This window comes from Dipodomys spectabilis, unplaced genomic scaffold (assembly GCF_019054845.1).
Source record: "Dipodomys spectabilis isolate Male_0828 unplaced genomic scaffold, ASM1905484v1 ptg000499l, whole genome shotgun sequence".
In the NCBI taxonomy this organism is placed as follows: domain Eukaryota; kingdom Metazoa; phylum Chordata; class Mammalia; order Rodentia; family Heteromyidae; genus Dipodomys; species Dipodomys spectabilis.
The window spans coordinates 3225063-3500000 of NW_024871176.1; the positions used below are offsets into that span (position 1 = coordinate 3225063).

Below are 274938 nucleotides of genomic sequence, written 5' to 3' on the forward strand. Positions count from 1 at the left end.
AAAGCACGTGATAAATTAACTCCCAGCGAAGTGCTCCCGTCAGCTCGCTGGGCTGCAGCCTCAGCAGAACCGGAGAAATCCTGCTCAACTTGTTCCACGCCCCCCCCCCCCCCCCAGGCTGAGACTTCCTCAGAGCTGACTGAGAAAGGTAGGTGCCATCTTCGCTGGGTGTGGTCTGAGGACCACCACCTGCAGCCCAGCATGCGTGACTGAGCTGAGCGCTGGCGGGGAAGGCAGTCCCCCAGCTCTGCCCCTGCTCCGGGATCCGAACTCAAGTCCCATCTGGCCGCAGGCAACAGAACTTTGCCAAGACAATTTGGACAAACAGCTACCATGGAAGCAAGTCCCCAGAGGTTAGGGGAGGAATTCCTTCCAGGAAAGGAATGTTCTTGGCAGAGGGAACAGTGTGAACGAGGGCTCAGAGGCAGGAAGGAACTTGATCCATTGGAAGTGGCTGCGAATTTTTTTTTTAAGATTATTTTTGTGTTCAGAACCAGGAGTGAGGAATAATTAGGGTGAAAAGAAGAAAGAGGAGGAGGAGGAGGAGGAGGATGGGGAGGAGGAGGAGGAGGAGGAGGAGGAGGAGGAGGAGGAGGAGGAGGAGGAGGGGGAGGAGGAGGGGGGAGGAGGAGGAGGAGGAGGAGGAGGAGGGCAGCAGCAGCAACAGTGAGCAGAACTGGGGCAGGGGGACTTTTCTTCCAGAAGCAGCTGGAATGAGTGTGGGCTGGGTTTGATCTCTAGCCTTGATCTGGCGTGGCCAAGCTGGGATGCCACCTGTGCCCCGGAGACAAGGTGAGGCTCGGCTTCGTCACCTGCTAAAGCAGTCAAGCAAACTGGTCAGACCGGGGACTAGAGACGGAATCCCATGAATGATAATTGTCCCGGAGGCTCCAGGGAGTGAGGATTTTAACCAACTGCTTCTCCCAACCAACTGCTTGACTTAAGGCTATGGAGTCATGATGTCAATATATTTTCATACCGATTTTGTAGCTGGTGACACATTCTGGCAACCTGGAGATGCGATTTCAGTGAGCCGGTTTGTCGTACCGTAAACCTAAAACTGGGTATCTCTTAAAGCTGTTAGGATCTGGCAGGAGACCGGCTTCCAGTCACGAGAACATTTCCCAAGTTTTTCTGGTTCCCCTCCTCAAAGCCCAGGAAACAAAATCCATTTTTAATGAGGGACTATCAAACACTGTGCTTTTTTATTCTCTGTGTGTGTCGGGCTGAGGAAGCGGGTACTGGGGCTTGAGCTCAGGCCTTGTGCCCTGTCCCTGAGCTTTTTCTGCTCAAGAATTGCACTCTACCACTTGAGCCACAGCTCCACTTCTGGCTTTTTTTTTTTTTTTTTTTGTGGTTCCCTGGAGTTGAGTCTCATGGACTTTCCTATCTGGGCTGGCTTCAAGCCATGATCCTCAGATCTCAGCCTCCTGAGTAGCTAGGATTCTAGGCATAAGCTGCCAGCATCTGGCTGTGCTTTTTTTGTTGTTGTTGGTCCTGGGTCTTGAACTCGGGGCCTGGGCTGTCTCTCAGCTCTTCAGCTCAAGGCTAGCTGCTTCTGGTTATCTGAGTGGTTTACTAGAGATAAGTTTCCTGGACATTCGTTCCTGGGCTGGCTTTGAACTGCGATCCTCAGATCTCAGCTTCCTGAGTAGCTGGATTATAGGCGTGAGCCACCGGCACCCATCTGGGCTGAGCATTTTATCAGTGCCCTTTGGGGCCTACAAGCCCCACGTGCATGCCTTTCAAGAAAGAAATGCCCTCCGCTGACTGTTGACTAGGGCAAACGGGGTCTTCCGTGAACTTCGTGCCAACTAAAGCAGCAGAGTGAAGAGGAATTCAGTATTCCCTAAACCAAGCGCTATGGCATCATGCCTGTAATCGCAGCTCCTAAGAGGCTGAGATGTGAAGATCAAGTTTCCCAGCCAGCCTGGGCAGACAATTCCTTGAGAGATTCTTACCTCCAATGAACCACCAAAAAGCTAAACCTGGAGGTGTGACTGGAGTGGCAGAGTGCCAACCTTGAGAAGAAAAAGACAAGTTAAAAAACACAAGGCCTGGGGTTCAAGCCCCAAGGGCTGTCACACACACACACACACACACACACACACACACACACACACACACACACACACACACACACGAAGTGATTTCTCTCTCTCTCTCTTCTCTCTCCACCCTTGATTCCTATCAGCAGCACGTGGCTGATCGGAGAAGTCATTTTCTCCCCAGACCGTGCGGGCCTGGCTGCCTTGCTCCCAGCATATTTTACTCATCTCTGACAAACCATCCATTATCCACTCCGTAACTGGCAAACGTGAACTTGGCTCACACTTAGCAGAACGAGGAGAGATCCAACTTCGAAGTGGGAAGAGAGAAATTATAAAGATGAGGCAGACGGCTTTCCAACCTGTAAGAACATGTTGTTTGTGCCAGTCTGGGGGAAGGAAGCCAAATGCCCGACTCCCGTGTTTGACTTCCACTCCAACCTGGGTGATGTTTGGTGGGGACGGAGCAGTGCCCACCGCCATCCTCCCCCCATCCCTCTTGACGCTGATGATCGGCATATTGTGTAGAGACCGTGAGGAGGGGGCGATCGCGCTCTGGAGGAAGCTGGCAAGAAAGTTGGAGTCTATAAAAAGAAATGCGCGGTCAGGGTACAGTTTCCTATTCTGAGTCAATGTTAAAAAAAAAAAAAAGAGTCAGAAATTCCAAGCCAGAGGCTCAGGCTGGCCTCCAGGACTTCTTTAATCACATGGAAGCGTGGAAGCAAGTTCCCGAGCCCCTGCCTTCTACCCACCCCCCACCCCCAGCCAACTGGGATTACACAACCCACTCATTTTATTCTGCAGGCCGCTGTTTCTCATTAAAGAGCCAGAACCTTCTCTCTCTCTCTCTCTCTCTCTCTCTCCCCCTTCTCTTTCTCTTTCCCCCTCTCTTCCCTCTCTCCCTCCTCTATTTCTCTATTTCTCTCTCTCTCCCTCCCCCCCCCCCCTCTTTTCTGTCTGATTCAGGTGAGTAATTCCACTTCTGAAACCACAGAGATTCTGCCTGGACTCAAGAACCAGTACATTCAGCTTCAAGTGTGAACCTAAATCCTTTCTCCATTCTTAATCTCCCATCTTCCAGCCCTTGACTCATCATCCGGATAGAACAACATTGAAGTCAATAGACAACAGTGGCCCCCCCCACACTCAATGCTCCCCAACTGTTTCTGGAGGGTTTTGTTCTCTCTCCCTCTGCCTTGGTGTCTTTTTTTTTTTTTTTAACTGAATTTACCAGATGTTTTGGCAATGTGTAAAACCTGGCTTTCCTATGCTCCAATTGGATGAAACTATATCCAAAACGCAGCACATACTGCCTGGACTCCACGCACTAAGTGCTTAATGATTCTGGAGAAGAGTGTAAAGATGGAGTTTGGTTTGGGGAGTTTGTCTTTCTTTCTTTCTTTTTGGATTTTTTTTTTTTTAGGTCTTGGGACTATCAGAGCCAGGTGTTTGCGTTCAAGGCCTTGGAAGGCATTAAGCCAACCCCAGAGTGTGAGAATATGTTCTCAATGCTGTTCTTTTTCCTTCCATTTTTATTTCCCTGGCTGAGTAACAGAAACTGCACAATTGTACCCCCAAACCTCTCTGGGAAGACAAATGTACATATCTGGAAGTTTAGGGGGAGGGCATAGCCCAGCAGGAGAATGCTTGCCTAAAGAAGAAAAAAGGAGAAGAAGAAAGAGAAGGGAAAGAAGAGGAAGGGGAGGAGGAGGAGGAGGAGAAGGAGGAGGAGGAGGAGGAGGAGGAGGATAGGTGCTGGTAGCTCACACCTGTCATCCTAGCTATTCTGGAGGCTGAGATCTGAGAGGACCATGGTTCGAAAACAGCCCAGTCAGGAAAATCTCAGACTCTTATCTCCAATTAACCAATAAAAAGCTGGAAGTAGAGCGGTGACTCAAGTGGTAGAGCACCAGCCTTAAGGGGAAAGAGCTAAGGGACTTGAACTTTCAGGACCTGTGTTCGAGTCCCAGGACTGGCACAAACGGAGAGGGGAAAAAGGAAAGAGAAAGAAATGCTTTCAGCCACATCTGGAAAAAAAAAACAAAAATACCCCCCAAAACCTGCTATCTAATTCTCTCTTTGGTCTTTCCAACTCCAGGCCCCCTTGAGCCAAAGAGGGAGCTGGATTCCTGCATCCTTCCATCCCCCCCTCCTCCCTCCCCCCCCACTTGCCCCAGGCCGCATTGCTGAGAACAAGCCTGGACGCACCAAGCCACCTCGCCAGGCCTTGCCCCAATCCACAAATGGCACAGAACGCACATTAAACAGAAGGAAAGCAACATACATGTAAAGAAATAAGAGCTGCCCCAGGAAAGTTGGCAGTGGTTCTGGAATGCTTTAAAGTGTGTGTGTGTGTGTGTGTGTGTGTGTGTGTGTGTGTGTGTGTGTATGTGTGTGTGTGTGTGTGTGTGTGTGTGTGTGTGTGTGTGTGTGAAGTGTGGAGCCCGGAGCCGAGAGGCTGCCTCATTCCCAAGAACTCTTTCTTTTACAGCCATGACCTGTTTTGCCAGTCAAAATAAATACAGTGTTAAATGCCCCTTTCACTGGCTCGCAGTGCCTTGGCAGCTTGAAACATGACCCGCTTGCTCTGGAAAAATGTCCTTTTAACCGGGCAGGAAAGGATGCCCCCCTTCCAACTGGTAAGTAGGGAGGGTCAGGGATGGTGACCCCGTGCAGGAAGTGGGAGAAACGGACATGGGGTTGGGTCTGCTCGCCTATAAGCCATTGCTTCCAGAAGGTTCCATGCAGATCCAAGAGCCACGCCTTTAGAACAGGGAGCCAGTTGTCAGGTTGTCCGGCCTTTTTTCTTTCCCAAGGTACGATTAAAATAAAGCAGCACCCAGAATGGCTGCTTTACAAGGCGCATGGGAAGAGAGAGAGAGAGAGAGACAGAGACAGAGAGACAGAAATACACATACAGAGGCAGAGAGAAAGCTAAGCATTTACTTTTATTAGAAAAAAAAAAACAGGTCAGCAATTTACTTGGGCCATTACCTCTTCTTGTGTCAGTTCTGGGGCTTGAACTCAGGGCCTGGGCGATGTCCCTGAGCTTTTTTTTTTTTGCTCAAGGGTAGTGCTCCACCACTTGAGCCACATTTCTGGCTTTTTGCTGGTTAAGTGGAGATAAGAATCTCAGGGACTTGGAACCTTGATCCTCACACCTCAGCCTCCTGGGTAGCTGGGATTCTCACAAGCATGGGCCACCAGTGCAGAGCTCCATTATTATTTTTCATTCGCTTTTGGAGTCCCCACAGCCACAGGGACACCCCATAACCGCGGTGGGGAGGGGAAGCTGGACGGAGGGGGGGGGGGGGGCTGAGGAACTTTATGGATTTGCCCTAGAGGTTTGACATCACAGTAGCCATTTGCTAGGCCATTTCTGCATACCAGGGACAGCTGAGGCTTTCTGAATCATCCTATTATCTCCTGGGGGGGGGAAGGGTTGACAAATAAAGAAACTGAGGCTCAGGAGGTTAAGTCACTTGCTCCCAGATCCCCAACCATAGTGGGGGAGGCGGGACGGAGGAGGGGAAGCTGAGATTTGAACCCAAATCTGCCTACTGTGAATGGTCAGGATGTAAGGACACCAAGCCAGTGTCGCAATAGCTCCAGGCAGGAATCTTACAGAATGATGGTTCTGTTCCTCACGCCTGGGGCTGCCGGTGTGGCAGCTTCCCGAGGCTGGGGGTGGGGGAGATGCCATAGCTTGACACGTCAGTGATGCTGTTTATTACTGTTTGGGAGGGACAGGTCTGAAAGTGTGTTGTCAGGCTATGCTGCCCCAAACCCAGAAGGTTCTAGGTCAGGTCTTTCATTACCCCTCGCATATTGTTATGGCCGCCTCTGTTTCTTTCTCTCCCTCCCTCCCTTCTTTCTGTCTTCCATCTGAGATCTGGACTCAAACAGGGTGCCTGATGCTTTTGCCCACTGGCTAGCATGCTCTACCCTCTGAGCCACGCCTCCAGCCCCACCTTGCCTCCATCTCCTGTGCATCTCCCACCCTTCTCTGAGGACATCGGGCTTACCAGTCCCTCTGCATCCAAGATACATCTCAAATGCCCTAACTTAGGCAATCCTGACTGGGGGTGGGGGGAGAAGGGCGGTGCTCAGAGCCCACCAAGTGGTCCCTCCCCATGGGGGAGTCCTGGGGGGAAGGGGGGCCGGCCCACTTTCTTCCTCCTCCTGAAGAAATTGCTGGGTTGACGGGGCCCAGCAGGGAGCCCCAGGATGCCCTGGGCTCCACAGTGGGGTGCTTCAGTTCTTCCCAGTGGGTGGTGGCACCATGCTGGGTCCTGGGGAATCAGCTGAACTGGACAATAGGGAGCTGCCGGAGTTGGGGCTGCGAATCAATCGAAGCAAGGCCCCCGGGGCAGGACCGTGTGTGACTGGCCACCTCACATAGGTTTGCTCTGGAAAATACGGTAGAGATTTTAGAGGGTCTTTTTTTTTTTTTTTAAATTTAAGATATATTATTTTATATGGATATGTGAATAGACAGCTGAGGGCATTCTTTCGTTCCTCCTCCCCCTCCCCCTCCTCCCCCTCCCCCCTCCCCCTCCCCCTCCTCCCCCTCCCCCTCCCTCCCCCTCCCCCTCCTCCTCCTCCTCCTCCTCCAGGGCCTGAGCACTGAAGTTCCTGAGCTTCTTGTGCTCAAGGCTAGCAGTGTACCACATGAGCCACAGCACCACTACCGGCTTTTTCTGTGTATGTGGTACTGAGGAATCGAACCCATGCATGCGAGGCAAGCACTGTACCACTGAGCCACACTCCCAGCCAAGGGGGCGTTCTTTTCAAGTCGTGATACATGACTTTGTACCTTCTGTCGCCTGCAGCCCCTCAGGACATAGTTCGATGCTAAACTTGGGCTTTATCATACTCGTTCTCTGACTCCCTTTTTGAGCCCCTTCCCTCCCCACACCTGCTCAGTATTATTCAAGCTGTGGAGGAGAGGTGCTTGCTGGTGGGGGGAGCTCTTTGGAGAAGGGCCAGAAGTGATAACAGCATGCAGGACAGGTGTGGTGGGCATGCAAGCTTGTACAACTGCCCAGGCTCCTGCTCAGCCCAGCTCAAAGCTATGTGGATGCCATGCTGGAACATACCATAGGCAGTGGCTGAACTCTGGGCCTGGGCGCTGTCCCTCAGTTTTTCAGCTCAAGGCAGGTGCTCTACCACTTGAGCCATAGCGCCACTTCCGGCTTTTTCTGCTTATGTGGTGCTGAGGAATCAAACCCAGGGCCTCATGCATGCGAGGCAAGCGCTCTACCACTGAGCCATCTTCCCAGCCCCAGATTCTATGTTTTCATTGGACCCCATCAGCAATAGGCAGGCCTGGTGGTATAAAGGAAATTAACAGGAGAGAGGAGAGAGAGAATGAGAATGGCACCAGTGGCTTTCACCCAAAATCCTGGCTACCTAGGAAGCAGCCGAGATCTGAGGATCCTGGTTCAAAGCCAGCCTGGGCAGGAACAGTCCATGAGATGCTTCTCTCCAATTAATCAATGAAAAGCCAGAAAAGAAGGTGTGGCTCAAGTGGTAGGGCACCACAGGCATCAGGAGAGAGAGAAAGAAAAAAAAAAGGAGGGGAGGAGGGAGGGAGAGAATATAGAGGATTTCAAAGATAGGACCCTGTAAGGAAAAGTGAGAAGAGAAATTCAGTGGAAGAGCTTGACAGACATGGCGGGGGGGATAGGCGGACACTGGGGGGGGGGAATAGGCGGACACCAGGGAACCCCTTGCCTGACGTTGTCCTAGGCATGGTGGACACAGGCCAGAGACATGGCAGACCTGCTGCTGCTCCTCTCGCTCCACCCACAGCACCGGGAACTGTATCTGGCCTCAATGACAATGATGAACACATTTGACAAGCTAAATATTAGCTCATGAGAACTGAGTATAAAGTTGTAAGTCTTAAGTACAGATACAAATAATTAACAATAAGCTGGCTGGTGTGATTGCAGTCTAATTAACTTAAAAAAAAAAAAAAAACAAGCCTTAATCCAGAGCAAACTGGGAAGCAAACCATGTGGCAGCTTTAGGGTAGGGTTGGAGGCAGTGTCAGAGAGACAGAGACAGACAGACAGACAGACAGACAGACAGACAGAGAGACAGAGAGACAGAGAGAGGGAGAGAGAGAGAGAGCACATTTGGTGATTTACACGGATGGTGGTGACTAATATCATCAGCTTTCCTCTGCTGACGTCAAAGCCAAAAGCAGTGCTTGGGTCCCTGTTTCTCCATGCTGGGGCCAGATGTCTGGGAAGAGCCTGTCAGTAACTTGGGGGACCCTCAGGGTCAGGCCGGAGGCGCAGAGCTGGTTCTCCCCGGGAAAGCGTGCATCTCTCCCCGCTGGCCTCCTGTCTCTGGAATTTAGAGCGGAGAGAAGGTGAGTTGAAAAGAAGCCACTTGTCTGCTGGCCATTCGTTCTTCTTCCAGAAAGGGATTCTAGACTTGGCTGTTCCAAGATAAAATGCTTGGATGGGGAGGTGAGTGCCAGCTGAGATTTCCAAGGCCGGAAGATCTAGACGTGTACGTTGCCCTGACAGACTGTGTTGTTCTGTACCTGACACAGAAAGCAAGCAGCGTTTGTAGTCAGCTGAAGAGCCTGGCCTAGGGGTCTCCTGCAAGAGACACGGCACGTGGCTGCAGTGTGTTGGCCTCACATGTCTAGAGGAGGCAGAGCCCCTGCCTCTATTCCTCATTTCCTTTGGTGGTCTTTGTCACCCACTGAATGCCCTAGAAGAACTTGCTGGCTATCTCCTTCCCTTTCCCTCTCTCCCTCCCTCCTTTTCCTCCCTCCCTCTCTTCTTCCTGCTTTCCTCTCTCTCTCTCTCTCTCCCTCCTCCTCTACCTCTCTCTTTTTTTTACTTGCTTAGCTTTTTTTTCCCCCCTCATATGATCCACACTTCCACTTCTGGCTTTTTGATGGCTAATTGGAGTTAAGAGTCTCACAGATTTTTCTGCTCAGACTGGCTTCCAACGGTGATCCTCCACACTCAGCCTCCTGAATAGTTGAGATTACAGGTGGGAGGCACAGGTCGCCTTCCTTTGTGTCTGCTCCTTGCCGGGGAATATGGCCCACCTCCGCACTAAGTGGAGCTGCTGTTATCCTGCAGTGACCACAAGCCTGCTTGGTGCTAAGGCCCTGACCCACATTGTCTTACCTAATCAACCCCAGGGGAGATAGGGAGAGCCGGACCTGACCTGCGTAATGTGCTCAGCCGCTGCCTCCCCCACCCAGCCCCAGATCCCTCCCCCCAGACACTACAGCAGCTCCCCAGCGGCATCCTCTCGTGCCTAGGTCTAGTTGCAACACAGCACACTGGGGACCCAAACTTCCAAGTGTACCCCATCTCACCTTGACTCAGCCATCAGCTCTCTTGGTTTCCCAGTCCTGTCATCCTGTCTCCTGGCCTTTCCACTAGAGGGGAGAAGTCCCATCTCCAGGCCTTGTGCTGCTGGTTCTTCTCTATGGATCCAAATGACTAGTGCCCATCCTTGCCTTCCCTCAAGTCTGCTTAAATTTCCATCTATTCGTCCATCCACCCACCCATCTGTCCATCCACCTATCTACCGTTCCTTTCTTTTCTCACATCCACCCACCCATGACCATCCATCTGTCAACCCAGCCCTTCCATTTATCCATCAACAGATCTATCCTTCCATCTATCTATCCATCATCCAGTCATCAATTACCCATCCATCTTCTATCTACTCACCCATCCACTCACCCATTCATCATCTATCTGTCCATCCTCATCTACCCCATCAACCTTTACTTTCTTTCCTCTTGTCCATCTACACATCTCATGATCATCCATCCATCAATCTACCCATCTATCCATCTACCATCCATCATCATCTATTATATCCATCTATCACTCACCCCATCCATCCCCATCCACCTTTCCTTTCTTCCCTCACATCCATCCATCCATCCATCCATCCATCCACCCATGATGATCCATCTATCAATACAGACATGCATCTGTCTATCCAGCAATCATCTATTCATCTACTCACCCATACACATCCATCATTCATTTATCCATCATCCATCTAATCTTCCTTCTTCCTTCCTTCCTTCCTTCCGTCCTTCCTTCCTTCCTTCCTTCCATGGGGCTTGAACTCAGGTCCTGAGCTCTTTTTCTCAAGGCTAGTGCTCTACCACTTGAGCCACAGCTCTACTTCTGGTTTTAAGTGGTTAATGGAGATAAGAGTTTCATGGGCACTTTTCTGCCCAGGCTGGTTTGAAACCATGATCCTCAGATCTCAGCTTCCTGAGTAGATAGGATTACAGGTATTAGCCACCAGTGCTCAGCTCCAATCTTCCTTTTCTTTTTTTTTTTCTTTTGTCAGGCATGGGGCTTGAACTCTGGGCTTGGGAGCTGTCCCTCAGCTCTTCAACTCAAGGCAAGGGCTCTACCACTTGAGCCACAGCACCACTTCCGGTTTTCTGGTGATTAATTGGAGATAAGAGTCTCAAGGACTTTCTTGCCCTGGCTGGCTTGGAACCTTGATCCTCAGATCTCTGCCTCCTGAGTAGCTAGGATTACAGGTGGTGAGCCACTAGCGCCCAGCCAATCTTCCCTTCCCTCCCTCCCTCCCTCCCTCTCTCCCTCCCGCCCGCCTTCCTTCCTTCCTTCCTTGGCAATTGTGGCTGACCATTAAAAACTCAGTCCTGGGGCTGGGAAGGTGGCTCAGTGGTAGAGCGCTTGCCTTGCATGAGGCCCTGGGTTCAATTCCTCAGCACCACATAAGCAGAAAAAAAAAGCTAGAAGTGGTGCTGTGGCTCAAGTGGTAGAGCGCTAGCCTTGAGCTGAAGAGCTGAGGCCTAGAGGTCAGGCCCCCATGGCAAACAAAAAAAAAAAAAAATCAGTCCTACACCTATCCTTCCCCTGACTGGACTGGATAGTAAACACTGTGGAGTTGAGACACAATCTCGAAGAATGGTAGGTGTTGAGGCTGGGGTTTGTAGCTGATGGATGCGTGTTCAGGATCCTAGGTTCAATTCCTAGCACTGGGGGGAAAAGGGGGGGGGGCATGCCTAGCATAGTATTATTCTGACACGCCAGCAAGGTCATTTCTTGCATTTCTTTTTCATTGCCTAAGCCATATACCCTTGTTGGTGGTGGTGATGTTTTTAAATTAAAACAATAGAAATCTCCTCTCCCACCTGTTCATTTCTTACCCTTTGTGATGGCACCGGCATGTACATTTGACGTCTATGCTTCCTGATCTTTCTCTACTCACGTATGAAAATGTTCGTATAAGTATTCACATCACTGCTGAAGTTCTGTGGGTTTTGTTTTTTTTAGTTTACAAAAGATGAACTCATACTGGATAGATAGGTCTGGGAGCTGCCCCTTCCCACTTAATCCCATATCACAAATTTTTTCCAGCTGAGTCCGCTCAGGTTTATCTCTTGGGTCTGCAGGGGCACTGGATGAACGTGGCTGCCTCCCCTTCTACTCAACCCAGCCCTTCTTTTTTTTTTTTCTTTTTGCTTATGTGGTGCTGAGGAATAGAACCCAGGGCCTCATGCATGCAAGGCAAGCGCTCTACCACTGAGCCACCTTCCCAGCCCCCTCCCCGCCCTTCTTGTCAGATCCTTATCTGGCCTTCAGTCTCTCACCACCCTCATCCGGCTAGGAGGAACAGCCTCTTCACCCGAGTCATGCCTACTTGTGGGAGTTTCTCTGTGGGAGAGATTCCTAGAAGTGAAATCGCTGGGTTGCAGTCAAATTCCTTCTGCTCTGGGACTTTTTAACGAGGACACCACATGTATATTGTCTCTGGCTTAGGAGGAGAAACCACAACCACCAACCACCGTCCCAACAATCACAGAACTAGAACTCGGAGCTTGCTGCTCGGGCGGTGCTGAGCTCCACGCCCGCCCCACCCTGTCCTCGACGAGAGCTATTTTCATTCACGTTTATAGGCTGGCTGTCTCCAGCTTGACTCCAGCAGAGGGAAAAGAAATCAGGTCCTTCTGTGTCATTCTTCAGACATTTAGAGGAAATTGATTTTCCACATGGGCTGGAACCAAGCAAAGGATGCAAATGGCCCACAAGGGCCTTGCGACAGGCATTTACCACCAGCACTTGCCATGCTCGCGCTGAACCCCACTTGAGATGTTTTATTAGCATGTGCAGTTCCTCATCAGGCGAACACTGCAAATTGCCAAAAGCAGCGGCAAATCCTAAAATAGGATTTTGTTCCTAATCCCTTTTAAAGGGAAGACCTTGTGAGCCTTGAAATGTCTGGAGACCGAAAGATTTTATTCTCTGAGCAAGAACCAAAGGGCAGCTGGTCTAGAAGCTGAACTTGCCTTAACTTCTGGGCTGTGTGTGTGTGTGTGTGTGTGTGTGTGTGTGTGTGTGTGTGTGTGTGTGTGTTAGTACTGGGACTTGAACTCAGGGCCTGGGCACTGTCCCTGAGCTTTTTTGCTCTAGGGTAGTGCTCTATCACTTGAACTACAACTCTACTTCTGGCTCTTTGGTGGTTAATTGGAGATCAGAGTGTCACGACTTTCCTGCCTGGGTTGGCTTTGAACTACAATCCTCAGATCTCAGCCTCCTGAGTAGCTAGTATTATAGGTATGAACAACCTTGCCTGGCTATAGCAGACATTCTTATGGAGCTTGGTAAGTGGAGAGTGAAGCAGCCAGGAGTGGGCCGGGCAGGAACAGGGCCTTACGGACAGAGGCAAGGAACTTTGATTTAATTCTAAGTACAGTGTGAAGTCACTGAAGGGTCTCAGCCAGGGACTTAGCATGATTTAGAATTTCTGTCTTTAAAAAGGCTGTGGTGCAAAGAAGGACAGTAGGATGATGTGAGAGGGATCAATACACGAAAGCACTTCACACTGGGGCTGGCACAAAGAAGCGTGGTAATAGGTGTAGTTGTTTTCATGATCATCTTCATTACCATCATTATTATCACAGCTCTTTTGTTTCCCCTAGAGCTGGTTCATGATTCTTGGATGTTTTGGCCTTACAGGGGGACTGCCAAAGCAATCTGACAAGCCAGTGAAATTTTCAAGTTGGTTTTCCAAGTATTTTTTATATCCTTAGAGATATGACACCTGCAGCCAGAAAGAAGTGTGAGTGCATTCCTGAGCCGCAATCCTGTTTTATGGTGGGGGGGGGGGGGGGGGACAGGTCTGAGGTTGGTGTGGTTGCAAAGACAGTGTTGGGTCTTTTTTTTTTGGGGGGAGGGCGTGCTGGTCCTGGGGACAGGGTTCCCTACTTCTTCTTTTTTTTTTTTTTCTGGTTAATTGGAGATAGGGTCTCATGGACTTTCCTGCCCCGGGCTGGCTTTGAACCATGATCCTCAGATCTCAACCTCCCGAGTGTCTAGGATTTAGGGGTGTGACTTCCAATGCCCAGCTCTGAGTGGTACTGAACTCAGGACCTTACACTTCTGCATTACCACTTCAGCCATGCTTAGTCATTTTTGATTTAGCTTAATTTTTCAGAATGGGTCTCTTATGATGATCATGGCGATTCTCCAACCCCTGCCTCCTGATTAGCTGGGTTTATAGGTGTAACTACTGCATGTGTCCTTTGCACAGAAGAGGAAACTGAGGCTCAGACACCAAGTCATTGCCCAGACCTCGGAATTGGAAGTCATGCCTCTGAGACTCCGTGAAGACTTTGCAGCTTCTAGATCATCAGCCGTGATTGTTTCTCACAGTGGCCATGTCCTTCTGCTCTCTCCCGCCTCCTTGTCTCTTGGAGCAGGGGCTGTGATGTGCCACCCCTCTGTGACCCCTGGGGAGGGCCGTGGTACCCCCCTTGTGAGCACACACCTGAAAGGAGGGAAGGCCGCCTTCTCAGCTTTCTTTCCTGTTCATGGAAAGACTTTTGACCCTGGTTTCTCAGATTCTTTTCTTCTCCCCATCCATCCCCAGGGCACGGGCCCCGCTGGTGTGCGCCCCCCACCCCCACCCCCCATCGCTCTGTGTTCACCAAGGGCGATGGCCGGGCTGGAGACAAGGACGCCTTTCTTCAAAGTGGTTCGCCTTCATCTCATAAATTCTCAACCCGGCTTGATTGGCTGCGACGAAAGAGAGCTCGGGCCTCCGCTCGGCTCCCCAGATACAAAGTGAGTTGTGTGCCATCTACCCACGTGAGGTCAGCCACAGAGGCCCGCGCCTTCTCACAAATCCCGAAGGACAAAGTGCCACAGAGCCCGGTCACAGGATCAAAACAGTCCACAGCGAGACAAAGAAAAGCAGGAGCTGGGGAGGGCCCGGCAATGCAGAGGCGCCGGGGACACAGCAGCTCGACTGGGAGAGCTTTTAACCTCCCTCCCCTCCCACCTCCCAGTGTCCAACCTCATGAAGTGTAGACACCGTCCCAGTACCAGCCTCTGAAGCAAAGCCCCCAATGCAGCCACGCCTGCCAGCAACGCCTTGCCACTTTCAAGAGCTCGCATTGCCCGTGCAACGTTATCCCAATGTTTCTCATTTTTAGGCACTAAAATTAGTCCAACTGTGCCTTCTAATTCTGTAGACACAACCCAGCTTGTACAAATGTCCCTCTCTCCCATTTCTGGGTGGATTTTTGCATAGTTACAGACTGCCAACTCTGTCGAGTGTTCTTGGTGGGGTGGGGGGAAAGAGAAGTTTAAAATCATCTTAGTTGCTTACCGTGAAACAAATGTTGTAGAGCTCAGGGTTTGGATTTAGGCAAAGCTGCACATGGAAGGAAGGCTCAGGAAAAGAAAACCAGACCAACACCCTACATCGATCACTATTGTGCACCATGTAAGAAGCTGAACTGTAATTTATTGAATCAACTAGAAACCCAAGCATTTCTCAGAGCTTTCTCCCTTTGACAAATGTGTGTGTGTGTGTGTGTGTGTGTGTGCGCGCGCGCGCACGCACATTTGTGTACATGCATGTGTTGGTACCCGATTTTGAACTCAGGGTCTCTCGCAAACCTTGCTTGTACATAGTTGGCACTCTACCACCTGATCCATGCCTAGCTTTTTGCTAGTTGATTGGGGATAGAGCGTTATAGACTTTATAGACTTTTCTTCTCAGGCTGACTTTGAACTGTAATCCTCTAAATCTCAATCTCCTGAGCAACTAAGATTATAAAATGAACCACTAACACTCAGCTTTTTGTGTGTCTCCCCAATACTGGGGTTTGAACTTAGGACCTTGAGCTCTTACTTGGCTTTTTCAGTCAAGGCTGAAAAGTATTTCTTTCTTTCTTTCTTTCTTTCTTTCTTTCTTTCTTTCTTTCTTTCTTTCTTTCTTTCTTTCTTTCTTTCTTTCTTTCTTTCTTTCTTTCTTTCTTCAGTCAAGGCTGATGCTCTACCACTTGAGCACACCTGCACTTCTAACTTTTTGGTAACTGGTTAGAGATAAGAATCTCATGGGCTTTGCTGCCTGGGCTGGCGTTGAACCATGAGCCTCCTACATAGCTAGGATTACAAGTGTAAGCCATTAATACCCAGCAATCAGTGCATCTCTTGCCATTAAGAAAGAAGTGTGGAGCCAGGCACTAGTGGCTCACACCTGGATTGCGGTTCAAAGCCAGCCCAGGCAGGAAAGTCTGTAACACTCATCTCCAATAACCTACTCAGAAAAAACCAGGAGTGGTGGTGTGGCTCAAGTGGTAGAGTGCTAGCCTTGAACAAAAGGAACTTGAGGTCAGAGCCCAGGCCCAGAGTTCAAGCCCCAGGACTGGCAAAAAGCATGAAAAAAAAAAAAGAAAGAAAGAAAGACAAGAGTGTGGGCCAGTTGATATGCTTTTAATCCCAGCTACTCATGAAGAAAAGATCAGAAAGATCAGTAGGATGGAAGTCTGAGGCCAGCCACATACATCCCCTTTACACAGAAAGTGAAATTAAGAGTGTCCTGGTCCAGGTCAGCCCAGGCATAAATGTGAGACGCTATTGGAAAAGTAGCTAAAGCAAAGAAAGACAAAAAAAGCTGGGAACATGACTCAAGTGGAAGAGCACCTGCCAAATAAATATAAGGCCCTGAGTTTAAAACCTCAGTACTGGGGAGGTGGGGAAGGGAGGGAGGAGAGCATAAAAAGAAAGGGAGAAATGTATATGCTAGGTCTGGTGGCACATGCCTATAATCTCAGTGGTTGGGAGGTAGAAGCAGAAGGATTGTGAATTTGAGGTCAGGCTGGGCCACGTGTAAGATCCAGTCTCTAAATAAATAAGTAAACATGGAAGGTGTGTATGTATTGTGTAGGGATTATATGTGTTGTATGTGTTTGCATGTGTGATGTGTTTGTATGCTGTCGTGTATGTGTGTGTGTGTGTGTGTGTGTGTGTGTGTGTGTGTTGTATGTGTATGTGCATACTTAAAAGCAAGAGCGAATAGCAACTCTTGCAAACTAGGCCAAAGGAGACTGGAATCTCAGTTATTTTAGTACCACCCCCAAGTACAATTTGGAGAGTTCAAAGTCATCTCCCGGCCTGCTGAATCAAAAGTCTGAAGCCACCTGGCCCCCTCCACCAAGGGCAGCTGAGTGAGTGTGGTGACAAAATCCTTGGGACAGTGCCCCCGAGGCTGTGGGTTGAGGGGGAGAGGGGTGGGGGACGGAGGGGCGGTGGAAGCAGAGATAAAGGTTTCTTTCCCAGCTGGCCCCAGCTTTATCATGAAGCGGCAGTCCAGCAAGGAGGTGGAGGGGGCCGGGGGGGGGGGGTGGGGGGCGGCCTAGAAAACTCCAGCCTACACTCACCCAAGACAAACCCCTTATGTGTCTGGCAAGAGGCAGCCTTGCTGATTCCAGGCCTATATTTTTCATTTCTTGTTTTAACAGTCATAAACGCCTCCTGATGCCAAAGCAGAACATGACTTTAATCCAGATAAAATAAAATTCCTAAACCCTGAAAACTATATGGAGATTTACAGGCCAATTTTGAAAAGCAAGAGTCTCAGTAGATTCCAAGAATGGCACATTTCCACATGGCCAGGCGCTGGGTGCTGGCCTTGGGGCCTGTCTCCCAGGAATCAGGTTCCTGCCTGGGACAGAACAGAGACTGGCTACTTAGAGTCTCTGGGCTCTGGGGTGTCTTGGCTTTTCAGGAGCCCTCATGTGTCCCAGCGCCTCTCCCTGCCTTCCCTCCACCCCTGGCTGTTACAGCAAACCACAGTCAAACTCTCCTATTACCAGCTGCCAAGTTTTCTCTAAGTAAACACAGAATCAGGGAGATGAGTTCTGTTCCATTCCCAGCACTGTGGGGTGGGTCGAGGCTGGCCGGGTACCAAGGCTGAGAACCAGGCCAGGGTCAGATCTAGGGTAACTGTGGGTTAAAGCACATTGCCCCCCACCCAGGTACCAGCAACTACAAATTGGGGACCCTCTGGGTCCTCTTGTTTCTTGTTTCCTTGCCCTGAGCAGAACCAGTGAGCTCCTTGCTTCTGAGCTGTCCAAGAAGAGAAGGGGGCTGGGTAGGAACCAAGGTCAGGAGCTGGTAGCTCATGCCTGTAATCCCAACTACTGAGGAGAGGCTGAGATCTGAGGGTTGTGGTTGGAAGCCAACCGAGGCAGGAAAGTCAGTAAGACTCTTATCTACAGTTAGCCACCCAAAAGCCAGAAGTAGAGGTGTGGCTCAAGTGGTAGAGCACTATGCTTGAGCAAACAAAGCTGAAGGACAAGGCCCAGGTTCCTGAGTTTAAACTCCAGGACTAACATCAACAAAAAGGAGATCGTTCCTCATGATATCAGAATGTAACTGAGAAACCTGCAGCCAGGCTCAACATGGTGTCTTGTGGCAAAGAGTACAGGTCCTGAAGCTATGAAGCTCTAGATGAGTGCTGTGTTCCTTGAAGTTGCTCTGATGACTAATTTATCTCCTGGGCCTGACCTCAGCCTGAGCTTTTACTTTTCTTTCAGACACTTCTTCTTTCTACTTCTTCTTCTTTGAGACTGTGGCCTCGGCTGGCCTTGAACTCCTGGACCCAGGGCATCCCCAGTTTCATCTTCCTGAGTAGCTGGGGACAAGCATGAGCTACCATGCCCGGTCATTCACCGCTCACCACTCCTACTCCTTTTCTTTCTTTCTATCTCCCTCTTCCTCCCCCTTCCTTCCTCCTCATTTTTTTTTCCTTTTTTTTTTTTTGTACTAGGATTTGAATTCAGGACCTCATGCTTGCTAATGTAAAGTGAGTACAATTACTGTAGCACTTGAGCCATGTACCAACTCTTTTTACTCAGAGGTCCTGGACTGTGATCTTATTTACCATTTTGAGAGGACAGGTAGGAATTACTCATCTTTGGTTGTTGTTGTTGTTGTTGATAGGGATGGAGTCATTCAGATTTTTTGCCTAGGCTGGCCTTAAATGGCTATCCAACCAGTCTTAGCCTCCTAAGTATTTAGGATTACAGGCATGAGCCTTCACGCTTAGATCTCCTTCCTTCTTAATCTTCCCTTTTTTAGTCTACCCTCTGCTCCATCCTAAGTAGCTTCAGGCCCTTCCAGAAGCAAATTGACCTCTCTCTTCAATCATCTGTGAATGCAACAAAGTCTAGGGGCAAGCAAGACAATCCTCCTCCTTAGAAGGAAGGCAAAAGGAGAGCGCATGCCTGCTAATAGTTTTATTCTAGATTTCTACGTGATATAGTTGAGATATGGGCATGAACAATATAGATTGTTTTCACATATATCTCAATGTCTGTATATACAGGGAAAGAGAAAGACATATACACACAGGCACACATGGAAAGATGCCTTGACACTTTGTTGAGGGGAAAAAAAAACACAAAACAAAATAAAGCAAAACAAAAAACCCACTGTCACATTTGCCTCCCCCCAGTCGGTTCGGAAGTCTCGGAGGACAGACACTGCAACTGTATGCTTTCTCCTGAGTCTCCAGGGCCTGGCGCCTCCAAGGTCTTTAACTACATTGTTTCTATTGCTTAATTAGATATTTACCAACATGTTAGCACTAGCTGTGACTGAGTGATGGGATTACAGGTCATTTTCACTCTCTCATTGATATGTGTCTATATTGTCACCTTGCTGAGGGTCAGCATTCTGGAATTTTCCACCGAAAGGCAATGCGTATCTTTTTCTCTCTCTTTCTCTTTGCAAGTGAAGTATGTTATTTCCTTTCTTTTTATAATCTGATCAACCAAGAGGCTTTATGAAATTAAAAATCTAAAGAGTGAGCCAGGCACTGGTGGCTCACGCCTATAATCCTAGCTACTCAGGAGGCTGAGAGCTGAGGACCATGGTTCAAAGCCAGCCCAGGCAGGAAGGTCCGTGAGACTCTTATCTCCAATAAGCCACCAGAAAACCGGAAGTGGCGCTGTGGCTCAAGTGGTAGAGTGTTCACCTTGAGCTGAAGAGCTGAGGGATAGTGCCCAGGCCGAGTTTAAGCCCCACCACACACACACACACACACACACACACACACACACACACACATCACACACACACACACACACACACACACACGTGTGATGGACTGGTAGGAATTGGAGGCATTTCCTTGTAGTGGGAGAGGAGAAATTCCAGCCCCCTTGACACCCACTGGATGACACTGTGGCAGGAAAACCAATTGGCATGGTAGACTCAAGCCAGTCCCTGGGAGGAGCTGGGCCTCCAAGGGCACAACCGCTGCTCCCTTTCTGTCTCCCTGCAGATCTGATCTGGAAGATGGGGTCCCGTGTGCTTGAGCTCCTTCTTTTGGGTTCCCCACAGCCTCAGAGCCGTCAGGACAAGGCCAAACATACGTTTGCCAGCTGGCTTGCTGTGGCTCACACAGCTAGCACCATTCTTCAGTCATAGCTATGTCCCTGATGCGTCCCCTCCCCTTGATTGGATGGCACACTGCAGAAATGGAGAGGAAAAACAGATTTCTGTGGTTTGAATACTTCTGTCCACCTACCTATTCTCTAACTGCCTATTCTTCTATCTATCTATCTATCTATCTATCTATCTATCTATCTATCTATCTATCTATCCATCTATCCATCCATCTATCCATCCATCTATCCATCCATACCTATTATCTATATCCACCTTTATCTCTATTATCTATGTATGTGTGCATGCATCTATCCATTTCTCTCTAGCTATCTTTTTTTTTTTTTTGCCAGTCCTGGGTCTTGAACTCAGGGCTTGAGCACTGTGCCTGAGTTTTTGTTCAAGGCTACCACTCTATCACTTGAGCCACAGCACCACTTCCAGCGTTTCTGTGTATGTGGTGCTGAGGAATCAAACCCAGGGCTTCATGCATGCAAGGTGAGCACTCTGCCACTGAGCCACGTGCCCAGCCCTATCCACTCACTACCTATCCACTCATTCTATTATCTATTTATATAATCTATTCTTATTATCTAATATGAATCTATCCATCTGTCCATCTAGGCATCCATCTATATCTATCCCTATTATCTAGTTATGTATCTATCCATCTCTATCTATCTGTCTGTCTATCTGTCTATCTATCTATCTATCTATCTATCTATCTCTATTATCTACCTATCCTATTCCTATGTTTGTATGTATGAATTCATCTATGTCTATCTGTCTATCTATCTATCTCTATTATCTACCTATCCTATTCCTATTATGTTTGTATATATGTATGTATGTATTCGTCTATCTATCTATCTGTCTGTCTGTCTGTCTGTCTTCCCATTATCTCTCTCTCTTTTTTTGTCAGTTGTGGGTCTTGAACTCTGAGCCTGGGCACTGTCTCTCAGCTCTTCAGCTCAAGGTGAATGCTCTACCTGTTGAGCCACAGTGCTACTTCTGGTTTTCAGGTAGTTAACTGGAGATACAAGTCTCAAAGACTTTCTACCCGGGCTGGTTTTGAACCACAATCCTCAGATCTCAGCCTCCTGAGTAGCTAAGATTACAGGCGTGAGCCACCAGCGCCCAGCTCCTCATTATTTCTTTTTTTTTTTTTTTTTGGGTCCAGTCGTGAGGCCTGAACTCTGGGCCTGGGCGCTGTCCCTCAGCTCTTCAGCTCAAGGCTAGCGCTCTACCACTTGAGCCACAGAGCCACTTCTGGCTTTTTTTTCTTTTTGCTTATGTGGTGCTGAGGAATTGAACCCAGGGCCTCATGCAGGCAAGGCACTCTACCACTGAGCCACCTTCCCAGCCCCCCTCATTATTTCTTTATCCAAGTATTTATATGTCTATTGTCCATTTCCATTACCTATTTATCCATGTATGTATGTATGTATGTGTCTCTGCACCTATTTTTGTTAATTATCTGCCATCTGTTTATTAATCCATATTCTACTCCTTTCCCTTTGACCATCTTTAAGCTACCCACAGATGCCATGATGCCAAGAGATGGCCATGTTCTCCCATACCAGAAGAAGGTACAGATTACCTTCCTATCAGTTATGACAACAGACTCAGAGCCTCCGGGATTCCAGGCATAGTGAAAGGAAAATCGGAAAGTGCTCAGCACATGGCCTGACCAACATATGAGGGGGGAGGGGGGGACCGTGAGGAGAGAAGAAAACCATTATTTGCAGTTCATTTCTTTGTTAGTGGTTGTAATTACAGATCTTGGCTTCTGCTTCCATAAAACCTCATTCATTCACAGCAATTGGTGTGAAGGGCAGAGTAAGAGGCCTGTCTGCGTTCAGGGGACTGTTTAGAATCCTTAAACAAAACGGACCTTTTCTTGCTTTTGAGTGCAGAGAACTTGACAAAGAAAGGGCTTCCAAGTAGTCGTATTTTCCTTCTGCTCTAATTGACATTTAAAACTCATCTGGATTTGGCAGGAATTTACTTAGGTAAGAGTGTGGGGTTAAAAGCCTTAAGATAATTAATTCTTTTTGAAGCTAAACACGCCCTACTCCGTGTGCTGAGCCTTCTCCGGTCAGCTCGACTTCGCAGGTAACCCAGAGGTAAACGGCAGCTCAGGCCAGGTTGAAGGAGAACAAATTCCATTATTAGCACAGTTCAAATTAATGAGATTTTCCTTGACTTCAGTTTCAAGAGGCTAAAAGCCATTTAGTAACTTGATACCTCTTGTGAGTCTCATTACTGGAACCGTTTGTAAAACATAGTTTGGTCTTTGGTTACCATAGGAAATTGAAAAGACCCAATGACTGTTCCATTTTGGATCCAAGTTTTATGTCAGGCAATTCATTTTAAGCTTTGATGATTTTTTAATTTAAAAAATTCCCCTACCATAGCTTGGGAAAAGCAACTATTAATACAGAGAGAACACATGAAAGGGGTCTGGACCAGTTGAGTCAGTATAAACTGAGAAACAATGACCAACCAGTTTCTGTCAGAGTTCTATGCAAAAAGAAAGGGAGTGAGAAAGGAAGGAAGGAAGGAAGGAAAATGGAAGGAAGAAGGAAGAAAAACATAAGAATGAAATGAAGTAAGCCAGACTTTCAAACTTTACGTTATTTTTTCCTAAGCCACAGACACAAAAAGTTTTTCTTGGTTCTCTGTGTCTGGCAACCTCTTAAGATGAAGTTGGATTTGTCCCAAGAAGCAAATAACAAAATTAATTCATGAACTAGGACCTTCCAGAATGTTATCCCCCACCACCCCTTTCATTTTGTTTAGTCACTTTTATAGTCCTTTCTTTCTTCGAAGTAATTTGGCTTTGATTGCTTCTTTGTGAAATTCTAATGGCAAGACTGTGTCTAATTTCTGTTTTATGAAGAGATCACCAAACTCTACCAAGAAATGAACTGAAAGACAGAGTCAAATAAAATCTGTAATGTGAAAACTCTATCCACTCTGTCTGGAAAGATTCTGTCTTTCAATTAGATCCTGAGACACGTTCTTATATTAACTGACAGGATTTGGTTGGCAGGGTTCTTTTCCTCAGAAAACATAATTTCCACACCCATGTAAGTCTTAGCTACTCAGGAGGATGAGATCTGAGGATCAGGGTTCAAAGCCAGCCCCCAACTGGAAAAATCGTTGAGCCTCTTATCTCCAATTAACCAGTGAAAAGCCAGAAGTAGAGCTGTGGCTCAAAGGATAGCATGCCAGCCAGCCTTGAAAAAAGCCAAGTGAGAGTTTGAGGCCCTGAGTTCAAGCCCCATTATTGGCACTCCCCAAAAAAGTTATTTTAAATATAAGGTAATAATAAGAATACTTAGCGTTTAAACAGTACTTTACAGCTTCAAAGCACTCCATAAACATGGGCTCTAATTCTTCCAGAGTGCTCTGTTCTTTGATGTTAGGAAAAAGCTGGCCACACAGTGGGGGCTGGAGCTCCATCCAGAAGAACTGGGCCCAATTAGCTAATTGTAACACTTTCATTTCTTCCCCCTGTTCAGTTTCATTCCCCCCCCCCCCCATCTCTCTTTCATTCTCATTTAGAGCTCTCATCTACCGGGTCATCTATACAGGCCTACTGTTGGAAGTAGGCCTCCTTCCAAATCCCACCACCCGCTGCATGCTACTGCATGCTTACCTTCGCCCCCACCCCCATTCGAAGTCGAATCATAATAGTAATATCTCCAAATGTCTTAGCACTACATTTAGTTCGCTCTCAGCATTTACCACTTCCCCCCCCCCCCTTTTTCACCAGTCCTGGGGCTTGAACTCAGGGTCTGGGCACTGTCCCTGAGATTTTTTTGCTCAAGGCTAGCACTCTACCACTTTGAGCCACACCACCACCTCCGGCTTTTATTGAGTAGTTTATTGGAGATAAGAGTCTCACAGACTTTCTTACATGAGCTGGCTTTGAACTGCAACCTTCAGATCTCAGCCTTCTAAGTAGCTAGGATTATAGGTGTGCGCCACCGTGTCTGCTCTTTCTAGTTTTTCAGTGGAGTAAAATGGCCCTATTCACAAGGGGATAAGAGGTACTACTGTATTTTATAGAGAATAGACTTACTTTTTTTTAATTAAATTTTCTGGTCCTTCTTTTTCAAAAGGAGAATTTAGCCATCCTAAACCAGACACTTCTCTGTAGAGATTTGCTTCACATCTGAAATGGGAAGGCCCTGATTGGCTCAGTCTGAGTCCCTAGCAAAGCAGGAGGAGTATTTATCCTAATGACAATGCCCTGGGGCAGGCAAACATTCCTTCAGTGAACTTCAGCCTCTTCTCCTTGCTGGCTGGAAGTAGAAATTCCTCTCACTTTTTTTTTTTTTCTGGTGCCTATTCTGAGCTTAACTCCAGGGTCTCTCACCCTCTCTTGGCTTTGTATTGCTCAAGGCTGGCTCTCTACCACCTAAGCCACAGCTCCACTTCTGGCGTTTTGCTGGTTCGTTAGAGATAAGAGTCTCACACTATTTCCTGCGTGGGCTGGCTTTGAACCATGATCCTCATGCCTCAGCCTCCTGAGTAGCTAGAATGACAGGTGTGAGCCCCAGTACCTGGCTGACCCAGCTTTTTGTATCTCTAGGAATTTGTTGGAGTGAAAAAAAAATATCCCCACGAGTTTGCTGATTCATATGCAAGCATATTGGTGCAAGTGTGTCAATAGTAGTAAAAAGGGGAGGGGAGGGTGAAGACTGGCACTTCTAAGCACTCAGATAAAGTGAAGCTCACCCAGACAACAGAACCCAGGTGCAGGTCAGTGACATGGCTTTCCAAGTCCTCCCGTGGGTCACACGAGAGCAGGCTGGGGAGGGGGTGGGGGGGGGGTTCTCATTTATCTCATACACATTTTCTGAGCATCTACCATGAGACTCTTCTCTCCAATTAACCAGCAAAACACAAAAAAACAAAATACAGCTGTGGCTCAAAGTGGTAGAGTGCTAGCCTTGAGTGAAAAAGCTCAGGGACAGTGGCCAGATCCTGAGTTCAAGCCCCACAACTGACAAAAAAAAAAAAAAAGATACTCTTCCATCACACTATGCAAATTAGCTAATATGATTGGTTAATGCAGGAATGATGCAATGGAAGACAAAAGCAGGCTGGGGAGGGGGTGGGGGGGGGTTCTCATTTATCTCATACACATTTTCTGAGCATCTACGGTGTGCCAGGCAGTGTTCTAGACCCTGATGATGCCCAAGGAACAAAGGAGCTGCCATCCACACATTGTACCATTCTAGCAGGAGTCATTCTAACATAACATCTGGCCATAATGTATTTCTCAGGTTAGAAAGAACATGTTAAAAAGCAAGGTTCTTGTGATCCTAGCTACTCAGGAGGTGGAGATCTGAGGATGGCAGTTAGAAGCCAGCCCAGGCAGAAAATCTGTGAGATTCTTTTTTTTTTTCTGTCGGTCGTGGGGCTTGAACTCTGGGCCTAGGCGCTGTCCTTCAGCTCTTCAGCTCAAGGCGAGCGCTCTACCAGTTGAGCTACAGCGCCACTTCCGGTTTCCTGGTGGTTTATTGGAGATAGGAGTCTCACGGTCTTTCCTGCCTGGGCTGGCTTTGAACCGCGATCCTCAGATCTCAGCCTCCTGAGTAACTAGGATTACAGGCGTGAGCCACCAGCGCCCGGCATCTGTGAGATTCTTATCTTCCATTAAGCTCCAGAAAACTAGGCGTGGTGCTGCAGCTCAAAGTGGTAGTGTGCTAGCTCTGAGCATAAAAAAGCTCTGGGATGTGCCCAAGCCTCTTGAGTTCAAGCCCTACAACCACCACCACCACCAACATAAAGCAAGGTTTGTGGAAATGGCTCTTAAATCAACACTTAGGCAGTTTCTTTTTCTTTTTTTGTCCGGTCGTGGGGCCTGAACTCTGGGCCTGGGTGCTGTCCCTCAGCTCTTCAGCTCAAGGCGAGCGCTCTACCACTTGAGCCACAGCGCCACTTCTGGCTTTTTTCTTATGTGGTGCTGAGGAATCAAACCCAGGGCCTCAGGCATGCAAGGCAAGCGCTCTATCACTGAACCACCTTCCCAGCTTAGGCAGTTTCTTATAAATATACATCTGTACCCATGTCATTACCTAAGAGAAATGAAAGCTTATGTTTACACCAAAACCTGTATGGGAAAGTTTATGGTGGCTTTATTTGTAATTATCCCCCAACTGGAAACAACACTAGTGTCCTGCAACTGACAGATGGGAGAAACCAATTGTGGTACGTTGATACAATGGAACAGTAAACAGTACTGAAAAGGGGGGGACTACTTCCTCGTGGGGAGGAGACTGATGAACCTCACATGGATTATACTAAGTAAAAGAAACTAGAGGTAGGACTGGGAAGGTGGCTTAGTGGTAGAGTGCTTGCCTAGCATGCATGAAGCCCTAGGTTCGATTCCTCAGTACCACATACACAGAAAAAGCCAGAAGTGGCGCTGTGGCTCAAGTGGTAGAGTGTTAGCCTTGAGCAAAAAGCAGCTCGGTGACAGTATCCAGCCCCTGAGTTCAAGCTCCAGGACTGGGAAAAGAAAAAGAAAAAGAACCTGGAGGTAAAGGGCTCTGAACTTTGTAGTTCTATTTATCTCACCTTCTGGGAATGGCAAACAATAGGAACGGAGACTAGATTAGTCCTTGACAGGAGCTAAGCCTGACACCAAGGATGACAAAGGGGCAAGGAGGAAATTTTAGGAATTTTAGGGTGCAGGATGTTCTAAACCTTGATTTGACTTAAGGAGTACAACTTAGGAGTTATAGATGCTTGGCCCAAACTCCTACAGCCCTACATGAAGATGACCAATTTTACAATATGCAGATTATACCTTAATAAGGTTGATTAGAGAAAAACAGCAGTCCAGGGGAGCTAGCTCATGCTTAGAATCCCAGCTATCCTGGAAGCACAAATCAAGAGGATCTCAGTTGGAAGCCAGCCCCAGGAAAAGTGTGCAAGACATCTCGATCCATAAGCTTCATGTGGTGGTGTGGGCCTGTGATCCCCGCTGTGTGGGAAGCAGAGATAGGAGGATCACAGTCCAAGACTAGCTCAGGACCACTACCTGAAAAATGACTCCAGCGAAAAGAGGGATGGCGGTGTGGCTCAAATGCCCACAGCCTCTGCCTAGCAAGTGTGAGGCCCTGAGTTAAACCCTAGTGCTGCTAAAAAAAAAAAAGAAAAGAAAAGAGAAAAAGGTAGGCAGTTATATAAAGATATAACTTATCGGGGCTGGGAAGTTGGCTCAGTGGTAGAGCGCTTGCCTCACATGCATGAGGCCCTGGGTTCGATTCCTCAGCCCACATAAGAAAAAAGCCAGAAGTGGCGCTGTGGCTCAAGTGGTAGAGCGCTAGCCTTGAGCTGAAGAGCTGAGGGACAGCGGCCAGGCCCAGAGTTCAGGCCCTACACCGACCAAAAAAAAAGTTATCTCCCATTTTTATAAGTAATAACAGTAATGACGTGTTTAAGATATGCTTTAGAAGCACAGATGAATGGCCAGGGTGGCAAATTACTAACCAGAGTTATCTAGATTGGGGAAAGGGGTGTTTTATTTTCTAAATTATGCATTCCTTTGATGTTTGAATTTTTAGAGGACACGCATTACTTTCAATCGGGGAGGTAAAAATCAGATTGCTACACAACCATTTTGTCCCCAGTGGCTCTCCAGATGGCTGTGGAGGCACAGAACTTTACAGAGACGGGCAGGTTCTCCCTGAGTTCTGTAGAATACTTGTCTCTTGTGTAACTGAAGACACTTTGAGGCTTCTCTACACGGCAGCCTGGCCAGGTCCGTTCTCCCCTGTGGCCTGGCTCACCTCTGCCCATCCCAGGCCAGGTGACAAAGTATGCTGTGCCTCCCACCTGTGGTTGGTGAGAATCAGCCCTCGTGTCCCAGAGGAATGGCTTTTCAGGGCAGAGCGGCCTGAGGCTCCATGCTGATATGGCCCTGGAACTCCAGCCTGAGGCCCAGCATGATTTAGCACGTCTGATGGTCCCAGATAATGTTGAAATGGAAGATAACATACATTTATATAACTGCCTCCTTCCTTCCTTCCTTCCTTCCTTCTTTTCTTTCTTTCTTTTCTTTTCTTTTTTTTTGGGGTCTGGTCGTGGGGCCTGAACTCTGGGCCTGGGCGCTGTCCCTCAGCTCTTCAGCTCAAGGCTAGCGCTCTACCTCTTAAGCCACAGTGCCACTTCCGGCTTTTTTCTTTTTGCTTATGTGGTGCTGAGGAATCGAACCCAGGACCTCAGGCATGCAAGGCAAGCACTCTACCACTGAGCCACCTTCCCAGCCCCTCTTTCTTTCTTTTCTTTCTTTCTTTTCCTCCCTCTTCCTCCTCCTCCTCCTCCTCCTCCTCCTCCTCCTCCTCCTCCTCCTCCTCCTCCTCCTCCTCCTCCTCCTCCGGAGATAAGAACCTCCTGTACTTTTCTGGCTTTGAATCACAATCCTCAGATCTCAGCTTCTCGAGTACCTAGGGTCACTGGTGTGAGCTACCAGCATCTGGCTTCTATTTCTTTTTTCAGAACACCAACAATGTTCTAGGCACTGGGGATATCCAGGGAGAAAAATAAGTGGAAGGGGGAAAAAAATCTACCCAGATCCAGGCCAGTCACTCCCCCATGGTGGGTGGGAAGACTGAGGCCCACAGAACCAAGGTCACTCAGGTGTCTAGTAACAGGCAGGACCACAGAACATGAAGCCCTTGTAGCAGACTCGGGGAGGCACAGCTGGCTGTGGAAGAAGGGGAAACTCAGAACCGAGGAGTTGAGGGGTGTGATGCTAGCCGGGGTGGGGTGAGGGAGGGGCGCCTATGGCTTCTTCTTAGAACCGGAAAGAGTAGTGGCCAGAGTTCAAATCGTGACTTGGACTTCCAAGCGGTGTGATCTTGGGCATATCAGTGCACCTGTCTGAGCCTCTGTTGTCTCCCCTGTAAGATGAAAACTGAGGAGCTAGTTACTATGCTTAGGTGCTTGCTATGAAATGAGCCCTAGAAACAGCATTCAGACGGTATAAAAAAGTTTGTGTGTGTGTGTGTGTCTGTATCTCTGTCTGTCTGTCTGCCTACCTGCCTGTCTGGGGTAACAGGAGAGAAGGCCTTTGTCCTGCGGGAATTTTTCAAAGGGATTCATTAGATGACAAGGAACAGGCTTTCTAGGAATGCACGGGCTCCATAAAAACAGTGATCTCCTCACAAGACAGAGAGGGAACATGCTAGATGGGCTTTGATCTGTCACTTGGATCGCAGGAAATAAAGTCTGCTTATTGAAAAATCCTTTTTAAACATTTTTTTGGTGTCCATCCTGGGCTTGAATTCAGGGCGCGGGCACAAGACTAGCACTCTACCACTTGAGCCACAGCTCCACTTCAGGCTGTTTGGTCTTTCATCGGAGATAAAAGTCTCTCAGACTTCTCTGCCCCGGGGTTGGCTTTGAACTGCTATTCTCTAACCTCAGCCTCCTGAGTAGCTAGGATTACAGGCAGGAACCACCAGTGCCCATCGGAAAATAATTTTTCAGGATCTACCTTTTTATTTTTATTTTTTTAAAGTGAAGGAATACTGAGGTGTTTTTTTTTTCTTTTTTTGGTGGAACTAAAAAGAAAGGGGGGTTCCATTCAATCCTCACTGTGGCAAATTCCCATAACACAACTCGCTAACATTTACAGAAGCTGTTGTGATTAAGTGGGAAGCAAGCTACTGAAAAATCTACAACAAGAAGTCAGCAAAGTAAGATCAAGAGACTATAAAGTAAACAATATATAGAGAATGAAATGTAATTTATTTCCTGGGGGAAGTGATCTCAGCCGCCAGCCGCCACAGTGACTGTTTGCTCCATTTCCATCGACGAGAGACTATTGCAGTCAGCGGATTTGAAAATTGAGAAATTGTGTTCGCAATTTACAAAACCAATTGATTATAAATCACCAGCATCCTGAGAGATTGGCGGGCCATCGTGAAAAGGAAAAACTGAGATCCAAGTGGGAGTGATGAGTTGCCTGTTTTTCTCTGGCTGAGAACTTACACAATTTAGGTGTCTGGTAAAATCCAGGGAACACAAAAAGATCGCTTTCAGGCACTGGTCTGTAATCCTAGCTACTGAAGAGGCTGAGATCTAAGGATTGAGATTCAAAGCCATCCCTGGCAGGAAAGTCCCCAAGAGACTATCTCCATTTAACCACCCAAACCCCTCCCCCCACCCTCCAAAAAGTAAAATAAAATAACAGAAGTGGAGCTGTGGCTCAAAGTGGTACAGAACTAGCTTTAAGTGAAAAAGCTCAGGGACCGCATCCAGGCTTTGAGTTCAAGCCCCATGACTGACAGAAAAAAAGAGACAGAAAAAAAGAGATGACTTTCACAGTTGTTTTTTGTTTTTTTTTTAAATGACTGCCAAATTGTTGCACAGATAAGGGAAGACCATACTCCACCCACTCTGGCAGAAAGTAAGATCTAGGCCCTAAGGGCAAGGACTCAGCCAGCAGAGAGATTGCACACCTGCGCTCAGGAACCGGAAATGTCTTCTTAGGTCTGGGCACTTAAAGGGCCAGACCGTTTGGAGAGACCCACCAGTCTGGTCTTTGGACCATGGAGGCCTTTGTCCAGCCTGGATGTCAGATCTCTGAAGCCAGCATCCCCCCCCCCCCCCAGGTGGGGGGCCTGATCGGTTACCAACTCACCCACCCAGACCTCAGCAGCCCACGGCTCTGATGAAGGCCGGAGTGAAAAGACATTTGACTCCCTTACAAAACCCCTTCCAAGAGCCTAGGCACTTTTCCTGGGGTCTGGCCAGGAGCACAGAACACAGAAAGGGCGAGGCATGCTGGCACAGCTCACAGCGCAGTTGGCATCAGCCCTCCCAGAGGGCAATCTGGCTCTACAGCACCTGGGCAGGCTCGTCTCTCATGAGCCTTGAGTTCACACTTGGGGACCTGCAGAGGGAAAGTTCTAGACTACCTCGTGAACACTGTTCTTTCTTGTGTGCCAGTTCTGGGACTTGAACTCAGGGCCTGAGTACTGTCTCTTAGCTTTTTCACTCTTCCACGGGAGCCACACCTCTACTTCTGGGTTTTTGGTGCCTCATTGGAGGTATGAGTCTCACAGACGTTCCTGCCTGGGATGACTTTGAACCACAATCTTCAGGTCTCAACCTCCTGCGTAGCTGGGATTGCAGATATGAGAGACCAGTGCCCAGGCACAGTCTATTTTAAAATTGACTTTGCTCACCTCAGAAATCACCTGCCTGTCATTTACCTTGAGGCAGTCCAACTCTTGCCCTTCCTTTCTCTCCCCGCCCCTCCCCTCCTCTCTCCTCCCCCCCCCCCACTCTTTTTGTGTGTGAATGCCTGTATGTCTAGAGGAAACAGAACTAAGTTTCAGTTGACATATTTTGCCACCTGCTGTGGCCTTTGCTACAAAGTGAAGGAAACTTAGTAAAGGCTAAAGAAACAATTATACATACAGTCAGCTCTTTTGTGGTCAAGCAGTAATGGAGTCAAAGAAACATAGGAGAGAGACTGTGTCCACATTTATTTCTCATTATTGCCTACTGAAATCCACCTGAGCCAGGCGTGGGTGGCTCATGCCTGTATCCTAGCTACTCAGGAGGCTGAGGATCATGGTTTGAAGGCAGCACAGGCAGGAAAGTCCATGAGGCTCTTATTTCCAGTTAGCAAGCCAAAACCGGGAAGTGGAGCTGTGGCTCAAATGGTAGAGCTCTACCACTTGAGGGAAAAACTATGGAACAGTGCCAAGGCCCTGAGATTAAGCTCCAGTACCAGAGTGCACACACGCAGGCACGTGCGCGTGTGTGTGTGTGCGCGCGCACACACACACACACACACACACACACACACAGAAGGTACAGAGAAAATGCCATTGAATTTAGTTAATGTGAGTTCATTGGTTTTTTTTTTTTCTTTTCTTTTTCTGTTGTTGGTGGTGGTCATGGGGCTTGAACTTGGGGCCTGGGCACTATCCCTGATCCCTGAGTTCTTTTTGCTCAAGGTCAGAGCTCTACCACTTTGAGCCACAGCATCACTTCCAGTTTTCTGCTGGTTACTTGGAGATAAGAGTTTTATGGACTTTCCTGCCCAGGTTGGGTTGAACCACAGTCTTTAGATTTCAACCTCCTGAATAGCTAGGATTAGAGGCATAAGCCACTCGTGCCTGCCTTCATTGGACTTTTAACAATTTAAGTTGATGTTAAAATGACTTTTTGAAGCAAGTTTCTTGGAGGTCAATTGCCTATATTTTATAAACAGGAGTCTTGGCCCAGGTGAGATGGCTCATGCCTATATTCCTAGGTATTCTTAGAAGGCTGAGATCTGAGGATTGTGGTTCAAAGGTAGGCTGGGTAGAAAAAGACCACGAGACTCCATATCCAATTAAGCAGAAAAAAAAGCCAGACTGGAGGCATAGTTTAGGTGGTAGAGTGCCAGCAGGGAGCTAGAAATCCAAGTGGGAGTAAAAGGTGACGAGTTCAAGCTCTTATACCTGCACCAAGTGGTGGGGGTGGGGGGAAGAGGGAGGGAGGAAGTTTGGATCTTCATCATAATAGTTAACATTCACTGAGCACCTACTATGCATCAGGCGGTCAGGGCTCTTGGGGCTGTAACCTACTGACTACTCACAATACGTGGAAGAGGTATGCCCATCTATGACCTTGCTTTAAGGAGGAGGAAACTGAGGCACACATAGGTTAAACCACAGCTTAAGGTGGTGAAGAGAATAGATGTCAGGGCTTGGATTTGAACTCTAAAATTCTTTTTTTTTGGGTCCGGTCGTGGGGCCTGAACTCTGGGCCTGGGTGCTGTCCCTCAGCTCTTCACTCAAGGCTAGCGCTCTACCACTTGAGTCACAGCGCCACTTCCGGCTTTTTTTTCTTTTTGCTTATGTGGTGCTGAGGAATTGAACCCAGGGCCTCAGGCATGCAAGGCAAGCGCTCTACCACTGAGCCACCTTCCCAGCCCCTGAACTCTAAAATTCTTATACCCTCCCCTCCTCAGCCACAGACTTGTGTTTCTACTTCTATCTTAGGAAGAGGTTGAAGCATTTGAGAAATCCTTAGTGGTCATGAGCAAAATTGTAATTGCCCAAACCTTTGTAGCCTGATTTTAGTATAAGACCCTTCTCACTCACAGAGGGAACTAGGCAACCTACAAATTGAATTATGAAAGCAAAGGGATAAAGAGCATAGGCTTGTCTCACGGAAGCATCCAGAAAATAAAATCCTTGCAGAGTTAGGGGGATGAAATCTGTGCCAGATAATGGCTGATGGCCAGTGATGGTCATTGCGCAAAGCTTTGTGTGGTCTCTTTGGTCAGATATTTGATTCTCTTCTGTTTTAAGCCGCTGTCTCAAGAGGAAGGTGTAAATGTGGAAGACAGACATGAGCAGGTAAACCTCGCTGGACTTCTAGGAAAGCACATTCAAGCACCACCATACTCTTTTCACCCATCAGATTGGCAGAAATGAAAAGAAAACTGGCAGAAGGTAAATGCTGGCGGGATGGTGAGGAAATGTACCCTCTTCCTGTACTGTTCCAGAGAGTGTGCAAATTGCCAGTCTTTGGGGAAAGTCTTCTGCTTGTATTTCTTTTTCTCTTTTTGTTATGCTGGGGATTGAACTTGGGATCAAAACTCTGGATCACACTCAGAATCTCTTGAATGCTAGGCAAACACCAAACTGCATCTCCAGCCCCTGGCTGTGTTTATTAATCATAAAAATATGCATTTATTAACAATAAAAAAGCCAATCTTATTTGGGGGACTTTATTCCACAGAAATAAAACCATCAGTATGTGAGGATATATGGGTAAGGATATTTATGGCACCCATATTTAGAGTAGGGAAACCACCTGAATTTAGGAATAGGGGAAATAATTGGATAAATTATGGCCCAGGTGTTCTATGAGACATTATACAACAAATAAAACAATGAGTTAGGTGCAGCTCTATAGGCCTAGAGGTGTATTTGGGACAAATGGTTAAATGCAAACAGCAGATTGCAAAGAGATACATGTGACTCAATCCCATTTTTATAAAAAAGTAAATTCCTTAGCGATGTGCCTTTACTTTGTGTTTCTGGGAGGAACTTGGAGAAAGAATAATGTCCCTTAACAAGTAGGAGTGGCATCTCAGAGCTCAGAGGGGCAAAGAGAATAGTATTCCTTTTTTTTTTTTGTTTTTGTTTTTGGTACCAGTCCTGGGGCTTGAACTCAGAGCCTAGCCTGGACACCGTCCCTGAGCTTTTTCACTCAAAGATGGCACTTTATTACTTGAGCTATAGTTCCACTTTTGGGCTTTTGGTGGTTCACTGGCCATGAGTCTCACAGACTTTTCCTTCTTGAGCTGGTTTTGAACTGAGATCCTCAAATATCAGCCTCTGCAGTAGCTAGGATTGGGCGGGCGTGAGTCACTATGGGGGGGGGTGCTTTCCTTCGGGTAGGGGATCTATAGAGAGCGTCCATTTTGTACTTATGTAATTTGCAATTAGGTAAATTGAAGAAAAATATGGTAGAGGGGAAGGAGATGCTCACTGTGACGGGATGTGATGTGAGGGTGGACAAATGACCCGTGATTACTGAAGTTCATTGATCACTGCCTCTGGGGCCCTGCATGGCTTGAAGAACTTCGCTGGTCATCGCCGTGTGTGTGTGAGGTCAGTGCCTGGAAGAACTGTGGGTCGCAGGGGTTAAATGACCCACTTAAGCTTGCACATTGAGGGCTTGGAACCCAGGTGTGTCTTACTGGGAAGCCATATTCTAACTCTTTACCATATGGCTCCACTCTGCAACTGTGGCAGTTTCCTGCGGTCTAATCGATGGTTCCTCCTCGGCTTCTATCTCTGCTTCTGTTTTCACTCTACCCTTATATTTGGAAACCATAAAAGGGAACTAACCTGCCATTTTCAGAAGAAGGCCTTGAGACCCTGGCAGAGTGGAACTTTTTGTTTCCTGCTTAGGACAGCAGGGAGTCTCCTAAAGAGAGAAACTGAGTCATGAAGCTATCTGGAAAAGCACCTCCCATCTTGGGAACTAGACTCCAGTCCTGTGCCTGGTCCCTGGCTCCTTCCGGTCAGTCAGTTGTTAGGTTTTGTTTTGTTCTGTGTTAATCTTATCTCCTGAGGTTTTCCCATAGACTCCCATTGCTTTCTCCATCTAGAGAGAACTCTGGATCTTAATCATCTCAACTGTGCAGACAAAGCCCTTGCTAGAAAGACCCCAAGGATCCTCCAGGCTACTGTTTGGCACGTGTGAGGAACGTGAGGCCCAGAAAGTTTGAGCAGCATGTCTGAGGTTAGAACCCAGTTGCTCTGCTTTTCATTCTGGGCTCCTATTGCCAGGGAGATCACTTGTAGCACTTTCAGGATTTTCTCTTCTACTTTGAAACTATGTAGACCAGATGGGTACAAAACCAGAGATCTTCCTGTCTCCACCTTCCAAATGCTGGGATTACAGGTGTGCACCATCACAGTGTATTGTGCTTGTTTTTTAGTTCACCTTTATGATGCCATTTGAGTCGTCTTTTTTGTTATTTTTAAAAATGGTTTCTCCCTAATTGCATGGAAGGGGTAATATATGCATTTGGTATTTTTAAAAGGGAGGAGCCGGATGCTGGTGCCTCACACTTGTAATCCTACCTATTCAAGAGGCTGAGAGTTGAGGCCAACTACTGGCAGAAAAGTCCATGAGACTCTTATCTTCAATTAACCACCACGAGCAAAAGTCTCAAGTGTGGGTGCAGCTCAAAGATTAGGGTGCCATCCTTGAGCAAAAAAACTAAGGGAGGGAATCCTGGCTGTGAATTCAAGCTCCAGCACCGACAGTTTACACACACACACACACTTTTTTTTTTTTACGAAAAATGAAAGCTGGGTGTGGTGGTATATCCCTGTAATCTCAGCACTCACAAAGCAGAAGGGCAAATTCAAGGCCAGCTTGGGCAACATGGTTGGAGTCTGTCTCCATTAAACAAACATAACAGCAACAATAATAAAATTGAACAGTACAACAAATGTAACTCCTCTTTCTCAACTCCTAGCTCTGCTCCCCAGAGACTAGTGCTAGCAGTAGTGTCTTGTTAACCTTCCAGAGGTATCTCAATTAATAATCTATATTCGAGATCATTCTGTATTAGCACACATAGCGCTCATTATTTTAATGGCTGCGTGGGATTAAATCATTTTGTTAGCTCTTCCCCAAATGATGTACGAGTAAGTAGTTCCCAGTTTTTGCCTACAGACAGTGCTATAGTTCCTATTTGTACACTACCTTGCATCTACACTAGTGCCATAACAGGATACACTTGTCTAGGTAAGATTCCTGGGTCAAAGGGCACATGCATTGTCAGCCAAAGCTATGGTACTAATTTATGTTTCCCAAAGACTGTAGAGTTTTTCTGTTCTCCACATAGGCCTAAGATTAAAACAACAACTGTCAAGTGTTATGGGCTTAAATTTGTTTTCCTTTGGCTGAGTACCTTAGACTACTACTCTGGCCTCAGTAACAGGTTGCCATAGACGGAAGTGGCTAATACAACAGAAATGTATTTCACAGTTAAGGATGTGGGATGTCCTTGGGATGTCCAAGATGAAGGGGCTGCTGGTCAGTTCCAGTTTGGGCTAAGATGCTCTTCCTGGTTCTCTATCTTCACATGGCAGAGAGAGAAACCAGTTTCCAGCTCTCTCCTGTTTCATATCGTTTCATATAATTGGGGACTTTACTCTCATGCTAATGATCTCCCAAGGGCTAAAATTCCATTGTGGTTAACAACAGATCAGGTTTTGGGTGAGCCACAAATCTTTAGTCCTAGCCCTGCCAAGTGGCTTACACCTGTTATCCTAGCTACTCAGGAGGCTGAGATCTGAGGATCACAGTTCAAAGCCAGCCTGGGCAGGAAAGTCTGTGAGACTTTTTTCTCCAGTTAACCACCAAAAAGCCACAAGTGGTTTAAGCTGTGTGGCTCAACTGCTAAAGCACCAGCCTTGAGCAAAAAAACTAAGGGACAAATGCTCGGGCCCTGAATTCAAGTCCTAGTACTATTAAAACAAAAAAAACCCCAAATTCTTTAATCCCAGCAGTGAGGTTGGGATTCCTCTTTTAAGGCCAGCACTTCCTAATCTGTTCACTTTTCGATTAGGTTTTGTTCTGGGAGGTTTTTGTTGTTAAAACCTCCAGCCTTGCTGAACCATGCAATTGGTGTGGAGGGTGATGGGCGTTGGTCTGCTCTGATCACTCAGGTCTCAGTGTCATCCCACATGCTGATAATGTGACAGCAAACACTGTCATCTCCACAGCAATTTGTCATATTGGCTTGAGGTTAGTGGGTCACAATTAGAACCTGTTTTTCCTCAGGGTAAAACCACGTGCATTAGGGTGTCACAGCATAGTATGGCAACGCAAAGCCCCTTGGCATCTTTCCAGCCAGCTTCCTGGGTTCAGACCTGGACTTAAGGTAATCAGAAACCGTGTGAGCTTGGAAACGTCATTGCAAACCTCTAAGGTTGGCCTTATTCCAGTTGAAAGTAACAGCAGCATCTGCAGTGGTGGTTCCAAGCTTCCCCCATCCAGGTCCCAACAGTGTCAACCAGCTGTCACATACTTCAGTGATAATAAGTAGAACTCACAGCCTGTGGATCTTGCTGCAGCGCCCTTCGTGGTAGTTCAAAAGCTCCATTCATATATTTTAAGACTTCTCTGCCTTAGTGGGGCGCAAGTGGCTCATACTGGGAGGCTGAGATGCGAGGACTGGGGTGCAGAGCCAGGCTATGAGGAAAATCTTATCTCCAATTAAGTGGAGGTGTGGCACAAATTGTAGTGTGCCTGCCTTGAGTGATAAAGCTAAGGCTCAGGTCCAGGCCCAGTTTAAGTTACATTACACACACACACACACACACACACACACACACACACACACACAGTTACTAAACTTCCATCTCTCTCTACGGATTTCCATTCTTCCTCTTAGTTGCAAGTTTTGCCTTCCCCATCTTTTCAGGGGTAAAAAACCCAACAACTTGCCCTGGTGGCTGGAGAGCCTCCTATCCGCACTCTCCAGGCCCAATACCTCCAGGAAATGGAAATGTTGCTTACGGAAAGAAGGGAGCCAGGAGGGAGGATCTGCTCCCAACACAGCCATCGCCCGGAGCAAGAGTGCAGGAAACATTGATGCAACTTATGAATGAATGAATGCAGGCAGGCGAGCACGAACTAGAAGTAAGGAGTTTAAAAATGGTAACCGCACATAGTAGCACGGGGGTCACTCCCTGGATGTGGGTGTACAGATCCCAGCAGGAGAACTAGGCTGCGACGTGCACGGGTTCGAATCCCGAGATCTGGGGCAAGTGACCTAATCTCTTTGTGCTTCGGTTCTCCTCCTTGCGCGCGAGGCTTCGAGGCGAGAGCCTCCGGGGAGCTGCGGCGGGCCCCCGACCCGGGGGCCCGGCCGGAGCACCCGCCCGGGTCCCGAGGCCGCAGAGGGCGTGCCTCCGTGGGGAGGGGGACGAGGCCCGCGGTCCTCCCGCCCCGCCGAGGCCCCGGCCCGCGAGGGGCGGGGCGCCCACGCCGGAGCCAGCCCCGGGCCCGCTCTCGGAGCCGGCCGCCCGCCAGGAGCCCGGCCGCCCCGTACTTCTTTCTCTTCCTCCCTCTTCCCGGCTCGAAGATCCGGCGGCGCTCGGCTCAGCAGCGCCGCCCCGGAGCCGCCGCCGCCGCCGCCGCTCCCGGCCCCTCCCCCGCCCGCTCCCCGCCCCCCCCCCCGCGCGGCCGGCGCCCGTCACGTGACCCGGCGCCAGCCAATGGCGGGCCGAGCCGCGGTCGGCGGCCGCCATTGCTGTCAGAGCGAGCGAGCCCGGGGAGGGAGGAGAAGCGAGGCTGACTGGGGAGGAGGGGGGGGTGGGGGAGGAAGAGGAAGGAGGGGACGTCGCTCGGCTGCCGGGGTCGCCCGCTGGCTTCGTCCGCACCCCCCCCTTCGCGAGTTCGTGCTCCGCGGCGGCGGCTCGGAGGCGGCGGCGGCGGCGGCGGCTCCGGGGCTCGCCTCCCCTCACGCGCCGGCGGGGCCCGAGGGGGACTCGGTGGCTGGAGATAAACAAGGCGGCGGCGGCGGAGGAGGAGGTGGCGGCGGCGGCGACGGCGGCGGAGGAGCCGGGAAGGCGGAGGCGGCGGCCGGCCCCGCAGCGCCAGCCCGAGAGGCAGCGGCGGCCCTGAGAGGCGGGGAGGGCGCCGGGCCGCGCGGACAGCGCCCCCCGCCGCCGCCGGAGCCGGAGCCGGAGCCCTAGCCGCCGCCGCCGCCGCCCGAGCAGGAAGGAGCCGCGCGCCGACCCCCCCCCCCGCGCCCGCGCGCCCGCCGGCCCGGGCCCGCCGCCCCCGGCGCGGCGTCGCCGCCGCGGCGCCTGCCTCCCGCCCGGCCGCCCGGCCGCCCGGCCGCCGGCCCTCGCGCCCTCCCTCGGCCGCGGCGGCGCCCCGGCCGCCCCGCGCTCCCCGGCGAGGCGCCGCCGCCCGGCCCGGCCTCGCCTCGGACGCCTCGCTCCGACATGCCCCGCTCTGGCGGCCGGGCTCGCGGAGGATCATGACTGCGGCAGCGAACTGGGTGGCGAACGGGGCGAGCCTGGAGGATTGTCACTCCAACCTCTTCTCGCTGGTGAGTCGTGGGGGCCGCGCGCGTGCGCGCGCGCGCGGGAGCGAGAGCGAGAGCGAGTGAGTGAGCGCGGGGCGGGGGCCGGGCCGGGCCGGGCCGGGCCGGGCGCGGGGCTGAGGGAGGGGGCGGGGGGCCCGGCCGCGCCGCCGCCGCCGCCGCCGACCAACTTTCTCCTCCCGCCGCCGGGACTTCGCCCCTCCCTCGCGTCTCCCGGACGGTCGCCCCTCTCAGATCCTCCCCCGCCCCCTCCCTCCTTCCCTCCCTCCCTCTCTCTCTCCCTTTTGGAGCTTCTCCCCCTCGCCTTGGATGCCAGCCCGTGTTTATTTGGCTCTTTAAAAGCCATCGGTGAGCGCGGCGTTCGGCGTGGAATTGGCGTGTGGAAGTCTCCGGGCTGCGGGTTCGGGGTCGCACTCCCCACGCCCGCCCTCCGTGGCAAATCACACCCCCTTCCCCTCCCCTTTCTCTGCCCTCCTTCCCCCCCCCCACCCCCCCCCCGTGTGCGAGGCTCTGCCTGGTGCTGCTGCCCGCGCCCGCGAGCGGCCGCCCGGTGCCCTCCGGTCGGGTCGCCCGCCCGGTGCATTTACAAAGACAAAAATCACCTTCCGTGACGACGCCCGCCGTGGCCCCCGCACGCCGCCGGGGAGCGCGAGCGAGGCGGCCCAGGACGGGCTCCGGCCCCGACGCGGCCGCGATTGTAAACACGGACGGCCGCCGGCCTCGGGGTTACTACGCCGGAGAGCCCGAAAGCCCCTGCCCGAGCCGCGGAGGCGAGGACGCCGCCGCCGCTCCCTCTCCGCCCGTGTCCTTTAACAACTGTTTCCCCTGTCCTCACAACACACACGCACGCACACGCACACACACAGAGCTACAAGCCGGGCGATTCGATAGCATCGTTTTTATCTGCCTTCGCCTCTCTTCTCTGATAATTGACAACTTTTCCCTCGGATTCGCCTCCTCGCCGGCCTTAATCTTGCAGCAGTTAGGATGTCGATTGTTCTCCTTGGAAGCCTGTTACCCAGCGACGGCGCCTAGATTCATCGAAATTAAAAATGGATAGGGCTCCGGCAACTCTTTCTTGGCAGTGGCAGTGACATTTGGTGGTAAATGCCATCTTTGCTTTTTATTGGGTCGTATTACCTAGCTCCGAAAGCATTCACGTTGTTAAACCTGGCGTTTAGGCTAATAATTGCAGTGCGTGGTCTTTAAATATGTGCTTTGTGCCGGAGTTACTGTATGTATAGTAATGTGCCCGGGAGAGTACGAATTTGTTTAAATATCGAGCAAAGATTTGTAAACAGATGTAAGGCAATTATGTTTCAAGTTCAGAATATAATTGGAAAATTGGCCGAACGGCTTATTTAATTTAGCCTTAAAACCCCAATTTATTTTAAATTGTGTACCCTGTTTTTTGCGGGGAGTGCCTGTTACCTTTTGGGGAACAAACAGTTGTAGATTATTTTCTGCAACCTCTGTTGTAGATAGAAGCATTATTTTATCTTAATCCTTGTTTACACTGGATAATTTGCTGTTCAAATTGTAATTAGTTACATTTAATTATGGGTAGCATAGATGCTTTTTTTTTTTGAAACTAATGGAGAAATACAAATTCTTGCCAACTTTTCAAGTGGAAGTGTTATTGAATGTTAGTTTATGCAGATAAAGTAAACCTTTGATTTTTATCTACAAAGACTGAATGACACATTATCATTGCTTCGACTATAGCAATAGGCTATTTTTTGTGTGTGTTGATCGTGGGGCTATTTTTTTAATCCAATATTTTAATCCAGTTATTAATCTGGATAAATAATTGTAAGTTGTAGTTTTTCCTATCAATGTGTTAATTCTCCCTTGATGTTTTGATATGTGAGAATAAAACACCTCTTGCCTCTTCTTTTTCTCCCTCAATCTTGTCATTTAGTATTAGGTTCAAGGATTTTCATAGATCAGCAAACGTATTGATCAAAGGGTACTTAAAATGGTTTTTGTTTGGCAGCTGGTGACCACATTGACACTTTTACAGGTAATTAAAATAACCAAGTAGACCCACACTAGTGAGGAGAGAGCGCCCAAATTACCATCTATCATGCTGACTAGTAATGGCTTGTGTGTCGACGGCTAATTTATATACACTAAATTTTGTGGACAGATCAAACTATATGTGTAGTTACTCTTTTGGGTAATTTCTTCTGTATTTTTTAAAGGTTAAGTAAATGTGGTAATGTTAAAGAAGGTGTTTGGGTTTCTTTTATGGAAACAGTTTTGTAGAAGAGGATAGGTCTTAATTTTTAAAAATTATGAGACAGACTGCTGACCTGTAAGGTTTTCTGGCTCCAAGATTAATTTTTTTCTTGCAAATCATGTACATCAACAACCTAGAATATTAAAAACATGGTACCTAAGTACATTATATACAGTTGTTAATTCCCAAGGAAGTATCTTAAAATAGAGCATGATTTATATAAAAAGTTGACTCAGTAATGGGATGGTGTGTGTGATATATACTTGCAGATTTTTTTTTTTTATTGCAAGGATTTCTTTTAATATAACAGGGTTAAGTAGGGAGAAATAGGAAAAGAGAAACATTTCCAGCTCCTCATGCAGGAAATGGGAACTTAAAAGATTCCAGGCAAGCCTATAGTTTTTTGTTTTGGTTTGTGAGCAGAAAAAAAGTATCATTTCTGAAGACTTGTTCTAGGTACTACTATTATTAGTGTAGAGTGAAATACAAGTTAAAGATTAGTTTGTATCACAGAAATGACCCACCCACTTTCTGTTCCCTTGAAGTGGTCATACCGATTAGTTAAAGTGGATTGTGCAACCATATGCCTTATGATTGTTGGTAATCTTTACTTTGTTTCCTGGTTCTCTATCACAGCATCACATTCTGTAAATTATGTTTTCAACCTCCCATTCCTCATTCTTAACCAGTGAAAATGCCATTGTGGATGTATGATGTGGATCATTGTATGTGTTTCTTCCTACTGCTGTGAGATTTGTAGTCTGCATTAAATACATGCCCGGCTGTGCCTTTGTGACTCAAAATTGTTTTCTCGTGCTGTCCATCACATTTCTGGTGACCCTTGCTATATGTATTCCAGTTACGATTCAGCTAAGTGAGTTAAATCTGACTTTTTGGAAAGTGCAGCAATGCACCCTATGGTAGTGAGTTCACCCTAGTGGAAAGACACATCATAATTTCCAGATGTTACTTTTTGTTTTTGTTTCTCTATGGAAGTAATAGGGGGAAAGTAATTTTTGTGTCTTTTAGCTAGATTGAAGGAGCCATCACTAATTCTTAAGATACTTGCTTCACATGCATATTGTTTTACTTGCTTTAGCATATTGCTGACTATGGGTAATTGGGTGATGTTCTCAAATTCTCACTAAATTAAAACACATGTACACACATCAGTACTTAATTCTTATTGAGGACTTTTAATTTTATATTTGAAGCTTTTAAGGTAACCTGTTGACCTAATTTCTTTTTAGCTTAGTTTTTTTTCCTCTCTCTAGAAATAGTAGAGAATTGTAAAAATCTTCAAAATCTGAACGGGGAGGACTTCCAAATGAAATGACTAAAAAAGTAAATGTTTTCTCTAATCTTCTGAAGTGCTAAAATACTGTGTGGATATTTAAAAAAATCTCAATTTGCAATTTTAATATTTACATTTGAAGCATTTTTATGGTTCATTTCCTTTATTGAACATATTTATAATTTGCTAATGTGTGTTTTCTATTTGGCATTTGTTGTTAGTAGCACATGGTGTTGCAGTATTTATTATTAATAGCAATAATTGCCACCCGGTAATAGTTGCCATATTAACCTCCAATTGCTAGTAAATATTTTTAAGTACATAATAGACAGCAATTTAAGGCATAGAGTAGCAGTTTACTGGACCATTTTTAAAGAGCTATTTGTATGTGTGATGAGTTCATAATTTTAAAGAGAAAATCATGTTACCTAAGACATGAATGCTACAAATGTTTTGCTCTTCTATTGCTTGATGGTGCTCAATGGGAAAAAGTTAGGTTGATTTGTTCGTTTCCTTTTCTTCATGAGGAATGGGTGTTGGTGTGTGTATTTAGGACTGGAAGAGTTCTTTGAGTTTATGCCAGGTGCTTAAATAGCTTGGTTATTACTTTCTTTGGAATGCTCTGATCATTCTTTTCATGAGTGTATTAGATATTTAATTCTGGGAACAATCTCAAGGCATTCTGTTAAGTAACATTAAGTTATAGTAGTGACTTCTTTTAGTTATGGGAAGTCCATCTTTTTTGTTTACTGGCTAATTTAGTGTGAGGATTGTAGTCACAAACACTTTATTAGAGATTTTCTGTACTCTGAGATTAACAAGAAAATTGTGATGAAACTGTTTCATTGTAAGGAGATGATTTATCTGGATATTTAAATGAATAGTTCAGCTATCCCTAAAAATTTGATTCAGAGATGGATTAAATTTTTTGAAATGTGACTTAATTTTGATAGAAGAAAATAAAAAAAATCTTCTTTAAACTAGTAGAAGAAATGAAATTTTTTTTTTTTTTTTTGGTCGGTTGTGGGGCCTGTCACTCAGTTCTTCAGCTCCAGGCTAGCGCTCTACCACTTGAGCCACAGCGCCACTTCCGGCGTTTTCTGCTTATGTGGTCCTGAAGAATGGGACCCAGGGCCTCATGCACACAAGGCAAGCACTCTACCTCTGAGCCACCTTCCCAGCCATGAATTGTATTTTTGCCAGAGGATGTTTTACTTCACAGGAGCTAGCCAGTGAGAGATTTTATGAAAATTAGTAATGTAGTCAAATATTAGGTGTTCATAGGTAAGCTGTGCACTATTCATTCTAAATATTTACTAGAAATAGCATTTAAGTAGCATTTAAGATGCTGTATGTGCCAATCTGTTTCACAAACTGTGTTGTGACTTATAAGAATTTCTATTTTGTCATTTGATGGAACATTTCTGTTTTAAGAAGTTACACTTAATGCATTGCAAAGCGAGTTAATTAGATAGGCTAAAGATGTGCCTGTGGGGTATTGCTTAAAACAAAAACAAAAAAGCCTCAAAGAATCAAAAAACACCCATATCTTTGTTTTCAAAGGATTTGTTGAGAGTTTTAGGATTTTTGAGTCAAGCCTGTCATCAGTGGCTCACATCTGTAATCCTATTTACTTAGAAGGCTGAGATCTAAGGATCTGTGTTTAAAGCCAGCCGGGCCAGGAAAGTCTGTAAGGCTTTTTTTTTTTTTTTTTTTTTTAACTTTCCAGTTAACCACCAAAAAGTCAGAGTGGAGTTGTGGTTCAAGTGGTAGAGTGCTATCTTTGAGTGAAAAAGCTCAGGGACAGTGCCCAGACCCTGAACGAACGAACACACACACACACACACACACACACACACACACACACATGCAATTTAAGTCAATATTTGTAATGTGTTCTTGGAGTTTAGGACTTCTTTCCCCCTCTTGAGTTCAGATAATTTCCTTTTATAGTATATGCTTTCATTGTTTATTTGAAAGATTTGAAGGTGTTAGCTTTGTTCTGTTGAGGGAATTCACTTTATTACATAGGAGAGATGATATTCCATTAATCTTGGTAAATATTAACATAAATGAGGATTTGTGAGTTGAGACTCATTTACATGAATTAAATATGTATGCTTTCCCAATTTTTGTTCGGTATAGTCACTCATGTACATACATAGATTATCTAGCATAGTTTTTGCTTCAGTTGAAAGATTTTAAGTTTTGTGTTGTTTGTTTCAGAGAATTTCCTTATTTTACTATGTTTTGTTACTTAATTTTTTAGATTATCTGTAGTACAGAGTAGATTCTGTTTTCATAAGTGGATATAATAAATCATCTGTAGGAAATCTTATTTTACTTGTTTTTTCTATTAATTTTTTTTATGTTTGTTGAAGTGTTTTCCTTTTTTTGTATTTTTTGTGTTTTCCTTTTTTATGGTAATGTATATTATGTATGCTGATATATATTATGCTATGTATATTTGGATTTTAGTTCTAAAAAGGATTATTTTTTTTTCTTTTTCCATGAAAATTAGGACAATCGTTTCCAAGAATGTTATTTTCATTGGAACCTCTGTAGTTTATGATGCAAGTTTCTTTCTTTTTGGTTGGTTGTGGGGCTTAAACTCAAGGCCTGGGTGCTGTCCCTGAGCTTTTCCACTGAAGTCTAGTGCTTTATCACTTTGAGCCACAGGGTCACTTCTGGTTTTCTGGTGGCTAATTGGAGATAAGAATCTCATGGACTTTCCTGCCTGGCTGGCTTTAAACCTTGATCCTTAGTTCTAACTAAGGATCCTGAGTAGTTAGGAATACAGTCATGAGCCACTGGTGCTGGCCTGTGTGTTTGTGCAGGGGGGAATAAAGGGCGGGGGGGGAGATGCTGGCTCCTGGGGCTTGATCTCAGGCACTATCAATGAGCTTCTTTTTCCATCACTTGAGCCACAGCTCTGCTTCCTGCTTTTTTTTTTTTTTTTTTGAGTACCTTGTAAGAGTCTCATGAACTTTCCTGCTCTGGTTGGCTTTGAACTTTGATCCTCAGATCTCAACTTCTAGAGTAGCTAGGATTACAGGTGTGAGCCACCGGTGCCTGGCTGGCTATTATGCAAGTTTCTTAATGTTTATTGTTTTATTCTAGAGGAATTATGACAATCATATTAAAAGTGTATTTCCACTATTATAAAATAGCTCAAAGCCCTAGCTGACTGCTTTCTACATTTCATACTTCTTTCATGTAACACAGAGCTCTGATGGCCACTTTCTACGTTATGTACATCTTTAAGTATAGTGAAATTTCTTAACTGTTTAAAGAAATGTCAGGGTTGATTATATTAAAATTTCATTTGTGTCTTTATTTTGTGCAGTTTAAATTTGTAAATAGGGGAAGGTGAACTTAAGGGAAATTTCTGTTTCCTTTCCTCTTTTCTTTTTAATCATCAGATGCTTTTGGCTATAGTAATTCTTAGTTTATGTTAAGCCACTGCATATAACTGGACATATTTGATTTTAAATTGAGGAAAACAAATTTCAATTGAAATACACAATCATGAACAGAATTTTTATAATACGGAAAGGAATTTCAAACAGTTATAATCTAATGTTATTAAACTTTTGAAAAATTCCTTTTTTTTTGAGATAGAGTTTTACAAGGCAGTCCCAGGCTGGCCTGGAACATAATAAGCTCTTCCTGCCTCAGCTTCTTAGGTGCTGGGAGTTAAGTTTGCATCACTGTGCCTAGCTACTTGATCTTTTATCCCCTCTCAGAGACCATACATTGGTAATCTAATGACTAAATGCTTTTGAGTGAGGTCTATGAGCTTCTTTATATTTGTGGATTGTTCATAGAAAAAATAGAAAGATGTTTAAATTCACCTGAATTTAATTTGAGAAGTAATAAGTTGACCATTCTCATGATTGAATTTAATGTTCTGAAGAGAAATAAGGGAAAAAATACATATATGTACCTCTGGAGCATTAGAACCAGCTCCTAGTTTTTATATGCAGACATACTGGGCATTAAATCCTGATTCAGTGTTTGTGTGTCTGTGCACATGCTGATACGGGCTTGAACTCAAAGCCTCTTGCGTATTAGGCTTGCCTTGTTCATAGCTGGTATTCTACCATTTGAGCCCAGCCTCTAGTTCAGCATTTGTGTTGGTTAATTGGAAGTGGGGTCCCTTAGACTTTTCTGCCTCAGGTGGTTGAGATCCTTCAGGTCTTAAGTCTATTGAGTAGCTAGGATTACATGCTTGAGCCACTTGGGCTTGGTTTAATTTTTTTTTTTCTTTTGAGTTCAAATGTCCCTCCTCTCTGAAGCTTTCCCTGACTTCCTCAGGCACATCTGATGTACTCCTTGTATGTAGTTTTGATAGGCAGATGAGCTTTGGGGAGCCAGGTGACCCTGTCAAAATCATCTTTGCCTTCTCTCCAAAGGTGAGCACTCATTCACTAAACTAATGACTCTTCTCCATTCCCAGAGGGCATTTTTCAAATGTTCATTTGTGTTCTGATCATAAGTATGCAGTTACTTACATGTTTTGTGTTCTCAGTATGTATTACCTAGGCTGATTGAAGGTTTTGTAGCTTGATACTGTTTTAGGGGAATTCTAGAAAATCTATATTAAAGATAATGACAAGTGATCATGAGACAGTCCTTACCTCAGAGGAATAGGAATTTAGTATTAGATTTTCTTTTTTTTTTTTTTTTGGGTCCGGTCGTGGGGCCTGAACTCTGGGCCTGGGCGCTGTCCCTCAGCTCTTCAGCTCAAGGCTAGCGCTCTACCACTTCAGCCACAGCGCCACTTCTGGCTTTTTTCTTATGTGGTGCTGAGGAATCGAACCCAGGGCCTCAGGCATGAAAGGCAAGCACTCTACCACTGAGCCACCTTCCCAGCCCCTAGTATTAGATTTTCTATGGTAAGTAAACTATAGATTTTGGGATCTATTGGTTCCAGGAAAACCTTGGTTACTCAAGGAAAAGATCTTAAGCTAACCACTTAAGCTAAAACTGTGGGGTAGCTCTAGACAGTTGGAATAGTAAAGTGACTTAAGTCTAGTAGTTATGGTGCAATTGTGTTATTTTAATACCTTTTTTGTTTTTGGAGTTGGAAAGGGAGCAGATGACATTGTTGTGGTAGTTCTTGTGTCTTTTCCCATAAATAAGCCATGACTAAGGGGGGAAAAACCTTGAAAAATTTATCCTTAAGTGTTGCTTTTCATTTGTATGTGTGTGATTTACAGTTGTATATTGTGTTTTTAAGGTGCTGGGAGTTTGTGCTGTACCAACTGATCTGTTAGGAATTGAACTGCGGCTCTTATTTAGTAATTTAAGCTATTCCTTGGCATCTCCATAGTGCTCTTTGAACTTTAAATACTAGTTCTATTAACATTTTGATTTTTGTCTCTGGGAACATTAGGCAGTGTACTTAAGAAATACATTTTTCTTCTAAAGACAAAATTGAGTTTAGTGTGATACTCAATGTCACAGCTTTTACTGTAGTTTGAAAAGAGAGAAGTCAGTTGTTGGCTAATTCTTTTTTCCACTTAATAACATGGCAGTTATCAAAAATATTTAGCCCTTATTGAAGGAAGGAAATCTCTTCCACAAATTTGTAGTTTTCCTATTAGTCATGTTGTGTATTAACTTTTATCCAGAAGTTTAAAGCTTATGTGTCGATAATCTTCAAATTCTAAAATAATTAGAAAAAGTTACTTTGTAAGTTTGTTTTCATAAACTCTCCTTGACTTCTGTCACTATGTAGCTATTTACCTTGTAATTAATTATGTGTGTTATAGAACTCAAATACTGTTTTTCTTTTTTTATTTTATTGTGAAAATACCATACAGAGGGGTTACAATTACATGGGCAACATAATGAGTACATTTCTTATCAAGCATTGTTGCCTCCTCCTTCGTTTCCCCTTCCCATTCTTCTCCCAGACACCCCCCCTGCCCCCCCCCCGCCCCTCCCCCCTGTCAAATACTGTTTTTCATAGCATTTTTTAAGGGAATGATCTTACACTGGAGAGTGTCAGGCATATGATCCTGGGCAAGTGCAGGGACTCCTGAGCTTTACCTTCACCGGTCTGTGGGACTGAGTTGACTTGAGCTGTGGGCTTGCCAGCTTCTAGGTGTAGGAGGGGCTACCTAAGTCTTAGGGGTGCTTGAGAGGAGGATGGAGAAGCAGGGACAGCTTCATGTTCTGCAGTGAGGGTTGAAGGCAGATTTGCCCTTCTCTGCGGGGGTGCTCCCTGTACTCTCCTTGCCCAGAATCTTTCATTACAGTGCTTACAGTGCTGAGATCAGGGGTTTGGAGGTGTGGCTCAACTTAGAACCTTAGCCTAGCAAGCAAGCCAAGTATAGGCGCAAAGTGTAAGGCCCCGAATTCAAACTCTTCCTCCTCCCCCCCAAAAGAAAAAAAGTTGATCAGTGGCATGTTCTGTGATGTCATCAAGCAAATAATTTTGTATTTCTGTGTCTCCTAGTTCTTCTAAAAATCTTGTAAAGACAGGCTTTAAGCTTGCTGTTTTATGAGGATTTCTGAGACCTACTGAGATGAAAGAGGAAATTGAAATTGGGAGTAACATAATATAGAGTGGTCAATAAACTAGGGTGGTCAATAAACTAATATTTAAGTTTCTTTTATCCTATGTTTGAGAACTTTAGGACATGTATAATTCATTTAGGAGTAAGGTACATCAGAAATGATTTAAAAACGTAGCTTAAGCTTATAGAAAGGTGTGGGGAAAAGACATACAAGTAAAGTTTAATTTCTAGGATGCTGTCTGTTAAGTACGGAGGGAGAACTACGTGGACTGCATAATGCCTTATGAGACCTAGAAAAGTGGAGTTCGGAACTGGATCATGAGAGCTGGATGGATGTGACTTGGTAGAATAACAGGATATCCTTAGAAGGTTGATTGACAACTCTAAATCTCTTTAACTGGGATTCTTTACTGAAATGCTATGAGGGGGAGCATGTCTTTTTTTTTTTTTTAAAACTCTGGGCCTGGGTGCTGTCTTTCAGCTCAAGGCTAGTGCACTACCACTTGAGCCACAGTGCCACTTCCAGTTTTCAGGTGGTTTATTGGAGCCCTGGCTGGCTTTGAAATGTGGTCCTCAGATCTCAGCCTTCTATTAGCTAGGATTACAGGCGTGAGCCATCAATGCCTGGCAGGAGCACGTCTTAAGTTGTGTTCTTGGTTTCTTTTAAAAAATAGTATAAAGACATTATGATTATTGCTGTTTTTTGTGAGGCTTGAACTTTCAGCTGGGCGCTGTCCCTGAGCTCTTTTGCTCTACCATTGAACCACAGCTCCATTTCTGTTTTTTGAGTGGTTGATTGGAGATAAGAGCCTCACAGGGATTTTTTTCTGCCCGGGCTGGCTTTGAACAGCAGTTCTCAAATCTCCGCCTCCTAAGTAGCTAGGATTATAGGTGTGAGCCACCTGTGCTTGGCTGTACAAAAACTTACTGGAAGGGGATTTTTTTTTTAAAATTAAAAAACCTCTTGTATTCCTGGAGTTCATTTTTTTTTTCAAATTTTTTATTGTGATTAAGTGGTTACATAATTTCCCAAATTTCACAGTATTGTGGGATAGTGATGCTTAGTTAAAGTCACGAACACATTCTAACTGTCATGGGGCAAATTGTCTACCATGGTCTATAACATTTATGAGTTCTATGAGCTTTGCGATACAGTTATTCCACATTGGGTGATATGTACATTTCTTTTGTTTTGAATAGCATCAACTGTTCCCTCTTTCCCACTTGTTCCCTCCCTCCCATCGCTGCCATTGAGTTGCTTAGTTCATTTTGATCAATGTCCAGTGCAGCTGATGGGTCCCACTGTTGTATGTTTTTCCCTGATTCCCTCTAGCTCTGTGTCATCCTCCTGGTTTCCCTCCTGTGTGCACATATATACCATACATGTGATCAGCAGCATGTGGTTATTTAGTAGTGACTTGACCAGATGAGTGGAGGTCCTTTGTTTCTTAAGTCTTGTTAATTTTGTCGTATCACCTAACATTTTGGATTTAACATCCAAACCATGTGCCGTTTGTCTCTTTGCTCTTGGCTTACCTCGCTCACCATGATTTCTTCTAGTTCCATCCATTTCCCTGCAAATGCCATTATTTTGTCCTTTCTAATGGCTGCATAATATTCCATTGTGTATAGATACCACAATTTTTGGATCCATTCATCTGTGGTGGGACATCTGGGTTGTTTCCATATCCTAGCTATTGTGAACAGTGCTGCAATAAACACGGAGGTGCATGTGTCCTTGTATCCTGGTTCTGTTGTTCAGGATAGATGCCTAGAAGTGGTATGACTGGGTTATAAGCGAGTCCAATATTTAGATTTCTGAGGACCCTCCAGACTGCTTTCCAAACTGGTTGTGTAATGGAAGGGGATTTTTATTGGATGCAAAATTTGAGTGTGGGCAAGCCAATTTAGATTAAGACATAGTGAGGCTAAAATAATACTGTTTTCTAAAATAATTCACTTCTGAACTTTAAGAAAACAGTGCTATATTATGCAAAATGCTAATGACTAAAGTGACAAATATTTCAGAAACTGGACAGAAGTGAATCTTAATGAGCAGATGGGATATGAAACTAAAACAGGAGATGATCCAAGATGATATAGAAACTATTAAGAGACATGAATTGAGGAAAAACAAGTGTTAAATGGTATTATATTTAATAATATGTTTAAAAGCCTTTTAGGATTGCTCTCTTATATAGACAAATAAGAGTTATTAAACCTTGTATCTCTTCGCACTTCAGATTCTGTGCATTTAAAATATACTTTCTTTTAGGGTTATGTTTCATGAAGTAAACCTGCTGTTCTTAGACTCAAGTCAGGAGTATATTTGTTACTTGTGCTTTAAGCAGACACTTTTCATGTGAAGGATGTTGCTTGTGATACAAGCAGCAAGGAAGGCAAGAACCTGAAAGGTAGATTTGTGTTTCTAGCTTGAGAGGCAACAATAGTGGAGAGACAGACAAGTGAAAATTGATGAAACAAGTCTGGTGCTAAGGTTAGTAAGATAACAGGAATGAAAGATGTGAGGACATAAGAAAGAATAAATGAAAGAAGTAGAGACAGACTCAGTTAAAGCTTGAGTACTTTCTGAATTTAGCGGTTAAAAGTACTGACTTTGAACCTGAGTAAAAAAAGATATTTTTATAATTTTAGCTAAAAGTTTTGCATTTTATGTTGTTGCATTAGAGCAGGTCCTTTAGTTTTAATTTTCCTTTAATAACTGAGTTAGCCATTTGATTGGATCTTACCAATGATGAGCAAAAACCTCAGAAAGAGCTCTACTTTTGGTACATTGGCATCTGTAGTTGTCAGATGTATGCCAAGAATTCCAGTCCCATTTGAACCTTTGCCTTTTCATGTTCTGATTCTTAATTGTTTGGTGTACTTTGTTTTCATATAGTAGTATTAGTGGTGAAGATTTAGCAGTTTATTGGTTGGTAAGAGGAGAAGCTGGAATCAATTAAGTCTATCATTGTTGCTTTCTGGAAAGTGAGGCAAATTATCAAAGGGAGAATATAATCGTAAGTTGTACCTTATCTAGTTAAAGTCACCATCTTGAGGTCCTTTTTTTGTTGTTGCTGTTGGTTGTGATTGAGGTCCATTTTTAGTGAGACTGAAGTAATCATTAAGAAGACCCTTGGCCTAAATAATACATCTTGTTGATATAATGTCTCAGGGTTTTAATTGTATGTCTGACTTAGACGATTACCTTTGTCCACTAAGGGCTGCTTTACTCAATTGAGCCATCTAGTGTGCCCTACTTGTTCTTTCAGCAATTTCCTACACAGTTGAAGGAGATTTGCATAATAGCACTTTGTGCCTTTAGGATTTTCCCCTGGTAGTCAGCCTGGGCAGTTAAGAATGTAGAGAGGATTTTTCACCTAGAGTATAGATGCCTTTACTACTTCTTCAGATTACAAGATTCAGTAACAGATAATCTCTCTCTCTCATGACCTTGGCTTCCTTGCTCATGGTTATTTTCTCTACCACTGGAGCCAGGCCTCCAGTCCTATTTTGTTTTGAATTTAAGGATATGAAAAATTTAAGCATTCTCCCAGTGAGCTTTATTATCTATGGGCTTCAGATTATATAGAGTGTTTTATTTATAGTTACCTTTTTGGTGTTTTTCATATTAAAAAGGGGAATTGTAATCCTATCAAAATGGTTATAATGTAATGCTAGAGTAATAATAGATATTTTAGGAAAATTTAGGTAATACTCTAAAACAAATAAGAGTAGTTGCTTATGAAAATTTCAGATTTGTATAACATCTGAGTGTTTAGAATATATGTTAGAACATATATTTGCCTCATAGCTATTAAAGACCATAAATATTTACCCTCTAAAATATAAGTTCTTGACTAAAGTTGAAGTTACTCCAAGTAGTTTTCAAAGTATATTAGTTTACATGAAAAGTATAATTATTTGTACAGATTGAGTCAAATGTCAAGATCCCAGGTGGACTCAATCCACAGTTGGCTATAAATTACTTGAAAGGTGAGTATTCAGGTTATACTTTGATACTATTTGGTGATAGGGTGCTGAAGCTGAGCTTTGCAGCCCAGGTAGGTGGTGCTGTGTTTGAATCTTGTCTGTAGGCTTCTATCACTTTTTTTTTTTTCCCGGTTGTGGGGCTTGAACTCTGGGCCTGGGCACTGTCCCTCAGCTCTTCAGCTCAAGGTGAGCACTCTACCATTTGAGCCACAGTGCCACTTTTGGTTTTCTTGTGGTTGATTGGAGATAAAAGTCTCACAGACTTTCCTGCCTGGGCTGGCTTTGAACTGTGATCCTCAGATCTCAGCCTCCTGAGTAGCTAGGATGACAGCATGAGCCACTGGCACCTGGCTTTCTACCACATTTAAACAGTGGAATAATTCTCATGAGAACTCATACTTTGATATGTGTAAACTAATAAGTTGACTTCTTTAGTAAATTCTATAAATATGATTTGGATGGGCTGGGAAGGTGGCTCAGTGGTAGAGCGCTTGCCTTGCATGTATGAGGCTCTGGGTTCGATTCCTCAGCACTCCGTAAGCAAAAAGAAAAAAGCCGGAAGTGGCGCTGTGGCTCAAGTGGTAGAGCGCTAGCCTTGAGCTAAAGAGCTGAGGGACAGCGCCCAGGCCCCAGAGTTCAGGCCCCACAACCAGACCAAAAAAAAAAAAAATATATGGTTTGGAATAGAAACATTTACCTGTATTTAGAAAATGTTTCTAATGACTTAAGATGAGAAGATTCTGTTGCTAGTCTACATGATGAAGCCAAGAAGTGGTCTAGATGGAAAAGAAGTGGCAAAAGAAGTGGAAAATGTATCTTCTAAAGGAGCTGGTTTTGTTACTTTGTTATATAATAGGTATGATACATGGTTAAGAATACAGAGAAGGGGGCTGAGAAGGTGGCTCAGTGGTTAAAGCGCTTGCCTTGCATGCCTAAGGCCCTGGGTTCGATTCCTCAGCACCACATAAGCAAAAAGAAAAAAGCCAGAAGTGGCGCTGTGGCTCAAGTGGTAGAGCGCTAGCCTTGAGCTGAAGAGCTGAGGGACAGTGCCCAGGCCCAGAGTTCAGGCCCCAAGATCGGACCCCCCCAAAAAAAACCAAAAAAACAAGAATACAGAGAAGGGGCTGGGAATGTGGCTTAGTGGTAGAGTGCTTGCCTAGATGCATGAAACCTGGGTTCAATTCCTCAGTACTACATAAAAAGAAAAAGCCAGAAGTGGTGCTGTGGTTCATAGTGGTAGAGTACTAGACTTGAGCAAAACAAGCTCAGGGGCAGTGCCCAGGCCCCAGGACTGGCAAATAAATAAATAAATAAAACCCTCAAAACAAAAAACAAGTGACTAAAATTTCTAGAAAGCTGGAAAAAATTTTTTTTAAAAAAAATGTTTTTATTTTAGAAAAAGATCCTTTTTTTTTTTGGTCCTGGGGCTTGAACTCAGGGTTTGGACACTGTCCTTGAGCTCTTTTGTTCAAGGCTAGTGTTCTACCACTTTGAGTCACAGCACCACTTCCAGTTTTCTGGTGGTTAATTGGAGATGAGTCTCATAGACTTTCCTGCCCCAGCTGGCTTTGAAATGTGATTCTCAGATCTCAGCCTCCAGAGTAGCCAGAATTAAAGACTTGAGCCACCAGTGCCTGGCTAGAAAAAGATTCTTCATAATCCACCTTACCTTTTTAGAATTGACAATAGAAATACTACTCCAAACAGCCCAGTCTGTTTTCAGTATTACATAATCAAACTTTGTTTAACTGCTTTGTAAAAATTTGAGTTTGGTGATACTGTCCTATGCTTGAGATGAATAAATTCACAAGTTACATAAATAATTTTGTAAAAAAGACTATTTCTGGATATCACTGGAAGTAATTTACTTGTATTTAATACCTAGTCTTTACTAGATGGGAGACAGGACTGAGAGGTGATAATTGATCCAGATTGAACACTAGGAGGAAGAGTGGGATTGTGTAGAGGGGAACCCTAAGGATTTTACAGAGGTCAGACTTTTAGAGAGAAAACTTACGTGGGCTCTGCGGAATAGGAGTTGTAATGGGTAGAAACCAAAGGCTAGTTTTTCTTTTTTCTCTGTCTGTCTGTTTTTCCAGTCCTGGGGCTTAGCTTCTTTTGCTCAAGGCTATCACTTTATTGCTTGAACCACCTTTCCACTTTTGGCTTTTCTGTTTGTGTGGTCCTGAGGAATCGAACCCAGGGCTTCATGCATTCTAGGCAAGCACTCTACCATTGAGCCACACTCGTAGCCCCTAAAGGCTCTTAAGAGGAGTTGAAGTGTGAGAAATAGTACTGGGCCAGAGGCAGTAAAAAGGAGGGAATGGATTTAAATATTTTTTTGTGATGGAATTGACAGAACTTGGTTACCAATTATGTAGGAATCAAATTGCAGACAGATGTTCTTAGTTTTATGGCGTTTGCATTCTTGTGTATTCAAAGCAGGGAGGGACTCTTGACAGCAGCTAAGAGCTGTAGTTGTTAAATAGTGGAATTCATGCTTCTATCACAGTTGTGTATATAGAAGATATCCACTGAGCTGTGATCTTACTGTTAAATTAAGCTCCCAAGTACCCTGACAAAGTTCTAAGTAAGGACTAGGGTGTGTGTGTATAATAGGGGAGTGGGGGATAAACAGCGCTTATAACTTGCATATTTCCAGAAAAGGATTGGGGGAGTAAGAATAAGATTTATAAGGGAAGGGCAGAGAAAAAAGATAGGAGTGAAAGTCCCTTTCTGTTAAGTGGCAGCTATCAGGTAAGGCAAGGTGAGTGCATACAAAGAAAAAAGCAATCAGTGCACTTTCTAAAATCTGTCCAGGCACTGTTGCCGCCGTCTACCTTCCGGAGGGCTGACCAGGCCAAGAAAGTTACGTTATATATAGGATTCCTGTGTAGTACCTAAAGGTGCAACTTCTGTCAAGCCTGCCTACCATGGTGTTAACCACTTGAAGTGTGCTGGAAGCCTTCAGTCTGCTGGTGCCAGTGGACCCTTCAATGTCCTGAATTCTTACTGGATTAGTGAAGATTCTATATGCAGATTCTTTGAGGTTGTCCTTATTGATCTATTCTATAAGGCTATCAGAAGAAATTCTGACACCCATTGTATCACTAAACCAGTCTGCAAGCACCAAGAGATGTGTTGGCGATTCTTGCTAAGTGGGTTGGAGAGGGTGCAGTACCTGTCACCTTCACACTTACTGCTATTAAAAGCAATGTTTGTAAAATTTATATTTCAGAAGCAATTTAGGATAGCCCACATAAAGGTGATGAGGAATGCCCGACTAGTGGGGTTGGTAGACTGGGGCCTTTAGCACAGGCAGTGGGTGGTGGTTGCAGGTGTGAATCACACTATTTTGCAGAGGAGGAGCTCAGGACATTTAGTTAGCTGCAGTGGGCAAAGAGAAACCTGACAAGAAGAAAGAAAACAGGAGAAGCAGCCTAACAGCAATAGTCCTCTCTGCCTTGACAGCTTCTGCTGTGGAAGCTCAGAAAGCAGATAGGGCTTTCCTTGGCAAACCTGCCTTGAGACTTTTGAACAATTAGCTTTTATATATGCAGATTTTGTCTATGTTAATTTCAGTTCAGTGTATTTTTGGTAGAAGGATGAAATAGACTTACCTAAATTCTTCCATGCTTTTGTCAGAGTGGTGAGATTTTTAGAACCAGAAGAGAGAATAGAGGGAAGTGTTTGTAAAGACCACACACATACACACACTATATACATATATATGTCTGTGTGTATGTATATATAATTATATACATATATAATATGTAGTATATATAATATGCATTATATATAGTATGTAATATAATAATATATATATGTATATTGTTTGTTGGTCATGGGGCTCGAACTCTGGGCCTGGGCCCTGTCCCTGAGCTCTTCAGTTCAAGGCTAGTGCTCTGCCACTTGAGCCACAGCACCACTTCTAGTTTTCTGGTGGTTAATTGAAGATAAGAGTCTCATTGACTTACCCTGCCTGGGTTGGCTTTGAACTGTGATCCTCAGATCTCAGCCTCCTGAGTAGCTAGGATTATAGGCGTGAGCCACTGGCACCTGGCTACAGATACTTTTTTTTTTTTTAATGGCTGTCTGTTCATTTTGATTTGGAGTTCTCTATCACTTTGTGATTGTATAATATTATTACCATTATTGAGAGTAATTACTATGCCAAGTAATTTTTGCCTTGGGAATTGGGAAAATTTCTCTTTCTCCCTACCCTCATCTCCTGCCCTCTCTCCTATTGCTCCCTACCCACTTTTCCATTTTTGAGCACATTCCTGCTCTCCTGTACTTTGGAGTCTTCCTTCCCACATCTGCACTTTGACTTGGCAGCACATTTCTCAGTTAAGCACTGAAATGTACATATGCACTTCAGAACCTTTTCATGTAATCTCCTTGGTGTGGTGGGGACCCTCTCCAGTTGTCTTGAGTGCACTTACTGGCACAGCGTGTACTATCCATTGTTGATTGCTGTAAATTCATTCAGCCTTCCCAGATGGGCAGGTTTGGCTGCCCAGAAGCTAGTGTTGGTTTTCCTGAAAGTGTCATGTTTCTTTAATTTTCTACAACTGAGGTAGTACTAAGAAAACACAAAATATTTTCATGAAGTAAGACTTCTTAGAAATTGAAACTATAAGGAATTGTCCATAGTTCAGCCACTCCAATAGATCAGATTTACCCCAACGCATATTCTTGTTAATGTGCACATTTTTGTACATAGATAGAATCACAGTATAAATAGGATTCTTTATTCAGCTGCACTCACTAGCATATTTTCCATGTGGTTACAATTTTCATAATTATAATGTTAATGGAAAGTAATTTATTTTATAAATTTAATAAGAAATTACATAATTGTTCTCAGATTCAGGCACTATGGAAGCATCTAACATAAAATATGAAGTTTCTTCTCCATAAAACAGTAGCTATTGGTTGTTTTAATTTGTATCATTCCAGGCACTATGGAAGCATCTAACATAAAATATGAAGTTTCTTCTCCATAAAACAGTAGCTATTGGTTGTTTTAATTTGTATCATTCCAGGATCTTTTTCTTGTGTTCACACATCTTTTGAGTGCCTGTGTGTGTGTGTGTATTTATACAGTTTCAAAACTGTTCCATTAGCTTTTTATAAATAGAATTTATAAATCACACATAGGATAATGATAGAAGGAACACTGATGTATCTAACAAAAGCTTAACAAAAACCATTTATCAGTTTATGGAGTTCTATCTTTACTCTTCCTTCCCATCCTCTTTTAATTCCATTCAGAGGCAATTCTTCTGCTGTAATTGTTATTCATTGAATTATGTAGTTATAACCATAGTTCTTTAAAAGACGTGTTTGTTTACATTTATGTGGGCAATGTAAAACTCTCATTTCTTTTTTCCTTGCCTATAATGGAACTACTCATTTTACTTTTGCTATTCTGAGCTAAAGTATTTTAACATTTTATTTTCCGATTTCTTGATTTTTTTAGTAAGATCATGAGCATCTTTTCATATGTATTGGGTATATAGGTTTCTTCTGTATTTTATTTTTAAAAAGTGTTTAATCTCTAGAAAGTCCTTTTCCTTATCTCAGTTTCCAACCACTCACGAGTTAGGAATCTGTGCTCCCAGGCCAGTCTTTGCCTGCTTTGTACCCTCCCCCTTTAGAGCTTCTGCTGATCCTAAGAGTTCTTTACTGCAGGCCTGGCCAGGCTAATTGCTTTGCAGCTACGTGCATTTTCTTTTATGAGGTAGATATTCCTAGTCCTGTTTTTCAGGTGAGACAGCTGAAACAAGAAATTTCAGTAACTTGTGTACACTTCTCCAGGAGCCAGGTGTCTTGATTTAGAGCCTGAATTTTTAACCAGTGTATTGTGTTGTGTGCTGTCATTCTTCTCTTGTCTAAATCCTTCTAGGACTTCAGTGAGCTCTTTCTAGCTTTCCAGACATTATTGGTTTCTTTCTTTTAGACTGAGCCTTTTAAAAATTAACAGTGTAGATCATATAATTTGGTGTAAGCATGGACCTAGAAACCACTGGAGCATAGAGATTTGCCTGAGATTAATGGAGTGATAATACAGCTTACATTTTTTAAAAGTTTCATCAGAGATTAATGGAGTAATAACGCAGCTTGGAAGTTCTTTCTTCAGATAGGGCAATAGATTTTTTTTCTTTCCCCTTAGAAGGCTATATTCCTAACTTGAGGAATCATGGAGAAAATAAAAAAGTTAAGGTGGCTTATTGTTTTGATCGATGACTAGAGCAAGATAAAAATCTATATAAATGTATAATCTGAAAAACCCACCTTAGTAAAAAGTTTTTTAGTTCTTTTGTTTTTGTTTTTATTTTTGTTTGAGACTGGGGTTTGAATTCATTATCTAGTACTTGCTTTAGTTCACTGGCTTGTACTCTACCACTTTAGCCATGCCTCCAGCCCACTTTTAATTTAAAGAAAGCTGTTACTCAAATGCATAGGACTTACTGTAGCAGCATGTGTTATTCATGTGTGTCTTTCAAAAAATAGTTGAAATTAATTTCTTTTCTTTTTTTTTATAAAAAGCTTCACAGTGGGCATTTGAGAACAAGTGTGGACATCAGGGTTGACAACTTCATTTGGTTATTCCATTATCTATATGTTAATCACAGTAGCGTGCAGTTGAAGATGATTGTTCAAACTCCAATCTAGGCATTCTAGGTAAGGAGGAGGAGGAAATACTACTTCTTCTTTTTTTTTTTTTTTTTTGATCAGTAGTAGGGCCTGAACTCTGGGCCTGGGCACACTGTCCCTCAGCTCTTCAGCTGAAGGCCAGCACTCTACCACTTGAGCGTCAACCCAACTTCCGGCTTTTTCTGCTTATGTGCTGCTGAGGAATTGAACCCAGGACCTCATGCATGCAAGGCAAGCACTCTACCACTGAGCCACCTTCCCAGCCCCAGGAAATACTTCTTTTAAGGAAACTTTCAAAATGTTCCATAAATATGTCTAGCTATACTAAAGTTCTACACTACACATATGTCAGGGAAGCTGGAAAGTGTTCTTTAAGAGGGCCTGTTGTTATGCCCAGAGATGTAAAATGTGTGGTCTTATGGAGATGGTGCTTTCATGATTGGGTGGACGTGTGCTACCCAGAGAAAATAATACCTACTTCGGCTTATGGTTTGTGATTGCAATTGAGAAATCATCCTGATGTCAATAATGAAGCACACTAAAGCTTCCCAGAAATTCATGAGAATCCTTTACCAGTTAAACACGTGCAAGTGTAGCGTTTGTAAAGTTGAAGAAGGAGGTCTGTGACTTTGAGGCTAGCCTGTGGTCACCTGTCTTCAAAACCAACCAGTGAGCAGCCAAATTGAATAATGATTTATGTTAATGATCGTTTCTATTTTTTATTCTTTTTGTGATGGTCTTGCTTTTGTAGCCCAGACTGGCATTGAACTCACTATGTATCTTTTGTTGGCCTCAGACTTAGGATTCTTCGTGCTCTGTTGTCCTAGTGCTGGAATTAAAGGCGTGCACCATCATCATTTCTGGTTGTTGATGTATTCTGATATGGTTGGATGTGAAAGTCACTTATTTGAAAAAACTGCATACTTCTAAATGGCTCATAGTTTACTTTAGAGATAGGAAGATTTAAGGTATAGCTTTGGTTAGTGTTTTATTTTATTTTTTCTTTTCCTTTTCTTTTTCTTTTTGGGTGGTATTGGGACTTCAACTCAGGGCCTGGGTCTTGTTCCTGAGCTTTTTCACTCAGTACTGGCACTGTACCACTCTAGCTACAGCTCTCCTTCCATCTTTTTTGGTAGTTAATTGGATGAGAGTCTCATGGCCTTTAATGCCAGGGCTGTCTTCAAACTGTGATCCTTATATCTCAGCCTCCTTAGAAACTAAGATTACAGGTGTCATCCACCGGTGCTTAGCACATTGGTTTTCTTTTATTGTTACTCTGTTTTATATTAATTTATTTTCCTATGTTATCTTTTTCTGTTTACTTCTGGTGTAATTACTCATTCTGTAGTCTCTGATAGGTTTAGAGCAATTGTTTTATACATTCATATTATAAATTTTAAAGCAACTAATTTTTGAGTACTGTTTAATTGTATCTCACATATATTGGCATTTTGGCTTTTTTATGTCAATCAGCTCCAAGTATTTTGTTCTTTATCCCATGTGTTATTCGGAAGTATGGTTTAATTTCCAGATTTTGTGGGGAATAGGAGAATTCCAGATTTTTGGTTAATTTCTAACTTAGTTTTGTTCAGAGATTTCAATTCTTAAATATATTTGTATTTGTTTTATTGCTTCACATATGTTTCCTCTTGATGAGTGTTTCATGAGCATTTGAAAAAATGTGTTCTGTTGTTGGTGTAATGTTTTATAAAATGGCAGTTTGACTTTGGTTGGTAGTGTTCACATTTTATGTATCCTTATTTTCTGTTTACTTGTCCTATTTATGAAGAAGCTATTAAAGTTTCCACTAATTCTAGGCTTATGTTTCTCATTTTAGATGTTTTTGCTTCAGTATTTTGAAACTCTTGTTATAGGTACTTACTCTTTTTTTTTTTTTTTTTTTTGTCTTTTTGAAGAACTGACTGTGTGTGTGTGTGTGTGTGTGTGTGTGTGTGTCCCTGAGCTTTTGCTCAAGACTACCACTCTACCACTTGAATAGCAGCTCCATTTCTGTTTTTTTTTTTGGTGGTTAATTGGAGGTAAGAGCCTTAATGAATTACTTTTCTGCACTGGCTGGCTTCTAACTACAGTCCTTAGATCTCAGCCTCCTGATTGATTAGCTGGGCTGACAAGCATAAGTCACTGGTGCCCGATTTTTTTTTTTTTTTTTGCTTTAAACAATTAACTTTAAAAATGATAATTTTAATTGATTATTTTCTATTGGCTTATATTATACAGAGGGAGATTCCATTGTTACATCTCCATACCCGTTTACACTTTATTCCAATTAATTTTACCCCCTTATCACATTCCTTGCTTCCCTTTACTTCCAAAATAGCATTCCCAACAGGTTTCCTTGTTTCATTTTCATAGTTGTAAGCAATCTGTCTTGGATAGTATTCATCCTCTTGGCCAGCACAACCCCTTGTTGCTAGTCCCCACCTACTTACAGAGCCTGTTTCCTTTTCTCCTTTTCTTTTTCGTTTTCCTTTTTCTTTCTTTTCTTTTTTTGCTAGTCCTAGGACTTGAACTGTCCCTGGGCACTGTCCCTGAGGTTCTGTTGCTCAAGGCTAGCACTCTACCACTTGAGCCACAGCACCACTTCCTCCCTTCCTCCCTCTCTTTCTTTCCCTCGCTCCCTCGCTCCCTCGCTCCCTCGCTCCCTCGCTCCCTCGCTCCCTCGCTCCCTCGCTCCCTCGCTCCCTCGCTCCCTCGCTCCCTCGCTCCCTCGCTCCCTCCCTCCCTCGCTCCCTCCCTCCCTCCCTCCCTTCCTCCCTCCCTCCCTTCCTCCCTTCCTCCCTTCCTCCCTTCCTCCCTTCCTCCCTTCCTTCCTTCCTTCCTTCTTTCTCTCTCTCTTTTTATGTTTTTTGTTGTGAAAATACTGTACAGAGGAGTTACAGTTACGTGAGCAAGGTAATGAGCACATTTCTTATCAAGCATAGTTGCCTTCTTCTTTGTAACATCCCTTCCCTCCCACCTCCACAACTACACACGCTCCCCACCTCTGCCTAAATTGTAAAGTTCGTTTTTCAACATAGTGTCTTGTACATCTCATTGTTGCAATGGGTCAACCTGTATCCCTATTTAAACATTTTGTTTTTTCCCTTCCCTTAGCCAAATTATACCGACATCAAATACAGTGAAAACAGGGGTTATACTCCATTGGGGAGGAACATACAAAGCAACAAAAAAATCACATGATACCTTATAAAATACATTAGAAACAATAGCAAGAAAGAAAAAACCCCACTGTGTCCCTATCTTGGGGTTCATTTCTCTTAACTTCATCTTATCTGCTGCTTTTTCTTTTTATGTGGTACTGAGGAATTGAATTCAGGGCTTCGTGCATACCAAAGAAGCATTCTACCACTAAGCCACGTTCCCAGGCCCAAAGTCTATTTCTAAATGGACCCCTATCAGATCTTTTTTTCCCCAGAGATAGTTATCTTATTTCTGGTTATCTATTCTCCAAAATCTTTAGTGGCTTCCACTTTGCTTTTTTTTTTTTTTTTTTGTAGTTTATTGGCGATAAGTGTCTTACGGACTTTCCTGTCCAGGCTGGCCGTGATCCTCATATCTCAGCCTCCTGAGTAGCTAGGGTGACAGGCGTGGGCCATTAGCACCCAGCCTGCTTCAGCAGGAACCATCTCATTTGTTTTCCTTTTAGAGAGATACAGGACTGTACTGCTAGCTGTCCAGTGCCTGAAAACAGTAATTTCATGTTTTGTTCAGTTTCAGTTTATCTATGGCAGCATCACAGTTCTGGTGCTTCTTTATAGATATAGATATCTCATTTGCTCATGGATGTTATCTTAGTTCAGAGGTCAGCAAAACCAGTGTGTAATTATTTCAGGCTGGAGTCCATTTGAGTATCAGTTACAAGGCTCTGATTGTAGTGATTGTATGTGTACATACTATGTACACATAGCATGCAAATAAATAAGCATAGTTTTGTACTAGCAAGACTTCATTCATTACAAAAACAGTCCATAGTTTATAGATTACTGACTCTTTGCCAGCTGACTAAAATACAAATATTAGTACTATGAAATCTTGTTATGAAGAATCTATGTAACTCATATTTAAAGTTCCAAAGAAACCTTATAAACCTTGTCTGACTAGCACTTGATATTCAAAGCTGTTCTATAATTTCCTTATCTAGTATTGACTTACTTCTCCTTAACCTCCTATATCAATGATTGACTCTCAGTCAGGAATTTTTATCCTTCAGGGAGCTTCTCACTGTTGTTGTTTTAATCAGTTTTTCCATTTGGTTCATTGTTACCACTTGGGACTGTGCTGAGCAAATCTAATTAATCTTCCCCATCAGCCTTTCATATAATAGAAGACTTTTAAATAATTTCAGAATCTTCTTAAGTACTAATTAAGTTCATTCAACTGTTTTTTAAATCATATTCTATTCTATTTTTACTTCCATGTTAATTTGCATGAAAGAATTGAACAGGAGGCCAGATAGCCTCTAGCTATATACAATGTTGAGATTTCTTCAGTACCCTAGTCTTTCATTTGTTAATTTGTTCCATTTTATAGTAATCAGTTAAAGGCTGAAGCTAAAGTAACATGTAAGTTCACATCTGTTACATGGGATCTAGATACTGTACTTAGCAGCCTAGTGAGAGAACAGTCCTGGCCCACAGCAAAACTGGTGATAGAGGGAGGAGTTTGAGCAGAGTCAAACTGGGGTGGAGGGGTGGGGGTGGGGCAGACCTCTAGAAGTGTTCTAGCCCAGCTGGTGTTTTAAAAGTGTGAAATGGAGAGGAGAACCAGACAGCAATTTATTATTATTTTGTGCTGGTCCTGATCTTGAGCTCAGGGCCAGAGCACTGTATCAGAGCTCAGGGCTAGAACCTTACCACTTGAGGCATAGTTCCAATTGTAGCTTTTTGATGGTTAATTGGAGATAAAGAGTTTCACAGATTTTCCTGCCTGGTCTGGCTTTGAACTGTGATCTTCACATCTCAGCCCCTGAGTGCTAGGATTATAGACCTGAGCCACTAGTGCCTTGCCAACAATATGTTAACATGCCAAATTACCTTTGGCTTTTGCAATGTTATTTACCTGATGCCATATTGTTTTAGGAATATTCAGAATATTTGTAAAATGATACTTGTGAATACTCAATATTATTAGTAACTTTTCATTAACTGTATTTCTTTACCATATATTGATTAGTTTTGTTTAAGTGTTACTCCCTTTCCCCTCCATGGCTTATTTACTTAAATAATTCTACATGGTTTATAAGAATATCATTCTTTTCTACTGGTCTTTATTTTACTTTCTTTGGAGGCTAACACTTTCACTGTTTTTTAAAATATAATTTTATTATTATTTTTTGTTTATGTGATACTGAGGAATTGAACCCAGAGCCTCATGCATGCTAGGCAAGCACTCTACCACTGAGCCACATTCACAGCCCTGCTGCACTGAGTTTTTGTTATGTTGGTTGTTCCTTGTTTTAAACCCTAAACGAATAGTTTTCTAGACATCCCACTATTGCAGATGAGGATTTAATGTGTTCTCTCTGCCTCCTATAAAGCAAATGTACCTTTCCATATCCATTTTACTAAAATAGTTTTGCAGTAATTTGAGTTGGCTCAGTATTCAGTGTTAGCATTACTTTGCTCATAGTATACCACTCATCCATTATTAAACTCTGAATTCTTTTTCTATATAACTCAAAATACTAGGGTAATTATTTTTTAAGTACTTCTTCAAGTACCTTGGCCTACTTATCCCCCAATTATTTGTTTGTTTGTCTGAAATTCCCCTAAAGCTCTCAGTTATATTAGGTGTTTTATCAATTTCAACTTCCTGATGGAGTGTTTCCTGGAGTCACCTGACATGTTATAATCAGATTGATATACATGACAAACTGGGTTATAGTAGGGATTTCATTTTTTCCCTCCGTTTAGTTGTGAGGATTGATCTCAGGGCCTGGGCACTGTCCCTGAGCCTCTTTGTGCCCAAGGCTAGGGCTCTAACACTTGAGCCACAGTGCCACTTCTGGTTTTTGAGTAGCTAATTGGAGATAAGAGTCTCAGGGTACTTTTCTGCCCTGGCTGGATTTAAATCTTACTCCTCAGATCTCAGCCTCCTGAGTGGCTAGGATGACAGGCGTGAGCCACCACGCCTGGCTGGAATTCCACTTTTTTGTTTGTGTGCTTGTGCTGTACTGGGCTTGAACTCAGAGCCTGGTATGACTTTGCTTTTTGGATCAAATGAAAAAGCTTGAGTGACAGTTCTCCTTCCAGCTTTAGTTAATTGGAGATTGTCACTGATTTTTCTGCCCAGGCTGGCTTTTGAACTGTGATCCTCAGATTTTAGCCTCCTGAGTAGCTAGGATTACAAGTGTGAGCCACTGGCCTCTCATGTTGTATCTGCTTTGAAATCTCGATTTTTTTTTTTTTTTTTTTTGTCCTGGGGCTTGAATAGGGCCTGGGCACTTTCTCTGAGCTCTTTTGCTCAAGGCTTGTGCTCTACCACTGTGAACCATAGCTCCACTTCCAGTTTTTGAGCAGTTATTTGGAGAAGTGTCTCACGGGGACTTTCTGCCCCGTCTAGCTTCGAATTATAATCCTCCAATCTCATCTTATTGAGTAGTTGGATTACGGGTATGAGCCACCAGTGCCTGACTTGTAACTTCCTACTTGATTTTTCCTTTCAGTCATTGTTTTGTTGGGTAGAAATCTAATAGTCTCCTAAGAAGTATCATTATTATTATCATCATTATTGTCAGTTGTAGGCCTTAAACTCAGGTCTGGGCACTGTTCCTGAGGTTTTTTGCTCAGGGACAGTGCCCTACCGCTTGAGCCTCTGTTTCTATCTTTCTGGTGGTTCATTGGAGGTAAGAGTCTCACAGACTTTCCTGCCCAGGCTGGCTTCGAACTATCATCCTCAGATTTTTCCACCTGAGTAGTTTAGGATTACAGGCATGAGCCACTGGGGCCTGGCGTTGTTTTAACAAAAGTTTGCCATTCTTTTGACTTTCTTTCTTTCTTGTGATTTCAGAGGTGACTTAGTATGCTTACTCTATTTTCCTGATTCTACTAGAGTAATAATAACCCTTTCACCTGAGGAAGTGAGGTTAAGCGGACTTGGAATTTCCTAGGACATACACATTTGAATTGTTTCCTTAAAACCCTCACCCAGCCATGCTAGGGATGGAACCCAGTGCTAGTGCTAGGCAAACATTGTACCATTTATTATACATACTTGGCCCAGCAAGTTTCTTGAAATTCTGAATATCTTCTGGCAGCTCCTCCTCACTGATCCTTCTAAGGCATAATAAGGATTTCATCTCATTTACAAGTTGCTTTAGTGAGTGGGATGTAATTAGCTTGAGCCAGGAGCCTTGAATTCATTTATAGTATGTAGGTCACCCCTATCACTTTACAGCTTCTGAAGCAGAGGTACCTTGAAGTGGAGTAGTTTTCCTAACATCATTAGGTAAATTGTTGAAAAACCAGGCCTAGAACTTCTGTCTCTTGATCTGCAGCTGGTGTTCTTTCTATGATGATACTACACCCTAGGATAATTCTTACTGGCACATCTGTTAATTTTACAGTTTTATCTCTGAGATGCCATGCTGAAATGTATGTTGTTGGTCACAAGGGATCTGGTGATAGGTCGCTGTGAAGAAATGATCTCCACTGGGACATCATATTTCCTATGTACTATACCTAAAGAATAGGACAATAAGAATACATTTTATTTAAATCACATTTATGTTAGGAAGTTCATTTATCCTGCTTCTATCATAGTCTATTTAATTAGCACATTCTGAATTGAATATGGCTGCCTTTTGTTTATGGCAGCAGTCTGCCAGTTCAGTTCAATTTTCAGAAAATCCTGACTGCCTGTGTAACAGATGTCAGCCATTTCTATGTTTCCCTCTAGCCTCTCTTGCTACTAGAATAGTTGTTATACATATCCTCTAAGAATTCATTTGTGTAGGTTCTATCTTACAGTGGTAACACGTAGAAGGCATATGATTATCTGAAATTGTCTCTATTCGTGGGATAGTATGGGTACTCATGCTAATTTTCTTTAATACATCAGGAAGATTAAAGATTCATGAACTTCCTTAAATTGGAAAGCATGGACATGAGCTTTAGTCATTGGTAAACTGAGTTGATGACAGTTTCTTTGTACTGTTTATGTTATAATCCTCAAGAGCTAATTGTTACCATTAGCAGCATAGCAGACTGGAAAGAATGTATGCTTTAATTTCAGTTATGGTTTAAATCTAGTTATATTTGGGATCTGCCATTTTCCATCCTATGGCTATGAGAGAACTATTAACCTTTTAAGTTCTGATTTCTTTAGCTGGTTGTGAAGATCAAGAATTATGTACAAAGACTAGTATGCTACTTGCTATTAGAAATTAAATATGAAGACTTCATTGTGGGGCTAGTAGGTAGCTGTTTAATAAGTGGCGATGCTGGTAGTTACTATTGTATATGTATATATTACTGCTTTTGTTCTCTGTATATTTTAATTTCATCCTTTTGATTCTGTTTTTAAAAACTAATTGTAGTTATGAATTTATCTCTTTGAAGTAAATGCACATTTTGGATAATTTGAATGTAAAAATACTTCACAGTAATTAGATAAAGAATTTTGAATCTTAGAGATACAAGTTGTTACAATTTGGGACTGTAAGAGTTCTTGTTAGCTGGGTGCTGATGGCTCACACCTGTAATCCTAACTACTCAGGAGGCTGAGATCTGAGGATCACAGTTCAAAACCAGCCTGGGCAGGGATGCCTGTGAAGTTCTTATCTCCAGTTAACCACCAGAAAATGGGAAGTGGTGCTGGAGCTCAAATGGTAGAGCTCTAGCCTTGAGTTGAAGAGCTCAGGGATAGCGCCCATGCCTAGACTTAAAGACCCACAACACACACGCACGCACGCACGCACGCACGCACGCACGCACGCACGCACACGAACGTACGCACACACACAGAGTTCTTGTTAATTGTGTAGCCTTCACTTCAAACTGCACTAACCCTTCTGGTGGGGGGAGACAGAACTTGGCATGGGAATGATCTTTTGGAGACACTTTCCCTCACCCAGATTGGCCTCACACTCAAGATCTTCTTTCAGCCTCTTGAGTGCTAGAATGACAGGTATGTGCCCACCATACCCATTCTTGATTTTTTAACAAAACAGTCATGGTGTATGATGATATTTTTACTCTATTTGAAGACAAGTCTATGATGGGAATACTTTTCTTGCATAAATGATTTCAGTAACATTAACTTGTCTTTCCTCTTATCAAACATTAATTCAAAATTTAAAGCTAAGTCTTAAGGGTATCCATTTAATACTTACTTTTACTAGGCTTGATTGGTATTTCAACGATAGGTTTTCCAGTGAAAACTGGTATAATAATTTTAGCTTGAAAATAAAGGAAATTAGTTTTTTTTTTTCATTGAGCCAGGTTCAGGTGGCTCATGTCTGTAATCCTAGCTACTCATGAGGCTGAGATCTGAGGATCAAGGTTCAAAGCCAGCCAAGGCAGGAAAGTCTGTGATACTCTTATCACCAATTAACCACTCAAAAACCAGGAGTGGTGTTATGGCCAGAATGGGGAAGCACTAGGCTTGGACACAAAAGCTCAGGGACAGCGCTGAGTTCAAGCCCTACAATCGACCAAATTTTTTTGATCATTTTTCATCTTTTGACTGAGTTATGAAACAAGTTGGCAGCCGTGTAGCTGCTGAACTTGCACTTGTAATAATATATCACTTGTTAGGACAGCTTTGTAGAGAACACAGAGCAGGTGGCAGTGGTTTCCCTTTGCTACTGGTTAGGAAGTTAATGGAAGTGTCAGGATTGGGAAACCATTTTGAATCAAAGTCAGACATTTGTTTGTTGAGTATTGTTGGATGTTACAATGTTAAAATGAGTAAATTTCTGTGCATGGATTTTCTTGAGGACTGACACATGTGACGTTTATTCTGTGTGCCCTAGTTTTCTAACCCTTTAAATATAGTTAATGTCATGATTAGTGATCATACTTATTGTTGTATTAGTACTCCTTCTCTTCCCTCCACCCACAGTTCTTAGGCACAGAACATTATCTTTTACTTAGATGATAATATCTTTTATTTTTTTATTTTTTATTATTATTATTTTTTGGGTCTGGTCATGGGGCCTGAACTCTGGGCCTGGGCGCTGTCCCTCAGCTCTTCAGCTCAAGGCTAGCGCTCTACCACTTGAGCCACAGCGCCACTTCCAGCTTTTTTCTTTTTGTGTTTATGTGGTGCTGAGGAATCGAACCCAGGGCATCATGCATGCAAGGCAAGTGCTCTACCACTGAGCCACCTTCCCATCCCGATAATATCTTTTATATAGCTTTTTAAAACCTGTTTTATTTTTATTTGATTTCCTTTTTTGGCACTTAAAAATTGATGTTAGACTTTCTCAATAAATACATAAAAATTATGTTTATTTGTGGAAACAAAGGAATTTCTATGATAGAAATATAGACAAAAAGCTGGGCACTGTTGGCTCCCGCCTGTAGTCCTAGCTACTCAGAAGGCTGAGATCTGAGGAAAGGGCTGGAAAGGGCAGGAAAGGCTGTGGAGACTCTTATCTCTTATAAACCACTCAGAAAACTGGAAGTGGTGCTGTGGCTCTAGTGGTAGAGTGCTTGCCTTGAGCTGAAATGCTGAGGGACCGACCCAAAAAAAAAAAGTCAAAGTAAAAGAAATAGTAGTACAATTATTAGTATGATTATAAGATAGTTTATGTGTTTGCTGTGTGTCAAGTGCTGTTCTAAGAGCTCTCTCTATAGACCAGGACCTCTCTGTAAATACCCAAATCTGAGGATGCTCTAGTCTTTTATATAAACATAGTAATTACATATAACCTGTGTACTTACTTCTGTATATTTTGAATTATCCTTGGATTACTCATGGCTAATACAGTAAAATGCTTTGTAAATAGTTGTGATATTTTATTGTTTGGAAAAGAAGGTCTGCTTGTTGAGTATAGACAGGTATTTTTTCCCAACATGTTTGACGAGTAGTTTGTTGAATCCAGGTATGTGGAAATAGAAGAAGCATTTGTCATGAATCTTTTTTTTTTCCAAGTCTTTTTTTCCCCTTTTTCAAATTTTTATTGTTACTATAAAGGTAATATACAAAGGGGTTACAGTTACAGATATCAGGTAAAATATATTTTATCATGAATTTTAAACTGGTTGTTTGGTATCAAGCAATTTCTCCCAAGTGAGTAATTAGGAAAACATTTATTTGTTCAAGGATTTAATGAATTATAATAATTATAATAGTGGAAAAAGTAGAAAACAGTCCAGTTCTTACCGGGTGCTTAAGTTATATTTCTTCAAATATTGGATATTAGAAGAGTAATAAGTGATAAAGGAGGATATGAAATTATCCAGTATGGTTTCAGTTAAAAACAAAAACAAAACAAACCCCAGCAACCAGAAAGAACATATGACAGTTATTTCTGGTGTGTTTATAGTGAATTATTTTAGAACTTTTTTTTTGTTGTTGTTGTTGTTGTTGATCCTAGGGCTTGAACTCAGACTATGTCCCTGTGCTTTTTGCTCAAGGCTAGCACTCTGCCACTTGGACCACAGCTTCACTTCTGGCTTTCTTGGTGGTTAATTGGAGATGAAAGTCTCAGAGACTTTCAAAGCCTGGATTGACTTTGAACTGTGATCCTCAGATCTTGGCCTCCTGAGTAGCTAGGATTACAGTTGTGAGCCATGGGCACCCTGATGAAGTTTAGTTTTTTTTTTTTTTTTTTTGTCTGTCGTGGGGCTTGAACTCTGGGCCTGGGCATTGTCTCTCAGCTCTTCAGCTCAAGGCAAGCGCTCTACCACTTGAGCTACAGCGCCACTTCCGGTTTTTTTCTGGTGGTTTATTGGAGATAGGAGTCTCACGGTCTCTTCTGCCTGGGCTGGCTTTGAACCGCAATCCTCAGATTTCAGCCTCCTGAGTAGCTAGGATTACAGGTGTGAGCCACCAGCGCCCGGCTGAAGTTTAGTTTCTTACATTTAAACTCTAAGAACAATCATAAAATACAAATGCATATAATGGAACAAAGTGACAGTAGCTTCTCTTCTCTGCTTGTTTAAAGTTTCTCTGTTTTAAAATGTGTTTAAAAAACAAAAGACCAAACTACATTAGGGAGTCGTTACAGAAGGAAAGCTTTTTTGTGTGCTGCATATTAAGTAACAGGAGTAAATCGCTGATAACTGCATCAGTTTTGTTAGCAGTTTCTTCCTAAATAGCCTTTTGGCATGCATGATGAAGTGGTATGATACTGCATGCTAACTGTTTCCCTGATTGAAAAGGATTTAAACTGAATGGGAAGAAATTGAGAAAAACCTTTGAAAGAAATTATTTCACTTCTATAGGTTGATGAGTATCCCTTATCTGAAATGCTTGGGACCAGAAGTGTTTCACATTTCAAAACCTTTCAAATTCTGGACTGTTTGTGTATACTTCAGTAACTGAGCATCCCTTATCTGAAGAGCTGAAATATATAATGCTTTGAAGTGTGGACTGGGAAACATTTTAGATTTTGGATGTTTGGATTAGGTAGTGCTGCTCAAACTGTGCACCTGTTTTAAAGCTCTTACCTGATTTTTTCAATATAATTTATGATTTGAATAAGAAATAATGCAAGAAGTAATTTTATAGGGGATTTTTAGAATGTTTAGGCAAATGAAATGGTTCAATAACAAATAAGATGACCAACTATGTAGAAATCATGATAGGAATTACAACCTCCCACCCTCCAAATTAAGAAGGGTAGATGTACATTTTTCACTGGGAAAAAAATCTTACACTGTTAATTTTAATGTATTTATTTTTAGCAAATGGGCTTTTCTTCATGGATGGTGTTTATAGGGGCTTATAAGTAAAAGGAAAAAGTGAAAACCATTGCATTTTCTTGTCTTTTCTAGGCTGAACTCACGGGGATCAAATGGCGTAGGTACAATTTTGGAGGACATGGGGACTGTGGACCCATAATTTCAGCCCCAGCCCAGGATGACCCAATCCTGTTAAGTTTCATCCGCTGTCTGCAAGCCAACCTGCTGTGTGTATGGCGTCGTGATGTCAAACCAGATTGCAAAGAGTTATGGATATTCTGGTGGGGAGATGAACCCAACCTAGTGGGTGTGATACATCATGAGCTTCAGGGTAAGGATTTTGTTTTTCCTCAAACATTATTTGCATCCTATTTTCTGGAACAGTGGTAAATTATGAAAAGTTTGAAAAATTTGCTTAAAAGAAAGATCCTGGGTTTAATAATTGGTGTCTATCAAAAGGAACATCCCCACTCTTACCCTTTTCTTTCTATTCCCATTTTCTTTTTCAGATTCTCTTTTCCTTTCTCAGCCTTGCTGAGAACTAGAACCTTGTAAAATCACCATTGTTAAAGGATATTATTTGTGTCTCGTGGGTATGTGGCGTGGAAACAAGCTGCAACCCACTGTTTTCAAATACTAGTAAATTGTGAGTAATTAACAGGACAGTGAAAGGAACACAGTTTTTTTTTTTCATGTATTGTTGCTATTGAGCTACTTTGGCAGCTGAGTTTTTTGGTGGTAAATTGGAAAGTAATACAAAAATGTAATGCAAGACTTAACAGACAAAATTATGAGATGGTATTAATTACTATATAGGAACTTAATACATTTTTCTTTGCTTTGTTCATACATTTTATGTAATTCAGTTATGCCAGGATATATTGGCTCCAGTGTTGATTAATTTTAACATCAGATTGCAGCTGGTATCTGAAAATTTCAAATTAACATAAAAACCTCATTATTCTAAGGTGCTTTTTAATATACACTATACATTCATAACCAGAAAAATTTTAGTAATAGTATTTGATTTGTTTGGTAAAAGATTTTTTAAAAATCCCTGTACTGAACACTTTCTATGTAGTGTGCTATGGAATTTTTCTAAAGACTATTTCCAATTTTTATTCAAATTAATTTTATTTTTGGATTTTTAGAGCCAGGATCTCATATTGTAACTCAGGCTAGCCTGATGTTCTTTGTACTCCTGCTTTAGTCTCTTGAGTGTCAGAATTACAGGTGTGTGCCATCATTCTTTTATTTAAGAGTCACTCTTCAGGAGTGCTGACTCTTTTTGATTTAGTGTCCCATAGATATTTATTTTCTCCAAACTACTCATTTGTGGTTGAAAAAAATGTATTGTTTAAAAATTTTTGTCTGTGTTATTATTTTTTAAAGGAAGGAGAAAGCTAATTTTAATGTCTGTTTGTGGTCTGTTCTAAAAGCTATAAATTTACCTGTAAAATTTTCTAACTTTGAAGCCTTTTTCTGTGTGTATGTGTATATGTGTATGGGTCCAAAGGTGTCTGCTGTCATAGCAGCTAGGGGGCGGTACACCACAGTAGACTAATTGAACTATCATGTGGTCCATTTATCATCTCAAATCTTTCTCCTGGCGCTTTTAGGACATTGACTATATAAATACAAAAGCATAGTCTGGGAGAGGTGGATTTCTTAGCTGCTAATGGGAAAACCAGAATCTGGGCTCAATCGCCAATTTCGTGTGGTCAGTGGGTTACCTAGGGGAGGACTAGAAGCTTAGAACTTTGAGATTTTTTACTTTTGGTGCATGTGGTGGGGCTTGAAATCAGGGCTTATGCATTGCCTGTGCACTGTTCCTGAGCTTTTTTGCTCAAGGCTACCTATTGCTGTGCCATTTGAGCCACAGCTCCTCTTCTGACTTTTTTGGTGCTTAATTTTTAATTGGAGATGGTATCTCACGACTTTTCCTGACTGAGCTGGCTTTGAACCATGATCCTCGGATCTTAGCCTTTTCTGAGTAGGTAAGATTACAGACATTAGACACTGCATGCAGCTGGCAGAACATCTAGATTTTTAATCAGGATTTTTAAAGTAAGATGCCTCCTAGAAGTTACTTAAGGACATTTGTTCATTTCAAAATCAAATCATGCCTATTTATTCCATCGCCCCCACCCACATATAGTATAATGCAGCTTTTTAATTTTTTATTTTTCTGGGTTTAGTTTGGTTGGTTTTCCTCTTTTATGACTGTTTATGACTCTCATCTTCCATTCTTTTATTCCATCTTGATCCCCTATATTTTAACATTTGTCAGGTCAAATCATCATTATATAATGATGAAACCAAACTCAGCTGTATAGGCTTAATTGATGTATATTTATTCTTTAGAAGATTATCACTGGCGTTTGGTGTAACTTAAGTTGTTATTATTTCTTATGAACTTTGATGCTGAGTTAAAAAAGGATAATAGGTGGTTTAAAATGCCATGGTTTTAGATTCCATATAGAGATTAGTTCTTTAAACTACTTTTTGTTAAAGAATTAAGCAAAGTTTGACTTATTTTAAATTGTTTTTAAAATTACAGAAATAGTGTGTTTTAATTAGAAAATAAAAAAAATAGAACCACCAAATGGAGAACACCAAAATAATCCTAGTCTAAAAAAAGAGTTATTAAAATTAGCACATATTGGTTATATGGGGGAGGGAGAGTTCTTTTGTGATGTTTCCACACATGTAAACAAGGTATCTTGACCAACCTCACACTATCATTCTGTCTCATCTAATTCTTCTTCTGAAGACAGTTTACCAGGTCTCATTTTTGTATTTCTAAACCGAGACAAACTTTTTTTTTTGAGGGGGGTCAGTTGTGGGGCTTGAACTCTGGGCCTGGACGCTGTCTCTGAGTTCTTCAGCTCAAGGCAAGCACTCTACCACTTGAGCCACAGAGCCACTTCTGGTTTTCTGGTGGTTAATTGGAGATAAGAGTCTCACAGATTTTCCTGTCTGGCTGGCTTTGAACCACAATCCTCAGATCTCAGCCTCCTGAGTAGCTAGGATGACAGATATGAGCTACTGGTGCCTGTTAGAAATAAACCTTTTTGATCATTTTCATCCTCACTTATGCTTTTTGTTAACCCTCTCTCTCCCACTGGTCCCTTTCTTCCCATCTAAGTTTCTCAAACAGTTGGTAATCAATATAATGCTGATTTGTGATTCAGTCTTTTTAGAAAAAAACTTATTAATATGTTGCAGATATTGTCCCATAGGAATGATTGTTTTCATTATAATTTACTTTATTTTTTTCTTTCCCTGATCCTGGGGCTTGAACTCTGAGTTTGGGTGCTGTCCCTGAGCTTTTTGCCCAAGGCTAGCTGCTCTACCACTTGAGCTGCAAGTCCACTACTACTACTACTACTACTACTACTACTTTTTTTGTAGTTTTAGTGGAGATAAGAGGCTTATAGACTTTCCTGCCCCGGCTGGCTTCAAACTTTGATCCTCAGATCTTACCCTCCTGAGTAGCTAGGATTACAAGCCTGAACCACTGTCACCTGATTTACTTATAAAATTGTAAACCTTTATCCTTTGTGCTACTAGGAGTATTACAAAACTAGAACATAAGTCTTGAGTATGCCCTATTCCTTTAATGCAAATGTTGCATTTTGAGAAAGTTGTTAGACAAAGTGTCCACTTTTGTATGTAAAAGTGGTTGAAATGATTCAGCCTAATATTGGAAATATTTGAAAGTTAGTTAATAGAATGAATGGTATTAGAAACTTCCATTTCAAAAGAAGGGAATATGGTATGTGGGCCATTTATGAATGAAGAATTCAAAAGGATATTTTAAGTCATGTAATTTGAAGATATTTAGATTTTTTTTGTGTGTGTGTCAGTCCCAGGGCTTGAACTCAGGATCTGGGCACTGTGCTTGAGCTTCTTTTGCTCAAGGCTGGCACTCTACCACTTGAGCCACAGATATGCTTCTAGCTTTTTGGTGGCTAATTGTGGAGATCAGAGTCTTACTGACTTTTCTGGCTGGGCTGGCTTTGAACTGAGCTCCTTAGAGCTCAGCCTCCTTGGTAACTAGGATTACCAGATTACTAGCTACCAGTGCCCAGTGATATTTAGAAATTTAATTTGTTCTGGAGTATATTTGAGCCATTTCATTTTGGGTAAATTTTAGCAGAATACTGTTACTGGATGGGAGTACTAACTACAACAGCATCGTTATTTATGACAGCTTTCTTTTATAGGGACATTTTAATTTCTTCAATATACTTTTTTTTTCTTTTTGGTTGATTGTGGGGCTTGAACTCTGGGCCTGGGCACTGTCCCTCAGCTCTTCAGCTCAAGGCTAGTGCTCTACCACTTGAGCCACAGCACCACTTCTGGCTTTTTCTGTTTATGTGGTGCTGAGGAATCAAACCCAGGATCTCATGCATACGAGGCAAGCGCTCTACCACTGAGCCACTTTCAGTATACTTTTTATGTATATTTTGGCATTTCCCTTTGTTATTATGGGATTTCCCAAACAACATACGACTAAGAAACATGATAGTAAAATATAATACTAAAGCAACCATCTTACATTTAAATAGTTAAGGTTATCTTCATAAAATGAAAACAATCCTGAATATTCCTGCACATTAGTTTTATTATATTGTACTTAAAACCATGAAGTACTGTGAGAGAACATAATAACACATTCATGGTCTTCCCTGTCATTTGGGTGAAGATTTCCGGACTCTTGCTGGGGCCACTATGCTGTTGGCATAGTGGTTTAGAGTGGTTTAGAGAGTGGTTTAGAGTGGATTGTATGAGTTTCAATGCCTGCCTGGTCAATTAATAGCTGGGTGTCTTTGGTCAGGTTATTTAAACTGATCATTGTCTCAATATTCTCACTGTAAATTGGATTATGAGCCTAAAGTTAATAAAGTACTTAGGGTAAAACACACACAGCAGTTAATCTATAAATGTTGCTGCTACTGCACTGTTGACAGTTAACTCATACATCAACATTAAGACATTTTAGTATTTTTAAAAATAACGAACTCTAAATTGTATTATGAAGTGGTCAGTACTCCTTAAGATTTTTATCCTGTTATATCCTTGGAAGGTAGAGCTGTGATTGTGCTGCTTTCTGGCCAGAGAGAGTGTGCTATGAAAGTCCATTTGGAATCAAACTTAAACGTTCGTTCTATTATCTGAGGATACAGATTAAAATGAAAATGAAAATTGAAAGTGCTGATTATGCACTAAGCAGCTTTGTATTAATGTCTTTTTGAACATTTTTTTCCCCTTTGGGGATTGAACCTAGTGGCCTTGTGCTTGCTAGGCAAGTGATCTATATCCTAATCCTTCATTAGTCTTGAACAATTTGATGTTGTTATATATGCCTTTGCTCTTTTGGTTTTTCAATAAATTCTCCTTATTTTCTATTGAGTTTTTGAGATTAACACAATATGCTAAGTTGGCTTCTAATCTAAACAAACAAAATCATGTTATAAACACAATTTTCTGGCCATTTCAGTGCCTATTATTGATGCTACCTGAAAAATTTCCTTTGAATATCATGTGGCTACTAATTACCAGTAATTTACTTCAAAGCTCCATCTATGCAAATATTTTTGTGTGGCTTCCCACAGGGCCTGGGCTACATATATACCTATTTCTTATAAATGACATTGGGAAAAGTGTCCAGTCTGTGTAACTGGGTCTTGTAACTTGGCTCTTTCCAACTGTGATTTGGCAGTGAGTCCTCTTGCGGCCCATCTAGATCTGAACTAAAGGGCTTCCATAGTCTTTACACGATCATAAAATTAGTTTCTTTTTAATTTTTTTAATATATGATAGTGTATCTCAGTGAATATGAGCAAGTTGCCAGGTTATAGTGAGGAAAAACACCTGGTAGTTTGTAGTTAATCATGCAACAGAACTGGCTTGATTTAAAAAAAAAAAAAAAGAAAAAGAAAAAAATCGGGTAAAGATGAAGATACCTTTGTGGTAAAGTGAGGGTGGTTAGAATGTTCACAATCTGCTCATCATTACTAGCTTCTTTTTCCTATTTAGTGTAATGTCATATGCAAAATACCATATTTTCTACAAGTTACTTTTATTTCTGGACGAAAATAAAACTTTTTAATTTTCGCCATTTTTTGTGCTGGTCCTGGGGCTTGAGCTCTGGGCAGGGCACTATCCCTGAGCTTTTGTGCTTAAGGCTAGCACTCTACCACTTGAGCCTCAGCTCCACTTCTGGCATTTTGTTGCTTAATTAGAGATAAAGAGTCTCATGGACTTTTCTGCCTGGGCTGACTTCAAACCATGATCTTCAGATCTCAGCCTCCCGAGTAGCTAAGAATGATTAAAGTGTGAGTCATGGGTATCCAGTGAAAATAAGACAGTTTTTGCTGATTTCCCTGAAGGATTTGTGTGCGTGCGTGCGTGCGTGCGTGCGTGCGTGTGTGTGTGTGTGCGCGCGCGCGTGTGCCTGTGTGGGAGCACGTGTGTATGCACGCGCGCATGCCTATGCTGATACAAGGGGTTGGAGTTGGGGCCTGGGCACTGTTACTTAGTTTTTTTCTGCTCAATGATAGGACACTACTGCTATGCCACAGCTCCATTTCCAGCTTTTTACTGACTACTTGGAGGTAAAGAGTCTCAGATTCTCCTGTCAGCTGGTTTCTAGCCCTGATCTGCAGATCATAGCCTTCTGAACTGAGTAGCTAGGGTTTATATACAAGAGCCACCAGTGCCCAGCTAAGGCTTACTTTCTGATACTATTAGTGAGTCTTTGTAAGTAAATATTTATGAACGCATGCCTAAGGAAGGGAGGTGTAACCTCCTTCCTGGTGAGGTCTCCCTTATTCAGGTTATGTTATTCTTCACAGGTAATAGTGTTTGTGTGTGTGCGTGTGTGTGGGGAGGGTGTGGGGTACTTATTCTGGGTCTTGAACTTAGGACCTTGTGCTCTTGATTGGCATTTTCCCTCATAGCTGGCACTCTACCACTTGCCATGCCTCTAGCTTTGGCTTTTTGCTAGATATTTGGAGATAAGCGTCTCTTAGATTTTGGATTGTCTGCCTGGGTTGGTGTGATCTCAGGCTTCCTTCCTGAGTAGTTAGGATTATAGGTATGAGCCACTGGCATCCATCTTTTGAATTTAAGTTTTTTTTTTTTTTGTTTTGTTTTTTGCATTTTCTGTTTATAAGAAAGTGTGTTACTCATGTTGAAGTAAATTTAGTCTAAAGGAAAAAAATTTGGTTGAATTATATATAAACACACACATATAAATAATTTAAGAAATAGACTAGAATATATTTATTGTAGAAAGGATATCTACTTTGGCATCCTTGGACAAACTACAATTCTGATTGTTTCTGAAAGAAATCACATTCACAGTGTCTCCAATTACGGAAACATTTGACATACTGGTTTCATAGAGTATAACAAAACAGGTCTCTTGGTTTGAGTAGCATTTGTCACAGGCAAAGTTGTGTGTGTGTGTGTGTGTGTGTGTGTGTGTGTTGTTGGTCATGGGGCCTGAACTCTGGGCCTGGGCACTGTCCCTCAGCTCTTTAGCTCAAACCCAGCACTCTACCACTTGAGCCACAGCACCACTTCTGGCTTTTTCTGCTTATGTGGTTCTGAGGAACCAAACTCAGGGCCTCATGCATGCAAGGCAAGTACTCTACCACTGAACCTTCCCAGCCCACAGGGAAAGCTTTTAAAATCAAAATCCAGAGTCTCCACCCTGCATTTCTGAGTAGGCACAAAACATTTAACAAGAATAAAAAAAGGTTAGATGACTTAAAAATAATTGGATAAGTAATTAGTCCAAATACATAAAGATATTTATTTGATTCCCATTATGGTTGTGACAGGGATGAATACACCTTAAAAGGGTGAGCTCTGACTCAGTATAGTTGCCTGCATATTTAAAATTACAGCATTATATGACCATAATGATCTAATAATGTATCTGAGAATGCTTTAAAAATATTCTTGGGCTGGGTGCCGGGGGCTCATGCCTATCATCCTAGCTACTCAGGAGGCTGAGATCTAAGGATTGCCGTTTAAAGCCAGCCCAGGCAGGAAAGTCTGTGAGACTCTTTATCTCCAATAAACCCCCAGAAAACTGGAAGTGGTGCTGTGGCTGAAGTGGTAGAGCATTTGACTGGAGCTGAAGAGCTAAGGACAGCACCCAGGCCCAGAGTTCAAGCCCCACAATCCTCGCCGCCCCCCCAAAAAAGTATTCTTTGAGTATTTTAATCAGCTTTTATATTTAGAATTAGCACTGTTTATTTGTTATTTTTTGACCTTTCATTGTATTAGGGGCTGTGAAGAGTACGGAAATGAATCAGACGATTTCTTGCATTACAGAAACTAAATGAACCATAACTAAAGGATAAAAAATGGCTGAATGCCAGTGGCTTGTTCCTATAATCCTAAGGAGGCTGAGACCTGAGGATCGCAGTTTGAACCCAGCCTGGGCAGCAAAGTCCAGAGACTCTTATCCCCAGTTAACTACCAGAAAAGCTGGAAGCAGAACTGTGTTCAAGTGGTAGAGTACTAGCCTTGAATTTTAGCTCAGGGAAAGTGCCCAGGCACTAAAAGAAAGGTAGAAAACAATGCCTCTTAAGAGAGGCATTTAGTTTCTTGGGAGTTAATATGGAAGGAAACAGAACTTGGAAGAACAGATAATTCTTGAGCGGATCCTAAGGAATGGAGAGAATTTAGATATATGGGCATTTCGACCAAACAGATATGTGCCATTGCACATGAAAGATAAGAGAGTAGAACAAGTTGGACAGTTTTTTCAGAGACTGATTGAAAATACATTTTTGCCTGTTGGGGATGGAACTTTAAATGCTAGGATAGTTTGGATTTAATAGGTAGTTGGAATTATTTAAGGGTTTTAAAATAGGATTACAAGTTCCTGGTAGGTTATAAACTATGTGGCGATAGCCTTCTATTTGACTTCTGTCCATCATTGTTATCCCAGGATTAGCATCATTCCTGGCACATATCTGTTGAACACACTAATTAGATTAGAGAGTGCATTAGAAGGTAGTGTAAAGATGTTTGATCTAGCACCATTCATTGCAAAGCGGGTGTTCCAGTATTCTGGACTACATGTGGAAACGTGACCACATTTGGAAGATTTCCTTGTTTCATGGATTTCTCTTTAATCACATATGGAAAAGTCTGATTTTTTTTGCAGCTCCTTATTTTTGTCTACAATTTAGTTACTAAGATGGAAATGTGTAGTTTTACTTAAAATTAGTTGAATAAGTAACTTTATTTAGTGTTGTAGATAGTAGCTTGGGCACTAGTAAAAAAAGCATAGGCTGTAATTGTACTGGAGAACAGATGGCTATGTAAGACTACTTTGTATTGGGATACAGTGCTTAATGATTTTTTTTGTAGTTTTTGGTCATGGGGCTTGAATTTTGTCCCTCAGCTCTTCAGCTCAAGGCAAGTGCTTTACCATGTGAGCCACAGTGCCACTTCTGGTTTTCTGGTGGTTTACTGGAGATCAGAATCTTACGGACTTTCCTGCCTGGGCTAGCTTTGAACCACAATCCTAAGATCTCAGCCTCCTGAGTAGCTCAGATTACAGGCATGAGCCACTGATGTCCTGCTCTTAATGATATTTGTGTATCAGAATCCTTGGTAACTTGTAGATTCATCATGGGTAGTTGACCTTGGGCTATTACACATAATAAAAACTGCTAGTCCAACAATGAATTTGATATTAGCTAAATGGAAATGATGAGCTATAATATTGTCAATACAGTCTTAAATCGGATGGGCATTAGATGTTTGAAAAGTGCTCTTTTAACTTATTATTTTCTGTCTTTGTCTGGCCAAAGATGTTTATAATATCTAAGCCCTTGCTTCTGAAAGGATTTTAATATAAAAAAATTAAGATTATATTAGGCACTGGTAGTTCCTGTAATCCTAGCTACTCAGGAGGCTGAGATCTGAGAATCATGGTTCAAAGCCAGCCCGGGCAGGAAAGTCAGGAATCTCTTATCTCCAATTAACCACCAGAAAAGTGGAAGCAGAGCTGTGGCTCAAAGTAGTAGAGTGCTAGTCTTGAATAAAAAGGCTCAGGGACAGCATCCTGTCCTGAGTCAAGCCCCATGACCAACCAAGAAAAAAAATTAAAATTATGTTCTCTGCTATTTTAAATAGGGATTGTGATCTAATCCCTTGAGAAATACCATGTATGTTGCATCTCAATTATTAGTTGATCAGAATATTTTAAACTTTTTGTTAATATTACATGTACAAAAATACATGTACAAAATGACTAGCAAGGATCACTACATCATAATAAACTATCACTATGCTATAATAAGCTAATTCCTTTTTCCACATTGTTTTTAATTTGTAGAATTTAAAAATCTGTTTCCTTACAGTAAAATAAAAATTAATTTTACAGTAACAGTAATCTAGGTTTATTGGTAGTTTGAAAATTAATATGTTGAAAACAAGGACCTGGACAATAATTATTAGAAAAGGATTTTATCTTTATTTTTAAAGGATTTTAATTTGGAAAATGGATTTCTAAATTATGGCAAATTTTCTTAACATTATAGACAACATAGTCTAATTCAACCTTAAAGGCTGGCCTGGTTCCATTTATAGGAGCTCTTTTTTGGAGTGATTTCAGCCACCAAATCACCAACAGTAACATGTTCCAGTCCTTTGTCCTTAATTACCTTTTATACAAAGGTCAACCCCCAACTCTTACCATTTGAAATAATTATCTTTACATCATGCCTTCACTTGATCCTTCTAGCCCTATCTATTAACTTAGCTCTTAGTAGCTCTCTTATGCATTCTCTCTCCAGTTTCTATTAGCTTTTGGCTAATCACTGCTCTCATCTGCACATTTTCACTCACCTTGTTAACCATACTCTTTGGCTGCCTGGACTTCTTATGTGCTATCCATTATGCTAGGTACTTGATGATCAGTTTTAGTTAAAAAGTAGTTTTGGATTTATTCTTTCTAAATCTTAATGTGAATTACTTACAGGGAAATACTCAAGATTTCTGCTAGTTTTCCTTACACCTTTTATGTTTGTTCAGTTTATGGGTAGGTGCAGCTTTTACCACATTGGTTGCTACTATTTAACCAGTTGAACACTAGGGGGACTGTGGGCTAATCACTGACTTTTTCTTCAGTTGAGATGCTTTCTTTCAATAGTAGAACCACAGCCTTGTTTTTGGCTTTATAGTTTTCCTAACATTACATATTTGGCTCAAAGTTTTGATGGTCTTCTAAGAATAGTCACCATCATCTTCCCCTTCTCTTCTTGCACATTCTAGGCAAGTTGTTCTACCACTGAGTCATATGCCCAGCCTCAAAAGTGGGAATCTAGAAATTGCTATGTAAGTAATAGTTTTCCCTGGAAATCTCTTGAGTAGAGGCCAGTTAAGTTGGATGAAGTAAATAATGAAGCACTAAATAATTCCAGTTCTTATTTTACAGTGACTTAAAATGACTCTGTGATTATTTAATGTATTTTATGAAAAGATGAATCACTTGAGTGGTACTAACAGCGAAGTAATCTGGTAGCTGTCATTTTGGAAATGTCACATTACCATTGGAAACATAAATATTAGTGGTTTCTGGGAACAGAAAGAGGTAGAGATTAATCCATGCTTAAAGAGTGGCTGTAGGAGACAGTACCTATGTAATTTTACTCTGGCATGCTAAAACTTAATGTCTCATGTTCCCAACTACCCATGGCTTCATCCAGAGCCCTTGCTCTATCTAATTCATTGGTCTTAACTTTTCTAAATTGTACCTATTACTCAGTTTTTTTCTTTTTTGAAAGAAGTTATTTTTTTAACCACTCTTCTTTTTAATTTTACTAGTTTTTGTGTCCTTACTATGTAAAGGGCAACTTTTTTTTTTTTTTTTGGATCCGGTCTTGGGGCCTGAACTCTGGGCCTGGGCACTGTCCCTCAGCTCTTCAGCTCAAGGCTAGCGCTCTACCACTTGAGCCACAGCACCACCTCCGGCTTTTTTCTTTTTGCTTATGTGGTGCTGAGGAATCGAACCCAGGGCCTCATGCATACAAGGCAAGCACTCTACCACTGAGCCACCTTCCCAGCCCCAAGGGCAACTTTTAAGAGCTCTGTCTGCAAGAGAATTTCTTCAGTCCCTTTTCTTTAGGAGTTCTGGTCTAGAAGAAGTGTTGGTGGCAGGTTGGTAGATACTAAGAAGTAACAATGAAACCAGAAATTATGGCACCAGTAACTACCATTCAAGATCCTTTCCAGTTGAAACAATCCAAAGTAAAAATTTTTAAAGAAACTAGAACATTAAAGTATGTGTAATTTGTGCTTTTCCTTCAGGACTCAAGCTTATGTTTTCTGGTAATGAGTACTTTATATGTTGACAGTTTAAAAAAACTATTAGGATGCAGAAATTTCTTATAGTTGTTGGTAATTCTTATGTAAAATTATTTATTTTACCAAGGCATATACATATATTGTCATTTAGAGAGTATATTACATATGATGACTGATGGTGTGGGGGATTTATTTCCTTATTTTATATTGCATTTTCAGTTAAGTAATTTTTATCCTTTTCTTTCTCTTTTTCCTTTTCCTTTCCTGCTCATTCTCTCCTCCTTCTCCCCCCCTTCATCCTCACCTACCTGTCTGCCTAGTTTTGCTGTATATAGCCCAGGTTTGCTTCAAACCTTTCAGTTCTTCTGCCTCAGCCTCTCAAATGTTGGCATTATAGATGTGTGCTGTTAGCCTAGTTTCATTCCCTGTGAGGGGGGCGGGGAGGAGGAGGGCGTTCATGCTTTACTTTCCGTCCAGAATATTTTAAATTAGTTTTTCTTCTCTTTGTGATCAGAGAAGTTGAATGTCTTTCTGTTATTGAAATGACAAGTATGATGCAAATAACCCCTTAAGACAGATTCTTAAAAATGTATGTAGGCTGGGAAGGTGGCTCAGTGGTAGAGCACTTGCCTTGCATGCATGAGGCCCTGGGTTCAATTCCTCAGCACCACATAAGCAAAAAGAAAAATGCCGGAAGTGGCGCTGTGGCTGAAGTGGTAGAGCGCTAGCTTTGAGCTGAAGAGCTGAGGGACAGTGCCCAGGCCGAGTTCAGGCCCCACGACTGGACCCCCCCCCCAAAAAAAAAAAAAAAAAAAAGATGTATCTATATATTGGCCTTACTTTATGGAATGATAGTTTATTATTTCTTCAGAGACAAACCATGAATTTTATTTTGAAATATAGTATTGTGAGTTTATGGATTCGGATATGCTGTTTTCAGTTTATTGCAGTTATTTCTTTTCTCAGTGATCAAATTACCCAATTTTTGGTGAGTGGAAGACTATTTAAAGTTGGCTTCTTAGTCTTGTTGACATGATTCATTGCTAACATCGTTGCTTTTTGGTGTGGTATATTTGTAATATTTTACGCTCCCCATCTAGAATCAGCCTTTATTAAGGGGTTTATAATTCCTTTAATTGGGGCATGAGATTTAGAGACTACATTCTGAGCACTGTCTCAGGGTATTTAAGTAAATATATATATATATATATATATATATATATATATATATATATATAAATTTCTTTTGGGTTGGTCATGGGGTTTGAACTAAGGTCCTGGGTGCTGTTTCTGAACTTTTTCCACTCAAGCCTATCACTCTACCACTTTGAGCCACAGCACCATTTTTGGTTTTCTGGTGGCTAATTGGAGATAAGAGTCTTTCGGACTTTGCTGCCTGGGCTGGCTCTCAACTGTGATCCTTCTGAGTAGCTAGGATTATAGGCATGGGCCAATGGCGCCTGGCAATTTTTTTTTTTTTTTAATTTAAGATAAAGTATAAGACTGGGGGTGGAGTGCAGTGGTGGAACACTTGCTTGGTATGTTTAAGACCCTGAGTTTGAGCCTCTTGTTATTTGGCAACTCAGGTTTAGGTTTAGACTCTGCAAGTTTGGAGGAATTCAATTGGAAACACACCGATTTAATATAGTCCCTCTATTCTTGCTGGTGAGGAAACTAAAAGGTACACTGATTTCTGTGCCAAGCAATTATGAAACAAATTTGATAAGCTTTAGCAAAACCCATTGCTCTACTTTCTAGATTCTTAGAATTGAACTGCACTAGAACAGGAGTGCTTTTGTAACATTTCAACATTTCATTTTGCTTTTGCTAGATTTTCTTAAATTTTAGAGATCCTTTTTTTTTTTTTTTTTGGGTCCGGTCATGGGGCCTGAACTCTGGGCCTGAGTGCTGTCCCTCAGCTCTTCAGCTCAAGGCTAGTGCTCTACCACTTGAGCCACAGCACCACTTCCGGCTTTTTTCTTTTTGCTTATGTGGTGCTGAGGAATCGAACCCAGGGCCTCAGGCATGCAAGGCAAGCGCTCTACCACTGAGCCAACTTCCCAGCCCCTAGAGATCCTTTTGACTTTGCATTTACTCCCAAGTTTTCATTTGAAGAAACTTTTAGTTTTCCTAGCACATTAAAATTGCCTTATTGAGGAGGTCCTAACAGTCTGTGGGAAGATGCTGACTTGGAAGGACTCTGGTTGGGTGGGGCTGAGAGCAAGGGTTGATGGTTGCTGGGAGATAGAATGTCTTTGTATCACAGCCTTAGGTGGTTTAGAAGTGATAAAGGAAGTTCCTCTTTGAGGGCCTGACTTGTTCAAAGTCAGATAGCTTGTTAGTGCCAGAGTTAGAATTGCATCCTGGTCTCTGATCAGGATGTGCTTTTTCAAATTTTTTCTGGCTTCCTTGTTTTGCCTCTAATGTTGTGTGGATAGCTATATTAGACATAGGATATTTCGTCTTGTTTTCAAGAGCAATATCCTATAAATTGCTGTTTATTTTTTAAAGTTCTTAAACTCTTTAAAATAATTCTGCTTTGAATTAAGGGTACTCTTATCTGCCAAAATCATTATTGAGCTTCTCTAGTCATTTGTTTTCTTGAAATTGAAATAAAACTTTCTGAACACAGCCTCAGTGAATATGGATTTGAGAGCCATAATAATGATGTTTCTTGCCTCTGCAGATTCTGAATTGATCTGAGTCTGGCAGTGAATTATGTATGTGTTATTTCAGGAATTTTGCACATGCCCTGCTTTAAACCACTGATTATTTTTGTAAAATGCTGTTGTGTGGATTTGGCTCATTCCATTGATGCTGAACTCATCAGATGGCTATATTGTCTTCTAGGAATGTGACTTGCATTGATTAAATGGCATGGGAAGCAACATCTGTTTCATGAAGATAGCTTAGTGTCCTAAAACTTAAAATTTTCAAATTTATGGCTTCAAATATAATAAAATGCATTTATTTTATGCCATGGGAATTTGAGTTTTAGGAAAGCTTCTTTTAACCTTATTCTTAACATAATAGTTTCTTATAATTTTTTTTTTGGATTGTTCAATTTTTAAAGTAAAGTCACATTAGGAATATTGGCAACTTGGTCTTAGATAAGTGACTTTTAACTTTTAAGGTCATTCATCCATTTAGAAACTGCAGAAAGATTGTTTGCTTACAAGGAAGCCCCTATGCATGGTCTCATAAAACTGTGTGCAGTGGTGGGCGTCAGCTCACCTCTGTGCATTTCCCAGCTCCTCTGTGATGGCCTGGGTATAGTTCCTGAGCTATTTTGCTCAAGGTTAGTATTCTACCATTTGACTCACAGCCCCATTTCTGGCTTTTGGTGGTTAGTTGGGGATAAAGTGACTCATGGACTTTCCTGCCCCTGCTGGCAATGAACTTTGATTCTCAGATCTCAGTCTTCTACTTGCTAGAATTATGGGCATGAGCCACTGGCACCTGGCCTTGTGCCACTTTTGTGGAAAGTTTCTTGTTGACTTTCTTAAGTAGAAATGGTTGAGATTAGATTTATAAAAATCTATTAAAAACCATTTTGTTCCTCTGCATAGAATAAGATTTTTTTTCTCTGTGGAATGGATCAGCCATCTCATGTAAATTAATACAGAAGAGAAAGCAGATATGGGAAGGGAAATCACCATGGTGGCCAGTACCAAATCTTTACAACCAAGAGAAGGAAGCCTACCTGATAAGATGGCCCGCTTTTTTGCTTAATGGACCACACAGTAGCATCTACTTTGCAGTACCTAGTCAGTGGGTCAAGCTGTGGACATAAATATTATTGCTTTCTGGGCACAGAAAGAAGATAAGAGATTAGGGTTTCAGTAGGATACTGTAATTTTACTCTGGCACACAAAGATTTAGTGTCTTATGTTCCCAATCATCTATTTCCAAAGTCATTGCTGTAATGAATTGTTCCTATTTTTTCCTAAAGTGTATCCCTCAGCTTTTAGTGTTCATCATTTCTAATAACTTCAATATGTAAAGTGCAAGTGGTAAGAGCTATGTTACAAGAGGAATTCCTTGAGTATGTTTTCTTGAGGAGTTCTTGGTCTAGAGGAGGTGTTGGTAGCTGGATATAGACATAAGAAGAGGTAACCATAAAACCAGAAAAGTATGGCAACGGTACTATTAAACATCATTTGTAGTTGAGACACTGTTCACTGCATCCCTCCTATGCTGATTCTCTGTGAGAAGAGGGAGGCCCAGACTTCTAGTAGTGAGTGTGTAGGCAGGATTTTGACAAGACATAAGGATTATCTTCTCTAGGATTGGTGAAAACTCTAAAAGTAGGTGAAACTAGCACCTTTGAAGGTATGTTGGATTTCATTAGGGGAATCAAAAGGAGACGCACTCTTTAAGTGGGTATGATGACATAAGAAAGACTTGATTTCTTCTTTTAATCCTTTGACATGTATGGTATATAAGGAATATTCTTAGGTAACTGTAGCATAGAATTTTGTGTCAATAGAAGACAAAAAGAGAGGTCTAGATCAAGTTGTGATATAAGATGGATACACTTCAGTCCTAAGTAGCAACAAAAGATGAAATGCTATACGTTTATTTTCCTTTTATAGTCTGATAATACTTTCTTTTAAAAACAGTAAAAAATTGTTGGGTTCTTGGGAAGGAAAGTGACACATATCACACAGGTCACGTTTTGGTCATCTGCCAGACTAAATACACACTATTGATGCTATTTTGTATTGTTAATGAGCTTGTGCTTTCATAGGCATTTTATATGTGAATATTCTCATGTAAAAATTTCTTATCAAAGAAATTGATTTTATTTGAACTTGTTAATTTTTTTTTGGCTTTCTATCAAAAAGGATGGATTTCTGGGTGGTAAATGCCAATTTGAAATGTTATACTGCTTTGATTAAAAAATCATAGTGTGGCTTTCTAATTTTTGTGATTTTACTTAGCGGCTGGTGAGTATAACTGCTTTTGAAGCAGTTGGAGCTCCTATTTTTGTCCCCAAAGAACTTCTTATGGATGAAAATAGAGGATCAGTTGAGCTAAACGCCTGAAGAGTGGACAAAGAGAGAAAGCAGCAGGGAGCCCAAGGCTTGGAATCTGCACATGAAGGGAGGAAGCAGGCCATGTTTCTTGCTTGTCAGAGAGGTGCTGCCTGAGCCCTGCTGCCTGACCAGGTGGCCTTTCTCTGTCCATGGACCATTTCTGCAGTGGAATTGTGTGTGTGCTGCTGTGTTTTTACTCTGTGGCACTCAGTGTAGTTCTGTGGATCTGTGAGCATTGATTTACACTAAAGTAAGTAGACCATTTATCAGTAGCTAAACTTACACTTTGTCTTATCACACTGAACTGATGTCATTCTGTCCTAACCATTACGCTTCAGACTTAGGTGGTATGTATTTTCACAATATTCCTATTGATATGTATTCCCACCAAGATAAAACACTGAAGTGGATGATTAGATAAAAATTATTGTATAAGCCATATTGACAGAAAGCTAAAATAATTGAACTTTTATTATCTCTAAACACATATGGGGTTTACCATGAATGTCTCAACCAGTTCAGATCAACCCATTAGATTTTTTTTAATTTAAATTTAAATTTTTGTTGGTCATGGGGCTTGAACTCTGGGCCTGAGCACTGTCCCTCAGCTCTTCAGCTCAAGGTGAGTGCTCTTCCACTTGAGCCATAGTGCCACTTCTGGTTTTCTGCTGGTTTATTGGAGATAAAAGAGTTTCACAGCCTTTCCTGCTGGGGCTGGCTTTGAACCGTGATCCTCAGAGCTCAGCCTCCTGAGTAGCTAGGATGACAGGTGTGAGCCACCGGTGCCTGGCTAACCCATTAGATTTTTAAGCCACACAAATGTAGCTGAACCATCAAAGAGTTAAAAATTTCATAATGCTGATGCTGTCTTAACCACCACATTATTCCTTTTTGGACCACTTATTTGAAATTTAGAAGGAAAAGCTACTACTTAAGTTTTTTTTGGAGATAATCTTCCTATGTAGCTCAGGCTGGCTTTGAATTTGGACTTCTGCTGCCTCTAGAGTGTAGGGATTACATGTATCTACTATGGTGCCTAGCTTGTGATATGTGTTTTTGTTGAAATAATTTATTATTAGTGGCACTAGGGTTTTTGTTTTTTTTTTTGATTAAAAATGTTGTTTCAGTTAACAAGTTTTACTCTTTCCTGGAAGTCCTGTTATTTATTTCTATATGATACTATTACTTTTTTACTCTAGTCACACATTTTATTTACCAAAGTTCTGGAAAGAAAATTACCCTTCTGTCAGGACTTTTGAGTTGTGCTGAAGACTGTCCCATTTAGGCCTTTTTATTCATGGCAGCTTAGTTATTAGCCTCCCGTTTCTGTTTCCTCTGTGGAAATTGCATTGTGTTGTAAGGCAGCACACAGGCTGTACAAAGTTTAGCTCTCTAAGACATGATCACCTGCAAAAACCCTGAAAAGCATACTTAAAAAGTAAATTATGGGAGTAAGGATAGTATTTTCTTTCTTAGGTTACATGTTACGTGAGCATTTTCCTTTTGCATAATATTTCTTCTACTGTTTATCTGGATAATGTATAATTAAACATGAGTAATTTTGCTCTTTTCTGATAGGTTAATCTCTCTCCCCATTGCCTCTATATTTGTTCCAAGCTGCTATTAAATAGCTAGGAAGTCCCTTATCTGACTGCCATATTATGTTTTACAAAATTCTTTTGACTTCAGTTTCATTATCTTACAGTTTAAGTTTCTCAGTGTAAACTTCATGATGTGATTTTTAATTTTCTTTGCTTATATTTTTGCATTACTAGGGTTTGAACTCACGGCCTTATGCAAGCTAGCCATTTTTTACTTTAGTAGTTTTTCTTGTTGGGTTTTTTGTCTTGGCCAGCCTGTACTGTGATCTTTCTACATATGCATACCAAATGGCTGGGATTACTGGTATGTGCCGCCATGTGAGGTCTTTATTACTGTTAGGTGTTTCTGTTCTGGGGTGATGATTGTCTTTTTTCCCCCAGTGTGGCCAGGTCTTTTAAGTTTCTCTTCCTGTTTGAGCTGTTATGGCTGTGTGATTGGAGTTCTGTGAGTTTCAAAGCAATTTGATTCCATCTTGACTGGAAATCCTGACATTATCTCTTTAATTATAAGTAAATTAAAATAAGAATGAATTCCAGTTTGTTCTATTTCTGGCCGTATCTTATATCTAACACTCCTTTGTTGTTGTTGTTGGTTTTTTTTTTAGTGGTGGGGCTTTTTTTAGTGGTGGGGCTTGGGCGCTGTCTCTGCACTCTTCAACTCAAGGCAAGCACTTTACTGCTTGAGCCACAGTGCCACTTCCCGTTTTCTAGTCTCAGGGATTTTCCTGCTTGGCTTTGAACTGGTATCCTCAGATCTCAGCCTCCTGAGTAGCTAGGATTACAGGCGTGAGCCACCAATGCCTGGCTTACTCCTTTGATTTTATACAAATAATGTTATGAATCTTTTTATATACTGTAATTGGGTATATAATGCAATTCAGCCAAGACTTATTTTGCTTTGTGGACTTTATAATTTTATTTTATTTTATCTATTATTTATTGTAAAGGTAACTATAGAGAGGAGTTACAGTTACATGAGTAAGGTAATGAGTCCATTTCCTACCTAGCATTGTTATTCCCTCCTGTTTTTTCCCCCTTTCCTCCCTACCTCCCCAACTCCTCCCTCCCCACCAAAGTTGTAAAGTTCATTTTAAACATAGTGTCTTGTACATCTGGTTGTTACAGTGTTTCATCCGGTATCCTTATTTCAGCATTTTGTTATTTTTCTTCCCCTCCCCAAATTAGAAAAATGTATATACAAGATGCAGGGCACAGAAAAAATATGGAAGGCTTCAGGAATTTGTGTATCATTCTTGCGCAGGGGCCATGCTAATCTTCTCTGTATCGTTCCAGTTTTAGTATATGTGCTGCTGAAGCGAGCACTGGACTTTATAATTTTAAAGTAAGTAACTGTATGTGTATTTTTGTTCAAGGCTAGCACTCTACCACTTGAGCTACACTTCTGCTTTCTGGCATTTTGCTGGTTGATAGGAGATGAGAGTTTCACAGACTTTCCTGCCTGGGCTTCAAACCACAACACTCAGATCTCAGCCTCCTGAGTAGCAAGGATTATAGGCAGTGGTGGCTCACGACTGGCTAAAGTAATTTTTGAGTGAGTTTGATCTATGGATTGAGAATCTACAAGCATTTCATTGATTAGGAAATGACCTGTCTGTACAAAGCAGATTATGGGTACTGACAGTTTACTGCTTACTTGCTTCCCTTTCTGATCATGTATCATTCACATTGTTCTCTTTATAAAACACAGAGATAGAAAAGATTCTGATTTAGTATTCACACTTAGGTTTTCGTTATAAGTTAAACAAATATTTAATCTTTTTAAAGGCTAGAAAGGTAATTGGAAATTTGTTATGAAATGGAACTATGTTAATGTCTACCTGATGATTACTTCAAGTGATACCTTGGCGTGGCTTCTCAGTGAGTTGCTATTGAAGATTTTTCCAGACACTTGTCAAGTACTGTTTAGTTGTGAATTGCATTTCTTCTGCGGACTGTTGGTAGGCAGTTCTTGATTTTTATTCCCACTACTCACTGTTGGCTTCCTTGTCCCCAGGAGTGGGTTTGTGGCTCTCACTTCCTTCCTTGGGCCTTCTCTGTGACTTGGGTTGCACCCATGGTTAGGATTAGCAATTCTTGCCTGTGTTTCTTGGGAGCAGAAGATTGTGAAGACTAGTACTTCCCCCTGCTTCCCCCTGATTTTTACCTCACACTACATCTTTATCTTCATATATTTGATAGTAATTTAAGTATTTGGAAGTTGTTTTTTTTTTGTAGAAATACTGGAAAATAGGTGGCTCACATTTTAAGTTACTACTGAAATTCTTATTTTAGTACTGTGTAGACCAGTTTTCAGTTGGTATTTATACTTAAGTTTAAGGTTAAGGTTTTTGTTTCTAAGCCAAAACCTACTATATGTTTTTGCTGCACTGAAAATATTATTTTTTAAAATAAATTTAACATTTATCACTAAGGTGTAGAAATAAATTAGTTTTTCATGTTCTTTAAATGGTTCTTGACTTTGTCCTGGAAATGGAAATTTGAACTCTCCACTTTTGAGTGGGGTTTAGGGCTTGGAAGTGTACATCTGCCTAGCATGTTTGACAGAATGTAAGGAAGAACAGTTACATTTGTCTTTAAAGCAAACACAACTGACATAGATATATAAAACAGTTACAATTTTTCCAGTATGTTGACATTTCTTAATTTTGGCTGATTTGATACTTCTGCTCTCTATCTATGTAAGAGAGTGCCTGGCCACATAGGTCAGGGGTTGGATATATTCCTGTTAGCAAAAGGAGCTGTGGAGGGAGGACACCAGATGTAAAGAAAATAGCTCCAATCCTCTTATAGTCCTGTAAGTTTGGAAGGTAGAGATCAAGACATTGTGGTTCAAGGCCAACATGAGCAGAAAGTTAGCAATACATCTTTACCAACAAGTGAGGCATGCTTGTGACATGCACCTGTCACAGATATCTGAGAGTAATAAATGGAAGGATTGCACTCCAGGCCTGCCTGGGCAAAAAGTGAGACCTCATTTGAAAAACAGCCACCATAAGAAAGGGTGAGGGGACCTGGCTTAAGTGGTAGGGTACCTGCCTAGCAAGACCTACTACTTCCAGAAAAGCAGTTATTTTTAAATAGTCGGGATGTACTTCAGCAGGCAAAAGGTCACTGCATATTCATATTGATGAATTTAGGTTTATTCACTGGGTATATCTCCAAGGAATTATCCCAAAGTTTACTTAATGCATGTACCCATTTTTTTTTTTTATAACATTCCACAGATGTATGGAAGAGACCAGTGGTTGTTGGTGTGAGGAGTGGTGGAGTGAAGGGAAGTTGCTACAGCTTAAGAAGGGGGTGGGGGAAGGAGCATGAAGGATCTTTGTAGAGATGGAATGTTGTGCATTTTGACAACCTGTGATACTGATAATACTTTTGCAGGCTGTTGGCAATGGAGGATCTGAGTAATGAGTACATGGGATCTTCTGGTATGATTTTGTACAGTTGTACAAGAATCAGTGATTAAGAATAAATATTAATAGGAATGAATTTCTTTTCGAGGTGGGCTTCTTTTCTGTTTTACTCAGCTTCATGGTATCAGTACGTTTTGCTGACTACAAAACTGGAACCCAGGTCAGTAGCTGTTTTTGTGATTGATGTTGAAATTTGAGCATCTTTGAATAATGGACTCTTTAATCTGAGCATAGATTTTTTTTTTTAAATTTTGTCTATGCTTTATCTTATTTATTTTTTGTCAGTTGTAAAGCTTGAACTTGGCTTGGGCGCTGTCCCCGAGCTTTTTTGCTCAAGGCTAGTTAGGGTTCTACCACTTGAGCCACAGCACCATTTCTGATTTTTTCTGAGTAATTTATTGGAGTAAGAGTCTCACAGACTTTTCTGCCCAGGCTGGCTTTAAACTGCAATCCTCAGATCTCAGCCTCCTGAATATCTAGGATCACAGGCGTGAGCCACTGGCATCAGCATGATTTATTTATTTATTTTTATTATTATTATTAAGAAAAGCTCTCTTTATGTAGCCCAGAGTAGCCTTGAACTGTAGATCATCTTACTTCAGCTCTGGAGGACTGAAATGTCAGGCATGTGCTACCACACTAGGCCTCCTATTCTACTGTCATGTATTATTTTACACTTTAGTGGTACTGAGGTTTGAACTCTGGGCCTTGTGCTTGCTAAGCAGGAACTTAGTCCCTCAATCAGCACCTTTATGCATTGGTTATTTTCAAGATAGCGCATGGCTTTATTCCTTGGCCAGCCTGGTCTTCGATCTTCCCATTTGTGTTTTCATTGTTTGCTGGCATGGCAGGCATGCACCATTGAACTCAGCCATTGATTGAAATGGAATCTTATGCACTTCTGTGCCTGGACTGGCCTTGAACCACCATCCTCCTATCTCCACCGCCCATGTAGCTAGGATTACAAGCATGAATCACAGTGCCTATTATCTTTAAAAAGCAATACCAAACATGAATTTTTAGCTATCTTCTAAACTACTCAAAAACAGAACAGAACCAAAACACAAAAACCGTGCCTTTAGGAATCACAAATGTGTGTTTTTGGCCATAATGTAATTTCTTCATGTTTCAAATTTCTTTTTAGGACTAATAATAGCAGCTGTGATATGACAGTTATTTTATAATTTGTTAATTATGTTATGTAAAATAGCATACTGGTTAGGAGCGGGTGATATTGCACAGATTGTAGCTCTGAAAACCATGAATAAATCCAATGAACGAGTGAGAAGAACGATACTATTGCTGGCACTCTGAAATTCTGCAGAGACTTACATTGTAGCTCAAAATCAGCCCTGTCTTCTTGCTGTGTTCAAGAGGCTTTTCATTGATTTCTGTTGAGAGGAAAGCCTTTTTTAACTTAAAAAAAGAAAAAGAAAAAAGGCAGTTCTCTGCAGGTCCCGTGGATTATAAAGATCTTTTAGCAGGGAGTTGCTCTTTCTCTGGAAAATTGGCTGTTAAAATCAGAGGGAACTCATAAGAGTTGGCATGGGGTTTGATTAAATGGACCAGTTGGATCAGCATAGATTCCAGATTTAATGGGGCAAATATTCACTCCTCTGTTTTGTATGATTAGCATAGTCATTTTTCTGTATTATAGAAATATAATTTTAGGATATATTGTTTTACATTATAAATTAAAAGCATGTTAGCAATAGTCTGATAAATTGAAAAAGTTGTGAAGACTTTAGCATATGAGTAAAATTTAACTTAGATGAAACAATTTGTGTCTCCATTGTGGAATAGTTTATAGTTCAGAGATATAACTCACCGGAGGCCATGGCAGTGATAGCAACTAACTTGGAAAGTTATTTATGCGCAAGTATTGTTTTTGTTTTTTTGTTTTTTGTCGGTTGTGGGGCTTGAACTCTGGGCCTGAATGCTGTCCCTCAGCTCTTCAGCTCAAGGCTAGTGCTCTACCACTTGAGCTACAGCACCGCTTCCGGTTTTCTGGTGGTTTATTGGAGATAAGAGTTTCACGGACTTTCCTGCCCCGGTTGGCTTTGAACCACAATCCTCAGATCTCAGCCTCCTGAGTAGCTAGGATTACAGGCTATGTGCAAGTATTGTTTTAGCACTTGTCATGCATTGTCCATTCTATTGTTTCATCGTCATTCTGAGAGAGGGCCTCTGAAACTTCCTGCTCATAAATAAGGAACGCAAAAGATGTTTAAATGATAGAAGAAGGTACCTTGGTTCTTAGCCACTACTTTATATTAGCTTCCATGGGAAAGTGAGACAGCACGTATTAGATGATGGAAAGTGAGCTGGGTTGTTGAAGTGGTTTGTCAGGGTGTGTGAGGTGGTGATGGCCACCTAAGCACAGTGGTCTGCAGCATCAGTAAACAGGAGTCGCAGCCAAAAATTGACCTCAAGTTTAAAGATTTTTTTTAAAATTTGAAGTTCTAGAATCTAGCAACTCTTTGTTGTGTTGAGTTAATATTCCAATGGGCTGAACAGAGGAGATTGGCTTTATAGGCAGAAAACTGGCTTTAGGAAGCTGAAACAGAAGAGTTGACTGGGTGCATGATTTAAACAGGTCTTCTTTAGCTTGGCTTCTCTGCTAAACCAGAGAAGTTGACTAGTTTCTATAGATATCAAAGAAAATCTTTTTTGAATTGTCCATTTTCAGAATTCAGTTTGACTCTGTGACACGTAGCATGAATGACTGTTCTGGCTCTGTCCCTTCTGTGGAGGCTAATGGGAAGCAACAACTCCTGCAAGTTTCATTCAACACATGCTGCCACCTATGGCTCAGCAAAAGGTAGCTGTTTGGAGCTGAAAGTTTGGGAGAGTCACAGATACTCAATGAAATAGGGGAGGAAGAAAAATAGTATAGACTTACAATGAAATAAAATGCTACATACAAAATGTTTCATGAGATATAATTATTGCTGTACTATAATGGTGCAGAAAAAAAACATTGTTGCTGCTTGAAGAAAATAGGAAGGCTTTGTGGAGAAGGTGGGATTTGAAAGAAGGGCATGATGAAATGCTTGTCTCAAGAAGGAGGGCTAGTATGAGTGAGAGGTGAAAAGGAAGAAATGTATGGTGTAACAGTTGGAGACTTTGGGAATAAGCCTGCTGGCCAGGAGTCATAGGAAGTAAATAAGGTAGGAGGGGAGCACATATTATTGGGTCTGTGCGCGTGTGTGCACATGTGCACATGTGTGTTTATGCGTGTGCGCGCCCATATGCCTGGTTTCTGGGGCTTAAATTGAGGGCCTGGGCCTTGTCACTGAGCTTTTTAGCTCAAGGCTAGAGCTTCTAGCATTTGAGCCACAGCTCTGTTTTTGGCTTTTTGGTGATTAACTAGGAATAAGAGTCTCATGGACTTTCCTGCCTTTGAACTCAATCCTTAGATCGAGGCTGGCTTTGAACCTCAATCCTTACATCTCAGCCTCCTGACTAGTTTAGGATTACAGGCATGAGCTCGTGGCGCCTGTGATAATTGAGTCTTTGTAAAAGTCATTGATTAGGAATGGCACTGTGTCTCAAATGGTAGAGTGCTAGCCTTGAGCACAAAGAGGCTCCGGAACAGTGCCTAGGCCCTGAGTTCAACCCTCCCCCCCCCCCCGCCTTCGCCTCAAAAAAGGTAGTTCTTAAAAGTCATTGATTAGAGGAAAGCAGTGTAGAGACCTGACTATGAAGTGTGAATGTGTTAGGGGAACATAAGTCCAAGTGGATCTTGATTATTTGAACCAGAACAGAAGTAAGTTAAAAACAGCAACAATAATAACAACGAAAGTTTTGAATGAGGAGTTAAATTTATTGAGTGTTCATAAGGTTGATTTATCAAAGAATAAATAAAAAAGCTGCTGACAGGGTCAGCCAGTATCTATAGGGTGGAATCAAGTTTCTGAAATAGGACCTTTAGTTTGCATATCTAATTAATTGGGCAAAATTCGGTAGGACTAAATAAAGACCCAAACTTAAGCTTTTAAAAATAAATGAATTTAGAAGCATTGTGCCTGGATCAGGATTGTCTGTATTAAGACATCTTTACCTGAGATATCCTGAGATATCTCATAGCTCATTTAAAAAGGCTTAAGGACTTGTGCTAGCCAGGTCAGAGGCAGGATGAGACTAAAGGTGAGGATCATCTCATATGTGAAATTATTTTCATTAGTTAGCTTAGAGAAACAAGTTGGATTTTTGAAGACTTATAAAATGATTTCCACTTAGGCAGGACCTCAGATGATTCTATAAGAAGTAGATGTTAAGTTGCAGCATGGAGTAATAACTCTTACGTTAAATGTTTTTATAGGTATTTTTACCCTAAGTAGGGAGCTCCCATCTCTTCAACTTAAGTCAGTATGTGGGACCATACATAACTATCCGACTGTTCTATTTAAATAGGCAAGGCTTGGGTTTTTGTTTGTTTTTCTGATGCTCCTTTGATGGGCTTTCTGCCTGCAGTTTCCAAAAGTGTGGTGTGCAGCTGCCCTGGGTCGTGCTTGGGATGGGTCCTTTCTGCCCTTTTAGGGACTCCCAGGAGATGAAGACAGTGTCTGTGGTGTGCTGGGTCCTTGTTTGCCTCTCCCTGTGCTGTGCAGCAAAGACCGCATGGGTGACCACTGCTGCCCTAGCACTGATCAAGGCAGTGACATCTGATCTCACCAGCCGTTGTGTTCTTCAGAAATCAGAGATTTTGGTTTTACTTGATGAAATTTTTGGTGAAGCTAAAATCCTACATTTTATAAAGTCTCAACTCTGCTGTGCGTATCTTCTTAATTTTCTGCGAGAGAAATGGCATTTCTGCTGCAGATGGTGGTTGTCTTGAGGGAGAACATTTGCGTGAGCACTTGAGCGTATTGAACCATGTACTGTTTGGAGGGGGAGGGGTAAAAAGCATTTGTGCTTTGGAGAATAACTGATAAACTATAGTAATGCAGACTTAGGTAGTTGGCAGGCATTTTCTCCAAACGAACAAAGTGAGCTTGTCAAAGAAAGTGGCAGTATTTGTTACTTGTGATAATTTGTGATTTCACATAAAAATGAGAGTTCTGAAAAGCTTACATTTGCCACAGTGAGGTGATAGTTCTTGTTACTTACTTTGAGGGTGGTGGTATAGCTAAGTGATAGGACTGTGGGTTCGACTCCTAGCACTGCAAACAACACATTAAAAAATCATTTTTCTGCCGAGCTCACTGATGCTATTAGTAAACATGATTTTATGTTGTAAGGCAAAATATTTCAACATCTAGAAGATCTGTGTCACACAGCCAGTATTTTCCAAAGGACCAATGCATACAACTTGTAATATTAAGATTATGCCTGGTAAAAGATCCTTTCAAAGTGAAGACTGGCTTTAATAATGGAGTATGGAAAGGCCAACAATAAAGTTTTTAGATCTCTTACCCCAACCCTCGGCTTCTCTTCTACCAGGGCCTTTTCACTCATGGCTGGTGCTCTCTGGTTTGGGGCCACCTGTCCAGTCTAGCTTTTTTACTGATTAATTGGGAATAGACTCTTTACTGCCTGGGCTGGCTTTGAAACATGATCCTTAGATCTCAGCCTCTTGAGTTGAGTAGCTGGGATTACAGGCGTTTAAGCTCTTGGCACCTTGTTTTAAATTCCACATTTTAGCTAACCTATTAGAAACTATAACTTACTAAATTTTGGTGTAATATTAGAGAAGAATATCCACAATTAAGTGAAAAGGTTGTTAAAATATTCCTTTTGTGAAAAACCATATTTTCTTTTTTACTTCACCCAAAAGAGTATACATAGTATGACCCATTGAAGGTAAGAGTAGATATGACAATCTAGTTATTAAAAATGAAAATTGCTATACCAAATTGTAGTTTGAAAAGAATTATGCTGATATATAATGTACTTGCTGTGATTAAATTAACAGATTTAATATTCTGGGTTTAATACTCAGTACCTTCTGGTACTGAAGACTGAACCCAGAGTCTCATACATGTTAGCCAAGTGTTCTAGCACTGAGCTACAATCCCCAGCCCTACTGTGGTAGATATTGGTAAATATAATCCTTATGAACAAACCCTTTGAAAACCTCTTGAATTTTTTTAGGTGTGTAAGGGGGTTCAGAAGCCAGAAGACTTAATAACTGCTTTAGATCAGCAACTTCAGCTTTGTTGTTCCAGCAGTTTTCTCAGGTTTGGTAGAGCTCTGAACATCCCACTTGTCATAGCGAGAGAATTAATAATGCTTATTGCTAATAATTTGGTAGTAATCAGTATACTCATTACTCTCCAATACATCTTTCTCATAGTGTCTTAGTAGATAGGAGACTAAGCTTGGAGTTAGAAAGTTGATTCAGAAATACAGGAGAAAGGGAATGTACTTCTGGGGTGTTTAGCTCCAGTTACAAGAAAGTTTAATACTGTGTACTCGTGGCACAGGAAGGATGCCTCTCCCATTAGTCCCTCTGGTTTCTGTTGTGATGGCAATTCGTAATGCCTTGAACAAATTCTCTTTTAGTTCCTCCAGAAAATATAATCCAGATCCCATTGTGTTAGAGTTGATTCAGTGTTTTTTGTTTTTTGTTTTGTCAGTTGTGGGGCCTGAACTCCAGGCCTGGGCCCTGTCCCTCAGCTCTTCAGCTCAAGGCTAGCCCTCTACCACTTGAACCACAGCACCACTTCTGGCTTTTTCTGCCTGTGTGGTGCTGAGGAATCGAACCCAGGGCCTTATGCATGCGAGGCAAGCGCTCTACCACTGAGCCACCTTCCCAGCCCAAGCATTGATTCAGTTTTGTATCAGTTGTATATAATATTTTTTTCTTAGTGTTTTCCTACTTCTTGTCTGTATTAGATATCCTTAGTTCTTTTACACTTTGAAGACTCCTTTAAAATTTTTCGTATTTGTTTATGGCTTCTTTTTGGCTTTTGTTTCATGGAGTGTTTTGGTTATTTGTTTTCTCTGGTTACATTGAAGGCTTTTCCTTTTGGATCATGTTTTGGTTATTTGTTTTCCCTGGTAACATTTGAGTGCTATATTACATGTTTACTCTTTTTTCCCCCCTTCCTTATACAGCCAGTGATGGAATTATTTAAAAGATAATGAAATTATTTAAAAGAGAAATTTTATTTTAGTTTGTATTTAACTAAGAACCTAAGAGCTTATAGTAGAGGAAAATTTCCAAGAAGCAATCTGGCAGGTTGAAATCATTGTGCGCACGCATGCGTGTGTGTGTGTGTGTGAGAGTGTGTGAGTGTGTGTGTATATTCTGCAGGCTTATAGGTCACCCCTATGATTGGAGGCTGGGATTAAGTGGGCAAGGAACCTACTAGGTTGATATCATAAAGAGTTGTGCCATTTGTTAGTTCAGTCAGGAAAACTTTAAATGTGAAGAGACTGTTCTGCTGGTTAAACAAAGAGTTCTTTGCTTCTATTTAGTACTTTTACTTGTTCTCATTGTTAATGATAATTGTCATTTAGAGTGTATATTTATTTTGCCCGTAGTAGGGGTTGAACTCAGGACCTGGTTGCTGTCCCTTAGCCTTTTCTGCTCAAGGCTACTGCTCTGCCACAGCTTAGCCACAGCTCTACTTCCAGTTTTTTGGAAAAGAAAAGAGTCTCATGGACCTTCCTGCCTGGGCTGGCATTGAAGTAGAATTCTCTCATTTCAGCCTCATGAGTCACTACAATTACAGGCATGAGCCATCAGTGCCCAGCAGGATTTTATGTTTACAAGTAAAAGTTTCACCTTGAACCTTGAGTGCTACATTCATAAATATAGCTGCTTCTGCTGCTGCTTCTTCTTCTTCTTCTTTCTTCCTTCTCTTCTCTTCTCTTCCTCCTCCTCCTCCTCTCCCCCCTCCCCCCCCCCCACTCCGGCTTGAACTCAGGTCCCTGGGCACTGTCTCTACCATTTGAGCCAGAGCACCACTTCTGGCTTTTTCTGTGTATGTGGTACTGAGGAATTGAACCCAGGGCTTCATGCATGCTAGGCAAATGCTCTACCACAAAGCCACCTTTCCAGTCGTCCTGGTTCTTTGTACTTCTGACATGAGAGCACAGATTAGGTTGGTTTAATGGACAGTGGTGACAGACTAAATACAAGTAGCACATATGATCTATGCAAATAATGTTTATGAAAGTTGCTTGTAGTGCGTGGATTATTATAAATTGCTAAATTATTCTGAATTGTGATTTGTTTTGAAATTAAAAATTTTTTTTGGTAGGCTCCGGGGCTTGAACTCGGTCTGGGCACTATCCCTGAGCTCCTTTTGCTCAAGGCTGGTGTTCTTCTACTTGAGCCACATCACCACTTCCAATCTTTCCTGTTATTAATTGGAAATTAGAGTCTCACTGACTTTCCTGCCTGGGCTAGCTTTGAACCGTGGTCCTCAGATCTCCACCTCCTGAGTAGCTAGGATTATAGGTATGAGCCACCAACACCCAGTGAAATTAATGTATTTTATGTTAAATAATTCAAATGTGATGAAAAGTGCTATCTAGAAAATGTCATTCCTTTGAATAAACATCACTGAGTAAACTTACTTGTCAGTAAATATAGATTTTTATAGAATACAGTCCATCAATTGAGCCATGAAAGGCAGTATTATAGCCTAACGATCAATACATGTCAAAAGGAAATGTTTAAGTGAAGCAAAAATGAAAAAAAAGTCAGGAAAATGAAACAAAAAACACACTGGAATATGTGCATGATTCCAGCACAGTGTTTTTCAGAGTAGCTAAGTTAAATGGTTATCATTTGATAATCTCATCCTAATGGGATACACATAATATGTTGAATTGATCTCTTGATACTGCAAAGTGATCTCTACACAAAGCAAGTGCTTTCAAGGGATGGCTTTTGAAGAACAAGGTTTCTTTTTACATGTAAATATTACAGGGAAAATTAAACCTCCAAGTCTGTAGGCCCACATAACTCTAAAATGAAAATGAATGCGGTGCAATATCTCCTGGCTGGTTGGTTGTGGTGTTTTTATAAGAAAGTAGAGAGAGTGTGTGTGTGTGTGTATGTATATACATACATACATACATATATATATATGTATAGGCTGCATCTATCTTGTCACTCCTGGTTTGTTTCTTTCTTTCTTTTTTTGATCCAGCAGTTGTTTAATCTGCTTTTATTTGAAGAATCCTTTTCATGTGTAAAAGTGTGATGTTAATCTTTTCTTGCCAACAATACCACACATGAGTATCTTTTTTTATTCTAACAATAAATTAAAACATATTTTTCTCTATAAACCATTTATTCCTTTCAAGGAGTTTCTTCAGTGTCTGAACTTTCTTTTAAATTCATTTTTTTAATCTTTCTAAGCCTATCTTTAATCTTTTGTCTCTGCAAGTCACAGTCTGGTTTTTAAAGATTTAAGTCTAGCATACTCTATTATTTCTGTGATATAAATTCATTGGGTCATGTTGTAGGATTTTTATCTTCATGCTTGAAGTCAAAGGATGAAAAATTTGATCCGCAAGAGTTCTTTTTACACATTTCTAATTCAGTGAAAGCAAGGAATTTTTTGTAGCCTTGGACCTGAAAACCTAGTGTAGTAGGTTTTCCTGCAGATGATATGTACCAATTTTTATAAGCCTCTATTTACTTATTCACTCACCAAATATTTACTAAGTATTTTGTTTTGATAGTCAACTCACTGAGCACTGGGGAATATAATTGTAGGTGAAATAAACATGACCTGTGCAATATTCATATCTGTGTTTTTGTCAGGGTGAGGGGGGCAGGTATTTAAGTCACCCCCCCACAGACACGTATGTACACGAGCTCGAACTCTCGAGTGCGCACGCGTGCGTGTGTACACGCACAATACACACACACACACTATCTATTCTATCTTTCTATCTCTATCTCTATCTATCTATCTATCTATCTATCTATCTATCTATCTATCTATCTATCTATCTATCTATCTATCTATCTATCTATCTATCTATCTATCTATCTATCTATCTATCTCAGCTGAATACAAATGCAAGCACATATTCACATGCATGCTAGGGATTTCCATGCCAGACCCAGATTGAGATCTGAAAATTAGAATAGACATATAGATTTGAAGTAGATGGAGGAGGAATGAGTTTCTATAGCAGAAAGGCCAGCAGTCCTTTGGCACAGGCAGGAGGCATAACATGTTGAGGAATGAAAATGGAGCAGTATAGCTTATTGGAGAGAATGTTTGTGAGTGTGGTATTAGATGAACTTGGTCTGGAGGTAGTAGGCATAGAACAAAGAGAACAAAGAGGATTTGTGTTACGTGTTTTAAGCAGGAGTTGGGGCGAGTAGGTACAGAGGTGAATAGATTGGGGGCAGTGCGAGGGAGTGACTGTCTGTCTGTCTGTAGTGTATAAGGTAGAAAGAAGTTAAATGTGGCTCAAGGGGGCATGGCATTCTGGTCAGAAAGTTCTAGTACTCCAAGGAAATTATGGTTCTCTAAGTTATTGCGTTAATTCTTTTCTTTGTGCAGACTGTGTGTGTGTGTGTGTTTTCTTGAAGACAGTTTGTAGCATCTTTGAAAGGTTCTTTCTTTCAAAGATATACAACAACATTAGTGTATATGACTGCTGGGTTTCTCTAACACTGATTCAAAATCCAGAAGCAGGTATTTGAAGATTAATATTCTTTTTTCTTGGCAGTACTAAGGTATGAACTCAGATCCTTGGGCAGGCTCTCTACCCCTTGAACAATACCCTCAGTCTCACCCCCAGTTTCTTTTGCTTTAGTTATTTGGATAGCATCTCACTTCCCCTTCCCATTAGTGGGGGATGGCCTCAGACTGTACTCCTACTGCCTTTACCTCCCAGATAGCTGGCATTGCACCCTTGAGGATTATAGGTGTGTACCACCATGCCCGGTTTATGGACTGAGGTGAGTTATTGCTAACTTTTATGTCTGTACTGGCACAAAACCAGTAGTTGTTTTTTTAAATCTCTTCCCAAGTAGCTGGGATTACAAGCGAGAGCCCCTGTACCTCATCCTTAAATTCTTAATCATTGTTTTTAATGTGCTCTTGTAAGACTTATTTAAAGATATGATTATAAAATGGCCCTTTGATTTTTCCAGCTATACTTTTTGTTAGCTGTTTCTATTCTATTTTCCTTTTCTGACATGAATAAATGACTAAAAGTAAACATAAGTTAAATATTTATTAGTGCAAACTCCTTGATTTATATATTAGCTATAGCCTGTATTTCAGGTATTTAAAATTAATTTTATACCTAGGCTTTAGATTCTACTTGTTATAATGGCAAAAGTCTTACAAATACAAGTTTCTGGTTGTTAAAGTAATATTAGTCAAAATCATTTATCAGCAATCTGTGGTCCCAGGGTTTACTTACTTGCCAGTGTATCTGTACTGAAGCTTAAGTAGACTAATGCTTCCTCTTTGGTAAATATGACTGAATGTGGAGACAGTGGTGGAAGTCTTCCTCTTTTTATTTTCCTGGTCCTAGGGCTTGAACTCCTGGGTGCTGACCCTGAGGTTTTTTTTTTTTTTTTTGCTATAGGCTAGAGTCCTAGCTCCATTTCCAGCTTTATTGGTGGTTAATTAGAGATAAGAGTCTCATGCACTTTCCTGCCCAGGCTGGCTTTGAACCTTAATCCTCAGATCTCAGCCTCTTGAGTAGCTAGGATTATAGGCATACAGCAAGTTTCTGTTTTTAAATGTAGTAGCTCCTGCAACATCACTGAGAAGCAGCTCTTGTAGCTGTAGCGGCTTCTGTTTTGGTTCAGTAAATAAACAAAAAGGTGTTCTTTTCTAATATTTTGTTGCTCTGTTTCTAACTTTCCTTTTTGTTGTTGATTTTTTTTTCTTTCCTATGTGTAGGATATTGGTTGAGTAAAATTGTTGATGGAAAATTGGGGTCATTCTAGGAGTGAATGATCTGAGATTGTTAAATATGTTTTTATGTCTGTCTTAGTAATAAAAGTGAAACTGTGGAAGGAAACAAGGTCTTACCGATATCTGTCTGTCCACCCATCCATCTATTCTTTATATTTGTGTGTTCTTATGTCCATCTATCTATCCATCATCTGGATAATTGTGTTTTGCATTAAAAAGGTTTTGATTCAGTAAGACTTTAGTGGACAGTTGAACTTGAATATTTATCCATTACAATGTGAAGGAGAGTATTAAAGAGAAACAAAAATCACCTGGCCCAGATTATAAGGAATCAACATAAAAATTAAATTAGGTCAGAGGTTAACAGAGTGTGCTAAGCACATAGTAGGACCTGATTCAATCCTAAGCACATAGGCTAGGGATGGAAATTATTTTGTTACTTAGGTAATAGAGTTATTTGGAGATTTTAGTGCTTCTAAAATAATCTTGTGGCTACAATCTAATAATACTCTATTAAAGTAGTGATAAGTAATTTCTAGGTCGTTGAAGATGATGACAGTATTGAAAAATTTAAATATGTTTGCACCCGAAAGATAGCATAAAATGTCCCTTACCCTCAATAGGAAATTCAGAGTCAGAGTTTATATAAATTCAACCATGCCCTTACCCATATTAACCCTCATATGTTAACTCACACCCATATCCACAGCTCATGTCCACTTGTGTCAAACAACATTGTAATACAGTTAGTTGTAGAACTAAGTGGCTTTTATTCCTGACTCATCATTCTACGGTATAGGATGAGAGCTTTGTAAGGTAGGACAACCGAGAACAAAGCAGAGAACAAGAGGTTGGTTGGTATCAGGTTTCTTTAGCATACCCCCCCTTACCCCCCCCCCCCCCCCCCCCCCAAGGAGGGTGGTGCTGAACCAGAAGGGGTTGCTTTTTACTCTGACTCCTGCAGATTGGAATCTCCTGTTTTTAGGAAAAACTGGTCTCTTCCGGAATCTGCTTCCTTAGTTTCAGTTTTGATTACGTGGCATTTAGGATGAGTGACTCGTTTTGATTTACACTGGAAAGGTTTTTCTTTTCCTATGGAACACTGACATGGGCATAACCATTTCAGTTATGCTGACAGTAGATGTAGACAAATAGGTTACAATATAGTTGTATAGGGAGGGGAAGAGGGACTGCATACTGTGTGTGTGTGTGTGTGTGTGTGTGCACGCGCGCGCGTGCGCATGCATGCTTGTGTGAGCTTAGATGTAATTTTTGTCTATTAAGTCAAGTTTAAGTACACTGCCTCTCTTTTATCTTTTGGTCAATTGTGGGGCTTGAACTCAGGCTAGCACTCTACCACTTTGTCTCCTACTTTTTTAGTACTCCCTTCTGCTTAATCCCAAGTTACTTTTGCTTGCCCCTGTTGTATCATTGGATCTGTCCCCTCATAGCTTGCAGGTTCTTTTTGAGGGAGGATTTTTGTCTTATTCTCAGTGCTCAGGCTCTTGCACTAGTATAGACTCAGGAAATATCTGTTGAATATCATTGCCTTACTTAGTTTCCAAGAGGATATTTTTGGAAGCAGCAATGTGGATATTTTTATGGTAATTTAATAACAGGATGAAGAATTTGGGGGTTAGTACTGGGAGTTTCCTGAGAAGTATGAAACATGTTTTCAAACTCCAAGATTTCCAAACTGTGTTCTTCCGAAGACTCTATGTACTTCCAGAGGCTTCTTCAAGAGTGAGAAAGTTCAAGTCTACTTTTAGCCATTTTACACTAAATACTGTAGTAGCCAAGATTCTGCTTTAAAAAATTTGCACTGAGGCATCTAGTTCATTCTATACCTACAGATGAGAGGCAACGCCCAAAGGGGCTAAACAGTAGAAGTAGGATAGACATCAGATCTGGGTTCCTCTTGTTTTATTCTATAGATTCACTGGCTGACCCAGGTGGCCTCCAATTTTAAGAGGCAGAATTTGTTACTATTGTCATGTGCCATGACTCACATACATTCTTTTAGTAGTATTGAATGTATTAAAAAATAAAAACATCACAGTCAAAAGACTACTGATTAAAAATTAAATAATGTTTTAACATTAACATTTAACATGGGCATTTATTTGGCACTTGAGAAATTTGAAATTTATATATTATGTATTGTAATGGAATTTCATCTGATAATATATTGATGATTGGAATAGTATAATTATTTCTTAGTTTATATTTTTTAAAAAATTTGTGTACATAGTGAACTAATGTTCATAGAGAAGAACTCACAGACTCTGTTTAATAGATTCCATATGGGCAGAAGCATATAGTGAACCCTAAAATTGGACAAAGAGATGAAATTTTAATGAAATGTACAGAAATCATCAATACCACATTAGCTCTTTATTATTTCACACTGCTGCTTTGAAATAAAGAACAGGATGTGCTACGTTCATAATTCTTTCCTCTTGAGAATCAGCTAGTGTAAAAAGGAAGATTTAATTTACAAATCAAAGAGAAGCTGTTATCATGGAATTAAATATATAGATGCGGCTCATGTAGTCTGTAAGCAAACATTGTACCATCTCCCCAATTCTTTGCAGACTTTGAGATATACCCTTGTATATTCTCTTTAATATTTTATCCTTTTCTCAAATGTCACCTTAGAAAATCAAGTATTGGTGGTTTACTACTTTTCCTTAAAAATCTCTAAAATTTACAAGTTTTTATTTCTTTTTTTTTTTTTTTTTGTCGGTCATGGGGCTTGAACTCTGGACCTGGGCGCTGTCCCTCAGCTCTTCAGCTCAAGGCGAGCGCTCTACCACTTGAGCTACAGCGCCACTTCCTAAAATTTACAAGTTTTTAGTACACAAGATAGTGTACTTTTAAAGTGATAAGAAATAAATTAAAAAGTTTCATCTACTCACCTTCATAACTCTTATTTTATATAAAACTAATGGGAGGGTTAATTATCTTGTGTTACTTAGGCCATGTTAGATGTTAAATGGAGTCCAGATCTATCCTGCTTTTTCTGTCCACTTGGTTAAAGTGTTTTCTGGCATTCTCTGGGCAGACAGCCAGCTCTAAAATAATTGCTTCAGTTGAAGCAGTTTTTGTATGTCTACATAAGCTCTGAGATTGGAATCAGTATTTATTGGACATAATAATCCTAGGAGATCTACTTTGACTCTGTGGTTTCTGATGACACAGAAGAGAGAATTTCTTTCTCTTCTATTTTGTCAGTCCTGGGGTTTGAACTAAGTGTGCAAATGTTTTTGAATTAATGAATGAGGAAATAAAAATAATCCTGTTGTTATCTTTGTCACTGCTAAGTGGTAAAATAAAATAATGCTAGTCACCTAAGAGTACTAGTTAGTACTCTGGCAAAATTTCTCAGATTTCCTCTGGTTTCCAAACTGTATTGTCAATTGTAAAGCTCTTATTTGAGCTTCTGGCTGGGGAGCAGAATAGGCTTTTACTCTTGCAGACTTCAGGGTGTCACAACTGTTACGCAACAGATTGGAATCCTAGGACTTTGTAAAAACACAACTAGAAACTTTTTTTATTTTGCCAGTCCTGGGGCTTGAACTGAGGGCCTGGGCACTGCCCCTGAGCTTCTTTTCTCAAGGCTAGCACTTGAACCACAGCACCACTTCTGGCTTTTTCTGTTTATGTGGTACCAGGGCTTCATGGTTGCTAGGCAAACATTCTACCACTAAGCCACATTTCTAGCCCCAGAATTTCTTTATTTTGATAAGCTTCTAAATAAGTTGTATTGCCTTTTTTTTTTTTTTTAAACTTACAGAAAGTTCAGTAAAAGAAATCTTTTTGCATAAAATTATAGTGGTGCTTTTCGATTTTGAAGGAGGGTAGGATCCATGAAGTTTACAGTTTAAAAGAAGTTGGTGTTTGGTTGATACCGTTTGAAATTTTTTTCTGGATTTCTCACAGGAAAATGTTTAAATACAAATGAATCACTTAGCTGCTTTGGGATGTTACTTTAACTTAGTATGGTTCATTAGCCTCATCTGTAAACTGTGAGATATCACTGGTACCTATTTTGTAGTGTTATAGAATCTATTAATTAGATAATCATTTGAAAGTGACAAATACAGTAAGCTCCAGAATTTGTTATCAGACGTTATCATCAGAGTGCTAGTTACAGGAGAATTAATTTTTGACTCCTATTTATTCCATCTCTGATTTATGTCTGCCATTTTGTTGGTGTTAAAGCTTCATTTGTATTTGCAGATATTGAATCTTCATTGACTGAGTGCATTGTTTACTTGTTTTTCTTTAAGATTCTGAGTTGATATGTGTTTCACACTAATTCTGACATATACATGCACCACTGTTAATCAGTAACAAATAAGACTATGTTGAAATGAGCTCTGAATTGACAGCACTGGATTCCGTAACAGGACCGTTTCTTTGTGTATCGATTCTGCAGAACTGATCTTTACCTAGAAAGAAGTCTAATAATCAGTTCATTATTAATAATTTAAAAATAATTTTTTAGTGCTATCCTGAATCCTTTGCCTTTTCATATTCTCTGTTGTGTTACGTTAAGTCAGCCTATGTTAGAGACAAGTTCTTGCTTTACCTTATATGTTATAGAAAGAATAATCATTGACCATGGTCCTTTTGCCAGATTTCTTCCTTGGATTTTGCAGTTCTGACTCCTTGTTAATCAGTTTCCTGCTTGGGCCCTGGATCCCTACAACTTGCATCTTTAGATTCCTCATCCCACGATTATCTTCTAATGTCCAATTCAATGGAACCCTACTCTGCTCCATATATAGATCACATCACCTCCTTACTTTAGTCTCCTGCCCCACAGGTACTTGGTTCAGATGGAACTTTATTCTTGGACACTAGGACTGGGTGTTGAAACAGTATTCAGAACACAATGGGTGTTCCACCCTCTTTCTCTGGAAGGATAATTTGAAGTTGGAAGAGAATAAAAGGAATAAAAAGAATAAAAAATACCTACAAAGACATTTGTAGGTATTGCCAAAGTACTGCAATGATCTGTTTGTACTAGAGTACTGTGAGGAAACATTGGTTTATTTACCTTTGTGAGAATCAACTTCACCAATGCACAGGTGTTTTGTGTGCTCCCTGTAGGATGCAGGCACGCTTGCACTGCAGGAGAGGTTATGTTGCAGAAGGAACGAGTAGTATTTGCCCGGTAGACGTGTGTATGGGTTAGTGCGCAGGTCATCTTGGAGCTTGAGAAAGAGGAGAGTGTGGGGCTGACATGTGTGGCTCAGAGGTAGAATACCTGCCTGGCAAGTGCCATACCCTGAGTTCCAACTCTAGTATTGCCACGAAAAGAAAACAAATGAAAGAGGAGCTAAAGTGCTGAATGACTCATATTACTGTATCACTTCTCTCTCTCTTTTTTTTTTTCTCACACATATAGTGGACACTGCTGGGGTTCAGGGTGTATCTGAAGTCAGACACAGTCCTTGTCCTTAGGCAGCTTCTCTCCTGAGGACAAAATTGTAAAGTCAGTAAGTACAAGTGTACTGTGTTTTATGGGAGGGTATAGTATGGGGCAGGGGCAGGGGGCGGGGTACAGGGAAGGGAGGAGGTGAATGAAGGCAAGAGCATGGGGGTGGTGGGTGGTGGTGGTATGGAATATCATGAAGATAGGGTTAAAAAAAAAGAACCCATCATTTTGGATTATATTTTGGTGGCTAATATTGAAGTTTTGTAATCTGTTTTAGAGTCCAGCTACTTCTATAAAACAGAATTCCTAAAACAATAGAGTCTAAGTGTGATAAAAGTGTCTGTAGTCTCTTTCTGTCTCCTCCAAGAGTCTGAGGCCTAACAGCCCAAGGCTGAGGTGCAGTGGTTTTATGGTGTCAGGGATCTGGCCTCCTCCTGTCTTGTTCTTTTCATCCTCCACATATGGCTTTGGACTTTTACAGCAGAGTTGAACCACAGGGAAAAAGAGGAAAGAAGAGGAGATGCCACTTTTGCTCATGCTTTGAACTTAGGCACAGTGGCTCTCCCTGCCTGCTTCAGAAAGATGATAATTGTCCATGCTTGCTAGTATATTCCTTGCTGGTCATATATCTTCTGTTTGGAGGGAATTTTTGAGATAAAATGGACCAATCACATTTTCAGAAGTCTTAGTTTTAAATGTCTCTTCAAAATAAGTCCGCAAAAGCTCTCTGGTATTTAGGTACAGCTCAGTCCTAAAGTGCTTGCCTGGATTTCATCCCAGAACCCCCACCAAACAACTGCACAGCCACACAACCACCTCTTTGAACTTAGCTTAATTGCTTGTACCTTTGTGCTTTGATACTTAGAAATCTGGCTTGCAGGATGCAGCATTCTTTCCTTAAACTTGATACTAATAGTGGATCTCAGAATGAACATCACTTCCTTTCTGATGTACTGCATTTTATTTTAGACTATTAAATTTTATTTTAAGGAATCGGAGACTACATTTACATTGAACTGCTTTCAGTTTGGTATGCCTTCATTCTATAATTTGGAGTTAAAAATGACAGCCTAATGGATTGTATTCATGTCTTATGTATAATATATATTTTAGTGAAAAACTACAAGTTATAACATTTGTTGGAGATATTCATCGTATATTAGGAGAAATATTTAGTCTAATTGCAAAAATAAAAAAGTTGATGAACTAAAACCTGAGTATACTGCTCTATTAGCAATAAAGAATTTCACATTTTTAGAGATGAAGTCATGACAGAATGAAAAAAATTTAATAAGATGTTTAAAAAATAATTGTACAGTGAATTGTCCATTGAAGCATGGAAATAATAAAGCCAATAATATGACCTTACATATACAGTGATGAATATAACACTTTATTTTCTACTCCCCACCTTCAAATAATAGCCTAATACTTATGTATCTTTAGTTTTTTATTACTATGAAAGAATGGGTAGTTAGAACCTAGAATCCGCTGACTCTCCCTGTTTGTGGGTTCTGTATCCACAGATTCAGCCAACTACAGATCACAACTTGTGTATGTGCATAAGCATCTGTTCTGCACTGAGCACGGACAGACATTTTTTCCTTGTCATTATTTGCTGCAGTTGTTCAGCAATTATTTACATAACATATTGTATTTGATATTAAAATAATACAGGGCTACAAGGTGACAGCAGTTGTAATCCTAGCTATTCAGGAGGCTAAGATCATAGAACGTGGTTCTGAGCCAGACCAGACAAGAAAGGTCTGAGAGACACTTACCTCCAGTAAAAAGCCCAAAGCAGAGTTTTGGCTCAAGTGGTAGGGTGTTAACCTTGAGCAAAAATGCTTAGGGACAGCACTCAGGCCTAGAGTTCAATTCCCAGTACCAGCACCAAAAAAAAAAAAAAAAGTATATGAGTTTTGTATTTTGAAGAAAAACAAAATTCCATGAATAGAAGTTGCAAAGGATATTTCGTATAGCAACAGTTGAGCTTTTTTAAATGTCTTGATAAGAGATAAGTGTGAACTATACACTTGCTTAAGGCATTGTGTGACAAAATGTTATTGCCAACAGTTGAGTAATCTTGCCCAGAGTGTTAGCATGCTAAGATCAAAAGCAGGTTCCATTACAATGCTATAAATGTTGTGAGGAGTGAACATGAAATGCACATGCTGGGACTGAGTTGTGATAAGTCAATGTCAAACCTATTGACATTCCTTTGCTTAGTTTAGTTCAGTGCAGAAAATGGGTGTTGGAAGTATTCAGAACCTGTAAGGAGTATATTTACCCAACTACATCATCTTTCTTAATTTTCTTTTGGTGCTGGTCCTGTGGCTTGAACTCAGAGCCTGGATGCTGTCCCTGAGCTTTTTTTGCCTAAGGCTAGCACTCTGCCTCTTGAGCACCTCCCCCCACCCCTCCCTCTTTTTTTTTTTTTTTTGTAGTTTATTGAAGAGTCTTACAGACTTTCCTGCTTGGGCTGGCTTTGAACCATAATCCTCATATCTCAGTCTTCTGAGTAGCTAGGATTACAGGTGTGAGCCCCCAGTACCTGGCTCCAACCTTTTAAAAGCTGATACTTTTTTTTTTTTTCTGGGTGGAATTAAATGCCCATCTTCAAAGAGATGTAGACTAGCAACTCTTTCTGCTATGTTGGAACTTGATATTTTCATTGAGTTGGTTTCCTCTCCAGAGAGGGAAGCTAGATGTGGTGGTGCATACCTGTGAGCCCATCAATGATGGGATGGCACATAGTAGGTGGATGAAAGAAGTTCAGGTGCACACCCAGGTGGAGACCCTATTCTAGAAATAACCAAGGAAAAATAGGCAATATAGTACCAGTTTAGCATGATCAAGGCCTTGAGTTCAAACTCCTTAGTACCTTCTACCTACCTCGAGACCCCCCACTTCCTCCCCCCCCAAAGAAAAGACTTTCTTCAAAAACAAACAAAACAAAACAAAAAACTGTGGCTAGGTGTGGGTGCTTACACCTGTTATCCTAGCCTCTCTGGAGGCTGAAATCTGAGGATTGTGGTTTGAAGCCGGCCCAGTGAAACTTCGTATCTCCAATAAATTGCTCAGAAAAAGCTGGAAGTGACACTGAGGCTCAAGTGGTAGAGGGCTAGCCTTGAGCAAAAGAAGCTCGAGGACAGTGCCCAGCCCCTGAGTTCAAGACCAGGATTGGCAAAAAAAAAAAAAAAGAAGAGTTGGTACTGGGAATTTAGGGCTTTTGCTCATAGTTGGTGCTCTACCATTTTACCATTTGAGTCCTCCACTTTTCTACTTCCTTTTCTTTTTTCTTTCTGGTTAGTGGGAGATAAGAGTCTCTCAGAAGTTGTCTGCCCAGACTCGCTTCAAACATTGATCCTCAAATTTTAATCTCTTGAGAGATGTGAGCTGCTCACATCCAGCCTTCGTTTTCTTTCTTCAAAATATGGCAAATAGCAATAACTTTTTAAAAAAGCCAACAAACTTTTATTTAAGGTGTTTTGCATGTTGTGATTTTTTTCACTTTAAATTTTTATAACTGTTCTTAGAGTGATGAGAAATAGAATCTGGTTTATCCTTATTAGGATCACTAATTGACCTTGATAATAACAGGTGCATGGCCCCAGGCTTGTTGCTGGTGTGAGGAATCTATTAGAGCCCATACTGCACAGCATGGGATCTGGAGGTCATAGTCCTCTCTCTCCCATGTACCAGTTGCTTGACTTCTGTTTTGGCAGACCACTCACTACATTTCGTTTTCTTCATTTGCAAAGTGGGGAGTTAGAGTCACAACACTGCATAGAATGTGAGGATTACCTGAGTTAACATGTGGAAATCACATAACACAGCATTTAGCTCATAGAAGATTCAGTAAGTTTAAGCTGTTAGTGTTATTATTATTTCTGCTTGGCTACAAGAACAATACCCTAGGCAGCAGTGGTTGTTGTTAATCTACTATTCAGTAGTTTTTCTCACTGACATGGAGTATCAGCATACATGTATTGGAACCCTTTCTACCTTCTATATTCACTGAAAGATTTGTTACTTCCTTTTGTCTACATGTTGTCTACTTGGGGAGAGGAAGAACCTGTGAGACCGGTATGAGTAAGCCCTCACTTTGCTTACCAGCAAAAATATCCTAAAGACAAAAGGAAGAACTAGGTCTTATGTAATGTTTGTATATTAAAGTTTGAAAGACTTTGTTTGCTTACAAAATTTCCAGCAGTAAGGGAATAGGTTAAAGTAGAAGCAGATTTGTATATGTGTATATCTTGTGTGGAGGTACACCGGAATATTGGCATCATTTCTTCTGGAAGAATGAATCTAACTTGATTTTGACTTTTAAGGGTTATACAACCCTGTAACTAGTATTTGTTGTTAATGACACTGGATTATTGCTATTACAGATACTGATTGTTCTGGTTCACTTCTTTGTATTTATTTATGATGTTGGTAGTGAAGATATTGGTGGGTTTTTGTGTAGATGTCAGTCGATGTGTGCTCTGTGTTGGTTCTTGCTGACAGAGGTCACACTCTGCTTCCTTTTTGTGCCATGTTGTGGCTACTCATTACTGCTACCATCTCTGGGTAAATGCTGTATTGTGGAAAGGTGAGTGTTCTGTTTCTTTCAGTGAAACACCACCTAGCTCCCTTTAAGTGTTTATGGGAGAAAGGAAGACTTTTTAATCAGGTTATTCTACCTTCCAGCAACAGGATTAATAATAATAGCTAACCTGGTGTAATTACTACGTGATGTCATTATCCTAATATATGCTCCATACTGATTTAATCCTTATAAACTTGTTGAACATTGTATTGCTAGTATTTAACAAATGAAGGCTCAGAGAGGTTTAGAAATTTACCTATGTCCATATAGTACAGATCACATAGATAAAACCTTTTTCTCCCAGTTTGTGATGTCTTACAGAAAAAGGTCAAGTAAAGCCTGGGGCCTGTGGCTAATGCCTGTAACTTTAGCTACTCAGGAAGCTGAGATCTGAGGATTAGGAAATGAAGATCTGAGTTATCCTGAGGCAGGAAAATCCATGAGACTCTTAACTCCAGTTAAGTACCAAGAAGATAGGAATATTGCGGAGGCTCAAAGTGCTAGAGCACTAATGATGAGCACAAAAGCTCAGGGACAGTGCCTAGGCCCTGAGTTGAAGTCCTAGGATGGCACCAAAACAAAACAAAACAAAAGTCATATATAGGAGAAGCTGTACAGAATATACTGAAAAATCTACATACATTTTACTTGCATGTTTTCTTTGTCTTTTTTCTAGAAAGTTTAAAAATAAGTCCTGTAAGTTGGCATTTTGTATTTCATACTCGTGTGTACCCTTAAAACACAAGAATGTTTTTTATTGACCTCCAGTGCAGTTCATGTATTGCATTTAGTTATTTCTCTTAAGTTTACTTTTCAGATATTAAATAGCCCTTTCTCCCTCCTGTTTTTCCATTTTATTGGGTTTTTGGAATTACGGATCATGGCACCAAATTTTTACACAGGGTGCCTCTTTATCTTGAGGGATCAATGTAGGGAAAGTTGGCAAGCAGAAGGTAAGTAAGGAGAAAACCCCAGGAACGTCTCATCAGATGTACTCGATTATAGCTCTGTCCTTGGGAGAGGTAACCATGTGCTTGAAGCTGAAGAAACCTTACCTGCAAAGTTTGACACTTTAATTACCTATCTCCAAGCAAAGTAAAAAGCCTGAAATAATATCTTTTTATTATCTCTTATTAGGATATGAAACATTGCCACTGTTAAAGTTTGTTTAGAGATGGAAACAATAGCATAATTACGCTGTGCCATAATTGTATTAAAATAATTTCAGAGTTTGCCAAAATTACTCCATTCACTAGGCATTTACTGAATATTTACTCTTCTAAAAACTGATTTGGAGCTTTATATAGATGTTCTTTTAGAAGTTTCAAATTCAGTAGCAGAAAATCTTGTACAAAACAAATCTGCATTTGAGTGAGTGGACCCTGCGAGTACTGCAAGATAGCACTTGGAGGTCGGGAGTTGAGGAGGACAGTGCCTGGCTGGATTTGTGCAGTGGTTTCAAGAGATGGCATTTGAGTGGTCCAAATAAGTAGGATTTGACATTCAGAAATAGACATTCAGGCATCTTGGGTAAATTGAGGAAGAGAGAACTGGAAAGGAAAGAAAGGATGGAACACAGAAGTTGAGAATGTATTTGAATACCTTTACATTGAAGAAATGTACTTCTAAAAGACCAGCTTTACTCTTCACTTTCCCATCTCCTTTTAAATACTCACTTTGACACTGGAAATATCAATATAACGTATAAACTGTGGCTTCTGTAGGGGGGCAGCATCATTTACTCTTTGAAAATGCTGGTTTTCTAAAAAACAGCATTAGATATACTCCTACAATTAGGTTAGTTGTAATGTGGCTTCTTGGTGCTCAGTTTCAGCCATTCCATCCAATTCATTTTACCCACATTCTTCTAAAGGCTATACATAATACAGTTGGCACCATTTTATTCCAAAATCAATGTTACAAAGGAGTTCCATTATATCTGTTTATTGTTAAATCTCTTTCCTAGTTCCTTGCTAATGGGATTTCTTCATGATACCTTTTAAAATTCTTTTTCATCAAGGAAGCAATTTAAAGATAGGATATGAATGTTTTTACTTAAAACATTGAATGGTTCTGACATTTCTATAATGACTTTAGACATACTTGATCAGAGGCAATAATATATGAAGATTGGCTTCTTAAGACCTCTTAGCTATATTTCTTTTAGTAACAGAACATTATACCTAGATATATTTTCTTGATGTGATTTTGGTAGTTGCAAACCTGGCTAAGAGGAAATTTAAATAAATGTGTGCTTTGTTTATTCTCTGTTTTTTTCTTGAATAACTGATGGTGTGGTACAGGATGGAAGGGAGAGAAGTTGAATGATAACAGCAGCTATGTGTTGGGTCCCTGTGATAGTTCGTAGTATAGGAGATGTTTTACTTGTATTAGCTTTAACTTTTACATTTATAAAAGAAACTTATGAGAATAGCCAGCTTCAAATCACATAACAGGAAGCAACAGGTCAAGGTTTTAAATCTAGTTGTATCTTTCTAGAATTCTAGAGTACACAATAAACAAATTTACTGTCCTCTGACACAGAGTGCTGCAAGCAGAAGACTGAAGTTAGGAAGGTTAGACCATGTGTAAGAGTGTGTCTGAGTTCTGTAGAAGTGTACAGGAGCAATGGGTGGCTGACCAGGTAGGTGTTAGAGCAGCGGGTGAACCCCACCGGGAGCATAGAGGTGTAATGGGACGGACCAGAATGGAAGCTCAGACCTGGTTATGGGGAATTTTGAATGCCAGTCTAAAAGAGCCTTTCCAGCTCTCACTCCTTATAGACATTTGGCTTATTAAAATTACAAGATCTAAATGTTGACTGGAAGGAACTGTAGAAATGACTTTTCTTTTTCCTTCGTAGACTTGCTTTCCAGGACTTTGTTGTAATAGAAATTGAGTGTGTTGATATGCTGGTTGTACTTAAGGGAAGCTAAGATCTGGCCCGAGGCAGACAGAAGAGGACTAGTTACTTTGTGGCTTGTTGTGTGAAGTTAATGTCCAGTGACATAGCCTGCATGGTCAGCCGGAAAAGAGATTTGGCTTAGGGCCATATTGATATCACAGCAATCTCCATGTCAGCTCTGATTCCAATTAGGTCTTTGCAGAGATTCTTGCAGTTAGAGCTATTCTTTTGACAGCTTTATCTGTTATGTGTGTCTTTCTTAAATGTGTATACTTGGATTTTGTGTGTAATCTAATTCAGGGAAAATGAGTGCTGCATCCATTTATATCAGCCCTATAGTCAATAAATTAAAACATGTAATGATGAGATGCTAAATGGAAGAACATTATTTCTTTCTTTCCCCTTCTCCTTTTGTCGGTTGCTTTTCCCTTGTCTTCTTCCTGCTTCTGTTTTCTTTGGATGTGGTTGTATAATTCACTTATAAAATACATTTAATTGTGTATAGCCCAGGCATTAGGGGACGTGGAAAGAACCTAACCCTCCCCACTGGCTCACCCTTAGCCAAACCATTCTCAGTCTTAACATTATTAACATTATTTTGTCTCAGTGCCTTCATTCATGTTGTTAACTCTACTGGAGTTATCTGTATTCTTCATCCTTCCATAATTTCTCTAATGCTGTATTCTAAACACTAGCCACCCTTGTAGGTGTGATTTAATGTTGTTGGGGTTTTGCCATTTAAATGAAGTATAATAAACTGCTAAACAGCTGGACATGTGCTAAGTAATAGAGCGCCTGCCTAGCCAGTCTGTGGCCCTGATTCAAACTTTAGTACTGTTACTCCCGCCTTTACTCTAAAAAAACCCAAATCTTTGAACACAAATAGCAGATGCCCTGTTTTAAGTCGATTGCTGTTAAAGCACAAACTTGACTTTTTGGATATAGCCTAAGGCTCTTCTTTCTGAAGCCAGCCGTCTTTGTCAAATGAAAGTTGAAATCAAAAGTTGTGCTGTATGCCTCATAGATGGGAGATAAAGTTAGTGAAATGTATTTTCTGAGTAGGTAACACACCGAATTCTAGAGTTGTTGGGTATAGTTAAAAACAAGGTATGGTTGTGACACGGATCTGTAGGGATTAATACTTATTCTTCATATAGGCAATTATATGAGAATATAATAAAATATAATAATACAATAATAATAAAAAATAGCTTGAGTCAGAAAAGAGGGGAAGTTAATCCACATGGAGGGGAAGGATATAAGGAGAGTTTTATAGACAGGAGCAGGACAGTTTGTTCAGGGTTCACTGGTTACACGTATGAGCAAAGGTCTGAGTATAGGGTTGCTCAGGGTCCTAAATGTTGAGTTGTTGATGGCAGGAACAAACAGTATTGGACCTTCCCCTCCTCTCCTCACAGTCCTAGGGCTTGAACTCAGGGCCTGAGCACTGTCCCTGAGCTTCTTGTGTTCAAGGCTAGTGCTCTACCACCTGAGCCACAAACACCACTTCTGTCCTTTTCTGAGTATACAGTACTGAGGAATGGAACCCAAGCGGCTTCATTCGTAGTAGGTGAGTACTCCACCACTAAGCCACTTTCCCAACCCTGGACCATTTCAAGTAGTGAAAAAACATTTAAAACATGAGCAGAACTGTTTTCAGGGAGTTCCTGGGGAGTGGTCAGAAGAATGAGTCAAAAGGTAGGGGTGAGGGTCAAGCTATTTGAAGATAGAGGTTCTCAAGGGTGGATAATTGCTTAGCTGCACAGTACATCTGCTCCCTGCCTTCTCAAAGTAAGGACTGCTTTCTCTAGAAAGTGACCGCAGTTCTAATATTTCTCCTTTTAGCTTGCCTTTTTTTCCAGAATCACAAAATAAAAATAAATTTTTATTCCTTGTGGACATAAGAAGACACATTTTTTCATTATGGGTTGTCAGCTTTCATCATATCAATTCTTCAGTGTTTTTACATTAGATGGTTATTATATAAATCATGCCTTTGTCATAAATATTTTTAAAGCTTTTTCTCTTTGTTTTTTCTTTTTGAGACATTTATGTTAGTTCCTCTTATTTTGCAGTAGAAAAATAGAACTCAATTTATGAAGTTCATCAGTGTCAGTTATGTAATAAACTAATTATAATTGTAGCAGAGGAGATTTGAGTTGTACAATGAGAAATATAAGAATTGGATTTTCCTTCTGAACTTTCAGAGTGTATGTATGGAAGCAAAGCTACAAGAGTGTTTTTCTCTTATACATTCAAGTCATTTTTTAGTAGATAAACTATAATACCAATAATCCTATTAAAGAATAAGTCAGACTGTTGCTGATGGCTCATGCCTGTGATCTTTGCTACTCAGGATGCTGAGATCCATGGATTGTGGTTCAAAGCCAGCCTGAGCAGCAAAATCTGTGAGACTCTTATCTCCAGTTAACCACCAGAAAACCAGAAGTGGCTCATACTGGTAGAGTGCTAGCCTTGAGCGAAAAAGCTCTGGAATAAAACACAGGCCCTGAGTTCAAGCAAAGAATAAGTCAGACTTTAAAAGGTGTACTTTGTTTTGAAAATTGTTTAAACGAAAATAGACTAAAGTTGGTCGTGTCATAATCAGTGGTTAGCTACTGATGGAGTTCAGAATTAAGCAAGTATCATTTGGTTTATACAGTCATTTGGTTGAGAACAAATCTATAATTCTGTGTGTATGGGTGAGAGGGGGGGGGGAGAGAGAGAGAGAGAGAGAGAGAGAGAGCGCAACAAACCCAAAGAAAGCTTGCCAGCAGATAAAATAGAATACAATTTTGGGGCTGGGAAGGTGGCTCAGTGGTAGAGCGCTTGCCTTGCATGCATGAGGCCCTGGGTTCAATGCCTCAGCCCCACATAAGCAAAATAAAAAAGCTGGAAGTGGCGCTGTGGCTCAAGTGGTAGAGCGCTAGCCTTGAGCTGAAGAGCTGAGGGACAGCGCCCAGGCCCAGAGTTCAGGCCCCACAACCGGACTAAAAAAAAAAAAAATAGAATACAATTTTGCTTAATTTTAGTTAATGAACATAGTGGCTTGCAGTTCTAATAGACACTGAAATATTTTTTGTAAAATAAATTATTCCAATATAGTATGATGATCAAAGTAATTGGAATAAGGTGGGTGCTGGTGGCTCACGCCTATAATTCTAGTTACACAGGAGGCTGAGATCTGAGGATCATGATTGGAAGCCACCTTGGGCATGAAAGGCTGGGAAATTCTTACCTCCAATTAACCACCAAAAAGCCAAAGTAGAGCTGTGGCTGACACTACCACTTGAGCAAAAAAGCTCAGGGATAGATAGTGTCCAGGCTTTGAGTTCAAGCCCCAGGACCAGCTCCCTCCCCTCCACTCAAAAATAGGAAAAAGAAAAGTAGTAATTAGCCTTAACTTTTTTAGGGGGGAGGGGATGTGTGCTAATACCAGCGCTTGATTTCAGTGCCTCCGTATCATGCTTTCACAGAGTAAAGAGGAAGGAGCAATTTGGGTAAATTTATAGGAAATTGTTAACATTTGTTTATTGGTATTGTTAAAAAAAATCATTTGTTTTGGTGGAAATGGGTTTGAAGTCAAGGCTTCATTCTTGCCAGGCAGGCACTCTTACATTGAGCCACACCCCTGGTTTTATGCTGGTTATTTTTGCTTCTTGCCTGGACATGAACCTGGGGGCTCCACCTATGTGAGACTTTCTGTCATAATAGGATAACAGGTGCCACCACATCCAGCTTTTGGTCGAGAAGGGGGTGGTCCTCATAAACTTTGCTGCCCGGCTTGCCCTTGAGCACCATCCTATCTGTTTCAGTCCTCCCAGTAGCTAGCATAACAGATGAGAGTTACCAGTGACTGATCTGTTTTTTTTTTTTTTTTTTAAAGTAGAAATAGCCATTTGAAAATCTGGGTACAAAGGGATAATTTTGTGTATGTGTTTTTGCTGCCATACATATGTTATATATGTTTTCTATGTTATCTGTACAACTATTTGTGTAATTCTATATGGGTCAGAATTCTATATATTAAAAAAAATTCAGTTTCAGGATTATAATACAGTGTACTGCTGCCACCTAATGTCTATAGCCCTTCACCTACATAATTATAGCAACTGATTATACAGAGCTCTATTATTGGTTTGGGTACCGAATGTTAACAGATTAATTGAGGCTTATTTAATTGCCTTCATATTAGGTTCCTGGTATAGATACTTAATATGCTAATTGTCTGGAAATTAGGTTGTAGATTAAAAATTAATTTTATTGGTGTGTTGATCTCTGCATTAAATTCAGTTCAACAAATATTTATTTGTTGCTCTCAGTCTTGTCATCATCTCTCTGTTCTCATGATTATTATGTTCTGATGGGCAGATGACAGACTTTAAAAACAACCTACATAGTAAACAAATAATGAAGTAATCAGCAGATGAGAGAAACAAACTGGACAACATATGTGCTGTTCCTGTAGACAAGGAATTTATAGGCTAAAAAAGCAGATAAACATTTAAAAGGTAATTAGATTAAAATGTGATGACAGTATCAGTTCAACCTCTTTCCTGCTGAATAGGAAGGTCTCTAGTTAGAAATGGCCTGAAATAACCTCAGTTGTTGCAGGACATTGTGTTAGTAATATGATAGTTTCTAAGTCTGTCAGTGGGGAATGTGGTTCACTGGTGTTGCATGTGAGATGTTGTCTTAGAGGCAGTAGCCAATTGTTCTTTCTTGAAAGTTATGTTTTTAGACTAATTTTTAGTAATTACGTATTTTTCAGGGTCCTTTTGTGATTAGACTTTGATGTGGTGGTCTGCTGTCTCAAACATGGCCTTTCCAGGTGTCTGTTGTTTACAGCAGATTAAAGCTGTATTATAATTTTACTTCCATTTGCCTACTGGTTAGACTTTTTCATTCATCATTTTGCAATAAGAGTTCTAAAGACACTGAATGCTGAATATGGATTAAGCAGTGACATTAAGCTCAGGGCAATGTCCCTGAGCTTTGGTGCTCAAGGCTAGCATACTACCACTTGAGCCACAGTGCCACTTCTGGCCTTTTCTGAGTAGTTTATTGGAAATAAGAGTCTCATGGATTTTCTTGCCTGGGCTTGCTTCAGACCATGATCCTCAGATCTCAGTCTATGGAACCTGCTACAAGTTGAATATGGTGATCTCTCTTAATTGTGCACTTTAACTAACGTCCCTTGTATCAAATTTCCAGGGATTCTTTTCTTTATGTCTGCTTTACAGTGTAATTTAGACTTAGTGTTTTCAAGCATTCCTACTTTTTAATTTTTCACACAATAAAAATTGCAACTGTATATAGCAAGTGATACTATGTTCATTTCTTCCCATTTGCCCGCATTCCCTTTTCCACCTGGTAGCTAGTGCAGAGTGACATTTCTGTATTCAAGTAGCACATTTACATTGACTGCAGGACACTTAGTCTAAGTACTACAACGATATTTTAAAGAGATTTTGTGCTTTAGACAGAATTCCAGAAAAGCATTCCATTAAAGGTACGGCAAGAATGATAAACGAATCCCTCCCCAGTATGTAAGAAAATTTGGCAAGTTATAGTTGTACTAGGAAAATAAGCTGACAGTACAACACTCACTGTATGTGCATAAAATGCGAGTCCATTGTTGTAGTCCAGTCTTCAACCTGTAGCTTCTTCAGGCGTCTGCTTAAGTTGAAAACCTCTAGCATCCAGCAGGACGTCCAGATTTTGAGTGTTTATAATGAAAGATCACGAGAATCAGTTGTATACTGTGTTGTGGCAATGCTATGATTTTTTTTTTCTGTTTCACAAGTAAAAGTAAACTTATTTCTCGTGCTGGTTAGTGGAAGTTGCCTTTCTAATTCGCTGTGCAACCTGGAATATGACTCTTTCATATCCCTATCCTGTGGCGTACCCTTTCTTCCTTTTCCCTCTTCTCTCTACCGGGTGGGGTTTGAACTGGAGTTTGAACTTTGTGTTAAAATCTTGCTATGCAGGTGCTCTGTCACTTGAGCCACATTCCTAGTCCTTTTTTTGCTTTTATTTTTTTGAATAAAGTCTCTTTTTTACATCCTGTATATTCTGGAATTCAGTTTTATTTATGCTTCTCATGTAGCTGGGTTGAGAGGGAGGTGTATACCACCACACTTAGCTTTTTAGTTGTTGAGATGACATCTCATGAAATTTTTCTTCTCCAACTGTCTTTGAACTTAGACTCTCCTTCCTGATTGCCATCTCCCAAGTAGCTCACATCACAGGACTTAGCTACCATATGGCTTACTGGCTGTTTTGTTTGTTTATTTGTTTGTTGCAACATGTTCATTGTATTTTGCTGGTATATGCTATATACATTATTTTTATGTATAATTTCCATAAATAAATACTTCCCTTTCCTAGTAATGGCCTTGTCTTGTCTCCAAAATAAACAATAAGATTGAAAGGGTGGAAGTTGTGGCTGTTTACTCCAGTGTTTCTCAAGCAGAGAGATATCATCTTTCAGGGATATTTGACTATATCTGGAGCCAGTTTCTGAAGGTTGTTATAGTTGGGGATAAAGTATAATTGATGTTTAATGAGTTGAGTCCAGGGATACTGCTGAATATTGCAGTGTACAACATAGCACCTTACAGCAAAGTATATTTGACCTGAAATGTCAATCTTGCCTGGTTTTTAAGACCTGAAAACTAAGCGCACAGTGAATACTTTTAAAAAAAAGTTTACAAGTGCTAATTTACTAAGCCTAGTAACAAACATGCTTTTTCTCTTTGTGTATTTAAGTGAAGTATGTCACTTAGAGTATAAGATGTATTTATTCTTCCTTATTTTTCTGGCTAGTTCTAAGCTTGCCTAGCTTTTAAGGTTTTAAAGATACTTGCCGAATTTATAGTATATGAGAATCCACACATAGTCTACACCTTCCAACTTGCACGAATTGCATTCAGCCACTTACTGCTGACTGCCAGTATTGCTGCATTGTCTGTTGAAGGACTTCTGCAGCCACTAAATTACCAGTCCCCATACAGTACATCACAGGAAGCTGGCAGATCCAATGATCCATCTGTTATCACACCCATCCAGTGCGTTGGCTCCAGAGGGAAAAGGCTGCAGATTGGAGCTCAGTGTGTGAGAGGAGCAATGAGATTCCAAGATACGAATCATTCTTTCTGTTCACAGAGTCTTTTCTGGCCTGTTGACAAGTTTGACTTGCTCATTTCTAAAATAGTCTTTCAGTTTCTGATATCATTACCTTTTCATTAATATTTTCAGGTAATTGTGTTTCTGAGAATGCAGTTTCTCAGAATTCACCCTCTCTACTCCCTGGGGAATTTTTGGTCAGATTGTGGTAGAAAATGAGCAGTGGAAAATTGAAGCTGCACAATCTGTCTAGTTTTATTTTTAAAATAGTTGTTCTTAATCTGAGCTTAAGTGAGTAGTGTAAAAGAGTTTTATGTTACTCCATTGTGACATTTTTTTTCTTAAATCCATATAGGTATGAATCACTTTCAAAGAAAATAATTATAATTAGTTTCTGGTGATTTTAAGGGAACCTCTTTGTTTCATGGGAAGTCATAGCTGTTTATGATACCAAGGTCTTTAATAGAGTCTCTAAGGTCTTATAGACAAATGCATTCATGCTGTACTTAATGGGGCTTTGACTCCCCTGGAGGTAAGTAGGTGTGTGCGGGTCCTTGCTGTCCTGTGCATAGTCTTATTTATCCAGAGTTTATCCTTTGGCACAGCATAATGTCTGGGTGGGCAGGCAAAAATCCATCTCCAAATTACTAACTGTATTATATGTCATTTTGCCTTCAAAAGGGCAAAATAGTTAGAGAAGAAATCCAACAGGACAGTGTATGAGTAATTGAAACTTAGGGAAGGGTATTGCTTTTCCAAGACTACAATATATAAAATGAATATGAATAGTGAACATTTCAGTTTCTTTTCTTCATCTTCTGTTTTAAGTAATTCTGAAAAAAAGGGATTTTAAAAATTAATCTTTCCTGAACTATAGTATCTGTCTTATCCTCAATAGGTAAATAAAAATTTCAAATATTATCTGCCAGATGAGAATATTTGCTTGACAAATAAACATGAGGACTGTGTGTTGCATTGTGGCACACACTTGTAATTCTAGGTCACAATTTGAAGTCAGTTCTGGCAAAAGCCTGAGAGCCTACCTGAAAAGCTAAAGCATCAAGGAGTGGGATCATGGCTCAAGGGACAGAGCATTCTCTCTCTCTTTTCTTTGATCCTTATCACCTCACGACCTCCCCTTTGTATTTTATTTCCTTGAATTGTTTTTCTCAAGAGTGCTTTTCATTGATCATACTAATTATCAAGGGTTCAAATAAAAATCTTATTTCGATCACATTTTTCATATACTTGTTTGTACAGAAATATTGTTTGTGGTTTATGACCCTATTTGATTTTCACATATATGAAATAAATTACAACTGAGAATGTCTACAATTTTTCCTTGGTTATTTGGTAAAAGCTAAGCCTTTAAGAGAAACCTCTTTTGCATAAAGATCCTTGAATCATTCCTCTTCTGCCATGACATACATGCTTTCTTTCAGAGGTTGAGTAGTATGGTTTGGAGATGAGCCTTAGTAGGTGAGCAGGTGCTCAGCGTGTGTGAAGACCTGAGAGCAATCTCCAGTGTTCATATGCACACACCTTGAGAAATATTAAATTGTATTTTGTTAGGTTGTATTTTGCTCCACTCTGAATGTTTTTCTCAAGGTCATAGTGCTTTTCTTTGTGTAAGATTCTCTTCACACAAAGATTGACCTTGCCCCTATAGACATTATGCCAAAAAAATTCCTGGGTAGCTGAAAAGACAGGAAATGAATAAATTTCCTACAGTTGCATGCTACAAAGGAATTGGTGAGAGGGAGAACCTATTGGAGGAGGCTGAGCTGAGGATGAGCCAGCCAGCCACAGGTAAAGAAGGGCAGATGCCCGGAGCTCACTTTGCTTAAGAAATAGAAAGCTGGTGCTTTTGAGTCTGGTAAGGAATGGGAGCTGGAAGAAAGAGATGGAGGGGAGCTTAGGTGGGACCTTGTGGGTTAAGATTAGGACCACTGGAAGGATGCATGATATGACTTGATGTGAAAAGATCACACTGACTCTTACAAAAAGAAGAGTTAAGGTGCTGTTAGTGAAATGTTAATAACGCTGGATTTAAAGAAACTGAATACTATCTGTTCTTTTGTTCAAGTAGTGCATTTCTTTTTTTTTTTTTTTTTCGTCGGTAGTGGGGCTTGAACTCTGGGCCTGGGCGCTGTCCCTCAGCTCTTCAGCTCAAGGCGAGCGCTCTACCACTTGAGCTACAGCGCCACTTCCGGTTTTCTGGTGGTTTTTATTGGAGATAGGAGTCTCACGGTCTTTCCTGCACGGGCTGGCTTTGAACCACGATCCTCAGATCTTAGCCTCCTGTGTAGCTAGGATTACAGGCGTGAGCCACCAGCGCCCGGCAAGTAGTGCATTTCTTGTTTCTACATTACTTTTGTAGGATATCCTCTCTCAAGATTGTGAGTTATTACAAATAGAAAAAGGCATATAAAGTGAATTATGAACACACATGTAATGTAGCCCTTAAGAAATACTACAGCCACCTCCAAAGCTTCCTGAATGCACCATCACCATGAAAACTCTTCTGTCCCCCTTAGTGATAAATGCTAAGAAATTATCTTTTAGAGCTAGACTTTATAGCTTATGAAAAGAAGAATTAATATGGTCAAACATCTATTGATAAAGGATTTATATGTTTCAAAAGGTAACTTGAGTTAATTATTTGGAAAATACATTTTTTCCTCTATGAAAACCCTATTTTAAATGTTGGAAAGATTCTAAGGCTAGCCTATCAAAATTTAAATTAGCCTACAATGTTTAACTTTAGTACTGGTTTGATTTTTGGGCTATATGATGAGGGGTATAGATTGGAAATCCTCAGAATCTATCTTAGAAGACTTGACTGCATTCTTGTGCACCTCATTAGAATTGTGCATTTTGAGAGCTGGAAAGAATTTCAAGTAAAATATAAAAGAAACAGCAGAGCCAGTAAAGTATTAGCAATTGCTGATGGGCCAGGTTTTCTGGCTTCTGGGCCCATTTGCTGCTTTATTTTTTTTTCCAGTGCTTTGCAAATTATGGTATTTATTTTGCCAAGGTTAGTGGTGTACTTCTGTAATCCTAGCAATCAGGGTATTAAGGCTGGAAGATTGTGAGTTCCAGGCCATAATGAGACCCTATCTCAATCAAGAGGTAAAAAAGGGGCTGGGAATGTGACTTAGTAGTAGAATGCTTGCCTAACATGCATGAAGCTCTGGGTTCGATTCCTCCATACCACATAAACCGAAAAAGCTGGAAGTAGCACTGAGGCTCAAGTGGTAAAACACCAGCCTTGAGAAAAAGAAGTCCAGGAGCAGTGCCCAGGCCCTGAGTTCAAGCCCCAGGACTGGCAAAACAAAACAAAACAGAACAACCCCCCTTCCCCCCCCCTCACCCCCCCAAAATGTAGAAAAGTCTCCCAAGTTCTCCAGGGAGTAAACTGCAGCTATCTTCTTGATGCTGTGGAGATAGGAAGGGCTGGAAAAGTTTGTAGGGCTCTTTTTAGGGTGCAGGTCCTCAGAGGACTACTGGGAAAAAACCCACTGCTGCCCTATCTGTTACTGCAATTACTCAGGCCTGCCTCACTCCATGTCCCTATCCAAAACGACTGAGTCACGTAGCTCTCCAATCAAAACAATGTCTTAGCCAGTTTTAGAAAGAATATAGAATTGCACTCATTCACCACTGCAGAAAAAACGGAACTTCATTTCCTAAAGAACTTGTTACTGCAGAGGCATTTTGTAGTGTTGCTACACCCACACAGAGTAAAGCAGTGTTAGTAGTGTTGCAGTATTTAGGTCATTTCTAAATTTCTTGCACGTGAGTTGGAAATCTTAGCTGTTAAGTTTCAGATAAGAATTTTTTTTTTTTTTTTAAATTTCTCCCCTAGGTGAGTTTCAGGTCAAAGTTTTGAGAAGCATTCTGATTTTTCATGTTCTTTTTCCTTTTCCTTTTTTCCCCCTCTCCACTTTGGCCTTTTCTACTTATGACTAGTGCCTCAACCACTTGAGTCACCCGTGTCATAGGTGACTGGCATTTTTGTGGTTGATTGGACTTATCTGCCTGGGTTTTGAACCTCAGCCTTCAGAGCTCAGCCTCTTAAGTAATTAGGGTTCTAGGCCTGGGTCACCACGTTAGCAGCTGGCAAGTAATAGGTGTTTTTGTATTAAGAAACCATAAATTAATTTTGATGACTTGGGTGCTGTGGTTGGGATATGGTTGAATGTGACACTAAGGACTTAGGTGTTGAAATTTTATTCTCTGCATGGTGATGTTAAGATGGGATGTTAGGTCATTTGAGGCATTGCCCCTGGATTGGAAACCTCAATGTCCCTTGGGCTCTTACCCGATATTTTCCTTCAATTATAAAAATGAGGATTGTAACCAGGTCCTGGTGGCTCACACCTGTAATCCTAGTACTCAGGAGGCTGAGATCTGAGGATCCCAGTTCAGAGCCACTCCTGGTAGACAAATCTGTATGACTCTTATCTCCAAAAAGCCAGAAGTGGAGGTGTCTATCATGTGGTAATTGCGAGCCTGGTGGGAAGAAGCCAAGCAAGGCCCTGTGGCCCTGAGTTCAAGCCCTAGTATGAACACATACATACACATATGCATAAACAGATAAATGAAAATAAAGAAGAATAGCTTGGTTCTACTTAGAGTCAGATAAGGATATAGTAGAAATTCATCTGGGAACAAAATAATCCTTTATTAAAATATACTGGTTGCTAGAACATATTTAAGCTGAATTTTTAAGTAAACAGTTTTTGGTGTGGTGACACATTGGATTATTGACAGTTTTATGATTTTTCAATAGAAGACAGGGAAAAATCTGTGAAAGTAACTTGATTTGTTGATAGGAAGGCATGATTGTATTTAGTACCAAGGACCAAACTATGAAAGAGAAGAAGTTGGTACTTACAGAGTGAAACTCATGAGGATGGTGTCCTCTGTGGTAGTCTGCATTGTTTGGTTCTAGATGGTAAGAACTTTTCACATATGTGGTTCTCACGTTGTGTGCTATACATCCACTTCAGCATATAATGTTTTCACGCATGTTCATCTGTAGACATGTTAGAGATAAGTTGCAGATGTTTGAGTTTCTTACCTGGTATGATATCATGGATCAAAAAAACAAAAAAACTTTCTAAAACTCAAGTGTAAAATTGTTCATTTTTCCGTGTTACAAATTTGTTTTTTCTTGCAGTCCTCCCTCCCCACTTTTTGCAGTCAGTAGCTCTGGATTGAACCCCTCATGCTTGTTAGACAAGTGCTGTGCCACTGAGTTGTACCCCAACTGTAATTATCTGGTTTTCAAGTATTTTATGTTTTCTGACCCAGATTTTTTTCTTAGTTTTGCTTATTTTTATTCCTTTACTGTTTTAATTCTTTTAACATGCAATTTTTTGTTAATGTACTTAACACAGTTTTAACTATGATCTTTTAGTTGCTGTCCCATACTTTTTTTTCCCCCTTTTTAACCACCAAACTGTCCACTAATAACCCAGCAGCATGCTTGTATGAACCTTACTTTAAAAAGGCTGAAATTGCAAGTGTTTAGACAGAGGTCCACTTTTTCAAATCCCATTAAAAATAGACTTTGCATATTGAAATAGAATGAAGCTCTACCTTAAACTAGGGCTTTTTATATTTATTGCTTCAGCCCGCATCAAGTGCAGTCACTGATGGTTGTGGGGTTGTATGACAAAAGGGATTATTCTATGCTTTCAATTGTTGAATCAATAAAAGCAAGTTTTCTTTAATAAAAAAATGAATTATTTTAATAGTAAAACTGGAAAGCAAAAGCAAAAGAACAAATTATTTGTAGTAAAAAGTAAGTTAATGGTAAAAGAAGCAGAGAGAAGGTAGGTCACTAATAGTTAAAATGACAAAACAATTTTGACATTTGCCTCCAAGATGAATATATAGGAGGAGCCCACTTAATAAGGGGTCTTATCTATTTGCCACAGGCTGTGTGGCAAAGGCAAGCTAGTATCCATTAGAACTGAAGGAGGTGGGTCCAGAGCCAGTTCTAAAGCAACCCTTGCATACCAAGCCTTCATAGTAGCCAGCTCCTCCTCCTCATAAGTATGCATTCACATTTATGCTCTCCCTTGTTCTCCCTCTTTTCTTTTTGCTGCATTTGCTATTTTAACCTATCAGTTAAAAAATAATTACTATGTTGGTATGGCTGGCAGCTCATATAGGAAAAATATTCTGTCTCTTAATTAAAGGTGATTATAGTTTTTTCCCCCATCCATAAATGTGCTTGTGTGTAACGAGAATGCATTAGTCTCGGCCTGATGTACGAAATGAAAAGCAGCAAGAAGCAACACCATTGTTATCACTCCAGGCGTGTCTAATGAATCGTGTTTCCATGTTCTCTTGGTCACGCCAGAGAGTGCCCTCAACCAGGGCTAAGCCTTCTGTAAAATGCTCTTTAAGATTGTTGTAGCAAGAACACGCTGGATGAGTGGGGGTGGGGAGAGACGCCAAAGAGACAGCTGCATTTCAAACAGTTACAGCTTCAAGGATCACTCAGTTTAATAACAGTGATAGACAACTGTTTGAGCTTTAGTGTAAAAGACAGTTTGGGTACTTGTTCATGTAGTAGTATGCTGGTGTGTGTGTGTGTGGGGGGGGGGAGTGTGGTTATCACACGACACAAAGAAAACATTTTAAACTTTATATTCAATTGTGGCAATGTTGAAATCAATAATTGAGCCATCTTGAATGATATCATTTGTCCTATAAGAAGTTTATAAAGATGTTTATTTGTAGCATTGATTGATTCAAATGTAAGTTAGTGCTCTAAGTGAATCACATGTATGGTTTTCTTTTTGAAAGTTTGCTTTTATCTTGTGATCATTCTTGTTCTGATGTTGGGCTTCTTGATAATTTCTGATTATGTAGTTTTTTTTAAATTAAAAAGTGCTTAATAAATAACAGTAGCCCTACTTTAAAATATTTCAAATATGTATGCTTATAAAAATAATAATGCTTGCTGAAGAAAGTCTGGAAAGTGCGCAAAGAGGTAAAGGACAAGATAATTCCAGCAACCCAGAATAACCATCAATTTTGGTAATTGCCCTTTCTGGACCCTTCTTTGTTCATATATTTTTGAGCATGGTAATTAAGAGCATACAGTAGTTTTAAAAGACAAACAGTAATAGTAATATCTTTGAAAGGAATAAGTAATGAATAGGGACAAATTTAGTTGTTAAGAGTCAATAGCAGTCATTGTGTAGGATTTCTTTTTCAATATGTAGCTATTAAAGGAACATTGAAGCTTGCTTTCTGTACCACTTGTCTTTTGAAGGTCTTATGCAATTTACCTAGAAATTGAGTTTTATTTCCTTCAGTTGAAATTTCATGGCCTTTACGTGGAGTCCTGTGATCCATTGAAATGCTAACTTGGGTCATATCTCTACTGTTAAAATGCACTGTAGTTGCCACCATTAAAATTCTGTTTATTCTGCAACTGGCAGAGGACCCGTGCTATTAGAGATCCCTTAGGAAGACCATTATACTGACAGAGTTTTGAATCTCAACTGTGTTTTTGTCTACTGGATGGTGTCAACAATTACAATCATCTTAAGTTTCAAATAGGTCAGAACAAGTGAACTATTTGATATATGTCTTCTATTCCTAATTATTTTCTCCATTCTGTGTGTGTGTGTGTGTGTGTGTGTGTGTGTGTGTGTGTGTGTGTGTGTGTGTGTGTGTGTGAACGCGCATGTGCGCACGCACAAGCGCTTCTAGGTTTGAACTTAGGGTCTGAGTGCTGTCCCTAGACAAGTGCTCTACCACTGGAGCCACAGCTCCATTTTCAACTCTTTTTGCTAGTTAATTGGAGATAAGAGGCTTATGGCTTTTGTTGTCCAAGCTGGCTTTGAACTGTGATTCTCAGATCTGACTCTTGAGTAGCTGCAATTACAGGTGTGAGCCACTGGGCCGATTCCCCACTTTTACTTGACCTTGGGAAAGTTATAATCCATTTCTAACATAGATTTGTTTAGTTGATAACCAAATGTTCTATTACCCATGAGCAATTCAAGAAGTCAGATTGTTAACTAGGTTGAATTTGCTGATAATAAGTCCATTTAGTTAATGACTTTAAATACAGGTTTTTAGAAGGTAATCAATGGCAATATAACCAAGATCAATCAATGGTATAATATAATAATTGGATTGTTTTTGAAGGCATAATGCTGTAGTTTGAAGTTGATGTAGCCTTATTTTTCTTGGTTAAATTTTTGTTGTCAATTTCCCTTTCCCTTTGCCTTTCCCTTCCCCTTTTCCTTCCCCTTTCCCTTCTTCTTGCTGGTCCTGTGGCTTGAACGCAGGGCTTGGGCTCTGTCTCTGAGCATCTTTGTGCTCAAGGCTAGCACTCTACCACTTGAGCCATAGCACCGCTTCTGCTTTCTCTGAGTAGTTTATTGGAGATAAAGAGTCTCATGGGGACTTTTCTACCTGGGCTGGCTTTGAACCTCGGTCCTCAGATCTCAGCCTTCTAAATAGCTAGGATTACAGGCATGAGCCACTGGCGCCTGGCTTTATTGTCAATTTTTAAGAAATCTGATGCATTGAAATTTCTCTTTCTTTTAAGTATTTTATTTGATAGAGCCCATAGGATTAAGTTGATAATATTTTGTTCTTATAATGTTTGCTTATTGTACTTCTTTGGAAGTAGCTATACAATTTGAAAAGTTTGTCTCTTTAGACTACATTTGTAATATGTTGGAGATAGAGGTTGAAAACAAAGGTAATGGGCAGATTATAAACCTGTCTTAGTGCCAGCCTGTCAGTGGAATCTTGAAAACAGTCTCCTTATTTCATGTGCCTTACTTTAAACCATATGTATTTCTGGAGTTTGGAGCAAAATTTGATATTGGTAGTCTAAATGCCTGAATAAGAAGTACCATCCCTGAAAAGTGCCCCTCCCCCTCCAAAATTTGCAGTCGCCAGTGTCAGAGCTTGGCTCAATGTTCTGGATAATAGGTTTCATTAGTTTTGATGCCTGAGGTAAAAAAGCAGTAGGTGGGAGTAAGAAGTGTTTTTGATGTCTAGACGTTCATTTCAGCTGTTGCTGCAATATGATACATTAAAAGGAAATGTGTATCATAGCTCAGAGGAAATATGTATTCTTTGAAAGTAATTCTCCTTTTAAACTGTTTAAGGCAGGGTGACCTGAATTCTAAAAGCGCAAGCTTGAATTTCTTCAGGGTTTCACAATCTTTATGTTCCCCTCTGCCCTATCCCACTCTTCCTCCCCCAGTTTTTTCTCCTTGAAGTAAAGTATGTCAGTTGTGCTTGAGGAATTCGAGGGGATATCTTTCCATGAATTCTGCTGGGAAATTGCTGCTTTGGTACTTGACATATTGGCCCCCTCTGCCACTTTCCCCCTCCCCCCCAACCCCCACATTTTGTTTTGCTTTTCTCTTGAAGACATGTATTTAGTTCTTCAAGGAGTGAATTTCTTTGCAGGTTTGAAAGAAGTTATATTATAAATTTAGAGCATTATGAGAAATTATTTGGACACTGAACATTATTGCTATTTAAAATTTTGTTATGATACTGTCTCTTGCTAAAAACCATATAGGACATTTTTTACAATGTATTTGATTATGAGTATTTAAAAAGGCCAAGTAGCAGCAATTTGAACAAATTCTGATAATAGCTTTTACGGTTTAAGTGAGATTAGTATCAGAAGTTTTTCCTTGTACTTAGGCAGCGGTTGTAATACTTAGCTTGGTTTTCATTCTTCAGTTGGCTGTAATAAGCAAAACTATAAAAGGGGAATGTTGTATTTTAGGATTTTTTTTTAATTTTATTTTGCCACTCATTTATTGCAAGAGCTTCATTTTCTTCTGAGACCAACAGGAATTTAATATGAAATATTTAATAGTAAACTGGGCTGTGGGGAATGCCTCTGTTACTCCTTCTCTGGGTACTGAAACATTTTCTGATTAAATTATTTAACTCATTAGCTTTGCTTTAGAAAAAAATGTTATTTTTTTTTTTTAATTTGGATGTCCTTTTTACTGGTTCTTTTTTTTTCTTTTTTCTTTTTCTTGTTTCAGTTGTTGAAGAAGGACTATGGGAAAATGGCCTTTCCTATGAATGTAGGACGCTGCTCTTCAAAGCGATCCACAATCTATTAGAAAGGTAAGAGAGACACAGCACAGCAGTAAAATTGAACACTTGGGTATATGGCAGGGTATTTGGAGGGTGTCTAGATGGAATACTTCTTTATTGGCATCAGTATCAATATGTAAACTAGAAAGCTTCAGTTTCTATTTTGATGTAATTGAAGCTTAGAAAAGTTTTGGTCATAGTACACAGAACTCTGATATGCTTCCCCTCTCCAATTGTATATGTGTTTCTTACTATTTTTTAATTTTGTTTTCTGAACCATTTATGGACTAAAATGAATGTGGGCTTTTTTCCCCTTGAACATTTGTGTGTATATTTTCGGGCAAGGCTGTCCTCTCATTTAAATGAGTGTCACTTTGAAACTCTAACATTTATTATAGTTAGTTAGCACTACACACATTTCGTGTGGAACACTGGCATCTCCATGGTGGAAATCAGGTGTTGCCAGTTGTTGCACTTGTGTTTTCCCACCTTTATTTGTCTTTATTGACACTGCCATTTTTGGTGAGTATAGGACACACATCTTCTTCCCATCAATTTGAGATTTATTGATTGCTCATAATCAAATTAAGATTATGTTTAATGCCATAGAATTGATTTTTTTTTTTTTTTTTTTTTTGTCTTTGTCCTGGGGCTTGAACTCAGGGCCTGAACACTGAGCTGCTTTTGCTCAAGCCTAGCACTCTACCAGTTGAGTCACAGCGCCACTTCTGGTCTTTTCTGTGTGTGTGGTACTAAGGAATCGAACCCAGGGCTTTATGCATGCTAGGCAAGCACTCTACCGCTAAGCCACCTTCCCAGCCAGAATTGATGTTTTGTGCCAGTCAGTCACTGATAAGGTGGCAGAGATGTCAGTGGCATCAACGGTGTTGGATTTTCTTTTGGTGCTGATGCTGGGGCTTGGCCTCAGGACCTTCGCTGTCACTTTCCCCTCATGGTTGGCGCTCTCACTCGAGTCACATCTCCAGTCCAGTGTTACATATTTTTGGTGCCAATCCTGGGGCTTGAACTCTGGGCCTACGTGCTGTCCCTGAGCTATTTTGCTCAAGGCCCACATGTTTACATCCAGTTTTTGGCAGTTAATTGGAGATAAGAGTCTCATGGACTTTCCTGTTCAGAGTGGCTTCAAGCTGCCATCCTTAGATCTCAACTTTTTTGTGTAATGTTAGTTTTTACATGCCACCATTCCTTCTGTTTTTATGAGTTCACCTTGTAAGGATAGATTTTCATTCTCTTTTAAGCTCATAAGTTTGTGAATTCCTGTTTTATTCCATTGTCATTGCTCTCATCATTTATTTTGTTACTTAATGTTCTTTTAGGTGTGGCTTAGGGAGACCCTTTGTTGGTGTCCCTTTGATAAGCCTCATCTTTATTTGAGTACCTCCTTACTTTATAATACAACAGTTTGTTCCAGGATGTTGGAGTTGTTAAGATAGAAAAGAATGGGTTAGTTAAAAACATTCATGGAAGAGTCTGTAGATGGTATGTTTAGGTGAAAGGACATCCCAAACTATGGACTCCGTCACTATAGAATATGGCTTATGGTTGGTAAGTTTTCATCATCTCGAAAGACCCTACCCCTTAAATATCTCTGTTTCTTATTCTGAACTTCAGTTCCATATCCTGAGATTTGGAGTAGATGTACAGCTATTTTAAGAACTGACTACTCTTAGTCAGTCAGTGTTTGGCAATTCTCTCCTACTGGAAAATGAGGCAGACCAGAATCTTTTTATATGAATGAATTTTGAGACAATTGAAATAGTTTTTTTTTTGCTGAGAAAATAATAATCAAGCTCCCTTTACTATATTTTATCTGGATACCTTGAGGTGATTTTTTCTTCTTTTTCTTTTCTAAAGTGCCACTTCTGGGGTTTGAACTTAGGGTCTGGGAGCTGTCCCTGAGCTTCTTTTACTGAAAGATAGCATTCTATTACTCGAGCCACAGCTCCACTTGTGGATTTTTTGGTTGGTTAATTGGAGATAAGAATCTCATGGACTTTCTTTAGATGTCAGCCTTCTGAGTAGCTAGATGTGAGCCACTGGCCCTTGGTGAGAGCATGAGATTCTTGTGAAAAACTATGCTAATTCCTTTGTTCTGTTGAAAAATGTCTGTGCCACACTTTAAGTTTTATGAATTACAGTCACCTTTCTTGTGAGGCATGAACACATTTTAAACGGTGGTGGCTGGGGCTCTTTACTCACTGTCAACAGAAATTGGAAAGGCTGATGCCCACTAGCTGTGATTCACATCACTTGCTCTAACTTTTATTTGTTTACAACACAAACTTCTTGAGATACATTTTGTTATCCCTTTTCTTGATAATTTTCTCTTAGAATTTTTTTCTACTCATTTGAAGTAGACTGACAGTGTGAGTTTCTGGGGTGAAAATAGGAATTAAGGTTATCTAAATAGATCACAAGGATTGTATTCCTTAGAGGGTCTGCACTTCTTGAACCAATGTTTTCTTTAGTGTGCATATAACAGAAGCTTCTGTAAGGCATATCTATTTATCTAATATGTTTAATTAAAAGGGAATTCACTTACCGCTTTGGGAAGCTCTTATTTATAAATTAATCTTTATAAAAGGCTACATTTACTAGGGCATACAGAATGATGCCACTGAAGCAATTTATTACAAATAATTTCATCATAGAAATTAACACGCACTGTAATTTTCACAGTGAAGAAGACCATTTCATTTCATGTTACTTTATTGGTGTTGAGGTATTACTGTGTGGATGCTGTGTAGAATTGTTTAAATTATCAGGTAACTTAACATTTAGCACATACTTTCATGTTCTCATTTCTCTTGTAACTCTTCAATAGTTGCCCTACACTCTATTTATTATACATCTAGTCAGAGTCATCCATCCATTAAAACACAAAAAAATTACTGCCATGAATTTTTCCATAAAGGTATTAGGTAGCACATGTTAACATATTGGGCTATGATTTCACATATTTTTCCAGGGGCACACACACCTACTAGTCTATTTCTTCTTTGCCTTCATTGACAGGAAATACTTTAGGTTTTGGCGTTGCCACTTAATTGTGTGACATGGCCCAGTCAGTCACTTGGGCTTGCTGATACCTTTCATTTACTTACAAAGGGTTGTTTGATTAGCACAGTACTTTTCTCATTATAAGAACTCAATGGATGATTAATTGTTTGCTAAAAGAAATTTAGTAAAATGATACTATTTTTAGTGTTGGAAAAAGAACTAAGAGCCACATAGCAAATTCTAGAATCCCATTTCCTAATATCCTTTTTATATAGTTGTAAGTTCTTTGGACGTTTTTGGTATGTGAACACAGATTTCCAGAAGAGCTTTTCTGTCTTGAGAGAATAGTTAACATTAGAAAGTCTTTTTTTACACTGAGCAGAAATCAGTTTTCTTCATCGTAATCCTATCTGGGCACGGAAGGGATCCGGTATAACTCATCTAACCCTGCTTCCATGTGGTAGCCTGTGCAGTATCAAACCTGAGTGGGTTCCCCCAGTTTGTAGTTATTATCATATAATGTTGAACTTTCTGCCTTTGTGTCAGCCTTCTGTTAAGCCCCATTTCCATTTTGGTTGCCATTGGTCTGCTTTAAGATTGTGTGAATGTGTCTTTGATTATTGCTGTTTGCCTGTGTCATCAGTCAGGATAGCCTAAGTATACTGCATTAACAGAAGAGCTGAAAGATCCTCCCAGCTCACACCAGTAGAGGTGCATTTCTTGCTCGTGTTACAAATCCACTATGAACCATTGACCACAGCACTGCTTTATGTCCTCCTCTCAGGTCCCCTGCTAAAGGGTCCTCTGTTTCACACAGACTTCACTGTTACTTCCGTTCAGAAGTATTGCATGCCATTTCTGCCACTTTTTTTTTTGGCCAAAACATTCACCACAAATTGAAAACCAAGTAGAAATTGTCAGTGGAAGAAATCAAAATCAAATGACCGAGTGTGGTGACATGATGGGAAGAGATGGCATATACTTGGGGAAAGAATTTATCAGTAATACAGAAATTGAGTATTTCCCTTTGCTTATAACCTGTTCTCCAAACAGCTCCTTATGATGTGACTGAAACACAAATGTTTCTGAAATACAAGCAAAGATAGGTTTATGCATGTTTTTTTTTCATCCATCCATCCACCCACTAGGTCTTGGACTCAAGGCCTCTCACTCTTGCTTGGCGTTTTTGTTCAAAGCTGAGCCACCAGTTGCTCAGCTATCTGTTTTCTTTTTTCTTTTAAACATTGAGCCATAAAATACCCTTGATGATGAAATACTATTAATTTACTTGTTACTAGCAATTTGGCTTGACTGTCTACCTTCTTCCCTTCCTTATTTTATATATCCTTCTCTCCTCACTTTCTAAAATGCAGTAGTTCAGATTGGTTTTGTTTTGTTTTTGTTTTTTGTTTTGGATCTAGTCGTGGGGCCTGAACTTTGGGCCTGGGCGCTGTCCCTCAGCTCTTCAGCGCAAGGCTAGCGCTCTACCACTTGAGCCACAGTGCCACTTCCAGCTTTTTTCTTTTTGCTTATGTGGTGCTGAGGAATCGAACCCAGGGCCTCAGGCATGCAAGGCAAGCACTCTACCACTGAGCCACCTTCCCAGCCCAGTTCAGATTGTCTTTTTAATTTAGTGAAATTTTGTTCTGTGTTAATAGTGATTTTTCTCAAAGGTCACTCTATTCTAAGTTTATTTGTATTATACTTATCAATAATAGAAAAGTACTTTATGAGTAGATTATAGAAAACATTTTTCAGGAGTTTTTTTCATTTGACATTTTTGGATTATGCACGCATAATGCTTATTTCTCTTATTATAGTTGATAGAAGTTTTCATGATATACCAAATCTTTATTATATAATATTATAATGAAATAAAGCTTTAGTTGTGCATTTTGTAAAAGACAGAAAATGTGTGCACTTAACAAATCCAGCATTGTAAATGGACTAATGAAAACCTTGCTTTTTAGTTTTTGCAGACCTACTTAAAATGTCTAGTTGTTGAAATACTACCAAGTTGTCATTATATATGCTAGTATAATTTAATTGTCCTAAGGTTTTAGAATAAAATACATTTGCTTATTTGGATGGAAAGCAGTTTTTTTGTCCTCTAAACTTGAAGCCATTGCAGACCGAGTCTTTGGAATCTTCAGTGCTCTATAATGTCCATGCTTACTCAGGGAGACTTTTGTCTGTGGGCAGAACTGGAGATGAGAGTCTCACAGGCTTTCCTGCCTGGGCTGGCTTCGAACCCTGATCCTCACATCTCAGCTTCTTGAATGGTAGGATTACAAGCATAAACACTGTTGCCTAGCTTGCCTCAAAGCTTCTTGGTTTGCCAAGAGTTAGTGTTTAGAGTTAGTATTTTATTTGGAGAGTAAATAAAAATGTGGAGAAAACTGTAATTGCAGTTAGGAAAACAGTAAGGTACTTAGAAAATTCTAGCTTTCACAGTTAAGACATAGTGATTTTGTCGAGTTTATCATCAAAGGATCACTGAGTAATGGCCATGGCTGTGTGGCTTAGAGTTCTGAATACTACACATCTTTACTGGAGAGCAGTGAAGAAATGATAATACAACATTGCCATAATGAGAGTCCTGGGGTATAATGTGGTAGCACATACTAGAAATGAATAACCAGCAAATTCCCATTTTATTGAATGCCATAAGTTCTTTAGTAGAAGCAGAAGGATGAGCCTTTGGGCCTATAGTGCAGTACTTTAAAGTATAAATATTATAGAAACAACTGACAGAAAGCAAGTGTCTTAATTGTAAATGTATGAAAAGAAATCTGCTTATTTGAGTCAGATATTCTATTGATTTTATACTTTCAGGATAGGGAAAGAGTTAACTCGTGTGTGTGTGTGTGTGTGTGTGTGTGTGTGTGTGTGTGTGTGTGAGAGAGAGAGAGAGAGAGAGAGAGAGAGAAAGAGAGAGAGATTAGAGAAAGGGATTAGATACTAAACATTAGAAACTAGAATAGATATAGTTCTGTGGAATTGCAATAGAATGTACATTTCAGGTGAGGTTAGGTCTGTAAAAGAGCCTCACCTTACAGACTTTTCAGAGCTGATGGGAGTAATAGGGCTTACCTGCATCCGCTAGAGTACAATAGCACCTGTTGGGCAAGTGCAAAGTCCTGTATTCAGACCCCACAGTGTTCCCTGCCCAGGAATCCAAATGCTTTCACAGTAATTCATTTATGAGATGCATCCCATTGATTTTAGAAATGAAGAAGTGGAAATAGTTGTATGTCCCTCCTTTATGATCAGATTAGATATATGATCTTGATGGCAGCTCTGTGACATTTTCTCAGTGCCTCAGCTACAAAATTTGGCTGTCAAACCCATCCCTTACCTCATTACAAGAAGTGATACACTGTGCCTGGACATGATGTGGTGGTGCTTTATGGACAGTGTTACTGGAGTAAAGAACCTGATACCAAACTCTGGAGTTGTAAGAAGAGGCAATTTAAAAGATGCTTTTGCTGGGCCTTGTGACTTAACTAAAGTCCCCCAACTTTGTATCTGTGCCCTTGGATCTGATCAACTCTTGATCTTGAGCTCTAAGAAAGATCCACTGATCAGCATTCTGTGTAACAGCAAACTGCCTGATAGGCAGCCCTTTCCTAGCATGTTAGAGAAAACTGCCCAAAACTCAGGAGAGCACCTAGTTCTGTTTTGTTCCAGTGATAAAGCAATTCCTCCAAGGACAGAGACTGAGCTTTTACTTGACCCATAACCTGAAGCCATGCTTGTAACCTGGGGCTGTTTTAATTATGTGGATCATTTTCACCTCTGCCCCCAATGTCTGCCTCTGAAGATGGTTAAAGATGTACTCTAGTGCTATTTTCCCATAGCTGTCAAGGAGTAAATATCCTTTCTCTATCCTTCACCATATCTCTCTATTTGGCCTATGGGGGAAAATCAGTAGGGAATTGAGGACTTTGAGCTTAGTATCTAAAAACTTGGTCTTGATTGGGATTAACTACTGGTATGTAGGCTAGCTAAAAATAAGTCTTTTGGCTAGCGATGGAAACATTTTTTCAGTTTTGCTTTGTACTTGCTTCTTGTTGGGTGGGTGTTCTGTAATTCTTATCCTAAATTTAATGGCATCATCTAGTCTTTAGGAAGCATGCTTGTATAAATTTCAACTTAGGAAATTAGGTTGAATTAGTTGAAAATAATTTTTACCCTTTTGAACAAGAAAGATTGTTTCCTTCAGAATAAAACCAGATGAAGCCAGTGACATTTTGAGATAACAATGTCCTAAATTGACTCTACCCAAAGTGAGTTACATGGTGGCCAGAAGAAACTACTGCCATTTACTAACCCGTTTAACCTGTAATGAGTTGGTTGAGAGTTTGTGAACTATTTCCATTCTTGTTGATGGTGTGGAAATTACAGAGACAAAAGCCATGAGCAGAATTGCCTGAATATTGAGTAAAGGATTGCTAGATAGCTCTTTTCCTGGGAGGAAGAACCTTGTCTAGAATTATATGCAGCATTTTGACAGCTTTTCTTAACAAAATATGTGTCATTTCATTGAGTGGTGTTAAGAGATTACTATATTTCATGAACTTCAAAATGCACACTTCCTTCACAAATTTTATTTTATTTTTAAATTACAGATATTTTTTATAATCAGTGACATCTCACAATTGGCCAGATGGCATTTAGGTTGTAAAAGTCATTTGCCTGCACATGAGTGAACTTGGTTTTAACGGTGTTTTTGTCACTTTAGCTAAATTGTTGAGCACTATTTGTGTTGTAAGAGTTGAGTTCAATTACTATTTAACACGTCTTCTAAAGCTACCCTGTGATTTGACAGTGAAAGCCAATCACACACATGGCATGGAAATGGAAGTGAGGTATAGCTTGTCTAGGAGGAAAGCAAGTACTTACGACTGAAGATAACAATCAGGAGTCCTCATCTTCTTGCAGAGGCAAACTGATTTGCTTTCCCATACCCTCTAAAGGAAATGCCCAAGTAGATGACTCTGTTGTGTTTTTGTTACTGAGATCTATGCTAAGGATCATAAGCCAAGCCAAACAAATAGAGAAACAAATTTAAGGCCAAGAAAACAACATTAAAACTTGCAAGATAGATCCTAGTGGCTTGGAAGAATATTCCTGAGGAAATAGTATGTTTCTGACATCATGTTTCTAACATTTTTAATGACATAAGAAGGGAAATAATGCAGAAATGTGATTTGAAGTAATTCCAAAATGCAAGGAATTATGGAACTAACTGGTTTATTCTGATAGTTTTTTCCCCATGAGCATAATTTTTTTAATTGTAAAGGTAATATGCAAAGGTGATACTTCTTTGAAGTAAATATAATGTAAAAGTTTTGTAAATTTTTGACAGTTTATTTGCTGATATCTGTCTCTTTGTTGGTGTATCTCACCTGAGATTATTCAGTGACTTGCTAATTTAGTATTGAACCTATAAAAGTAATTCTTGATATATTTATTGTAGGTGCCTAATGGATAAGAACTTCGTTAGGATTGGGAAGTGGTTTGTTCGACCCTATGAGAAGGATGAAAAGCCAGTCAACAAGAGGTGAGGCATTTTACAGTTCTCTTGGTTTCCTTTATGTGATCACAACTCTCTTTGGGACAAGTTGGGTGAGATCAGGGTATTTATTTCTTAGTTATGTTAATGGTTTTATACTAAAATAGATCCTGGTTCATAGTGGATCAAATACTGGATTGTTTTGTTGGCTATTAAAAACAGGACTACAAAGTTGATTGTCTTTATATGCACATTTCAACCACTTATTATTACATTGTTTGGAACTGGACCATTATATATAATTCCCACCCTCCCTCCCTCCCTCCCTCCCTCCCTTCTTCCCTCCCTCCTTCCCTCCTTCCTTCCTCCCTCCCTTCTTCCCTACCTTCCCTCCATACTTCTCTCCCTCCCTCACAGTACTAGGATTGAATTCAGGGCATCAGGCTTTGTTGAGCAAGGCTGGTTTTCTGCCACTTGAGCCACACCTCTACTTCTTGATTTTTTTCTGGTTAGTTGGAGATAAGAGTATCTTGGACTTTCCTGGCCAGGGTGAGATCTGAGAATCGTGGTTTGAAGCCAGTCCAAACAAGAACTTTTGTGAGACTCTTTTTCCAATTAACTTCCAAAAAGCTACAAGTGGAGCTGTGATTCAAGTGGTAGAGTACCAGCCCTGAGCAAAAAAGTCAAGGAACAGTGTCCAGGCTCCAAGTTAAAGCCCTAGGATTGGTGTTTGTGTGTGCACAAGTTCACTAAAATGTTGAACATTATTTAGTATGGATTGATGACCCATCCCCTCCCCTATTTTCCTTTCCCCCTATTAGCTCCTCTTTTGGTTAACACAGTCTCTGACTAGTGTAAAACCTGGACAATGAATTACTTCTTTAAGCAGTCCTAATCTCTTAGCCATCATTTGTGGTATGGGTGGGTTTAAGTTCAGCCCTTAATACTGAATATGCCTTCCTGCTGGGTGCTGCTGTTATAGAGAAGTCTTTCCTTTGAAAGAGATCATCAGGTTCCAGAAATTGTTTTCAGTGTGTCATGTGAGGAGCAGAAGTGGGAAAATATTATAGATCAGAGTTTGATATCTGAACCTTTTCATCAGTTGAATGGAACTTAATTCAGAATGTTAATTAAAAATATGTAATATATTCCAGGACCAATCATAGGCAAATATTCAAATAATACCAGCCACCTTGGAAGCAGAGATCAGAAGGATTGTAGTTTGAGGAAAACGCAGTAAAAACAGTATTTTAGGAACTCAGTGCATGTATGCATGCCCTACCCTTATATGAAACATATATAATATCTAAATTTGCTTTGTCTACATCGGGGAAGTTCTATAAGACGGAAGCTTAGATTAGCTATGAAATTAACTGAGGCTATAGACTGATATTATTCTAGTAATGACTGGAAAATTATAATATTTTGTTACAGTTTAATAGTTAAAAAATTCCAGAGCCTTGCTTAGTGTGGTCTAGGAAGTTAAAGTCTTTTAAAAGCCTGCATGGGTTGGGAAAAATCTTTAGAGAAACCTATCTTTCCTTTGAGGGTCCCTTTCAGAATTTTCAACAATGTCATTGTGATTCATGTACAACTTTTCCCAGATATTCTCGCCTCCTTGGTTCTGTAGATTTTATCAACATGGCTTGTTTTCAGTTGGTGCCTTTTGTATTCTCTCAAGGAATTTTAGCATTGACTATCTACAGAGTAATCTTGTTAACTTTTTTATTCTAGAGCATATTCAACTCTTAGGCAATTGAGCATAACCTACACTCTGACTAGTGTTAAGATGTATTTTTGTGGTGATCTCTGGTGGTCTCTAGCTTCTCTGTAGGAGGTTAATCAGTTGGCATCTCCCTTCCACTTCAAGAGAAGGCACCAGCAGAAAGGAAGTTTATTTCCTAGAGCTGGCAGCACAGATTTGGATATATACTGAAAGACAGATTGCAAAGGTAGGATAAAACGTTGAGATGTTCTGTAATATAGTGTCACTGTGGAAATTGTAAATTAGAACCAGCATTTGCTGAGATGCCAGTCTTTACTACATATCTGCAGCTTTGTATTATTTTCTTTGGTTTTATAGCTTAGGAAATAGAGTCTTAGAGAACTATGTTATACTAGAGTATAGAGGAGGAGGAGTGTATTTAAAAGCAGAGAGGAGGGCCTTGGCAAACCACTCACAGTGATTTGAGTCTCAGTACTCCACGGCGGTCCTGTGAGATTCATTAGGGGTGGTAGTTGGGACAGATCCCTAATTCTCAGGAAGGAGATTGAGAGCCAGAGAACAAGTAACATGTCCAAGGTCACAGTGTTTGTAAGGAGTTCGGAACAATCTAATACCTAGGCTCCTGCCTTAATCTTAGCAAGTAAATCAATTCTTTCTCTCCTCCCCCCACCTCCCCGCTACCCCAAATGGAAAGGATAACAAAAGGGTAGAGTGTAAAGGCTTAATGTGAAGAGTGAAGTAGTTAAGAAACAAAAACAGTGATGTTCATCTTTTCAATCTGGGCCTCTGTGGGCTCTGAGTAGTCTAGCTGTGAACAATAGAAAAACGGTACAGACCCGGCACCAAAAGAGAAGACTGCCTGGACAGCAGCCTAAAGGCTTTGAAGGAGATTCCTCACCATCTTTTATGACCCCTGCGTGTACTGCGCTGCTCTAAGCGGGGTATTTAAATGCATAAGTAGGAGGAAGAATGAGGCTCCCATCTAAGCACATTCTCTCAATTAATAGGCAGTGGCTGCTGTGTACTTGCCCCAAGGACTGAGCCAGTTCTGCTCTGTCACGGGCTCCCTTGTGGTGACCACGTGCTCTGTCTTCCCTAGGAGCTATTAAGCTAGCAATTTTTGGTGCAGTCAAATTTGAATCTTTTAGTAAGAGGAACAGATCAGTGGTATGAAGAGGTGAGGCTGTTTCCTGAAACTTTGCTTAAATATTTCAGTGACTGTATCTTAATAATAAAGGAAAATATGATTTCTTTTGTAGAAAGAATTTATTTGTAACACTTAGCCAAACATTATCCATTATACACGAGGCATAAGAAAAAGAACATCCTTTTAAAACTTGAAAATTGGGCATATTTTAAATGGTAAAAAAGACTTCTAAGATTTAATATTTAATAATATGTTTTATTTGAAGGATGAGTTGGGGAGAAAACTATAAATAGAGAAATGTGTATTACTAATAAATTATGAAAAAGCTGCTTTGGTAACTACATGACCCTATTATTAGTCACACAAAACGGGGAAGAAAGTGCAGTAGTGCACCTTATTTTTTTCTGTTATAGGATGAATGTTAAACTGGAAAGAAAACTGTTGTATCCAGACATGTCTGCCATTATAGAGATAAGCGTTGGAATTATTGTTTAGAGAGAGAAAGAAATGAAACAATAGCCTAACCTTAGCTGAGGCATACTTTGTATGATATATAAGGTTTAAAAAATCATGTGACCGTTTTGCAAAGTGTTCTGATAAAACAGGCATTTATTTGCTTTTTCAGTAGTAGGTTTTGGGCCTTTACCTATTTTGTCTTTTTATTCTTCCATTTTTCTTCAAAACATGCAACATTTTCAGAACTCTGAGTTTTTGGTTAAGTATATGTTTTTATAAGGTGGGAATTAATTTAGTAATTAAATGGGCTCTTTTACATTTGTTTAGTTCTTCTTGTTCTTTCGTGTTTGATGGATGTACTGAATGATGAAAGATCACTGGGTAAATGGAGCTCATTTGATATAAACCCTGAATGCCCAGTGGGAACAGTCTCTGACTTTCCTAAGAGAGTTAGAGTGTTGGGCTTTCTCAGGCCATACAGGTAGATGAGGCCTGGCTACAGATCTTTTTTCTCTTTCTAATTAGTTGTGTTTTCTCTGCTGTAGAACATTGCCTTCCTTAATTTAAGTTGCTGGAAAAAACGTTTAACTTGGTGCTTAATAAAAGTACAAAGGTAATACACTGGAAAGGTGGGGAGTTTAGAAGGCAGTAAAGAGAGAAAGTAAAGTCCCTTTTTTGTTTTCTATCCCACTCACCGAAAGTATGAATGGTCTAGCACAGTTTTTGGAAAGAGTCAGATACTGGATTTATACGATTTTACTTAAAATCTACCACAAAATTAAGCAAAATCAAATACTCCCCAATTTAATACAAATTCCTACTCACCAAGCTATTTATTTTAAACTATTCAATACTATTTCCCCCTTTGTTATGAATGTTAATTGTGCTTACTGCTATTTTGTTTTTGATTTTGTTTCTGTTGGTGGTGGGGCCTGAATTCTGGGAGTGGGCACTGTCCCTCAGATCTTCAGCTCAAGGCTAGCTCTTTACCACTTGAGCCACAGGTACCACTTCCGGCTTTTTCTGCTTATGTGGTGCTGAGGAATCGAACCCAGGGTCTCATGCATGCAGGGCAAGCACTCTACCACTGGGCCATCTTCCCAGCCGCTAACTACTATTTTATTTTTTAAAGAAATGACTCCTAATTTTCTTGTTACTGGAGTTGGAAGGACCTGTGATGTAAGACAGTTGCTTTATGTAAGAGCTCCCACAGTATTTAATTCCACTTAGTGGTATCAGAATGTAGATTTCTGTTTTTTCTTATTGCCTTCAGCTTACTTTGAAAGCATGTTTCATATGTATATTAAAAAGAATCTCTATAAAATGTATGAGCTAATACAAGCATGCAGCTGGTTCTTGAGTATTTGGATTGTAATAATTTTATTCTTGACCATATGTGATCAAGAAAATAAGAGGGTTGGGTCTAATCAGTTTTAAGGACTTTTCTCACAGTAAATGTCCATAATTTTGGTTTGGTGCTGTCAAGGGGATGCTGAAAACCTAGCTGTTTATCTTTCGGCTCAAGAAACAATTGTGCTCAATAGCTAATTTTGACTGCATTTCCCAGCAGAGAGTAGTCTTGCTTGCTGCGTTATTTGGTGCACTCTAGCTCCAGCTTTCCTAGATTGCTTATTCCAATTCAAGGAAAATTTCATAAATGTAGGAAGTTATGCAGTGGAGCCAGGATTGAGAATAAACATCTGTAATCCTAGCTGCTCAGGAGACTGAGATCTGAGGATTGCAGTTTGAAGCTAGCCTGAGCAAGGGAAGTTTGTGAGATTCTTTTCTCCAGTTACCAACCAAAAAGCCAGGAGTGGAGCTGTTGCTCAAGGGGTAGAGTCCCAGTTTTGAGCAAAAAACTAGGGGACAGCACCCATGCCCCAGCATTGACTTGTATGTGTGCATGCATGCATGCACACACACACACACACACACACACACACACAATGTAATCTCATACTTTTGAGATCAGATCATGATTCCGGTTGTGTATATTATATTGTGTATATTCCGGTTGTGTAAATTATAAGCCTGTTTCTCTCTGGTCCTAGGATAGTATGGCTGGAAATGCAGTGTGGAACAGAAAAGAAGATTGTAGTGGTAGTGCTTGTGGTGGTCTAGTTTGAGTGGGATGATGTTGGCTGGCCCAGACTAGGTGTGAATCTAGCCATCACCTTGACATAAACTAGGATGCAGTTTGCCTGTCAGCTGTGCAGCTTTGCTTGTACAGATGGGACATTTATGGGCATGCCATGGCTTTAAAAATTCGTCTCAAGCATTCTTGCTTCTTTCTTCACTGTTCATGTAATAGAGTTGAAAACAGGGCATCAAGGGTCCCTAGCAAGAATATCTGCAGTGACAAGACTGCTGGTTCTTCAAATAGCAAATCAGGAAACTTGCTTAGAAGCCATCTTAGCACATAACAAATGCTAGCTTAATTCACATTAAATCAAATAAAACGTGGAAGTTGTAAACTTTATTAAGTTAAATTGCCTGAGATGTAAGGAACTACTGATTGTATTTCTGACTGATTTCAGCTCACTAATTAGATTTACAGATTCAAAATGATAAGTGATATTTAAGAGGATCATTTTAAACATTAAGTATTGTTACTAGTTTAGAATATTAAAAGATGTAGAAATAGTCTATATGTCCTGTAAATTAGAGTAAAATAAAATAATATCAAATCAGCTTTGAGACTTGATAGTAGAAACCCAGAAAAAATTTTATAACACTCTCAGTGTTTGCCAGTTAACTGGGGTAGAAGGAGGGCAGAAAGGTTATTACTTGACTTTGTGCTATTTTCTTTGCCTTCTATTGGCTGATACTGAGCTTGGATTTTGATGTTGGCCTTTGGGGAATACTTTATGTTAATTTACTTGAAATGCACATGCTTTTTGAATAGACAGTATTGACTCTGTCTGAAAGTTCATTTTAATAGCAGGGTGCTCTATTTAGAAAAACAAAAGTTATCTTTTTGTTATGACTTACTTGGTTATCTGGAATCAAGCTAAAACATGTTAAGACTTAGGCAATAACCAGTGGGATGATCTGGCCTTGTCTATACTATGGGAGAGAATGAATTCTAATTACTGGATGTTCATTAGTTACTGATTTCTAAGCATATGACTCTATACTTGCTTTGACAACACATATACTAAACAAATGACTCTCACTTTATCAAATACGTTTAGCACTGTGACCTCTTGTGTATTCCACTAGGCCTGGCATATTGATTGACATAGGGTATCACTCACATTTTACCTGGGCTGGCCTTGACCCCCCCAGATTGCAGCCACCTGTGTATTGCAATTCCATGTGTGCACTCTTTTAAGTTCAAATTAACCTCAAACTCAAAATATTTCTGCATCAGCCACCTAAGTGTTAGGATTATAGGCAAGTATAACCCCGCTTGGCTTTTGAAGCACTTTTATAATTATTATTTTGGTTCATAAAATTTCATCTGTTTTCAGAATTGAAACTCATCTAGCTATTAAAGGTCTTAATCTACATTGAAAAGATGACATTGAATTATTAGTGATTGTCTTCTCTGAACCCTTGTATTTTCCAGTTTTATGCAAAGAACATATATTACTTCATTTCAAAATAAAACTGAGTTTTAAACAAAATAAATTAGTAAACTTATTATACAACTCTATATTAATAAAGTTACACCTCGGTATTTTCTTTTAAAAATCAGCGTCCCTATTGAAATGGCACAGTATACCTCATAACTATGTATAATTAATTCTTACTTAGAAATAAAAACACATTGCAAAAATAAATATAAAGTGCTTGAAAGACCGCAATGCTAAAATAAAAGCAACAGGTAATTATCATAAACACATTAGATACAGGTGCTGTGGGCATAATTCCTGAGCAGAGCGTGAATAAAGCACTGGGTTGAATTCCTAGCACTGCTAAATATGTACAAGCATGCATTACAAATAAAATAGATGGTATTAAAAATAAATTCATTATTAGACATTTTTGTGTTAGTGTGTTGGTTGTTAGAAACAGTTAATACATATGAAATAAAGTTTTAATTGTCACTTGACAAGGAATGTTTTCATCTGCCTAATACTTAAAAGAAACTATTAAGGAAATAAAAACAAGATTGTAAAATCAAGCATTGGCCATACTAGTCCACTGTTGCTGTGTCAATGTCAGTAAATCACAGGTTTCTGAGAAGGGAAACAGCTTTGCAGAAAGAGAGCTAGGAGATCCATGTTATTTTCACCTAGTAATACCAGTTTCTTTTTTTGGGGGGCGGGGAGGGGGGAGGTGGTTGGTTGTAGTTCCTGAACTCTGAGTGCTGTCCCTGAACTCTTTTGTTTAAGACTCTACTACTTTGAGCCACAGCTCCACTTCCTGTTTTCTGGTGGTTAGTTGGAGATGAGTCTCATGGACTTTTTTTGCCCGGCTGGCTTTGAACTTTGATCCTCTGAGTAGCTAGGATTACAGGCATGAGCCACCAGCACCCAGCTGTAATATCACTTTTGATAAGTGGTATTGCAGAAAAACCAGAAAAACGTCTCTTCCATAGGTGTTTCTAGTTGTATTATTTATAATTAATCAGGAACTGGGAAACCTGGTTTTCAGTAGCTAAGCAAAAATATTTGCTAACATATGAATTTGTATTTTTTTTTTTTGGTTGGTTGTGGGGCTTGAACTCTTAGCCTGGGTGCTGTCCCTCAGTTCTTCAGCTCAAGGCAAGCGCTCTACCGCTTGAGCCACAGTGCCACTTCTGGTTTTCTGAGTGGTTTATTGGAGATAATAGTCTCATGGAGTTTCCTGCCCCGGCTGGCTTTGAACCGTGATCCTCAGACCTCAGCCTTCTGAGTAGCTAGGATTACAGATGTAAGCCACGGATACCCGTTTATGAATTTGTATTTTGATAACTCAATTTTTTTGATTACTACCTAAAGTATAGGTAATCAAGAATTCAAAATGTACCTAATGCTTATATTACTATGGAATAATTTAGTTTATAAGGCAAATCTGCTTTCTTCCCTTTCTTTACCCGTAAAAGAAGATAAGGGACAAAGTGGTCTCTGATGCTTAAATCTATTGCAGTATGTGAGCTGGGAGCTGCGGGAGGTGATAGGTTCTTGAAATTGTGTTTTTGTGGCCAAGGAGTCTCCTTTTCCCTTACAAATGTTAGCCTGGTGACTGATACGTTGTGTAGGGTGTCAGTAATGTGCTGGAGAATGAATTATTCTCTAGTTTGTGATGATTTTTGGAGGAGGGAAGATGACACAATAAATAAGTAAAGAACAAGTAAGATTCCTTTCTAGTAAGTTTCAGCATATGAATAAAATAATAAATATTTTTTTTTGTTGTGTGTGTGATTTGGGGCAGAGGAGGAAAGATTAATTTAGGTTCATGGTTCCAGAAGTTTCATTCCACGGGCACATCTAATAATTGAGGTTTTACCCCCATAAATTGGTGGTACAAGGAGGCTGCATTGTGGTATTCCATATGTGCATACAATGAGCTGTGAGTCAGTTTACCCCTCTGTCACTGTCTCATCCCTCCTTCTTCCTCCCTTGTTCAAACAATTTCAGTAGGTTTCATGTTCTATTTTATACCTGATATAAAGTACTTCGATTATATTTATACCCTCTTTCATTCCTCCCTGTTATCTCTCTTCCTACTGGTACTCGCCGTCCAACAGAACCAATTACACCCTCCTGTAATTCATTTTCTTTAGTGTATATTGTGAGTACAAAGATGTCTCACTGTGGCCTTTCACCTATGCCTACATTAGCCCTCTCTCTTGCTCTCTCACCACCTCCTTTCCACCCTCTATTATTGAGCCATTGTCAGTGCCTTTCCTTATTGCATCTGTTCTCACAAAGACACAACACTCTAACATTCTCTTATTTTCTTCTCTCTAATAACATATTTATTGAGCATTATGTATTTTCAATTATTATTAATAAATAAAGCTATTTTCAAAATAGGTAATAATTTTCCTGAGTTGATGAATGCAAAATTTATGGTAGAGAAAAGTTAAGTAATTTACCTAAAGTTATACAGCGGATAGTCTGAGCAAGGCCATGCGGCCCCAGAGCCTGCTGTCTGACGTGCTTCTTCCCAGAAGCCTCTTAATACCTCACCGAGCTGGCCTTGGCTGGAGTCCAGTAGGCACTTGTTGAGACTGGGTGTTCTGGGCAAGTACGTGAACCAGGCAGGGCTTTGTCAGGCAGTTCACATACTAGCTGGGCTGGGGAGCCCAAGGCATTTGAGAAAACTGGTGAGGACTTGAAGAGTGAAGGGAGTTGGCTAGGTAACCTCTGCTAGGGACAAAGCTAGGATTGTTCTCAGTGGAAGGTTGGTTCTGCCAGCAAGTCTTGGTTTCTACTTATAGCTTTAATAGGATTCCTTTGGTTGGCATTAGCTTCCATATGGGCTCCTGAGTTTCTGGTTTTATAGCACCTGGTTAGTGGCTTGTTGTGAGGAAGGTATTCAGATGGGGTGAGACAGAACTTTCTTGTGCAGCACCCTTACCATCCCTGGGAACTAGATTGTGATTGTAATGCTGTGTTCTGAGTGTCTTGGCTCTTGTGGCAGGTCATTTCTCAGAGTCCACAAATTGTGACTCTCACTTAACCTCCTTTTTCCATTATTAGACTTGCATATCTTGGAAAAAATTCTTTAAGTGTGTACCACCACAAGTCTATAAAGAGTGAAGCTCATATGGTATGTGGTTGGCCACCACAGTAGTAGGCAGGCCTTATTTTGGGAGAGTGACAATTGAGGCCTTAACAATGGAAATGAAGAAGAGTTCAGATCCAAAGCATTGACATTCTACAAAGCACACAGGAAAGTCAGCTCACGGTGGGAGATAGAATTCAAATTTCTTATTCTGAGAATATCTCTTGTGAATTCTAAGGCAACAAATAGAGACAGCAGGGGTCAGAAAGCAAATTTATAAGGCAGCACTTCAGCTGTTCTGCTTCCCACAACATTGTCAGTATCTTGCCCTCCATCCTTGGGTGTGTTGAGTTAGTTCTTATGAGTTTGAAAATCTTAAACAATATGCCAGAATTGTCAGGAGTGGCTGGCAGTGTTACCAGCAGATATGTGATTATCAGCTGAATGCACTTTCAGGATCTTATTTTAACAGCTATTTATTTTTACTGTTCTTCAGAAGAAAGCTGTCTATAATTGTTGATTTCTTAGGTTTGTTTTAATATTGATATATATGTAGAAAATTAGAAAAATAAATATACAATCATTGGGGTTTTGTGCTTACCTTTTTTTTTAACTTACATTTAATCAAAATTATTGATGTGAATTTTCTCTATCCTGCTTAGAGCCTTTTGATTTCCCACCATCTGAGTTACCAGGTGTACTCTTAACAGGCATAAGGACTATCAAATTTCTTTTCCCAAAGCATAAATGAAATGGCAGACTGTTAGAATTGTTGGGCTAAGTAAGCTTTCCTTTTATAATCTCCAAAGGTGTCTCTATTGTCTTTGCACGCGCACATGTGTGTGTCCACATGCATGTATGTGTTGAAACCAGGGCTTTAACTCAGAGCCTCAGTTTTATTGTTGGCTTTTTTTTTGTTTGCTTTAGAGTTTATTTCATTTTTACTATAACAATTTGAAGGTTGAAAATTAAGAAACAGGCCTTTTGATATTTTAGTATGGATAAAAATTATGTTTCTATAGGAAATTCTAAGAATTTTTAACATTTTTATAACCGTAATATTACAGAATTCTCTTAGTTTAAAAATGTAACAACATAGAAGTGTATTGAGGAAAAGTTTCAACAGTACTTTATGGGAACTTAAGGTAAAGCATTTTGTCTTCAGAAAATATGACATGTAATAAGAAAGGTTAAAGATGTAAATCCAGTTTTACTCTTTAAATCCTGTGAAAGTACATCACTCATCCTTACTATTTTCCCGTACAAGATATGAGAAAGAACTTTTCTTTACATAGAGAGTGAATTGTTTTCTTGGATCATAGTTCATGTTAAGGAAATGCCTCTTTGTGTTAGTATTTTATTGAAAAATAGTAATATGCTTCTCAGTAGAAACTATCTTTCTTAAAACTCTGTTTCAAAAGACAGGGCAGAGTTGTCATGTAGCTTCACCCACAACCTTACTTATGTAAAAGAATGGAGATGTGTGATTGACTGAGTCTGACTTAAAGTAGCTTTTACAAATACATGCTTGTCTGCTCTTCTGTTACTCTCTCCTTCATGCTCATTTAGAAGCATATTCTGCAGAATTATGTGCTTGTATAGCTGCTTCTTACATACTAGAAAGTACTTTAGTTGAGCAGAAAAACTACAATGATGGACTGTTTTCTTTCTGCCTTTGTCCGGGGCTGCAGTAGAGCAGCTGTCATTGTTTTGCACAGTTCTGTTTTTCTTCCAAAACTGCCTGTGGCAATTTGTACTCATACTTTATTACCCAAGGGCTTTGCAAGCAATAAAATAATGTATCTGACTACTTAATGGCCTGATGCGATTTCCTTTTCAGAGAAGCAGCAAAGTAGAAGACTCCTTTCACTTTTCCTCTTCGCTGACCAAGCAATGTTAGGCCTGTTGGGACATGTTTCCTGATGTGTTGCCAGAATGCAGATGATCCCACTGTATTGTAATTGATTCTTACCAACTGTTTATAAAGCAGAGCTCAGATCTGCTCAGAAATAATATTAAATGCTCTGCATGTATTCTTGCTTGGTAGAAAAATTCATGATGTGATATACTTAATATACTTTTTGAACTATGCCTTCAGGTCATATTGTAAGAAATCAATATAATATCAGATAGGGAGAGTGAAGTAGTAACTTTTTTTTTTTCCAACATATGCACACCATCTTGTCCATCTTTTTTTTTTTTTTTTTGCTATCTTTTAAAAATATATTTCGTAAGGATTTACTTTAGTTTAATAAGGTTGAGAGAGAGAGAAACATTTCCTGTTCCCTTTGCAATGAAGGTTAAAGACACTCCTCTCCCCATCTTGTTTTCTGAGATGAAGTCTCCTTAACCTTTTTTTTTGTAACCCAAGCTAATCTTGAACCTCAATTCTCTTATCTCTGCCTACCAAATAGCTGGGATGACAGGTACACACTGTCACACCCAGATGAGATGGGGTACTACAAGGGAAGGGGCTGTTCTTTTGCCAACCTAGTACTCTAGAAGGCTACATTCTTTGTTTTATTCCTTAAGAGTGTCAATGGCCTTGTTATTGTGATTTTGCTTTAACAAACTTGCCTTTGGGCTGCCAGCAGCTCACTGAAGTGACCATAAGATCTTGGCTTTAAAGTCTGTGGTGCTTATTTAGTGCAGTTGTCTGCTTATGGAGCTCATCATTGTCATTTCAGATATTTAATGAAACATATTAAAGTTGGTAAGTTAGCTCATTTTAAAGGGGCCATGACATTTTCTAAAGGCCATCTCAGTTGTAAAATTCATTACTTTGTGACATTCATTGCAAGGGCTACCTGAAAACATAGTTAAAATATTGGTCTAAATGAAAGGAAGTATTTGCCATCTAAAGAACCAACTTCTTCCATGACCATGATTTGACTCCTTAGACAGTGATTATAAGTTTATCTGTGGTGTGTTTCCCTCCCTCCCTCCCTCCCTCCCTTCCTTCCATGCTGGGGCCTGAACTCAAGGCCTGAGTGTTGTCCCTGAGCTTTTCACCCAAGGCTGGTCTGGTACTCTTCCTCTTGAACCACAGCTCCACTTCCAGCTCTCTTCTGGTTACTTGGAGATAAGAGTCTCTTGCCTGGGCTATCTTTGAACCACAATCTGTAGATCTTGGGGTTCTGAGTAGCTAGCATTACAGACATGAGCTACCAGTGCCCAACATATAAATTTATTTCAACATGTTTATCCCTCCTAGGCTTTTACTCTGAATTTGGCTTGGCTTTTATTGTGGTGCTGCATACATTGATCCAAGGGAAAGTGAGTTCAGTGATGCTTGGGATATAATATTTTCTGGAGTAGGGGTTGCTTTGAGAATGCAAGATCTTTGGTAAGACACATCTGGAGTTCAAGCATGACTTTCTTATGTGACTGTGGGCAAGTTACTTCTATTTTCTCAGTCAGCATAATAATATGATACTTGAATTATTTGAAAATTGAAGGAGATTTATATTTAGAACACTTAGAATAATGCCCAGAGAAGTAAGCGCTCAGTAAATATTAGTTATGATTAGTATTTCATTTCCTGGGATGTTTTTCTTCTTGAGCTTCCAGTCTTGTATTATTTGAATTTGAAAAATCCTTTAGGCCCAACTTTAGTCCTAATTTCTGCACCAAACTTTCTGTTTGGAATGATCTCTTTCTAAATCTTGTATAAATCCTAATTGAAGGTAAATGTAACTATATAAATCTTACTTATATAAAACTTTTCCTCTGGCATTTATCTGTACATTTTATTATATGCATTGCTAGTTTTAAGTTTCTTAAAAATGAGATTTTTTTTTTTGCTGCCTAATTCCAAGAATCTAGAAGTCTCCCAATAAAAAGTAATTTTTATAATAACAATAATATCAAATTGTAATTAGTACCCTACTTATCTTGATTTCTTACTCAGTGCCTAACACACAGAAATTGTCTTTTGTAAATCTGTTTCCTAGAAAATGTGTTAGGCTTTATTCAGTGCTTTTTGCAAAATATTAATGATGAAGCTTACCTTACCTTATTTAATAGATTGTCCACCGTCTTGTTGAAATGTACACTGAAGACTGAATTTGAAGTACACTGAAGACTCAATTCTTCATGCATGGATTATTTCTTGTAAATTCATATTTGTTAATTTTGTGAGCCTGATTGGCTTCTCCGGATCACCAGTTCTCTATGCCACTGTCTCTTCTGTCTCTGGGTGTGTCTCAGAGGTTGAATACACAGCAGGCTGTGACGTTGGCTTAAACAAAACAAGAACGGGATGGTTAGTTTGTCAGAACTGTGTAGTGAAAACTAGATTTTTCCTCACCATTAGTGAATTTTGCTTTTACCTGGCTGAAATTTGTAAAGGCCTGGTGCTTTCCAACCTCCCCGCCCCCCCCCCCCCCCCCCCAATCTAAATAGACGTAACGCCTTTTTAGAATGAAATCAAGGCATTTTTTCAGTAGATATTGACAATTGATCTCTTTAGCATACATAGCTCAATTAAAACACTGGAGCAATTCTTCCATTGGTGAATACCTTTAGCTTTTATGTCCTATAGAACCAAAAAGATTCCTGATGGCAAAACTGAATTTTTGACCTAGCAAGAGACTACTTATAGTCATATTTTACCTGGTGACACTTTCTCTCATCCTTTGTATTTCTTAAATGAGTATCATCATCCATTTAGTTTGACCTTGTTTCTCTGTCCTGTGTATCAGATCATCTCGTTGAACTAACAAAGCACCACCACTTTGAATTCTAATCCTTGCCTTTCAACCCCTCCTTCACATTGTCCTTTAACCATAAGAAACTTGTCTCTTATGAAGTATACTAAGGAAGGTTATTAACACATAAACTGTTGCGGACTGCGGTGTCTTAAAGTTTTGTGGTTGTTGTTGGCATGTGAATTCTTCACCTCTTTTTAGATACTAGGAGCGTGGTGTTCCAGCCTGTTTGTTGCCTTCACATCAGTCAGCTGAGTTGCTCTCAAGTGGCCCCATATTTCAGTGCACTTTGTAGCTTAGTTTAATTAGAATTAAAATTTCAGTTAGATTTTAAAGGAGATTGCATAGACCATTTACTGTCAAGGAGAGTAAAGCTATATTTCTAGTTTTAAAAACCAGTAAAGTTAATTGAATTAAACAGTACTTAATTAAATTCTCTTGTTGTATATTAGCAAAACATGTCTCTTATTAAGCTGTTATACAGTATCCTTTAGATTTTAATTCTGTTGGAATTCCTGAAGATGTAGATGAATTCCTAAACAATCTTATTTCCTTAGGATTTAACTTTATAAAACTGATGTCCTGTTACTTTATGTGTGGGTTTTATGCATTTTTGTTTATACATTTAGGTATACTGTTAAATATTTAAAGAATGAACATTTCTGCAGTTTGAAGACTGTAAATTTCCTGAGCTGTAAACCTAAGTGGCTCCTGACTAAAAATGGAGCCTAATTTAGTTTTGTAATATTATCACTTGCATAAAATTTTATTGTCATTTAAATGCTCAGATGTGTGTGTGTGTGTGTGTGTGTGTGTGTGTGTGTGTGTGTTTCTAGTTGTTTTCTAAATCCGCGCACTGTCTGGACAATAGGGCACTGTTATTGGTAAAGTTGTGCTGTACTTTGGACCATGAAGGAGTGCTATTCATCTCTGGGTTATAATTTCAGTTTCTATTGTACTTCTCTTATATAAGCCTTGGTTGAAATTCACTCAGTTGATTTCATGGCCATTTCCACTCGACAAACTCTTAGAATTTTAGTCTCAGGTATTTTCATAATCAGTGTTTATTTTGCTTTCTTCAATTAGAGTGATATAGGAGACTGAGTTTTCTTTTTCTTTTTTTTTGGAGGGGGGTCCGGTCATGGGGCCTGAACTCTGGGCCTGGGCGCTGTCCCTCAGCTCTTCAGCTCAAAGCTAGCGCTCTACCACTTGAGCCACAGCGCCACTTCCGGCTTTTTTCTTTTTGCGTATGTGGTCCTGAGGAATTGAACCCAGGGCCTCAAGCATGCAAGGCAAGCGCTCTACCACTGAGCCACCTTCCCAGCCCTAATGCTAAAATTTTAAGTGTTTTCTCTAGCAAATGGGCTAGTTATAAATGGCAGGGAAATTAATTATTAGATAAATTATGTTCTATTAAATATTTATGCGTATTTGTTGGGTTTTAGACTAAATTGTATAACTCTTTAAAATTGTAATTAATTATTTTAATTTTGGTCTTGAGAAATATGTTCATCTATAATGGTTTATGAGCAGCTATCTGTACGTACTTTCACAATCATGACTTAAAAGCTGAAGCTCTTCCAAAAGAACAGTTGCTAACACCTAAAAATAAAGGTGGTTCTGTTACATCTTTGTTTGGATCTATAATAGAATTCCCCTGAAAATAGTAACATTCTCTATATGAAAACATGTTAATAATTTAACTGTTCTAGCAGTAGTCTCCTAGAAAGTGCCTATCTGTAGGAAAACCACAGACTTGTTTGATATTGGGGCAAAAAACCACCTGGTCGTTTCCTTCTGCTGAAGTGCAAATGTCCTGTCTTACTATGATTCCTTTGCAGTCAGTGATTAAGCAGGTCTGATACTGAGACATGAACTGTCCCTTGGGAACAAGGTTTAAGTAAAAATAATGGCAATACTACTAGATTATCCATTGTCTTGTTTCAGTTTTAAAATAGCATAAAAACATAGATTATAACAATAGAAATCAATAGTGGTAATGGCTGTTTGTAACTTAGATACTTCCTCACCTCAGTTAATAGGCTTACAATAAGCTTGTGAGTCAAATATGGATAACTTAGGGCCTCTTCTCATTCCCCCGCCCCCTTCCCTCCCAATGAAGTATGCCTTGATATGCTACCAAAAAAAAAGAATACGTCTTGGTCCATTTACTTCTAGGATGTTGTGTTCTAATAGATTTTGTTGTTTTCCTTTTCGTGAGGTGGAGGGGTACTAGTACCAGGTTTTAGAGTCAGGACTTTGCACTTACCTTTAGCTTTCTTGCTCACTGCTAGTACTCTACCAACTGAATCATGTTTTCAGCCCAGCTTTTTTCTGGTTACTTGGAGATTGAGTCTCTCAGAATTTTCTGCCTGGGCTGGCTTTGGATTGGGATCCTCTAGGCCTCAGCCCTATAAGTAGCTAGGAATATTGGTATGAGCCACTGACATCTTACTGTAAAGGAAGCTTTTGATGGCTTCACTGTCAGTCGTTATACTAGCCTTCTAACAGTTGGACTCCTCTCTCTTTGCTCTGTACCTCATTCTTCTTCTGTCCTTTATCCCCTGTCCCCCCCTTCCAAAAATGTATAGTCAATGAAAGAAAAAAAGGCAAGAGGAGCTATAATAAACCCCGTGTTGGATTGTGACAAGAACTGTTAGTATGAACCCCTATTATTAAAATATATATACAAATGGATAATAATGCAGTATGTGTGTGTGTGTGTGTGTGTGTGTGTGTGTGTGTGTGGGTGTGGGTGGGTGGGTGGGTGTGAGGGGGGGAGAGGGAGGGAGGGAGGGAGGAAGAAGGGGTATGTGTTTTGTTGGCCTGTCCGTGTAACTAGATCTCTGAGGCACCCAATACCACCCTGCTGATGTGAGCATCCAATGACCAGTTCTTGCTTTCTAAATAATGTTTTCAATCAAAGGAGCTAGGGTTCCTTGGCAAAATGGATGATTCCAGAGTGTGCCAGGTAAAGTGAGTGCTGAACCTGGCTCACTTTATGTTGCTAGAGAATAAGGAAGTGCTCAAAAAGTGAGGCCATGCCCAAAAGGCACCAAATCACTCTGAGGGAAGTTGGGGCTACTTCAGTAACAAAATAAAGACTGGTTTTAATTTTTTTTTTAATATTGTAGTCACATTCCCCTTCTCCTTACCTCAGTCCCAGCCAGCCTTTTCCTTAACTTCTCTGTGTCTGTGGCAGAGTATATACTTGTTCAGCAGAAGGGATGATAAAAGGGCAGGGACCAGGACGTCCTGTGTGCTGTAACCCAGCCACATACTCCCTCCTATGCCCCAACTGTCAAAAGGTTCATGATCTTGTTTCCAAGACTGTCCCACACTGATTCTAGAAAGCAAATATAATATTTTCCTTCTCACTATCTGAAAAGTAGTCATTGAAATAGAAGCACATTTACTAATCAGATATATAGGGTCTCTTACCACATGTGTGGCACAGCATTGGAGAGGTGCTTGCCAAGGAAAGCTAGGAGGAGAGTAAAAAGCACCAATACCTTGAAAACAGCATCACCTTGCTGATGGGGAAGCTTACTAGCTGATGTGAGTTCATATTCTAGAAATTAGGTGATATTTTTCAATGATGAAGTTGTTTAATCTTCCAGAGTGGTATTTTTATTCTATTCTGAGATCTAAAAATAACATTAACAAAATATTCTTCTCTAAAATTTCTTTGATGAGCCTTTTCTGGGATTAGTGAAGATTGACATTTTTTTTTCTACCTGAAGATTATTATTGTAGGTTAAAGTTATCTAGGAGATTCTCACAGGTTTTCACACTATACATACTCAGAAAAGTATTCTTTGCACGTAATAGTTAATCTAATCAGGCTTTTTTTTTGGGGGGGGGATCCGGTTGTGGGGTCTGAACTCTGGACCTGGGTGCCATCCCTCAGCTCTTCAGCTCAAGGCTAGCGCTCTACCCCTTGAGCCACAGCACCACTTCCAGCTTTTTTCTTTTTGCTTATGTGGTGCTGAGGAATCGAACCCAGGGCCTCATGCATGCAAGGCAAGGCTCTACCACTGAGCCACCTTCCCAGCCCCTCTAATCAGGCTTTTTAACTTCAGTCTTCTGATGCTGTGGTGCTTGAACTCAGGGTTTTGTGCTCTACCACTTGAACCAGCTTCTGCTTCTGGCATTTTCTGTATGGCTAGGATTACAGGTGTGAGCCACCAGAACCCAGGTAGATGACTGGGTTCTTTTAGAGATAGGATTACCATCCCTCACGGCCTTTTTTGTGGACACTAGTATCTTGGAGCTGGCGTAACCTCCTGTGAAGTGATCACAGAGCTTCCCTTGGCAATTGTGTGCTTTCTTTTCTGGGGATCGTTTGACCTGGTAGAGCTCCTGAGGCAGCAATATGCTCTGATTATGTTAACACAGACCTCAGTTTTTTCTGTAAGGACAAACATATAAGCTTCCTAAGATCAATTTGTTTTGAAGATACTTGTGGACCATTTGAAAAGCCTTTACATTTGCTTTGAAATACTGAAGCTAAATCATGCATTTGTAGTCCATAGTATGGCTGCTAGAACACAAAAGTTGATTTATTCTTGGGGTAGTTAAGAGGAAGGGAACTAAGAGAAATGGCGATCATTTAGTGTTGTCATTCTGAACCACATGAACTCTTAATGTGTTCTTGACACATTTATTTAGAGAAAATATTCCTAAGATGTGGACATCTGCTTTACACACACTGGTAAGAATCTTTAGGCTACACATGAATATTGCATTGCATTAACCCTATTAATTATGTCCCTGAAAAGGACACAGCTCTGTGGCAAGGTGCCAAACACATGCCAGTTTGAATAAAATCATGCCTTTCTGTTACTTTCTCCCTTTACAATCTCTTGAGTGTCAAGTCATTCTACTTTAGGTTGGGATGGGAGAGAGGAATCTGCCAGTAGTAAGGGTCCAGTTTGACGAGAGTGCTTTTGTTTTTTGGATGTATCTTTTATACCTAATCAAATATATGCGTGCATACATACTATGAAGAAGCAGGTGAAGGGTGCACTGGTGGGTCCAAGTTTAACTTGCCTGTTTTAATTAAGGAAATGATGACACATAAAAGTGATTATGTTAACATGTTTTAGAGCATGCTCAACTTTCTGTATTATATGTCTCTGATAAAGCATTTCTTTTCCTATTTCCAAACATGATTAATGTGTCACATAGTGTTAACTATGCTTCCCCCCCCCCCCCCCCCCCCCAAGAGATCAAATGGGAGGCAGCCTGTAGAAGCTACATTATTCGGAGAGGAGTCAGTGATTGATTTAAATATAAAAGGATTAATTGGTCCCTGAACCAGACTATTAAACTGCACTGTGATCTTGGCTGAAAGTGGAAGAATGGATTACAAGTGTGTTGTGAAGAATAAATGACTACATTTTTCATGGCTTTAATCCTTTTTTCTGTGTTGCGTATTCTGGTTTTATGTACTGCACTCCATTGTGTGCTTAATTGATGCAGAGGGGATTGGCTATGTAATGATTAAATAGGATAGAGGCATAGAACCATCACTGACTTTTAAGGTGGTCCATTTCTTCCAAGGTAGCTAAAAGAATTCCCTATGCAATGAATATGTCTGGAAACTTAGTCACAACTCCAGGCACAGAAGTTTAATTACACTGAGTAAGAAATTTGAAAGTTCCCATTTTGTTAGGACATTGTTCAACATGGAGAGCTAGCAGTGGATAAATATAATCTTTTATCCTAGGCAAACTGAATTGAGGCTTCAGCTCTTAAAAGTAAACAGATTAAAGCACCTTAAGATTCTTTTGTTGTTGTGTTTGTTTCTTATGGTTTACAGGTTTATGTCAGGGATGGGGAAGTTGAGATCATGGGCCGTACTGTTGATTGAAGTCTGCTTTGATTAAGAGAAAACCTAGCTTCTGGGATAGCCCTGCAACTTGGCAAGAACACTGAAGATTGATATTTGCCAATAACTAGCAGCATTTTACCAAATAAGTGTCAGCTCCAATTTTATTTTCCTTTTGCTGGGGAAGCTATGACTCCTTGTATATACTTGCGAGTGAGACTTGTACACCTGTGTTGAGTGTGAAGGGCCCTGCTCTAGGACAGGCAAATACCAAATGTGGAAAGCCTTTAAAGGACTTGCTAAGCAACTGTGTGTCATTTGTGGGCCAGAGACACAGTGACCTCAGAAGGTAGAGTTCTTCCTGGCCTTGTCTTTAAAAGTATGAGGACACAGCACTGTTGCATTTCTCTGTCAGCTTCCGTTAAATGAGCACTGAAACATCATTAATGTCTTAGATAACGTGGAGGGAGTTAGGGAGAAGAAAAGGAAGGAAAAGAAAGACAGCGTTGACTCTCTCTCTCTCATGCTTCATCTCTTCTAGAGCTTCATAGATGGGAGGCAGAAAAAATAGACAAGGGGATATAGATTGAGGAAAACATAGTGCAGTGTAGAGCGATGACATCTTGGAAAGCGGCGAGGCTGCTGGGAGATTCAGTTTTGCTGAGGCTGTCTGTGTAAGTCACCCATGTTGTATGTACCTGATGAAAGGCAGCATATTGAAGTTACATCTGCATATGCCTCTTTGTTAGGGCAGCTGTGCTTTGAGCCATGTGTGACAACCTAGCCAGATGTCAGAGGTCTGTCTGTACGTTTCCTTCAAGCCGGCAACTTCACAATGACTGTCATTCAGACTTCCCATAGTGTCAGAATCTGTCATAAAGCTTGTGTTTTTGTAGAACATAAGCAAAACATTTTATGATTTTAAGATTCATAAATATATATTAAGTAATTGAGGAAGTTACAGCTTTTCAGTGTAGTTCTGAGGAGCTGTGGAAATAGGCTACTAAGCCAAAGTTTGGTGTTATTATCCTATCTTTATAAGTTTGGGGTTACTAGCTTTTTTTTTTTAAGTGTCTGTTGATTCTTTATTACTTATGCTCTAATATAAAATCCTTGTATTTAATGAGAAGAAATGGTAGAAAAGTTTATTTGGTTCATTACCTACCTCACTGTCTCTCTCACATTTTCTTGATGCATTGCAAAGTAATGAATAAGAATGGGAACAAAAGGATTTACTTCATAGTATTTTAGAAAAATAAAAATTCCAAGCATTTTAAAGTGAGCAAATGAGAATTTTGGCAGTTATGGGTTACTGGAGATAAAGGTTATTTTAATCTGTATATTCTTCTAGGAACACTCCCATATAATATAATCTAGCCTAATGTAGCAACCTCACGTGGAATTTTAGTATGACTTTACAAGCGTTTTAGGGTTTTGTGATGTTTGCATCTGGTCGTTCAGTTGATTAGAGCAGCCCCCGTCTGCATCTTGGCATCATAAAAATTATTTTTCATTGTTTTTACTGTGAGAGTGGGAACCTTCAAGCTCTTCTGGTCTTTTTGCATCAAAGACACACCCAACCACACACCATTCTCACTGTTCTTGACTTCTAGTGTGAGAGGAACGTAGGAGGCTAGGGACCCAGGAAGGTACAGTGAGTTAAGTCATTTGGACACTAAGGCACTGGCCTTTGCATGAACACAGACATGTTGTACCTCCACAGAAGCCCTGTGGTGTTGGAGAATGAATTAATGTACCACCCGGGGCCAGCTTTATTGCTGTTGAGGATAGAAGGGTCGAAAAGGACAGTTTAATTTTGTTCGTGTGTGTGTGTGTGTGTGTGTGTGTGTGTGTGTGTGTGTCTGTGTCTGTGTCTGTGTCTGTGTCTGTGTCTGTGTCTGTGTATACATGTATGTGCAGTTACAGTATTCAATAAGACAATTTTGTTTAGCAACAATGTTAACTTTTCCTTAGAAGAGTGATTATTAATAGAACTGCAGTTTAAATGTAGCAGTTTAATAGCTACAATAAGTACCATACTGCTTCTGAATTAAAAAAAAATTGCAATGAACTTTCCTGGACATTTTCATCACCTTGTAATCAGATATAACATATAATTTAAAAGGACGTGACAAAGCTTTATACAATCATATAACCAAACCTTGTTAATTTGGGTATTTTAATGCTACCCTCTTTTAAAAAGAAGAAAAATAGGCCTTTCAAGAGGAGAAAGCTGAATAATATGTGCAGGTGAAGGATCTCCATAGTGTCTTTTTGAGGACTGCCAAGTAAAAGGAAGCCATAAAATAGCACTGACAACTATTCCCAAGTGATGATCTATAGAGCAAAGCAGATTGCTCTAGCAAGAGGTGTAGTTAGCGATAACGTGGAAAATTTTAAGATGATGAGTTCATTACACAGGAAGCATTTAGATAAAAATTACCTAAATGCATTTTGCATTGTAAGTCTGTTATCAAAATACTTTTATACCATGAACAAGAGCATATTAATATTCATAATGTATTTTAAAAGCACATGTAATAGTTGCATTCTGAAAACTCAGTTTAAGAAGTAAAAATACCATCTTTTTAAAGGATATTGTAAGAGAATAAAATTACCTGGAACACTTGTCTTTTGAGCTTTTTTGCTCAAGGTTAGTAATCTACCGCTTGAGACACAGCTCCCCTTCCAGCTTTTTTTTTGTGGTTAATTAGAGATAAGAGTCTCACAGATTTTCCTGCCTGAGCTTCTTCAAACTGTGATCCTCCTGTTACAACCTTCTGAGTAGCTAGGATTACAGGTGTGAGCCACCAGCACCTGGCTTTTGTGTGTGTGTTTAATATATATATATATATATGAGTTGGTTGTAGGGCTTGAACTCTGGGCCTGGGCCCGGGCCCTGTCCCTGAGCTCTTCAGCTCAAGGTGAGCGCCCTACCACTTGAGCCACAGCACCACTTCTGGTTTTCTGGTTGCTAATTGTAGATAAGAGTCTGACAGACTGTCCTGCCTGGGCTGGCTTTAAACCACTATCCTTTCAGCCTTCTGAATAGCTAGGATTACAGGTATGAGCCAGTGGCGCCCAGCTTCCTATTTTATGTTTTTGTCACTCCTTCCTAATCTAGTTGAATCCATATCAGTCACTTGTGTTTCTTAAACAAATGATCTTAGAAAGTGCTGGCATTCTGGCCTGTGGCTGTAATTTCAGTATTCAGGAAGCTAAGGCAAGGGGGATCTTGAGTTTGAGGCCAGCTGGAGCTACATAATTAGTGTTAGATGAGACCTCCCATCTCAAAATCCCAAAATCAACAAAAAGGTAGCTTTTATAAAGCCTAATTAGAAGTGACATACAACCTTCTCCCATGGATAATGATTTCCTGCTTGAAAAACAGTCACTGTGCTTATGGACTGTTCTGTTCTTCTCACAATCAAATTTTCTAAAGAAACACAACTAAAACTTGGGTTATACTGTATTCATCCATTCAGTGGCTATTTATTGTGCTGATTCCGATTCACTGGGCTAGTGCTAGACGATGTATCTGACAGTGGGACGTACATGGTCTTCTATGATGGTGAGAGAGGCCTCAGAATGCACACACACACACACACACACACGGATAAGGAGGAGGTGGTGTGTGACGGAGGTGCTGGGCATATGCTATGACGTAATGAGAGACCAGATTTAAAGAGTAGAATAAGGGTTGGGAAGGTGGCTCAGTGGTAGAGTGCTTGTCTTGCATGCATGAGGCCGGGTTCGGTTCTTTAGCACCACATAAGCAAAAAAAGCCGGAAGTGGCGCTGTGGCTCAAGTGGTAGAGCACTAGCCTTGAGCTGAAGAGCTGAGGGACAGCGCCCAGGCCCAGAGTTCAGGCCCCACAACGGACAAAAACAAAAAACAAAAAACAAATTCCTTTACTCTCTTGGTGTGAATCACAGTATAGTTGAAAGATTAAAAAAAATTGTTTTAAAATAAAAAAGAAAATTGACAAAATTTTTTTTTCAATTTCGCGTTTTTTTTTCCTCAGAATTCTAGACTTTTCTCTGAGTCTCCTAGTAAAATGGAAGAAAATTTTAGTGGAAAGGGATAAAATATCACATAGTTATTTCAGTGTTATTGTAGCTATCCACACCAACCCCATTGTGAGTACAGGAGTCAAAAATGGTAAGTGTGGCAGTGGATGTGTGGCTTAAGTGGTAGAATGCCAGCCTTGAGTGGAAAAAAGCAAGTAAAAGCTTGAGGCCTTGAGTTCAAGTCCCAGTACTATTAGGTGCACTCAAACATGCAATTACCCCCCCCCCCCCCACCAAAAAAAAAAAAAAAAAGATGTGACTCCTGTCCTCACTAAATGTAGATAGAGGGGTTAAATATGAAAGGGAAAGAAATGATCGAGATGTACAAAGATACATAGGAGTATTTACCCTCTCGTGACCTTAAAGATAATTTAGAAGGTAGTGAGTTAGGTGTGTAAAGTTTATTCTAGTCAGAAGACCTATAGGAGCAAATCCCCAGAGGTAGGAAGCAGTGTGGCACACACAGTGGGAGTCCTGTCTGAAGGGGAGGAAGCACATGGTCAGGTGCTGTGTTGGTAGCTAGCACCTTCTTTGCCCTTTACGCGTTACCCTTTTGTATTGATGCACTTCAGGATTCTTTCTTTAGAGAAATGTGTACTCATTATTTAAAACCCCAATGTTTTGGGGGGCGGAAATGAGGGGCATAGGCTGCTCACAAGCAGTGTGGTATTTACCCCAGTGCTTTGAAGCAAAACACTTTCATGCTTCTTTGTGTAATTTGGAAAAACAGCAGATCTTTGAAAGTTGTAATGGAGTTAGAAACATCTGGTGAAGTGTTTTAAGACATACTTATACCAAAGGTGGAATATGAGGCTAATCTCCTCCCCTAAGAAGCAGGGAGGAACTTAAAGTAAGAATGTCTTATTTTGAAAAAATTACCATAGCAATCTCTTGTTTCCTCAGTAGTATTTGTGGAGGGCACTTAAAATTTTGGTGTTTTTTTTTTTTTTTTTAACAAACTCTGGGTATAACCTAAGGCCAGGTGTTCATTAATCATAGAACAATTATTTCATCCTTTGTTTCGTTTTTATTCAAAATTATACATGTTAATTTTCTTAATAATGCAAGTGGTAAAATATAAAGCTAATCATTATGAAGACCTTAATATGAATGTTGTCCAATACTTCAAAAATAAAACTCAGTTGATCTCACATTCACACTTCACATAGAATTTAAAATATTTGTGCTCTCCTTCATTTCTTCTTTTGCCCACTTCCTCCTCCTCTGTTCTTCACGCTTCTCCCCCTTGCCCTCGGACACCCTCTTTCCATGCCTCTTCTTTTCTTTCTCTCCTGTTTCCTCTTCTCTCCCCACATCTCTCTTTGGTCTTAGCATCCTTAGGAAAAACCTGATATAAAGAATTTTTGTAGTTTAGTTTTAGATCACATTATACCAGAGATAATGAATAGTAGAAAGCCATGAATACGATGGTAAAAATAGGGAAGGAAGATTACTTTAAATGATGTGGTAAAAATAGGCCTTGCTGATTTGATGTTATATTTAAGGAAAACAAGTGTGGGAAGAGAGGGTCATATTAACATCTGAGAGGAAGAGGGAACAGTGGGTGCAAGTTGCAGTTGCTTCATTGGGAGAATTGCTGGAAAGCCTACTCGGATGGAATGGAGTGGAAAAGGGGGAGAGAGAACAATGGGAATTTGGTCTGGGAAGTAACTGGGGCAGGTACTGGGCTTTTGATTTTGCCCTTTAATGGGAAGCCATTAGATAATTAGGCTTATTCTTAAATCATTACTACCTTTCATTACCACCCTTTCCCTCCATCTCATCTGGCCCTCCCCTCCTCCCTTCTCCATATAACATGGCAATAAGTACTATTTTGACTTTTTCGTAATTTTTAAAAACTAATGGTGACCTCTTAGACTCCATTCTAATTGTGTCACATAATTTCTGCATTTAGAATTCCCCAAACTCTAGCTTGCTCTGCTTCTTGCTTTGTTCTTCCCCCCTCCCCCCCTCCCCCTCTCTCCCTCTAACCCTTTCCCCAACCCAACCCCAATCTCCTCCTCCTCCTCCTCCCCCTCCCCTCTTCCTTTTCCCTCTTCTCCCCTCTTCCTGACCTCCCCCCCCCCCATTTTTTCTGCCTCTCTTTCCTTTTCCCCTCTCCCCTTTTCCTTCCTTCCCTCCTCTCATTTCCTCCTACTATTGTAATTCTGTGTTCATTTGCTTTGGTCTACTTAAAAGTATTTATATGTTGTACATAAATCACTGTATCTTAGTCTTTCAACACACTTTGATTGTGCTTCTGTGTCTCTGTTTTTCCTATCAGTCTCTTGCTAGTCTAACTACTGCTGGTGTCCCATTTCATTCACTGTCATTCCAGCACTTTGCCACGGACACATGGTATGATCGTTGTATTCGTTCTCACACACATTTCGAGATAGATCAGTGTTACCACAAAACCTATTCTGTAGCTACACTACATTTGTACCTGCCACCCATTTCTTATAATAAATAAACTATTTATATTTATGGGATAGTGGATATGAATATGGATGAGTCAGCACAAACCCTTAGCTGAAATTCACATTTGAAAACTTGCTTAATTCACAATCAGGAATTTCTTTTTTGGGGGAGGGGGAAGTCCTATTATAGCTTATGTGTTGGAGATAATGTCTTCGTAGTACCCCATCCCCTTTTTTTTGCAGGGATGGGGAGGGGTCTGTTGTAGGGCTTGAACTCAGGGCCTGGGCACTCTTCCTGAGCTTTCCCCTCTCATGGCTAGTGTTCTACCACTTTGAGCCACAGAGGTACTTCCAGTTTTCTGAAGGCTAATTGGAGATAAGAATCTCATGCTGACTCCATTTGTGATCCTCAGATCTCAGCCTTCTTAGTAGCTAAGATTACAGGCATGAATCACCAGTGTCCAGCACCTTTTTTTTTTTTTTTTTAAGGACAGCACTTTTGCTGTTACTGTTTTATTTCTGTATATGTTTAAATAGTGTATATCTTTCTGCTTTGTGAACTTTGAAATTTAGAGGTGTGTTATCAGCAGCCTAAGAAAAATTTTCAAAATTCTTCTAAAATTATAACCACTATTTTCGTTTACCATGCCAAACATTCAAATGCCAGGAGTAGAGGTTTCCTGATGGTGCAACACCACACTTGTCAGAGAACAATCTTTGTGTTTCTGACTGTGCCAATAACATGTTTATCATTTTAGTCCAAATCTTCTTAAAGCATTACAATTTTTATTTGAAACAATTATTATTGAGCAATACTCAAAATATGCTTTATAATATTGACCAAAGCAACATCTTAGAGGAAACTTTTGAATCGTGGTTTGGTATCATGTTTTTGGTTCATCAGACAATAGGTTTTATGAGGTGTTTTGAGGAATAGAAATGTATTACAGCCGGTCTAAGGCCAAAGTTAACAACTTTGAAAGAATATGGAGCTGTAGTAACTCTTGAAATTTTTTTTGTGACATTTCATTTTTATCAGTTTTGAGCTCATTGTGTAGAAAATGGAGAAATGGAGTGTTTCAATATAATTTTGTAATGAGAAGTAAATTGTAAGCCAGATCAGGTGGTGAAGGCTATAATACCAGCTAATTGGGAGCTGAAGCAGGAGGATGACAAGTTCAAGGCCTCCTGGGCTACATAGACCCTGTCTTAAACAGAAGTAAATATATAAGTTATGAAATGTAAAGTAAGACACATTCATTCTGTAATTATTTAGTTACCTACACAGTTGCATATTGAGAGTACACATACACATGTACACACATACCAGTGTCCTTAATTCTTTTAAAATTTGAGACAGGGTCTTGCTGTATTTTTCAGTGTTGGTCTCAACTTCCCAAGTGCTGAGATGACAGGCCTGTGCCTCCATAGTAATATTTTCAAGGCAGCTATTTTAACCTCATTTGAATATTGTAAGCTTTAAAATTTAATGTTATTATATTCTGCCAAATATAAATAAACCTTATCATTCAGTGTTCCTGAAACTCAGTTTTGGTTGAACAAAGATCAATTTTGTTCACAAGCCTCTTTAAAAAATATCAGTGTTTTAGATTCAATTTTCTCCTTTTCTTAATACTTCTGACTGTTCACCATGAATATGCCCTAAGAAAGAAAAATATTGAGGTTTTCTGCTAGTAGAAGTTTATATTTGACATAGTAGATTTAGATTTTATGCAACAAATAGGAAGCATTCTGCATAGTAACTTTCAAAACTTCAGAATGCACATAGATAATTGCAGATTTGCTAGGCAGCTTTGAGTTTCTGGACAAGATATTTTGTCAGTATTATGTGTGCACAGTCACTAGAAGTTGTGTTCTGTCGGTTTGAGGTCAGCTTTGTCAGCTGACTGGTAAAGCAGGGCTGTATCTTACCTGTAGTTGCATTTCTAGCACCCGTTTTCTACCAAAATGTAAAACTGAGCCTCTCGTTCTTTTTTTAGTGAGCATTTGTCCTGTGCTTTCACATTCTTTCTTCATGGAGAAAGTAATGTGTGCACAAGTGTGGAGATTGCCCAACACCAGCCAATTTATTTGATCAATGAGGAGCATATACACATGGCTCAGTCTTCACCTGCACCATTTCAAGGTAAGTCAGTGATGATGTGCCTGCTGCACCCCTGCACCACCACCAAGGGGGCAGGCGTCTTGTCCAGGAAGGGTTTTTTTGGTGTTTTGTTTTTGAGCCAGGGTCTTACTATGTAGCCCAGGCTGGCCTCAAACTCATTCTGTAGTTTCTAAGCTGGTCTCCAACTTGCATTCCTCCTGCCTCAGCCTCCTGAGTTGCTGAGATTATAGGTAAGCATCACCATGCTCAACCCCAGTAAGGTTTTGTAGGATGAAATATTACCTTAAAAGGACATCTTGCAGGCAAGTAAGCATACGAGTCTATTTTAGAAGAGGAAAGGAAGAACTATTTCACAATACTAGTTGCTCATTTAGGAAAACTGTATATAACAGTTTTCTGTGAAGTTGTATTGAAAATTAGGATATAGAGGATTTCCTTCAGAACCAAATAACATTGGAAAATACAGTCCAGTGAATAATTGATGAATTTTATAAAATGAAAAGTTTTTATTGTGCTAGTTAACAAGGTTTCAGGAGAGTAATGGCTTACAAAAGATTACTGTAAAACACAGTATTTGAAATTTCAGCCAAAATCAGACCTGGAGTTGATAATGTATAATTTCTTCAGTGATGTTAATATCTTTAGCATTTCCTTTTTCTTTTTCTTTTTTTTTTGCCGGTTGTGGAGCCTGAACTCCAGGCCTGGGTGCTGTCCGTGAGCTCTTCAGCTCAAGGCTAGCAATCTACCACTTGAGCCACAGTGCCACTTCCAGCTTTTTCTGCTTATGTGGTGCTGAGGAATTGAACTCAGGGCCTCATCCATGCTAGGCAAGCGCTCTACCACTGAGCCACCTTCCCAGCCCTAGCATTTTCTTTTAATTACATTTCCCACTGATACTAAGTATTTGGTTGTGATTTTACTTGGTACATTTGAAATTTATGTTGACTGTCTTGATGTCCCATAGTAACTTCCATGTCCTTTTGGTCTGACTGAGCAATTTAAATCTTCATTTTTGTTTTTGGAATTCAGAATTTTCTGTGAATGATAATATTTAAATGTTATTATACTGGGTTGCACTGTAGGAAAAAAATCTTCAGTTCAGTATATCATTTGTTAGATGTCTGGTTCAAATAGTCTCACTATCTCAGATGCAATATAATTTAAGAATACTAATTTTATCAAACTTGATAAAATATTTTAATTTTCTAGCACCTAGATAAATTAATAACTTCCATTTTATTTATGATTGATTGGTTTTCTAATTTAATTTAATGAAAGAATCTATTCTCCAAATACAAGCCTTTATTGAGAGGCAAGGGAAGACACATTGAACCCTTATTTATCTGGGCCCCCAGATAAATTATTCACCCAGGACCCCACCTTCCACTTCATGTATCTTGTCATTCTGTGAATTTGGGGTTTCAATTATGAATTACTGTAAAGTTTAAAGATACCCCGTTGTGAAAATCCTCATTGATGTGCTATTATGATTTATCAGAATTATCTAAATACTCTGTTTTCTTGAGCATAAGTATGCAGAGGGTTGTCTGACTTCACCTTAGACTTTATTGCCCCAAAGGAAAGCAATTGTTGATGCTAATAAGGGGAATCATTGCTCATGAGGAACTGGAGCTAACTTTCCACCTTATAGGTTGGGAATGATAATATTAGGACTACCACTTCTCTGCAGACCAGTTATTTTAAATCTTAGTGGTTTGTTACTTCTGCTTTAAGTCATAGAAGACTTATGGAACACTGTCCTGCTTATTCTTGTGATTGGTATGGAAAGGACAGATAATTAGGGACGTGGATGGCATATAGATGTGTAGTAACATAGTGATGCAGAATAATGTGAGAATTTTCTAGACATATCAGTGGAAAAAAATTGCCCTTGACGGTGTTTGATGGAGACAGCGATCCCATTTGGATCATTGAGGAATGGGAGAAACAGTCCAAAAAAATGTATGAGCCTTTAGTTCATCTCCTTCTCTCGATTGATACGGTGGTAGTCCTGGGATTTGAACTTAGACCTTGTACTCATATACCTCTTGAGCCATCTGCTGGCCTTATTTGTTGTGGTTATTTTTGAGCCAGGGCCTTACCTGATGTCTGGGACTACCTGGACTGTAGTCATCTTCCTACTTCCTACTTGTACTTCCTCTACATAGTCGAGGATGTCTTTCTTTCTTTCTTTCTTTCTTTTTTTGGTGCTTTAGTGTGATATTTTAATGAATAAATAATGGCATATCATTACAATGTAATAAATAATGGAATGATAGTATATTTAAAAGTAATTTCCTAAAAACTTGAAGGCATACTAAGCTATTAAAGAAATGTCTAAAAAATTTAATGAATAAATAATGTTAAAAGTATCTTAGAAAGAAGCACAAATATACATCTGAAGCCAGGAACTGGTGGCTCACACTTGTAATCCTAGCTACTCAGGGAGCTGAGATCTGAGGATCACACTTCGAAGCCAACCTGGGCAGGAAAGTCTGTGACACTCTCCAAAAAACTACTCTTGAAAGAAAAGAAAAGCTGAAAGTGGTTGAGTGGCTCAGTGGCTCAGTGTTTCAAGTGGTAAGCACTCAAGTACAGTGCTTATCTTGAACAAAAGAAGTTCAAGGACAGAACCCAGGCCCAGAGTTCAAACCCCAGGAGGAAGCATGTATACCTCTGAATTATTTCCACTTTAACTGGGAATTTCAAGTGCATAATGGCTGTACCCAACCATTATGTGGTTCCAACCTACAATAGCTGGGATGGCAACCTTGTGCCACTGCATTCAGCCATTGGTTGAGATGGCGTTTTGCTAGTTTTTTGTGCAGGCTGGCCTTAAGCCAGCTCTTGAGCCCCGAAATCCCCAATGTCTGCCTTTTGCATAGCTAGGGTTTCAGGGTTCAAGCCTTGAGAAATCACACTTGGATGTCATCCAGCTGTTATAAGAAGTGGTCATCGGAAAAAGACAACCCATTTAATTATAATGCTGAGGTGTATTTATAAACAGAAAGTGATTCAGAGAAAATGATCTTTATTCCCAGAAAAGTGTTATTTGCAAAGTTGAATAACTTGCCTTTGAAGGTAAGATCTGCTTGAGTTATTCACAATACTGTGATGAGTTCTTTTTTTGGTGTCCTGACTCAGTAAAAATGACATCAAATCAAAAAGTGGAAGTAACTAGGACTCTTGAGTACCTGACTTTAAGGTCAATAAGTTTATTGTCAACAGACGTCTAAACCAGCCATAACTCAAATTATAAGTAAGCATTATGCTTCAAGCTTTGTATATTATGAATTTTCTGTTATAAGAAATCTTATATATTATTCTTTAATTACTATAGATACTCAGGAAGTCTTAGGACCTCCTGAGTAGGTTTCGGGCTATTGACTTGTTATCTTCTTTCATGGGAAATTAGGTATTCATACTGCACAACCATTATTAAGTAGATAGGAATATGCTTTAATGTGCAGGCAACTTGTAAAGCCCAAATACTTTAAAAACCATACTTTATAAGACTTTAGGAAATAAAGGACAGTGCATGAAGTGCTGCTGTGCTTTAACTTAGTTACCAAAAATGTAGAGTTGCATGTAGGAATGATTTCTGTAATGCAAAGCATACAATTCTCTTCTTTTTTTCTTTAGTACTGGTAAGCCCTTATGGCTTAAATGGCACACTAACAGGCCAAGCATACAAAATGTCAGATCCGGCTACACGCAAGTTGATTGAGGAATGGCAATATTTCTATCCGATGGTGCTAAAAAAGAAAGATGAATTGAAAGAGGAAGAGGAATTGGGATATGATGATGATTTCCCTGTGGCAGTTGAAGTAATTGTCGGTAAGAGAAAATATTCATTATAATTGCTTCATTTTCTTTAATTTTCACAATCATTCAGGTCCAGCAGAAGCCATTGCTGAAATTTCCCATCTTAATTTTGATTCTCTTGACACAATGCTGTCTGAGTAGTTATCTTGCCTAAACCTTGGTGGTTACTACATTTTTAGATTTAGATTTTATTGTCATCATGTTGGGACCTACCATGTTTGACAGTTGTTAATTTTCCACTGAGCTTTGGTCCTTACCACAGAATCAAAGTATCTCTTTCAGTGAAAGAGTCAGTCTTCTATGAACTATTTCTCAGGCCCGACTCTGTCTGTTCTCTTTCCTTACAGGTGGTGTTCGGATGGTCTATCCTTCAGCTTTTGTTTTGATCTCTCAGAATGACATCCCAGTTCCTCAGAGTGTTGTCAGTGCTGGAGGCCATATTACAGTTGGGCAGCAGGGGCTTGGTAGTGTGAAGGACCCAAGTAACTGTGGAATACCTCTGACCCCTCCCACCTCTCCAGAACAGGCTGTTGTAGGTGAGTATACTGGGGGAAAGAAAATCCAGAAAATAGTATTTTTCCATTGCTATGGAACAGGAGAGCCACATATAGCTAGAAATGCTACTAGAAGAGATGGAGTTAATAGAGTAACTTGGTTATTTACAAAAATAGAAGAAAAGTTTTAAACAAATGGAACTATGTATTCCAGTATTTTAGCTGTGCCCATCCATATTCACCTTTTGGTGAAACAGTATTGTTGTAACTTTTTTTTTGGGGGGGGGGGGTCAGTTGTAGGGCTTGAACTCAGAGCCTGGGCGAGTGCTCTATCACTTTGAGCCATAGCACCACTTTTGTTTTTCTGGTGGCTAATTGGACATAAAGAGTCTCATGGGGACTTTTCTGCCCATGGTGGCTTCGAACTGTGATCCTGAGATCTCAGCCTTCTGAATAGCAAGCCAGCCACCAGTGCCTGGCTTGTTGATTGCTTTAAAAAATACATATATTAAGAACTGTAAGTTACAAAATGATGGACTTCTCTTGTCCAAAAGACCATTGATAACCAAGGACAAGCCCCAGCAGACCTATGAGCTATGAACAAATACTTCATTCTCTCAGTAACTGTCAGTAATAAATGCTAACTACATTTGACAGTTTTGAGAACTTGAATACTTTGTCTTCATGGAAAAATTTAGAAGTTATTTAAATTGAGAACATTAAAAAATTTTTTATTGAGTAATATACTTCCTTATACCAACATTTTTTGGTTGTAGTTGACTTCAGTTGAGTTGGAAATAGGGTCATTAAGGCAAGTTCTCAAAGTGACAATTGCGATTGTTTATGGACACTTAATATGACCATGTTGGTCAGTCAGAACATTAGAGTAAACTGTAAAACTTAAACAGTCTTGGGAGCTGAACAACTAGGATAAAAATAAGGAGCTAGGATACACTCTTGTACAGTAATTTCTGTGTGAGTTAGATAAGGTGGCTTTTCATTGTTTTTAGCATAGCGTTTCCCATGCAGTAGGCATTCCACAAATGTTTCTGGTTGAAGAGTGTATTGGGGAAAACTAGTTTTTGTGATTGATCAAGCCTTGTCTTAAAGCAATATGAATTTATGAATTTATTTAATTTTCATACTTTCTCTGAGTCTCATGCTTTTTCTTTTTCTGTTAAATACATACTTTACAAATTGTTAGGAGCATTAGGTAGTATATGTGAGAGCATCTTATAACTAATACTGTAATATATAGCTAGGAGTTTAAAACATTTCAAAGTAATACTCAAAACTCTAATTTTAGCACGCATTATTAAGTTACTTAGAAGGAACTATTCAGATACTCTGTGGGAGACATAGAAGTGACAACCTGCCGGTTGTAATCCTAGCTACTCAGGAGGCTGCGATCTGAGGATCACAGTTAGAAAGTAGCCAGGGCAGGAAAGTCTGTGAGATTCTTATCTCCAGTTAACCAGTAGAAAACCAGAAATGATGCTGTAGCTCAAATTGTAGAGGGCTAGCCTTGAGTAAAAGAGCTTAAGGGACAGCGCTTAGGCCTTGAGTTGAAGCCCCACAACTGACAGAAGAAACAAAGTGGACAACACTTAATCTTTGTATTGAAGAGCCATGTAATTGCTAAGATGGTAGAAAGATGTTAATGTTGGCCTGTTGTGTTTCTGTAGACCCCATTAACTACAGATTGAAAACATTCAAGGAAATAAACTGCCTTGTCTTGAAAGCACACACACACACACATACTCTCTCTCTCTCTCTCTCTCTCTCTCTCACACACACACACACACACACACACACACACACTTTTTTTTCCTTCAGTGTTCCCTAAACAAAAAGTATAAAGGCTACTTACATAACATTTGCATTATTTTGCCTGTTCTAAGTAACCTGTAGCTAATTTACAAGATATAGGAAAATATGTGTAGATTATATGTGAATACTACATTTTATATAAAGGACTTGGAGATCCTTGATTTTGGTATTCATGGTGAGGTTAGGAGCCAGTCTCCAGTGGGTCCTGAGGGATGACTGCAGCCAAGTTCAAGTAGTAGAGCAGATCTGAATGCTTCCTTGTGAAAAGTTTTTTGGTTTTTTTTTTTTTTTTTTTGGGTCTGGTCATGGGGCCTGAACTTTGGGACTGGGCGCTGTCCCTCAGCTCTTCAGCTCAAGGCTAGCACTCTACCACTTGAGCCACAGCACCACTTCGAGCTTTTTTCTTTTTGCTTATGTGGTGCTGAGGAATTGAACCCAGGGCCTCATGCAAGGCAAGCACTCTACCACTGAGCCACCTTCCCAGCCCCTTGTGAAAAGATTTTGCTATCAAGTTTTACTACAACTACTTTAAATTGGAAAAGAAAAACCCACCTTTATAATCTTTTGTAGCATTCATCATAGACAAAGTATATTAATGTAAAGATTGAAATTAGATTTGCTTTTGTTAGTTTGAATTTTTAGCAAGTACACTAAAGTACTAAGTTTTTCTTTGTCGGTTTCTAGGTTTTTTTTGCCAAATTTATATTCACCTTAAAATTGATGGTTTGCTGTCAGTTCAGAACTATAAATTTTACCCTTCAAATACAAGACGTCTGGCCAGGCACTGGTGGCTTACACTTAGAATCCTAGCTACTCAGGAGGCTGAGATCTGAAGATCTCAGTTTAAAGCCAGACCAGGTAACAAAGTCCATGAGACTCTTAGCTCCTATTAATCAGCCTTGCCAGAAGCAAGGCTGTGGCTCAAGTGGTAGAATGCTAGCCTTGAGCACAAAAGCTAAGAGACAGTGTTCAGGGCCTGAGTTCAAGTCCCATGATATGTACAATTTAATTAATTTAATTTTTTTTAATTGGTCGTGGGGCTTGAACTCTGGGCCTGGGCACTGTCCCTCAGCAATTCAGTTTAAGGCTAATGCTCTACCACTTGAGCTACAGTGCCACTTCTGGTTTTCTGAGTGGTTAATTGGAGATAAGCATCTCATAGATAGACTTTCCTGCCTGGGCTGGCTTTGAACCACAGCCCCTGGCACCTGGCTATAATTATTATTTTTTTAAACCTTCCAAAGAAACCCCAAGAAATTTTCCATTTTGAGTTTCATGTGGACTTCATAGTCCTTCAGTCCTGCCCCTACCTCTTACTCTATAAATATGGCATCATGCTAGATGTTGGATAAATAAAGCTTTTATGTCACCTCTTTTAAACAAGTTAAAAGATTCTGGTATGCTTATGTTAAACAAATTTGGCAAGATTTTTATGTCATAGGATGCTGAATTATGTGCAGGAAGAAGAGTGCTGTCATTCCAGCATTGAATATTGGCATTTTTCCTAAATAAATAAGTATAGATTCCTTTGTATCTCCAATGGCCAAGAGGTTCTGTTTAACAGGGGATCTATCAGGGACCAACAGTTTTGGTGAAGTTACTCATCTTACTGGGATGGGTACTTCTACTTGTCTTTATCGTTGGAGGTAGCAACGTCCAATATACATTTTACAACTTGTTTAGTTCCCTGTAAGCTAGCACCTACGTTTTAGTTTATTAAGTGCTAATAAAGAGTATTTGTCTAGCTTCAATGAGAAGCATCTCTGTAGCTTGCTTTCCCCTACCTTTTCCTTTTGAGGATATTGTGTGCATATGATCTGCTTTTTGGTGTTTATTATGGACAGTTGTAAAATTGAATTGAATTCTTTTACTTTATGAACCAAGCCAGACAACTTTTACAATGAGAAGTAACAATGAAAGACTAAGCCTCTTGTGCTTCAACTATGTTAACTATAAAATAATGATAATTGTGGGGGGAACCAGAAGGCTTCAGTTCTCTAGGATGTAAACATTCGGGTTTTTGTTTTGCTTTGTGTTTAAAGTTAGAGATAGGGCTAACTATTAAGATCAAGTAATGATCATGTTGTATTGCATTGCTATGAAGAATAGCTTGTGTTATAAGGTTGCTTCTTTTTTTTTTGGATAGGAGTGGAGGTTTTCCAGAAACCTGATAATGTATTTAATAAATCAAATAGGTGAAATTAATGGATATGGGCTTTGTCTTATATCAGAAAGGAGTATTAACATTCCCACTGACTAGTATCACCAGTGGTCATTGGGAACATAGCCAGAAGAAATGGGTTACATATCAACTGGAGTTAGAGAAAGAGAGACCAGTTAACTTTTAATCCTCTGACATAAAATGCCAAGGCAACCCTTTTCAGTATTGTAGCACTAAGTGTTTATAAGTAATGTCAAATGTGGGGACAAACAGTTGTACACACAAATTTGAAATTTGACCTTGCTAAAAGATTTGTGCTGTTAAATCCTTTCTTCTGCATAGGCACCATTTACAGATATTATACAACCATTGAGCTAAATGAGCATCAAGCTCTTTCTACTGCTTTGTCCTTGAGACTTATTTGTTGTATTCTGTTTTAAAAATTCAAGCAATATGTGTTTGAGTCTTTATTGTTGTAATTATGCTTCCTTTCTTATATCCAGTGCAGGTGGAGTAGGAATACCTCTGTATGTGAATTGCCTTACAGTTGTGAGTTGATCAGATCAGCTATGTTAGGGAGAACACAAAGATTCATAAAGATAGTGTAGAGCAGAAGAAAATGTCCTGACACAAATTTTATTCTACCTATAGGTAGTGTTAATGCGAAGGAATATGGATAAAGCTTCAGGAGTTCTGACAGTTGAAATGCTTATTTTGAATACAATAGCCTGTGTATCCGGGGACATTTCCAGAAAATTCTACCACTACAAATTGTCTTTGCTTTCTAGGTGAAAGTGGAGGTATGCAGAGTGCTGCCAGTCACCTAGGTTCCCAAGATGGGGGCATGATAACTATGCACAGTCCAAAGAGATCGGGGAAGATTCCTCCAAATCTCCACAATCATATGGTCCATCGAGTGTGGAAGGAATGCATCCTCAACCGAGCCCAGTCCAAGTATGTTTGTGGGTTATGTGCTGGTCATGGGTTAGTTACCACCTTTCCACTGCAACATGGAGGCAGTCACGTTATACCCTCTGTGACCACACTTGACATGGCTTTACACGTATTTCACCTTTTTAGAGTAAAATTCAAAACAAAGTTAAGGTTGACATACGTCACTTGATTCCTCAGGAAAAATGTCAAGTGCCTTATCAGCTAAAGAATGGCATAGAGTTGGTCGCAGTGGCTCAAACTTGTAATTCTAACTGCTTGGGCAGCATGCACGTCTGATCCATCGTGGGCCAAATGATTTGGTAGGCCTTGAGCAGCCAGCCACACATTCTCCACCCCTGCCATAGAAGAATATTAGCTCATGTTGGCAAGTAAGTCACATTTTTAACCTTTGTAGGAGGAGCCAGATGTCAACTCCAACACTTGAAGAAGAGCCTGCTAACAGTCCTGCTGCTTGGGGTTTTGTGGATCCAACCCAAAGAGTCAGCTGTTCTTGTTCCAGGTGGGTGCACAGACAGCAGAACAGCAGGCAGCAGTGGCATACTTGGTTGGCTCATTGCCCAGCCTCTCAGGCCACTTGTCTCTGTCCTTTGTTTAGTTTTGAATTCCTCCCCTCACACCCCCACACTAAGGAAGAAGTCTTTCCTTACATGCACGTGATAGAGCTTATTGTCAGGACTCAGCTTATTAAGCAGCATTCCTGCAATCTGACTGTTCCCACAGTTTCTTACAGTTAGCTACTTTAAAAGTAAAGGATGTGAGTTTGGCAAGAAATTCTTAGCCAGTTAAATGGCAGTATTTAACTTCTTCAATTTTTAAAGTAGAAAATTTAAAACAGTTTGAAAACAAGATTGGCTGAAGTTAGTAGAATTTTGATAAATCTGACCTTCTGTAGATAATTGTTAGGAAGTTTTTTTTTTGTTGTTGTTGTTCTTTTTGATGACTAAGGTAGGAATTTAGGAACACCTGCTAAAAGTTACAAGTCCTATAGTCCTGATATCTTAATTGCGCATCCATTTAGGTGTCCTCAAGAATATTCCACTTGTTGTGGTAGTAAAGAATCTTACTGTCTTGGATCTTCATTAGAGTTTATGGATATACATTTTATCCCTTAGTTTAATTGTTTGATGATTTTTTACTTATTAGGCAATGGGTAGCTCTGCTTCTAAAGTATGTATTTTTGAATCAGTTAGTGCTTAAACTTTATATAAGCATATGTAGAAGATTTCTACTTATTTCTTTGTTTAGTTCAGTGGTCTTTAATATAGCATTAGTGACTTAGGTTGCAGGTCAAGAATACAAACCTTCCTGGGTAGGTACATTGGTAGAAACATTTTTGGCCTCCTTTGCCTATCCTTTCCTGCCCCTTTGATGATACTGTTATCAAGCTCAAGCTCTGCCTTGGTGGGCAGTGTCTTGTTGAGAGATGTTCTGTCAGCCTAATGAAACTCCTGGTTGAATTTTTCAAGGAGCACGTGTTTTTTTTTTTTTTTTAATTTAATTTTATTTGTGAACATACTGTACAGAGGAGTTACAGTTACATGGGCAGGATAATGCGTACATTTCTTACCAAGCATCGCAGCCTCCTCCTTTGTTTACCCTTCACATCCCTTCACAGCCTCCCCCCTCCCCCCCTAATCCCAATCCTTCTCCTTCCCCCCCTTTTCTCCCCCCCCCCCCCCCCCCACCCCGCACTAACATTGTAAAGCTCGTTTTGGACCTGACAACTTGTACTTCTCATTGTTGCAACAGGTCCACCTGTATCCTTAAACAACTGGTTTTTCCCCATCTCCTCCACAAGTTATACTGACATCAAATATAGTGAAAGCAGGGGTTATACTATGGGGGAGGGACATACAAAGCAACAAAGAGATAATCTTATAAATGTGTTAGAAACGCATGCACGAAAGAAAAAAACCATTAAAATACACATCTAAGGGTTCATTTTCCTGACATCACATTATCTGACCTTTTCCGCTTGACTCATACGTATACTAGATATTACAAATAAGGGAAACCATGGGACCTACGTTTCTTTGGGCCTGGCTTACTTCACTTAATATAATTTTTTCCAAGTTTTTCCATTTCCTAACAAATGGGGCAATGTCATTCTTTCTGATGGAGGCATAGAATTCCATTGTGTATATATACCACATTTTCTTGATCCATTCATCTACTGAGGGGCATCTGGGTTGGTTCCATATCTTAGCTATGGTAAATAATGCTGCAATAAACATAGTTGTGCTGGTAGCTTTAGTGTGGTCTTGTTTGTAAACATTAGGGTAAATGCCCAAAAGTGGGATTGCTGGGTCATAGGGGAGCTCTATGTGAAGTCTTTTGAGGAACCTCCATACTGCTTTCCAAAGTGGTTGAACAAGTTTACATTCCCACCAACAATGAAGTAAGGTTCCTTTCTGTCCACATCCCCTCCAGCATCTGTTGTTGTTAGAGTTCTTGATTTTTGCCGTTCTAACTGGAGTGAGGTGATATCTCAATGTTGTTTTGATTTGCATTTCTTTTATGGCTAGGGATGTTGAACATTTCTTCATGTGTCTATTGGCCATCCTTCTTTCTTCTTCAGAGAAGTTTCTCTTTAAGTCTTTCGCCCACTTATTTATTGGGCAGTTGTTTCTTTGAGGATTTGTTGTTGGGGGGTTTAATTTTTTGAGTTCCAAGTATATTTTAGATATGAGACCCTTGTCCAAAAACGATGGTTAGATGCCACGAAGTAGGTGGCAATGCCTTAACCGTATGCGTGTTGTCAGGCCCAAGGGCCTCTTCCATCCTTGTCAAGGGGAGTGCTAACCTTCTCTCCTTTCATACAACACTGTTTTGTTTTTTTGTTTTTTTGTTTTTCCTCCTTTGGTCAGTTGTGGGGCATGAACTCAGGGCCTAGGCACTGTTCCTGAGCCTCTTTGTGCACATGGCTAGTGCTCTACCACTTGAGCCACAGTGCAACTTCCAGTTTTTGAGTGGTTAATTGGAGATAAGAGTCTTATGGGCTTTTTCTGCCCAGGCTGACTTTGAAATGCGATCCTCAGATATCAGCCTCCTGAGTAGTAGGATGACAGGCGTGAGCCACCAGTGCCCGGCTAAGGAGCACTGTTTTTAGGAAGTTGCTTGCTTGTGAAGAGTCCTTTGAGCACATGAGGTTCTCCTCTGGTTTTAGGGTAGATGTGGTATGCTGTAGCTGAGTATTTGTTTTTACTTTTGTGTCTAGGCCCTTACGAATTGTGTAATGGAAAAGCATTTTCTGTTAGAACTGATTGATGGATGACTCAGAGCCAAGTTGTAGTCCATCTTTAGCAAATACATAGATTGACTTGTGTCTTTGTCTGACTTTTCCATAATCTAGATTTTTTATTTTTGCTCCCCCCAAATAACCTTTTTACGTACTTTTATCACATACCTTTCATTTTCAGTGCAAATGAATAATGCTTTTCCTTTGTGCTCTGAAATTACTGCTTTTATTTCTTCACCAAATTCTTACACCGTTGGGTCTTTTAATAGCTGTGTGCATACCAGGGTACCACAACACAGACCTCCAGATGTTTATCTCTACACCTTACCTCTCAGGTCATCTAGTCTTTTATTTTGCGGGTGCTTTTAAGAAGTATCCTTGCAGTTGGGAGTATGGCTCAGTGATAGAGCACTTGTGAGCACAAGTGAGGTCTGTCTCTGATCCTTAGCACCTGCAAAGGGGGTGGGGGCAGAAGGGAGGGAAGGGAGGAGGGAAAGGAACATTCTTAATGTTCACATGTCTGTTTTCCCCCTGAGCCAGGTCATTTATTGTAATCTTTCTATTATACTTTTCCTTTCTTATCCCATTAATGTAATCATTTATCTACTTTTCTTCATTTTCCAGTTCTAATCTGTTACTGTTTCACATGACTCCTTTGAAATGTCTGTTTTCAATTTCTCCTCATTCTTTTAGCCACTGCATATTCCTCCTGTTCTCTCTGGCCCTGCTTCTGGTGTTTTCCTACCATCTGTCATCTGGCGACTAGGTGGCTTTCTAAGCCTGATCTTCCTGAAGCCTGCCCAGATCTGATTTCTTCCCTGAACAGGGATTTGCTAGGATTGTCTCCTACCTGTGGGCACAGTCCTGATTGTACCTATTTGGCATTGTTAGTTGAGTCATTTGATACTGCTGTAAGAAACAACTGTAAGATATTATCCTATTTACAGAAGTTCTTACTTGGAAGAGTTTGCTGTAAAAATAAAACAACTACCAAAGGACTGATACATTAAATCTGTGAGAAAATCCAAGTAACAAAGTTGTTATGTGAAAATATCGAGCCTAGCTTTTCAAATGTTGAGACATTTAGATGATGTGATTGAGATATTTTACAATTAGCTTCTCTTCAGTTAGTGTGGTACTATGTTGTACTGTCAATAGCATTATGCTTAGACCACCCTCTTCAAAGTCAGGAATTCTTTAATTTTTAAAGTAGCAATGGCAAGAGTGTTCTCAGATTATCTACTGCAGTATTATCAAACACATTATGGAATGGTCCACTCCTCACGCTACCTAATGGTCTTATGGAGCAGGGCTGCCATCCTGCTGTCCCACTAAACCATCCCATTGTGCCACACAAATCCATTTTACTGCCCACTAGGGCATCATTTAGTGCAATGCAGCAGTAATTTAATGCCACCCTAGTGGCTTTGGAGAGTTACTGCTACACTGCAGGAGAGCTTACAATTTTTCCCTGGGAATGATTTATATATTGGGAGGAACTGGCTGACCTGCTATATAACTTTGTTGCACAGATTAAACCTTGGTATCATGTAGTGGGCCCCGAAGCCATTTCTCATGCTGCTTATGCTTGCCAAGAAGTGTGTTAGCATGTGAGCAGACATGATATTTATTCTTGTTTACATGAAATGGTTCAGGTACATCTGTACACATGCACCCTTTCACAGGCTATCACTTCTGTCCCACTGTAATATGTCTGTAATTGCCCTAGATCCCATCTTTTCTGCATGTAATAAGTATCAAGTAAGGTTTTTAGTATTTTTATCCTATTAAGTTATTAAGTTCTCTTAGGATTTAACCCTTATTATCTTAGTATTATACTTCCAGAGACTTCGTCTTAGTTCCAGTATATAGAATAACTTTTAAATCAGTCTAATTAGATTTTAGTAGAGTGTTATAAAATAGAAATTGAAAATTCTAAGTTTGGGCAGATGATCTTACATTTTTAAGGTCTTAAGATACAGTATGAGTTAGGTCATCTGAGATGTTGACTGACTTAGGAAAATGTAGAGTTCTAATCTTGTAAGAATTAGCATGTTAAATTTCTTAAATCCAAGCTGGGTACTTGTGGCTCACACCTGTAATCCTAGCTACTCAGGAGACTGAGATCTGAGGATTGTAATTCAAAGTCAGCCCAGGCAGAAGTCTATGAGACTTCTTGTCTACAGTTAACCACCAGAAAACCAGAAGTAGCACTGTTGCTCAAAGTGGTAGAGCACTAGCCTTGAGTTGCGACAGTGCTCAGGCTCTGCAGGTTCAAGCCCCGGGGCCTACAATCAATCAATCAATCAACCAATCAATAATTTAAATCAATTTTTTGTTTAACTTGTATGTGATTGATTCTTCAATTTCCATCAATCTGAATTGCATTTTTTAGACACTATAAATCTAATTAGAAGCTGGAGTCCTTGTAGATGTGTTAGCATCCAGTATGTGTGCTAAAAGATGCATCTTTGTCATAGACATTTCTTTTGTAATGTTCTCATGATGCAGTTATTTGTATATGTGTATTTGTAGACTTCATTTTAACTCTCATTTTAGGCATAAACTTTTAAAACGTTGTGCAGTAGGACCCAACCGACCTCCCACAATATCTCAACCAGGGTTCAGTGCAGGACCATCTTCAGCTTCATCTTTACCACCTCCTGCTTCTTCTAAGCACAAAACAACAGAAAGACAAGAAAAAGGAGACAAGTTGCAAAAGAGACCTCTGATACCATTTCACCACCGGCCCTCTGTTGCTGAAGAGTTATGCATGGAGCCAGACACATCAGGACAGAAGCTAGGCTTGGCAGGGATGGATTCCTCTTTAGAGGTGTCTAGTAGTCGAAAGTATGATAAGCAAATGGCTGTGCCTTCCAGAAACACAAGCAAGCAAATGAATCTGAATCCTATGGATTCACCTCGTTCTCCTATCTCCCCGCTACCACCAACACTCAGCCCTCAGCCACGAGGTCAGGAAGCAGAGAGTCTGGACCCACCTTCAGTCCCTGTGAATCCAGCCTTGTATGGAAATGGGCTCGAACTTCAGCAGTTGTCCACTCTGGATGACAGAACTGTCCTCGTAGGCCAAAGACTGCCTCTGATGGCAGAGGTCAGCGAGACAGCCTTATATACTGGTATTAGGCCCTCAAACCTGGAGTCATCAGAGAAGTGGTGGCAAAGTTTTCGTCTCCCGTCCAGTGATGATGCTGAGTTCCGACCTCCAGAACTCCAGGGTGAGAGATGTGACACCAAAATAGAGGGGCCCTCAGAGAGCACTGCACTGCAAAGGTAAGACAGCTCCCTCTTGTCGCTGTCTCTGGGTCGGGGGCTAGGGGGGTAAAGGGGCACGGCCCACTTCAGCCCTTCCTGCCAAACCTTCAGCGCCAAAGAAAATCAGGCTTTTCTTCTCTGTTCAAGACTTTGACTGTGAAAATCGCTTCAATTTCATATACTCTGTCCTTCATGAGGTTAGGCACATATGTCATTATTTATACATGCTGGCATGTAAAGATCCAGTGGCATTTTAGGCTACTTGGTATGTATTATTTTTGGCCTCTAGGTAGAATGGAGTATAGCTTTATGAGACCTCCCAACATACAACCTCCTTGCATGCTGCACTTTTGAGGAAGGCCACATGTGTATTCAAGTATAAGAGAGAAACATCTCTAGTGAGAATATTTCTACAGCTTTGAGTCGCTCATTATTCCACATGCTTGCTACAGATTATCTTTTTAATATGCACCACAGCCATGTTATTATGCTAATTGAGTGACTGAGAAACCATGGTTGTGGGGCCAATAAATGACACAGGATTTGAACCTAAGCAGTCTGTTCTGGGGACCTGTGCTTTTAAGTAGCACGTGGAATTGGAGACAAAGCCGTGTTTCATCTCAGTGTATTTGGGCACTGGTGGCTCATGCCTGTAATCCTAGCTATTTAGGAGACTGAGCTCTGGGGTTCACAGTTTGCAGCCAGCCCAGGCAGGAAAATCTAATTAACCACCCAAAAGAACCAGAAGTGGAACCGTAGCTCAAGTAATAGAGTGCCAGCCTTGAGTGAAAAAGCTAAAGGACCAACACCTAAGCCCAGAGTTCAGGCCCTGTTATGGGCAGTCATGCATATACATACATCCTACACACACACAAAAAAACCAAAAACAGGACTGGGAAGGTGGCTCAATGGTAGAGTGCTTGCCTTACATTCATGAGGCCCTGGGTTCATTTCCTCAGCACCACATAAGCAGAAAAGGCTGGAAGTGGCGCTGTGGCACAAGTGGTAGAGTGCTAGCCTTGGCTGAACCGCTGAGGGATAGGGCCCAGGCCCAGAGTTCAGGCCCCACAGCTGACCAAAAATAAATAAAAAGCAAAATAGAAAACAAAAACAAAACCCTGTTTAAAAAATAAACACACATATACACACAAAATAGTTTTTTTAGATTATTTTAAAGTTCGAACATACTTTTAAATTGCAACAAATCATTTTAAATTGTTTAATCTTGTTTAGATTGTTACTCATTTCCCTTTTTAGACTCCTAGCACAACCTAACAAACGGTTTAAGATCTGGCAAGACAAGCAGCCCCAGATGCAGCCGCTCCACTTCCTTGACCCATCGCCTCTCTCACAACAACCTGGAGATGGTCTGGGAGAAGTCAATGACCCATACACCTTTGAGGATGGGGACATAAAATACATCTTCACAGCAAACAAGAAATGCAAACAAGGGACAGAGAAAGACTCCCTGAAGAAGAGCAAGGTACCCTTTTCCACACCGTGAGTCCGCGTGGTGTGGTTTCTATCTGTGTGATGTGTGTGGGAAGGCTTTGGAGGCCGGATGTTGAGGTAGTCTTGCCTGATCGCTCTGTTCCCATGTTCATGCTCTTGGTACTATTGTATTGAACAGCATATTGCTCCTTTTTTATGTCATGGCTCACCTTTGTTTAAAAGTCAGCCGAACATAAATGAGCGCATATTTTCCAGGCTGGAGCTTATACAGTGCATGTTTCCTCTCATATGCTAATTCTTGTTGGCCTATGCTCCCTCCTATTTCTCTTTATGTATTATTCCAAAGTACCCAAGATGGAAAGGAAAAAAAAAGTGAAAACCAGTATCTACTATTTTTTGAGCACTTATTATGTTACTGTGCTGAGCATTATACCTTTATGCTTTCTGAATTAATATCAACAGTATGCAAGACTGTGCATAGACTGTTACTAATTTTCTCCTGTTCCACTGCACAAATGTGAGTACTGGATGTGTCTGCTGTCTTTAAAAGGCTCTATAAAATACTAGGCTATTTAAAGATACATTCTTAAGATTACAGGAAGTATGACAATGAAAATAAACTAGTACAGTCAAAGGGAATGCTTTTTAAAAAAATTAAAATAATTATTTTTTAGATTACAGAAATTTCTGGAGGTCCTTAACGCTTGAACTATAATTCAGCATCTAAAATGTTACCAAAGGCAGCTTTTAACACCATGGCATTCTTTAACTAAATGCCACCAGTACTATTTAGGAGTAAACCACTCTTCACTCCGAATACCCCAGAGGATTGAGGGGAATGTTGGGAAGTTCTTGGTTCTGTTTAAATTCCAGAGCAAGAACATAAATTTTATTTCTTTGGTTGCATAGACCATGGTTTATCATACTTGTGCTCATAACAAGTTCCATTCAGCCCTCTAATTCTTTGTGTTCTCCCTCATATTCCACACTTTGGGTTGGTGTTCATGTGTTTTGTTTGGCTGAATTTATTACACAGTCAGAGGATGGATTTGGTACCAAGGATGTCACTACACCAGGTCATTCCACGCCGGTGCCTGATGGGAAAAATGCCATGTCTATTTTCAGTTCTGCTACTAAAACAGGTGTGTACTATGATTATTTGCCTCACTTGGATTGTTGCTAAAATAGAATGTGAGGGAGATGCATCTCAATTTAAAATTATATTCTTATTGTTATAGTAGTAATTTGATCTCATTTATATTTTGTCATAGTTTGTTTTTCAGTTCCTTTCAAAACTGATAAACATAATTGGAAATAATTGTCTCAAAATTTAAATAAAACTATAGGAAAGAAGTTCACGAGCAGATCTTACCTATTGAGATCATGCCCTTTCCTCACTTCTTCTTAATTGATCAATCTGCTCATTCTATTTCTTGTTTTCTTTTTTCCTTTTCCTACCCCCACCCTTTTCTACAGATGTCCGACAAGATAATGCTGCTGGCAGAGCTGGCTCCAGTAGCCTTACACAGGTGACAGACTTGGCACCTTCCCTGCATGACTTAGACAACATCTTTGATAATTCTGATGATGATGAACTTGGGGTGAGTCTGCCACAGCTACATATGTAAAAACTTTGGTAAAAGCCAGGTGTCAGTGGCTCATGCCTATAGTCCTAGCTACCCAGGAGACTGAGATCTTGAGATCTGAGGATTGTAGTTCGAAGCCAGTCTGGGCAGGCTGTGAGACTCTTATCTCCAATTAACCAGCAAAAAGCCAGAATTGGAGGTGTGGTTTACAAGTAGTAGAGCACCAGCATGGAGTGAAAAACAAAAGGGTCAAGGCCCAGGCCCTGAGTTCAAGCTCCAGTTCCAGAACACAAAATCAAACAAAGAACTACTAAATAGGAGGCTACTGTCCCTATAGTTGGATCTACTGAGTTTGAAGGCTCTTATTTTAGGTTCTGAATGTTATCCAAAAAGTTTGTATATCTTGAAAAGAGCCTCACTGTTTTGGTTATTAATACAGTATTTAACACATTGGGTTTTGTTTGTGAATGCTTTTTTTTATTACTGTGTTTGTTTCTGGCAGCACAGGGGTTTGAACTCAGGGCCTGTGCTTGATAAGAAGGTGTTCTGCTACTTGAACCATGTCCCTAGCCACCCAATTATTTTATTAAATTCTTCTAAATATTGTTGGACCTAAGGAAATATATGTTTCTTTAGATATTTTTAAACTAGTGCTCACATACCTTTTTAACCATCTAATAAATCAAGAGGATAAGCTTGTATTATGATATTATTTTATGTGCTTTGTACTCTCTAGCTAGCCACATAGATTTGTGGTAGGGAAATAGTATATAGAGTTTAATTTAATAAAAGACTTATGATTATAGTGGAGGGTAAGACCGTTTTTTGTTGATTAACTAGGCCAGTAGTCAGCAAATTCTTGTTCTCATCCTTGTATTTCTCTGTACCTTTGGCAGAATTAGTTCATGATATTTCCAGGAGACCTAGAAATGTGTAAAACATTGTTTCTTTTCTAAGAAGCCACCTTATTAGTTTTTAATTTTTTTCTAGCCATCTGTTCTATAAACATTGTCAAATTAGGTAATGAGTTTCTGTGTGTGGTGGGTACAGAGGCTAGTGATCAAAGTTACCATTATGATTAGACTGTTGCCTTTAACTTGAGACAGTCCTGGACTTAAAGAGAGCACATACATAAAGTTACAATGTACTTATTGTACATTGTACAATACAATTGTGACAGATGAGAATCTAAGGATGCTGGCTAGTTATTTAAGTACAGATGCCTTGCTGGCAAGGCAGCAGTATTTCAGGCTTGAACGTGAGTGGGGATCAGATTTCTAACACCAATTGTGGCTAATTAACAGGTACACCATTAATGTGGCACATACGTAGAAGCTGATGAGATAGATCATAAGGGGTTTGAAGAATGTATTTGACTTGATGTGAAGAGACAGGTTAGAGCTAGGTGTGGAGGGCATTGGTTTAAGTGTGAATGAGCTGTGAGTAAATAGCAAGAAACAAAGTAGATCTGGGTACTGGGAGCTAAGGAACAACCTGCTTATTGCTGATTCTTCTTGGTAGTCAGAGACTGACAGAACTTGAGAAGATTTTGGCTAGGACTCAGGTTTGGGCTTCGCATTTTACCCTCTGGGTCTGGGTGCTGTCCCTGAGCTGCTTTTGCTCAAGGCTAGCAGAGTACCACTTGAGCCACAGCTTCACTTTGGGCTTTTTTCTTGGCCTGGCTTCAAACCATGATCCTCAGATCTCAGCCTCCTGAATAGCTAAGATTACAGGCATGAGCCACCGATGCCTGACAGAGTAGATGTTCTATCTGGTATTTTGTTGGATTGGAATATGAGGATCTGGAATTAGACAATAGCTACATGAAAGAAAAGAACATGGCAATATGAAAAACACAGAAGAACTGACATGTTTCTTTATTGTTTAACTAAGTCCTTTTTGAGTTCTACTTTCTTTGAAAGCCAAGCACTGCCTCAGATTGGTCTTTAAGATCCTGAAAGTCAGGTTAGGTGCTTTAGTAGTGATGGCGATAGCAAAATATAGAAAGGTTAAGAATCACAAATCAAAGAAATAGGAAGAAAGGAAGGAGAACCAGTAAAGTAATATGGATGGGCTGTCATTGTGATTGTTCTGTGTGTTCTGGGCCACTGGACTTATTCTCTGTCCAAACTATAAATTACTCAGCTGCTGATGGCTTACATCTGCAATCTTAGCTACTCAAGAGACTGAGACCTGGAGGTTTGTGAATCTCAGCCAGCCCAGGAAAGGAAAGTCTGTGAGACTGTATCTTCAGAACAACCAACACAAAGCAGAGTTAGGGTCATTGCTCAAATGTTAGATTACCAACTGATACAAGACACTGAATTTAAATCCTAGTACTGTCAAAGCAAAACAATATAAATTGCTATTGGACTTAATAAAGAAATATTTGTTTTGTGAATATGCAAAAGAGAGTTGGATTTTTTTTATTGATTTGTGTGTGTGTGTGTTGAAATGAGTGTTTCTGCTTTGATTTCTAGCATTTAATCATGTAAATGTTTACTTTAAAATCAACTGCTAATTCCTTTAACTAGTTAGTGAAGTTTGGAGATTATTGACCAAGATTTTGTCTCAGATGTCTTTGAACTGAATTTTATTTTTCAACCATATAAAAGCATTGTATTTGCAAAATTTTTACTTTATATGTATTTCATTTTCATTTTTAGTTTTTTGTTTTTATTTTTTGTTGGTCGTGGGGCCTGAACTCTGGGCCAGGGCGCTGTCCCTCAGCTCTTCAGCTCAAGGCTAGCGCTCTACACTTGAACGATAGCACCACTTTCAGCTTTTTCTGCTTATGTGTTCTTAAGGAATCGAACCCAGGGCCTCAGGCATGCAAGGCAAGCACTCTGCCACTGAGCCATCTTCCCAGCCTTCATTTTTATTTTTTTAGAGTATATTTGTATTCTTGAAGCTAATCTTGCATAGAAAAAGAATTGATCTCTTTTGAATTTTATTTTGTAAATAAAGCTATTTTGAGATAGGCAAAGAAGGTGAAAAAATTTTATGGCAAAAATTTAAAAATAGTAGTAGTTTTAGATGGCTTGAGATCTACTTTTGCTTCTTGTCCCAAGCAAGGAACCAGACTATCTGATGGTTATTACTGGAAACATTGTTCTAATGTCATGATTGTGTTCATGAAGACAGACTTGTAGTGACCTGAGAAGGAAGGATTGCCAAAGGTCTGTAGACTGCTTCGATACACAATCTGCCTTCACACACCCAGTTTCTTTTACATGAAAAGCTTGTAGCCATCTCCTTCCTTGTACTGTCTGCTGTGTTTTTTGACATTCACCTGGTGAATATTGTGAGAGGAAGCATTTCTCCTTTATTTAGTATCAATAGGCACATTCTTTGAAATGTTGAACCGCTGCTCTGCTTGAGTGTTACTATGTTTTAATGATAATGATCTGTTTTTAGGCTGTATCCCCTGCACTACGCTCATCAAAAATGCCTACAATTGGGACAGAAGACCGGCCTCTTGGAAAGGATGGAAGAGCTGCTGTTCCTTACCCACCAAGTATGTGAAGAAAGTCACTGAGTTTTGGTCACTGTCTGTAACTCTTATATAACACTCTTATCTTACACTTAGAGCTGCTCTGTCTGAAATCCCCTTCCTTTTCTTTGGGTGTAATTCTGTGAGTGAAAACGAATAAAAGTTGGTATTTGTGATAAGACACAGTTCATTATGTTCAGAAACTGTTGTTTAGAATTCTTAATACTTGTCAGAGTATTACTGTTTATAGTTAAAATATGTAGAAAAATATGTTTTGGGTTTGTGTCTAGTAGGATAAATGCTGTGAACTTGATTTTTAGAGTGATCACTTACTATAAAATACTGCATGAAATGCTTTCATAAATGTAATTCACTCGGGTTTATTGATACTTATCTTTCCTGGTTCTTGTCAAGACACATACTTTTGAGATCAACATGTTTTTTTTTTTTCATGTTGATGAGAAAAGCATACTTTCAGAATATTCTTCTTCACCCATGATTCTTTAGAGTAAATTCAAGGGTAGCTTATCTGGATACTTTGCAGCAGAGTCATAGTTCCATTGCAAATCATTCTTTAAGACCTTCTCATTAACTTCGGCTGGTAATGAGAACAAATTGAGGGTAAAAACCACCGTGTTGTAGGGATGAGTGAAAAAGTTTTATGAACCTATAAATGTAGTGCTGATTTACTCAAATGTGGAAGTGGGACAGATACAAAGATTGGGTTTTGACAGCTTTAGTGGATCCATAGCTTTAAAAAATACTCAAAGCTTTCTCAAGCATGACATGGATAGAAATGAATAATGATGGCTAGCTGGTTGCTGTAGTTTTTTTTTAATTAAACATTTTTCTTTTTTTATTACACTGAGCTGCAGAATTTTTTTAAACATAGAACTTCACAGATTAAAAGAAATTCTACTGAAATAGATAACTGTGGGGTCAAATGAATGCAAGTTTTTCCACGTACTGAACCAATTAATTTGAGATCAAGTACACAGTGCTCTCTGTTCTTTAACTTGTATTCAAAAAGGAATTACTTCAGAATGAACTTACTCAAAAATTGATGATAAAGTGCAGATAATTGATTTAAAATGTATCACAGAAGTGTTAGTACCAACAATATCCACATAAAGTTTGTGTGTATGTGTGTGTGTGTGTGTGTGTGTGTGTAAGTTTATTTTTGTTGGAATTTTTTATTTTTGTAGAGAAGGTATGTGGGCATGTGCATAGGATTTCTGCCCTAGAATGACAATAAAGTAGACTGGCAAGAGGTAGTTTTATTGGACTTACAAAATTTAAAGACTAGATTAGCAATATTCACTAGAAATATAAGCCAGAACCATTTATGCAATTTAGGTTTTCTAGTAACTACATTATAAGGTGAATGTACACATGAAATTAACTTGGAGTGTGACCTCAAGTAGCATAATTCTTATTATTCATTTTGGTCGGTTGTGGGGCTTGAACTCCGGGCCTGAGCACTGTCCCTTAGCTTTTCAGCTCAAGGCTAGTGCTCCACCACTTGATCCTCAGCGCCACTCTGGTTTTCTGGTGGTTTATTAGAGGTAAGAGTCTCACAGACTTTCTTACCTGGGCTAGCTTTGAACTGTGATCCTCAGATATCAGCCTTCTGGGTAGCTAGGATTATAGGCGTGAGCCACTAGCGCCTGGCTTCAAGTAGCATAATTCTTACCTGTAGTTAGTTTGAAAAGTGATCGAGATATTTCACTTTTTGTGGATACTCTTTGAAATTGGTATGTGTTTGGTTGACTTCTGATTTGAATTTCCAGTAGCCCTGTGTAGCTAGTGGATACTAGCTACATGTTCATAATTATTATGTATGTAATAATGAAGGAGGTAGTCAGGTAGTAACAGCAGAGATTTTTCTTGGATCTTGTTAAGCACTTGCTTTTGTGAAGTTTTGTCTGTGACATCATGTCCCTTTGAAGATGGCTTTGAGGAAGCAAAATGAAAGTGAATGTTCTGAAATGGTATCATTTCTTTTCTGTAAGCACTATTTTCACAGCCCCTTCTGAGTGCTAGGGTGAGGGGCACACAAAAATCAGGGGTATAGCCACTATTGGAAGACTCCATTCCTGAATGTGAATGCTTGGCTAACACTGGGAGGTGGTTGGGTGTCCCTACTGAGTTCCAGCCGGGGCAAGGTAGAAAGTCATGGGTCCTGGGGGCAAGACAGCTCCCTCCAGTTTGTTCTGGTAACTTCCTATTTTCACTTTAGCCCCTTTCTAGGAAGAAAATTGCAAGCCATATTTTTCTATTTTGGAGAAGCAAAGTTCATTTTTCTTCCTTACCAACTTAGAGTAAGGCCAATTCCTTTTATCATCTTAAAGCTCTTTTCAGAAATTCACTGTGAGTGAACATCAGTTCTACCTTTTCCCAGTCAAACCCTAATAATTGGGAGTGAAGACTCAGTTTGTGTCATCTTGATCACTTCATGTTCAGGTCTTTGAGGCAGATGTTGGTTTCTGTACATCCATTATCTCATTTAGCATGCAGTGTGAGGAAGACATTACTAACATTCTACTGATGAGGAATTGAAGTTAAGAGAGGGTAAGGCCTTCCTCAGGAATACATGTTAATAAAAATGGTGAAGAGGGCTGGGAAGGTGGCTCAGTGGTAGAGTGCTTGCCTGGCATGCATGAAGCCCTGGGTTCGATTCCTTAGTGCCACATAAACAGAAAAAGCCAGAAGTGGCACTGTGGCTCAAGTGGTAGAATGCTAGACTTTAGCAAAAGAGGCTGGGGGACAGTGCCCAGGCCCTGAGTTCAAGCCCCAGGATTGGGGGAAAAAAATGGGGAAGAACACTTGGTAGAATGAACCTAGGTGTTTCTGCGCACGTGCGTGTGTGTGTGTGTGTGTGTGTGTGTGTGTGTGTGTGTGTGTGTGTGTGTACGTACGCTGTCTTGGTGAAAGTGAACAGGCATAGATGTGCAACTGTACATGTATGTAGAGCACCAGCAGTAAAATCAGGCAGCACAAGTACAAGTGAGGTCATCACATTTCTTAGAGGAAATTTAAAAGCTAGTTTAATGGGAACTTAAATTTTTTTTTTGTAAAGGTATTGTACAGAGGGGTTACAGTTACATAAGTGAAGTAATGAGTACATTTCCTATTGAGCATTGTTACCTCCTCCTTTGTTTTTCCTTTACTATCCTTTCCCTGCCTCACCCCCAACTCCCCCCCTCCAAAAGTTGTGAAGTTTGTTTTCAACATAGTGTCTGTGCATCTAACTGTTACAATGGGTCAATCTGTACCTTGTTTCAGCATTTTGTTATTTTCCTTCCCCAATAGGGACTCTCTTTTTCTCATAAAATGTTTTATCATAGAATATTAGTTTAAAAGCTAATAGGGACTTTTTTTTTGGTAAAATGTTTTATCACAGAATATTTGTAAGTAAAAGGCTATGTTTTGTTTATTATTTTGACTGGAAGAATATTTTTTACATAACTTGAGGATCTTAAGGCAATTTGAAATTTTTTTGTAAGGCAGTATAATACTATAAAATGCATTTGAATTTTATATTAAAATCTTGTAGTCACTGCTCTTTTTTCTTGGGAAAGGTTAAAGGTAAACTCTATATCTTCTATATTTAAAAATATCTGTACTCAGCCAAATCTGAAGACCTTTTTCCACCTTAGGATCTATTACGTAGCATACCAAATAGTTCTCTAGTAGTTTCCTTTTTGATTGTTTTTCTTATTTCTTGGAATTGCTCCCTTTCTTACAGGTAGAATGTTGTCATAGCAAGGCGATGCCTTGCTCACCTTTGGGGATTTCTTTTTTACCATTTGCACTAGTGAATTCTTATATACACAGTACAGTCAATGGAAGTGAGAGTTGAAACTTGCCACCCTGCCTCTGGTGTTCCCCCTTCTATTTTACATGTAGTATCTGTGCCATGGTGAACCTCATCTAACCCAGAGGTTATCATCTTTCTTTCTGAGGAGGTTATTGGAACCTCCTCTGTCCCAGACAGAAAAAAATCAAGCAAGCCCTTTGAGAACTCCACATCTGTTCAAGCTTTCTCTACTAGACGGAGGCCCTGGCCTTAGCAGAACTGTGTCAGGGCACCTGAGCTGTGCCTTTCGGCCTGCTGTTATTTCTTTATGCAGTTATGCCATAGGCAGCAGCTCAGGACAGAATGTGGGCTGGTGGTTTGTATTCATTTCTGGTTAGAGCTTCGAGTCAGATCTTAGTCTATTCACTGGTTACTGAAGACAATAGGATAAGAACTGGGGACCTTGAATAGGATTCCAAATTGCTGATTTAAACTAAATACATTTGCTGGACAGGACTCCCCCCTAGTGGCCAAGCTTTATAAACCCAATTTTAGTGATTACTTCAGGTATATTAAAGAGACTTTTTTAAAAGGATTGGGAATTGTTTACTAGTGGAGGTTTTTTCTTTCCTTTTCCTTTCTTCTTCTTTTTCTTGAAGTTGAACTCAGGACCCTGTACATGGCCTCTTGAGTTGCTGTCCTTGTCCTCATCCTCATCGTCCCCCTTGTCCTTCTCCTCCCCCTCCCCCCCCCTCCTCCTCCCCATCCTCCCCCTCCCCCTTCCCCCCCTCTCCTCCTCCTCCCCATCCTCCCCCTTCTTTATTCTCCTCCTTCCTCTTCTCCCTCCCCCTCCCCCTCCCCCTCTTCCCTCCCTCCCTCCCTCCCTCCCTCCCTCCCTTTCTTTCTTCTTCTTTCTTGTACCTTCCCCCCCCCCCCCCCCCAAGTGCTCAGGACCTGGGCCCCTGTCCCTAGCTTCTTTTGCTCAAGGCTATAGTGCCTTACCACTTGAGTCACAGCACTACTTCTGGCTTTTTCTTATTATGTAGTACTGGGGAATCGAATCCAGGGTTTCATGCATGCTAGGCAAGCACTCCACCCCTAAGCCACATTCCCAGTTCTGAGTATTTCTTAAAATACTTGTTTTTTTTTTTTTCTTCTTAAAACACATGATTGATATCCAACAAATTATATTTTGATTCTAGTCTGGAATGCGTGCAGAATTGTTTCCCCAAAAGGTTGGCACAAAGATCTCCTGAAACCAGTTTTTATTATTTTTAATATTTCATGTATCATTGTAAACACGATGGAATTTGTCTGTGTGCTCACTCCCCTATTCCCTGCCCCCGCCGCCGCCCCCCCCCTCCCCCGCACAGTATTATTAGAGCTTGAACTTAGGCCTTGCACCCTTGCTTGGCCTTTTCTTTCAAGGCTGGTGCTCTACCACCTGAGCTATACTTCCATTTCTGGCTTTTTGGAGATAAAGAGTCTCATGGACTGTCCAGGGTGGCTTCCAGCTGGGATCCTCAAATCAAAGCTTCCTGAGTAGCTAGAATTACAGACATGAGCCATCAGTGCTTAGGAATAGAATTTTAATATTCCAGGGGTAGAATTTTTAATAATGCAGCTACATCTAAATCACTTCCAGTTTCCCTTTCATTCACCTCCTAATACATTTTTTTTAGTAACTATTGAAAGAAAAATGAATATAATAGAGATTTTGTGCACTTAATTGGTGCAAAGTCATATCATAAAGCATTATAGAATATTGGTAAAGTCTCAGAAAAGTATCATTTTTTTTTTACTTGTGACCATCTTTTTAGAAGCTTCCGTTCTTAGTGTGCTCACGTGTAATTGATGTGAACATTCAGTCAGCATTATTTGTGGAGCCCAGTGGGGTGCCTGGGTACGAACGAGGATATTTGTAGGTTTGCCTTTCAAAGAGTTTTCTTTTTTTTAGCAGTTGCAGATTTACAGAGGATGTTCCCCACCCCTCCATCTTTGGAACAGCATCCTGCCTTTTCACCTGTGATGACTTACAAAGATGGGATACTTCCAGAGACAGTGACGGCGTTAGGTATGATGGAGAGTCCTGCGGTCAGTATGGTTTCCACACACCTCCCAGAATTCAAAATGGAAGTGGAAGATGGATTAGGAAGTCCCAAGCCAGAAGAAATAAAGGTAATTGTCCGTGTACTCATGTCTTCAAGGCAGGGTGGTTTTCAAGTGGACTCATATACAGCTTTATTTTTTTGAGACGAGACATGAACTTGGTACCTGATACCTTTGCTCATTGACTGGCGCTCTGCCAACTGAGCCCTACCTCCATCTCCTCATATACAACTTTTAAAAATGACATTATTTATGTGTCATACTCACAGTTTCTAAGAATCTTTTGAGCATGAGGTACCACTGGGCATACTAATTATAGTGTCTTGACTAAACGTTTTGGTAGTAATGATTTTTTAACTCATCAATAAGAAAAATACAGTTTTTTTTGTGGCTGTGTTTATGAAGCCCTGAGCAACTGTGGCGTGTTTTGAACAGTCTACCAGCACTAACACTAGCTGTTTTGTTGTTACAGGACTTTTCATATGTGCACAGACCTCCACCTTTTCAACCATTTGTGGGATCCTCCATGTTTGCTCCACTGAAGATGTTGCCGAGCCATTGCCTGCTACCTCTGAAAATACCCGATGCCTGTCTGTTTCGGCCTTCGTGGGCAATTCCTCCTAAAATCGAACAACTGCCCCTGCCCTCTGCAGCCACTTTCGTTAGAGATGGCTACAAGTACGTGCAGAGACTTTGCTCATTTTGGGCCTTATTTCAGACCATTTGTACTAAGAGAACACTTGTGAAAAGGGGTGACAATAACAAATCATTTGAGACTTGGATGATTCATGATTTTGTGCCCATTATCTGTATAATGTTTCTACATGAGGTTTTTTTTTTTTTTTTTGTCTATACAAATTAGGATTATTTGTATAGAGAAGTGTGGTGCTCATATTTATTCATTGTGAAATCTGACTACCACTGAATCAGACATTGATAGGAGTTGGTTGTATTTTGGGAGTGGTGTTTTATGCAAAGTGATAATTGCAGTATATTACTTAATGGCACCTTAAAATTCAGTATTAATATAGGTAAATTTCTCTGTCGCTGACCCCACATCATTTTGAAAAGCAGCAACAGTGGCAGTATGATTTGATGGATGAAAAAGGTGTTCATGAACACTGGGCAGATTTCCTGGTGTCTGGAAAAACAGTGCTTATCTCACCAACATAATCAACTTTCTTTGGAATAAATACTGTTTTAATAAAATACAATGCTATAAAATAAGAAACCAGGTACTTAAACTGGTATTTGGGCCCAGATGAGCCCACCTGCCCCTGTAGGACAGCAAGGTCAGTGGGCCTTGGTTTGTGCCCTGTTCCCAGTGACAATGGCTGTTCGGTGGGAGGAGCTGCTGTCATGGACTGGTGGGATCAGTGTGGTCAGAGTGTTCTGTTCTGGAGTGCTGGTGGAAATCCAGACATTTATGGCTTCTACTTTTTAAAGTCTTGGAAGCTTTTTCAGCATTATATTTTAGGAATCAACGAAACAAATACGTGGTACAGACTCGTTCTGTAGGCTACATGTTTGTGACTTCCTAATAAACTGTCTTATTGAAATTTAATGCAATAACCCAGCTTCATGTTTGTGTATGTGAAGTCAGTGACAGAATGAGAAACTAATGGAGGCACAGTGAGAAGACCCTAGGTATGGGAGCCAGGCTACAGTATCGTAAGATATACATTCATGCCTTCTCAGAGTTGTCTGTATAACATTTAATGGTCTGAGAATCCTGTTCTTCCTCCTGCTCCCCAGAACTTTGGCCAGCCTGTAGAGCTTATGGCGTATTGAGGTGCCATGGAAATAACTGCATAACCAGTAGGAAAGAATGTGCTCAGAAGCACTGTGCTGTGAGTCCCTGGCAAGTGGGCGCTGTTGTACTCCAGAGGTGTTCCAGCTTCCTTACTTAGTTTAGGTCCTGCTATCACACCAGCACATACCCTGCACACATGTTAGCATTCCCAGTTGTGAATAAATGAAACTTCAGGAAACACATTCAGTGGTTTAATCTCTCACATTCCTGCAGGTTTCCCCTAAAAACTGCACATAACCTTTTACTATATGATAGGATAGCTTAGAGCATATGGTGACTGTTTACATCTATTACCTCTGCCCTTTGCCATCCAAAGATTTTTTTAGTGTGTGTTCTAGATGGCCAATGTAAATAAAACTTCCTATGTGGCAGTCACTGGCCTTGTGTGGTAGCTAGTGAGACTAAGTCTGAGTTTGAGTTCCATTTGATTTAAGTCCATCCTGTGGAGCGAGTGGATATCTGCCTGACATCATAGTTATACACAGTATGGTCCTAGTGTTGTGGTATCCAGTCCCCACCACCCTGGACCTCCTCTTGGTCACACTCAGTGTACCTGTGATCACTTGACTCAAGTCTATTGCACTTTTCTGTCTTTTTCATTGTTGTATATCCAGCTTCTAACATTATGTTAGAAGGTTGATGTTCAACACAATTTTATTGAATATGAGAAACCAGATTATTATATCAGACGATCTATTCTTTCTATCTAGGGGGACAGTTTAAATATATTTCCATTTTTAGGCAGTAGTTCTAGTTCTTTATCCAGTATGAACTACATAATTATTTCAGGGTTTTGTTGAACAGGTAAACTTGAAAGGAATCCAGTTCGAATGAAGATCATTGTTACACACTTGCTATTTTGATCTGAGACAATAGTAATTGCCAACCAAATTTTCTGGATCATTTTAATCTATAGTCAAGGTACTACTACGTCTCAGATTTAAAAGTATTTTATAATGCCTGATTTGGGTTTTAAGGCTAGTAGTAAAGGCATTAAAAGAATCACAAGAAAATTATTTGACAAAGCATTTCTTTACTAGTTTTTCTTCTACATTGTGAATGAGTGCATATTTCATTTATTGAAAAAACATCAGTTTAACTACAGTATTTGTTTTTTGTTTTGTTTTTTGCCAGTCCTTGGGCTTGAACTCAGAGCCTGGGCACTGTCCCTGACCTTCTTTTACTCTTGAGCCACAGCCACAGCTCCACTTCCAGCTTTTTCTGTACTGAGGAATCTGACCCAGGGCTTCATGCACACTGAGCAAACACTTGACCTCTAAGCCACATTCCCAGCCCCTAACTACAGTATTTGTACATAAAAGAATCAATACTGAAAAAAATGCCTTTGATTTCGAAGTGTAGAGAATAGACTTGTATGCTATTTACATAGGTACATCAGAAAGTGTATCCAGAAAATGTCTTACAAGAACGAAACAGCTGTAGACACTATCTTCTGTTTGGTTATTCTTCCAAGTTATTACTGCTTATAAGAAAATAGATCATCAACTCAGTCAGTCTTAGGGAACAAAAATAACTGTACAATATGTAATACACAACATATTTAAAAATAAGAGATGGAATAAGAGTGCCTTTCATCCCACAGATATCTTTTTTTAGAAGCTAGAAAGCAGGATACACTGTTTCTCCTTCTGCAGGCACATCTTCCTAATTACCACCAAAGCCTGTTATGGCATGTGCAGTATTTCTGATAATTAAGTGCAGCACTGGCAATGGGCTAGAACCCCCCCTCTCCCTCCCCCCCAAAAAAACCCCAGGTCACGTATTACTATGAAAATGTGAATCAAGAAAGGGTTGCAGTTGGAAAATTAGAAAAATGTTAAAATTTTATATGTATTTGATTATAACTATTCTAGTATCATATATAAATCTAGCCTCTGGGAGCAAATTTACTGGCAGAGTTTCAGGTTCAAAAATGCCGGTGTTGGGCTGGGAAGGTGGCTCAGTGGTAGAGTGCTTGCCTTGCATGCTCGAGGCCCTGGGTTCGATTCCTCAGCACCACATAAGAAAAAAGCCGGAAGTGGCGCTGTGGCTCAAGTGGTAGAGCGCTAGCCTTGGGCTGAAGAACTGAGGGACAGCGCCCAGGCCCAGAGTTCAGGCCCCATGACCGGACCCCAAAAAAAATTTAAAAAAAAAAATGCCTTGTCTCCCTACCTACCTATGAGAGCACCCATACTCTGCTAGAGTGTCCCCCTGCCCTTGTGCTTGTCTGTCTGCTTTTTGTCTGTATGTCTTCTTGCATGTTTGTTTACTTACTCAATATAGTTCTGCTAAGTTTTCTTACCACCACCACCACCAAAAAAAAAAAGAGACAAAACCATACTCACAAGTTAGATGGAATTTCAGTCCTATCGTCTTTTAGCTAATTGAGCATCCAAACTCATGTGCCTAAGTTCCAGTTAGTTACAGCTTCTCAAACTCAAATTTATTAAACCCATTGTCATGTATTCTTACAGAAATAGTGCTTTTCCTCAAAAGACTGATGTGAGGATGATTTGCATGTGAAATATGTAGAAGGAAAGTGTACTGTGGAATCCTTCTTGTCTTGGTTTTCTATATACTGTACTGACTGTTTTGTGTTCTCTGCTCCCCCCTTTTTTAAGGGGGCTATAACAAGGACTGAACTGGCAGAGCCTTGAGCTTTTGCTCCGCTTTTTCACTCAAGGCTGATGTTCTTCTGCCTTTTGAGTCATGCCTCCAGGTCCAGCTTTTTGCTGATTAATTGGGGATAAATAGCATGTCATGGACTTTTCTGCCTTGGCTGGCTTGGAGTGGGGTTTCTCAGATCTCAGCATCCTGAGTAACCTGTGAACCACAGGTGCAGCGCCACTTCCAGTTTTCTGGTGGTTTATTGGAGATAAGAGTCTCACAGACTTTTCTGCCCAGGCTGGCTTTGAGCCATGATTCTCAGATCTCAGCCTCTTGAGTAGTTAGGATTACAGGCGTGAGCCACCAACACCAGGCTTTTTTTTTTTTTTTTTTAAATCAAATGAGTAATGTACAGTGGTGGTTGGGGTGATATTGGGTAGGCTCTGGTGTCTGGACTTGCTGCCCTTCCTCATGTGATGATGCCTTCTCTTTTTTGCAGTAATGTGCCTAGTGTTGGGAGCCTAGCAGATCCAGACTATCTGAACACACCACAGATGAACACACCAGTGACACTGAACAGTGCTGCCCCAGCCAGCAACAGTGGGGCAGGAGTCCTCCCATCTCCAGCAACACCTCGTTTCTCTGTTCCCACACCACGAACCCCCAGGACTCCAAGAACTCCCAGAGGTGGGGGCACTGCCAGTGGTCAAGGGTCTGTTAAATATGACAGCACTGATCAGGGCTCACCAGCCTCTACCCCTTCTACCACGCGGCCCCTTAACTCTGTGGAGCCTGCCACCATGCAGCCAATTCCTGAAGCCCATAGTCTGTATGTCACCCTGATTCTCTCAGATTCTGTGATGAATATCTTTAAGGACCGGAACTTTGACAGTTGTTGCATCTGTGCCTGCAACATGAACATCAAAGGGGCAGATGTTGGGCTTTACATCCCAGATTCTTCCAATGAGGACCAGTACCGCTGCACCTGTGGGTTTAGTGCCATCATGAACCGCAAACTTGGCTACAATTCGGGACTCTTCCTTGAAGATGAGTTGGATATTTTTGGGAAGAATTCTGATATTGGCCAAGCTGCAGAGAGGCGCTTAATGATGTGTCAGTCTACCTTTCTTCCTCAGATGGAGGGAGCTAGGAAGTCTCTGGAGCCACCCATAAGCCTTCTCCTCCTCCTGCAGAATCAGCACACACAACCTTTTGCTTCTCTGAGTTTCCTGGACTACATTTCCTCTAACAATCGCCAAACAATTCCCTGTGTGAGCTGGAGTTATGACCGGGTGCAGGCAGATAATAATGACTACTGGACGGAATGCTTTAATGCACTGGAGCAGGGGCGACAGTATGTGGATAATCTCACAGGTGGAAAAATAGATGAAGCTTTGGTGAGAAGTGCCACTGTGCATTCATGGCCTCACAGCAATGGTAAGTGGCCCAGAAAACAGATTTCCATTTAAAATTATCTTGGTGTGATGACAGCTGAAGGCTTTCTTTACTGTGTAACAAAAATTTTAATTTTCATCTCGTCAAAAATAAAAGTCACTGAAATGAGGGCTGTATTGATTTCATCCTAGATTTAAGAGACGAGGGAATATTTTCTATTGAAACATGACTGGAGAAGAGTAATTGTTTTGTGAAAATTTCCTCTTGTATTAATCACAAGTAAGGAATTCATATTGGCAACCCATGGCTCCTACATGTCCAAGTTGTCATGACTGTGTAAACTGGTAATTTGTGTACCCTGTTGCCTACGTCCATCCATTCTTTAAGGTCAGGTTTCCATGAAGTTGCTTCCTTGAGACTGATGGTTCAGTGAACATTTTCACCTTCCTCTGGTTTCCCAGTGTGTTGTGTCTCTTACCTCAGTGCTGGGATTCCTGGAGCATATCACAGGGTCTCTAGCATTAGTGTTCCAGGTTGGCTGGAATGATCCCTAGTTGGCTTGTATGAGGCACAGAGTTCAATCCCTAGCACTGTGTCAGTGGAGGAGATAAAAACCCAAGCTGACAAAACACTTCGGAGTTAGGCTCTAAGAGTGCCAGGCAAATCCCTTGCCTTACCTGCTACACTCCACTGTGATGTGTGGTAACACAGAGAGGAGGCATCTGCCTTTGTGAGCTCTCTAAGTTATGTGGGAAAATGAACAGTTGGACATTAATCAATTATGTAGGTCAGCACATTGAAATCAGTCATTGTAAGAGATGAGAACATGGAACAGAGAGGCTACCTTGCACAGGAGGTTGGGAAAGACTCCCTTGGAGTGGTAGCACTTGCTCAGAGATCTTCTCACTGAGGAAGAAGAGAAAGCAGATCATGTGTCCTAGACAGGAGAGATGAGTGTGAAGGCCCGGAGTTAGACTAAATTGTGCCCTCAGGTTAGGAATTAGCAGAGACTGGGTTATACAGAGCCCTTAAAACATGGTGGGAATCAGGTCTTCAGAGCACACTAAAATGTGTCTGAAGAAAATGTGAGACCATCATGAGGGGCGAACAAGAATAAGAAACATGTATTCTGACCATGATTCTGATGTGGATTAGAAGTTAATCTGGAAGACTTCAGATCAAATAAGAAACCATAGTTTGCCTTATGGTGGGGAAGTAGTAGACACATTGTAGAGGTGCTTTGAAGTGTTATTGCAGGAGTTGTTACTGGATTGAGTTTGGGAGGGGATTAAAGATCCCAGTTTGTAAATTATGTCCTTGAATAGACAGTGCTATCATTCATACATCCGCAGCTGTAAGACATGGTCTGGGGAGAAAGGTCATAAATGGAGTTTTTAAGATGTCTTTCGAAATCTCTGGGTAGAGACTGGGGCTGGAGCTCAGAAGACAAGCATTTGCCATATGCATGGTAATTCCAGAACCCAGAGTTCACTGAGGAGGAAAGAAAGTGTACAGGAAGCCAGGGCAGAGCTGAGCGAAATATGGATAGGGAGAGAATGGGGCATAAAGGGATGGAGCAGAGTGGGGCCTGTCTTAGGAAGAAGTGAGGGCTGCCCTGTGTTCCAAAGAGAGGAGGTGGGCAGCACACAAAACAGTGCAGGTGAGGAGTAGAAGGTGGGCTAATCCTGTCTCTTTACTAAGAAGACAGTGTGGGGATGAAGCACCTACCCTGCCTTCCTCAACTCTTTTTCTGAGGGGAGAGCAATAGGCAAAGCTTAAATTAGACTAAAAAGGGGAATGGTAAAAGTACGTGTGGCGAGCAGAGATCATCGAATAGTCTAAGTAAGGAGGTTAAGACTCCTAAGAAAGTGTAAAGCGTTATCTTTGGTTTTACAACTGCTTAGCTTCAGACAATGTCCTGTGCTTAGCAGGTCCTTAGTGTCTCCTGAATGAATAGTTGAAGTAAAGAGACCTTCCTTTCTCCCGAAAAACTGTGGAGGATCAGCTTGACTGGTTCCTTTCTCTGGATTGTCTGGCTGTCATGGGACAGAAAAGCAGTCTGCATCCATCAGTGGTATCAACTTGTCCTGTGAGGAACTGTACTTCTTACTGTAGAGCAAGTTTGAAAAATGGGAAGATGCTTAAAAGTAGCAAATATTACTGTAAATGAATGAGGTGCCTTCAATTCTATTTTATATGTACAGGAATAGGACTTACAAGAAATACTCTAGTTTTATTTTTCAGAAAGCTGTAATACCCTTATTTTCCACTTTTGGTAGAGGCAAAGGTACAGAGAAACAACTTCATTGTTGGTGGTGGTTATATATATTATAATATATATAACATGTAACATATTATCTATATTATCTATAATTTATAATTATATATATATTATGTATATATAAGTAAAATAAAGAGCCTAAAGCTGATTTAATTGAGGGAGAAGTACAGCGGGGAAAGCTGCCCTCAGCTCCTCAGCTCCCCAAGTAAAGCTTATGTGGGAACACAGGGCTTAGCCCCAAACAACCTACATTTGTATAATTTCCTGGAGTTTTGTCCTCAAAGGTGAAAAAAAATTCTGAGGATCATCAATACAGGTTAATAGAAGCTGTATTTCATTGACTTAGGAGCTTATCTGTAGGGGTCTTAAAGAGTACCTGTGTCTCACTCAGATTTAGTTGGTAGACATGTCTTACATGTTTCTTCAAGTCTTTTTCTTATTTAGCCAGAAAAGTAGGTATGAGGAAAGGTCTCCAGGAGCCCAGTCAGGCAAATTCATAGCATATCACTTCAAGTCTGTTGTGCTGTTTCCACGGACCTTTTGAGAATGTGGTGAGTGTTAGGGGCCTTCCATCCAGAGAAAACACATACACATTCACATGTGTGTACTTGCATAGAGGTTAACATCTCTTCCCAGGGTGACTGTTGACAGAAGGAACATTTATATTATCCTACCCAGTGAGCCCCACTCCTTGTGTGTGTTCAAGATGACTGGATCCTGTTGCTGCTTCTGCCGTGTTTCTGTATGCTTCACTTCAGGCTGCCTTCAGTGTCCCTTTTTCTCCTTATGCATTCCTTATTTGTTGGGAAAATATTTTATATTAACAGCATTCCAAATGCTTTTTTAAGCGTCTCTTTCTTGTGTCCTAACTTAACATGTAACCAAAGCATTTTTATTTGGAAATGAAAGTAATATGATAATCAAGGAACTATTGCAGAGCTCTTAGGAAAATTTTGGAAACAAATCTTCCTCTTGTCAAACCATTTTTTAGTTAAACTCTCTTATTTGTAGTAACTCATTTCCCTTTTACTAACTTTTTATTACCAAGTTGTCAGTTGTTTTCTAATTGAGAAGATCTTTTAATCCCTAGGTCCAGAATCCTAGATATTCCTGTAGCTAATGAATGTGTGTTGTGGGTTAACAGAGATCCTCTCTGCTCTCGTGTCTCTTCCAGTGCTGGACATCAGCATGCTCTCCTCCCAGGATGTGGTGCGCATGCTGTTGTCTCTGCAGCCCTTTCTCCAAGATGCCATCCAGAAGAAGCGCACGGGCCGGACCTGGGAGAACATCCAGCACGTGCAGGGGCCACTAACCTGGCAGCAGTTCCATAAGATGGCAGGACGCGGAACCTACGGTAGAGTCCCCTCCTTCTACTCTTTGCCAGTGACCAAGTCCTTGCTTCATTGATGAGGTGGAACATTTGTCTTTATTATTACTATTGTTGTATAGATTTTTATTTCTTAAAGTTATTTTTGGAGTCCAGCTTTCTAAGCATTCTTGGGATAATCCAAGTGAGACAGGAAAATCATCTTTGACAGGCATAACTGTGTGAAGAGTTAGACTCTCATCTTTCCTGTCCTCAGTTCTCTGATTGATGTCTCTGTAGTCACCATCAGAATACTGCTCTGAAATGCAATGTAGTTAGTGCCACTTGGAAAGTTAACTTCCCTGTGTTTCAGTTTGCCTTATCTTCTGGAACCTTTACAAGTGAATTCTGACTCGTTTAATTAGGGGTCTTCACTAGGGACTGTGTAATTAGATCATCTGGGAAATCCTTTGCAGAGTGTGGTATCAGTAGGCTGTGACATTTCACATGGCAGGATCAGGAGTGGTACGCCAGGGGCCGTGCGGGCCTTGGTTGTGGGCAGCAGGCTGTGAGGCGCCTTCCTAATGTTGCTGCTGTTTTAGGCTCAGAGGAGTCCCCGGAGCCGCTGCCCATCCCCACTCTGCTAGTGGGCTATGACAAGGACTTCCTGACCGTCTCTCCGTTCTCCTTGCCCTTCTGGGAGAGGCTGCTGCTGGACCCGTACGGGGGCCGCCGCGATGTTGCCTATATTGTGGTGTGTCCCGAAAATGAGGCCTTGCTCGAAGGAGCCAAAACTTTCTTCAGGGACTTGAGTGCTGTGTACGAGGTGAGAGCAACCTTTTTATGAGGGCACCCCTGTTCTCCTGACTCGACTGTTTGAAAGTGCAAGCTTGTCTGTTGAAGCTAGGTCTCTAAGGACACCACGAATGGAGGTGAAAGAGTTCACTTTAAGAGATTTTTTTTCTGGAAATGAATTGTTTTATTCCTGTAGGTTTGCATTTTATTAGACAAAGAAGACATTCCTGCACTAGACTTACATGGCTGAAAATTCCACCCTGTTTTCCCATTCTGAGCTCAGAGTTTATAAGTAGTACTACTGCAGGAGAGAGGTCTCTGTCTAAGAGCTTTACGAAAAGCATACCTGCTCTTTTGATTTATTTTGGGGAGTAGGTAGATAGGTAAAAGTACTTGAAAATGTTATAAAAAATAGTTTAGCTAAAAAAAAATTGGAGCTAAAAATGTGCAACGAATAATGTACCTATTGTGGTTTAACACTACTTAAATTCATCTTAATACAAAAATTTTGATTCAGATTAAAAAAAGCAATGGCCAAATATAAGCACCATGTAGATATCTCATATCTTAAGTGTATAAATTCCTGGTAGTTTTGAAAAGTTAGATTCATGTCTGTCTTTAAAGAGTGTCACATTTCCTTTGCTGAAGTACATAAACTGTGAGGTTCTTTGTGACTTATATGTTGAGTATCTTCATATTTGGCAAGGTTAATTGAAATTAATATCTGTTTGAATGTTTATAACTGTGTCAGGCACATTGTAAGCATTTTATTTTTATTTTTTTTTTGCCAGTTCTGGGACTTTGAACTCTGGGCCTGGGTGCTGTCCCATAGCTTCTTTTGCTCAAGATGAGTGTTCTATAACTTAAAAAGCCACTTAAGGCTTTTTTTTTTAATAGTTTATTGGAGATAAGAGTCTCATGGACTTTCCTGCCTGGGTTGGCTTTGAACCATGACCCTCAGCCTTCTGAGTAACTGGGATTACAGGCATAAACCACCAACGCCTAGCTCATAAGCATTTAAAAAGTGGTCCTTGACTAAGATGCTGAATCTCAAATTCCTAAGCAGAACATTCCTATTTATAAATGTATGGGTAAATGTGGAACCCAAGTAAATTTAGGAGTTAGTTGAAAGAATGGAGGTGCTCAGATGTGATGTAATGGCATCTGCTAAGCCATACAAATCTCAGTATAGTCATTTCTTAGCACTGCCTGGTCTTTGGATGCAACATACTATTAGTTCACAAGTAGTCTATCACAGACAACTTGTCTCAGCAACTTTTAAAGCACATCATCATCTCGAATGGAGCCTTCAGTATATGCTACAAAGCATAAGGGATTTCTAGATCTTTTTAGAAGGAGTAGCACTATTGTTCTTAACGACTTTACTAGGGATACTCTTTTGGCAGTAATTCACGCTTGCTTAGGATTAGAGTTCTCAAGAGGTTTCTTGAGGGCCGGGTCAGCCTTCCCTTCCTCACCTCTATTAAGGGACACTAATGTAAGCAGTTTACTTTTCAGGGTATTTTGTTCATTTTTTTGGGGGGTGGGGTCTGGTCATGGGGTCTGAACTCTGGGCCTGGGCGCTGTCCCTCAGCTCTTCAGCTCAAGGCTTGCACTCTACCACTTGAGCCATAGCACCACTTCCGGCTTTTTTTTTTTTTTTTTCTGCTTATGTGATGCTGAGGAATTGAACCCAGGGCCTCATGCATGCAAGGTAAGCGCTCTACCACTGAGCCACCTTCTCAGCTCCTTCTGTTCATTTTTTTGCCATAACCACCCAGTGAGTATCCTGGAGAGTAAGGGCAGAATCTTACTGTGCTCAATTAACTATTTACTTTTTTAAAAAGTGATCAGGCCAGGTGCTGGTGGCTCACGCCTGTCATCCTAGCTACTCAGGAGGCTGAGATCTGAGGATCACAGTTCAAAGCCAGCCTGGGCAGGAAAGTCCATGAGACTCTTATCTCTAACAAACCACCAGAAAACCAGAAGTGGCACTGTGGCTCAAGTGGTAGAGTGCTCGCCTTGAGCTGAAGAGCTTAGGGAAAGTGCCTAGGCCCAGAGTTCAAGCCCCATGATGTACTCCTCCCCGCTCCCCCCCCCCCCCCAAAAAAAAAAAGTGATCAGCATGTCTACTGCTTCAGTGACCTCTGCTATTGGTGATGTCCAGAATGTTTTTAACCATATAGATGATCCCTAAAATTTTAATGGTGTGGGGAAACATGATTACTTAAGGATTATAGAGGAGGTGTTGGTGAACAAACATCTCAATCAGCCTTAGTAGTCAGGAATCTGGTGTATTTATTTGCTCATTAGCAACCAGGTAGTGCTCAACATTGTCCCGTCATGCAGAAGTGTGCTTAGGCAAAGAAACACTTTTCCTTAGAGCCCACATTTTGGAGGTAAAGACAGCAATTTTAGGGCACATTATAACAACCAGAAAGGAGCAGCTGATGATAATGGTTTGGTTGTATGTGATAACTTGACATGGGGAAGTGCCTGCACACTTTTGCCAGCAGAAGGTAACAAGAATGGAATGAGGGGCACTGGTCAGTAACCATCTTGTTTTGTGGTCTCAGATGTGTAAGCTTGGGCAGCACAAGCCCATCTGCAAAGTGCTACGCGACGGAATCATGCGTGTGGGGAAGACTGTGGCCCAGAAGCTGGCAGATGAACTTGTGAGCGAGTGGTTTAACCAGCCCTGGAGCGGCGAGGAGAATGACAATCATTCCAGACTCAAACTTTATGCGCAAGTTTGCCGCCATCACCTAGGTAAAGGACAAAGTAGAATTTGGGAGTAAACACAGTTAATCCTGTCCTCCCTATGGTTGCAGCATTGTATTTCTTTCAAGTTATGTTAGGATTCCATTTTTATACTTAGGTCTTTTTGGTGTTCTAGGTAGTGAAATCCTAATTATATGTGGCTATATGTTCTTTAAAAACTTGCATAAAGTTGCTTTAAAGAGGTTATATCTATTAACACCATATTTTCAAACCTCAGCATCACATGGGAGAAAACCTTAAGCTCGTGAAGCTATAGGAGCATAAGGCATCATGATGGCTGTGAAACACATGGTTTTTCATTTCTCAGTAAAAGTATATAGAATCAGTCTGAAAGGAAATACTAGAAGTGATTATTTTCCGTTTCTTTTTGGATAAGCTTCTTTTAACTTGGTAGTACTGGACTTGGAACCCAGGGCTCTACTCTTGAAAAGACAGGTGCTCTACCACATTTTTTGTTTTGGTAATTGCTGCTGTTATTATTTTTATTATTGTTGTTGTTGTTTATTATTATTGATGGTCCTGGAAATTGAACTCATGGCCTAGATCTTTCTAGGCTCTATCAGTTGAGCCACACCTCCAGACCTTTTTTGCATTGGTTATTTTTGAGGTAGGGTCTTATTTTCTGCTCTAACTGGCCTGGGTTGTGGACCTCCAACATGTGCCTCTTGGTATCTCTGGGGAAGACAGGGCACCACCAGGTGCCCTCTGCTGCACACAGCCATTCACTGAGATGACATTTTGTGAACTTCTTTTTCCTTGGGCTGGTGTAAAACTGTGATCTCTGGATTTTTGCTTTCCAAATGGCTAGTGGCCACTGGACCCAGCTGCTTTGGTTAGTTTTAATGCAGCTGCATAGCTGGGATGACAGGTACGTGTCATAACTCAGCTTTCTCTTGGTTAAAATGCAGGCCCATGAACTTTTTACTCAGTCTGGCTTCAAACCACAACCCTCCCCATCTCTGCCTCCCAGGTAGCTAGAATTGCAGATGGGAGCCACTGTGCTTGGCTGTCATACAGGTTTTATAATAGTTGCTTCCTGTGTGCATCAGTGTTTGCAGAATATATAAGCCGATGCAGGTGGCGAGTCTAAGGTGTCATGATCAGTGTTGCGTCCTGAAAGCATAATTTTTTAAGGTGCTTATCTGAATTTCTGACTACTCTCTCTGACACTGCGGAGCTCTCTCATGGTGGTTGTCTGCATGGATTCTTACAGCACCTTACTTGGCTACTCTGCAACTCGACAGCAGCCTGTTGACCCCACCCAAGTACCAGCCTCCACCGCCAGCAGCCCAGGGACAAGCTACTCCTGGGACTGCTGGGCCTTTAGCTCCAAACTCAGGCTCAGCAGCTCCCCCAGCTGGCAGTGCATTCAATCCCACCTCTAACAGCAATTCCGCAAACCCTGCAGCAAGTACTTCCTCAGCTGGCTCCTCTGGGCCTCCAGTTTCCTCGGCTGCCTCCGCCCCTGGGATTAACCAGATGAGCACTACCTCGTCTTCAGGCTTCAGCGGTGGTATGGGAGGGCAGAACCCCAGCAGTGGGGGTAGCTCTATCGATAGAACACAAGGGAACATTGCCTGTGGCGTAGACCCTGAGCAGGGGAGCTCTACCCAGCCCTACCAGGATGGACAAGACAGGTATGTTACTTCATTGAGCCAGAGAAGTGGCTTCTAATTGGACCTCTCTCTCCCCTGCAACCTCATAAATCTCTAGATCCAGTATGACAGTTGTCGATCTGTAGCTGCAGTAAGAAATTGGAGGCTTGTAACATATTCTGACAAACTTACTATTAAGCATATTAACTTATAGTTAACTTGGTATATAACCTCTTTGTACAGTATCACCACAGAAAATAAAGAGGAGTTGAAAAAAGAAATCTCCCTTTTTAGAGGACTATGCAGGCTGAGTATGCCCTCTTCTGAAATTCTTGGGACCTGAAGTATCTCAGATTTTGACAAATTTTGAATTTTAGAATATTTGCATGTGCCCTATTGATTGAGAATTCCTCATCTGAAAACCTGAAATCCCAAACCCAAAATTTTTGTGCTTTATGTCAGGTTTTTTAATTAGGAATGCTGGATGTATATTGTTATTTCCCATCTGGCCTAGATGCTGGCTAGCTTGGTTTGTGTGGCCCATCCTGTCCCATTTAAATCTGGAGTCATTGTCCTGGCAGTCAGCTTGCTCTAGGACTGATTTGTTCTATGGCATTGACACTTACTTTGTCCACCTTACAAATGACTCTCTGTGCAGTGTTACCGAAAGGGAGAGAATCGGAATTCCCACGGAGCCCGACTCTGCAGACAGTCAAGCCTACCCTCCAGCTGTCGTCATTTACATGGTGGACCCGTTCACCTACACTGCAGAGGAAGACTCCACGTCTGGAAACTTTTGGCTGTTGAGCTTGATGCGCTGCTATACAGAAATGCTGGATAATTTACCCGAGCATATGAGAAACTCTTTCATTCTCCAGGTTAATCTTTGCAAGATTATTCTTTACATTAGTTGTTGTTACAAAATTCATAACAACATGAGTTTTTTTTTTAATTGGGAGACTATGTAAGTTTAAAAGGAAAAAAGATACATTTACAATTTGGCTTTTTAGATTCAACCATCGTATTTCCATTATGGTGTATTTCTGCCCCTTTTCTCCATTTTTATGTGATCAGGATTGTAATTTAAATATAAATTTTAGTCTTTTCTAGTTAATGTTATTCATGAATATTTTGTCATTTTACTTAAAATTCTCATAATTAACATTTTTAATGACTATTTTCCATATATAACCATTCCTGTATAGGTGGCCAGTTCATTTGCACTACTCTAAAGTAGTCAGAGCAAACATGCTGTGCTTCCTTTTTGTCACATTGTTTTCTAAAGTGGCTTCTTGAATGTAGCTACTGAAACATATCACCATATTCCTTTCCAAAAAGATTACACTTCTGTACATTACTTTTGTCACTGGATGAGCAAACTAGCCTTTATTGTACCTTTGCTAGCTTTATAGCTAGGATGATGTCACATTTTAGCTGAAAAGTGATGCCTTGGTTAGCTTGGTCTTGTTTTGCTGTCTCTTCAGTGAAATATTAGTAGTAGAGTAGTAGAGTAGATTATTGCTGGTTTCTCTTTATTTGAAGTCTGTGTTTGAAATGATTATATAGTAATTCCTATATGCTCCATGTATACATTGTGCCTACAAAGAGTGTAGTAAAATGTACCTTCTACGACTTTGAGGCCATAGTAACAGTAACCTGAGAATTACTAGAACTGAATTTTATACCAATAGAAGCAATTAGGATTTAATGACAGCCCACTTGACAGTTGCATATTTTAAAGCTAAGGCTTTCTTTTACCTCAAGAATTGCATGCCGTTTTATTTTCCAGGTGTCTTACAAGGCATTGTCAATCTCCATTTCTAGGGGTTTAAAATGATTATTGTTTGTGTTTCTAGATTGTGCCTTGCCAGTACATGCTGCAGACAATGAAGGATGAGCAAGTGGTCTACATCCAGTACTTGAAGTCCATGGCATTTTCCGTGTACTGCCAGTGCAGGCGGCCGCTGCCCACACAGATCCACATTAAGTCCCTCACAGGATTCGGGCCTGCAGCCAGCATTGAGATGACCCTCAAGAACCCAGAGGTCAGCACTGGAGGGCAGAAACCTGATAAAAAGAGTACTTGTACAACAAAAACACTAAAATGGAAACCATGAACGTGTTTTTCTAACTCCCAGATTGGTTGGTGGCTTGGTCAGTCTTCTGCTCTTATAGAAGACTTGGCAAGTCTCTCTAATCTTCAAAATAGAGAAGGTCCTTCTTTAAAACTTTGAGAAAATAAGTAAGCTCTTCCTTATTTTCTTCTGATGTAGGATTTAAGGCAATAGCCTACATTTACTTTGTTCTTTATTTTTCTGGACTTTTGGATCCTAAAATGCAAACTCTGCCCATTGCACTCTGATTTCTATTTTGACAGAGTCGTGTTGTATGTTTACCACTTTTTTGCATACTTCAGTTTCTCATGCATGCTCTCCCTGGTGCTGCTTGCCCATTCCCTCAGTGCTACTGCGTACATGTGAGTGTTTTTCCCTTCCATCTTTGTGGACCTGCTTCCAACAGTGAATGTACCTCAGAGGGAATTTTAGATGGCTGATGCCATCTAAAATCATGTCTTAAGCAAAAGTTTTACATTTTCCTTGTATTTTTAATGACCTTTTCTTCAACAGAGGTGTCACAGAACAGTGTTTACAGTTTTCAAAGCTTTCCAACATCAGATCCACAACTCTTCACTTTAAGGGACCTTTTTTAAACACTAGCTTCTGAAGAGTATCATTGGCAATGTGCTTCTCTGCACAAAACACTTACCCTTTCCTAAGTAAAAGCTGGGAGGTAAGAAGTGAAGCAAATAGTTGATACTGTGTTTGTGGGAGCCTGGTTGTGGTTCACTCTAATACCAGGGAAGAAAGCTGCTCTGCTGATGACCTACATTTATCCTGGTGTTAAACATACTTCCTATTTTTTGACAAAACTGTGGGCAGCCTCCAGACACCCCTAAAATGTTCCTTCCAGACTTCTATCAATATGACCTTGTTCATGTCAGTAGTGAGTCACCATTTGATTGCTTAACATTCAGATTGTGTGGCTATCACAATGTACTGTCCACTTCACTATTAATGAAAATGGAGGCTATTTTCAACTTGGAGCTGTTATGATTAGTACTAGTATAAATACACTGGCAAATGTTTTTGGGAAAATGTAGGTATGCATTTGTAGGGTGTGTGTGTGTGTGTGTGTGTGTGTGTGTGTGTGTGTGTGTGTGTGTGTGTGTGTGTGTGTGTGTGTGTGTGTGTGTGTGTGTGTGTGTGTGTGTGTGTGTGTGTGTGTGTGTGTGTGTGTGTGTGTGTATTAGTATGTGTTCAGATTAAGCAAATATTGTCAAATATTCTTCCAAAGATATTACACCACAGTGTTACCGATTAGATTTTCTGCTATTGTTATTTTACATATTCTGATAGATATTTATAGTGTTATTCCATAATGGCTTCAGTTTCTGCTTTTCTAATGTCTAATGAAATTGGCCAAAACCAGTTTACCTTTTCTAAAATAGTAAGTTTTAATAAACAAACATTGGGTTCATTGAGTTTCCTAGTTGTATCAGTTACGTTTTTTTTATTTTATTTAGATGTACTGGAGCTTGAAACTCAGGGCCTTGTATTTACTAGTTGCTGTACCACTTGAGCCATGCCCTTTAGCCCCTTTTTTATTTTAGTTATTTTTCTGGTGGCGTCTTGAGTTCTGGCATCAGTACAGTCTTCCTACTTGGGGTCTTCTGCATTGTTGGGATCAAAGGTGTTAGCTACCTTGCACATTATATTGGTTTGAGATGAAGGTTTCACTAACTTTTTTTTGCGGGGGGTGGGGGGGGGGGCTAGTTTTGGGGCTTGAACTCAGGGCTCGGCCACTGTCCCTGAGCTTCTTTTGTGCTAGCACTCTAACCACTTGAGCTATAACCCCACTTCTGGTCTTTTCTGTTTGTGGTACTGAGGAGTTGAACCCAGAGCTTCATGCATATTAGGCAAGCATTCTACCACTAACCCACATTCCCAGCCCAACACTTAGCTTTTATTTTTAAAGCTGGGTCCTCCTCCCAGGCCCTGCCTCCAGAATAGCTGGGACGACAGAGGAGAGCCAGTGTTCCCAGCCCTAAACCATGTTTTTGTTGACTGTGCTTGTCACTAGTGTTTATATAAACATGGGGTGGGGGTGAGGGAATGGACAGGGTTGGAGCCTGCTTTTTTAATCTCACCCTGTTGGTTCCCCTCAGTGTTGTTTTAGGTTGTATTATAAACACTAAGTTGAATGCTTTGTGTGGATTTTGCTTTTCATTTTGATTTCAGCGGCCCAGCCCAATCCAGCTTTACTCCCCTCCCTTTATATTGGCCCCAATCAAAGAGAAGCAGACGGAGCAAGGAGAGACCCTTGGAGAAGCAAGCCAGAAATACAATGTGCTCTTTGTGGGCTACTGTCTGTCTCATGACCAGCGCTGGCTATTGGCTTCCTGCACTGACCTCCATGGGGAGTTATTAGAGACCTGCATTGTAAATATTGCTTTACCAAACAGGTGAGAGGCCCTTGATGCTTGTGGTGTGTGTAAACTGATGCTGCCCTTTCCTCCACATGGGACTCTGTAACTCTTCTATCTAAATGCAATGGAGACGCATGCACGTGCATGCTCTTTGAATGTTTTTTGCCTCACTGAGTGAGTAGTGGCTGTGATTCATGGAGGGACTCCTTCCCTACTTCTTCTCATTAGGTCACGGAAGAGTAAAGTGTCTGCCCGGAAAATTGGACTGCAAAAGTTATGGGAGTGGTGTATTGGGATTGTCCAAATGACATCTTTGCCCTGGAGAGTTGTCATCGGGCGTCTTGGTCGGCTCGGCCACGGGGAGCTTAAAGGTGAGAAATCTTGAAGCAGTGTTTGCAAGAAGCAGAGGAAAAAAAAGGATGAGTAATGTCATTGGCTGAGCAAAGCAGGGAAAAGTGTTAAACTTGGTAATAAGACTGAAGCAGATGCTTTCTGATTGTGTTCTGTAGATACAGAATAAACCGTAGTTTTTTCTTGAGCAACAAAATCCATTTCCCAAACAAATTTTAAATACAAAACAAAAAAAGTGTTTAATAAAACACTTTTAATAAAAGTGATATTCAGTATAAAAGTGATATTCAGTAAATTTCAAACACTAATACATATATTGTATGTGTATATTAATAGATACATTGTGTGTGTGTGTGTGTGTGTGTGTGTGTGTGTGTGTGTATAATAGAGATAGAGGTAATAGAAATTGTACTTGTTTGATCATTGGTGATGAGTTTTGAATTTCTCTAATTTGGTACCACAATAGCAAAACAATCTTACTCCTTATTCATAAGGACAAGCGGTTAGATGTAAGACATTGCCAGTTACTTTTCAATGTGGAGGCATGAAAGAATAGAGTTTTAACTTGTATCTCCAAGTATATCTGCCACTGCTTCAATTTCTTGCAAACATAATGATCAGCCAAGAAGCTTGGAAAGTACTGACCACCACCAGCTGCTGTGCCTGGCACAATGCCCAGCCCAGCTACTGGCCTCATGTAGCTACTTCACAGTTTCCACATGAGTAATAGGAATACAATTAGAGCCTTATTAATTACACGCACACACACACACACACACACACTCACACACACACGTAGGAAGTTTCTAAGGTCTGTTCAAAATAAAGCTTATGTCACAAATTACTTTTCGAACTTCCTGCATGCATAGACATTAACGTCAGCAAAGTTTGTCACGGACCAGAGAATAAACAGTTCTCCCTTTGCAAGCCAGATGGTCACCACTGCAGCTACTTGACTCTGTTTGGCAATGTCAAGGCAACTATAAGAACAGCTTTGTTAATAAAACTTTATACAAACACTTAGTGGGCAGGATTTGGTTTGTGTTAGGGTATGGGATTATATCTTTACTGGAAATTGTCATCAGAAGTTTGTGGAGACCCTGAAACAAAACCCCTGTAGGCTCTGCTTGCATGCCGAGTACCTCCCTTTTGGCAGTGCAGGTGAGGTCTCCATGCCATTTTCTAGAAGTATTATATCACAGGTTTGAGGTAAAAGTTTCTTTAAGCTTCTGCTCTACACAGAGGTTTTTTTCAGAAATGTCACATTTAACATTTTGTATCAGCAGCCTGGAGGTTAACACATTAGGGGATTCATCACTTCATTCTGTGAGATTTCCTGTCTTTCTCCCTAGTCTACTTTTTAGCCAGTCTTCTTTTTTAAAGGTTTTGAGCTATTTCTAACCCATGGGAGGGAGAGGGGATGGTCAGAGTGTAATAAGAAAGAAAAGGAGGAGGGATGTAGTCTAGTGTCTAGCACCAAGTATGCCAACAGGAAGGGCCCCATCCCTCCTTATCTCTCCTACAGAAGAGGGGAGTGAGTGTGGAGATGGGAGACCTTGCAGGTCTGCAGGGCAGGGCAGATACAAGCCGTTAGGCTTGGGAAGCAGCTTCTGAATTTCAGCTCTTTGTCCAGGGTACTGGTGTCGAGATGGCTCCCTCGGTTGGTTTTGAGATAGGTCACTCATATCTTTTTTTTTTTTTCAATTTAAAAATATATATCCATCATGTTTCTGGCCACTTTTTATTTAACTCACTTTAGTTTGAGGTTCATTTGGAATCTGAAAATGTTTCCCTTGCTCCTAAGGGAAAGAAACAGCTTGTTTGACAAACCATGTGCCAGTAGAGTGGCATTTGATCAGTGCACTGTGACAGGACAGCAGCTTGCTGCATAAGACAGTGCATACCTTGGGGTCAGACAGGTTAAAAGAGTTAACAAGAGCTCTTCTCTTCCCAAAGTACTATCCTTCCTCAATGCTCAGATTTAATCTAGTGTTTCTGTTTGGAGACAGCGAATGAGTGTTAGAAAGGCAAATATGGCCAGCTCTCAGTGTGAACCTGGGTATGGCTTACCTCTTGTTCTTTGGACACTGGAAGAACCGGTTCCTACATTTCTGCTACTGCTTGCCTCTTGTGGAAGTAAATCCCCTCCAGCAATAAACAGAATGGAAGTTCCTCTAAATGTGCTTTCATCCAAAGAAAAGTGTTGGGCACAGCAAAGGGAGAGTGAGAGAATAAGGCCAAGAAGGAGAAAGGCCAGGAGTGACATTGGCTTATTGGCAATTTCAATGCCTTCATCTACCAATGTCGGTGCTGGCCTCTGGAAGACAATCTGCACAGGATAGTAAAGCTCTGTTTCTGTGTTAATAAGGGGTGTAGAACTCAAGGATCACTTTCTTTATAGTGAGGAGAGAATATGGGGATCCATTTCCCTTTAGGGTCCAATCACATCAGTATGAGTTCTAAAGATTGTATCTGTGTTATCTGACTTCAGATTGGAGTATCCTCCTTGGAGAATGTTCACTACAGACAATCAGCAAACAGCTCAAGGACGTGTGCCGAATGTGTGGGATCTCTGCTGCAGACTCTCCTTCTATCCTCAGTGCCTGCCTGGTGGCCATGGAGCCCCAGGGGTCCTTTGTAGTGATGCCAGGTAAACCTCTCATCAGCTTCACTACTAGAGACATGGGTGGAGTGCGTTGTTATTGTCTCTTTGTAAGAGAAGATTGAATTTTGATCTATAAAGTGGGAATCATTTGATTTCTTCAGTGGGAATGATTTGCGATTTCCTTCCTTCCTTCCTTCCTTTCTTCCTTCCTTCCTTCCTTCCTTCCTTCCTTCCTTCCTTCCTTCCTTCCTCCCTCCCTCCCTCCCTCCCTCCCTCCCTCCCTCCCTCCTTCTGTTTCCTTTCCTCCTTTCTTCCTTCCCTTCTTCCTTCCCTCCCTTCTTCCTTCCCTCCCTCCCACCCCCTTTCCTCCCTCTAACTCCCTTTCATATTTGAACTTTGTTTTGGAGATAGATATTGTCCAGCTTTACAAGCAGCCCTAAAGGATATGTCTAGCCTCTCTAATGAGGATAAGGGCTGGAGCAAAGGAGAGAGAGCCATTCAGCAGCAGGCCTGGCACATAGGAGTCTCTTAGTAGTGCATAACCAGCATACAGAGTTGTGGAAAGTTTGTAAATTCTGTCTGGCTTTTGATGAACAGCAGCTAAGATATATAGCTAAACTTTATACTTTTAAAATATGTTCTTACCATCCAGATAACAGTACATCTTTGTTCTCTATCCACACTCCCTGTGAGAAGTGAGTGGAGTTGTGGTGTGAGCTAGACTCTCTGGTCTAGGGCTCTTTGGACTGCACACTACACAGGTGGCCTGTTGAATGTTTGAAGATGAAGGTCTTAAAAATGGCCCCGGTGCGAGTAAAATGGCATGAGTAAGGAGGAGGAATGCTTAAGTAATTTTAAAAAATACTTGGTGAGTGGAATTCAAGTATGACTTAACATTTCCAGTCTGAGTTTAGATTCTCATGCTGTATGCCTGCGGCAGGGTCCCTGAATGTATTTAAGCAGTTGGGACAGTTTGAAGTGCATTAGGTGCAGACCACTCCCATTCAGTCTGTCTGGAAACTTTGTTCTTGAGCTGGTCCCTGTTGAATCAGAGCAGCTGACGGAGGTTTTGTCCTTAAAGATGCTGTCACCATGGGCTCGGTGTTTGGCCGAAGCACTGCACTGAACATGCAGTCCTCTCAGCTGAACACCCCTCAAGATGCTTCTTGTACACACATACTGGTGTTTCCCACATCATCAACCATCCAGGTAGCTCCAGCCAACTATCCCAATGAAGATGGGTTCAGCCCCAACAACGGTGAGTAGAGGACCTTCATGAGGACACTTCCTGAGCAGGACACACAGGGAGAGCATGGGGCATGGGTTGTAATGACACATGAGCCATGAGGAGGGGCGGAGATCTGAGAATCGTGGGGGTTTGAAAGCCTCAAGTAGTCTCCACTATAACTCTGTTACTTCCTTTTCCTCACTACAACAAAGTACTTAAGAAGAACAACTTAAGGGAGGAAAGAGTTACTTTAGCTCATGTTTTAGAGGTTTCAGTCTGTCATGGTGGAGTGGGGTAGGCAAGGCAGAGAAGCTCATATCATGGTGGCTAGGAAGAAGAAAGAGAACCCTTGGGCTGGGGTGGGCTTCTCTCTCATCCCTGTCTCCTTTGCCCTGTCCCTCCCTCTCCATTTGGGTTCTGAGCTTCTTGATGCGATTATCCACATTCCGAGTGGGTACTTATCCCGCCCCTGCCCCAATCCTTCTGGAAATGCCCTTCCACCCAGTGTGCTTTGCTGATCTCCTAGAAGCTTCTCAGTCAGGTTGGCAATCAAGATTTCCCATTACAGTTACCAAGCCCCAAGGATTAACATTCCTCTATTTTCATTAAAGGCAAAAGTAATGATTGATTGCTTGATAGAGTCTTGCCGGAGTGTCACTTTGAGTAAATTTGTTGATCTGATTTTTCTTTTTCTTTTTCTTTTTTTTTTTTTTTTTTTTTTGGTCCGTTGTGGGACTTGAACTTTGGGCCTGGGCACTGTCCCTCAGCTCTTCAGCTCAAGGCTAGCACTCTACCACTTGAACCATAGCACCAATTCCAGTTTTTTCTGGTAGTTTACAAGAGATGACTCTCACAGACTTTCCTGCCCAGGCTGGCTTTGAACTGCAATCCTCAGATCTCAGCCTCCTGAGTAGCTAGGATGACAGGCATGAGCCCACTGGTACCCAGCAAAGATCATATGGAGATTTTTTTTTTCTCTTTTCTTTTTTGTTTTCTGTCAGGCATGGGGCTTGAACTCTAGGCCTGAGCACTGTCCCTCAGCTCTTCATCAAGGCTAGTGCTCTACCACTTGAGCACAGCACCACTTCTGGTTTTCTGGTGGCTTATTGGAGATAAGAGTCTCACAGCCTTTCCTGCCTAGGCTGGCTTTGAACTGTGATCCTCAGATCTCAGCCTGCTGAGTAGCTAGCATTACAGGCGTGAGCACCAGCGCCTGGCTTATTGATCGGATTTGAATGTGTGAATGAATACTTGGGATTCTAGCGTGCTATAATCAAATAATTTTTATTTGATTCCAAAGGAATCAAACAGTAAAATATTCCATTTTATTCACCTATTTGCATTGTTTTTGAAGAATTTTCAGTAGGTACTGGCATTTACTAATGTTAAACAGGGAGGAAAAAATAATACCAAATTTTATATATAATACAGAAATATAGGATACAAAAAGAAAACATATTAAAAATGTTGATGGTGAGTGAGTTGTGGGTTTTTCAGTTTTGTCACTTTTCTTTCCAAATTCTTCTGCGGTGAATGTGCCCTATGGTAGAAGTCTGGGGGAGAAGTTTTGAAGGTGTGCATTGTGTTTGCCCTGCTCTGGCATGGGCTTCCTTTACTGTTGGGGCAGGTTCACATTGTGAGAATGAGTCTACTTTGTTCTCAGATGCTGCCAGCTTGAAATGTGTGTAATAGTCCAGTTGTTCAGTTGTTCTTTAGCTGTTTGACATTTTTTAAGTAGTCAGGCCATGTCTGTAGCAGAGCGTGGTATTGGTGAGGGTAGACCTGTAGATTCTCTTTTTAATTCTGATATTTTCCCCCTCCCTTCTAGATGATATGTTTGTGGACCTTCCATTCCCAGACGATATGGACAATGATATTGGCATATTAATAACTGGGAATCTCCACTCCTCCCCCAACTCCTCCCCGGCACCCTCCCCGGGCTCTCCCTCTGGAATTGGTGTGGGCTCTCACTTCCAGCACAGTCGGGTAAGGACAGTACAGCCCTTGGGAGAATAATCCTTTCTTGAGTGTACCATCTTCCTTGTGTCCAGGGCTTACAGAGCTGCTGTGGGGACATGGTGTTCCACTTCATTGTGCATAAAAGGCAGCCCTTCAGAAGAAATGTGTTATTTGTTCATTTATCTGTCTTGAATAATTTTACTATAGACATGAGATTGTGTGTGTGTGTGTGTGTGTGTGTGTGTACATGGGATTTGAACTCAGGATCTGGAAACTCTGAATTTTTTTCACTCATGGTTAGCACTCTACCACATGAGCTTGGCTTTTGCTGTTTAATTGGAGATAAGATTCTCAGAAATGGGGCTGGGAAGGTGGCTCAGAGGCAGAGTGCTTGCCCTGGATTCGATTCCTCAGCACCACATAAGCAGAAAAAGCCAGAAGTGGCACTGTGGCTCAAGTGGTAGAGTGCTAGCGTTGAGCTGAAGAGCTCAGGGACAGCGTTCAGGCCCCACAACTGCCAAAAAAAAGAAAAAAAGAAAAGAAAAGATTCTCAGAGACTTTTCTGCCTGGGCTGGCTTCAGACTGTGATCCCAGCCTCCTGAGTAGCTAGTAAGTAGCACAGGCTTAGACAGATTTTTATTCTCTTCCTTTATGCTCTGGAGATCTAAATCAAGAGTTTTGTGAGGGGCTGGGAAGGTGGCTCAGTGGTAGAGCACTTGCCTTGCATGCCTGAGGCCCTGGGTTCGATTCCTCAGCACCATATAAGCAAAAAAAAAAAAGAAAAGAAAAGAAAAAAGCCAGAAGTGGCGCTGTGGCTCAAGTGGTAGAGCGCTAGCCTTGAGCTGAAGAGCTGAGGGACAGTGCCCAGGCCCAGAGTTCAGGCCCCACGACTGGACCACCCCCCCCCCCCCCCCCCCAAAAAAAAAAAAAAAGTTTTATGAGATTTTTTTTTTTTTTTGTAAAACCATTTTCTGGTTGCTTGATACTTCCAAGTTATTTTGTTTTCCTTTACTGGTTTTTAGCATCTAGTCCAGTAGCCCTACGTATGCTTCATGTACAGAACTTAGTTGTGGACATATGGCTTATTTGGCAGGGAGTCTGACTGAGTCCTCCCAGCATTGGGAACCTTTGCTTACACAATCCCAGTCTTGTCTGGAGCCAAACTGCAGGAGTATCAAGAGTCATCAGGAGGTGGATTTTATAAAAATGTCCAGTTTCATGCCAGAGTATTAAGGGAAAATCCAGCACTCACAGCTAGTTTAATCAACAAGTATACCAGGGATCTTGGCAGGGGATTAGTGGAGATTTAACTGTCGAACAGTTCTGCCACAGTACATGTTAGCCTGGCCTCACAGCGAGGTGATTCACGCCTCCTCACTATATTGTGCATTTTATTAACAGTGCTTTGAGATTATGGGGTCAAGTCATAGAAAAGTACATATATGTGTAGTGTCTTAGACTGATTGCATATAAGTAACTACATTTCTTTAGACACAAGCATAGACATGACCATAGATTTCTGTCCTGTGGGACTTGTATTACCAGCACTGAGTTCATTACAGGACAATCTAAAGAAAGCACATTTAAAGGTTAACTTAGTCACAGAGTGAGTAAAAGTGTGGCTGAGGAACTTACTCCACCCCCATCCTTCTGCCTGCTCCCACTGCTGTCTTCTGTGAGGAGGAGATTTTAGATGCATTTCTTTTATAGTTGTAGCCAGGTAAGGACAATTGATTATTCACTGGAACCAAAAGCACAAGTTGTATAGTGGATCATTTTACAGTAGGACTTCTGCCAGGACTTCTGTGGAGGAGAATGGCATAGCTGCTAAGACTGTCCCTGCGTCTGTGCCTACAGCTGCCTTGTGCTGGTCTGTATGCTGCCCTTAGGACCCCAGACAGCCCTCATTACTCTCTGCGAAGTAGAAATAACAGTCCCTGTTGCTATAACTCATTGTTCTCTTAACACAACATTATTGCTCATTGAAATATACTATTCGTTTTACAAGAGACTGGCATATTGCATTGTATTAGTAGTTGTTTGTTTTTTTGTTTTTTTTTTGGGTCCGGTCGTGGGGCCTGAACTCTGGGCCTGGGCGCTGTCCCTCAGCTCTTCAGCTCAAGGCTAGCGCTCTACCACTTGAGCCACAGTGCCACCTCCGGCTTTTTTCTTTTTGCTTATGTGGTACTGAGGAATCGAACCCAGGGCCTCAGGCATGCAAGGCAAGTGTTCTACCATTGAGCCACCTTCCCAGCCCTGTATTAGTAGTTTTATAAGAAATAGGCATGCTGCATTTCCTCCCTTTGTGGGAGCCTCAGCCCCTCAAGCTTTTGACTGACTCTCACAGTTAAACAGCACTGGTCAGCTGGCCTTTCATCCTGCGTACCTGCAACCAAGTGGCCAAAAAGCTTTTTGAGCTTTTCCTTAATTATTCTTTAATATCCAATTAAGACATTAGAAAAGGTGAAAGAGGTGGGGTGCTGGTGGGTCATGCCTGTAATTCTAGCTACTCGGGAGACTGAAGATCACAATTTGAAACCAGCCCAGGCAATAATGCCAGTGAGACTCTTTATTTCCAGTTAACCCCTCCCTCCCCCACGCACACACCACGCTAGAAGTGGAACTGTGGCTCAAAGTGGTAAAGTACAATTCTTGAGCACGAAAGCTCAGGGACAGTGTCCAGGCCCTGAGTTCAAGGCCCAGGACTGGAATTTTTTTTTTTTTTTTTTTAAGGAGAAATGGTATTCTCGAGGTACAGCAAGATTTTATTAACCTACTTGGAATTGGTATAACGGGTACAATTGAGGATGATTTTTCTCCCTCCAAATGCAGAGTTTTTAAAAACAAAGAAATTACTGAGGAAAGTGTTGAGTTGCAGATTATAAGATAGATAAGAGACTCTCTTAAGGGCATTGTGCACATTACCAGCTACGCCCTGAGCAGCTCTTAAGATCAGCGCCATGTGCAGACAAGTAGCCTCTTGGTAATTCCTGCTTAAGGTCAAGGGGTGGTGGACAGTTGGTGCACTACTCTGTTGCCACAGTTTGTCCACCTGCCTTTACATTGTAAAGTAGCTGGGACGATTCTGGCCTCACAGGTGTGGAGCTCTAGTTCTCTCCACTGTCCCATGTGCTGCAGAGACAGGGCCTTTCCAGTTTACCTTTCTCAGGCCCCTGGGGCTTTTGTGCCAGGCAGGGGTTGGTATCTGCTACTATGTGCTGACTATGCTTTGGTTCTTGTTTTTCAGAGCCAGGGTGAGCGGCTGCTCTCTAGAGAGGCTCCAGAGGAGCTCAAGCAGCAGCCTTTGGCCCTTGGGTACTTTGTATCAACTGCCAAAGCTGAGAAGTTGCCCCAGTGGTTTTGGTCATCATGTCCGCAGGCACAGAACCAGTGCCCTCTCTTCCTAAAGGTTGGTGTAGTGTCATAGTTGAAATTTGTGAAACGTGAGTGGAACCTATCGGTAACTAGGTATCCTTTTCCCCTGCCCTGGTGTGTCAACACACTTCCTTAGAGAAGGTGAGAGTGGTTAAAAATCGCACATATTACCGGGCGCTGGTGGCTCACGCCTGTAATCCTAGCTACTCAGGAGGATGAGATCTGAGGATCACGGTTCAAAGCTAGCCTGGGTAGGAAAGACTGTGAGACGCCTATCTCCAATAAACCACCAGAAAACCGGAAGTGGCGCTGTAGCTCAAGTGGTAGAGTGCTCACCTTGAGCTGAAGAGCTGAGGGACAGCCCCCAGGCCCAGAGTTCAAGCCCCATGACCGACCAAAAAAAAAAAAATCACACATATTACAGCTGGTTAAAGTGGTGCATGCTTATAATCCTAGCTAAGTGAGAGGTACAGGGAACTCTTTGCCAGCCTGAACAAAAAGGATTAGACCTTATCTGAAAGTTAAAATGGGCTGGAGATAGAACTCAAGTAGTAGAGCACTTGCCTAATAAGCATGAGGCCCTGAGTTTACACTCCACACACAGATCTCACATTCACACTTGGGTTTATTTCTTGGAACCTTTAAATTCAGATTTTAAGGGTTAAAAACACGAATTTCTGTCCTACAGATTGTGTGAGGTAGCTTACAGTGTATTCCATCTAAGTGTGTGTCATGTACCGTTTGGCAGAGAAAGGTTGGACCTGATGTTCTGGTGGCAGAGCAGGGGAGGGGCCTGGTGTGGTGGGGGGTGGGCAGTGCTGAGTGCAAGCAGCCTGCATGTGTCCCTGGATCAGCAGGCCTTCCTAAGAAACGATGTATACATGTCTAACCCCAGTGTTCAGGAGACTGAGGCACAGAGGTTACCAGAATCTTTAAAGAGTTCAGGTTCAAGACCAGCCTTGGTAGTACAGCAAGAACCCCCAACTCAAATAACCACTTCCCCCAAAAATGACCTCTGTGAAGTTTGACTAGAATGACCCTTAAATGTCCATCAACAAGCGGCTGATTGGTCTGTGTGCACCCATACAGTAGGGCACTAGCTACCCAGCACCAGAACTGTTCTGTGTGTGTCTGTGATGCATAGATGTGAATTACGCACATGGGCCTGCACGGCAAGAAGCACCAGTAGGACGCGCCGTGTCTGGACTGCGTCTGCAGACTCCATCCTCATGCAGCACATGGCCAGGCTACCTCGCAACTTCAGGGGGACTTGGAAATTATCAGGAAAAATTATTAATAGATTACTTGCCAATGATATTAAGGAATCATTATGAGTTTTTTATTGTGCATGATATCTGTCACAGCTTTTAAAGGTCTTTATTTACAAGTCTTTACATTTGTAATATTATTCATGATAATGGTTTTTGTTTAAAAATAATCCACAAAGATAAACTAACTACTCAACAAATAGTGGTGATAGTTTGGCTTGGAGAGTGGGTACATGGAACTATTTTTTCTGTATATTCAATGATTAGGGCTACAAGTCAGGGCTGGCTATGGGGCTGTGCTCTCCTGGACTTGCTCCCCGCTGCATGGGCCCTGTCCTCTACTCCTCTGCCAGGTGGTTGCTTCTCGGCATTGGAGGCTAATGGTCTTTGTTCTTTCCCCAGGCATCACTCCATCACCACATCTCTGTAGCACAGACGGACGAACTTCTCCCTGTCAGGAACTCGCAGCGGGTCCCTCACCCTCTGGACTCCAAGACAACCTCTGATGTTTTAAGGTAGATCCACAGCAGTCCATTGGAACTACCCTTGTGCAGGGGTTTTACAGTGTCTTGAATAAGGTGGTGCAGTGGAGGAGAGGCAGCTGCTGGGGCAGAGCTGGGGTGTCTGGTCAAGTGCAGGACCTCCGTCCCCCGGCCGGTGTGGGGTGGGCCACACTGCTCGGTCCTGCAGGTGCCTGCCCGCCTGCCTGTTCAGAGTGGTGTTTGCGGTGCTGCGGTGGTTAGGACGGGGTGGGTGAGGCAGTGAGGTGACTGGAAACTGCGGTGCTTGGCTTCCATCAACACTCGTCAGAGATGACATAATTAATCCCATTGGAACATGAATTCTGCACTTGGGAATTCATTATCCTGCACTGTCTTGAGCCGGCCATAAAGAAGTCTTTCTATTCTTGAGAAAATTCTCTTTTCAATGAAACAAAACCCCAAGCAACTTAAATTTGGCTTCTGGGACCTGTCTTAACAAAAGGGTACTATGCTGAGCCTCATGTCTAACTAAAAAAAAATTTTTTTTTTTTTTTGGGTCCAGTTGTGGGGCCTGAACTCTGGGCCTGGGCGCTGTCCCTCAGCTCTTCAGCTCAAGGCTAGCGCTCTACCACTTGAGCCCCAGCGCCACTTCCGGCTTTTTCCTTTTTGCTTATGTGGTGCTGAGGAATCGAACCCAGGGCCTCAGGCATGCAAGGCAAGCGCTCTACCACTGAGCCACTATCCCAGCCCCTAACTAAAAATTTTTGAGTTGGGCATAGTGACAAAGGCCTGTAATCTCAGCAGTCAGGAGCCTGAGATAAGAGGATCTCAAGTTTGAAGCCAGCCTGTGCTACAAGGCAAGACTCTGACTTGCAGAGAAAAAGTTTCTTGTAGCCACAATAAAATGGCAGAAACAAAGTCATGAAGTTTGTCTTTGGTGACGCTGTGTTAAAATGTGCTATTTGCTCACCACATCTTTCAGCATATTTGTGAAATACTTCTCAGACATGATGTTTGCCTTAGACAATCCAATCATTTAACACCAGTCACTCACCTCATCTTACAGTTCAGTAGCTACCATAGAGATCAGAGCGTTCCTCAAGGATGGAGGCAGAGCTGGGCCTCTGCCTGCCACCATGTGCATGGTGCCCCTGTGCGCACACACGCTCATCTGTGTGCTCTCTGGCAGGTTTGTGTTGGAGCAGTACAACGCGCTGTCCTGGCTCACGTGCAATCCGGCCACCCAGGACCGTACTTCCTGCCTTCCCGTCCACTTCGTGGTGCTCACTCAGTTGTACAACGCCATCATGAATATACTTTAATGGAAAGCACTTGTTCTCTCTCTCTGGCTCAGTCCCTTCTCTCCTCGCCTCACTCTGAGGAACTGCGGCACTGTGCAAGGGCCGCACCCTTTTCTCCTGACCACTCTCCACAGTCCTGCGCTGTGACGCGCCTCAGCAGGCCTGGTCCGCAGGCCCGGTCCGTTCTGCAGTGTTCATTGCCACAGTGACTCCTTGATACGTCTCACATGGACCTGGAAATTTCCATAAGCAGTGGCTTTTAGCGAGCATGTGGTGTGCAGCCCACGGGCAGCGGTGGCTGTTGGTGGCTTTGAAGAGGAAAACAGAAGAGGAGGCAGTGTCCTTTTGCACAAGAGTCTGTTCTCAGCCTCTGTCCAGCCCTTTGGACGAAGTCCTCTAGCTGTTGGTGTGTGGCCTGTGGGTTACCTGAACTCCATACCTGGGATTCTTAAAGCCCTGCGCCACCTCCAGTACGCGACTCAGCACTGGGTTCGCTCCCCATCACGCCCCCATCCCGATGGCGCCAGTGCTTAGGTTGCTCTCATACCTGTGCGTGTACATACGAAAGGTCTGCGGACAGCTTCGTCTTGTTTATTTATTTTGTTTTGTCCTTTTTTGTGATTTTCATTGGATTTTTTTTAATTCTTGAGGACCAGGTACAGTAGCTGAAACCCATCTAAGATCCACGGTAGGGTTCTCTGACTACATACCTCTGTCCCAGAAGCCAGAAAAGGAGTGGCGGCAAATCGGCGATCATGTGGGAAGTGACAGTGCCGCAGCCACCAGTGCAAGTTTTGTTAAGGACAAACTGGGTTTTCAAAGCTGTGCCGTGCCACGTGGCCAGCCTTTTGTAAGGGTGACACTTTTATACCCAGGGTGATCAAGCTCAACCCAGAGCCGAGGAGGCAATTACTTCAATCAGCTTTATATACATACAGTCACATGGAAATGTCTTTTCTAGAGAATTCTTACCGAAAGCCAGGTCTCTCCTCCCATTAGATCACAGGGACTTGTGCATACCACAATCCAAGGTGTTTGCTAATAAAATCAGTTACAAATATGGTGAACTTTTTCTGGACCATAGGAATATTATTTCAAAGAAATATTACAACTTAACCGTTACAATTAGTACTTGAAGTTGAGCCTTCATGGTGGGACTTTTATAAAAATGCCTTTTTAAAGCATTACTGGCTAATTGAAGTATTGTGTGATTCCTCACGCCAGGCCCGGAGGGTTGGGTTTGCCACGCTGTCTCTGCCCGGCTGTGGGCAGCGGGCAGCCGGCGGCTGGATCCCTCCCAGGCCCACCCGGCACTGAGCTCTTGCCCACTGTGGAGTCATGCAGATTGTAAACGTTCTTCCAAGAGACTTCTATGTCCTGCTTATTAACAAAAGAGGAAAGTGTAATAATTGATATGATTTTGTAAAAGTATTTTTCTTGAAATAATCTAACGTTTAAAACATTATATTGAAAAGGTTGTGCGGTGGGAAGGTGAACGCAGAGAAACAACTTGTAAATGATAATTGTGTTCTCTCTGCACCACCATTGAAGGGGGGGAGGGGCGACTTTCGCAATGTATAGATTAAAAAAATCCGATATATCAAAACCATTTGTATCTAATGTGTACAGTGTAAAATTGACTTTAAAAATATTGCAGTGCTATTTTTTCTTAATCAGAAAGGAAAATTTCAAGGCCTTTTGAAGAGCATAAGATGGTGAAGATTGTAAACTTGTATAAAATTATCATGGGAGAAGACAAACTGTAAAGTAGATATTTGTAATCTTTTACCACTTTGGGGTTGCTTTTTTTCCCAGAATTCATCATAACTTTGAATTTTTTTTTAATGGGCTGTTTTTAATGCAGGGGCTTTTCTTCTCTAGAAATGCAATTCTAAGCAGGAAAAAAAAAACACAAAAAAACAGAAAACCCTACAAAAATTAAAAAAAAAAAAAGAGGCAGCAAAGGGTAGTTTTCATCTGGTGTCTTATTTAAGTTTTTTAAGTTAAGAAAAGCTGGTGACATATTTATACGTTTTTGTGCAAAAATAAATGAATGGCAATAGATTTTAAAAAATCTTATTATGTACTTCTGTGTGAAAAAAGTCTGTATAATATTTCCCTTAAATATGCATTATTTTACTTGTGAGTTTTTTACTGAATTAATCTGAAATGTACAAGCCCTGGATTTGCTACAGAGTGAGAAGTTATTTTATTTTTTTTTATTTTCAATTTTGGAAATTCTGCAGAAATCAGAACTCTCACCATGGTTTGAACTAAAAGGGGCGGTGGGCGGGAGGTGTGGGATTGTGCAGCATGCTTGTATGTATATTTCAGAACCTTTTTAAAATGTAAAAGCTGTACATTTCTGGGAAGTTCTGAATTACTTTTGTTTCCTTTTTCCTTCCAGCATTTTGCAGTGAGCTTCTTTTATATACAGCAAACAATTTGAGAGAATACAAAAACATGTGAAGTTCATTTAAAAAAAAAAACTACAGTACAGCGCTGGTACAGTACACTAAGACTTTGATAAAAGAAACAATAATAAAAGGCCTCCATTTTAAATGTCATTCATATATACCTTGTGGATGAGAGCTATATACTTTTACACTTTTTTAGAGGAATAAATTATTGAATTACTGAAATTCTTGAGTGGCTTTTTTCCCCTCCCGTCTTGCCTTTGGAATGAAATTGTCCTCTCCTGTTCAGAATGTGCGTGTGAGTGTGTGCCTGTGTGTGATCACAAATGTACTACTAGCATCTAGCTGTAGCCGTGCACGCGGCTTGGAACCAGGCCGCAGGTCTGACCTAAGCATCGTCACCCATCCTTGGATAAGCCACAGTTCTCTTTACATTCTGCCCTTCGGATGTTCCTTAGAAGTAACAGCTGCGGCCCCTTTGCTGTCCTCCTGACGTGAGGCTAGAGAGATAGTAACTTGCCATCTGGTACAGCCACGCAAGCCACCACCCACGGTGCTGTGGGTCCCTCCATGGGAAAGCCTACTGGCTCTCATGAAGTCTTAGGGCTTGCTGGCTCTGCCACCAGCAAGCAATCCCAGGAGACATGGGTGCCCCCAGGACTTGGCAACGCTCAAATAACTTGAAAGCCCTATGCTTTCCATTATGTCTCTCTCCATCCCTTTAGAAACATTCTATTGTGTGTATTTAGCCATAAAAGTACTAGGAGCTCAGCCCCAGCGCTTCATGTGCGTTGGAGGGGGTGGGGTGACTGCTGAAATATCGTGGGGCCCTGTGTCGGAGCTGGTTGTAGTGTGAAGACAAGAAGCCACAGTGTGGCTTCAGGGATGCTCCTGGTCTCTTGGGCCGTCACTGTGCCCTTGTGTGTCCCTCCCTGTGTGTCACCCTTCCTGGTGTGTCCTGTGTGGTCTGGTCAGCCCTCTGCCAGGTGCAGGATCTGAATTAGGAGATGGTTTGCCGGTGCTCTTGCTAGTTTGGAGACCTGGCTCACGTATTTGGTGGCACTTTCTCGAGCCATCAGTGTTGGTGTTATTCATAGGGGGAAGGTCTTTCTCAAGTCTTTCTCTGCGCCAGTTCAACAGGTGTGGCTCAGTCTCTCGGTGGGCGTAAAAATTACTTGTTTGAGTGCGTGTAAACATTTTGAGGACTGGCGAGAGAGGTTTGCCTGGCACACCAGCAGCCGTCAGCTGTCTCTGTATTGCTCACGTCAACAATTCCATTTGTAGTTTTGTGTCCCTGCTGTTCAGGAAATTGGGGCAAGGGATTTCTTACCTACTGGTATCAAAGAGCCAAGAAAAAAAGCTGTTTTGAAAAGTGCAGTTTGTCAATAGGGGTTTTGAAAAGCAAACTTCTGCCAAGACCTACTGCTGATGTGTGAACCACACACTGCACGGTGTTTCCTGTTATTTACACAGCTCAATCTACTATGAAAGGAGATTCATTTGGCTCCCAGTTTTACCTCATGCTAGACTCATCAAGATACAATTTTAATACATTACTGTGTTATCTTAGTGTTAAACAATTCTCTTGTTTATATCCCCTTGACAGAAAGGTCATTTTAATAATTATTCCCTGTCATTAATGCCTGGTTAATGAGACACTGCTAGACAGTTGCGTTGTGTCGGGGTAATTAGAAGGATGTAGCTTGCCCTGGGCTTTGAACAGTGTGTGCAACCAGATTTACCAGTTTTCCTTTTTGCTTTACATCCCCAGGTCAGGTTTAAAAAGGGTTTTTTTTGTTGTTGTTGTTTTTGACCTTTACCGTTTTTGTGCAGAACTGCAAAGTAATGAGACAGGTTAGCGGAGCAGGTGAGGAAGGGGTTCCGTCTCCAAGAAGGAGGTAGGAGGAGACAGAAGCTGTGACTTTTCTCTGGAAAGGGGTTTTTTCCTCGGTGAGTGTAAGCACATGATGATTGGAAATCCCAATGTGGGGGACAGTGCCAGTTGGTGTATGTATATGTGGGCATATTCTGGGGCTTGAACTTGGGGCCTCAGGCTCTTAGCCTTTTCTCTGGTGTTCTACCATTGGAGCCATACCTCCATTCTGGCTGTTTTTGCTGGTGAGTTGAAGAGTCTTCTGGATTTGTCTGCCTGAGTTGCTGGATTTGTCTGCCTGAGTTGATGTCAAGCCTCCTGCATAGCTAGGCTGACAGGCATGAGCCACTGAGTGGAGTGCTACTTAGTACTTTTTTTTTTTTAACTTGCAGGGGAATAGAGAAATGGACACATCAGGTTTTATAAAAAATTAAATAGAAGATTCTCCAAACATTTCATTCTTTTTAAAAAAAAAATATTACCTTTAAATGTTAGTTCTTTGAACATGTTTAAAGAATCTCGGCTGGGCACCTAGGGTCACACAGTGCTCACACAGGCCAAGCTGAGATGGACTGCCCTGTCTGGTGCTTTTGCCAGCCTGTGCATGGACTGCACTGGGTGTGTTTCAATCCACCTGCTTCAGAAACCCAGGTAATATTTTGGAGAAATGCCCACCCTTGGCTTAGATCTGCAGCTCACAGGGAAAACAAAACAGGAGGAACTGTGTATGTAAATAATTTAACGTATAAAACAGCACTTTGGTCTGTCTTGGTCTTGCGTGAGAATTTTCAATAGGCTCCTCTTTCAAATCTTAGTTTGTTCGCTTAGGGCTCTTAAAGTGGTTATGAATTTATAGGCATCATTTCTGTAAGGCATCCTCTGGTCTTTTCAAATGGGACTTTCCATTGTGAGAAGAATGGTGTTGATGTCCAGCTCTTTGGCTTGCTGTGTCTTTATCTCACTGCAAGACTTGCTGCTTCAGGATCCAGACCAGGTTTGCTTTATGGAATGCACTTCCCTGTTCTTTGTCACCGGAGGGCGATGCTGACATGACAATGACCTTATCTTGCTCAGGACTGCATATGGGACTAAGAGTAGGCACCCAGGAAGCATTTGCATGAGGATTACCTGCAGCTCAATACTCCCAATATAATTTATCTTCAAAATCATCAGATTGGAGTGCTTTTGGAGGAAACAGTTCAGCCTAGATTCATATTTTCCTTTTTTTTGTTGGCTTGAGTTTTCTGGGGTTGTTGTTGTTGTTGATCTTACTTAGAATTTTACAGGGGGAAAGACTTAAATTTCTAAATATATTACTAGGCAGTTCTGTTGAATACTTCATTAATTTTGATTTCTTTCTTAGTTGAGTTTTCTAGTACTTGCCTATTTAATGTTTGCTCAAGTTTTCCCAAAGGTCAGCGGATAGATCTAACAATTCTGCCTTTCCTTTTCCTTTTCCTTTTCCCTTTCCCTTTCCCTTTCCCTTCCCTTGTGAGGCTTTAACTCAAGGTGCTGTCCCTGAACCTTTTTACTCAAGGCCACAGCTTCACTTCCAGTTTTCTAGTGACTAATTGGAGATGAGAATCTCACGGACTTTCCAGCCCTGGCTGGCTTTGAACCACAATCCTTAGATCTCAGCCTCCTCTGAGTCACCAGGATTACAGGTGTGAGCCACAGGTGCCTGGCAACAATTCTGTTTTCATCCTTTTTTTTTTTTTTTTTTTTTGCCTTGCTGTTTCCTTTCTTCATGTTTCCTTGCTTCATGTGTTCTGAATTTTAACTACCTGCTTACTTTATTTCACTTTGGTAATACAGATGTTTATAGCCTAGGGACTTGTAGACGTGTGAGGTCCTCCTCAAATGATACGCAGAATTCTTCATGTATATGTGTTTCCCAAGGAGAGGGCCATTGTGTCTGATTTTCATAGGCTAATTATAAAGGGTATAAAAATTACTGCACTGGCTCTGTCTTTAGTTTGGTTATACCCTTCATGTTTTCATGTTTAATGTCTCCATTTTTTGTGTTCATATTCTCTTTTTGGTCCACTTTTTAAGGAAGGTTTAATTTGGGTTGTAAGAATAGAGTCTGTCACATTGCAATCCCTTCTTACCGTATGATGTAATATAGTAATGAGTGGTTTTTGGAAACATTCTTTGAAAGCCTCAAAACAAAATGTGTTGAAGGCCGGGTGTGGTGACAGACGCCTGTGGTCCAGCACTCGGCACAGATGCTCCCTGTGTCCAGCTCTGTCCATGAGTCCATCAGTTCACCACTGTCCTGCCCACACCACAAGCTCCTCACCCGTCCTTCGTCCTCCACACGAGGTAAAGCTTCTGTCCTGGGTCAGCATCCAGACTCCCATGACTTCAGTGAGGGCGGCATGGGTGAGCAGGCTGGGCAGGGACCCCAAGACATCCATCAAAGAGCAAGTGAAAACGTGGGGTGATCCCTGGCACTCAGCAAACCTTCCTTCCCTGGCCTCCCAGATCTGAGCTTGATTTCCTACAAGATGGCTATCCTGGGAGCTTGTACCGCGCTCCTCTCCCTTCCCTCTGTTGGATGACAGAGTCTGCATTCTGAAGAACAGTAGGTTGACACTGCCATGGCAGGGCATAGGCAGCCTGCCTTTATGTTCTGGAAAAGTCTTCCGTCGCAGTGATGCTTGCATGAGATCTGCAGATTCCGTGAAGATGCCTGTTTGAAGGAAGGCTGGAGGTCTGTTCCAGGTCCGGGCTGCAACACACACGTGCAGAAATGTGCCTACAAGTCACTCTGATCATTAGCACACAGGGTGGAGGTAAAGCGTGAAGCGGTGCATGGAAGTGAGGGGGGGCCCCGCACCTGAAGTGGTCCGAGAACCCGCCCATCCCAGGAAAACCAAGGGCTCACGGGCTGGTGTGGGCAGTGAGGGAGAGGCCAACACGCTGGAGGACCACTGAAGAGCAGTCAATGGAACAGGACACCTGGCCGGGTGAGGAGGGGTGAGGGACACTGGGAGCCAGCTGGGCCAGATGACTGAAAGGAGGGGCCAGTCCTCAGGATGGGCGTCCGACAGTCCCGTTTGCTTTCTCACATGGGAGAGGATGGGGGCACTGGGTGTGTGTGTGTGTGCACGCGCGCGCAGGGCTGGTTTGAGACGCTGGCCGTCTCGGTACGGATCAGCTCGTGAGCAGGTCTGATGGCACACGCTAGCACCCAGCTGCATTGCTGGGAAATGGTGCCCTGCTCCAGGACACTCCTCAGTCCTTCATCTGCTCCCATCACCCCAGGTTCGAGAGCGCTCATCAGACATCCAGAGAGAGGCCCTGATTCCGCAGCGAGAAACACCTGCCACTCAGAATCCCTTGTGCCAGCTCAGGCCTGGGGTCTAAGCTGCCGTGAGCAGATTGTCAGCAGTGGGAATGGCTGGCGGGGCTCACAGAGAAGGAGCAAAAGCTGGTTGGATTTTACCAGGTTGTCCTGGCCCCGTCCTGTCCTGGGCATGGATGGGGTTCTCTTCCCGAGCCTTACGGATCCAGGACCCCATGATTCCGGTTGCCAAGGCAGTGCTGGCATCATTTCCTCCCAGATCGCCACATCTCTACTACCAGATGCCAACTCATAAAACCCGCTTCTGGTCCATTCCTTCCCTGGGCCTCGAGAACAATGTCTGGACCATCAGATAACCTCCGTACCTCGCCAGGGCCTCTAGGTATCGCGATATCCCTCAGACCTGGGGATACCCTCAGAATAAGAGTGTGATCTCCGGACGACCTCACCACAGCCTTCCAGCCCCAGACCCCACGGGAGGAGCAAGAGTTCCAGGCTCGCAGGTAGGACCGCAAGGCGGCTGGGGAGTGCGGCATTGTGCTCCTGTGTAGAGTGACCATTGAAGGTTCTCTGGGTGGTCGAAGGCTCAGAGAGTTGTCTAAGGTGACAAAGGTCGGGGTGCGGTTAGAATTGGATCCAGGGCCCCCTGACTTACAGCCATGCTTGTGCTTTCAGGGGGCTGGGTCAGGGAGCTCCCAAAGGGCCACACGGTGGGCGGGGGGGGGGGGAGGGTGCTTAGAAAGCCTACTTCACAGGCACAATCCAGCTTGCACCAGTCCTACACCTAGAAAGTTCTCCCTGCTTGAGGCACTCTTCCTCTGGTCAGTCCGGGCTTTCTGGGCTTCTGGAGAACATCCCTAGCTTTGGACTGGCCTTCCTGTCCCTCCCAGAGAGTGGCCACTCCCCATCCAAACACTGACTACGATAGTTAGCTGACTGCCCTGTGCGTAGGGCCCACCTTTGGGAGAAAATGGACTGGGAGAGACTCCATTTGGGGGCCGTGGCGTGCCACACGCCTTCTGCCTCTGCCCCTGAGTCTCATCCACCCATTCTCAGGGTTATCCTGTGATGCCACCCACACAGTGTTTCTCTGTCCCCTTCAGAACCAAGCGCCACAGGAATTTGCCTCTGTGCTTTGGTGTTATTTCAGACCCCAGTCGCCGGGGTCATAGCTGTCGGCGTGGCTGCGGGTACATTGGAGGTTCTCTTAAGGTAAGAGGTCTACAATACCTGGTCATCTCCAAGGAGAACTGTCCCAGGCCCCGTGTCCCCCAGTCCTGCCCTCCTTTCATTTCTCAGCCCTTTGTGCAAGCAGACACCGTGTTTGGTTTGTGTGCCATCTCTTCTTCTAGTATGTTCTGTCCATGTGAGTCCTTGTGGGCAGGGGTTGGGCTCCAGCATGTAGGGTCTTCCCCTTTGGAAGATGGCATAGGAGTATTTGCTACATTTTCTTTGGAGATAGTTCTAGATTCACAGACAAGTCATCACCACAGGAGAGAGTCCCGTTTCCCTTCCCCTTCCACTACCCTCCACTCACACTGCCGGTTCTTTGTGCTGGCGCAGCGTCCAGACCAGAAGCGCACATGGCATGTTCTCTGATTTGTGTTGTCTCTCTGGCTTCCCTTTTGTGACTTGAGACACTAGCCAATTATTATTATTATTATCATTATTATTGTCAATTGTGGGACTTGAACTCTTGGCCTGAGTACCGTCCCTCAGCCCTTCAGCTCAAGGCGAGTGCTCTGCCACTTGAGCCACAGCACCATTTCTGGTTTTCTGGTGGTTCATTGGAGATAAGAGTCTCACGGATTTTCCTGCCCAGGCTGGCTTTGAACTGAGATCCTCAGATCTCAGCCTCCTGAGTAGCCAGGATTACAGGTGTGAGCCACCAGCGCCCAGCTTATTATTGCTTTTGGTCATAATTTGATTCCTCCATTTGGGTTGCTGTGATACTTTCTCAGGGTCAAGTTACATATTGAGGCCACCACAGCACAAAAGCAATGTACCTTTCTCAGTATGTCACAGGATTATGCCGTGTTGCTCAGTCTCCACAGATATGCTGTTTCCCTTGATCTCGTGATAAAGGTGGCATCTCTGCTTCGAGTCTATCCCATTCCACCTTGAATATCTGGGATCAAATAACTTCTACTAAATACCACCGAAAAGCATCCACATTTGTGCTATGTGACAGACTTTCCACCAGGGGGCAGTCTCCACCGACAAATCTGCCCGGGGAAAGTCAGGGTATTGGAAGGCAAGTGGAGGCCCTGGCAAGGGAATGTCAGATTGGGGCACTGGGGCTGGTACAGGGTGGTGGCCTTGACGTTAATCTAATCTGGCAGATTTATCATGTGTAGACCATGTTGCACAGAGGATAGAAGATCTTGTGTGGGTGGAGGTGGGGAGAGATAGGAAATGGAAAAAATAATGTTGCTTCCAATTCCTGGGCAACTGGTTGGAAATTATGCCAAAGCAAATGCTCTTCCTGCACCATCGCCGGCCCCGGACACCCTGGGAAGGAAGGTTTGTGGGTGAGATGCTGCTTCTGCAGCCACTGAGACAGTAAGCCTGGAAGGTGGGGGGGGGGACATGTGGAGGGAACGTGGTGGGGGGCCACGGCCCTCCATGCCATCGTGCCTCATGCCAGCAGGACACAGCACCGTCCCGACCCCGTCCTCCTGGGGGCCCTTCTGGGGTGAAGCTGCTCTGCTCTGTCTGGTTGCCTCCTGAGGAAGACGAAACAGCCTTATCACCTGGAGGGATGCGGCCTAGTTTTCAAATAGGAACAGTCTCCACCGACCTGCCTTTGCTCTTTACTTTTTCTTATTTTATGTTTTGCGCTTGTTCTGGGGCCTGCTTCACAGGTGTCGAACATGATTGTGGAGTCCCTCTGGGGGAGAGCCCGGGCTTGAGCCCCCAAATATATAGTGTGGCTGTGCACAGCAGGACCAGCCTGTAATCCCAGCCCACCCGCCCACCGGTGGCGGTGGCTTCACAGGCGAAGGTTGAGGGTCTTGATCTGGGGGTGGGGGGCGGGGAAGCACAAGTGATTTGGAATCCCATGAAAAACGTCTTTTCAGATCAGGCCGTCCGTTTCCTTAATCCCACGGCCTCCCCGGAGGTCTGTGGAAGGTGGGTCTCTCAGACAGCGCGTGGGGAATGGACTGGATTCCCACGCTAGTGGGAACATCGAACCCATAGCATCACTTGACCTAGACGAAGCGGCAGACCCAAGTGAAGAGCAGACAGGCCACACCACATCGAAGAGCAAGATCCAGAACACCATGCCCAGAAGCAGAAAACAGAACCAGAGTTCCACGACCTCAAAGAAGGATCCAGAAAGCCGGACAGGGACCACAGGTAGGTGTTTTAGCAGGGAAAGAGCAGAGAAATGGGACAGGGCCCTGACTGCAGGAGTATTTTTCATAATGAATCAAAGACAAATCCTCAGATCCAAGGTGTACAACCAACCAGTAAGTGAACACTGTCTAGCTCCGGAACAAGAAGAAAATACCATTGCCATGGAGAGAGATCTCCATGGTGGAGGAAGATCACCCATGAGGAGCTCAGCAGCAGCCACAACAGAAGATGAAAGTCACACCCTGCCCCCCTGTAGAGAGGACACAGTAACTGACAACCCAGAATCCTCCACCCAGTGAAGCTGTCAGCCACCCACTCATGGCCTGTCTTCGGAAGAAGGACGCATGCGCTGGAGGAAGCGGGGAATGAGAGGAGCTGTGGCAAGGAGAATCCTGTGCCTGGGGTATACATGGGGGGGTGTGGGGAAATCTGTGAGCACACATTATGAAGAACGTGAGTCAGGAGCACTTTGGAGGTTGCAAACCGCACGGAAGGCTCTCCTGCCAGGGGCTGATGGAGAGAAAATGGTCTTAAGTTTTCAGATTGCTGAAGAGTCAGATAAAGTCAAGGGAGCATATTAAGATCTCAGATGACAGGAGTGGAGTAGATGGCTCTGAAAGGTATTGGGGAATCAAAACTCAGCCAGTCTGGCACAAAGCGCCAGGGCGGTAGATTTCGTTCTGAGACAGGCGATGCACAAAATCAAGATATCAGAAATGGATCCAAATGTGTCAGCAGTCATAATGCATCTGACGATGACAGTCACGTCAATAAGATGGTTCTGTTGGCTGAAAAAGCAAAACTAAAACAGCCACCAGAGATGCCTTGTGTATAAAAGAAATAGCTTAAGCAGTGAGGGTATAGGAAGATTTGAAGTAGAAGGATTAACAGGAGGAAAAAAAAAAACCATAAGCTAGGGCAAATTCTAAGAGTAAGCTTGTATGATATATTATTATCGGGCTCAAAAGACTTGAAGGTGGATGGCACTTTCAGGAATAAAGAGGCTTACACCAGAATGTTAAAAGATTTAACTCATAGGGGAGTTAGAATAATTTTAAACTTGTAGGCACTTAACATATCCTCAAACCCACAATTACAGTGGCATATTTTAACATGCCTCCCTCCGTAATTGAGAGATGAAACAGATAGAAAAGGAAATAAGACGGGAGCGCACAATTAACAGCGGAGAGCTAATGGGCACACACAGAACCCACAATTACTGCTGTTCACAAAGCCGGCCTGAACGGTTCCCTGGGGACAGGCCGCAGCCAGGGACAGCAGTGGACTCTGGGAACGTGGCTGGCCCTCCTCAATCCCCCCCCCCCCCCCCGCTTCCAGAGCCCAAGTGGCTGTTCATAATGTCCAGTAGGTATGACTCAGGGTCTGGCCTCCATCAGAGGCTGGTGGACAGGAGGAGGCTATAATGGAGGCTGAGAGCTTCCTGCCCACTGCACAGAGCACCAGACCCCTGATGAGGCTACCACCACCCGGGGAAGAAGCTTGCCACACACCGGATCACCAGACCCACCAGGAGACAGCGGGGTGGGGGGACAGGAGGTCAGAGCGTGGCCGGGGCCCGTGGCAGCCTCCGTGTATGTTTAGAACGTCTTCGTTTACATTGTAGGCTTGCAGCAAAATGGACTGAAAGGTCCAGAGATATCCCACACGCTCCATCGCACTCCATGGTCCGACTGCCACAGTGACCTACTCAAACTGTCCCCCCAAGCCCGTGCCCAGCCCCGGGGCCCGCTCCTGGCTTTTTGTGTTCTGTGGGTTTGGATGTCATGACCTGCCACCCCACACGTGGGGTCACGGGATGGTTTTACTCTCCGCCACGTGCACGCATGCACACGTGTGTGTATGTGCGTGTGCGCAAGGTACCGGGATTTGAACCCAAGGGCCTCAGGCTTTGCTGGAAGGTGCTCTACCTCCTGGGCCACTGCTCCTTACTACGTTCATGCTTTTGCCTTTTTCCAGAAGGCCAGAGAGGTGGAGTCGCACGGGGCAGGCTTCTCTCGTGCTGGGATGTAGTTAACGTTCCTCTCCATATCCTTTCTCTTCGGTGCTGTATAGTATTCCCTGACCGTGCTTTGAATTTTGCTTCTTTTATTTTCCTTCTCCTCTTGAGCCAGTGACACATGGACGTTCCTTTTCCTAGTGGGGCGGAGCGGGCACAGCTGGGAGAGGTGAAGGACGGGGCGCCTCCCGTCTGTCCCCCGTCTCCTGACTTGCTCCTTTGCAGCACTGGGACTAGAACCCAGGCTGCACTGTGCTGCAGAGCCAGCCCCTCGCACGAAGAGGGTTGTGTCCCGATTGATTTACCCGCAAGCCCGGATGCTGGTGGTGGGGAGGGGAGGGGCTGGCGGGACTGGCTCCTTCACAGAGCTGCTCTGCGCTCAGCACCCGCCCCTTGGGGCCTGTGGGGGAGGGGCTCTACTCCAGATCCTCCCGCCTCCCCCTCCCGGTGGCTGGGACTACAGGGGTGCGCCGCCATGCCCAGTGGCTCTCCCGTGGGAATTTGGTCTGAGGACAGGGAGGGGCCATCCTGACCGGTGGTCCCCACACTGGGCCACCGCCAGGGACCCTGGCAGCCGGGCCAGAGGTCTCCGCTCCACCAGCATTGTGACTCAAGCCCAGCGGTGACTTCAGTTTTCCTTTGCTACCAAAAGTTGGCTTCAGCGTGTTGAAACCGGTTCACCCCGACGGGTGCTCTGCGTGGGGCTGATGTGTCCACCTCTCTTGGCCTCTTCACGTCCCGCATCTCCACCGTTACAGATTCTTGGGGTGTGCCTCGGGCAGTTGGGGGTGGGAAGATGGGTGAGATCTCCTGTTCTCCCAGTGTCCCGGGACACCACGCCTCCACAAACAGCCGCTCCGTGCACAGTGCAGCCCTACGCACGGGACAGCTGCCCAGGACGGGCTTGTTGGATGGATGGATGGATGGATGGATGGATGGATGGATGGATGGATGGATGGATGGATTCCCCGGTACAACAGCAAGAACCTTGATATGTTGTCGTCACCCCGCTCTGTAAGGAGGCAAAGCCCTGCCTCTCTGGGCCTCAGTTCCTTCCCTCCTGTCTCTCCCTCCCTCCCTTCTTTCCTTCCTTCCTTCTTTCCAAATAACACCCCGCTCCCTACCCCAGGGCCTTTGCACATGGTGTTTCTGTTGCTTGGATTTGCCCTACCCCCTTCTCGCGAAGACTTCTTGGCTTCTTCTCAATCCTGACGCCTCTGCGTCTCTAAACTGAAGCACAGGATGAAGCAGCTGTCCTGGGTCTTCCCCGTAGGCCAGTCCCTCTTGTCACCCGTGAGCTCCCAGAGAATCCGGACAGGGCCTGGCCCACCTGGCACTCAACAGGTAAGGGCTTCCTTGGGAACCGGGTCTGAGCTGGGCATGTCCTTCCACAGGTGGCCAGCAGGTGTCGCCACAGACCGGGAAAGGTGTGGCGTCCCCAGGAGCTGGGTGGGGTGATGGCCGTGGCACCCAGCTGCCAGGCTCCTGAGGCCCCGGGGCCCTGTCCTCCCCATCCCACCTCCAGAGGCCCACCCCAGGGTGAGGGTGAGGGTGGGGGCGGGGTCGGGGTGGGAGTTGGGGGGGGTCTCCCCACTGCTGCGGCTCTGATAGGGGATTCTGGGCAGGTGAGGCCCCAGCTCATGCCCTGAGGCTGGCCTTGAACCCGGGTCCGTGGCTTTGCCATCGCTTCCCTAGGTACAGCCTCAGCCACCGTGTGTGTGTGTGTGTGTGTGTGTGTGTGTGTGTGTGTGTGATGTATGCGTGTATGGGAGTGAGCAGAGGTGGAGACATGTCGGTGTGGAGTACAATAGAGCCATGTACCGAGAAGTCCTCTCCCGCCCCAGGCTCCTGTGACGCCACGCTTGTTCAGCCGTCTGCACCCTGTGATGTGCACGCGGCCACACTCAGCCGCTCCGCAGCTCGCTGGCCTTCCAGGCTGGAGAAAGCCGGTCCGTGCGGCCGGCAGCCTGCGTCCTTCCTCGTGGGCAGCCCACGAGGCCGGCGGGAAGGGACCGGCGGGGGTTGGCATCGGTCACCTCAGACAGACATAGAGCCAAGGGAATTGATTCCCATCCTTAGGCTGTCTGGGAGCATGAGTGAGTTTAGGAGGCGGAGGAGGAGGAGAGGAGGAAGAAGAAGAGGAGGAGGAAGAGGGAGGAGGAGGAGGAAGAAGGAGGAGGAGGAGGAAGAGGAGGAGGGAAAAGAAAGAAGGCCCAGATAGCAGCAGCGCTGTGGCCCAGCGCTGTGTTCAGGGCTCGGATGGCAAGAAGATTCTTTGTATTTTCAGAGCGTCATCGGCCGCCTGTGGACACACCCGGCCCGAGCAAGGCCTGCACGCGGGGAGTCGCACACAGACCAGAGATGGAGTGTCTCGGGCTGCAGCAGGCACCAGTCCCGAGGGCTGCGGTTTCTTAACGGGGCAAGCGCACCAGGTACGGTGTGGGGTGGGCGAAGGAGGCCGGGGACGGCTGGGTCTGCGTGCGCAAAGGCCGCCGTCACGTCCACGCTGGATACTCACTGCTCGACTCAGGGGCTTGGCCACCGCCGAGGTGACTCGCTCAGCCTGGCCCAGTGAGAGAGGAGCCAAACCAGGCCCGATGTGGTAGAGCTGCCAGACCAAAGCATCCTGTGTGCGGAACAGACACAGGAGCCATCCACAACCCCAACTCAATAACCTGAGTGTTGGGACTCAGGAGCAGAGTGTGGTGGCACCTACCTGTAGTCCCAGCCACTCAGAAGGTAGAAGGCCAGCATGGATAAAGTTAAGAAGACCCCGTCTCTGAAGACACAGGGGCTGCTGGGGTGTAGCCCAAGGAATAGAGCTCTTGACTAGCAAGGGTGAGGCCCTGGGTTCAATCCCCACTGGTTGTTCGATTGTTTAAATAAAAACGCAGGAACTCAGGTTAGACAGAAGGCCACCTTTGGGATGGGGGGGGTGTGGCTGGGGGTGGGGGGATTGGCGGTGGGTGGGGGGGTGGCGGTGGTCTGTTTTGTGACCTGGTGGTTTCGATATTTCACGGCCCCTTAGGGTCTAGGTACATTACCAAAAATTGAGAGACACGGGGGGTGGGAGGGTTGGCGAGGCAGAGATTGTAGTCAAGTAGAGAGACAAGGTGCCCAGGCCAGGGTGGCACCAGGGACCCATCCTGCGACCACTTTCCCTGGACAATCCGCTCCTGCTCCCCCCCCCCCCCCCCAGTTACTGTGTCTCTGGCTGCCCTAGACCCTTGGGAAGGGCGAGGCTCAGGCAGTTGCTGGGCCTGTGGGCTGTGGGATGGGCGTGCACAGGGTCTCTGTTAATGCCCACCAAATGGTCCAGGCCCCACAGCCACAGCAGCAACCTGGGCAGAAGAGCAGCCTGGACAGGGAACAGGGGCTCTGCGGGTGGCCTCTTTAAGTTTTGTCCCAACCAGGTCTCTGTTACCCCAGCCTGCTCCCAGCCTCCGCCTCTGTCAGCCTGACTGACTGACGCTGTGTCTCTTCTCTGGGAGAACGCTTTCTCTCTCCCTTCCCACTTGGTGTGTCCGCCCATGCCCCAATCCCACCAGCTCCAGCTCGCTGTGTCTTGGTTTGTTCCTGTGCGACCACAGGACATTTGCATTTCCACATTGGCCCTTGTCCTGTTTCTTTACCTCCTGCTTGTCTTTGCTCGATTATCACCCTGTCTTTTGGCCGCTTGCTTCAGACTTCCAGCACTGTCCACCCCCCCCCCCCCCACATGTTCTACGGTCCTTGCTTTGTTATGCCCACATAATATTCCCTGTATTTGACTTCGTATTTCCTGCCAGGCCTCCTCTCGTGCAGATGTAAAAGGCTCCGGGGAGGAGCAGGAGCCCCGTTAGAGCTTTCTGTCCACGGCTGGAGGGAGACAGAAGTAAAGAATGACCAGGGCAAGCTGCATCTAGAAAGAGGCTCCGGTCTGCGCCCTGTCCCCCTGCGGCTCTCCCTGACAAATACGTGTGGAGTCTGTGTGATGAGAGGCGCATCTCAATTCCCCCTCTCTGGCCTCCGTCCTCCGTGGCCATTTCGCTCTTCCCCTCTGCTTCCCGCTCCCCGGCACTCGATGAAATCACATTAGCCCTAATAAGCCTTTGATGACTTGATTGCGGGGCGGCCGCGCCGGCCGAGCGCGGCTTGTTTTGATTCTCTGTGGACTTTGGCGCTGCACTTCTGAACACTCGCTTTTATCTCTCACTCGCCACTTGAACCCTTCCCCACCCCCGCTTTAAAAAGGATGAAAAGCTTAGAAAAACATCAGAAATATCCTTTTATTTTTCCCGGCAATTGCTCTGGGTGCTTTGTTTTGATTTTCCTCTTGGAAGCGGTGGTGTTAAGAAAGAATCACACGTGTCGAAAGTGGCCACCAGGCTACGGAGGGACCGTGGTTCCTATAGTTGCCAAAGGGCAAGTTTGGGGTCCCCATGCCGTGGATCCTCATCCACTTGAAGCCAAGTTAGGCCTTGGTGCTGCTGATGGGGGGCATGCGTGTAGAATGCTCTTTTAGGGGGGCTACTGGTGTTTAAATTCATGGCATAGCACTTGCCAGATGGGTGCGCTACTACTTGAGCCTCACCTCTAGCCCTTTTGGTTTTAGTTTTAGGGATTTTTTTTTTGCTGGCCTTGGGGCTTGAACTCAGGGCCTAGGCACTGTCCCTGGGCCTCTTGGTACTCAAGGCTAGTGCTCTACCACTTCTGAGTAGCTTATTAGAGATAAGAGTCTCAGGAACTTTCCTGCCCAGGCTGACTTTGAACCCTGATCCTCAGATCTCAGCCTGTTGAGCAGTTAAGATTACAGGCATGAGCCTCTGGTGCTAGGCATGTACCCAGCTTTTTTTAATTGATGGAGCTGGGGGTTTTGCTAACTTTTTTTTTTTTTTTTTTCCTGATATGGCCTTGAATCTTGATCCTAACTTAGCCTCAGAATTTGTTGTTGTTTTTTGGGAGGAGGAGGGAGTGGGAGCTGTGTGCTGAGAATTCAACCCAAGGCTTCACACTTGCCAAGCAAGTGTTCTATTTGAACCATACCCCTCTGTCTCTTTTGCTTTTAGTTTATTATTTACTTCTTGTTGTGCCAGTCCTGGGGCTTGAGCTCAGGACTTGGGCACTGCCCCCTAGTACTTTTATTATTATTATAACAGTGGTTACAGGAAGAAAGGTTTATGTTGGCTTCTGTCTGGTTGGCTCCATTGCTCTGGGTCTGAGGTGAGGTTAAACATCATGGCAGAAGGGGAGAGAGGATGCTCCCCTGATGGCAGCCAGGAAGCAGAGAGAGGAGGGAGAGGAGGGGGGTCAGGAAGGGGCAGGCACAAGAGATAAGCCCCAGCACCTACTTCTTCAACAGGTCCTGCCTTCTACCTTCCACCCAATGACCATTAAACCCCCTGATGACATCACACCTGCTGCAGCCAATCACTGATTGCTGCCCCCCATAGCCTGGCGGCAGGAAGCCATGCCCACAACACAGGAGCTTCCTGTAGGCTCAGCCCAGTGCCACTGGGGCCTGGCCTGAGCACGTCTGCTTCCAGGGCCTGGGTTTTGTCTGGTGTCCTTCCGGGACAGGCTGCCGGTTCTTGTTTCTGTCTCTCCAGCTTCCACGTCTACCCTGCTCCCTCTTTGGGCCAGGTAGAGGGGGAAGAAGGACTCTGTGGAGCCCATTCCTGCTCCCAGTGGGCCTGGGCTGGGCCTAGCTGCCCTGCTCTGCTCCCTTCCGGCAGGTCTTCTATCTGTGGCCCCCCACCGCCCCGAGGCAGCCCCTCTTCCACAGGGACCCAGGAACCTCAGGATCCAGGGTAGTGGCTTTTCCCTGCTCACAGTGGTGTGAAGAATCCATGCATAGAGCCCGGCCCTCTGTGGCCTGGACCATGATGGACCTACCCATCTCTACTGCACTGCTGGGCTCCCACGCATGGGCCGACGTACCTGACTTGCTTGTTGTGATGGGGTCTCCACAGCATTTTGTGCAGACTGGCCTCAATTGGTAATCCTTTGGATCCCTCCCCACTAGATGTAGCTGGAATGATAGGAGCCAACATGCTTGGCCTATTTTCCGTCTTCGTCTTCTTCGTCTTCTTCGTCTTCTTCGTCTTCTTCTGTCTTGGTCAGTTCTTCTTCTTCTTCTTCCTCTTCTTCTTCTTCTTCTTCTTCTTCTTCTTCTTCTTCTTCTTCTTCTTCTTCTTCTTCTTCTTCTTCTTCTTCTTCTTCTTCTTCCTTCTTCTTCTTCTTCTTCTTCTTCTTCTTCTTCTTCTTCTTCTTCTTCTTCTTCTTCTTCTTCTTCTTCTTCTTCTTTCTTCTTCTTCTTCTTCTTTCTTCTTTTTCTTCTTCTTCTGTTGTGGTACTTGAACTCAAGGCTTGGGCGCTGTCCTTGAGCTGTTTTGCTCAATGGTAGTACTCTACCATTTGAGCCACAGTCCCACTTCTGGTTTTCTGGTGATTAATTGGAGACAAGAATCTCACAGGCTTTCTCCTGCATGGGTTGGCTTTGAACTAAGATCCTCAGATCTCAGCCTCCTGAGTAGCTAGGATTACAGGCGTGAGTCACTGGTGCCCGGCTTCATTTTTCTTATCTCAGTATAAGTGGAACTACAGATACTTCTAATGGAAAGGAACCATGGCAACCTTTCCTATCTGGTCAGTGCTAAAAGAGTACAGCTTGCCCTGTGTTTGTTGAATGAATAATGGAATTTCTCCAACGGGGGACACCTCTGCGTCTTACTGCTGGACTGGAGAGCTCACGGGAGGTCAGGTGGCTTTTCTCACGGGAGGCGCTTGAGGTGCACCAGGAGGACTTAGGGGCTTGGAAATCAGAGGTCTTGCCTGTCAAGAGCCTCGGGGACATGGTGAAACTCTTGGAGAATGGGAATAAAGACACAGTCCCTCCCAGGAGCCTAGACCAGCCCAGGGGGAAGAAGCCAGTCCCCCCCCTCTCCAATGCACCCCAGAATCCATAAGATTAACAAGCATGAACAAAAATGACCCTGCAGCCCGGCCACCGAGGTCCAGGCAGGCGGTCACCTGTCATACCAGGGGACAGTTTCCAAGGCTCTAGGACTGTCCGGAAGGCTATTTTGGGGCTGGCCCCCGGGCTGTGGCAGCCGGGCGGGAGGGGAGAGGCGTACACAAAGGTGTGTGCAGAGGCGGCAGCGCCCTGGCCAGCGCGGCCCCAGGTGCAGAGCGGGACCCCGGCCTCGGCCTCTGGACCACAGTCCGCGCAGCAGGCAGGAAATGAGAGGAAATTAATTTCCCCCCCTCTTTCTCTCCCCCTCCGCTGCCATCCCCCTGTTTTTACACAAGGGCCTTTTAAAATGTCGCAATAGATGTATACAACGGCCTCTTTGGGGGCTCAAGTCCTGCCTTTAGCCAGCACGCAGGGCCTGTTGCCTTGGTAATGGGGCCTTTGCCGCTGCGGACCAGGCAGGATTACGGAGGGTTTCTGGGTACTGGTCCTCTTAGTGCCTTTACTTAGAAGTTCACAACAAATGAGACAAAGGGTTCCTAATAGATTTTATGGCTGCGGCTCCTTTTAGTACTGGGAGCCCGAGTCACAGGAGCTGTGAGTGCCGTTTAAATTGGAGAGAGAGCGAGGCCAGGGTTGTATGAGCATGAGGGGCCGGGGCGGGCCAGCTAGCAGGCCCCCGTGTCTAATGGAAAGCCCGCTTGGGCACCGCCAGTGGCATCTGGGCGGAGGGCTGGGCCACTTAACCTTTGCTGAGAGCGGAAGGAAATGGCCGCATAACTGCTCTCTTGAAACTCTGGCGTGATTCAGGTTCTGGGCGGGAGCTGTGTGGGTTGTGGCAGGGCCCAGGGCGGGGTGGGCAGAGGTGGATTTCTGCCCTTTGGAGAGAGCGAGAGGCCGGGCTCCATTAGCTGGGGTTAATGGAGGAAGACGAGATGATGATGATGATGATGACGGTGGTAATCACCATCCCCCATAGCCCTAATGCATCTGGAGAGGGTACGGGATGCCCGCCGGCCCTTCTCCGAGCCTCTTCTCCTGACGGCAGTTTGCTTCGATTTGGGGAAACAGAGGCACGAGACGACGAGGGCAGATTCGTCCCAAGTTGGAAGCTGAAGTGCTCCTCAGGGAGCCCCCAGAGAGCCCAGGGCAGCTGTGCGGCTGCAGTGGAACTCGAAGGGTCTGTGGTCTTGAGCCTGTTCTTCCTGAGAAAGGGCGGCAGGTTGGATAGCTGTACCACGGACTGTGGCATGCTGTGTACTCGGCTCCCGTGCGTGGACCCATGAGTCCCTCCTCCCTCCCTCCCTCTCTCCCTCCCTTTGTTCCTCCTCTCTTTCCTTCTTCCCTCCTTTCCTCTTTTCCTCCTTCCTCCCTCCTTGCTTTCCTTTTTCCCTCCTTCCCTTCCTCCCTTTCTTTCCTCCTTCCTTCCCCCTTTCCTTCCTCTATCCCTCCCTTTCTTTCCTCCCTCTCTTTTTCCCCTCCTTCCCTTTCTCCCCTCCTTCCCTTCCTCTCTTGTCTTTGTCCCTTCCTCTCCCTTTCTTCCCTCCTCCCTTCCTCTTTCCTTCCTTCCCTCTTTCCTTCCTCCCTCCCTCTCTTCTCTCCCTCCATTTCTCCTTCCCTTTTCTTCTTCCCTCCTTTCCTCCCTCCTTCACTTCCCTTTCTCCCTTCCCTCATCCAACCCCTTCCTTCCTTTGCTTTTTGGAGACCAGGTCTCTCATGATGTAGGCCAGGCTGGGCCACTCAATCCTCCTTCTTCAGCCCACCCCAGTGCTGTGATTGTAACTGTGCACCACTGTGCCCAGCCAGGTGGCTTTCCCTGAGTAACTTCTGCACAAAACCTGTAACACGGTGCGGCTCCAGATCCCGGTCACAATCTTCAAAAATCATTATTTGGAGATAAGTTCAAGTTTTAAGAAGGAAGAGTAGTATAAAGCACGCCCCTTATGTCCTTCAACTAAGTTCACGTCTTGTTAATACTCTCCTTGATGGACCCAGTTATTTATAATATATTCGTATGCATACATGTGTGTGTATGTCACTTTTCTTAAGCATTTGAGGGTGAGTTGTGTTTACCCTGGCCTTCCACCCCTAACGTTTCTACATGTGTCTCAAAAGAACGCAGGCAGCCCCTAAGGTGCTGCATCAGTTTCTGACATCAGAGACTTGAACCCCTTGCTTTCTCAGCGGCTGTCCACAGAACCTCTGGTTCTGTCTCTTGCCACGTGTCGGGTGCTGGTGCTTAGTTGTGTGTCTTCAGCTTCCTTCAGGACATAGTGTAGCGGACATTCCCAACTTCTGTATGCTCCAGCCCAGGCTTAAAATAGCCTTTTATTTATTCAGTGTTTCTGAGAACACTGTACGTGCGGCATGCTAGGCGCTGGGCTAGATGATTCTTGTCCTAAGTGGGAGAACGTCAGGACCACGCAGTGATGCTCGCTGGGAAGAGGGGCTTCTGCCCTGGCACATTTAACCCACAAGGTCCAGTGAGATTGGGAAAGGGAAGCTCAGAAATGTTGGTGTCACCTTTCCCAGGGTGACACAGGTGGCAAATCCAGCGAGGTTTGACCTCAACCGTCCTTGCTCTGGAAACCACACTGCATTATTCCATCTTGGAAAAATCTCATGTCAGTGCTTCATTCATGGATTCAGTAATTTATTTGCTCATTGTTTTACTCGCTGGTTGCTTTTAAAATTAATTCATCCAACCATTGGTCATTATTCATTAATTTATTCATCCATCAATCCAGTTATCCAACAATCCAACCATCCAACTGACCATGCATCCATCCAATCATCCATCCATCCATCATCTAACCATCCATTCATCCACCCATCCACCTATCCATCCTCCCAACCATTCATTCAACCACCCATCTATTCACCCATCCATCCATCCATCCATCAATCCATTTATCCAACCATCCATCCATCCATCCATCATCCATCCAACCACCCCTCTATTTACCCATCCATCCATTCATCTATCCAACCATCCAACCATCCATCCATCCAGCCAGCCAGCCAGCCAGCCACCCCTTCATTCAACCACCCATCTATTCATCCATCTCTCCATCCATCCAACCATCCATCCATCCATCCATCCATCAACCCATTTATCCAACCATCCAACCACCCCCTATTTATCCATCCATCCATTCATCTATCCAACCATCCATCCATCCATCCATCCATCCATCTAGCCAGCCAGCCAGCCAGCCACCCAACCCTTCATTCACCCACCCATCTATTCATCCATCAATCTATTTATCCAACCGTCCAGCCATCTATCCATCAATCCATTTATCCAACCATTCATCTACCCATCCATCCATCATGCATCCAACCACACCTCTATTTACCCATTCATCCGTTCATCTATCCAACCATCCATCCATCCATCTAGCCATCCATCCATCCACCCACCCACCCATTCATTCAACCACCCATCTATTCACCCATCCATCCATTCATCCATCTAACCATCCATCCATCCATTTACCCATCCATCCATTCATTCATCCAACGATCCATCCATCCGTGTACTCACCTATTCACCCATCCTCTCACCCTTTATTCGTGCTTCTTGTGAACAAGACATGGGGTTAAGTTCTGGGGATGTACTGGTCAACAGAACAGATGTAGTTTCCATCCATCCTCATGGTGCTTTAGTCCAGTAGGAGAAGATAGATAGCAGATGAAGTAGAATCTATGTTGTGAGTGGGAAAGTACAGGAAGCAGGAGAATCTAGCTTCCTTGGGAACCTTAGGGAAGTCCCTCCTGGCATGGGAAGCAATTCTCAGGCTTTGTGCGAGTAACTACAAGGAGGGTTACCTCCATGGAGGGGAGGGAGGGCCAGCTTCCTGGAGGAGGGGACCACAAGCTGGGATGTGGATGGCTGCAAAGCTCAGAGGTGGGTGAATGAAGGTTTGCAGGTGGAAATCGTGCACAGGAAAAGGACGGCACTTGGAACGAAGTCCCAGCGTTAATCACATCTCTTAGTTGTAGGGCCCAGCAGTGCCCACCTAGGACGCATGTCCAGCGAAACACATGGGCACCTCTACTGTCCTTGTCACGGCTCTGGCTCCGCGGTGGACCCCATGATGGTCTGGAGCATCTCCGGCCCTGGGCCAAGCCGCACACCTCGAGTTCAGCAGTGATTGCTTCCGGCCCTGCTCACAGAGAAGCGGGGTGTGCAGGCGCCAGGGCACTTCCTGCCGCCATGGCAGTGAACGTGGCAGAACCGCCCCCTCCCTCCCCCTTCCCCCAGAGCTCTGCTCTGCAAGATTCACTTGCATTTGCCTTGCAAATTTACTTGCAACTTTCAGAACAGTTTTATTTGGGGAATATAAAGATCTCCTGTGGTCTGTGTACTCTCTCCAGAGTCTCATCCTGAGCAGCTCCATCCCTGACCCTGATTCTTAGTTTCCCCAGCCCTAGGTCAAGCATTCTGTGAAGCTGCACAGTGCTGCAGTTTAAGACACCAGTACCAGAGGGGTGGGCGGAGCCTTTGGATGATGGGCAGCTCCTGGCTCCGCCTCTACCCCCCCCATTGTTTCAGTGGAAGCTGTGCTGAGTCATTTTTGGCCCTGAGATGCTCCTGATCTGGCAGCTGCATCTGGTGCCTGACCAGGGGTGGTGACCGGGGAGAGGGGGTGGCGGGTGTAGTGGACTCCGGCCAGGGGAGAGCTGGCTGAGTGCAGGGAGCAGCGCCCAGTGGGTGTCATCTCCAGGAATGCTCAGCTGTGTGCGGGTCACAGTGACCCTCGTCCGGGTCGGGTCACACATGTGCTACCCCGGCTGCCGGTGCCAGCAGAAATCAGACACCAGACATCGCCGGTTCAAGGCCAAGTCCCAGCCCTCCCTGGCCTGGTCCTTCCCAGTAGGGGTGCACCCCCCCCCCGCCCGCTCCCCTAGATCCACAGCCTCTCACGCTGCATGTGGAGCTCTTAATCTGGACACGGGGTCCCCACCTGCTTGGAGCAAACTCTTCTGTGGCTGATGACAGCCCCAAGGCCTTGTCCAGGTTCATCTCCGTGGAGCCTGGGTGGCAGGTCTTCGCCCCCCCCCCCAGTCCCCTCAAATACCGCGCTCCAGTGCCTTTGTCTCCCACTGTTGTCACCCGTGACTCCACCCTCCTCCCTCTGCTCTCCCCTCCCAGGCTGTACCCCCGGGAACCCCAGCGGCCCCCGGGGCTTCGCTGTCTGCCCCAGGTCCCTTGGGGAGGGAGGCCACGGCGCGTGTGTCCCTCAGCCCTCAGGGGTCAGCAGCATTCCGCCTCTGCAGGGCGGCCCCTCCCTGGGTCCCCCGCGCGCCACACATCCTGTCTCTGTTCTCGGCTTCCCGCTGGGACACTGACCCGTAGCAGGCAACCAAGGTAGCGAACCTGGCCACTGGGTGCCACCTGAAGACATCCATCTGGTCCCGGCTGGCGGATCTGTGCTCTGCCCAGGAGTCATTAGTCCCATTATGATGGCTGATGCTAATGCACCAGTTTCCTAGCTAATTGTTTAATAGACATTCAACTAATTGCCTAGCATCCATGACTCCCACCACCTCTGCGCAGCCCTGGAGTGGGTGGCTGGGATGTGGCCTTGGTGTGAGTGCTGAGCCGGGGCTGGGGCTGAGCCGGGGCTGGGCGAGGCTGAGCTGGGGCTGGGTGAGGCTGAGCTGGGGCCAGCTTCGCTCTGTAGGATAGCCCTGGAGCAGAGTAACTTCTTGATCCCATTTCATGGTGGGCAAAGGGCAGTTGAGCAGGGACAGCGGGTGGTTCTGAGGCTGCCCAGCCCAGCAGGCTGACCCAAAGCCCACATGGTTGGCCACTGAGCTCCTGACCTTACTTGAGGCTGAGCTCTCAATGGGCCTGGGCAGGCCGCGCCATGGGTAGCAGTCTGTCAGCCCAGGACGGGCATCCTGCTGAGCGGACAGGAGGTCACAGGCCGCTGTGGACGCTGGGCCCTGCAAAGCTTCGCTGGTGGGCCCCCTCCCTCACCCTCAGTTCCCGACCCACTGCCAGAGATGGACAGGCCTGGTTCAAAGACTGCCCAGGCCACCCTCGGACTCCAAGAAAAGGCCAGGTGACGCCCAGGAGGCCAGAATTCACTCCTGCTCCTCCCTGCCACTCTGTGATGGCAGGGAGGGCAGGGGGAACATCCATCCCTGCTCTGACCTCTTGAATATGGGCCTCTCCTCCCCCCCGTGGTTGCCATGGCGATGGAGCACCCTGTAGGGTCTGGTCCAGAGTTCACGCCGGCCCATGCTTGTTTGTAGTCTTGGCCACGTCTGCCCACTGGCTTTGGCTGTGATGTATGGGAAGCTGCCCCCCGACCTGGCCCCCGAATCTGACCCTAGCCAGTGCTGCTCACCAGCCTTTCCCCGCTCCCCTGCCCCAAGGAAGTGTGGGTCCCAGTCGCGTGTGGGGTCTGGCTTCATAGCCATATGCGTAGTGGCTCTCCCCACTCATGACGCGGCGTGCCTCGGAGAGGCAGTGAAGGCCCGGCCCCCTGAGCCGTAGGCTGCGGCCCAGGCCTGGCTCCTGGCGGCCCAAGGCCCCAGCCTGCCTGGGTGGCGTTTGCAGTGTCCAGGACACACCGCCGTCCTTGGCATCTCTGAGACCCTCCGGCCACCTCGCAGCTGCTGCCCGGAGGGCCCGAGACGGCCTCCAGCCTCTGCGGGGCACGCGCGTCCCATGCCGGGGCCGGGCTGCTCGGCCAGGTTTTACAAGCTGACAGGACAGGGCTGTCAGATGCTTTTTCCGGGAGAAGAAACAGGAAGATGGTGTGCGCTGCAGACGGGTAATTACATTTTTATAGAGCTGTTGCAGGACGGAGCGGGGCCCTGCGTGGGCTTTGATGCTCAGAGACAGCTGGCCCCATAAAGCGAAGAACAAGGGAAGGGGACGGGGGCAGAAGCAGAGCTGCCCCTCGGGGGTCGGCTCCTGCCTGGAAACCCCCTCTCCACCAGGGCTCCTTTCTAGAAACATCCACCTTCCCTCACCTTAGGCTTTGAATAACGCCACAGACCCGCCGAATTCCTCACTGCAGGCAGAGAACGGGAGACAGGGAGAAACCTGGGCACTGTGTCATTCATTCACTCCCTTCATTCATTCTGTTTCTCCCTCTGCGCGCACACGCATGCATTCTTCATTCAAACACACGTGCCTTCATCCATCCCCTCACTGGCTTGTGCGTGCACGCATTCAAGAGTCTGGACAGCTGCCTAGCAATGGGAGGTCTGTGCACCCCCGTAACTTGAAGGTCCACATGGCTCACCCAGCCCGTGCGTCACCTGTGAGGATTGCAGGGCAGGAGCATGGTGGGGGGGGAGAGCGGTGATCAGCAGCGCACCTGTGTCCGATGGGCTGCAGCTGAGCTCAGAGCAAGGGACGGGGCGCGGGGCGCGGGGCGCGGGGCGCGGGGCGCGGGGCGCAGGCAGCCGGGCTGAGCTGAGCTCTGAGAAAAGAGAACTCACTGGGCCAAGGGTGGAGGGAGACGGAGCGGCATGGCAGCGAGGGAACATTCTAGGCCAAGGGTGGAATGCACACACAGGCCCCTGGAGGAGGGAGCCGGAGACTGAGAAGCAGGGTGGGGGGCCTGCGCCCCCAGGTCCTCTTGGGCCCCGTCTGAAGGAACCGCCTCCCTCTGCCCCCACCACAGCCAGATTTTCCCGGCCCCGGGCTGGCCCAGGTGTACAAAGCCAGTGTGGGGTTCAGAGATGGTCTCACGCCTTACAGTTCTTGGAGCCGTGGAAGGTTCTAGAACATTGCCTTGCTATTCCCTTACCTGGGAGGCGTTGACCGAGGCCCAGGGGCGGCTTTTGCTGGTCCCACCTGGAAGCTGGGAATCAAGATCCCACGGATCCCTCACGCTGCCGGAGCTGGTGTCCTGCTGGGAGGTAAGGCCTTTAATAGGCGGTTATTTATGTGGGTGCATGGTGCCCTCCGGTGCGGCTGACCTGAGGGGGCTCCTTCGGGGGGGCAGCGTCCCCCCAGCTCTCCCCCGCTGTGGGCTGTGAGGCCTCCATGCCCCATGCTCCTCTGGAGGGGGGGGTCAGTCCCTCCAATCTGCTAGAGGGGTCAGGGTGGGGGGCCCAGGCCTGGCCTGCTGAACCCCTAATCTACGAGCTACAGGTCAGGCAGCAGGACAGGATAGAGCTGGCCATGGCCAGCCCTCTAGGAGGAGCAGGGTATCTGGGGTGTCTTGGCGGTGGGGGGAACCCCCTCGGTCCCCCGACTGAGGTCACGGGAGCCGGGGCGTCCTCCCTCGGCAGGCCGCAGGCCAGGGAGGCCCTTTCCTGCGAGTGGCACGGGTGGGTGGCGTGGAAGGGCCCAGGGTGTGACCCGCGCTTCAGGGTCACTGGTGGCAGCGGTCGATGCACCTCCCCTCCCCCCAGCAGTGCTTTCAGGTGGCTTCGCGAGCTGCCCCCCACGGAGGCACAGAAAGCGGAATTCCGTGGCCTGCCAGGCCGCACTGCAGGACCCGGAACAGCGGTGCCGTGGCCTGCCACCACCAAATCCCGGGAGCCCCCCCACATTCCCCAGGGCTGGGTGAGCGGCCCCCGAGCCTCTCCTTCCAGAGCCCCAGGAGTTTTCTGATGTCCCATCACCGCGCTCTCGAGGCAAATTGGAAAACGAGTTGCAGCAGGAAAGAGAGCTGGCCACGTTCGCTCACTGGGCATACTGGGGGGAATCCCTGCCCCCCGGGCTGCAGCCCTGGCAGCAGCTTGGGGGCTGCAGTCACACTGGGCCCCGCGCACGCATGTAATGCCATCGGGTTCTTTTGCTTACGTCTTGTGGGCACTTTGGAGATTCTCTGTGTCCAGCTTGCTGATCTCTGATGGATGCTGGGGGGGGGGAGGGTGGGGCCCCTGGGGTCCCTGCAGCCAGGTCCCCTCCCTGGAAGCCACCGCTTAGCTGTCTCTTGCCTGCTCTCCAGAGAGCCTCTATGCAAATGAGACATGCAAACAACCTGTGCAGCATTCGTTTTAATGCAAATGCTACGGCACAGGTCTGGCTTGCTCCTGGCACGGAGGGAGAGCAGTTTCTTGTAGGACCTATTAGATCAGTTTGCTCTTTTTAAAAAGCCCTGTGGCACGCCACGGCGTAGCTGTGTTTCCGTGTTGCATTTTGCCGCAGCCATGGCTGCGGTGGGATGTGTTGTGTGCGTGTCGTAGTGCTTGGCTTGGGAGAAGACTCCAAGAAGGACTTGCTGGCTCTTTAGGTTGAAATTGTGCCAAATGGCATGTTGTGGCCGTTGTACTGGTTTACGCTCTCCACCAGTGTAGCGTGGGAGCGCTTGTTTTCCTGTGGGCTTGCCAACATAGTGAATTGACAAATACACACACACACACACACACACACACACACACACACACACACGTATGTATAAGTAGAGCATGGCGTGCCTGCCTATAGTCCCAGCTACTCAGGAGGCAGATGGGAGGATCAAGGTCTCAGCCAGCCTAAGCACAAACACAGCATTCTATCTGTAAAACAGCCTAAACACAAAAGGACTGAAGCCTGACTTCTAGATCAAACCCTGGTCTCTCTCTCTCTCTCTCTCTCGCTCTCTCTCACTCTCTAACTCTCACTCTCTCACACACACACACACACACACACACACACACACACACACACACACACACACACACGTGTGTCTTAAGGTGGGATCTGTACATACTTTCTTAGTGAACTTATTTCTGGTGTCACCTGCCCTGTTGATGGCTTTTGTCACCTCCCCTGCAGCCTGGAACCCTGGGAAGTTAGCACCCATGGAATTAGTTGGTGTTTGGTGTTTGAATTCGTTTGAATTAGTTGGCTGCCGTGGAGGCCTCCAGACCCAGCTCCCCCATGGAGGGGGGAGTGGAAGGGGGGAGACAGCTCTGAAGGGCGCAGGTTTTTCCACTACTGCGCCGTCCACAGTGGGTGTGGCTGAACCATGCCCACCTGTTAAAAAAAGAAAAAAGAGACAGAATCCCCTGCTGAGGACGATCTTGGGGTGTTTGGGGTGGCCCGTATTGTGCTCTGCATTCTGGTTCCAAACCATGTTCCCCATCCGGCAGGAGAGCCTGTCCACGCAGAGGCCCGTCCCACGCAGCCCTGCAGCCTCTAGGGTGTCTTGGCTCCTTTCTTTGTTTCTTGGTGTCATTTCTCAAGTAGCGTGTGTGGGAGCCCCCATCCCACGCCAGCAGCAGGGGCCGGCTGCATGACCCCCAACGTCGTCATACTCAGTTAAAAGTGCTCCCCCAAAACATGCTTGCAACTTGGCGCCCTTTTTATGAAGAGGGCTAAGAGTAAATCAAATAAAATGGTTAGGAATACAAATAAATGTTGTAAATAGAAACGGCCTGAGAAGACTGGGGAAAGGCCAGCAGAGCGGATCGCCTTGCCGTTCAAGTGTGTGCGTGTGCGTGTGTGTGTCCTGTGTGTGTGTGTATGGAGCTCACAGGAGGCAGCGGGAGTTGTGTGTCTGTGTTCTGTTCGTGGTGAGCTCCGGTACGCTGGCATTATTCTAAAACGTCTAACAAAATCATTAAGATCACAAATCTGTTGAAAAGAAAAGGTATCATTGCAGGACTTGCAGTGGACTCTGTTTACTTACCAGTAAGAGGACCGGCAGTAGTAGCAGGCCCGGGTTTGGCAGGAGGACGGCGCTGGGGTCAGCGCCCCCTGGGGGAGGTCAGCGGGAATGCGTTGACTTGGGACGGGGTAGAGGAGTAATACTCTCCCCACCTGCCCCGAAGGCTGATGGGAGTCCCTGTGTGAGGGGCGGGCCTGTCCTGGAGAAGTGAAAGGTATTTCCCACTGTCTCGTTTTCCATATGAAATGCGATAACGTCATTTACGCAGACGCAGAGACGCGTGTTTTCTGCAGCACGGTGTTTGTTTTGTGAGGATTGAACCCAGGCTGTGCCAAGGCTAGCCCTGTGCTCTTCGCTGAGCTATACCTCCAACCCGGCTAGCCATGTCTTATCTGTCTGTGAACATTCCCCGTTATGTATGTCTCCATACAGACAAAAAAAAAAAAAATGAAGGTAATTTAGGATCGTTAGCGGTGCTTTTCCATGTGATAAAATTAGGAACGGTTTCTGTTTTCTGAGTTACGTGTATCTGTACGGACAAAGTAATTTTACTCAGAAAAAAATAAAGACGCGTCAAATGCGATAGACCAGGACAGGCATGGTGGAGTGTGCCTATAATCCCAAGTATGCAGAAGCCGTGGGCAGGAGGTTCAGCCATGGGTAAAACCCCAAGACTCTGGGCGGGAACAAGAAGCACTAAAACGAAAAAGGTTGTAGATGTAGGTCAAGTGAAAAGCTTGGGCCAAATCATGGCTCCGAGTTCAGATCCCAGTCCTGCTAAAGAAGTACAATTAAAAAGAAATATTACTTGGTCATAAATAATGATGGTGCATTTGTACATGTTTTATTATTGCTATTCCTTTTTTTTTTTTTTGAGACAGAGTCTGACTATAAGTCGAGACTGGCCTGGAACTTGACAACCTCCTGTTTGTAGCTTCTCGAGTTGTAGAACTACAGGCATGCACAACCATGCCCAGCTGTCACCTTCCACTTGTGTACCTACAGTGTTTAGTTCCGCAAAGTGCATTCTCGACCATCCTTGACACAGCTCCTGGGTGCGGCTATGTCCATCCTGCATTTGTTTCCTAGGTGCTTGTACAAAGGGGTTTCAATTCCACAAGTCAGGTAATGAGTGCAACGCCTCTCGGTCAGTGTTACCCCTTCCATTTCCCCCCCGTCTCTCCACTGTGCCTTTAAAACGTGTTCCTCCGTCTCACGCAGCCCGCAGTCTCTCCCCACGCTTTCTCCCCTTAAAAGCTCTTTCCTTTCTCTCTTCCCACTTTCCTGCTCCAGTCTAAGTCCTGCTCCCCCGCGGTGTGAAGCACAGTGTTCGCATGTGCCTTGGACGGATGGGGCAGGGGCTTGCTGGCCAGCGACAGGACGACAGAGCTCCGTGAGGGGCTGGGTGCCGGGACCCCTCTGTCGCTGGCATTTGCAAACGCAGGGCTGTAGCAGCCTCAGAAAAGTAGAACCACAGGTGGCCCCAGCGGAAGGAAGGAGGCCGCGTACTTCCTGTCCCGCCCTGTCGTGGGCCTCATCTTGGCTGGACCGGCTTCATCTTCACGCTGTCCTTGGCAATGTTTTCCTTCCGACTTCATCTGGGGACTGGGGGCTTTTCCAGGGGCTGCCGTGGGAGGGAATCAGAAACAAGTGTCTTCGTTTGTTGGTTTTGATGGGCTCCAGGGCCTTCCTGCCCCTGGGCTGCGGGTCTGGGGCATCTTCTCAGAGCCCAGTTGCAGATAAAAGCCTGCATTTAGCATCCACGACGTGGATTTTCCGGTTTTCTCTACCCTGAGCTGTACGAATGCTCTGCAGAGCTCTGTGTGTGTGTATGTGTGTATGTGTGTGCGTGTGTGTGTGTGTGTGTGTCTGGAAGTGAACCACCCCCAGTCTCGCACTCACACGAGTTCTTGCCCTGCTGGTGCTCTGCCTCTTGAGCCATGCCCCCTGATTTCTTGCTTTCAGTTTCTTTTCAAAGAGGGTCTCCTGCTTTTGCCCCCAGACAGCCTTGGATCACGATCCTTCCGCCTCTGCCGGCTTCCCTAGACCCGGAGGGACAGGTGCCGGGCCTAGCTCTTCTCTTTCTCAGTTAATGTAAAAGTGAGAAGAGAAAGACCTCCTCCCCCCCCCCCCCCGCCCCTGCAAGAAGAGAAGAAGAAACCCCTTCCTCTGATGTTCCTGTTTCTTCGGCGCTGTCTCCGCGCAGCGGCTGGTATTTAGTAGGCCAGTGGAAGGCGGGGAGGTTGGGTAGAGCAGGCTGGCTTCTCACGGCTCGGGGAGATGCGGGGTCCATGTGGCTGTGTGGAGGTTGGGGGAGAAGAAAGAAAGAACCGTGCCGTGTGCAGAGAACACGCGAAGCCCTCTGCATGCTGGCGAGAGAGCAGCGCACGGTGATTTAACCACACAGACACACGTACGGCACGTTTGCACGCTTGGACCTCGACACACGCAGCCTTCCCGCCCGGCGCTCTGGCTGCAGGCTGCCGGAGCTGGCCCTCTGGCCCCTCCCCGGCCCCGGGGCCCGCACGGCGGTGGGGCCTGCTTTATGAGCTGGGGTCACGGTGGTTAATTCTCCTAATCTGGACCCTCCCGTCTCTAAAGCCCGGGCGTCAGGCGTTGGATTTCTGTGATCAAGGCGGCTGGGGGTGCCTAGGAGGCCCGGCCTGGCTCGTAAACACAGCCAAACACACACAACCGCCAGAGACAGAGAGACAGGCCGCCAGGGCGGATGCAGGCGGCCAGGGCAGCGGCCAGGTCGGGGGTTCATGTCTGGGATCGAGGCCGAGCTCTGCATTGGGGAGCGTCAGGACACTAGCTGGGGGAGGCTGGGCTTTGGCCAGGCACGCGCAGGGTGCGGCTCGCAGACCTCACCCGCATCTCTGTACACCGCGGGCCCGTCTTGGTGACCCCGCCGCGGCTCACAAGGTGCGGGGCGCCGTTCACAGGCAAGGGAGAGGCCACGTGTGCGGAGCTCGGCAGGTTCTTCATTGTATGTTTGATTGGCACCACCAGTGTGTCTCCCACAGGAGCCAGCCAGGGAGGCCGTCCGTGAGGGTTGAACAGAGGCTCTGCGGCTCGGAGCGTGTGGGTCGTGCACATAGCAGGGAGGTGGGAGATGAGCCACGGGGGCCCAGTCCGGGGCAACTGGGTCGGGAATCTGGGGGAACAGCCCGAGTCCGATCTCATTACATGTCAGGCCAGCTCTGCTGCTGTGTGTGGAGGCCGGAGGAGGGAGGCCGGAGGAGGGAGGCCGGGTTAGGACAGCACCACTGCAGCTACCCGCGCGTTGCTTTCCCCACGTCTTCAGGAAACAGACGGCGGCGACAGGATGACCTGTTTGGCTTTATTTATTTATTTTTAAAGAATCAAGGGAATAGGGCACTTGCAGCTCTTGGCCAGAAGGACCTGGGTCAGGAATCGAGTGGTGGCTTCCGACAGACAGCAGGCCGCGTTCAGTGCTGGCCTTTCCGCAGCAGCCTCTGGTGGTTTAAATACGTGATGTGTGGCAAATCCCAGCACCTGCGCCCCCGACCTCCTCATGATGCCAACGATGGACGGCCAACTGAACCCCCAAATCCAGGACTTCCCTCACATCCTCCAAGGGCCGTCCGAGGACAGAGGGCGCTGGCGTCTGGCTGAGCAGGGATTCCCGTGGGTCAGGCCCTCGCGGGCGGTGGTACCCACCGGTCAGTGTCAGGACACAGCCCCAGACATCCCTGCGCCCTGCCACCCCCAGACTATCCGGGGTCGCGTGCTCTAGGGACAGGGGCTGAATGGGACACTGTTGGGGACAGAGGATTTACGGCTGGGAAAAGCCAGCTTCTGTGGCCTGGCTGACCTGACCCCTGCTGGGGTGGCTGGGATGGACGCCGGGGAGGCCAGCCTTTCCCAGAGGCCTCTGGGGCGGGGGGGTGGGCAGAGACAGGGTTGATTCCCAGAAAGCGTGCAGTCCCAGGAGCTGGGGACGGGCGGGCTCGGTGGGCAACGCAGTCTGGGAGGGCGGGGCTCTCACCTGACCCTGGCAAAGGACATCTCAGTGTCCCATCCAGAGAGCCGGTATCAGCAGTCAGTGCCGCAGAGCCCGTGCGAGGGTCAGGGGTGGGCTGGACACGTGGAGCGTGGCCCGATGACGGCCAGGACAAAGCCAAGTGCCCTGGGGGAAGATGGCGTCGCTGAGCGGACCTCGATGGGTTGTGTCACCATGGTGACCAGGCGTGGGGGTCACCCCAAATCATTGTGCCAGCTCACTGTCGCCCAGAGCCGCCTGCCACCCAACCCGACTTCCTTGTACCCCACTAACTTGTGGGTCACAGGATAATTGATTTGTTGTTGTTCCAAAGTGGTTGCGAAAGCTCCTTCCAGAATGGCCCAACAACGCCTCGTGCGCGCCTCCCCTCCTTGGCTCTGGTTTTTATGGGGGAGACGGCGCAGATGGCTTGCTCACCCCCTGACCCGCAGCGGCCCGCCCCACCCGCCAGGGCCAGGCAGCCCGCGAATCACAGGGCGGGCGGCGGCTGAGGATGCCAGGTTGGTGGATGGAATTGTCACCACTCTGGGGGGGGGGAGGAGTCATCCTCCCCCTTCCCCCCCCCCCCCCCCCCCCCCCCGAGAATGAGCAGTGAGGATCACAAGAGAAACAGAACAGGCCGCCCTTGGCTCGTGGCAAGGCGTGGAGTACGCAAGCCTTTGAATCACGTCTTTCTTTCTTTTCTTTTTTTGTGTGCAGTACTGGGGTTTGAACCCAGGGAGTCCTACATGCTAGGCATGGACTCGACCCCCTCAGCGATCCCCTCCCAGCTCTTCTTATTTGTTGCTTTTCACAGAGGGCCTCATACTCCGAGAGCCTCCTACCTTTGTTTCCCGCATAGCTGGGATTCTAGACGTGAGTCACCCACGCCAGCTTGCTTAACGAGATGAGGTCCTGCGAGCTGTTTAGTTTAAGCTGCCTCCTCAGAAGCCGGGATTGCAGGTGTGAGCCGCCTCCCCGGGCTCTGAACTGGTTCTCGAGGGGAGGCCAGGCGAGTCTTGGCTGGAGATTCGGGAAGCAGGGTGTGGGAGCAGAGGGCAGAGGCATCAAGCTCAGTCGTGCTGGTGAGGAGCCACGTGGGGCTTCGGAGACTGGCCAATGGCTTTCTGCGGCCAGACTCAAAAGCACTGGAGCGCGGTGACCCTGGGAGGGGTGGCTGGCTCAATCCTGCGGTTCACGGGCTGCGACTCGGGGCCCTGAGTGGCACCACGGCGGGAGCAGAACCTCGGGCCCCGCGGCTCTGGTCTCGGCCACGTGGCTTGTGTTGGCGGAAGGGACCCAGAGCGGCTTAGTCCACGACATTAAGCTGACGGTCCTCACCCACAAGCGTGTGACACAGACACTGAGCACTTCCGGTGTTTGAGAACAGCAGACGGGCGGCCACGTGATCCGTGTGACCTCTGACCCAGGGTGGAGGAAAAAGACTTGAGGCGGGTCTGAACTCATCATAGGGTCGGGGGCTCAGACTCAACCTGGGGCCTGAAATCCACCCCCCACCCTGGCTGATGAGCGACCACTCAGAGACCAACCAGTGATTGCTCGCCCTTATAAGGAACTTGGGGGATGTGTTGTTACGCAGCATTGCTGAGGCTGAGCGGACTGATACAACCGCCTGGGCTTGTTTGAGCAATGGCTCTCCCCTGGGGGGCCACTGGACTACCACGCCTTGTGTGTGTGCTAAGATATTCCACTTGCCCATTTGTGTTTTGCAAACACGTGTCTGCCCACAAGCTCCACTCACACGTCTCCCTGCAAAATCCGTTCTAGATAGTTCTGCACACCATGGTAGATGGGACCTGGGGTTTGCCACTGGGGGAATGGACGATTAAAACGGGAAGGCCTTCTCCCCACCACCTCTCACCCCACTTTTCTGCTGCCTGTTAAGCCAAATGATTTAGGGTCCTTCGGGGTTTTGAGTGACTCAAAAATCTATTTGGGGGCAGGAGGGGGGGGGGACCCCGAGGTGGGGACATGTGGAAGAGGTTTCTTATCCTAACCAGACATCCAGCCACAGATGATGTCATGGCCACGGGGGGAAGACAGAAGCCCGCCAGATTGCCAAATCAGTACGGGACACTTCCTGTAGGAAATAGCAGGCCTTGATGTATGGGGTGTTTGACTGTGTTAGGCACGGACACGGCTTGGCTTTTCTTTTTATGAAGGCAATAAGCATTTATAAAATTCCCCTCCTTCTACCCTTCACCTAACTTATGAGCCCTTTAGCCGTAACCTTCTTGTGACCCGCGGTTTATATAAACCCAAGTCATTTAAAACTCAATCCAAAGTGAAACACGTTTCAGTCACGGCAAAATTAATACCCTCACTCTGCATTGGTCTGAGACCTCGTTTGGGGACGGTGGGGGGGGGTGGGAAGGGGGGTGTCTCTGTGGCTTTAAGGGGGGCTGGGGAGAAGGAGAAGAAGGGGAGTTTTGTGACGAGGAAAGAGGCTTCGAGCAGGAAAGATATTTATAAAGCGGCGCTTGGGTACTGTTCGCTTTGGAAGGAATTTTGTTATAATGGCAATCTATAAATCTTTACTCGGTCCCATAAATCACGGCTTCCTGCTCGGCCAATCAGAAGCCACAAGGCCCAGGCTCCTTGGAGCACTCCATCTTACTAGAAACATCCAGTGTTGCTTGTTGGACGTGGCTGAAGGTGGACCTGGAAGGGGAAAAAAAGAAAAGATCTGGCTACGTTTGAGGGGATTCGGGGGGGTGGGGGGCGTGTGGAATGTCTCGAATTACTTCGCAAACATTTTAGATTTGATAAAACCCAAGACAGGGCTTTTCCAGCCCGGCTTCCTCCTACCCCAGCCTCCCCCCGCCCCATAATTATTAAACCCATGTGCACATCAAGCAAGGTTTAATCCATGTGTTTCTCATTCATTTACACTTAACTCATCAAAATATTGTTTTTAAAGGGCTGTTTGTTGTCCAAAAAGCCTTTCTCCTGAGCTTGAATGCTTAACTCTGTGGATACCGGAAGCTGCCTTCTGCCAAGAGAGAGCGGGTGAGAAGTCCAAGGGTCTTGGGGCTTGGAACTATGCAGTGATTGTTCCAGAAGGTTCTGAGCAGAGCCAAATCAACTTTGTTTCTATCTCCAAGAAATCTCAAGAGAGCCACAGGCTGTGGCTGTGTGTGTGTGTGTGTGTGTGTGTGTGTGTGTGTGTGTGTGTGTGTGTGTGTGTGTGTGTGTGTGTGTGTGTGTGTGTGTGTGTGTGTGTGTGTGTGTGTGTGTTCTCTCTTCCCTGGCTGTGTGGAGTGGTGTTGGGCTGGGAAACCATGGCCAAAGAAGCCGGAATGGAACCTGGGCAGCCAGAGGGGATGCGTGATCATCTCCAAGTCAACAGTGGTGCTTTTCTGACGCCCTCAGTCTGAGGAGGAAGCTCTGGTAGGCTCTGCTCTGCCCCGGGGACTGAAGGCCACAAGTCGCCAGTGGGGCCTGTTCCACCCGGGGAGAAACTGAGTCGTGGAGACTTCCCTTGTTGGGTTAAGGTCATCCGTCCAGGAAGTGGTGGGGCTTGGATTTGAACCGAGTTTGCCTCTGGATGCCGATCCCCTGACTGTCACCATACAGCTGTGGCTAGTTCGTTCATTGAACTCGGAGAGACACGGGCTCCACCCGGCCGTCACCCGGCTGGCACGGGGCTGCTGCTCGGACAGGGCAGCGTGGCCCCCGCTGGGGATGGAGGGTGGACGCAAGGCCGGTCACCACACGGAGCTCTGGGAAGGACTCTGAGGGGGACTGGAAGGGGCCACGTATCTGCCGCTTGCAGGGTGGAGCCCTGAGTTGGGTGGCATTCCCGCCCTCTTCCCACGAGAATCCACGAGAGCTTGGAATTTGGCCCTTTGGACATGGGGCCGGGGTGGACGTCGCATTAGTCCATGGTCAGGCCCCGCTGACCGGCATCCTTACAAGAACAGGAGGCGTGGAGCCGGACACGTGTGTGTGTGTGTGTGTGTGTGTGTGTGTGTGTGTGTGTGTGTGTGTGTGTGTGTGTGTGTGGTGGCCCGTGGCTGTGGGGTGGAGACCGGGGCTGGGTGACGCAGGCCGAAAGCCAGGGCACAGCACATGGCAGGTCCTCTCCCAGCCCAGGTCCTCAGCTCGCCGGCTTGGACTCGTGGCCCATGAGAAACTCACGTGAACTCCAGCTAGCGAGCAGGCTCTGCTCCAGAATGTTCCAGAATAGATTGGAAGTTGCTTGGTGGACCTGAATGTTCATTTTGCCTTACAACCGGTGATCAGAAGGCCAGAGCTCCTGTATTTATTATCCCCACCCCCAACACACACAGCACACACACACACTCACACAGACACACACAGCACACACACACACACAGCACACACACACACACACAGCACACACACACACACACACTCTCTCACAGACACACACACACTCACACACACACTCACACACACACAGCACACACACACACACACACACACTCTCACAGACACACACACACACACACAGCACACACACACAGCACACACACACACACACAACACACACAGCACACAACACACACTCACACTCTCACAGACACACACAGCACACACACACACAGCACACACACACAACACACACAGCACACACACACACACACACACTCACACTCTCACAGACACACACAGCACACACAGCACACACAGCACACACAACACACACACAGCACACACACACACACAGACACACACTCACACTCTCACAGACACACACACACACACAGCACACACACACACACGCAGCACATACAACACACACAGCACACACACACACAGCACACACACACACAGCACACACACACACAACACACACATAGCACACACACACACTCACACTCTCACAGACACACACAGCACACACACACACAGCACACACACACACTCACACACACACAGCACACACAACACACAGCACACACACACACAGTACACACACACAGCACACACACACACACAGCACACACACACAGCACACACACACACTCACACACACAGCACACACACACACAGCACACACACACACTCACACACACACACACTCACACTCTCACACACACACACACACACACTCACAGACACACTTGGCTGCATCCATGTTTATTTAAAGCTGCTCCAGGCTGCTCACACAGTCACGTTTGAAGACTGGAACCGTCGCCGTTCCTCTCCCCACCTCTCCTTCACATCCTCGCATCGTTCCCACTCTTTTCAACGAGCGTGGCCAGTTACACAATGAATCCACAGATAATTTCCACACCTATAAAAAGAGGAAACACACTGTCAAGGGCATTACCTCTCACGGGGCAGTTCTGTGGCAGACGGTTAATATTTACAAACGAGCGCCCATCTAATGTGGGTTCTTTAAGTAAGTGGCATTAAAAAGTGGTTTTCCTCGCCCAGGACCAGGCTGGGAA

General features: G+C 42.7%; 1 protein-coding gene, 1 long non-coding RNA gene and 2 other non-coding genes across 5 annotated transcripts; 1 reads left to right on the top strand and 3 right to left on the bottom strand.

Moving 5' to 3' along the window:
- The first annotated feature begins 39270 nt into the window (after positions 1 to 39270).
- Med13l (mediator complex subunit 13L) lies at positions 39271 to 237465 on the top strand. 2 transcript variants are annotated; one of them, XM_042669550.1, is made up of 31 exons: positions 39271 to 39401; positions 73083 to 73320; positions 137407 to 137491; positions 145965 to 146048; positions 175022 to 175167; positions 178789 to 178983; positions 179319 to 179507; positions 184245 to 184410; positions 184805 to 184909; positions 190208 to 190939; positions 192179 to 192404; positions 193410 to 193515; positions 193850 to 193974; positions 197377 to 197476; positions 203209 to 203429; positions 203833 to 204038; positions 208280 to 209217; positions 212631 to 212810; positions 213365 to 213588; positions 216134 to 216326; positions 217552 to 217975; positions 218592 to 218811; positions 219790 to 219978; positions 222232 to 222455; positions 222648 to 222790; positions 225262 to 225420; positions 226457 to 226633; positions 228432 to 228589; positions 231810 to 231971; positions 233608 to 233720; positions 234877 to 237465. In XM_042669550.1, the coding sequence occupies exons 1-31, from the start codon at positions 39330 to 39332 to the stop codon at positions 235007 to 235009; spliced, it is 6633 nt and encodes a 2210-aa protein (XP_042525484.1). In that variant the 5' UTR covers positions 39271 to 39329; the 3' UTR covers positions 235010 to 237465. The 2 variants fall into 2 exon arrangements, with proteins under 2 accessions (XP_042525484.1, XP_042525485.1); XM_042669551.1 differs by having other exon boundaries at positions 203212 to 203429.
- LOC122099074 lies at positions 93191 to 93297 on the bottom strand. The gene has a single exon (XR_006145845.1). It is a non-coding gene; the product is annotated as a U6 spliceosomal RNA (small nuclear RNA).
- LOC122099070 lies at positions 187110 to 187235 on the bottom strand. The gene has a single exon (XR_006145841.1). It is a non-coding gene; the product is annotated as a U6atac minor spliceosomal RNA (small nuclear RNA).
- A 31348-nt stretch (positions 237466 to 268813) lies between the features above and the next one.
- LOC122099049 lies at positions 268814 to 270558 on the bottom strand. Its single transcript, XR_006145836.1, has 3 exons — positions 270343 to 270558; positions 269504 to 269644; positions 268814 to 268970 (listed from the first exon to the last, which is right to left on the bottom strand). It is a non-coding gene; the product is annotated as an uncharacterized LOC122099049 (long non-coding RNA).
- Between the last annotated feature and the right edge of the window lie 4380 nt (positions 270559 to 274938).

Excerpts from the sequence above, each read along its gene's own strand:
- Med13l (XM_042669550.1), top strand. The coding sequence starts at position 39,330 with ATGACTGCGGCAGCGAACTGGGTGGCGAACGGGGCGAGCCTGGAGGAT. Across the intron at positions 73,321-137,406 it reads GATACATCATGAGCTTCAGG|TTGTTGAAGAAGGACTATGG; the intron begins GTAAGGATTTTG and ends TTCTTGTTTCAG. Across the intron at positions 193,516-193,849 it reads CAGTTCTGCTACTAAAACAG|ATGTCCGACAAGATAATGCT; the intron begins GTGTGTACTATG and ends CCTTTTCTACAG.